This window comes from Bubalus bubalis, chromosome 2, assembly GCF_019923935.1.
Source record: "Bubalus bubalis isolate 160015118507 breed Murrah chromosome 2, NDDB_SH_1, whole genome shotgun sequence".
NCBI lineage: Eukaryota > Metazoa > Chordata > Mammalia > Artiodactyla > Bovidae > Bubalus > Bubalus bubalis.
The window spans coordinates 181,375,712-181,662,571 of NC_059158.1; the positions used below are offsets into that span (position 1 = coordinate 181,375,712).

Genomic DNA, 286,860 nt, shown 5'->3' on the forward strand with positions numbered 1-286,860 from the left:
GAAACAGAGCTGATGTGACCTGCCCAAGGCCTCCCAGCTGGAAGGCAGCGGAGTTGTGTCTTGAACCTTGGTCTCCACACTCATAGCCCTGGAATCTCTCCACCAGGCACAGAACAAATCAAGGAAGGATGGTGGCTGGGAGGTGGGTGGTACAGCTAAAAGCTGTCTACGCCTGGCAGGAGGTAGAATGAGGCTGTTGCCAAGAAGTAAGGAAGTGGGAGAGTCCCTGAGGGCTTCCTGGGGAGACTGGGAGTTGGGTAGGAGTAGAAATGGGAGCCTCTGCAAGGCCCGTCCCTCCGAATGGATTTTGCCCTTTTTGTTTTCTTAGCAACAGAATTTCCCTAAATAGAACCCTGGTGTTTAAACAAATGCAGAGCTAGAACTGGTCTGGTGGAAAAGGCTTTTTTTTTTTTTTTTTTTTGTGGCTGTGTGGCTTGTGAGATCTTAGTTCCCTGACCAGGGATTGAACCCAGACCATGACAGTGAAAGTTCTGAGTCCTCACCACTTAACTGCCAGGGAATCCCCTGGAAGAGGCTTTTTGTGTGTGTGTCATGGATGGGAGCAGGTATCTACAGAACACAGATTGGATTCCATTTCTTTAACTCAAGGGTTAACAAAACTATTGCCTGCAGACCAAATCTGACCTGTTTTTATGTGACCCATAAGCTGAGAATGGTTTTCATAGTTTTAAAGAGTTGAGGGTTCAGGGTAGGGCAAGTGATGTGTGTGTGGCAGAGACCCTACATGTCCTGCAAAGCCTAAAATACTATCTGGCCCCTTTATAGAAGCTTGTTGACCCCTGTTTTAACTCAACGCTTCATCTTATACACAAATAAACTGAAGCCCAGAGAGGGCAAGTGACTTTCCTATGGTCACACAGCAAGATAGCAGCAGGGCTTAGACAAGAGCCCAGACTGCCAGTTTTTCTCTAGGGATCTCTGCTGTGTCCTGGCCTGGTCCGGGGACCAAGGCTCTCCCTGCATCAGCCATCTGTCCCTCTGGGCACCTCCCAGTGCCTATCTCCCAGTCCAGACCGGTGCCCCGCCCTGTTTTCCCTCCTCCTCCGATGCTCTGCTTTTTCACTCCACTGTCAACATACGCATGGCTCCCAGAGTTAGAACCTTCAGTTTTCATCTGAGACCTTGGGCAGGGGTGCTGGACCTGAATGCAGAAACCAGGGTGAGGCTTTCACCTCACTTGTACAAGTCAAGAGCCTGAGGCCCCAAAGGATTAGAGGTTTACAGAAGAGCTCATGGAGGGGCTGGCTCTGTGCCAGGGCCCGTGCCCTTGCTGCCCCCTCCGCCCTTGTCACGTGGCCTCTTAGCAATGTCCCTGCTGAGAAGAGGAGAAGTTTTCCAGAAGGTATACACATACACACACACGCTCCATGTTCTGGCTTGAAGCAGGGTCATCCTGCGGTCCAAGGGCCAGGTCCAAAGAGGAAGTCACTGCAGTCTTGGGACCCAGGTTCCCATCCTGGGAAGGGATGGTTTCCCAGTTCTGGAACCACCAGGGAAATGGGACCTTGTTTCCTTCACCTGTAACGGGAGGGTTGGAACTGGGGTCATTGAACATCCCTCCAGGCTGTGACATTCTGACTTAAACCTACATGTGGCTGAGGGTGCCTGAGCTGAAGTTGGAAGGCTTGGGTTTGAGTCTGCGCTTCCCTTTCTATGACAGGGTGACTGTGGGAGAGCTGTTTTAACTCCTCTGAGCCTCTGTTTCCATGTTTCTAAAACAGAGACACTAAAACTCCCTTATGATGTTTGGGTGCATTTCAGGCGAGGATACAGCGTAAATGTGACTTTTTAAAAGTTTATGTGAACTGAACACCTACTGTGTATGGGTTTGGAGATATTTAAGTGGATACAAGCCATTCAGGGTGCAGTGAAGGCACAGATGTTACAAAGAGCAGGTCTCTTCTGGATGTAATAAACAGCAAGAGAAAGAAAGAGGGAGAGAGAGAGAGGAAATGGATAGATGGATGGATGGGTGGGTGGATGGGTGGATGGATGAGAGGAGTCTGACCTGGGGTTGAACCTCTCACATGTGACAGCTCAGTTAGTGCTTCCACAGCTCAGGGAGGTGGGTCCTTATTTTTCTGGGTGGGAAAGCCGAGGTGCCGGGTCCTGTAGCTGGTGAGAGGGGCTAGAGTCTGAGCCTCCAGTCTTTTCCTCGCTCCTAAGCCAGGCCTCTTAACACCTGCAGGCCTCTACAGTGTGCTAAACAAACTTTTTTTTATTTTTCATGCAAATACTACATTTGATGGGCTTCTTTGCGCTTCAATTTCCTCATCTGTAAATAGACATCATAACAGTACCTCCCTTGGGGCTGCTTGAGTGTCTGAGGAGGTGCAACAGGCCTCTCCTTGAGAGGAGAGCTGGGTCTGCTAAGCCCTTGGTGGGAGCTGTTTAGTCACTCAGTCATGTGCAACTCTTTGGGACCCCGTGGACTGCAGCCCGCCAGTCTCCTCTGTCCATGGAGTTCTCTAGGCAAGAATACTGGAGTGGATTGCCATTTCCTCCCCCTGGGGGGGCTCTTTCTGACCCAGGGATTGAACCTGCATCTCCTGCATTGACAGGTGGATTCTTTACCACTGAGCCACCTGGGAAGCAAGCCCTCGGTAATCGGGATCTATTTTATTTTTCAGAAGGGCAGCCTGCAGACCAGCTGTTTTTTAGCTTCACTTAGCATTTAAGCCTCTCAACAACCAGAGGCAGGTATCATCATTCCCATTTTAGGGGCGAAGAAACAGAGGCCTGTGAATGCTGTTATTTACCCACACAATTATACAGCTAGCTTGAGGTTTGTGTGTGTGTGTTGTTTGTTTTTTGTAATTCTAGGGATTTGTCATGAATTTTATTTTATTTTCCTTCCACCCATTTTAAAAAATATTTCTTTGGCTGCATCAGGCCTTAGTTGAGGCATGCAGGATCTTCGTTGCATCATACGAGATCTTTCATTGCAGCACACAGGCTCGGTAGTTGCTGTGTGTGGGCTTAATTGCCCCCCGTCATGTGGGATCTTTGTTCCCCAACCAGGGGTCAAACCTGCAGCCCCTGCCTTGCAAGGCAGATTCTTAACCTCTGGGCCACCCGGGAAGTTGCCTAGCTCGGAGGTTGATCAGGCAGTCTGGCACACCAGCATGGTTGTATTTTCAAAACAATGCTTGATTGGTAAGGTAAGGACCAATTCGGGTGGTGAGATTCTGGGTGTCAGGGTATATTTGGCAGGGGATTTCCAGTGCCCTGCTCCACATGCCTGTGTAGGGAATCACCTCCTTACATCTAAGTTGAAATGAGCTGGGTATGCTGAAGAGGAGGTGATGGCCGGTGTGTCTGGAGAGGTGGGTGTGAGCTGTGGGAGGTAGGCCAGAGAGAGAACAGAAAGGGAGGCAGGGACCAGATTGTACAGAGCCTACTCAGTCCTGGTGGGAACTTGGATTTTATTCTTTTTTTTTTTTTTTTTTTAACTTTTTGGTGGTACCACACAGCATATGGGATCTTATGCAGTTCCCTGAGCAGGGACTGAACCCAGACCCTGTGCTTTGGAAGCGTGGATTCTTAACCACTAGACCACCAGGGAAGTCCCTCTAAGCCATTTTTAAGTCAGAGCATAGACTGAGGGCCAAGAGTTGAAGCAAGAAGACTGGTGAGGCGGCTCTGGCAGGGGCCTGAGTGAGAGACGAGAGGGTGAGCCCCAGACCACAGCAGCGGGACTGAAGAGCCAGTGGGCAGCTTGGAGGGTTGACTTGGTTGTGGAGATGACCAGACTTGCTGCTGGGTTAGATTCGGGGGAAATGGCAGGATTTCAGATGATTCTTGGGCCTTTTGGCCTAAGCCCAACTAAGTAGCTGAAAGTAAAAGTCACTCAGTCGTGTCTGACTCTTTGCGACCCCATGGACTATAGTCCACGGAATTCTCCAGGCCAGAATACCGGAATGGGTAGCCTTTTCCCTTCTCCAGGGGATCTTCCCAACCTAGGGATCAAACCCATGCCTCCCGCATTGCAGGCAGATTCTTTACCAACTGAGCTATCAGGGAAGCCCAACTAAGTGGGTGGGGGTTCTTTGAATATCATGGGGGAAGACCGAGATTTGGGGAGTTGGACTATAAAGAAAGCTGAGCGCCAAAGAATTTATGCCTTTAAACTGTGGTGTTGAAGACTCATGAGAGTCCCTTGACTGCTGCTGCTGCTGCTAAGTCACTTCAGTTGTGTCCGACTCTGTGCGACCCCATAGATGGCAGCCCATTAGGCTCCCCCATCCCTGGGATTCTCCAGGGAAGAACACTGCAGTGGGTTGCGAGATCCAACTAGTCTATCCTAAAGTAAATCAGTCCTGAATATTCACTGGAATGACTGAAGATGAAGCTGAAACTCCTATACTTTGGCCACCTGATGTGAAGAACTGACTCACTGGAAAAGACCCTGATGCTGGGAAAGATTGAAGGCGGGAGGAGAAGGGGACGACAAAGGATGAGGTGGTTGGATGGCATCACCGACTCAATGGACATGAGTTTAAATAAACTCCAGGAGTTGGTGATGGACAGGGAGGCCTGGCGTGCTGCAGTCCACGGGTTGCAAAGAGTCAGACATGACTGAGCAACTAAACTAAACCAGGAGTGTGGTTTTGACATGCTGAGCTCTGATGTTGTTTAGACACCAAGTAGATATGAAGCAGGAGCCCAGAGCCTGGCAGTGGGGGCCAGGCTGGAGGTGTCCACTTGGGAGCAGTAGGTCTGGAGACGGTTATAAAGCCATGGGCTGGCTGAGATTACCTGGGGAGGAGTGAAACCAAAGGAGAGAAGAATCAGAGGATGGAGCCTCTGGGCTTCAGGGTTTAGAAATTGGGAAGAGGAAAGGGGATCAAGGAGAAGAAGCCAAAGCGGTAGGAAGAAAAGCAGGAGAATCTAGTACCTCTGAAGTCAAGGGAAGAACATGTTTCCAGAAGGTTGTGAATGACTGTGTGCGATTCTGCTGGAAGGTCAAATAGGATGAGGTCAGAGAACCGACCACTGGATTTAGCAACACAGAGGGCACTGGCTCAGTGGCGTGGTGGGGACAGACCCCAGGCTGGAGTGGGCTGAAGCATGAACAGTGGTGGGGAAGTAGGGAGTGAACACAGGAAACTCTTTTTTTTTTTTGGCCGCACCAGGTCTGAGATCTTTAGTTGCAACATGTAAACTTAGTTGCGGCATGTAAGATCTAGTTCCCTGACCGGGGATTGAACCCCAGCACCCCGCATCTGGAGCACAGTGTCTTAGACACTGGACCACCAGGAAAGTCCCATGGGTAACTCTTGAGAAACTTCACTGCGAAAGGGAGCAGTATAATGGGCTGGTAATTGGAGAGAGTCATGAGGTCAGAGAAGGAATGCTCTTTAAAGATAAGAGTTATTAAAGGATGTCTGTGTGTCGACAGGAAAGACCTAGGAGAGTGAGAGGGGTTGATGATACAGAAAAACAGAGAACAGTGAATGACTTCAGGGGTGCGGGCCTTGATGGTGAAAGTGGGGAGGGTTGGGGGCAGAAGCTGGGGGCGTGTGTGGAGACAGGAGAGGGGAGGGGACAGAGTGCAGGTGAAGGGGGGTGGTGCTGCTGGAGCTGCGGTGGGAAAGGGAGGTGTCCTGTGCCGTCAGGCGAGGGCCAGGATAGGAGAGACGTGCAGGGTGCATAGCCGCCCAGGGAACTGGAGGCAGTTCTTGTTCCCAGAGGTCTGACCGGTGGCTTTGAGGGGACCAGGCATAACCCTGTCTATCTGTCTGTCTGCAGAGCCAGCACTGACGTCCCCGCAGGTCCCGCCGCCGCCCCCGCCACCCCTCGTCCCCCTGGAGGCCACGGAGAACATGCTGGAGCTGCCGCACCCACTGCTGCAGCAGACGGAGGACCAGTTCCTGTCCCCGACGCTGCCCTGCAGCTCCCCTCTGATCAGCTTCTCCCCGCCCTTAGACCAGGATGACTACCTGTGGGGCCTGGACGGCGGGGAGGGCATCAGCGACCTCTTTGACACCTATGATCTCGGGGACCTGCTGATTAACTGAATTGGCACTACCTGCACCCCCCACCCCACCCGGGGCAGCCCGGCTCGTTTCTACCTCCTCACAGGACGTGAGATATGAGGTGCTGCCCTCGGGGTGGAAGGGCTCCCCCCTCCCCTTTCCTTTCCTACCCACCTGCCAGTCGACACTGTCCTGGGGGAGGTGGAGGATACAGGGTAGGAGCCCAGCAGGGGTGGGGCCTTGTCCTTCCTCGTGGAAGCCGGGCCTGGGAAGGCCTAGTAAGTCTCCTGATCTCTGACCTCTTGCCTGAAGGGTTCCAGAGGAGCGGACTGGGTCTAAGGAGAGGCCTGGTGACTGCCTTTTTGAGGGGCCACTATGACCCTCAGTTTATCGAGAAGCACTTAATGCCTTTGTATTTATTGCAGGTTGAGTTCTGTTTGTCTGCTCTCCCTGAGTTTTAGCAGGGAGGTGGTTCTAGTTTCTAGTGAGACTGCTCCTCAGACAGGCCCAGTGCCGTCTGCTGTCCAAGGGCAGGCTGGGGCTTCCAGGGGCCCAGGCCAAATCCCCAACTGCCCCCAACACGGTGGGCTGGGCCCGAGGGCCTGTCCAGTCTTCTGGAACGCCAATTGCACTTCGGCCTCCTCACTGCAGCAAGAGGGAGCCGCTGGATTCCTGTTCTCTGTCCCAGAGCTGGGGTTCCCACCGGCTCAAGCCCAGAAGAGCTCCTGGGAAAACAGGGGCAGGAACATGGAAGCGGGGGATGTTGCTTTAGACACCTTTGCTCTGTGGTTGCCTCTCACTGGGATGGGGGGCTGTTTAACACTGAAGACCTGGGAGGCAGAGGCAGCCTCACTGTAGACAAGGGTGAGATTAAAGGAAGAAACTGCCAGAAAGTACCTCTTGCTGTAGCTGCTGGTATGGCAGCTGCTGGTATGGGCCTCCCCGTCCCAGGAAGCATTTTTTTTTTTTTTTTTTTGCCGCATTCGTTGAAGGGGGTGATTCTTTAAGGACCTCCCTTTGCCCCCAGCTCTCACACAGACCCACCTAGGGACAGAAGTGACCATGGCTTGATGGCACATTGGTTCCTTTTGTCACAGGATGTTGAAAGGGTGACAGGGAAGGGTCTTCATTGCAGACCAGACATTGGCAGCTAACCAATGGGGAGATGTGCTCAGATTACCTCTTCAGGCTTGGGGTCCTATTAATAAGCTGGTCTTTTGACCTCCTCCCCATCCCCCAGAGGTTGGACCATCCCACGTTGTCCATATAGCCCAGCTGGGTAGCAAGGAATCAGCTCTCCTCCCCACTCAACTCGGGGTGGGGGTGCTCTGGGCCGAAGCCAGGCTGTGCCTTCTGGAGAGAGGCAGCCTGGGGTGGTGGTGGTCTGAGACCCACTACCCACCCTCGGGCAGCTAGGTTTCCTCAGGGGCTCAGCAGGGCAGCACTTTTTTTGTTTTTTAAGTTTGTAGCATTAAGTTGGTTTCAAATATGAAGTTGGCTCCGTGGGGTTGCTCCCGAGCTGACCTACTGGTATCTGAAGTTTGGAAGATGGGCTTCTTTGGGGTTGGGGTCCGATGTGAGCTAATGCCCAGCTGGGGACAGTCAGGCCTTGTCATCAGCTCAGCTTCCTGGTCCTCAAGTCGGCACCCTCTCAGGAATGGTCCCAGCTGCCCCAGTCTATAACAGGGCTAATTGTTTGCCTTTTACAGAGGTGCGTTTCGTCTCCCCTCTCCTGATACTCACAGGGGTCTCAGCAAAAGGCAGTTTGGAAGCTCAACATGCCCAGGGCCAAGGGACTCCCCCTGGGCCCTTGGGTGGAGGAAAGAGGGTCATTCCTGGGACCTGGTTTGGAGCGTGTGGGGCTGGAGGTGGCATGGCTGTTGTGAGGTGGTTTAGCCACGTGCCATCTCTGAGGGTGGAGACCTTTGCCTTCCAAGCCTGGGGTGCTGGCTGGAGCTTTCTCCTAGAATTAAATCAGAGAAAAAAGGAGAAGAGGCTGGCAGGACCCACCAGGAATGAATCTTACGGCAAAGTCCAGCCAGAATTGAAGCTCATTCCCCAAAAGTCTAGCCACAGGGCCAGATAGAGGGGCTGCCCCTTGGGCCCATGGCCTGTATCTAGAGCAGCTGCCCCTGCCCCTTCCCATCCCCACCCCTCCACACCCGGCCTGGCCCAGGGCCTGGACCACCCGGGCTAAGCTTCGGGTTCCATGCAGGAAACAAGTTTGTGCCTCTTTCTTGCCAGTGACGCCTGAAACCTCCCAAGTTCCATCAAGTGCATTAAAAAGCATTTTGAGTGGAATTCCCTTTAGGGGCCCAATAAACTTTAAAACCAGGGTAGAAGAAAAGCCAGTTTCTTTCTGAGGTACTTTATTTCTGCCAGGAAATTTCCCAGTCCCTCTGGCAGCACCCCCCGTCACTTGTGCCCCCAGGGGCATCTAAGGCGCAGGGGCTGCTGGGAACCCAGTAGCATTAAGTCGTCTGGTAGAGTTGTTCGGAGATTTGAAGACATTTCTTAAAACCAGCGTAGCCTCCCTTCTCCACGGCCACACTGTGGTCTGAGCAGCGCGGCCACAGGAAAGAAGAGGAAGAAGGTGCAGCGCATTCAAACTGGCTGTTGTGTGGTTTTGACTTCATTTCTCCTTTCCAGGTGTTCAGTCTCAGTTCTGTGCTGTGTTTAGTTTTTAGTGAAAGAGTTTGGGTGTTCCTGTGTCCGAGCATTGTGTGGCTTAAAGCATTTGAAATGAAAGCCTTCTGGGGTTGTTTGCAAGCAGCTTTCTGGTTCTCGTCACTGTGTCCTGAAGTCCCTGCCTCATCCTTGGGGCCCTCGATGAGCAGAAACCCGGCCAGCCTGCTGGCTCCTGGGTGGAGCCTTGGACGTGACACCAGTGTCTAGAGGGAACCTGGTCCCTGTGCTGGGATTCTATGCGGGTCACTTACCTCCAGCCTGGTTTCTGGTCCTGCCTTGACGAGCACCGTGTAAAACCTCCTCATATTGTGATGATTGGGCATTAAATGACAAACCTCAGCCACTTGTCTCTTGTGCTTTCTGCAGGTCATTACCAAGGGTGGGTCTGGTCCTCCCAGGTCGGGGGTGGGGACTTTTTCTGACCAACTGGCTGATCCAGCCCCCCACAACAGCCTCCCTGTTCTCCACTGGCTTATTACCATGCCTGAAATGTCCCCACTAAGACAAAGTTTGCAGCACCCAGATCTAAAACGTGAGCCCCCGCCCTGTGCTGCCTCCACCACCTCTCACCTGAGCTATTTCAGCAGCTTCCTCAATACTCTCACTGCTACCCGTTCTCCATCCCATCCTCTGTGTCAGTGGCTCTCAAAGTGTGGCCCTCAAACCAGCATTCCCTGGGAACTTGTAAGAAATGTGTATTCTCAGGCCCCACCTTAGACCTGAGTAAGAAGAAACTCAGAGAGTGGGACTTTGAGTCTGTCTTAATGAGCCCTCTAGGTGATTCTAATGCAGGCAAAGTTTGACAAACTATGCCCCTCCACTAATTCAGAGAAGTCCTAAATTTTTTTATTTTTATCTATTTTTTGGCTGCCCCATGCAGCATGCTGCTGCTGCTAAGTCGCTTCAGTCGTGTCCGACTGTGCAATCCCAGAGACGGCAGCCTACTAGGCTCCCCGTCCCTGGGATTCTCCAGGCAAGAATACTGGAGTGGGTTGCCATTTCCTTCTCCAATGCATGAAAGTGAAAAGTGAAAGTGAAGTCGCTCAGTTGTGTCCAACTCTTCGTGACCCCGTGGACTGCAGCCTACCAGCCTCCTCCATCCATGGGATTTTCCAGGCAAGATTGCTGGAGTGGGGTGCCATTGCCTTCTCCGGCCCCATGCAGCATATGGGATCTTAATTCCCTGATCAGAGACTGAACTCTTGCCCCCTTCATTGAAAGGCAGAGTCTTAACCACTGGACCGCCAGAGGAAACCCCAGAGATATCTGTCTAAAACACAGCTCTCATCATGTCACTCACTGCTTAATGGGTGGCTCCTCTGCCCTCAGGATGAAATACCCCTTTACTTGGTGTGAACGTCCATTTTCAACTTCCAACTGGCTTACTCTACCTTTCCAGCCTTACTGATCACTCTGCACAACCTGTAGCCACACTGGACTTCTTTGTCAATTCCTGTAAACAGCAAGTTATCCCCCTTCTGTGCATTTCACTTGGGCAGGCTCTTGCTTATTCAAGGCCCAGTTCAGTGTTTTGTAGAGGTTTTCCTTGACACTGGTACATAGTCATTAATACTTTGTACAATCGATATGGTCTTTTATGAGTTATTGAAGACCTACTAGGCACTGGGGAGCTAGAAATGAATGAGAATAGTCCCCATCCTCAGGATGCTCACAAAACACATATAATTAGGGACTTGTATCTAGAATATGGGCTTCCCTTGTAGCTCAGTTGGTAAAGAGTCTGCCTGCAACGCAGGAGACCTGGGTTCAGTTCCTAGGTTAGGAAGATCCACTGGAGAAGGAAATGGCAACCCACTCCAGTATTCTTGCCTGGAGAATCCCCATGGACAGAAGACCCTGGCAGGCTATAGCCCATGGGGTTGCAAGAGTCGGACACAACTTAGCAACTAAACCACACCACACCACATCTAGACTATAGAAGGAACTCTTGTGTGCATGCTACATCACTTTAGTCGTGTCTGACTCTTTGGGACCCTGTGGACTGTAGCCTGCCACGCTTCTCTGTCCATGGGATTCTCCAGGCAAGAATACTGGAGTGGGTTGCCATTTCCTCCTCCAGGGGATCTTCCTGATGCAGGGATTGAACCCAGGTCTCATGTCTCCTGCATTGGCAGGCGGGTTCTTTACCACTGGCGCCACTTAGGAAGCCCAAAATGAACTCTTAAAACTTAATAAATATATATAACCCAACTAAAAAAATGTACAAAGGATATGAATGGGCTTTTCTCCGAAGAAGATATACAAATGGCCATTAAGTACGTGAAAAGATTCACAACCTCATTAGCCACCCACCAGGGAAGTGTAACTCAAAACTACAAGGTACCACCTCATACCTACTAGGATGGCAATAATCAAAAAGATAATATTTAATAACAGCTGAGGATGTAGAGAAATTGTAACCCTTGTACACTGCTAGTCAGAATGTAAAATAATACAACCACTGTGGGGAAAAGTCTGGCAGGTCCTCAAAACTTTAAACATAAACCCACCATGCAACCCAAGTAATTCTACCTCTAGGTATATACCCAAGAGAATTGAAAACATTCACACAAAAACTTGTACACAAATGTTCATGGAAGAATTATTCATAATAATCCAAGAATGGAACAACTCAAATGTCTATCAATTGATGAATGGATAAATAAAATATATTCATATAGTCATGGAATGCGTGTGTGCGAAGTTGCTTCATTCATGTCTGACTCTTTGTGACCCCGTGGACTATAGCCCGCCAGGCTCCTTAGTCCATGGGATTTCCCAGGAAAGAATACTGGAGTGGGTTGCCATTTCCTTCTCCAGGGGATCTTTCTGATCCAGGGATCAAACCCAGGTCTCTTGCATTGCAGGTGGATTCTTTACCATCTGAGCCACCAGGGAAGCCCATAGCAATGGAGTATTATTTAGCAAATAAAAAGACATAAATTACTGGTTTATACTGCAACACAGGTGAACCTTGAAAACCTGCTAAATGAAAGAAGCCAGACATAAATGGTAACAGGATATTATTTCATTTATATGACATGTCTGGAATAGGCCTGTCTAGGGACTGGAAGCAGATTAGTAGCTGCTTAAGGCTTTGAAGGAAGGGAGAAGAGGAGTGACTGCTAATGGGAACAGGGCTTTATTGAGAGGGGGCCGTGGAAATATTCTAAAATTGGTGTGGTAATGGCTGTACAGTTCTATGAATATCCTAAATAGTATACTTCAAGTAGTTGAATTGTGTGCTATATGAATTATATCTCAACAAAGCTATTGCTTTACAAATGGAAATAGGGTGAATGCAAATTTATGGTAATAGTTACAGTTACTTGATACAATTTCTAGAAATCAATGCATTGTACACCTGAAATTGGGTGAAATTTAGATTACGTAAAAGATGCTTCAATAAAGTTGTTAATTTAAAAAAGTTCCCAGGTAATGCAGCCAATGAGAGGCAAAGCTGAAAATGTATACGAAAGGAACAATTTTCTAGAAAATAATATATTTACCCAAATTGGCTCAAGAAGAAATACAAATTGTTAACTAGCTTGAATTGGCATTCAGGAGTTTCTGACTCCAAATGATGCCAGAGCCAGAAGGAGTTTACAAGTTTTATTAAATGTTAATCTTGAACTTACACATTTTTCAGAGAATGAGAGAAAAAATCATCCAATGTGTTTTATGAGGCTAGGATAACCTTGATCCCTAAACCAAACAAGGACAATGGAAGAAAAGAAAATTCCAGAAGAATTCTCTCAAATGTAGAGACACAAATCCTAAATATATGCTGCTGCTGCTGCTGCGTCGCTTCAGTCGTGTCCGACTCTGTGCGACCCTGTGGACAGCAGCCCACCAGGCTCCTCCGTCCACAGGACTCTCCAGGCAAGAATACTGGAGTGGGTTGCCATTTCCTTTTCCACCTAAATATATAGTAGCCAATTAAATACACCCTTGCAAAATAAAAATAAATCACAGCCAGCTTGGATTGATCCAGGCACACAAACACATTATCAGCATATTTGCTGCAAAACTCCAAGCTTTTCTTTTGTGCACAATGTGAGCTAGAAATGCAGCTTTTGAGGAAGTTTTCCTAGGAATCTGTTCCTCATTTATTTATTCAGCAGATATATTTAGGTGCCTGTGAATTGTTGGGTGCTGTTCTGACACCGCACGTGACACAAACTCCTGCCATCAAAATTGGGAAGAAAGCAATTTATGCAACCCTCACGTTAACAAATTAAAGGAAAACCCGTGTGACCATCTCCATAGATACAGGAAAAAATCAACTCTCATTTATGATTTTTAGAAACCTGATAGGTAAATCAGAATATACAGGAATTACTGCTGCTGCTGCTGCTAAGTCGCTTCAGTCGTGTCCAACTCTTTGCAACCCTATGGACTGTACCCCGCTAGGCTCCTCTGTCCAAGAGATTGTCCAGGCAAGAATACTGGAGTGGGTTGCCATGCCCTCCTCTAGGGGATCTTCCCGATCTAGGGATTGAACCCATGTCTCTTGTGTCTCCTGCATTAGCAGGCAGGTTCTTTACCACAGGTGCCACCTGAAGCCCACAGCAAGTATCATGCTTAACAATAAAACCTCAGAAACAAGACAAGGACACCTACTGTTACTCCTGCAACTCAGCATCATCTTGGCAATCCTGGACAAAGCAATAGGACAAGAAGGAGAAAAAAAGAAAAACAATTTGATGGCTCAAAATCCATGCAATTAACTCTGCTCTCCAGGGGGTTGTTTACTTTTCAGACATTTATTGAGCATCCACCTTGTGCCAGGATGGGGTCATAGCTACTGCTCCTTCCTTGTTAAGAGTGTTGAGCTGTTTTAAGAGCAGGCTTCCTCATTCCATGGATGGACAAGGCCTCGCAGGTGTGCGTCTGCGGCAGAACTCTTAAGCTGCCTGAAGTTCTAGCTTAGAGCAGGGGTCCAGACCTCTCTGGGGAATTTCTGAAGGCAATACTATTCGATTATGTATATTCATATATTTCATTTGCCTCTTGATCCTTCCATCCATCCCGGGAGAGAGGACAGATAAAACTGAACTTTGGAAGGTTTAAAATAATTAAAAAACAGCAGAAGAACTGGAAAGGATTTTCACTCATGTATTTTACAAACATTTTTGAGCACCTACTGTGTGCCTGCATCTGCTAGGTGCTAGGGAAAACATGGCTCCTGCTGCCTTCACAGAGCTTACAGCCTATTCTAATTCAAATCACCGATTTTACAGGTTGGTACATCCACTTAATGGCACCCCACTCCAGTACTCTTGCCTGGAAACTCCCACGGACAGAGGAGCCTGGTGGGCTGCAGTCCATGGGGTCGCTAGGAGTAGGACACGACTGAGTGACTTCACTTTCACTTTTCACTTCCATGCATTGGAGAAGGAAATGGCAACCTGCTCCAGTGTTCTTGCCTGGAGAATCCCAGGGACGGGGGAGCCTGGTGGGCTGCCGTCTCTGGGGTCACACAGAGTCGGACACGCTGAAGTGACTTAGCAGCAGCAGCATATCCACTTAATGGGTTTCCCAGGTGGCAGTACTGGTAAAGAACCCACCTGCCAATGCAAGAGATGTAAGTGACTGGGTTCGAATCCTTGGTCGGGCAGATCCTCTGGATGAGGGCATGGCAACCCACTCTAGTATTCTTTCCTGCTGCTGCTAAGTCGCTTCAGTTGTGTCCGACTCTGTGCGACCCCATAGACAGCAGCCCACCAGGCTCCCCCAGTCCCTGGGATTCTCCAGGCAAGAACACTGGAGTGGGTTGCCATTTCCTTCTCCAATGCATGAAAGTGAAAAGTGAAAGTGAAGTCGCTCAGTTGTGTCCAACTCTTAGCCACCCCATGGACTGCAGCCCACCAGGCTCCTCCGTCCATGGATTTTCCAGGCAAGAGTACTGGAGTGGGGTGCCATTGCCTTATCCGAAACCACCACCATATCCACTTAAATGAATACTCCTTAGCCTCTGTGCTCCATGCCAGTAGATCACAAACTGTACACGCAGTAGAATCACCTGGAGGACTAACTAAAGCACAGATTGCTGGGCCCCATCTCCAGAGTTTCTGATTCAGTAGGTCAGAGGCAAGGCCTAAAAAATGGGCATTTCTGACAAGCTCTAAGGTTATGCCAAGGCTGCTGGTTGGGGAGAACCTACTTTGAAAACCATTGTACTGGCAACATGCCCACACTGGGATTCAAGCATTACACAACGTAAAAAAGAAAGAAAACTGTCCCTACTCCTGAGGAGCTTATAGCTCTGTGGGCTTGTTTGTTTAATCCTAACTTATCCTTCCCCACCTCCCTTTCCCCTCTGGTAACCATAAGTTTGTTTTCTATATCTGTGAATTTACTTCTGTTTTGTGTGTAGATTAATTTGTACTATTTTTTAGATTTCATATATAAGTTATATCATATAATATTTGTCTTTCGCTGTCTGACGTCACCAAGTATAATATTCTCTAGGTTCATCAATGTTGCTGCACTGCGCTGTGGCTGAGTAATACTCCACTGTGTGTAGACATCACATCTTAAATCAATCATCTGTTGTTGGCACTTGGGTTGTTTCCATGTCTTAACTATTGTATGCTGCTGCTGCTGCTGCTAAGTCGCTTCAGTTGTGTCCGACTCTGTGCGACCCCAGAGATGGCAGCCCACCAGGCTCCCCCGTCCCTGGGATTCTCCAGGCAAGAACACTGGAGTGGGTTGCCATTTCCTTCTCCAATGCATGAAAGTGAAAAGTGAAAGGGAAGTCTCTCAGTCGTGTCCGACTCTTAGCAACCCCATGGACTGCAGCCCACCAGGCTCCTCCGTCCATGGGATTTTCCAGGCACAAGTACTGGAGTGGGGTGCCATTGCCTTCTCCATAACTATTGTATAGAGCGCTGCTAATAAATATTGGGGTGAATGTAGCTCTTTGAATCAGGGTTTTCATCTTTTCCAGACATACACCCAGGAGTAGGGTTACTGGATCGTATAGTAGCTCTAATTTTAGTTTTTTAATGAACCTCCCCACTGTTCTCCATATCGGCTGCACCATTACATTCTCGCCAAGAGTGTAGGAGGGTTCTTTTTCTTCCACACTCTCTCCAGCATTTACTGTTTGTAGACTTTTTGTTAATGGCCATTCTGACCAGGGTGAGGTGATACTTCACTGTGATTTTGATTTGCATTTTTCTGATAATTAGTGATATTGAGCATCTTTTCATATGCCTGTCGGCCATCTCTATGTCTTTTTTAGAGAAATGTCTCTTTCGATCTTCTGTTCATTGTTTAAAATCGGGTTGTTTGCTTTCTTGATATTGAGTTGTATGAACTGTGGATTTTTTTTTGGTATTAACCCCTTGTTGATCATATCTTTTGCAAATATTTTTAAAATATTTATTCGCTTATTTGGGGCCATGCTGGATCTTTGTTGCTGTGCCTGTGCCTGGAAGGAGAGTTCTGTTTCGGTGGCTTCCCTTGCTGCAGAGCACGGGTTCTACCGCCCACAGGCTTCAGGAGTTGCAGCATGCGGTCTCAGTAGGTGCAGCTCACAGGCTCCAGAGCACAGGCTTGGTTGTGGTGCATGGGCTTCGTTGCCCCATCTTCCACAACCAGGGATCGAACCGGTGTTCCCTGCATTGCAAGGTGGATGCTTAACCCCTGGATCACTAGAGAAGCCCTCCTTTGCAAATATTTTCTCCCATTTCATAGGTTGTCCTTTTGATAGTTTCCTTTCCTGTGCAAAAGTTTTTAAGTTTACTTAGGTCCCATCTGGGGCTTCCCGGGTAGCTCAACTGGTAAGAATCCACCTGCAATGCAGGAGATGTGGGTTCGATTGCTAGGTCAGGAAGATCCTCTGGAGGAGGAAATGTCAACCCACGCACTCCAGTATTCTTACCTGGAAAATTCCATGGAAGGGGAGTCTGGTGGGGTATGGTACATCCTTAGAGTTGGCCATAATAACACGCTGTTTTGATGTAGCTTTGTAGTATAGTCTGAAGTCTGGAAGGATTATGCCTCCAGCTTTGTTCTCTTTCCTCAGGATTGTTTTGACAATTCTGGGTTTTTTGTGGTTCCATTTACATTTTAGGAAAATTTTTCTGTGAAAAATGTCATGAATATATTGATAGAGATTGCATTAAATCTGTAGATTGCTCTGGATAGTATGACCATTTTATCAATATTAATTCTTCCAACCCAAGAGCATGGGATATCTTTCCATTCCTTTGAATCATTTTCCTTTATCATGTTTTATAGTTTTAACAACTCCAAGGGTTTTAATAGGCACTCACTCACTTGGTCATTCATTTTTCATCAAACCAGGGCTTTGCATTCTTAATGTTGTGTAGTTTTCAGGAAAACTCTATGTGCTGAGTACTGTTATTAGTCCCACTTTTACACATGAGGAAACTGCAACTCAGAAAGGTTAGATAATGTGCACACAGTTACACAGTGAAGACAGAGCCCAGGCTGCAAATCTCCAAGCATCCTTACTGTTAACATCTAGTTAAACTGCACATAAGTAATTTAATGATGCGTTTAAATGCTACCATTAAGAAGACTACAGTGTTTGGGGAGCCTAGATGAATCCCATCTGTGGAGGAAAGAACTCAGAGAGGTGGGGATGAACCTGAAGAGGACGTTTACCAAAGCACAGCAAGCAGAAGGAACCACTTCAGAAAAGGCCGGTGGTTCCATGGTTAGGGTAGAAAGAATGGAAGAACCCAGCAAATGCCTGTTCACTGGTCTCAGGCTCATGCCAGTCCTCGAGTGACCCCAGAGGAGAGTGACCAGCAGGGTGCCCATTTGTCGGCCAGTGGCTGTGCTGATCCAGTCAAGGCCACATATCCTTCTGGTGCACGTGTGTGCAGATGTGTGTGTGTGTTTCTTCAAAGGAATCACAGATCACCAGACAGGCTATTTTCCCATCATGGGGACCACCGCCCTCTGGTGGCCAGTCAGCCAAAAGCTGAAATTGGGAAAAGAACTCTCCCTAATGAGACCATTCAGGACAGGTTTAATCTCCTCAAAACCTTATAGAATAGGTATTATTATGCCCAATGAGGCTCAGAGAAAGTGACTTTTTGAGGTCACACAGCTAGACATGGTGGAGAGGGTGGTGACTAGAGTGAGGTAAGAGAGACAATGGGTGGGACAGGAATCCAGTCAACCAAACTCCAAGGCTTGCGGTCTTAGCCACCATGTGCCCAGCCTCCTGACTGGCATGGGGGGGTTCCATTCTCACCTTGGACATTTCCTTTGTGTGTGCAACGCTAGATGATGCACAAAGACACAACACTTTTCCCATGAAGAGCAAGGCTCGTATCTGACAAATGTAAATTGGGAGAAGCTGCCTTGCTCCAGGAGAAGCATGAGGGGCATGGTGTGTGTGTGTGTGTGTGTGTGTGTGTGTGTGTGTTTGGCATGCTAAGGGACTAGGTCCTCAGGGAGGCCTGAAGGCAGTGTCCCAGTCACAAGGAGTCTTCTTCATGGAGTACATGCCCTGAGCCAAGTCAGAGGGCACCCGCAGGCCCCTTGGAGGTGCTCAGGAAGCGTTTGTTGGATAAACAACCATGAACTTAGAACACAGTTGACCTGCAGTCCACTGTGACACTACACGTGATTGTTATTGTACTGTGTGGTCATTGGGCATGGAAAAAAAACCCTCACCAGCGTGAAAATGCCCACCAGCGTGAAGGTACTTAGCATTCCTTTGACCCAGACATATGCAACTTGGCTATTTTAGCTCTTCTCATTTTGCCAGCATTTTTCATTAGGGTCCAAGTCAGTAGTTTTCCCTAAAACCAATTCACAATTTTTTTGAACTCCCACTAGGAAGTCAAAACACATGGTAAGGGGAAATTATAGAGGTAGAGTTCTAAGCCATCTATTCAGTACCATTAAGGTGCATTGCTTTATCCTAAGCCTGTGACTCCTTACATCAACCCAATGGAGGGGGAAGAGAATCCTTTCAGAGATGAGAAAGGAGCTCGGAGAGGGCAAGGGATGTCTCCAAAGTCATGCGGTGAGAGGAAGAGTTGAGAGCTGAGCCCAAGTCTAGGTCTGTGCTCTCACCTCAACTTCGGAGCCTAGGATCCTTGAAGTGTATTCCCCATACCAGCAGCGTCAGAGTCGTCTGGACACTTGTTAGAAATGCAGACTACCAGGTCCCACTGAAGATCTACTGAATCCAAAATTCTGCATATTGGACCCCGCAGCCTGTATTGATATTTTAACAAGCCCCCCCAGGTGATTCTGATGTACACTCAAATGTGAAAACCCCAGACTTTTGCTACAGCAGTCTGTGTGCTTCAGCTGCCCACAGTCAGATGGGGGCCAACCCAAACCTGGACATACACAAAAACTCCAGTCCAGGCATTCTGTAATAGTGCTGGAGGAGGAAGAGTCATTCTGGGGGTTCTGAAGAAGTTTCATGGAAAAGATGACATCTGAACTTGGCGATGATAAATGGAAGGATTTTAATGACCATACATGGAAGAAAAGGCCTTTCAGGTGGAGCACAGGCAAGGAGACCAGAGAGAGCCTCTTCATAAATGGGACGGAGGCCAGCTGATGAAAGGCCCTGCCAGGCTGAGAGGGCTGGCCCCTTTTCTGGAGGCAGAGGGAGCCATGTAGCTTTTTGAGTGCAGGTGTACTCATGGCTCAAAGTCCCAGTATGTCACCGCCCAACACCATTTTCTTTCTTAACTCTGGTAGGCACAGTAATGGCCTTCCAAAGATGTCCGTGTCTTATTCCTCAGAGCCTATGAATATGTTACGTTACATAGCAAGTGGAAATTAAACTTGCAGTTGGAATTAAGGTTGCTAATCAGCTGACCTTGGGATGGAGAGAGCATCCTGGATGATCTCGGTGCCCCCAATGGAATCACAAGCATTCTTACAAGTGAAAGAGGAAGAAGAGTCAGTGCCAGAATCAACGAGAGATTTCAAGGTGCTGAGGTGCTGGCTCTGAAGACGGAGGAAGGGGCCAAGGCCTCTAGAAACTGGCAGGGAAGTGGGATTCTTTCCTAGAGCCTCCGGAGGGAACACAGTCCAGTCAACATCTTGATTTTAGCCCAGTAAGACACATTTCAGACTTCCGACATCTAGAGCTAAGAGACAGACCTCCAAAAAACTGCAAGGAGTTTTCTGTTCTTCAACCAAAGATGAATAACAAGACTGATCACCGTTTCCTGAGTATTTACAGTGTTGCGTACTTTTTGAGGGCTTCTCAGGTAGCACTACTGGTAGAGAACCCACCTGCCAATGCAGGAGATGTAAAAGACATGGGTTCGATCCCTGGGTCGGGAAGATCACCTGGAGAAGGGAATGGAAACCCACTCCAGTATTCTTGCCTGGAGAATCCCATGGACAGAGGAGCCTGGCAGGCTACAATCCATAGGGTTGCAATGAGTCGGACACGACTGAAGCGACTCAACACTTGGCATGCATGTACTTTATGAGTATGCTCTCCATTAATCCTCACAACAGCCCCATGGACAGGCATTATTCTTTCCATTTTCTATTTGGAAAACAGAGGCTTCCCCATCCTAATAAGGAGCACAGCCAGGATGGAAACCCAGGCCTGTCTCCAAAGGTTGTCTTCACTAGGCTTGAGAAAAGACTTTGTATGACAGTCTCTACTCCAAGTTGCTTGGATGGGCTTCAGCCAAAGATGCTAGGGGCCCATCTGGCTGGAGCAGGGGCAGAGGCTTGGAGGACCCTGACTATTCTCCTCCTCTAATATGGAAGTTGGTGAAGATAATTTGGACTTAGTCATCTACCCCAGCTTGAGTCTGCTTTCATCTAGGCTGGGAGATAGAAACCCAGGCACTGGGCACTGGTCCACTGCCACAGTCCCTGCATTTGTTCCCGGGTCCTGTCACTTCTGGACTTGTAACTTTGGGTAAGTTTTTTACTGCTTCCCGTCTTACTTTGCCATTCTAGAAAATGGGGGTGAAACAGTACCGACCTCTGACAGTGGGCTTCCCAGGTGGCGCAGTGATCAAGAATCAGCCCGTCAACACAGAAGACACAAGAGATGCAGGTTCGATCCCTGGGTCGGGAAGATTGCTTGGAATAGGAAATGGCAACCAGCTTCAGGACTCTTGCCTGGAAAATTCCATAGACAGAGGAGCCTGGCAGGCTACAGTCCATGGTGTTGCACAGAGTAGGACACAGCTGAGCACAGACACACACCTTTGAGAGCATTCTATGACTTATTGTATGTAATAGGCTTAGAAAAGTACCTACACTGAGTAAATTGGATACCTGATACTATTTTCATTTTTATTTAATATCCTTAAATATTGGAAAAGGAAATGGCAACCCATTCCAGTATTCTCGCCTGGAAAATCCCATGTATGGAGGAGCCCGGTGGGTTGCAGTCCATGGGGTCACAAAGAGTTGGACACGAATAAAACAATACCCAAAGCAAAAACAATACCCAGTTGTGGATGTGACTGGTGATAGAAGCAAGTTCCGATGCTGTAAAGAGCAATATTGCATAAGAACCTGGAATGTTAGGTCCATGAATCAAGGCAATTTGGAAGTGGTCAAACAGGAGATGGCAAGAGTGAACGTCGACATTCTAGGAATCAGCTAACTAAAATGGACTGGAATGGGTGAATTTAACTCCAATGACCATTATATCTACTACTATGGGCAGGAATCCCTTAGAAGAAATGGAGTAGCCATCATGGTCAACAAAACAGTCCAAAATGCAGTACTTGGATACAATCTCAAAAACGGCAGAATGATCTCTGTTCCAAGAGATCATTTGTTTCCAAGGCAAACCATTCAATATCACGGTAATCCAAGCCTATGTAACTACCCAACCAGTAACGCTGAAGAAGCTGAACAGTTCTACAAAGACCTACAAGACCTTTTAGAACTAACACCCAAAAAAGATGTCCTTTTCATTATAGGGGACTGGAATGCAAAAGTAGGAAGTCAAGAAACACCTGGAGTAACAGGCAAATTTGGCCTTTGAGTACGGAATGAAGCAGGGCAAAGGCTAATAGAGTTTTGCCAAGAGAACACACTGGTTATAGCAAACACTCTCTTCCAACAACACAAGAGAAGACTCTACACACGGACATCACCAAAAGGTCAACACCGAAATCAGACTGATTATATTCTTTGCAGCCAAAGATAGAGAAGCTCTATACAGTCAGCAAAAACAAGACCAGGAGCTGACTGTGGCTCAGATCATGAACTTATTGCCAAATTCAGATTTAAATTGAAGAAAGTAGGGAAAACCACTAGACCATTCAGGTATGACGTAAATCAAATCCCTTATGACTATACAGTAGAAGTGAGAAATCGATTTAAGGGACTATATCTGATAGACAGAGTGCCTGATGAACTATGGATGGAGGTTCGTGACATTGTACAGGAGACGGGGATCAAGACCATCCCCATGGAAAAGAAATGCAAAAAAGCAAAATGGTTGTCTGAGGAGGCTTTACAAATAGCTGTGAAAAGAAGAGACGTGAAAAGCAAAGGAGAAAAGGAAAAATATACCCATTTGAATGCAGAGTTCCAAAGAATAGCAAGGAGAGATAAGAAAGTCTTCCTCAGCGATCAATGCAAAGAAATAGAGGAAAACAACAGAATGGGAAAGACTAGAGATCTCTTCAAGAAAATCAGAGATACCAAAGGAATATTTCATGCAAAGATGGGCTCGATAAAGGACAGAAATGGTATGGAACTAAAGGAGCAGAAGATATTAAGAAGAGGTGGCAGGAATACACAGAAGAACTATACAAAAAAGATCTTCAAGACCCAGATAATCACGATGGTGGGATCACTCACCTAGAGCCAGACATCCTGGAATGTGAAGTCAAGTGGGCCTTAGAAAGCATGACTATGAACAAAGCTAGTGGGGGTGATGGAATTCCAGTTGAGCTATTTCAAATTCTGAAAGATGATGCTGTGAAAGTGCTGCATTCAATATGCCAGCAAATTTGGAAAACTCAGCAGTGGCCACAGGACTGGAAAAGGTTAGTTTTCATTCCAATCCCAAAGAAAGGCAATGCCAAAGAATGCTCAAACTACCGCACAATTGCACTCATCTCACATGCTAGTGGAGAAGGCAGTGGCAACCCACTCCAGTACTCTTGTCTGGAGAATCCCATGGACGGAGGAGCCTCGTAGGCTGCAGTCCATGCAGTCGCTAGGAGTCGGACACGACTGAGCAACTCCACTTTCACTTTTCACTTTTATGCACTGGAGAAGGAAATGGCAACCCACTCCACTGTTCTTGCCTGGAGAATCCCAGGGACGGGGGAGCCTGGTGGGCTGCCATCTCTGGGGTCACAGAGAGTCGGACACGACTGAAGCGACTTAGCAGCAGCTGCAGCAGCACATGCTAGGAAAGTAATGCTCAAAATTCTCCAAGCCAGGCTTCAGCAATACGTGAATCGTGAACTTCCAGATGTTCAAGCTGGTTTTAGAAAAGGCAGAGGAACCAGAGATCAAATTGCCAACATCTGCTGGATCATCAAAAAAGCAAGAGTTCCAGAAAAACATCTATTTCTGCTTTATTGACTATGCCAAAGCCTTTGACTGTGTGGATCACAAGAAACTGTGGAAAATTCTGAAAGAGATGGGAATACCAGTCCACCTGACCTGCCTCTTGAGAAACCTGTATGCCAGTCAGGAAGCAACAGCTAGAACTGGACATGGAACAACAGACTGGTTCCAAATAGGAAAAGGAGTACGTCAAGGCTGTATATTGTCACTCTGCTTATTTAACTTCCATGCAGAGTACATCGTGAGAAACGCTGGACTGGAAGAAACACAAGCTGGAATCAAGATTGCCGGGAGAAATATCAATCACCTCAGATATACAGATGACACCACCCTTATGGCAGAAAGTGAAGAGGAACTAAAAAGCTTCTTGATGAAAGTGAAAGAGGAGAGTGAAAAAGTTGGCTTAAAGCTCAACATTCAGAAAACTAAGATCATGGCATCCGGTCCCATCACTTCATGGGAAATAGATGGGGAAACAGTGGAAATAGTGTCAGACTTTATTTTTCTGGGCTCCAAAATCACTGCAGATGGCGATTGCAGCCATGAAACTAAAAGACACTTACTTCTTGGAAGGAAAATTATGACCAACCTAGATAGCATATTCAAAAGCAGAGACATTACGTTGCCAACAAAGGTCCATCTAGTCAAGGCTATGGTTTTTCCTGTGGTCATGTACGGATGTGAGAGTTGGACCGTGAAGAAGGCTGAGCCCCGAAGAATTGATGCTTTTGAACTGTGGTGTTGGATAAGACTCTTGAGAGTCCCTTGGACTGCAGGGAGATCCAACCAGTCCATCCTAAAGGAGATCAGTCCTGGGTGTTCATTGGAAGGACTGATGCTGAAGCTGAAACTCCAATACTTTGGCCACCTCATATGAAGAGTTGACTCATTTGAAAAGACCCTGATGCTGGGAAGGATTGGGGGCAGGAGAAGGGGATGACAGAATATGAGATGGCTGGATGGCATCACCAACTCGATGGACATGAGTTTCAGTAAACTCTGGGAGTTGGTGATGGATAGGGAGGCCTGGCGTGCTGTGATTCATGGGGTTGCAAAGATTCGGACACGACTTAGCGACTGAACTGAATAGAGCTAAACATATACTATGTGCCGGGAACTATTGCTAAATCCTGTGCATCCATTATCTCACTTAATCATTTGTATAACTCCATGAAGGGGACACCATTATTCCCTCATTTTGCAAATAATGAAACTGGGACTCACAAAGATTAAGCTATTTATCCAAGGTTGATGGCAAGGTCAAGATTCAAATCCAGGCAGTCTGTCTTCAAAGCCTGGACACATAACCTGGTTCCCCACAAAGCCCTAATCAGGACAAAGAAGCTCCTACTCTCACAGAACTTACATTCTAATGGAAGGAGCAAACAATATACAAACTAGAAAAGCAGCATGTGAAAAGATGCAAATATTAAAAGGTGCTCAATAGGAAAAAACAGAGCAGGATGTGATTGAGAGTGTGGGAGAAAAGGAGGTGATTTCAGCTGTAAATGGGATGGTCAGGATTAGCATCATTAAGGTGGTGACAGTTGAGTTCAGACATGAAAAAACTGAGGGAGTTGGCCATGTGGATATCCAAAGGAAGAGCATTCTAGGCAGGAAGAGCAGCCAGTGCAAAGGTCCGGAGGTAGGACTGTGCCCAGTGCATTCAAGGAACAAGGAGGTCCCTGGAGAAAACCGTAATTCAGAGAGACATATAGCCCAGTGTTCACTGCAGCGCTATTTACAGTAACCGGGACACGGAAGCAACCTAAATGGCCATCAACGGAGGAGTGGATAAAGAAGATGTAGTCCATATATGCAGTGGAATGTCACTCAGCATAAAAAAGAATGAAATTGTGCCATCTGCAGAGACACGGATGGACCTAGAGACTGTCATAGAGTGATGTAAGTCAGAAAAAGAAAAATAAATATCATATATTAACGCAAACGTGTGGAATCTAGAAAAATGGTACAGATTAACCTATCTGCAAAGCAGAAATAGACACAAATGTAGAGACATGTATGGACACCAGAGAGAGGAAGAGGGTGTGAGATGAATTGGGAGACTGGGACTGTCATATACACATTACTAGCACTCTCAACTGAAAATCCCCTGGACGGAGGAGCCTGGTGGGCTGCAGACCATGGGGTCGCTAAGAGTCGGACACGACGGAGCAACTTCACTTTCACTTTTCACTTTCATGCATTGGAGAAGGAAATGGCAACCCACTCCAGTGTTCTTGCCTGGAGAATCCCAGGGACGGGGGAGCCTGGTGGGCTGCCGTCTCTGGGGTCGCACAGAGTCGGACACGACTGAAGCGACTTAGCAGCAGCAGCAGGTATAAAATGGGCTTTCCTAGTGGCTCAGATAGTAAAGAATCTGCCTGCAATGCAGGAGACCCAGGTTCAATCCCTGGGTTGGGAAGATCCCCTGGAGAAGGAAATGGCAGCCCACTCCAGTATTCTTGCCTGGAAAATCCCATGGACCCGGAGCCTGGTAGGCTACCGTCCATGGGGTCGCAAAGAGTCAGACACGACTGAACGACTTCACTTCACTTCAGGTATAAAATGGAGAAGGCAATGGCACCCCACTCCAGTGTTCTTGCCTGGAGAATCCCAGGGACGGGGGGAGCCTGGTGGGCTGCCGTCTATGGGGTCGCACAGAGTCAGACATGACTGAAGCGACTTAGCAGCAGCAGCAGGTATAAAACAGGTAATTAATGGGAACTTACTGTATAGCATAGGAAACTCTGCTCATTGCTCTGTGGTGACCAAATGGGAAGGAAATCCAAAAAAGAAGGGATGCATGTATACATATCGCTGATCCACTCTGCAGTATGGTAGAAACTTACACAACATTGTAAAGGAACTATACTCCAATCAAATAAGGAACAAGGCAGTCAATGTGGCTGGAGCAGAGGTGGGGAACACGGGGAAGAGTGGATGAGCTCAGAGAGAGAGATTATACAAGAATTGCAGGCCATGCAAGGACTTGGCTTCTAGTCTGGGTGAAATGAGAAGCCATTAGAGGGTTTTGAGATGTGAAACTACATAATCTGACATGATGTTTTGAAGGCTCACTTGCTGCTCTGTTGAGAACAACCTGTAGAGGAGCCAGGGTGGAAGCAGAGAGACCAATCCAAAGGCTCCCAAAGGAATGTGGGCGAGAGATGATGGTGGCTGGGATCAGGCTGGTTGCAGAGATGTGGTGAGGGGTGGTGGATTCTAGATCTATTTTGAGGAAGAGCCAACGGGTCTTCTGATGTGGGGGGAAAGGTTTGGGAAGGGAAATCAGGAGTTCACCTTCAGACACATTAAGTTCAAGATGCCCTAATAGATTTTCAGGTGGGAGTGTTAAGGAGGTGGTTGGAAAGAGGTGCCTGGCGTTCAGGGGAGAGGTCCAGGCTGGAGTTGTAAGCTTGAGGGTCATTGGAGAACAGTTTCAGTGGTCAGTGAGAACAAAAGCCTGGTCAGAGAGAACAGAATAGTAGCGTGCAGTAGTGGCCTCCTTCCTGAACTCCTCCTCTGCCTGGTGAGCTCGCTTCTCAGCCTCCCCACTGCTCAGTCCCAGCAACGTGCTTGAGTCTCCTCTTGACAGATGGCAATTTGCCCATGACCCAAACCAAGCACAGCAATGCAGTGAGGCTGGTGCTCAATTACTCCTGATTCTATACCACTGGTGGTATAGATAAAGAGATCAAGAGAAGCTATCTTCAGAAGTTCTGTTTAAAAAGTTATGAATCTAAAAGAGAGTTTTGCATTAGGTATATCAAATGCTGGAATTCTTACACTTTTCTCCTCTATATAAATCCAATATAAATATAATCTTGGGCATGATATGATTGTTGTTTTTCAGTCGCTCAGTCATGTCTGACTCTTGTGACCCCATAGACTGCATGCAGCACACCAGGCTTCGCTGTCCTTCACTATCTCCCAAAGTTTGCACAAATTCATGTCCATTGAGTCGATGATGCCATCCAACCATTTCATCCTCTGCTGCCCCCTTCTCCTCTTGCCCTCAGTCTTTCCCAATATCAGAGTCTTTTCCAGTGAATTGGCTCTTTGAAACAGGTGGCCGAAGTATTGGAACTTCAGCTTCCACATCAGTCCTTCCAATGAATATTCAGGGTTGATTTCCTTTAGGATTGACTAGTTTGATTTCCTTGCTGTCCAAGGGACTCTCAAGAGTCTCTTCCAACACCACAGTTCGAAAGCATGATATGATAGCAAACATCTAAAGATTACCCCAAACCTAGAGACTTAGGGGAAATTCCAGTGTAATTGAATTGTTCACATAATATTTAAATAAAAACAAAGCATTATTTTATTGAAAAGAAAAATATCAGAAGAAAGGAATTGGATACTTAACTGTGAATATAGTGGTGACTTTTCAATGACTTCAGGTGCAAAGAGGAGCAGAGAAATGGGGCAGCAGCTAGAGGAGAAGTTGGAATCCAAGAGGAACTGTTTTCTTATGGGAGGTATTGCAGCACGTGTCCAGGCTGATGGGAATGGACTTTTCTGTACTTTCTTCCCTGTCTTTGCTCATTCTGTTCCAACTCCTTCAAATCCTTCAGGGCTCAGATCAGGTGCCCTTCTTCTCTGAAGCCTCCCCATCTTCCCTGAGCCAGACACCAAAGGACTCTTTGCCCTTCCCCATCCCTAATTCCCATAACGTCTATTTAAGGGCATTTTTAAGTACAAGTTCCCTGAGAATCGCTCCCTATCTTGCCCATCTTTGTATTCAACGCCTTCTCACTCCTCATTTTTCACTCAAGAGTACACCTGCTTGATAAACGTTTATTGAGTGAACAAGTGAATTCCAGGGACCTGAATTTACACAGGTTGGTCCAGGGACCTAGAAACAGCGATTTTATAAGTTGTGGATCTCAAACTCTTCTCTTGAAATAGACTTAGTAAAGTGAATGTTTATGTAGGGCAGTCTGGAGAAACAACTAGAAGCAACTGGAAATTTCCTTGAAGGCACATGTTTCCTTTAAAAATTCATGAAATGTTCCCTGGCGGTCCAGTGGTTAGGATTCAGTGCTCTCACTGCTGGGGCTCACATTCAATCCCTGGTCAGGGAACTAAGATCCCACATGCAGTACAGCTTGGCCTAAACAAAATAAAATGTTTAACCTACCCTGATATCGCTCTGGGTTTATCTTATTTCCAAATAATACTGTAATTTATTTATTATTTATTATTCATTTTCTCCCAAAAGTCTTGAAATAGAACTTGTACTTCTGAAAGTGACCCACCCTCAAAGTACATGTCTCTTGGTTTGAGTATCTGGTAGAGGATTTGACACTGAAGAGGTTGCTTTACAAAATAGTGAGGAATTTGTTAGCCTGCAAGGTATTATCAGAGAAGGCGATGGCAACCCACTCCAGTACTCTTGCCTGGAAAATCCCATGCATGGAGGAGCCTGGTGGGCTGCAGTCCATGGGGTCACGAAAAGTCGGACATGACTGAAGTGACTTAAAAGCAGCAGCAGCAGCAGCAGCAGCAAGGTATTATGATTGTATTCTGCCTCTGGGGGATGTCATGTTTTAATTATAGGAGAGAATACATGGAACATGTATATCTACTTAATTTATAAGAGGCAATATTTTCTAGTTAGGTAGCATAGTTCAGTGATTAATAATAAAACTAAAGCAAAAGCTCTGGAGTCATGCAGAGCTGGGTTGCAGTCTTGGTTACATTATTCATTCATTCTGAGGGTGAAGTTGCTCAGTCGTGATCGCCTTTTTGCAATCCCATGGGCTGTAGCCTACCAGGCTCCTCTGTCTATGGAATTTCCCAGGCAGGAGTACTGGAGTGGGGTTGCCAATTCCTTCTCCAGGGGATCTTCCCAACCCAGGGATCGAACCCAGGTCTCCCACATTGCAGACAGACACTTTACCCTCTGAGCCACCAGGGAAGCCAAAATAAGTGGGTCATTCATTCTGACTGTACACAAGTTAGCAACCCCTCTAAGCCTTGGTTTTTTCCATCTCTAACACAGAGAATAACACAGGAAGAATAATGTTCCCTACCTCCTTGGGCTGCTGTAGGTATTGAGTGAGGTATTGCTTATATAGCCCTTGGCTCTCTCACTAGTACATAGTAGAAAGAAAGTAGAAAGTGAAGTTGCTCAGTCATTTCCGACTCTTTGCAGCCCCAGGGACTGTAGCTTGCCAGGCTCCTCCATCCATGGGATTTTCCAGTGGGTTGCCATTTCCTTCTCCAGGGGATCTTTCTGACCCAGGGATTGAACCTGGGTCTCCCGCACTGCAGGTAGACTCTTTACCATCTGAGCCACCAGGGAAACCAGAGCATATAGTAAGTGCTCAGTAAATAAGTGGGCTGGAAACCCAGACCAGCAAATAGATGGTTACAGCGGGTTGCCATTTCCTTCTCCAGGAGATCTTCCTGATCCAGGAATCGAACCCGGGTCTTCTACATTGCAGGCAGATTCTTTACTGGCTGAGCTATGAGGGAAGCCCCAGTACCTAGTAAGTGTTCAATAAATAAATGGGCCAGAGACCCAGACCAGCAAATAGGTGACTACAGCCTTCAGTGAGAAGTGCTGGGGCAAAGGGTACTAAGTCCAGTGGGAGTCCCAGGAAAAACATTAGGGAAGGCTTCCTGGAGGAACTGACATCTTATCTGAGCAGCTGAAAGGAGGTTGGGATATGTTATGGGAAGAATAATGAGAAAGCTGGGTTTCCCTGGTGGCTCAAATGGTCAAGTGTCTGCCTGCAGTGTGGGAGACCCTGGTTCGACCCCTGGGTCTCAGGAAGATCCCCTGGAGAGGGAAATGGCAACCCAGTATTCTTGCCAGGAAAATCCCATGGATGGAGAAGCCTGGCAGGCTACAGTCCATGGGGTTGCAAAGAGTCGGACACAACTGAGAGACTTCAATGTCTACTGTCTTTTCTTTTCAGTTCATGGCAGGCGAGGAGAGATGAGAGGTAAGGCTGTAAATGGCAGGAGCAAGAGATCATATAGGACCAGATAGCCATGAAGAAGTTTGTCTTTCACGCAGAGAGCAATGGGGGTCATTGGAAAATTCTAAGGAGGGGAGCAGCTGACCAGATATGCAAGACTGGGGGCAGAGAGACTGGTGAGGAGATGAGAGGTGGTGTGATCTGAACTAGTGTTGGCCAGGAGATGGAGAAGGTGACCATGTTTGTGAGACATTTAGGAAGTAGTGATAATGATTGAGTGAAGGCTGGTGGAAGGAGATGGGGAGTATGGTTTCCAGGGGGCACAGTGGTACCTTCCATCAAGACAGGGAGAGAAGGAGTGAGGCACAAGATGGCCAGTTCAGTTTTGGACACACAGACTGTCTGTGAGAGTCATATGAAACCATCCCATAAATGGTTATATACATAGATCTTAAGCCGGAGAAGGTTCCAGGCTGGAGAAAGAGTCTTGCAAGATGTGATAGGCTCAGTAATGGCCCCCAAAGATACCCAGGTCCTAATCCTTGGAACCTGTTATTGTCTATGGCAAAAGGAATATTGCAGATGTGATTAATTTAAGGATCTTGAGAAGGGGATGTTATCCTAGATCATCTGGATGGGCCAAAAATGTAATCATAAACATGCTTATAAGATGGAGATCAAGGGAAATTTGACCACAGAAAAGAAGGTAATATGACACAGAAGCAAAATGGCCCTTTAAGATGTGAACTTTGCCACAGGCCAAAGAATGCAAGGAATGTAGTTCTAGAAGGAGGAGAAGGTGAGGAAACAGATTCTCCTCTAGAGCCTTTGGAGGGAGTCTGGCCCCACTGATACCTTGATTTCAGTCCAATAAACTTCAGACTTCTGACCTTCAGGACTATAAGAGAATAAATAGGTGTTGTTTTAAGCCACCAAATTTGTGGTAATTTGTTACAGAGGAAATGACTATAGAAGACATCAACATTAATGGTGTAAGGAGAGCTGTTGGGGTTGCATGAAGGTTTCCAGGAAGCCTGGGTGGAGTGAGAAGAGCAAGGGGTCCAGCCTTTAAGATACACCCAAAGGGATTTCCCTGGTGGCCCAGTGGATGGGGATCTGCCTGCCAATGCAAGGGACATAGGTTTGATCCCTGATCCGAAAGGATTCCATGCAGCATGGAGCAACAAAGCTCATGCACCACAGCTACTGAGCCCATGTGCTGCAACTGCTGGCTAGCTAGATAAGCTTCTCAATAAGGCAGTGGGGTGAAATACCATAAGGTCATTTCAAAAGGGGGGAAATTCAAGCTTAGAGAAGCAAGCAATTTACTCAGCTGTATACAGCTTGGTCCACAGCAGAGCCAGGATGGGAACTGAGATCTGTCTGACTCCAAAGCCAATGTTCTTCAGCGCAGTGCTTCCTGATATTTTCTAGAGGACCTCATGCTCCAGAACTAAACCTAAGTGGATTTTTATCCTGAACACCATCCCTCATCCACCCAAATATATGCGTCCTTTCCCAAGAGGCAGAGTTTAGTGGGTGCGAAGGAATGGTAGTCTTGAGCCTGGCCGGGATGGTGAGTCGGTGAAAGGCAGGAGACTGAGCCCAGAAAGAATGAAGGTGTGGGTGAGAGGGCTGGGTAAGGGGTGGTGGGGAACCAGTTCCTGAGCGCCTATTGGGTACACGCATGTGTGAGGCTCCCTCCTCCCCAAATCACAACCAAGTGGCATTAGACTTCCCATTCTGCAGAGAACGAAACTGAGGTTCCAAGAAGGGACGTACTTTTCCTTAAATCACAGCTAGCTAGGTCACTAAGACACAGAGACCCCGGAGGCACGGTCCTCGGTTAGGTACGGAGCCAAGGGGCGGGTGTGGGCGGTCCTGGCGGAGCAGAGGCACAGAGACTGGTGTGCGGGGCAAGGGAGGGGTGGGGCGATCCCGGGCGCAGGCAGGGCACCGAGAGCCCTCCGATCCCGGGCTCGAGAGAGAGATGACGGACCGGGTGGGGATAAGGCTGAAGGGTGAGATCGTGAGGGCTGGGAACCAACAGACAGGAGAGGAAGACACAGGGTGCATTCAGGAGGGGTGCGGAGATGGGGCCCCGGGCTTTGGGAGGGAGGGTAAGTTCAGAGGCCCGACAAAGGGGCAGAGCCCTAGACGCGCCGAGAGCGAGGCCGGGCGGAGGAGCTTTAAGGGAGGCCGAAGGACCCGGCAGAGAGGCAGGGAGAGGGGACGTGGAGCCCTCTGAGGGGCCAAGGGCGGGGACGCGAGCCAGGGGCGGGGTTCTCAGGAGCAAGGAGGCCAGGGGGCGGGGTCGATGGGCCGGGGGCGGGGCAATGAGCCAGGGGCGGGGCTCTTAGGAGCCGGGAGGCCAGGGGGCGGGGCCGATGGGCCGGGGGCGGGGCAGTGAGCCAGGGCCGGAGTTCTCAGGGGCCGGGAGGCCAGGGGGAGGGCCGATGGGCCGGAGGCGGGGCAGTGAGCCAGGGCCGGGGCTCTAAAGAGCCGGGAGGTCAGGGGCGGGGCCGATGGACCAGGGGCGGGGCAGTGAGCCAAGGGCTGAGCTCTCGGGAGCCGGGAGGCCAGGGGTGGGGCCGATGGGCCGGGGGCGGGGCAGTGAGCCAGGGGCGGGGTTCTCAGGAGCCAGGAGGCCAGGGGGAGGGCCGATGGGCCGGAGGCGGGGCAAGTGAGCCAGGGGAGGGGCTCTTAAGAGCCGGGAGGCCAGGGGGCGGGGTCGATGGGCCGGAGGCGGGGCAGTGAGCCAGGGACAGAGCTCTCGGGAGCCGGGAGGCCAGGGGCGGGGCCGATGGGCCGGGGGCGGGGCAGCAAGCTAGGGCCGGGGTTCTCAGGGGCCAGGAGGCCAGGGGCGGGGCCGAGGAGCCCGGCGAGGGCCGGGGCCGGGCGGTCCCAGCTAAGGTGCGGAGACAGGCTGGAAGGCCGTGGGCGGGGCTGAAAAGCGGGCGGGGTGGGAAAGGTCGGGGCTCCCGGGACGCGAAGGGGAACGCGGCTGTGCCGGGCGAAGGGGGCGGGGCGGCACGGAGGGGGCGGGGCGCGCCGAGTCCCGGACGGCTCTCGCGGCTGGCGGAGAGGCCGGCCCCGCGCAGTGCAGCAAGCGCCCCCCGGGCCCCATTCCGGCAGCCCCGGCGCCCACACCTCGCACCCGCCATGCCCGAGCAGCTCAGCGTCGCCGAGTTCCTGGCCGTCACGGCAGAGGACCTCAGCTCCCCGGCCGGGGCTGCCGCCTTCGCCGCCAAGATGCCCCGGTGCCGGGGGGCAGCCCTGGCGCGGGAGGAGGTGAGAGGAGGGCCGCGGTGGGAGGGTTCTGGGGTCCTGGCAGGGCCTTTCCTTGACCTTCACAGGCGTGACCCGAGCAGTGATGGTCCTTACCGCGCCCCAGAAACCTGCCCCTTCTCTAAATCTTTGAGAACCGAGTGCATCTCTAACATCTGCGTCCTCCCCGTCGAGTGCCTGGGGCTAGGGGCGGGGGGCGAGGAACCATTTGCGGCGCCTCGCAATCACCTCGACGACAGACTTCCCAGGTCGAGGGACATACCCCCAGTGTTCTTGATGACCTGCAGCCCGGTCGCTTGCGGGTTTGCTCAGCGCCTCACTGCATCTGTTTGGGTTTTCATCTTTGGAGCCTCACAAGTTCATCCCCTAAGTCACTCCCTTTCTGGAAAGCCTACCTTCCCGCCACAGTCCGGAACGAAACTTCTCCCTGGGAACAGGGAGGCCCCCTCTCCCCCAGACTGCTGGTTCTGAGATTTGGCTGGTGTGTGGAATGAATGCGGAGGAGAAGGCGCCAGGAGCTGGGGTTCACCTTGGCCAGGCTGTTCAAGAGTTTACAGTCTCCTCTCCCCTCCCCTCTCCTCTTTGTCTTTTCCAGCATTGCCGTCCCAGGCCTTTCCTTTGGCCTTTGCAGGCTGCCCCACCCCATTCCCCTGCTCAGAGGAGTTCGTTCCTTTTCTCCAGACCCACCGCACTTTCCTGGGCCTCCTCTGCCGGAATATTCTAGGGAAGACACCCTGAGGCTTTGGGCCAAAGGAGAATAATGTGTTTTTGCAGCTCTCTTTCAGAAGATACCCTTAATTTAGGTGGCGTTTTGGACCTCAGAAGTGGCTCTCACCTTCCATCCTTCACCCTGAGAATATTGAGCACCTACTGTGTAGCAGATAAAAAGATTAGTAGTTCCTCATACTCTGGGCCAATGTCTTGGGGAATCTCTGCTCCTCCTCCTCTCCCCTGCAGTCTGAACCCCCATCCTAGAGTAGTGATAATAGAGGACTGTGGAAAGATCATCCTCTTTAGGGAGCGCGGTGGACCTGTGTTCAAATTCTGGCTCTGCAGTTTGCCAGCTGTGTGAGCTTGGGCATGTGACCTGATCTGTTTGTGTCCCCACTTTTGGCATCTGTAAAATGGGGATAATAATGTTTGCCTCACAGGACTATGGTATTATATGAGGCCACATAGGTAACGCATGCATTTTGATTAATGGAATGATTATAGGGCTAATTGACAGACCTCTTTAGATGGGGATGGGTCTCTTTTTGTCCTCATGTCTTTCACAGTTCAGTTCAGTTCAGTCTCAGTGGTGTCTGACTCTTTACGACCCCTTGGACTGCAGCACGCCAGGCTTCCCTGTCCATCACCAACTCCCAGAGCTTACTCAAACTCATGTCCATTGAGTTGGTGATGCCATCCAACCATCTCATCCTCTGTTGTCCCCAGCCTAGCCTAATGCTTTGCTATATATAGTCGGGGAGGGGCAGTACCTGTTTGAAGCAGCGATGACCTTTGGCTTCTTTCCTTGAGCAGAGCCAGTAGCATGGAACCTACCACCTGTGAATGTAGGATGTATTTTACTGGAGGCTTACAGGGAAACTGCCCAGAACCTCCTCCTGAGGAGAGAGAGCCTCCAGAGGATTGTCTTCATTTTATGACCTGGAAGAGGTCAGTGTGATCAGCATCCTTAGGGCTTTCACAATTCATACTCCTCTTGGGGTTGTTCATTAAAATGTTAAATCAGAGCAGGATCTGGAGAAAGGGCTGTACTATGAACCTTTCTCCAGGGACAGAAATGCCCACTTATGCCCATGCATCTGGCCTTGCCCGGCTCCGTGGGGTAAGCGCTTGTGTGTGCCTGGGGGAGGGAGTCCTCAGAATGGATGTGGAGGCCACCGCAGGCTCCTATCAGGACTCCGCCTTGGCTCCAGGGTAGGCCTGACAAAACCCAAATCTTTGCCTTTGAGACTTTAGTCTGGTGCATGCAAGGGTTCATTTGTGCAACAGAAAGGTTTCTGACACCCAAATTCAGCTTTTCTCTTCAGCATGTCAGTGCCTCAAAAGTTAGACTCTGACCTTTGGACTTTTCTGAGGTTTCCTGTTTGGCTTCGCGTTTGTGTTTATATTTACATGCAGTTTGATGCTGGCATTCCCCCAGCCTCAGTTCTGGGCATGACTGACTCCCAGGCTTGAAGCTCCATTTGGCTGAATCCAAATTTGACCGATTCTCAAAGCAAGTCCTCCAGCTGGTTTTCTGGGAGTCACTAAGGGCTCTGCCCTGGGACTTGCAGTCTTTTTTTGCTGTCCTGCTAAGAAGGGTCCTGGGTAGGTTACAGGAAACGAGAATATCGATGCTGAGAAGCGCTTGAAGGTCGAGATCACCTAGGAACTTCCATTTAAGATGAGGAGGGGACACATGTATACCTATGGCTGATTCTTGTCAGTGTTTGACAGAAAACAACAACATTCTGTAAAACAATCATCCTTCAGTTAAAAAATAAGTAAATGAAGATTAAAAAAATGATAAATCTGAAAAAAAAGATGGGGAAACTGATATCCAGAGAGTACTATAGACTTGTGTAAGCACCCACAGCTGGGGAGTGGAAGAATCAGCATTTCCACCCAAATGTTCTAACCCTTGGTCCTATTCGCTTTCCTTCTAAAGTCTATGTAATTTCTCTGAACCTCAGTTATTTACCCTTAAGATGGGTCTAATAATCCTTCCTTGCTTGCCTCTCTGGGTTGGTAAAGGTTTTTGTTTTTAATTTAAAACTGTTCATAAGGGAGTATTAAAACAGATGATCATTCTATCAACCACCTTCTTCCTGTCCTGGGCCGTTGTTACATTGATATTCACAGTAATACAGGTGAAAAGGGACCTAGGGAGACTAGGGCAGTTGCCCTGTGTCACATAGTGGATCTGTCTGACTTTAAGGCTGTTCTGTGTCAGTTCTCCATGCTATTTCTCTGCTAGGCACCAAGAACATAAAGATGCTGCTCAGGTTTGCTGACTGGTAAGTGGAACCCCAGGAGTCTATCCAGAGTACACAGAGAAAGATATGGTTAGTGCCATAAGAGACCAGTGGAGCAAGGCAGGGAGAGAGACTGATGTAGTCAGGGACAGCTTTCTGGAGGAGGTGACACTTCCAGATAAGTTTGGAAGGATGGAAGAACTCCACTAAGTGGAGAGGACAAGTGAATGAATTATGGAAACAGATGGGAAGAAAGCATATTCAGAAACCAAGTAGGCCACTATGACTTGCAGTGGGCCGCTAAGTTTCACTATGACAATGCCGAGACTTTATGCTATGTCATGTGTCTTAAACTACCAATGAACTTACAGTGGGTCTTGGATGAATCAGTCCACCACAAATGTGCTTGTGTTTTGTATATGTTTTTGGAAATTTAATGAAGTTTTCATTGAACAAAAGACATACTGATTTTTAATTTAAAAATTTAAAGACAACAGAAAAGGCTACAGTCACCTCTGACCATGTCTCATGATTCCTGTCCTCTCTCCAGAGGTAACTGCTATGTAAATGTGCATGCTTCCCAGTATCTGTCCTCAGAAAATGTGTTCTCAGTAAAGGGGTGGTGGTGAAGAGGGATATTTACCTAAATCAGTATCATGTCTTATAATGCATAGTTTTAAGTTTCCTTGGGGTCAAATTAATCTTTTCCTTTGTAACTTTAGAGTTTTTGAATCTAATTTTAGGAAGTGTTTCATTCTTAATTCTCAGTATTCTTGTGAATTCTACATTCTGCTTTGTCATGTGTCAATATTTGTTTTACCCAAATAATAACATTTTTGTTTTTTAAAAAATGGTAAAAATTATGTAATCTTAGAGATATTTTTTGTTTGCAAGAAACAGAAAGCCTCTCAAGTTTATGTTAAAGGTAAACTTGTTTTAAGGAATTAGAGGTGCCTTGTGGTACTGAGCATCAGTAGACCTTACCCAGGCCTCACCAAGGCCCCACTTGAGGCTGAAAAGTCGTCAAGAACAAAAGCAGCTGCTTCATCCTTCCCATTGCCTCCGGCCTCTGTTTCTTTCTGCACCTCTGAGCAGTGCTTTTGCTCACTCATCGTCACTCAGGCCCCCAAGGGCATCATACAGTCTTCTGGGAGGCCAGGCATCGTCAGCCCCCACCTTCACATGACCTCACTGGTCCAGCTTCTAAAGGCAACCAAGCCAGTCTTGTGTCCCACTTCCAAGTTCCTGGTAGGTTGGCGGCCCCGCCCACCAACCCTCTGGACTGGTTCTAGAAGCTGGGTCTCCTCCCCTGGTTTCATCAGCAGAGGTCATAAAGGGATACAGCCAGGCAGGGAAACAGCCACAGAGACCTATACTGTGGGAGGAGACACTTCTCAGAGAAGAGGAGCAGGACCTGGAAAGTCCCCACCCACACCCCCACTTGTCCATGGCAATCCATTTGGCACAATCTAGAAGGCAATGGCACCCCACTCCAGTACTCTTGCCTGGAGAATCCCAGGGATGGAGGAGCCTGGTGGGCTGCAGTCCATGGGGTCGCTAAGAGTCGGACACGACTGAGTGACTTCACTTTCACTTTTCACTTTCATGCATTGGAGAAGGAAATGGCAACCCACTCCAGTGTTCTTGCCTGGAGAATCCCAGGGACGGGGGAGCCTGGTGGGCTTCTGTCTATGGGGTCGCACAGAGTCGGACACGACTGAAGCGACTTAGCAGCAGCAGCAGCAGGTTCCAGGGAGACGCGCTGTGTTCATCCTGTTTTGTGCCTCTGGTTATCCAGGTGAAGAGGAACCTCAGTTTGGAAAACTCAGCTGTAGTACAATTAAAAAGATGGCGAGCTGAGGCTTGCAGCATGACTTGGAGGGTCTTGAGTGTCATTTAGGCATTTGGGCTTTTTGCTGGACAGTAGAGACAAGTGGACCAATCATGTTGTCTAAGGATTGGATGAGGTTGTCCCTGCCGAGGGACACAGTGGCCAACATGGTGCAGGGAAACTGCTCCATGCCAGGCCCCACATTAGGCCCTGGGTAGACACATTGCTCATTAAAAGAGACACAGTCTCTGCTCTACTGAGCTTATAGTCTTCTGGGGAAGACAGACAGTAAATAGGCCAGTAATTGCACACGTCATAAATGTCATGGAGGCTCATCCTCCCTGTCTAGGCCTGCCCTGAGGTTTGGTTCTGGGGCCTCATCTCTGCAGGCAATCTCATCCATATACGTGGGTTCAGTCTTCTGTCTTCAGGTGACTCACATAGGTGTACCTTTAGCCCAGACCCTCATGTCCAGCTGCTCACATGGCTGTTTCCCTTTCACTTGGTCAGTGTGTCCAAAGCCACGTCACAACTTCTGCCCCAGGCTAGCCTTTCCAGTTTTCCCTTTCAGAGAAAGGTCCTTCCCTCTCTTCTGTTACACAAGCCAGAAGCTCCATGTCCTTCATTACTAAAGGTCATCGGTGTTAACTTCTAAGCATCCCTGTCTGCTTCTCTACATCGCGACCCTGGTCCACGTCACTGTCGCCTCTCCCCTGGAATGCTGCACTGGCCTCCTGACTTGTCTTTCCACTTTTACTCTGGCTCTGTTCTCCCTAACAGCCCTGTGTCACTGTCTTTGGCAGCATACATCCTAGATCCATTTTACATTTATTTGCATAATTACTTTATTAAAATCTGATTTTTCACTAGATTTCGACTTCCATGAGACAAGAACCTCTCTCACCACTGGATCCCTAGTGTTGACCATAGCACCATAGTAGGAGCTCAGAAAATATCAGTGGAATAACAATGAAAAGAAGAAACCTGAAAAGGAGGATTAATAGAGAATGATGGGGTGAGGGTGCTCTAGTTGGAAGGAACACCTTAGGGAACATCTGAGTTAGTAAAGACCCTAAAGTGTTTGTGACACTGAAAGAAGGCCAGAGGAACAGAGCATAGCCTGGCAAACGGAAGAGCCACCCCAGATGAGTTTGGGAAGCAAGGGCCAGATGATCTTCAAGTTTGTAGGTCCTGGTGGCAAGTCTGGATTTTATTTATTTTGCAGGCAAGCAACATGACCCAATTTATATTTTTTATTTATTTCTTTTTAATATTTGCTTCTTTTAATATCTATTTATTTATTTGACTGCCCTGGGTCTTAGTTGCAGCATGCGAGCTCTTAGTTGCTGCATGTGGGATCTAGTTCCCTGACCAGGGATTGAACCAGGGCCCTCCTGCATTGGGAGCAAGGAGTCTTAGCCACTGAACCACCAGGGAAGTCCCCCTCAACTTGTATTTTAGAAAGATCGTTATCAGCTGCTGCATGGAGACTGGATTGGAGGAGTCGGGAGAAGACCCAGGGAGGCTGTTGGCAGTTGGCAGTTGGCAGTTGTTCATGGAAGAGCCGATGGTGGTTGTGGGGAGAAGTGGTTGGGGCTGTGGTTGGTGGAGAAGTGGGCAGATTCTAGAAGGATTTTATAAGTAGTGACAGCAGGATTTGTTGATGGAATGCATGTGGGGAGTGGTCAAGAATGGTTCCCAAATTCCTAACAGAAGAATGCCATTGCCCCTTCCTAGGAAGAGAAATCTGAGACAGGAACAGGTTTGGAGGGTAGTCAAGAATTCTGTTTTTACATCTTATAGGTTTTTGAAGCATTCAAGTGGAGAAGTCAAGAAGACATTTTGATATATTCATTTGAAGGTCAAAGGACTAGGCAGGAGATACACATTTGAAAGTTGTCAGCACTGAGATGGGCTTCCCTAGTAGCTCAGATGGTAAAGCATCTGCCTGCAATGCAGGAGACCTGGGTTCGATCCCTGAGTCGGGAAGATCCCCTGGAGAAGGAAATGGCAACCCACTCCAGTATCCTTGCCTGAAAAATTCCATGGACAAAGGAGCCTGGTGGGCTATCGTCCATGGGGTCGCAAAGAATTGGACATGACTGAGTGACTAACATACACACACAGCATTGAGATAATGGGTTTCAAACTTGGATCTGTGTAAGCATCACCTGGCATCATTCCCAGAGAGTCCTACTGAATAGCTGTTTCTTACTTAGCCTTCTTATTGCAAGTAACAGAAACCAACCTGAGCTGATTTAAACAGAAAAGAAGTTCACTGAAAGGGAATATTCAGTAGTTCACAGGATTTCTGGGAAGCTGGAGAACTGGGGCAAGGCAGCAGACGGGATCCCAGCCAAGCCACTCTACTGAGCCAGTTTGGCGAGGACGCTGCTGACATGCATTAAATGCCGCAGCTTGTACCACTGCTGTGCCCTGGGGACTGGGTACCTTCGCTGTTGCTGTTGTTATTCAGTTGCTCAGTCGTGTCAGACTCTTTGTGACCCTAGAGACTGCACTATGCAATGCTTCCCTGTCCTTCACTATCTCCCGGAGTTTGCTCAAACTCATGGCCATTGAGTCAGTGATGCCATCCAACCATCTCATCTACTGTCAACCCCTTCTCCTCCTGCCCTCAATCTTTCCCAGCATCAGGATCTTTTCCAATGAGTTGGCTCTTCGCATCAGGTGGTCAAAGTTTTGGAGCTTCAGCTTCAGCATCAGTCCTTCCAATGAATATTCAGGGTTGACTTCTTTCAGATTGACTGGCTTGATCTCCTTGCTGTCCAATTTTGCCATCAGTATCAGAATGATCTTCCACTCTCTCTGCTCCTGATTCAAAGTCTGCATTGAGTGCCTCTGATTGACCAAGCCTAGCTCCTGCATTCCTGTACCCTAGCTTCAAGGGAGTCTGGAAATCATGAATTTGGCCTTGGCAGCTTTTGTAGAAGGCAAGCTCTGCTGAGGCTTGCGTAGCAAGTAATTTCCCAGGTATAGGAAAGAGGTTTAGATACCAGACTGCAGAAATGAGAAATGTCCTTGGCAGGTTCACCAGCCTGAGGAGAATGTCTGGGAATCTGCATCTTCATCAGCACCCCAAGGAGATGCTCATGTAGGTGGTCTATGAACTACATAATGCATTTATTGCATTTAATGCATTTAGTGCATTTAGTGCTTAAAGAAGTGGGAGTAGGTAAGATCACCCAGGGAGAGGAATGGAGACAGTCTGGGCTCAAGCTCTGGGGAGCTCCAGGTCTGACAGGTTAGGATGGGAAGACTAGTTAATAAGGGAGCTAGAGGAGCTGCCAGGGAGGAAGGAAGGAAATCAAGAGAGTACAGTGCCTCAGAAGCCAGGGGGAGGAATGTTTCGATGAAGGAGCAACGCTCAGCTCTGTCAGATGTCCAGAGGTCAAATAAGAAAACCACAGAGACGTGACTCCTAATGTTGGCAGCTTGGAGGTCATTGGTGACCTTAAGAACCTTAAGTGCTATTTTAAGGTCACCTTAAGTGACCTTAGTGCTGTTTTCCCCTCCACACCAGCCTGGACTAATTTGAGGGGGAGACAGATGAGAAATTTTCCTGAGAAGGGAAGTAGAGACATGGATGCAGACCAGGGACCTGGGCCAAGAGGGTTTTCCAGGCCACACTTAGAACCCGGCTCCGTCTGAGCCCAGCCTCTTCCCACTCCAGGCTGCCTCTGCACAAGGACACAGGGTCCTCCCGGAGTGTCAGCCTCAAGCCCAGTCTCGCAAAGTCTCCTTGCCTCCCCAAATTTGGGCCCAATTTCCTTGCTTGGTATTCAGCTGTTTCTGGCCACCAAGGTGACACAGGCAGGTTTGGGGATAGAAACTGGGGTTTTAGGTCAGAGTAGAAGGGGAATGCTTTCTGCAAAATCAATTTGGTAGTATAGTCCTCAGATATCTTTGCCAGAAGATTCCTTTGATAGGCTCAGAGTATATGCAGCAGTGAAGCCCATAGGGGCACAGTGAGTTCCCCAGACTCTGGGGCAGGGCTTTGGGCCCCCTTTGTCCTGGGAACTTTGGGAGTGGGCCTCACCTTGAAGGTACAGGAGGCTAAGCTGGGAACAGCTGCTAAAGGTTTTCTTTTTTAAAAATTATTTTATTTTTTTGGCTGCACTGCATGGCATGTGAGATCTTAATTCACCAAGTGGGGATCAAACCAGCACCCCTTGGTTTGGAAGCACAGTGTGTTAACCCCTGGACTGCCAGAGAAGTCCCTGCTAAAGGTTTTCTAACTGGGCTTGGTTTTGACTTTGAGCTTTCAAGAACTTTAGATGCTGTTGGCTCCACCCAGACCTACAAATCAGAATCTCCCAGCGGTGAGACTTGGGCAAGGGAACAGTCAGAAGTTCCCCAGGCAACTCTGATGAGCAGTCAGAGTGAAAACTATTATGGTGCTCACTTAAGGTTTGTTACTCGTTAAACACTATTTATTGAACATCTGCTGTGTACGAAGGTAAAATGGTAGTCTCTGAAGGCATAGAGATGGCAAGGTACCCACCTGGGAGGGAGAAGAACTCATTCCCATGGAAGGATGACTGACAGCCCGCAGCATAAAGGGGTGTGGTTGAGATCAAAGGAGAGAGTCCTGTAACTGAAGTCAAGCAGACTTGGGTTTGAATTCTTATGGGTTATGTGACCTCAGGCACATGACTTGAATTGTCTGAACCTCAGTTTCCCTATCTGCAAATCAGGATGATGATAACTGTCTTATGGGGTTTTTTTGAGGGGATTACATATAAGGCCTCTAGCATCTACCTGGCACATAACAGATACTTAATTTTTTTTAATTTTCTTTTACTGAAAACACAAGTATCCCTGCTTATAGAATAGTTAAGTAGATTAGTAGCCACAGAGAAAAGGGGAAGATCATTGCAATAGGGATGAGGTAATTACTGTGAGTAAGCACTAAAATTGTGTAGTTCTGGCACCGGAGCAAAATGAGAAATCTTGTGTACCTTGTGGATGTCCGGGAATGAGAAGCTGAGCCTGATTCTGGATGAGACGGGTTGTCCCCTCAGCTCTGCCCTTTCCTCTTTCCCATCCATTCCTTTCCACATCAAATGTTTGTTGACAGCCGTCTCCATTCTCAGTCCTGGCTGCACATTACAATCCCCTGGGTTGCTTTTAGGTCGTGTTTTTTTTTTTTTTAATAGAGATAAAATTCATATGACACAAAATACACCATTTTAATCATTCTAAAAATGTACTGTTCAGCAGTCTTTATTCACAGGGTTGTGCAATAATTGCCACTGTCTAATTCTAGAACATTTCCATCAGGCCAAAAAAGAAATACTGTGCTCATTAGAAGTCACTCCCCACTATGACTCCCTCCAGCCTCTGGCAACTTTCAGTCTCTATGGATTTGCCTATTCCAAACACTTCACGTCAGTGGAATCCTACAGTATATGGACTTTTGTATCTGGCTTCTCTCAGTTAGCTTACTGTTTCAAGGTTCTTCCATACCCACCAGGCAACGTTATAAGCATTTCTCACGTACATATTAACTCTTGTAATCCCCATCAGAGGCACAGAGAGATGAAATAGCCCAGGAAGCAGAATTGCCAAAGCACATACAGGATGTGCATGCAAGATTTGCAGCATACTTACACTAAGAAGCATTCACTGATTATATGGAATTCTAATGTAACTGCGTGTCCTGTATTTATTTTTGATACATTGGGCAACTCTGCTAACAGTAAGTGGCCAAGCTAGTTATTTGGACCTGAGCAGTTCAAAGCACGTGGGAATGCCTCACCTCTCACTCCCCCGGGGACTCTGACTTAACAGGATATTAAGTCTGAAGTGAGGCTCTGGCTCCCTTATTTTTTTAAGCACTCCAGGTCTTTCCCCTGATAGCCTGGGGTTGTGTCTCAGGCCCTGGAAATGCGGAGATGTCTGCTTTCTTCTTCCATGCTTCTTCTTCCTTGCTGTCATGCAGCCCTCCTTGTGTGCCTGACACTGGGCTGGGTGCTTAAATGCCTGATGGGATTCAGCCTTATGAGCTAAGTGCTATTTTTATCCCGTCGAACAGATAGGGACATGGAGGCTCAGAGAAACTGAGTCACTTGCCCCAGGTCACACAGCTAAGAGAATTAGAACTAGAATTTGGACCTCAGAACAGTGTGATGTCCTGAGTTCTTAACCCCTGTTGCCTTTTCTGTGTTCCCATAGGGCCCTGCTAGTATTCATTTATTCATTCATTCATTCCACGAAGGTTTACTGCTGCTCATGTGCCAGGCCCTGTGCTGGGTGCTGTGGATATGAAAGCAAATGAGCCCATCCCTGCCCTCCCCTTGTAATTAATAGATTTTTAAAAAACTCTGGCGGCCCTGGGTCTTCATTGCAGTGCGCAGGCTTCTCATCACAGAGCAGTCTCTAGAGCGCCTGTTCGGTAGTTGCAGCAAATAGGCACTCTAGTTGTGGCATCCTTAGTAGCTCCAGGCGTGTGGGATCTTAGTTCCCCGACACCAGGACCAAACCCCGGTGCTCCCCCCACCCCAACCATCCCCCACCCCCTGCTGGCAAATTCTTATCCTTACCCTTTTAGTGTTTTCAGTGCCGGTAGAGAGTCAGAAGTGGTAAGTAAGGGCCATGATTGCTCTGATAGAAGCCTGTGGTGGGCCTGGGGTGGCATAAAGTCAGTTCTGTTGTGGTGGGGGGCAATGACCTGTAAGCTGAGTGGGGAAGGATGGAGTGTTTGCTAGGCAGCATGGTGAAAGGTCTAGCAGCTGGAAACAGCCAGAGCTGGGGAGGACCGGGGGTTCAGGGGGTTTGCGGTGACCGTCAGGTGGGAGCAGGGGAGGATTCACCCAGGCCCACAAGAGACCCCAGAGGACGGGAGGCATGGGGCCCCTGCTGCCCCGTCCTGGGGACAGGCTGCGTTCTCCTTAGGGTTGGGTGGAATTCAGGGCTCAGAGCCAGAGGTCAGATGGGAATCTACAGCGATCCTCGGGCAGAGTTCTTGCTATCTTAGCTCATCTCTGCCGAGCAGTCTCCCGAGGAAAATCCCAGCCAGGAAACTTGGGGTTTGTGGAGGCCTCGGTGCACACAGAGGGTGCGGCTCCCTTCCTGCAACCCCTCTTCCCCCACCCCCCACCCCAACCCCGCTTCCCATCCCACCACCCTACAAGGGGCAGCTCGTGAGGCTGAGTTGGCAGGGCTGGCCAGGTGCCCGGGCTGGGGAGACGGCTTCAGGGGCCCGACCGTGGGCGCACACGGCCAGCCACAGTCTCCAGCAGCGCAGGAAGGAAAACAGCGAGAGACTGAGGGACCCTGAAATAATAAATGTCGGAGCTGGCAGGAGCCTTCCATGTTACCGCCCAGCCCCTCGTTCCAGACAAGGAGTCGGCCCAGGGAGGGAAGGAGACTGACTGCTTGAGGTCACAGCGGGGGCCGGGGCAGACCTGGGACTGGCAGCGGAGCCCCTCCTCCGGACCGCCCCAGCCTGTGTGCTCGGGTGCTGGGGATGGGGGCTTATCCAGATGAAAACCATTTGGAGACATTTGCTCCTGCTGGTGGGCCTTCCCAGGTGGCGCTAATGGTAAAAAAATAAAATAAAAACTCATCTGCCAATGAAGGAGATGTAAGAGACACAGGTTCGATCCCTGGGGCTGGGAAGATCCCCTGGAGGAGGGCATGGCAACCCACTCCAGTGTTCTTCCTGGAGAATCCCATGGACAGAGGAGCCTGGCGAGATACAGTCCATAAGGTTGCAAAGAGTCAGACAAGACCAAAGCTGACTTAGCACGCATGCATGCTCGTGCTGGTGGCCAAGCTTGGGGAAGCCTTACCAAAATGCTTAACTCAGCTCTGAGTCCCGGAGCTTTGACGAGGAAGGGTCATGTCTGCAGGTGGGGAAACTGAGGTACAGATGGAGGGAGGAATTTGCTCAGAGGGATACAGAGGGGCTGATGGCAGAATTAAGCCTAAAATTCAGTGCCCCCCTCCTTTCCCTCAAAATGTTTCTGCATCGCTTCCAAAGATGCCTGACATCCGCCGTTAGAAAACCACGACCTAATTTATTAATATTCTTCACAGCCATCCTTACAGAGCTGAGTGGGGCTCAGAGAGGGGTGCAAGTGAGAGAAGGCTCTGGAGCAGAGGGCACTACTTATATGACTCTGAGCCAGTTGCCTCGCTTCCCCCAGCCTCGGTTTCCTCTTCTGTAAAATGGGGAGTATATTAACTACCTCACAGGAATAAACAAGGAAACAGAAATAAACCAGCATTCTATAAGTGGGGGTGGTGGCTGGATTCATGTAAGTAGATCCTCCCGGGAGCTTGGAGCCCAAGTGTTTCCTGTTGGTGATCTGCTTTGGGCCGGGCTGGGCTGTGCTCTCCCATCACCTAGTCAAGCCTGAGGTTCAAGGTTGCACCCCTTTTCTCCCGCTTGGGCCTGGGTCTGCAGATGTGTCCCTGAGTCAATCTTTCTACCACAATAATTTTTTTTTTGGCTGAGTCGTGCAGCTTGCAAGATCTTAGTTCCCTGACCAGGGGTTGAACCCATGACCTCTGCAGTGGTAGCACGGAGTCCTAACCACTGAACCACAAGGAAGTTCCATCTACCACGAGAATTTATTGGGTCACTCTTCTCTTGTTCAAAACTCTGCAGAACCTCTCCATCACTCGTGGGCTAAAACCTAGAGGTTTGGGTTAAACGCATGTATTCTGAAGCCCGATACCCTGGGCCTGAGTCCAGTCACACCACTTACCAGCTATGTGAGCTGGACAAATGCCATAACTTCCCCGGGCCTCAGGTTCCTCATCTGTAAAAGTTTCTGGGGATGTTGACAGGATTGTGTGAAATAATGCAGAATCTGTCATGTTCTTAGAAGAAGCCTGGCACATGGCAGTGATGTAAAACCATCCCCTGGCTTCTCACTAGGAACATGGGCTCCCAGTGGGTCACGCAAGGTCCCGCTTAGCCTGAGGCCTCACTACTCGCCACTTCCCCACCCAGCCTAGTGGGCGCCTGCCACATAAGTTCCAGGCAGTTCCCCAAATGTGCTGACGCTTCAACCCAGGGACTTTGCCAAGGCGCCTCTCCCCTCTTTTTTTTTTTTTTAATGAAGTAATTGGGCTGTGCCGGTTCTTCCTTGAGGCACAGGGGACCTTCGATCTTCATTGCACCATGTGAGATCTTTAGTTGTAGCCTGTGGGATCTAGTTCCCTGACCAGGGATCAAACCCAGGCCCCCTGCACTCGAAGCACAGCGTCTTAGCCACTGGACCACCAGGAAGTCCCCTCTCCCGTCTTAGAGTGGTCTTCCCGTCCTGCTTTTCTCCACCAGTGTCTCCTCATCTTTCCAAGGCTCTGGTGAAGGCTTCATCCCAGGGTAGGGTGGGCAACTCCTGTGCTCCCCTCCCCCCAGCAGGCATTTCTTCTGCTCCAGCCTCGTCCAGGCCGCCTCAGCCCTTGGCTGAGCACATGATTGTCTACGTTTGGCCTGACATGCTCTCCCCAGCACTTGCACAGTCAGGCAGAGCACAGCTGGACACTCAGTATGTGTGGACAAGCCCCTACTGTATACCGGCGACTCTGTTGGAGACCTTACCCCAGCCCCTGCCTCGGCCCCACTGGGCAGAGAGGGGCAGCCTTCAGATTTGAGGTCCCAGAGTAGATGCTGTTCAGGGAGTAGAACTGAGCTGGGATTGCCTGGAGGTGGGATGCTATTTGAATACTTCCCAGTCCCACCCTTGCCCCTCCTTGCTGGCCACCCATGAAGGGCCCTGTGGGGCTCCCTGCCTTTCTCTGGATCTGCTGGTTGGGCAGGTGGGTGAGCAAAAGCAAACTTAGAGCATGATACGAACAGGACAGCTCACATTTGCAAGGGCTACAAACTTAGCCAGTCTTTATGATCCAAATCCCAATGGAAAGTAGCTGAAGCAGGAGTTACTATCATTCCCATTAAAAAAAAACTATTAATTTATTTAATTGACTGCGTCAGGTCATGCGGGATCTTTCATTGCTTGGACTCTCTAGTTATGGCACACAGGCTCCAGTTTGGGTCCCAGGTCGGTCTCTGCCACTTTCTGGCTGTGAGCTCAGGCAACTTTCTTCACTTCTCTGAGCCCCACTGACATCAGCCAGATGGGAATAAAAGCAATACCTGCCTTATCGGGATGTTGTGAGTCTTAAAGGGTGGATGTCAAATTGCTTTGCAAACTGTAAAGCCCTGTGCAAGTTTTGGATTTATTCTTTTCTTAGTTTGTTTGCATTTCCAGTGAGAGCTGGGGCCAGAAACTTACCTGAGCTTTTGTTTTGCAGTCTGTAAAATGAGGAGATAATGTTAGATTATCTCCCATATTCTGTGATTTCGTCTCACAAGGGACAACATCATGGTCCAAAGCAAGGGTAGAAAATGGTTTTCATCTCCTGTGCCAATTATAGTTTGATAGGTAGAGGCTACCTGAAGAACTGCCTTAACAGAATGATGAAACAAAGCCAGTCAGTGGGGAAAATACTGTGGTGGATTAATCATGGCTCCAGCGGTCATGAGATCCCACAGAAGAGGTGCCTATGCCCTGTATTATAATAGTCCAAAGGAATGAATGTCCAATGGTGAAATTTAATCTGCAGCTCCCAAGGCCTTCGCTTTAGCAGCTCTGCCCCCTGGATTGGGTCGCCATGGTTACCACAGCTGGTTCTGAGAAAGCACAGGCCTGAAGAATGGCTCCTATTGATGAATCCTGACCCAGGAAGGGGACATGCAGAAGGCCCTTCCAAGCAGGGAAGCTGGGCACGGCCCTACTGCTGCCGTCTGCGGTCTCCTGCTGCAGTGAGGGAGAGCACAGTGTGTGTGTGTGGGGGGGTGGTGTGTGTGTGTGTGTGTGTGTGTGTTTATGTCTGGGGTGGGGTGGGGAGCAGCATGGAGCTGTATCACCAACTGGAATTCAGACTTTGTCCAAGCCCAGCCAGGCAAGGCTGCCCGAAGGACTCTGGTTGATTTTCTAAGTTCAGACTTGTCCCCGGTACTCTGAGTTTCGCCTCCCTTTGCCTAGCCTGCCCAGACTCTTGCGTGAACTCTTAGCTTTGAGAGAAATCTAAATGGCCATCCCTGCTGATCCAAAATCTGAACCACACTCTTCTACCACCCGAAGTCCCTGAATACTTCAAGCTCACACCTTCCAGGGTAGCTTATTCTTCCTTAGGAACTTCTTCCTCTGTTTGAGCTGATGTCTGTTTCTGTCTCTCTAACTTCTACCTGTCAGTCCAGGGACTCCTCTTTAGGGCCAACTTCAACCAATCTGTTTTCTCTCTAGTAGGACAGCCCTTGGAGAAGGCAATGGCACCCCACTCCAGTACTCATGCCTGGAAAATTCCATGGATGGAGGAGCCTGGTGGGCTGCAGTCCATGGGGTCGCGAAGAGTCCGACACGACTGAGCGACTTCCCTTTCACTTTTCACTTTCATGCACTGGAGAAGGCAATGGCAACCCACTCCAGTGTTCTTGCCTGGAGAATCCCAGGGACGCGGGAGCCTGGTGGGCTGCGGTCTCTGGGGTCGCACAGGGTCGGACACGACTGAAGCGACGCAGCAGCAGCAGGACAGCCCTTGGAGTATTTGCAGTGGGGATCCAGCCACTGCTTCAACTTCCTTTTCTTTGGATGGGTCTCCCTCTGTCGCTCCCTCCTCCCTTCCTGTGTTGAGGGGATGTTGAGGGGATATGATAAAGATGCTTGAGCTGAGATTCAGGCTCAAAGGCAGATCCAGCTCCAGGATCAAAGGAGCCGTGTATCTGTGGGGCTGCTTGCTCGTATTGATAGAACATTGGCCCTGGACTTGGCCAGACCTGGGTTTAAATTATGACTCTGCTGCTCTGCAGTGTTATGTGACCCGGACAAACCTGGACATGCTCCTTCCCCTGGCATTTTCATCTACAAAATGCAGATGGTGATGCCTACCTCAAAGGGTGGCAAGAAGAGTGACAAGTGAGAGCCTGGCCCAGAACGCTTCCTCAGGCACTCAGGACGTGTAACACCTTGCACTCTGGCTGCCCAGTGGCAGAGGTTGCACTGTGGTCCCTCGGCACTGTGGTTCCCACATCTTGCTGAGCAGGCTCATGGGTTGAGGGGATGTATCTTCAATTAGCTCAAGGAAAGTTGAGAAATCCTCAATCAAATTCAGTTTCATTTTGAAATGGATGATATTATTATCAATCAGATAATTGTATTCTAAGCATTTTACCCGTGTATGTTCATTCCATTTCCCCAATAACCCTATGTAGTAAAAACTATTATCATCCTCATTTCATAAATAGGGAAATTGAGGCACAGAGAGGTCACATAGCAAATATCTAAATGGAGCTAGAATTCAAGACCGGGTAGTTTTGGGCCAGCCTCATGATTTTGCCATGATGATTTACTGCATTTCTGAAAGGCAGAATTAAACCAGTGATCCCCAAACTTTAGCATGTGTCTGAATCACCTGGAGGGCTTGTTGAAACACAAATTGCTGGACTCCACCTCCAGATTTTCTGATTCAGCTGAAGAATTTGCATTTCTAACAGGTTCTCTAACAGGTGATGTGATGCTGCTGACCCCACTTTGAGAATCACTGACTTGGGGATTAAATAGACCCCCTTGAGTCCAGAGGCTAATTTTTGTGTTTTCCTAACCTATCCAATCACAGGAATGAGGAAGGAGGGCTGACCTCATACAGAGGCAGAAAACAAACCACAGTAGAAATCATACTCATATTTTCCAACTGCCTCAAGCCTTGGCACATGCTGTTATGTCTGCAGTCTCATCTGAGCCTCACAGTAACTCTGTGAGTGAAGTGGAGAGTGGATTTTTTTCCCCATATGATACGATCTTTCTCCTATTTTAAAGAAGGGGGGATGTGGCTGGGCTAGTGTCACCCAGGGAGACAGTCTCCAGGAGACTGGGGCTAGAATCTCAGCTTGTGACTCATCATACCCTGGTAGCCTTGTTACAGGAGTTCCAGAAATCTCTGTGCCTTTCTCCAAATCCCATCCCATTCCTAGGCTATGATCAGAACTTCCTCCTTAAAAATGGGCTTCCCAGCTGGTAAAGAATCCACCTGCCAATGCAGCAGATGCAAGAAACGTGGGTTCGATCCCTGGGTCGGAAAGATCCCCTAGAATAGGAAATGGCAACCTGCGCCAGTATTCTTGCCTGGGAAATCCCATGGACAGAGGAGCCTGGTGGGCTACACTCCAAGGGGTCACAAAGAGACGTAACTGATCATACACACGCATGACAGAGGTCACCCCTTCCTTTTTTTTTTTCTTTTATTAATTCTTTTTTCTTTATTTCTTAGAGCAGTTAGGCTCACAGCAGAACTGAGTGAAAAGTACAGAGAGTTCCCACATACCCCCGGGCCCTACACGTGCACAGCCTCCCCCGCTATCATCACCATCCCACGCTAGCATGGAACATTTGTTACAATCGGTGGACCTGCACTCACACACCATCATCACCCAAAGTCCACAGTTTGCGTTAAGGTTCTCTCGGTGGTGAACATTCTGTGGGTTTTGACAGCTGTACAAAGAGATGTGTCCACTATCGTAGCATCAGGCAGAATGGTTTCACTGCGTAAAACTCCTTTGTGCTCTACCCACTCGTCTCTCCCTCCCTCCAACCCCTGGCAACCGCTGACTTTTTACAGTTTCCATAGTTTTGCATCTTCCAGAAAGTCATATACTTGGAATCATATAGTATATAGCCTTTTTAGATGGGCTTCTTTCCTTTTAAGTTTCCTTCATGTCTTCTGTGGCTTGATAGCTTTATTTTTTTTTATGTTTTCTTGACTTTTTATTGTTCTATTTTCAATTTTCTTGACTCATGTGCAAATGTTAGTATTTCTATTTTTTTTCTTTTTTAAAAATTTATTTATTTTAATTGGAGGATAATTACTTTACAATATTGTGATGGTTTTTGCCATGCACCAACATGAAAAAATATGGAACACCTCACAAATTTGCGTGTCTTCCTTGAGCAGGGGCCATGCTAATCTTCTCTGTATTGTTCCAATTTTAGCGCATATGCTGCCGAAGCGAGCACGATAGCTCATTTCTTTTCAGTGCTAAATAATAGTCCACTGTCTTCCAAGTTTTGACAGTGATGAATAAAGTTGCTATAAACATCCACATGCAAGTCTTTAAGTGGAAATAAGTTTCAACTCATTTGAGTAAACACCAAGGAGAGCAGTTGCTGGATCATGAAACTGTGAAACTGTCTTCCAAAGTGGCTGTGCCATTTTGCGTTCCTGCCTGCAATGTGTGGGCGTTCCTGTGGCTCCACTTCCTTGCCAGCATTTGGTGGTGTCAGTGTGTTGGGCTCTGGTCATTCTAATAGGCGTGTAGTCATCCCTTCCTTTTAAAAAATACTTGCTGAAAGCTAACTAATGAAATATCCGTTACATACCATTGGTCAGAACTCTGTCACGTGACCACATTTAGCGGCAAGGTAGGCTGGGAAGTGTAGTCTTTATTGTGACTGGCCAAGTGGCCATTTGAAAAATCAGGGTTCTAATTGCTAAAGGAAGAAAACAGAATGGGTTGAGAGCCAACCAGTAGCATCTGCCCTACTGCAGGGAAGACAGACCCTCTTAAACTAGTTTGATCTGTCAAGGGAATTTGTTGGGTAGATTTGGGGGTATTTCACGGAGGCCCAAGGACAGGAAGTATGGAAGGGCCTCTTGGAGTGAAGGACCTGGAAAGTTGTTGGAAACAGGGCAGCTCTTTTCTTGTGCCTCTCTATGGCAGGGTGGGTCTCATTTGCTTCTTTCTACACATCTACTTTGTTCTTTTCCCTTTGCCCATGGTAGGGAAGGTGTCCCAGCTTAAACACTTCCAGTCAATTAGCTAGCTTTCCAGAAAATGAAAAAGTGTAAGTGAAGTTGCTCAGTCATGTCCGATTCTTTGTGACCCCATGGACTGTAGCCTACCAGGCTCCTCCGTCTGTGGGATTTTCCAGGCAAGAATACTGGAGTGGGTTGCCATTTCCTTCTCCAGGAGATCTTCCTGACCCAGGGATTGAACCCTGGTCTCCCACATTGTAGGCAGACGCTTTACCATCTGAGCCACCAGGGAAGTTCAAGCTTTCCAGAGCGGATTCCAAATTTCTTGGAAAGAGAATCTGATTGGCCTGGCTTGGGCCAGGTGTCCACCTTGGTCCAGTCAGCTATGACAAGGACAAACAAGGCGGCAAGGGCCCACCTGTAGAGAGGTTGTCAGAGAATATGTGTCAGGGGATAGGAAGACTCCCCAAAGAGTAGCTAGAGCATGGACATAGACCGTTCAGGTCTGCATCCCAGGGCTTTGTAAACCATCACTCATTTAGATAAACAGTTACTGAGCATCTTCTGTGTGCTTGGCACACAGATCTGCCTCCTAGGGAGTTTTCTAAATCTCTCTGGAATTTGTTCATATCTTTGTTGTTGTTCAGTCAGTAAGTGGCATCTGACTCTTTGCCACCCTATGGACTGCTAGCATGCCATGCTTCCCTGTCCTTCACTGTCTCCCAGAGTTTGCTGAAATTCATGTCCATTGAGTTGATGATGCTATCTAACCATCTCATCCTCTGCCTCCCCCTTCTCCTTTTGCCTTCAGTCTTTCCCAGCATCAGGGTCTTTTCCAGTGAGTCAGCTCTTTGCGTCAGGTGGCCAAAGTATTGGAGCTTCAGCTTCAGCATCAGTCCTTCCAGTGAATATTCAGGGTCAATTTCCCTAGGATTGACTGGTTTGATCTCCTTGCTGTCCAAGAGACTCTCAAGAGTCTTCTCCAGCACTACAGTTTAAAAGCATCAATTGATTGGTGCTCAGCCTTCTTTAGGGGCTTCCTTGTGGCTCAAATGGTAAAGAGTCTGCCTGCAATGCAGGAGACCCAGAGTCGATCCCTGGGTTGGGAAGATCCCCTGGAGAAGGGAATAGCAACCCATTCCAGTATTCCTGTCTGGAGATTCCCATGCACAAAGGAGCCTGGTGGGCTTACAGTCCATGGGGTTGCAGAGAGTTGGACGTGACTGAGCGACTGGTTTTATTTCAGTATTTTCAGCCTTATTGTCCAGCTGTCACATCCGTACATGGCTCCTGGAAAAACCACAGCTTTGACTCTGTTGGCAAAGTGATGTCTCCGCTTTTTAACATGCTGTCTAGGTTTGTCATAGCTTTCCTTCCAAGGAACAAGCGTCTTTTAATTTCATGGCTGCAGTTACCATCCTCAGTGATTTTGGAGCCCAGGAGAAGAAAATCTGTTACTGTTTTCCCCTTCTGCTTGCCATATCTTTAACCTGCACTGTCTTTTGGAGTGAAGTCCCAGTTCCTTACATTAATCAACTCTTATCTTTCCCTTTTCACATTTCAAGGTGGGACTCAAGGACTTTGGTGGCGAACACGTGTCTCCCAGCCTACGTCTTCAGGAACTACAGACCTGGCTGCGTTCTCTCCTCTTGTCTTTGTCTCTCAAGTAGAAGTGTCTTAGTTCTTTAGCTGAGTCAGTTATGGCCTCCTCTCCCAGTCTCCCTTATTCCTCAGCTTGCTTGCTTTCTTCAGCCCTGGGATCTTTCTTCATCTCCTGGTCCCAGACATGAAAGTTATCTCAAGGCCATACTCGGGAAAGAGACTATTAGGTTTATATTACCTGGAGGAAAAGTACCTAGAATTTGATGGGTACTTTCTAGCATCAGAGCGACTGCTGACTGATCATTGAGGATACACTCTGTGCTTCACACCAAAGTGAAAGTCGCTCAGTCGTGTCCGACTCTGTGACTCCATGGACTATACAGTCCAGGAATTCTCCAGGCCAGAATACTGGAGTGGGTAGGCTTTCCCTTCTCCAGGGGATCTTCCCAACCTAGGGATTGAACCCAGGTCTCCCGCACTGCGGGCAGATTCTTTACTGGCTGAGCCACCAGGGAAGCCCAAGAATACTGGAGTGGATAGCCTATCCTTTCTCCAGGGGATCTTCCCAATCCAGGAATCGAACCAGGGTCTCCTGCATTGCAGGCAGATTCTTTACCAACTGAACTATTAGGGAAACCCAAACTAAACCCTTTATGTGCATCCTCTCATACGTACAGTCCTCATAATTGTCCTGAGAGGTAGGCATTATTTCCTGCATTTTACAGACAGCTGATCAGGGAGCTCGGAAAGAATAGGTGCTTGCCCAAAGTCACACAGCATTTGGGCAGTGGAACTGCACTTCAAGACCAGACCCCTCTCTCTCCAGAGGCTACCCACATCCCCAAGGCTTCCAGAACACTCTGTTGCCTCCAAGATCTGCCCCGTGCGTGTCCTATGAATTTCGTTTAGAATCTTTGCAGACGTCGTTCCAAATATGTTTGCTAACTCTTGTCACATTGAAGTAACTCTTTGGAGATCACATTTGGATTCCATTATGGTCACTGGAGGAAACGTAGGGGCCTGGGATCAAGATGAGGCCGTCATGTGTGGATGGAGCACTGTCCCAGGGCACCCCCTGAAAGCCCAGCTCAGCCATTGCCCCACTCTTTGACTCTGGGCAAGACTCCCCCCTCTTTTGGCTGTGGTTTCCTCACCTGTGGATCTGTGGGCCCTTTGCAGCCCTAATTCTGTCCTTTCCCACTTGATTCTGCATTTCATGAGGGTTTCATGAGACTGGCAATTTCTCTACCCCACTAAAACAGGAGTGTGTCTGGGAGGTTTCCATCTGGGTTGAGCCCCCAGGAAAATGTGACTCCTGCTTCTCCCCATTACATCTTCTGGTTTCCCTACAGTCTGACTGTTTGTTCTGCAACCCTTAGGATTTGGGGTTGGGTTGCCTGATACCATCCCACCAATTCTGTCCAGAGGGGGCTCAGTGTCCCCTCTACCCTCCTCATCTCCCCCATTCCACTGGTATCCTGGCCTCTTCCTCCTCGTCCTCACATGACTGCTTATTGAGCCTGGGGTGTGGGGAACAAGTGTTCCCCAGCTGCATCTTTCGAGAAGATAGAGATGTCAGGACTTCCCTTGGTAATCGAGTGGTTCAGAATCTGCCTTCCAATGCAGGGGATGTGGGTTCAGTCCCAGGTTGGGGAACTAAGATCCCACATGCTGTGGGACAACCAAACCCACGTGCCACCAACTAGAGAAGCCGGCTTACCACAACTAGAGAGAAGCCGGCGCACTGCAATGAGAGATCCCACGTGATAAGAGATCCCACAAATTGTGATGCAACAAAATTACCCACGTGCCACCGCTAAGACCTAACCCAGCCAAATAAAATAATAAGTAAGAATATAGAGATGTCCACATTCTTTCCTCTGGTGTTTTGCTAAGTGTCATGTATATATTCATCAAATCATTCATTCTCTTAGCAACTCAGTAGTGTCATCCTCATTTTGCAGACCAGGCATTCGAGGCTCAGAGAAGTGAACAGTGTGTCTAGGTTGACACACTAGTTAGTGTCAGAACCGACACTCAAACCCAGCCTGGCATACCCCACGACGCCACGTGCCTTGGCATCACTGCCTTTACTTGTCCCGCAAGTCTTCCTGGAGGGGTGTGACTGGCCGGTGGCTTCCTGTGTGGTCTGGGTGAGGGAGGGTGGTCTGTTTATGTTTGGTGAGGCTGCAGGGGGCCCCTAGGGAGGAAGCTCTGTGTGTGTTTGGAGGGCGGGATCACAGAATCGGGCAGCCCTCCCAGCCGAGCGTCCCTGAACCTCTGTCCACATTTGCTTCCAGATGCTGGAAGGAGATCAGGCCATCTTGCAGAGAATCAAGAAGGCCGTGCGTGCAATCCACAGCTCCGGCCTTGGTGAGTGAGCCTACTGCGAGCAGCCTGGCCAAGGCAGCCCTGTCCCCGGCCCCAGCCCGGACCTAACTCTGCGCCTCCACAGGCCACGTGGAGAACGAGGAGCAGTACCGAGAGGCCGTGGAGTCCTTGGGCAACAGCCACCTGTCCCAGAACAGTCATGAGCTGTCCACCGGCTTCCTGAACTTGGCCGTGTTCACCCGCGAGGTGGCCGCGCTCTTCAAGAACCTGGTGAGACCCTGCGCCTCCCCGTCGGCCTCAGCCCAGGCTCAGGGCAAATCTAATCTGTGGCTTAAAACTCTGACTGGGAAAGGGCTGGTTTCCATCCTTCTTTCAGCTTGTCCTTGACCTCTAGTCCCCCTTGACTTCTGACCCATGACCTGAGGTCCCTTTCCACTTCTGACCTCCCGTTTGCTTTCTTCGTCCTCTCTGACTTCTTGTCGGTGTCTCCCCTCCCCTTTCTCCTTCCCTGCCTTCCTCCTCCTCCTCTGTGGCGAGCACCCGGGAGCAGAGAGGTCTCACAGCGGGGAAGAGCCCACGTGAGGGAGGGCTCCCTGGAGGAGGCTTGAGAGAGGGGAAGGCCAGCTCTGCTTCCTGTCTTTGCACCACCGCCTCTCCTTCACCTGCTTTGTCCTCTGCTTTCCCGAGCACACCTACTTTGCCCTCAAAGCCTAGAACGCGCCTCCTCTCTAAACCTCTCACTCCTGCACGTGGCCCAGTGGCCTCCGGTTCCTTCCTGAGATGGCTTTGTCCCCTAAGTCCGCACCTCGAGGCCACCCCAAGACCCCAGCTCTTCCCGGGCACAAGCACGGCTCTCAGCACTTCACGTGTGTCCACATGCACCCTGGCGCACAGCTCTGTGGGGCTGGTTTTACCATTGTCCCCTCTGCACAGGCTAGGAGACTGGGGTGTGAGGTTAAGTACCTCCCCTGAGGTCATGCAGGTGGATCTGAACCCAGCTTCTGAGCGTAATTAGCCTGTGGGTACTGCCTCCCAGGAAAGCCCCTCTCCCCGCCCCAGGCTCCATAGCTTTAGGGCTGGCTTTCATGGCTGAAGTCCCACCAGGGCCCTCCCTGGCAGGCGAGGACCACATCATCTCTGTAAGGCAAGCTGCTTAGTGATCAAGCACCCAGACCTCGGGCTTAGACTCGGGCCTTGAGTCCCGGCTTTGCTGCTCACGAGGTATATGACTCTGGGCAGGTCACTCAGTCTGCCTGAGCCTCATCTGTAACAGGGGGATGAAAGGGACCTCCATGGTGGTCCAGTGGATAAGACTCTGTGCTCCCATTGCAGAGGGCCAAGTTTCAATCCCTAGTCAGGGATCTAGATCCCACATGCCACAACCAAGACCCGGCAAGCCAAATAATAAATAAATATTTTTAAAAATTAAAATAAAATGGGGATAACCATGGTCCCCACCTCACAGAGCAGGGATGAGGATTTCTCAAGTTAAGTGCCTGCTCCAGGGAAAGCACTCAGTGCACGTTAGCTAATGCCATCTGTCATCATTTTATCTCTGGGTAGCACTGCCTTGCACCCTGTCCTGCAAGTAGAGGCCTTTAACAGTGTTTGGGTTCAACTGAATCAGTAAACAGGGGCCAGTGAACAGGGGCTCCTTTGTCTTTACTCCTCTTCCCCTTGTTTTGGTCAGACTAATGTTTGTTGAGGGTCTACTCGGTGATGGGTGCTGTCCCAGGGGCTGTGACACAGGGAAGAGTCAGGCTCTGTCTTGGAGAGCCATATAGTCCAAGAGATGGAAACTGAGGTGTGAGATGACACCAAGCAAGATCAGCAGTGTGGCACAAACTCAAGGACCCAGCAGCTTGGGTCAGAGGCCTAGAACTGCCATGGCTCAGAAAAGAGGAGATCAGCATAGGCCATGGGAAGATGTAGTCAGGAAGGCTTCCTGGAGGAGGAGAGACTTGAGCTATATCTTGAAAGGTGGGCTGAAATATCAGATAGGCTGTTTTGAGTTGCCAAATGAGAAATTCAACTCAAACTAGGTTTTTTGTTTTTTTTTTAATAAGTCTTTTTCTCTCTTCCAATCTTTTTTACTTCTATTGGTCATGCCACACGACTTGTGGGATCTTAGTTCCCCGACCAGGGATTGAACCTGGGCCCACCTGGCCCTGGCAGTGAAAGCACTGAGTCCTAACCATTGGACCACCAGGGAATTCCTCAGGTTAATCTTTTGTTTTATTTTATTATTATTTTATTTTTGGCTGTGCTGGGTCTTTGTTACTGCACTAGCTTTTCTCTAGTTGCAGAGAGCAGAGGCTACTCTAGTCGCTGTGCCTGGGTGTCTTATTGCAGTGGGTACTCTTGTTGCAGAGCTCTTGAGCTTCAGTACGTGCAGCACCTGGGCTCAGGAGTTGCAGCTCCCAGGCTCTAGAGCACAGGTTTAATAGTTGTGGTACACAGGTTAGTTGCTCCGGGGAATGCCTGATCTTCCTGGATCAGGGGTCTAACTCGTGTTTCCTGCATCGGCAGGCGGATTCTTTACCACTGAGCCACAAGGGAAGCCCCTCGAGGTTGATTTTCAAAAAGAGAATTCACTGACCCCTGTAATGGGAAGATCAGACATGCAGCTGGTTTCAGGCTCCTTCTCTTTCTCTTAGGGTTTCTCTCTGTCCCTGCTCGGGGGGCAGGATGGCCCAGCAGGCCCAGCTTCACACCTTGCAGGAGAAAGACAGTCTTTCTCTCGTGACTTTGGTAGAAAAGTCCCAGAAAGTATCCTGATTGGCTGACTTGGGTCATGTGCCTATTCCTGAGCCAATCACAGTGGCCCCCCATGGAGCACTCTGGTCAGCTCTGACTCCATGTTCACCCCATGTGACCATAGGGAAAGGGTTCTCACATTACAGGGGAGTGGAGAAACAACAGGTGGGCCACACAGGTGGACCTCGGAGAGTCAGAAAGGAGACGTGAGGGTGTCCCTCTGGCCAAGGAGCAGAGAAGGGCTGACCATGGATGCAGTGGAGCGGGCAGTGGAGGGACGAGGCCCATCAGTCGGAGGAAGGCAAGAGCTTTCCAGGGAGGCCGACACGCCACCCCGGTGTACCCTTCCACTTTGTCTTTCTCTCCCCTGCCTCCTTCACCCCAGTGCTGTCCTGGTGATGCTTCCCTGTACCCTGAGCCCTGTGGGGCTGGACAGGCGTTCGCTCAAGGTGGGGTGTGGGGGTCTCTGCTTCTTCCAGGTTCAGAACCTGAACAACATTGTCTCTTTCCCCCTGGACACTCTGTTGAAGGGGCAGCTGAGGGACGGACGACAGGTGAGTTTCCATGTGGGGAGGGGTGCCCAGAGGTGGTGAGATGGAGCGAGAAGTGGGGCAGGCAGGAGACCATAGCGGTGGACAGGGCTGGGCTGAGGATGGAGGCCAAGTGAAGCTGTCATAGTGGGTGTGCTGCTGCTCCTGCTGCTAAGTTGCTTCAGTCGTGTCCGACTCTGTGCGACCCCATAGACGGCAGCCCACCAGGCTCCTCTGTCCCTGGGATTCTCCAGGCAAGAATACTGGAGTGGGTTGTCATTTCCTTTTCCAGTGCATGCATGCATGCTAAGTCGCTTCAGTCGTGTCCAACCCTGTGCAACCCCATGGACAGGAGCCCACCAGGCTCCTCTGTCCAGGGAATTCTCTATGCAAGAGTACTGGAGTGGGGTGCCAGTTCCTTCTCCGTCACAGTGGGTGTGCTGTCCCCATATTATTGACCCCTGGAAAGACAGGAGGGCCCCGGGTCTGGGGTGAGCCTAGGTGAGCCAGGGCCCTTTTGGAAATAGCTCATGGAATCTTACAACAGCCCCATGAGGTGTGTTCTGTAGATGTGGTCATCCCCATTTTGTGGTTGAGAAAATTGAGGCTCGGGGGTTTGATAACCTGCTTACAGTCTAGCCCGGAGAAGGCAATGGCACCCCACTCCAGTACTCTTGCCTGGAAAATCCCATGGATGGAGGAGCCTGGTGGGCTGCAGTCCATGGGGTCGCAGAGTCGGACACGACTGAGCGACTTCACTTTCACTTTTCACTTTCATGCACTGGAGAAGGAAATGGCACCCCACTCCAGTGTTCTTGCCTGGAGAATCCCAGGGCCGGGGGAGCCTGGTGGCTGCCGTCTATGGGGTCGCACAGAGCCGGACACGACTGAAGTGACTTAGCACTTAGCAGTACAGTCACCCAGCTGGTCAGTAGAGGAGCCAGTGTGAGGTCAGGGCTCCTGACCCCCCCGTGCTTGCTGCACTCTCTGCACCAGGCAGCCCCTGGCTGGAGGCAAACCGGAGCCCAAAGTGACAGGATAATCTCCCTGGGAAGTCTGCTCCAGAAGGCCCAGGGGAGGAGCCATCACCCCTGGCTAAGCACCAGCCTGGGAACCACCCAAACCAGACCGGCAGCTTTTCCACCTGGCAGACCAAGACACCTTGAATGCCAGGGCTGACTGTTCTGAAGGGTGTGAGCAGCCTGCTGGATGGGGCCCGGGATCAGCCAGGTCTCTCTGGCTTGCTGTGTGGCCTTGGGTAGACTTCTTAGCCTCTCTCTGCATATGTCCCTCAATCCGTACCTTCCTGTTGAAAGGATGAGCTCGAACCAGGCAGGAGAAAACAGTGGGACAAAGTTAGGGGGAGGATTCTGATCTTTATCCTCCCTCTTCTTCCTCATGGTGATCTCCATCTTCTAAGAGAGGGGACTCAGGGCAGACCTCCCCCCAAATAGCCCCAATATCCTAGGCCTGAGCCTGCCAGTTCAGACTGATTACTGGCAACGGTGGGAAGAGGTCAGTTGGCAGGAGGGCCTCCACTCTGAGAAGTGGGGTCAGTGGGGTTTATTTTGCGGATGAGGTTTGCAGTCAGGGCTAATGTGAACATGGGCTGGTTGGAGGGTGGCTCTCAGCCTGCAAACCCAGGGTCCCCCTAATTGTAGCAAAGTGTCCTGTTGATTCCAGACCCCAAGACCCTCCTTGGGTGAATTTTTTTTTTTTTTTTTCTGAACTACAGGATTCCAAAAAGCAGCTGGAGAAGGCATGGAAGGACTACGAAGCCAAAATGTAAGTGACTGTGGCCAGGGTGGTTTGTCTGGGAGAGTGATGCTTCTGTTGCAGCAGGAGGCTGGATGTGGGGAAGAACCCAAGTGCTACCAGGGCGTGTCACCCGGAAGTGCATGGCATCTCGCTCTCCAGAAATGTTTACGAGAGGGGGGTTGTTTATGCCCAGACCTTGAAAGGAGTCTGGGGGCTTGACTACGAGACAACCAAGGAGGAGCTATTGTGAAAGGACCCCAAGATGCTCCTCTCAGAGACCCTTCTGCTTGGTGGTGCCAATGTGGGTAGAGAGACAGAAAGGAGCATCCATTTATCGAACACCTCCAAGTGCCAGACATCCACCCTCACATTCACCCAGCCCTCTGAGGGAGATATTGGTATCCCAGTTATCAAAGGAGGAATTAGAGGTTCAGAGAGGTTAAGTTACTTGCCCCAGGCCACACAGTTAGGCAGAGGCAGAGAGCTGGGACTCATGTTCAGTGATCCTGTTTCTGCAACACCAGGGAGTATCTGTAAGCATTTAGTTGGACACAGAGGAGGAAAGGCCATACCCAGGCCTCTTGTGTGCACCAACCGGGTTTCTCACTAGCTACTGGGACATTATTGCAACAGAAGGAGTCCCAGGTGCCCAATGACCAACTCTTCCTGAGTGGGGACTCCTCAGGCTCTGCCTTCTAAACTCTGTCCAAGTCCCAGCCCCAGCCCTCTGCCCCGGCCCAGCCAGGCCCACTGAACCTCAGGGCACTGTTTACTCTTCTTTGTAAAATGTTGGCTTCTCTTGCAGTTTTAAAAAGCAATATGTGTTCATTATGAGTAACTTTGGAAAATATGGGGAAGTAGAAGAGGAAAAAATTTAAGTTATCCTTAGGAGAAGATTATGGTCCTGCAGGGGGATATCTAGTACTTCTCTATTGTTAGAATTTTTTCCATAGTGTGGGTAGCACTGTAATTTCATCATTTTTAAAAAGTGGAGGAGGGGGAGTTCCTGGGTTAGTCCAGTGGTTAGGACCTGTGCTTTTGCTGCCGTGACCCAGGTTCAATCCCTGGTTGGGGAACTAAGATCCCACAAGGAAATAAGATCCCGCAAGCTGTGTGGCATGGCCCAAACAAACAAAAAACAAACAAAAAATGTGTGGGGAGAGGAAACTACCGAAAACCAGGAAGAAGAGCCTTCATTTCTTTTCTTTCTTTTTTGGACATTCATTTTTATTTATTTGTTTATTTAACTGTGCCAGGTTAAAGAGTTTGCAGCGTACAAACTCTCAGTGGTGGCATATGGGATCTAGTTCCGTGAGCAGGGATCAAATGCAGGCCCTTGAATTGGCACTGGACCACCAGGGCAGTTTTGACCCTTCATTTCTAAGCCTAAAGTATTAACATCTATCTAGTCATTTTTCTATGTATAAAGAACTATTTTTACAGAACCAATATCATAATTATACTGGGGGGGGTTGCTTAAAAATACATCATGACCATCTTTCTACATCATTACATATTTTTACATACAATGTTACATTATCATTATTATTTATTGATTATTTTTGGCTGCACTGCGTCTTGGTCGCTGCACTCGGGCTTCCTTTAGTCGTGGCAAGCGGGAGCTCCCCTCTGCTTGCGGCAGCTTCTCTTGTGGAGCACAGACTTTAGGGTGTGCTGGCTTCAGTAGCTGTGGTACACAGACTTAGTTGCCCTGTGGCACGTGGAATCTTCGTGGACCAGGGATCGAACTTGTGTCCTCTGCATTGGCAGGCGAATTCTTCACCACTAGACCACCAGGGAAGTCCAATAAGGTCGCTTATATGGGTGCACTGTGTCTCAATATATGCACCCCCCACCGTGTATTTAATCTGCCCTTGTTGTTAGGGAGGCATCCTTGGAACTGCATCCTTGCTCCCACCCATGATTATTTCTGTAGAATCTTTCCAAGAAGTAGTTCCTGGAGCTTTATTGTTCCTCAGGCTCCAGCACCACGGGGACCTCCCTGAATCCGACGGAAGGCTGAAACGCCTCCTCCACCAGGGCCTCCATGTGCGCCCCAGCTGTGGGTGTACAGCTGGTGCTGGAGGGTGTGGGGCTGTGATGGGCGTGGCCACCCGTTCTCATCAGCGGCCCGGGGAGGGGTGTGGACACGCAGGTGGAAGACCTTTCTCTTTCTGATTTGATGTGGGATCATATAGCCTTCATCTTCCTGAGTTACCTTGACGGAGCCCCTAGCCTTTCAGGAAATCATCTACTACAAGTGTTCCCAACCCCCTGGGCCACGGACCAGTGCCAGTCCTGTTAGGAACTGGGCTGCACAGCTGGAGATGAGTGGTAGGCAAGACAGTGAAACTTCACCTGTATTTACAGCTGTTCCCCATCGTTCATATGTCCACCTGAGCTCTGCCTCCTATCAGATCAGCGGCAGATCAGAGAACCCTAGATTCTCATGGGAGGGCAAACCCTAACCCTAAAGTCAAGGCAGAACATCCTGAGATTGCCGCAGAACAGAAATAAAGTGCATGATAAAGGTAATGCCCTTGAATCATCCCCAAACCATCCCCACCCCTGGTCCGTGGAAAAATTGTCTTCCACAAAACCTGTCCCTGGTGCCAAAAACACTGGGGACCACCCATCTACTAAATAGAATAAGCCCTATGCAATGCTGACCTCCCCAAGCAGCTGGGCCTTTACCAGATTGATATATTGATCTTGCCTGTGAGGTTTCATTTAAAGAAAAGTCTGTGGAACGACGGGGAAAGAGGTTTGGCTGAGGTTATGCAGTGAGTTACCAACAGGACCTAGGCTAGAACCTGGGATTTCTGAGTCTGGTGCTCTTCCTGCCACCCCACGTAGCCTCCTGTCTCCTTCTCATGTTACATAGGTTGAGCCATTATGTCCTGGCACAGGTGACTGTGTGCATTCCTTTCATGAGGGCTCCAGGTATAGCTAGATATGAGCAAGCCAAAAGTTGCTGTGTAATTGCACTTCATTCTTACCAGACCAGTCTGAGCAGCAGCTGCAAGGACCCAGGGCCCTGATAACATCTGCTGATCACCACCAGCTTCTCACACACTGGCTGTTCCTGTAGGAGGTCCCCTCCCCACCTGGGGCTGCTAAGAAAGGCATCCCAGGCCCTGGGCAGCAGACACAGTTACCTAGGCTATTCCCTTTTCAGGGCTGATTCCTCATCTGAAAAATGGAGCCAACATTACTTTCCAGGGTTGATGTGGAGATGAAACAGATGCAGTACACAGATAGCCCCTGGCACTGCAGTTCAACACGTGCTTATTTGCCCTCTTGCTGAGCCAGAACTGGGGCCAGAATAACACCACGGGGTAGAGAGGCAGAAGCCCAGACAAAGGTCCTAGCATTTCCCCCACCAGCCTGGGATCTTGAGCCATTACCTCCCTTCTCTGGGTCTCAGCTTCACCTTCTGTAAGATAGTTTCTGACCGTGATCTATCAGAAGAGACACTGCGACTGTCAGCAGCTGGGGGAGACCAGCCAGGGAAGGAGGGATGGGATGAATCTGAGCCACAGCGTTGGCTACCAGCACCCTCCCTAAGGCTCTAGCATCAGGCAGACTTGGGTTCACATCTTGGCTCTAGTTCTTAGCGGCTGTGTGGCTTGGACAAGTCACTTATCATTTCAACCTCAGGCTCCCTGTCTATAAAATAATGATTCCTGCCTTGCAGCATTGTTGCTTTAGTGTGTGATGGGTCTAGCAGAGCACACAGTACAAAATTATCGCTTAAAAATAATTATTAAGGGACTTCCCTGGTGGCCCGGTGGCTAAGACTCCATGCTTGCAATGCATGGGGCTTGGGTTCCATCCCTGGTCAGGGAACTAGATCTCACATTCCACAATTAAAGATTCCACATGCCTCAACTGAGACCCAGTGCAGCCAAATACATCTTTTTCAAAATAAATATTAATAACAGCAGCTAATAATACTTCCTTAAGAGCTTCCTTTGTGCCAACTGCTGTGATAAGCTTTTTACATCAGTTATCAGTTTTGATTGTTGTTGGAAGGGAAAAGCGGCTGTCATCCCCATTTCTAGGTTTAGTAGTGAGGGGAAAAAAATACCACCACAGTCCCTGCCTTGGTGGATCCCACTGGTTTGTTAGCAAGAAGAAAGTCCCAAAAGAACGAAAAAACAAAGTAAGAGTGCTCTGGTGATGGTATCAGCACAGAGGCGCAGAAGGGGCAGCCGGTTTTGTTTGGTTGGAGAGAAGGGTGATTGGAAAAGGCATCGCCCAAGAGGTGGTTCACGGGGCCAGGTTGGCAGGTGCATGGTTCCTTTTGATTCCTTTCCTCTCCCATGTCCCCACCCCGATGTCCTCACTCTACCGGTACCTGTGTCTCATCCCCTGGATCGCATTAGACAATGGCTGTGGTCCCCTTCTCCAATTGTCTCTGTCTTCTTAGTAACTAGCATTTCAGCACTTTTCACTATTTTATTTCACTCCTGCTGCAACTCCATTCAAAGGAAATAAAAAATATTCTTAAGGTTTGAAATGTTTAAGAAGCACTGGTGATCCTTTGAGGACAGGGAGGGAATGGAATTTGTTATTTTCTGGGTCGGGGTGTGTGTGTTGCAATAAAAGCACTCCCAGCTATTAGTGTGAGGTGATTCGGGTCATCTTGGGTGACTATATCAGACTTTGTAGGGAAATCTCTATAATTACCATAGCTGAGGCTGAAGGACAAAGCTATGATTAATCACAAGGCCCTGTATCATACTTTACAGCTTATCTTCATCCTGAACTAAATAGCTTCTATCCTTTAATCTCCATTAGACCTGGCATTAAAAAAAAAAAATTATTGGAAGTGAAAGTCACTCAGTTGTGTCCGATTCTTTGCGACCCTATGGACTATACAGTCCATGGAATTCTCCAGGTCAGACTACTGGAGTGGGTAGCCTTTCCCTTCTCCCGGGATCTTCCCAACCCAGGAATAGAACCCAGGTCTCCCACACTTCAGGCAGGTTCTTTACCAGCTGAGCCACAAGGGAAGCTCAAGAATACTGGAGTGGGTAGCCTATCCCTTCTCCAGCGGATCTTCCCAACCCAGAAATCAAACCAGGATCTCCTGCATTGCAGGCAGATTCTTTACCTACTGAGCTATCAGGGAAGCCCTAAATAGGAAGTGAGTGAAGTCAGTGAGTGCAAGTCGCTCAGTCGTGTCCGACTCTTTGCGACCCTGTAGACTATACAGTCCATGGAATTCTCCAGGCCAGAACACTGGAGTGGGTGGCCTTTCCCTTCTCCAGGGGATCTTCCCAACCCAGGGATCGAACCCAGGTCTCTCGCATTGCAGGAGGATTCTTTACCAGCTGAGCTATCAGGGAATCCCACCCTACACTAAAAAAAAGTATCTAAAGGAATCACCAGGTTATTACTCTAATCATCAGTGTCGTTAGCAGCATCATAGTCCTGCCATTTATTGAGGGCCTTACCACACACCAGGGACTGTACTGAATGTCTCCAGTGCGTTACATCATTTGAGACCCAGGCAGTATTAGTCTTATTTTTGAAAATGGGGAAGGTGAGGTTTAGAAAGATGCATAAAGGTTAAATAAGCAAGGGAGCTGCCATAAATCCAAAATCCACATTTCTAGCCACTGTACTGGGCTTCCCTTGTGGCTCAGCTGGTAAAGAATCTGCCTTCAATGTGGGAGACCTGGGTTCGACCCCTGGGTTGGGAAGATCCCCTGGAAAAGGGAAAGGCTACCCACTCCAGTATTCTGGCCTGGAGAATTCCATGGACTGTAGAGTCCATGGGGTTGCAGAGAGTTGGACATGACACTTTACTATACTGTGGCTTCTTTTTCATCCGTTTACTCTGGAGTAGGCTTTCCATGTCAGTGTATTCCCCATCCTTTTTTAACAGCTGCATAATACCCCTATATGTGCTCATAGCATAATTTATTTAACCACTTCCCATTGATAGATATGTAGCTTATTTTTTCATTTTTCCCTGTTTACAGACATGGTAACAGTGAAGGCAGGAGCTCCCCTTGCCCTCTCCCAGTTCTTCTGCCCCCACAGTCCCCCGTCCTGCTTAATGAGCTGCCAGGCTCATTGTTGCTCAGGCCTGGCCATCACCTCTCTCTCTGCCACTCATTTTCAGATCTCAAAAAAAGCATCTGCCTGACCCTCAAGCCTGTTGCCAGGGTCAGTCCCCACCTAACTCAACTCTCCTGCCATAGACTCCCTCCCGGGGTACTATAAAGCTTTGGCGAAATGAAGAATCACCACTTCAAAGAAAATTAAAAACAAAACCACTAAAAAACCCTGCAAAAGTCTGCTCTCAGGGCAGTGGCTTTCACCCAGGGGTGATTTTGCAGCCCCACCCTATCCCCCAGGAGACATTTCTGGTTGTCACAACAAGGGAGATGCCAGTGGCATCTAGTGGGCAGGGGTCAAGGATACTGCTAAACAGCCTGTGTTCACAGAATGGCCCCCACATCAAAGAAGTATCGGGTTAAAATGTCTGTAGTTCAAAGGTTGAGAAACTGCTCTTCAGGTCTCCAGAGACAGATTGTGCAAATAAGCACCATTCCAGAGGTCTGAGGTCAGTAAAGCCTAGAACTAAAGGCTGAGAACTCAGTCTAGGCCATTGCTTCCTCCCTTTGTAGATGGAAGAACTGCAGCCAAAAGAGGCCTATAGCACAGCTGCAGTGTCTTCTGTGTGTTAAGTCTTGTATCCTTTATCTCATCTGGGTACAAATATCCTATGCTATGCTATGCTATGCTAAGTCACTTCAGTCGTGTCCAACTCTGTGTGACCCCATATACGGCAGCCCACCAGGCTCCCACGTCCCTGGGATTCTCCAGGCAAGAACACTGGAGTGGGTTGCCATTTCCTTCTCCAATGCATGAAAGTGAAAAGTGAAAGGGAAGTCGCTCAGTCATGTCTGACTCTTAGCGACCCCGTGGACTACAGCCCACCAGGCTCCTCCATCCATGGGATTTTCCAGGCAAGAGTACTGGAGTGGGGTGCCATTGACTTCTCTGGGGTACAGATAAACAGCCCCATTTTACAGATGTGGAGACTGAGGCTTAGAGAGGGGAAGTAATGCAGATGTAAGGTTATCCCACGTCTGTCTTCTTTGACACCCCCTTGGAAGCAAAACTGTTATGCAAGTCGTCTCCTTCACACAGGCTCATGGGTCCAGCCCCAGGTGTGGAAATACTGTCCTGGTTGGGAGTGGATAGTCTAATGGGTGTGGGATTTCCAGGAAACTAATTGCCCACAGTTCCACCCAACCCAAACAGGGGAAACCACCAACCCTGAGAACAGTAGGGGAAGGCCCAGCTTACTCTCAGCTACAGGGTGGGAAGTGCTTTCTTTCTTCACCTACAAAAGAAAAGAAACAAGGTTTTCTAAGCTCTAAATGGAAGCTCTTGGCTCAGAAGAATGAAGGCACCTTGTGGTACCTCCTAACCCCCATGGTCCTAAATCCCTTCCAGCAAACTCTAATTCCAATGCCACCTGGCCCTATGAGAACCCATCTCCTCCCGGCATTAGAAACCCTTAACTCCTTCCTATTGCTCTTGGGACAAAGACCGAGAACCTCAGCATGGTCTGAATCAGGCCCTGGAAGCACCTCCCTCCATCCCTGCTGTGAGCCCAGTCTCTCCTGCCTGCAGCTGTCTGATCCTCCCACCAGCCCTGGCTTCTTAGACTTCAGAGCTCAGCTCCCATATCACTTCCTGAGCAGCCAGATGAGGTCGGATGCCCATTTTACTCTCCCCTCACTCACTGCAAGGCTGTGATTTGATTCATGTCTTTCCCCGCTACCAGCCTGTAGATTCTCTGAATCCACCTTGTTGACCATTGTACCCCAACAGCTGGCACAAAGGAGGGTCCCCCTCATCCTCATGTGCCCGTACAGAGAGCAGCGTGTAGGGGTGGTGGGACATGCAGGGGCTTAGGGAGAGTTGTTCAGGCCTCTCTTTCCTTGGGGTCTAGGGCCAGGCTGGAGAAGGAGAGGGACCGGGCCAGGGTGATAGGAGGGAGCACCGGGGAGGTGGCCCAGGACACGAAGAGAGAGCGACGTGTCTTCCAGTTGCACATGAGCGAGGTAAGGGGGCCCAGGGTGAGGGTGGGGTAGGATGTGTCTTCCAGTCTACATCCCGGAACCCTCAGGGGCCCAGTCACAGTCTCAGCCAAGGTCCTTGCCAGGTGGCCCTTGAGATGTCACCCAGGTTCAGTCCTGGCCAGAAAGATTAGCTGGGGATGAAGACAGCAGCCTCTTGTCCCCAGGATTCTGTCTTGCTCACGTCACACTTTGCCCTGCCTCTCCCCAGTATCTGCTGAAAGCCGGGGAGAGCCAGATGAAGCAAGGTCCTGATTTCCTGCAGAGCCTCATCAAATTCTTCCATGCTCAGCACAAGTAGGTTCCACTCATGTCCCACCCATATCCCCACAGTCTCTCACCCCTTAACCCTTCAGGCAACCCAGAATAGGGTCATCCCCAGTGTCTGGCAGACCCTCGAAGTTTCTATGTGTGAATGTATGTCATTGGTAACGCTTTTTGTAGCTGCTCTTTATTGAATGTTCATCAGGTATCAGGCACTAAGTACTTACACAACCCCCTGTGAGCAGCTACTGATATTATTCCCATTTTACAGATGCAAAAACTGAGGCTCAGATTTACTAAGATCACATAGCTAGAAAACGGGATCTGGACCATCAAACTGTTCCACCCACCAGGTGCCCTGGGATCTTTAGAGCACCTTCTCTCATACTTCGTCTCTCATTTTCATCTCTCTCTCTCTCTCTGGTCCCGTGCTTGGCCTCAAACTCAGCTTTTTCCAAGATGGCTTGAAGGCAGCTCAGAGCCTGTCTCCCTTCATCGAGAAGCTGGCAGTCTCGGTACACACAGTAAGTCAGGCTTCACCCCCGAGCGTGTGGTCAAGCCCCCTGTCCTCCTGGGAAGATCTGTGGCTGTGGAAGAGCTGGCTCCTGCCGAGAGAGCGAGGCTGCTGCCCTGCTGCTCTGGGCACGAGCTCCGTGCCTGGCCCAACTGCCAACTGATAACTGGGTCCTGCCCTTCATCCCATAGCTGCGTCAAGCCCAGGAGGAGGAGCTACAGAAGCTGACCCAGCTCCGGGACTCCCTCCGAGGGATGCTGCAGCTCGAGAGCAGAGAGGTCAGCCCCCAAATCATCCCCGAACAAGTGCCCACCCCCTCCCAGGCCCACCCTGGAGGGAGGGAGAGAAAGGAAGACCCCACAGGGTCCCCTGGAAAAGGTCTCCCTGAGCAAGACCCCTGCAGAACGGGGCTCTTTGCCCCACATGCCCTGAGGTCTCCTTTACGTGTCCAAGCAACAGGAGAGTCTGAGCCGGAAGAACTCGGGAGGTGGCTACAGCATCCACCAGCACCAAGGCAACAAGCAGTTCGGGACAGAGAAGGTCGGCTTCTTGTATAAGAAAAGTGACGGGTAAGTGACTCAGAGAGCTCAAGTAACTTGCCCGAAGCCACACAGACAGTAAATCATAGGGTTGAAGGAGGCGCCTGAAGGGCTAGTTCCTATTATTTGTTGAGGGTTCCAGGGCCCTCCATGCTGCAGTGCGAAATCATCAGAATCCTGGGCTCATGAACTCTGCTGAACGTTGCAGTTCTTAATGTAAAGAAGGAGAATAGCAGCACCAAACACTTTTGGGGCAGTCTCCATGGCCCCACTCTTAACCATTGTAATATACTGAATATGCCTGGACATGAAAATGTTGGCTGTGCCTTGTTCCCTCGTGTGAAAAACAAAAATCAGGCTGTAAATGCAAAAGCCTTTATGGGATCCATTCATTAATTTCTTTTTTTTACTAACTAATCAGTTTTTATCAGAGAAAAATAACTTGGTTAAACCAGTTGATATTTACCTCTTATAGGAAAAGTGTTAAGCAGCTTTGACTATGGATTTGCTCATTTTATTTTGCATGCTAAGTTGCTTCAGTCGTGTCCAACTCTTTGCAATCCTGTGGACTGTAGCCCGCCTGGCTCCTCTGTCCATGGACTTCTCCAGGCCAGAATACGGGAGTGGGTGGCCATGCTCCCCTGCAGGGGATCTTCCTGACCCAGGGATTGAACCCGTATCTCTTATATCTCCTGTATTGGCAGGCGGGTTCTTTAACACTAGTGCCACCTGGAAAGTCCATCTTATTTTGGGAGTCTCAGTGTTTATCTTGCTTGGTCTTTAATCACAATTCATCTCTCATGGTCAAGAGCCTATTCCTTCTCTCAGACTAGGAGCTCCCTAAGGTTGCAAGCTGTGTCTCTTCCATCAGACTAGAAGCTCTCAGAGGACCAAGGTCGCATGGTCCCCTTTAGAATAAAGACTCTCAGAGAGTGGGGCTGTTTCCTCATCTGACTGGGAGCTTTCTAAGTGCAGGGCTGTGCCTCCTTCATCAGAAGGGAGTGAGAAGTATAAGGGTCGGAGTCAGGGGACAGAAAAGGTAAAGAAGTGGGACTGGAGGTCATACAGGTGGGGTCGGAGACCTGGTCCAGGACCTTGTTCACCAACATGTTCACACCTAGTGTGAGCCCTGGGTGATGGTCTTTCTATCCCTCTGGGCCCTAGAATTCGAAGAGTCTGGCAGAAAAGGAAGTGTGGAGTCAAGTATGGCTGCCTGACCATCTCACACAGCACGGTGAGGCCTGGAGGATGGGGATCTCAGGGCATGATGGGTCCTCTCCTCCTGGTGTTCAGAACAGACAGGTGGCAAGCCCTCCCTCTAAGACGCAAACCTGGATCCAGGGAGCTGGAGACCCTCCGCAGGAGGAAGGATGGGCTCCAAAGCCCCCAAGCCAGTCTTGGCCCACCCTGCACATCCTTGAGGTGCTGGGAGAGGGGAGACATTAACTGGAACATGATTATTATGCCCATTTAACAGATTGGGAAACTGAGGCCTAAGAGTTTGGGAGGCCCAGAGGGTAACTGTACATCCTCCATCTGCAACTTCCCACAGATAAACCGGCCCCCAGTGAAGCTGACCCTGCTGACATGCCAAGTAAGGCCAAACCCCGAGGAGAAAAAGTGCTTCGACCTGGTGACCCGTGAGTAGTCCCTGCCCCCTACACCTCAACTGGCCAAGGCTTCTCTAAGAGACCAGTCAGTCCTGGGAGGCTCCAATTAGGGGTCTGTGTCCAATTCCACAAGTGAAAGTTGCTCAGTTGTGTCCAACTCTTTGCGACCCTAGAATTCTCCAGACCAGAATACTGGAGTGGATAGCCTTTCCCTTCTCTAGGGGATCTTCCAACCCAGGGATCGAACCCAGGTCTCCCGCATTGCAGGCGGATTCTTTACCAGCTGAGCCACCAGGGAAGTCCAAGAATACTGAGTGGGGGTAGCCTATCCCTTTTCCAGGGGATCTTCCGGACCCAGGAATCGAACCAGGTCTCCTGCACTGCAGGCGGATTTTTTACTGCTGAGCTTCCGGGGAAGCCCCAAGTGTTTATCAAATAGCCTACTATAGGCATACAACTCTTTAAGCCCTGGACAGGCTATTTAAAAGCTTCACCCTATATCACATTAAAGATTAAAGTGCACTCACATGCATGCATGCGTGCTTAGTCACTAAATTGTTTTCTGACCGCATGGACTGTAGCCCACCAGGCCCTCTGTCCATGGGATTTTCCAGACAAGAATACTGGAGTGGGTTGTCATTTCCTTCTCCAGGGGATCTTCCCCACCCAGAGATCGAACCCTCATCTCCTGCATTGGCAGGCAGTTCTTTACCACTGAGCCACCAGGGAAGCCCAAAATATATCCACACACCACTCTGAATATGATTATTTCTGTAAAACATATTTAAATGGATTTGGGTAATTTGGCTTTCAAAATTATTATTACTTAAAAATGTTCCATTTTCATCATTTGGAGTCTTTGGTGACAGGCATCTCACGGGGGCCAGCACATGCTGAGAAAGCCCTAGATCTGGTCCTTGGGGAGCTCTGCCTGGCAGGGGTGTAATGTGGAGACCCAGGACTTCAAGGGGATGGGGAGTGTCCAGAAGAGCGGTGCAAATAGAGCCCCCTCAGAGATTAGAGGACAGAAGTCCTGCCCTGCCTGGGGGAATCAGGAAAGGCTGCTGGGAGAAGAGAGCTCTAGAGTCTGACCTTGAAGAACCCAGAACGTCAAGTCTAGGGAAGGACATTTTGGGAGACAGGACCTGGTGTGGCAAAAGGCATGGAAACAGGAGGGTGGGCCCATCAGTTTATCCAGGATTCAGGGTTCACATAGGAGCAGTGGGAGATGAAGCCTGGGAATTTCTCTTTTTTTATTTATTGTTTTTATTTGGCTTAGGTCTTAGTTGCAGCATGTGGGATCTAGTTCCCTGACCAGGGATCGAATCTGGGCTTCCTGCATTGGGAGCATGGATTATTAGCCACTGGGTCACCAGGGAAGTCCCTGGGAATACCTCTTAAAGATTTGGACCTTCTTTCCTGGAAGGAGGGAGCCACAGGAGACCTTGGAGCAGTGAAATGGCATGATTAGGGCAGAACCTCGGGCCCAACCATCTGGCAGCTGGTGCAGGCGGGTGGGGGGGCGGGGACGGGGACAGGCCAGGAAGACCAGAAGGGAGGCTGTGGACCTGGGGCTGAGTGGGAAGGTGGTTGTAGGTTCAGAGGATACTCTGCTTGTGGGCTGAGGGGGGTCTTGTGCCCTGGGAAACGGCGCCTGACCCTGGAAGCTGGTTCACGCAGAGGGGCCTTCTTGGAATTGGACTTTGAAGGAGACTGCTGAGAAACTGCCCCCTCTGCTGGCCACTGTCATCACCCTCCCCTGGTAGCCTAACCAAGCCTGGCCCCACAGGGACAAAAGCTCCCTCTGGACCCAGCGCTTGGGATGAGATCTTCTCGGGCCCAGGGAGGTAAGGCCAGCAGGATCCCTGTGGCCCAGACAACCTCTCCTCTCCCCACAGACAACAGGACATACCACTTCCAGGCGGAGGACGAGCATGAGTGTGAGGCGTGAGTGCCCCCCGAAGGCCAGCCTGGGGGTGGGGGTGAGGGGGGCAGCCTCCGGCCCTGATACAGAAGCACCCCCCCAATCACCGGCGGCGTCCTCCCCACGCTGTGGCCCGCCCGGCTCCGCAGGTGGGTGTCAGTGCTGCAGAACAGCAAGGACGAAGCCTTGAGCAGTGCCTTCCTCGGGGAGCCCGGCAGCGGCCCGGGGCCCTGGGGGGCCGCCGGGCTGGACGGGGAGCCCCAGGACCTGACCAAACTGCTTATCGCCGAGGTCAAGAGCAGGCCCGGGAATGGCCAGTGCTGCGACTGCGGGGCTGCAGGTGCGGCGGGGCGAGGAGAAGCGGGTGGAAGTGGAGGGGCGGGGCCCACGCCTCTGAGGCACGAGTGCCTCTATTTTGCAGACCCCACCTGGCTCAGCACCAACCTGGGCGTGCTCACCTGCATCCAGTGCTCGGGCGTCCACCGCGAGCTGGGCGTGCGCTTCTCACGCATGCAGTCCCTTACCTTGGACCTGCTGGGCCCCTCGGAGTTGTTGGTGAGGGCGGGGCGGGGCGGGGCCAGACGGGGTTTGGGCCGTGGCCTGGTTAGGGGGCGGGGCTTGGGCCGGTTGGTTCAGCTCCGCTGGAGCTTGTGGGGTTGGATGAGACCAGGCCGATTTGGGGCCAGGACCCAGACAAGCCCGAAAAAGGATGGTCAGGAGCGCGGCCTGGACCAGGAGGGAGCCTGAGGGGCGGGACCTCTGGGGGCTCAATCCTCCAGGGGTGGGTGCTGTCCTAAGCTCCGGGTCTCAACCCCATCACTTTCCCGCGAACCCAGCTGGCCCTGAACATCGGAAACACTCGCTTCAATGAAGTCATGGAGGCCCAGCTGCCCTCGCACGGCGGCCCTAAGCCCTCAGCTGAGAGTGACATGTAAGCAGATTCTCAGATGGGGGCGGATGCCGGCCGGGGAAATTCTGCTTCCCCAGAGCCCAGGGAGAAGCCTGGGGAAAGAGGAGGCTCCGGTCTGGAAGAGTCCAGGACATGTGGGATGGTCTCAAGGGTCAACTGGGTGGAAACAGTCCTTGCTCTGACATCCCGCGGTTATTTTTGGCAGGAGCGCCCGCAGGGACTATATTGTGGCCAAGTATGTGGAACACAGGTTTGCCCGGAGGTCCAGCCCTGAGCCTCAGAGACTCTGGACAGCCATTTGCAACCGGGATCTCCTGTCTGTGCTAGAGGCCTTCGCTAATGGGCAGGACTTTGGACAGCCACTGCCAGGGCCCGACGGGCAGGTGAGAACCTTCTCCAAGGACCACTTACAACCCAGACACAATTAGCACACCCTGTCCTCCTCCAGGACTGGCTATTATTACTGCCCCCTGCCCCCACCTCTGTGTGTGTATGTGTGTGTTAGTCACTCAGTCGTGTCCGACTCTTTGCAACTCAAGCCCACCAGGCTTCTCTGTCCATGGAATTCTCTAGGCCAGAATACTGGAGTGAGCTGCCATTCCCTTCTCCAGGGGATCTTCCCGACTCAGGGATCAAACCCAGCTCTCCTGCCTTGGCAGGTGGATTCTTTACCATCTGAGCCACCAGAGAAGCCTGTGCCCCACCTCTGACATCTGCTCAAACCCTGCCCATCAGAGGGGTAAATGGGAGAGCGCAGCTTCAGTCAGGCAATCTTAAGGCCAGATCCTGGCTCTGTCTTTTCCTAGCTGTGTGCTCCCAAGCAGGTTACTTAACTTCTTTGAGTCTTTTTTCCCTCATCTGTAAAACAGGTTAATGATAGCACCCACAGGGTTGAGGTGAGAATTAAGTCATGTATGAAAGGGCCTGGTGCATAATATATGCAATAAATGTTAGAATCTTTTCTTTTTTTCTTGAAAAGCTTTAGAAATGGGTAGGAGTGGTGAGATCAGAGCAGGGGAAGGCCATCACATTGGTGATTCTAGTAACAAATATCATGTGAGCTGGGAAGGAAAGGATAACACAGACTTTTGAAAGATTAAATGGACACTGATTGAGCATCAGTAATTGGGTGCCTTGTCTTTGAGCCTTCTGCCTGATATCTTGGTGGAGCTGTCCAGGGGCCAGGGTGGGTGCAGCACTTAGACAGGGTAAGAATTTGGAGCAACTTACATGCAAATGATAGCTGAAAGCTCAAGGTTATTTGCGGTCTTGGGGGTCATGAGAGTGAGGAGCAGAGAGAGGAGTGCAGAGCCAAGAACCAAGTTTGGGAAACACCTTCTTCTGGGGGAGGAGGAGGCAGAACCACTGAAGGAAGGAGTGAAGGAATGGCCTTGCACCCCGCTCTGAAACCTGAGGTTTCCCCATTCAGTCTCCTCTCACCGGGGTTCTGGCACTCTCATATCTGGAGGTGTCAGGGGGCAGCAAGCGTTCAAGAGGGTAATGTGGGGGCAGGTGAACTGGGGGAAACTCAGAGGTGTGGACGTGTATTCAGGCACCTGGAGAGCTCGCCCTGCACCTGGCTGTCAGAGTCGCCAACCAGGCCTCCCTGCCCCTGGTGGATTTCATCATCCAAAATGGGTGAGAACCTTCCTGCCCGCCTGCCCACCTCCTCATGCTCCCCTTTCCTTCCTCTTCTCCCCGTCTCCTCCCTCCTTTCCTCTCCCTCTTTTGCCCCTGACTCTGACCCCCTCACCTGTCTGTTCCCTTCCTACCCCCCTACCTCCCTGACCCCCCGACACCCGCAGTGGTCACCTGGATGCCAAAGCTGCTGATGGGAACAGCGCCCTCCACTGCGCTGCCCTCTACAACCAGCTCGACTGCCTCAAGCTGCTGCTGAAAGGGAGAGCTTCAGTGGCCACAGGTGGGGCTCCGACAACTCCTCCATCAACCCCCCGTTCCTGGCTACCCCTCGTGGCGGACTTCCTGCCTTATTCCCAGACACAGAGCGCTTGCAGAGTCCAAGCACTGCAAATGGACTTTGCAGACAGACTTGGGTTCTTACCCTGGCTTGCTTCTGACCGCCTTTGTGATGTTGGAGTTTGTCTGTTCATCTCTTGAACCTCGGCTTCTTCATCTGTAGAATGGGCATGCAATCACTGATGTAGTAGACCTGCTAAAAGGATAAAATAAAATGTTTCTGAAAGTACCTAGTCAAGTAAACATTAACTAAATCTGAATAATAGTGCTTAGAATAGCTACAATTTACTGTTTAATGTGTACCTGATAATGTGCCAGGTTTTCTATGTACATTAACTAATTTAATCCTTACAACAACCTCATCAGTAGTTAGTATCATACTCACTTTATAGATGAGACAGTTAAGGCCCAGAGAGGTTGAGTCACTTGTCCAAGGTCACACAGCCATGAGGTAGCAGAGCCAGGATTAAAACCTAGACAGTTTTGATTCCAAGACTCATCTTAACCTCTATGCTGTAATGCCTCTTTGACCCTAACCATGACCGCTGCCTTTATCCCTCCCAGTGAATGAGGCAGGAGAGACGGCTCTGGACATAGCCAGGAGGAAGCAGCACAAGGAGTGTGAGAACCTGGTGAGATCTAGGGAAGGAGAGGGAGCCCTGACCCCTCCTCTCTCTCCACCGAGCCCCTGGCCTTCTGAACTACAAAGGCTTTGTGTTTGGCAGCTGGAGCAGGCCCAGGCCGGGACCCTCACCTTCCCCTTGCACTTGGACTACCCCTGGGGAATTTCCACAGAGCCTGGCTCCGACAGTGAGGAGGATGAGGAAGAGAAGGTGCATCCCAGCCTCTCGGGTCTCCAGACAGCCCAAGGGAGGAGTCAGATGGGCCCTGAGGTGAGGAGGGGTGGGGCTGAGCATGGGGAACCAAGGCCATCTTCCCTATCACAATTTTGCCCTAGCAGCGCTGTGCACTGAAGCCCCCAGCCCAGGCCCGCTGGACCAGTGGGAGGCTGGACATCAGCAACAAGACCTATGAGACCATCACCAGCCTGGGACCAGCTGCCCCTAAGAGCCAGAGTGAGGATTGCCCTCCACCTTTGCCGGTCAAAAACCTTTCTCGGACCATGGCCCAAGGGCGTGTGGGACATGCCAGTGGAGGTATGGTTGGTTGCCCAGAAAAATGCTCTCATGCCATTCATTGAGGGCCTGCTATATGCTGGTGGACTGAGCTAAGAGTGTTGTGTTAGTCCATGTTATCCTCCCCATCACCTGGCAGGTAGGGGTTATCATCTGCCCCTTACAGGTAAAGGCAGAGAGATGTTAAGTAACATGCCCAAGATCCCACAGCTAAACCCTGATGTGGGCTTCAAACCCAGGTATGTCTTATTCCAGATTCCTCAGTGCTTCACTTAAATAAAAGAGAGGAAAGAATGTTTTGAGCATCCACTGTATCTCAAGTCCCTTGGGGTCTACTGAGACACAGTCTAGAGAGGGAGATAAAAACTGGAGGCTAGCTCATTATAGGAGAAGGCAATGGCAACCCACTCCAGTACTCTTGCCTGGCAAATCCCATGGACAGAGGAGTCTGGTGGGCCGCAGTCCATGGAGTCACTACGAGTCGGACACGACTGAGCGACTTCACTTTTACTTTTTACTTTCATGCATTGGAGAAGGCAATGGCAAACCCACTCCAGTGTTCTTGCCTGGAGAATCCCAGGGACGGGGGAGCCTGGTGGGCTGCCGTCTCTGGGGTCGCACAGAGTCGGACATGACTGAAGCGACTTAGCAGCAGCTCATTATAATATAAGGCATAGTGTGACATAGGACATAAATCCCAAAAGGAAAGAAGCAAGCTTTGCTGACTATTTCTCCAGCACCTAGCACAGTACCTGGCTGTTGTCAAGAATTCTTGGTTGAATGAATGAACAAGCTTGTTCTGGGAACTCAGGAGAGGAAGGGAGCTGACCCTGTTAGGATTGGTGCGGGGGTTAGGAAGGCTTCCTGGAGGGGGCAGCATCAGAGCTGAACCTGAAGGATGAGCAGCAGAGTCCAGATTGAGGAGAGGGTGTGAGCAGAAGCACAACAGTGAACAGTGTGAGCCATGAGACTGAAGCATGATGGGGAAGAGTTAAGTGCTGGAGAGGTAGGTGGGGGGGTGGGGAACTGGGAGAGAACCATGATAGGTCCCCAAGGTCAAAAGTTCCTTTGCATAAGTGATGAAGACAGGCTTTATCACTTCTGATTTCAGATCGTTCTGAAATTCCCAGCCTGAGCTCAGAGTCCCTTGGGGCCTCTGAGACCCTGAGCAGCCCAGCCTCCTCCTCCTCCAGCCTCACAAGCCCTGTGGAACCTGGGGGTCCCAATGAAGCCCTACCCAGCTCTGAAGAGGGCCCCTGCGAGCCCCCAGGCCCCTCCCGCCCCAGCCTGACATCTGGAATCTCCCCTGCAGAGATTTATCCGCCGGTCAGGTTCAGGTTGGTGAAAGCCCGGCTGTGCAACGTAGCCAAGTCTCCAGACCTCTCTGAGCCTTCATTTACTTCCCCACCTCTAAAGGGTGCCTGCCTGAAGCCTGAGATGCCTCCCAGCTCTGAGGCCCATGAACGATGTGGAAATGCTAAACCTTAAGTGGAGGGCGACTGGACCTCTTCCCCCTTCACACATCTGCTCCTGAGTCTGGGGCTCAGGCTGGACGAGCGAAGGCCTTGTCCCACCTGTGTACTTGTTCTGGGGTTTCACAGTGGGGTCTTCACTCTGTCCCCACCTCCAACCCAGGATCCAGTCTTCCCTTCCTTGCAGACCCTTTCAGTTTGGAGTTTGGGGAATAAACATGGGGAAATTTCCAGTGTGGAGGTCAGTTCCAGGCCTCTGAGGCCTGTGATGGACTCGGCCTGGGGGCCTCATGGACTGTCTACCCAGCAATCCCAAGCCCCCAGCCTCGCTCTCTCCCTGAGCCTTTTCCCCCAACTCCAAGGGGCTCTGTGGGCACGGGGGTCACGTTAGCCTTTCCCTGTCTTCCAGCTCAGAGAGCACGCGCTCCTATCGGCGAGGGGGTGGAACCTGGAAGAGTGTCGCTCAGCCCGGCAGCCTGTACCCAGAAGGAACGTGATGGTAGGACATGGGGTTTGCAGGATGGTGACAGGGTGCCTGGGCTTCCCAAGTGACGAAGTGCCAAAGAATTCACCTGCCAATGCAGGAGACGTGGGTTCGATCCCTGGGTTGGAAAGATTCCCTGGAGTAGGAAATGGCAACCCACTCCAGTATTCTTGCCTGGAGAATCCCAGGGACAGAGGAGCCTGGTGGACTACAGTCCATGGGGTTGCAGAGAGTTGGACACGACTGAGCGTCTGAGCAGGCATGCATGCACAACAGGGTGCCTGGGAGGCAGAGTTGGTCAAGAGTGAGTGCACTCGGGCGGGAGATCTCTCTCCAGCACTGGGGGCAGCCTTCGCCTGGCCAGTCCCTTTCCTCGTGGTCCTCCTCCCTGCTGCAGCCCTTGATGGGTGCAGCTGGGGAGAGCGGCGGCCTTGAGAGATGGCAGAGGTGGCGAGGCCCAAGTTCTGGCTGCTCCCTTGGGGAGGATAAGCAAAGCAGTGTCAGCCAGCCTGATCACTAAGAAGGGGTGCTGCTTCCCTGCAGACGAGGTAGGATTAGGGTGGCTAATTAGGTGGCTGATTAGGATTAGGATTAGGGTAGGATTATGGTACCAGCCCTTGGTTTGCCAGACTCTGCCCTTGCACAGGAGTCCCCTGGAATCTGCTGAAACTCCCAGGCACTCAGGGATGTGCTGTCATCTTCTTGCTGCGAGAGCACCGCAAGAGCCGTCATCCCTAATCCAGCTTCTCCCTGCTGAGTCACAGTCTCGAACAATCATACCTCTTTAGGTGACGAGCCTGGGGGTGGGCAGAGGACAGAGGCAAGCATGCCAAGAAGGAAGCCACCTCTGTTCCTGGTTCCCCTGGGGATTCACCAGGGATGGCATCAGTTGTCTGTGTTGAGAGTAAGGGATGGGAGGAACTGGGTCTCTCTGGGGAATCGTCATCCTCGGTCCACCAAAGGCAGGCACCAGTCACGAATGTGTGTCTATGGCCACCATCGTCCGTTACCCGCTTGATGCTCGTTGTTGAGATGTGAGAATAAGGACCTGGGCTTTGGTGTGTGGAGGTCTTGGAGAAGTGGTGTTTCACTTCTTCAAGCCTCAGTTTCATTCTCTAAAATCGGGTATTTCATTCACGATAATTTCATTTACCTACAACAGAACTGTTTGAGTGAGATAAACAGCTGGGATATAATCAGTGCTTGTGTGTGTGCCAAGTCACTTCAGTCGTGTCTGACTCTTTGTGACTCTATGGACTGTAGCCTGCCAGGCTCCTCTGTCTGTGGGATTCTCCAGGCAAGAATACTGGAGTGGGTTGCTCTTCCCAGAGCTTAGAAGATATCAATTTTCATCCTTTCCTCCCCAGGTCGGCTTCCCTGAAGGAGACGGCTCGAGGACTGGGATTCTCCTGCCGAGCTCTGTGCAGCCTTTGCAGGACTAGCTCCTTGCTGGCCCTTGCATGCCTGAGCCACCCTTGTGCTGAACCCCAGCATTAAGAGCTAGGACTTCGGTCCACAAGACTGAGGAGCTGAGGTGTTCATGCCCTGGGGTCTTGTTCTTTCTGTCCCTTGTGCCTCTGTGGCTGGCCTTCCTCCTTGCCATGAGCCCCTGCCCCTGCCAGGAACACTGGGCCCTCTGTTAGGGCTGACGGTGGTTTGTTTTCCTCTATCTCATACCTGCCAGGGACAAGGGAACCCTACTGTCTGGACCCTAGTGCTCCTGACTTAGCTCCAGCTGCAGAACCCTAAATCTTTCATCAGAGCAGGACTTTGTTTCTTCCATCAGTCTGGGGGACTTTAGCTCACATTCATCATTCTATAGGCCAGGGATTCTGCCAGACTAGGGACTGTCTTCTCAGCCATTCATTAGCCTAGTATTCTTGGACTGAATTCTGGTTCTTTGTCCATTCCTGAGCCAGGCACTGCAGAGGCCACAGAAATAAGATACAGGTCCTGCAGCTGAGGTCCCTTCCCAGCAGCTGGTCTCAAGAGTTAGGCTTGGGAATGGGCAGGGCCATTCCAGAGTATGGTTCTGGGCTCAGGGGCAGACTGACAATCAGCTGGCTTACACCCGAATGGTATTCCAGTTGTCTGCAGCCTGCATCCATCCTGGTTGGTCAATGCCCATGCTGTACTGGCTGTTAAATAAATATTCTAAATATCACTCCTTCTGAGGGACAGCACAGCCTTGCTGTGGACCTCTGCTAGATCCCCAGCCAGGAGGTAGGGTAGGGCTCACCCCCAATTTGCTTACTCTCCTTGATTTAGCCAGAAGGAAAGGCATGGTCTAGGATGATTATCATTGCTTCTCTCCTGTTTCTTTCAGTCAGCTCAGGAGCCTTCCAGTCTCGGGGGAAGCAAAGGGCCAAGAAAGGAGAAAGGAGAGTGATAGAAATGGAGGGTGGAGACTTAAAGGTTCTGCTTCCTAGCATCAGAAATCCCACCATCGCTTTCAGGCCCATACTGAAAAACAGATACACCTACACCATCATCAGTCTCTAACACATCAGTTCTATGGGCGCTGGGCACTGGGTCCTGGCAGAGATGGACCAGGATGAGCGAGGGAGGCTGGAAGATGCCAATGGCCAACACAGCAGCCTGGCCAGGGAGGCTGGGCTGTTTACCCTGGAGACCCGGCCAGTCTGTGATCCCACAGGAGCAGGATTGTCTTCAGAGCCCCCAGTGACTGGTTTTATTCATCTCAGATCTGTTATTATTTCACTCATCTCTAATAAAGGATTTTTTGGAGTAAATTTCAGTGGTATCATTTATGTGCTCTAAAGAGCCATAGGGAAGGTGAGAGATTCTTAGGGCTTGGAATTCTTGCTCTAGATTTGGAAAAGGGACAGCCTGATGCAGAGCAGTAGATGGTGACCAGAGTGATTCTCCCCGCAAGGCCATATGGCAAGGCAGAGAAATCTTTTGCTGTTCCCGACTGGAAGGTGATGCTGGCATCTAGTGGCTAGCGTTCAGGGCTGCTGCTCAACAGCCTTCAGTTCACAGGCCAGCCCATCAAAATAATGAATTTCCAAAATGTTAATAGCCCCGAGGCCAGGAAACCACGGTGTGAGGGAGAGCACTGGACTGGGAGTCTGGAGACCTGCAGTGTAGCTCTGCTTCGGTCCCTGCTTCGACTTCATCTCCCCTGAGACAAAGATTGGAGAGGGTAGTTTATTTGTGAGATGGTCCCAGGAAGCACAATGAGGGAGCAGGGATGTGAAACAGAAAGTCAAAAAACAGCGAAGGAGGGACTTCCCTGATGGGCCGGTGGTCAAGAATCTGCCATCCAAGGCAGGGGATGCGGATTCCACCCTGGTCGGGGAACTAAGATGCCACGGGCTGCAGGGCAACTAAGCATGCGCGCTACAACTACTGAGCCCATGCGCTCCAGAGCCCACGCGCAACCAGAGAGAAGTGACTACAGAGAAGCCCGCGTGCCCCAGCGAAGATCCCACATGCCGCAACCAAGACACGGTGCAGCTAAAGAAATACATATTTACAAATATATTTATCTATTTATTTGGCTGCCTTGGGTCTTAGTTGTGGCATGTGGGATCTAGTTCCCTGATCAGGGATCAAACCCTGGCCCCCTGCATTGGGAACACAGAGTTTTAGCCACCGGACCACCAGGGAAGTCCCCTAAATAAATACATATTTTTAAAAAGAAGGAAAAAAAGCAGTAAAGGGTGTGTTAATGAGTTACCACCGTGAGAAAAGAAGGGAACCTCTGACAGATTGTATTAATTAGAACATGCCTTCAAGTTGTCCCATGGAGACTGAAGGACTGGTGTATTTACCCCCAACTCTAGTCTCTCACTGGTTCAGGGGTCCTTTCTAGGAGTGCCAGTTGTTAATTGTCAACTTCCTGGCTGCTCTGAAGCCTTCAGTCAGATGCAGGAAGCTGTCAGAGATGTGTTTAGGAACCTGATGCAAAGAACTGACTCATTTGAAAAGACTGATGCTGGGAAAGGTTGAAGGCGGGAGGAGAAGGGGATGACAGAGGACGAGATGCTTGGCTGGCATCATTGACGCAATGGACATGAGTTTGAGTAAACTCCAGGAGTTGGTGGTGGACAGGGAGGCCTTGGGGTCAGTCCATGGGGTCGCGAAGACACAACTGAGTGAACTGAACTGACCTGACCTCCAAGGTGGATGGGTAGGCAGAGGGGAGGTAGTGGGTACCAACTGGTAACGGTTAAGCGGTGCAATCCTAGCCCTCACTGAGTCTCAATCTTCCCATCTGTACAAAGAAAGAGCAGGACTTGATGTTTTCTTAGCGTCCGTTCAAGCCCTGATGAAAGTCTTGGCTTCTTTTGATGTCAGTTAATTCACAGTGGGAGTTGGGTAGAGATTTGAAAAAACTCAAATCTGCTTTTTTAAAAAGACCAGTCATAAGTGATTGCAGACAGCTGTCTCTTCAACCCAGAGGGGCATGCTTCGGTTGATAAACCCTAGAAGTGGCTTATAGTGCTTTTTATGATCAGGCCGCTCCCCCTCTGCACACTCCTCTCACCTCTGTGCTGTGGCCACAGCAGTTTCTCAGTTCCTTTAACCCTGACAGGCCAAACACTCTCCCTTCCATAAGTTTTGCACGTTTGGAATTCCAGCAGAATTGATTTGTACCTCTCAGGATGTTCAAGGCTAAATGTGCATGGCACCTAGTAGGTGCTCAGTAAATACACGTAGGAATGAATGTTTCTTGTTCTCTCTCTCTCTCTTTTTTCTTTAGTATTTATCTATTTGGCTGTGCTGGGTCCAGTATTCTTGCCTGGAGAATTCCATGGACAGAGGAGCCTGGTGGGCTACAGTCCATGGAGTCACAAAGAGTCAGGTCTTAGTGGTGGCACTCAGGATCTTTGATCTTCATTTCACCATGGGGGATTTTTTTACTTGGGGCATGTGGGATCTAGCTCCCTGACCAGAGGTCGAACCTGGACGCCCTGCATTGGGAGCACGGAGTCTTAGCCATGGACCACCAGGGAAGGCCCTCTTCTCTTATTTCAACACTCTCCTCCTCCGACCCCCCAACTCCCACTGAGTACATCCGCCCAAAGTTTAAACGTCATTTCTTCAGAGAACATGACATGCCAAATGGTATAAAACCCCTTAGATATGTCTGTAAAGTATCCTCTACTTCTTCCTGACCCTCACCCTAGTTGTGATAACACAGAAGTGACGGTGTCCATATTTGTTTTAAGGTTTTTCTTACCCAGATACTGCCTCAAGCTTGCTGGGACTAGATCTATTTTGTTCCTTGCTTGGACATTCAGTGTGTATCTGTTGAATGAATGAAAAACCCACCCCTTCCTACCTTGATCCCAGGTCACACAGCAGCAGTTAGAAGTTTTAGCCCAATTTTAGAAATGGAGACCTGATTGATTGGGAAAAAAGTTTGTTTATTTGGGTTTTAGTAGCTCTGTAGTCCTGGAGAAGTGCATGAATTGTGTTCTGCAGGACTTCAAAATGGGGCAGGCGTATAAAGGAGAAAATGGCAAAGTTATAGTCAGTTACATGAGCTATTTATCAGGAATTAAAATTGCAGCTGGCCAGAAGTAAAGGTGCTTATGAAGTAAAGATTGGTTGTGATCCAAAATGGTTGCATAATTACAAGGGGAGACCTTGAGACAAAAAGGTGTGCAGCTGGCAGGTATTGTTCTGAGCACTCTGGTGATGTTCTTGGAGCTGGTACAGCTCAAAGAGAGCTTAAGGGTTTTGTTTAATCTTTTTTTTTTTTTCCTATTTGGCCACACAGTACATGGCATATGAGATTTTAGTTCCCCAACCAAGGATCGAACCCATGTCCCCTACAGTGGAAGCAGAGTCTGAACTACTGGACTGCCAGGCAAGTCCTGAAAGTTCAAGTGTTGAATGGTGCAGAGCTGTGTCTGATACCAGATCCTCAATGGCCACCCGACTCCATATGCCTGAACTGTGATCACGTATTTTAATTTCAGTTTGTCATCAGAAGCCAGATGAGTCCACTCAGTCATCCATTCTCTAAGGTTCTCTCAGGAAAGTCTGGAGATTTCCCTTGAACACCCCCAGCTACAACTCCCCACACCTCACACACTGTGAACCATTTTCCCTGATTCCCCTCCAGGCCCATAAACACCCTCACACACACACACACTGCACACATGCAAAGATCATTTTCTATCAATTAAACTCACTCCTTTAGGAAGGGATGTGGGTCTGCTGGGGGCACTGGAAGGGTCCTTCCACAGGAACACGTGTGCACAGCTGTGGGGGCACAATTTTGTTTCCAGACCCCATCTCCTTGGGGAGGCAGCGTGCAGATCCTGAAGGGCACTCATGCATCTGGATCCAAAGTTCTCAAAGTCGGGCACACTTAGGGATCTCCCAAGCCCTCACCCTCACTAAGAGTGCAGTCGTGGGACCAGAAATGCAAAACCTCGCTTTAACAAACAAAACTGAAGGCCACGGTGGGCCTGGATACACACACATGTGCGCAGGCCGTGTGCACCAATGAGTGAGCACGGAGATGGGACAGAACTGGATTTCACGATCGTGCAAAAATAAGGGGATTCGAGTATACCAAATTGCCTCCACCTGGGCATCGGCGCGAAGTAGGTGCGCCGGGTTTGAGCTGCAAAGGTTGCAGAGAGGAGCCCTCCTCCCCTCGACGGCCGCCCCCACTCGCCGGAGCGCCCTCCTTCCCAAATCTTCCTTCCGCTCCAGGCCCCCCACCCCGCCCCTCCAGGACCGGCCGGGCTCTCGCAGGCTTGTCCCTCTCCCGGGGAGGCCGGGCTGGCGGGCGCGGGCAATCTTTGCCCGGGCGAGTCCTTGAAGTCTATATTTAGTGCACGCCGCCCCTCCCCCACGTCGGGAGGCCCGCGGCCGGGGGTGTGGGGGGGTGTGGGGGGAGCCCCGCCCCCGCCGGGCGTGTGTGTCGGGTGTGTTTGGGGCCCGCGCGGCTGGCGCACCCTCTGCCTTTTTACGCCTCCGGCACCCCCCGCAGCCCGGCTGCGGCCCCTGCGCCCCTAGCCCTACCGGGCGTCGCGGGCCAACATGGGCCAGGAAGAGGAGCTGCTAAGGATCGCCAAGAAGCTGGAGAAGATGGTGGCCAGGAAGAAGACGGTGAGGCTGCAGAGTTCGGGCTGCAACCCCCGCTCCCCACTCCGGGGCAGGCGCGGGGCGTGCGACCCCCGAGGAGTCCCGGGGGCGCGTGCTGGCCCGGCACCCGGGAGGCGCCCGCGGGACTCGGGGACCCGAGGGAGCTGCGGCTGGGGCTGGGATCCGCGCCGGGGGGGAAGACTGGCATCTCAGGGTGGGCGTGTGCGTGGCCCCGGGGCGCTGGGGGTGAGGTGGGGGGGTTGGGGGAGCACCGAGCTAGCCCCCGAAGACCCGAAGGCTTCTTGTGCACGTCCGTGTGGACCTGCAGGGTTGGGGGCCCTCGGGTAAGTCGTGCGGGGCCCGGAAAAGAATGGGAGACAGGAGCTGGAAAAGGACTTTCGGAACCCCTGGACTCTGCGTGTGCAAAAGCCGGGGGGGAGCATTGGCGACCGCGGAACGGGGGACCCGGAGATAGGGGTGGAAACAACTCCTGGGTGACCCGAGAAGTGGGAAGAAACTTGAGCTGATGAGGGGTACTGAGCAGTGTGTACCCCCGCACCCCGGGAGTGGAGCTGACCCAGAAAGAGCCAAGGGCCTGCATTCCCGCAACCGCACGGCTTAGAGGCTCCAGGAGCTGTTGGCCGCTCTCGCTTTCCTTGGCCGCGGGGTGGGGCCCGGGCCCCGGGCGGGGGCCTAACAGGTGTCGGGCAGCCGCTGCGCCCACGGGGCCCGCCGGGCGGGGGAAACGGGGACCGGCTGGCGGCCAGGGCTGGAGGCGGGGGCTGTGGCGGCGGGGACAGCGGAGCCGGGAGGTTGAGAAGAATCAGGGCTGGGAGCCCTACCTGCGGATCCCTGAGCGCTCAGTGCCTGGCTTGAAGTTAATATTTGATCCTTCCCGTGATCTTTGCCTCAAGTTGGCTGCCTCTGGATTCCTAGCCAAGCAAACTTGGCCTTGGGACAGGGAGGGCTGGGACTCACCCAGAGTGGGGTGAGAGGGGAGGGTAGCCTGGCAGGCGGTCCCCCCTCCCCTTCGACCCTGTCCCAGAACCCTTCTCCTTCTGCCATCCAGGGGCACGTGTGGAAGCAGGACTTGAATATCCAACACACTCTGTAATCCTAGAAGCTCAGGAAAGGCCTGGACCCTAAGGGTGCCTTTAGAGCAGGGACAACGGAGGGGTTGCTGGATCAATGGGGTGACAGGGAGCCCTCAATAAGACATGGGCAGTATTGAGTTGGTGTCCATCTGAAGACCAGAGCGTCAGTTTCTTCATCTGTGAGATGAGATGACCTACCCCCTGGGAAGGATTGTCAATGGATTTTTTTGTCCCTGCTGGTGATGGTGAGGGTGGAAGAGATGTGAAACCCTTAGGATGATCTGGGCTGGCACTTGGGAAGGCTCAGAGTGACACGTGCTTTTGCTCAGCCAGAGGAAATGCAGAAACCTGCAGATTTTAAGGAGTCTCCATTCCAGGATGCTCCAAAGTCAGTGAAACTGAGCCTCAGGTCATCGGACTCAGCTGGGCGTGGCAAACCCCAGCCTGGGTCTCTTGAACCAGATTCCACCTCAATCAGACAAGTTGTCCCAGCCCTGCTGGTTGCTGACCCCCGACTTGGGCCAGGAGATTCTAGGCCTCTTCGTGAGAGAGCAGGAGTGGGAAGCTTAGGAGACCTGAGACAAGGCAGAGTGGTTGAGGAGGAAGGGACCTGCCCTGGCCTCCCCTCACTCCTTTTATGGCTCTAGACCCACCACTCTGCTTTCTCTCTCTAGCCCTGGATTTCTTCTTCTGTGAAATGGGAAGAAGAAATAGTGTCCTTTGGCAAGGAGTCCTGTGTAAGTACCCAGAGCTCTCGCCAGAAAAGATACAAGTCTGGCCACAGGGTCCCTGGAGCACAGAGCCGGTCTGCAGCCACGTCTGCGCCTGGGTTCTTGGCAGCATCTGGGTGGGCACAGAGCTCTGGGCATGTAACCTAGAAAGGTGGGGCCTGCTCTGGGAGCCAAAGTGGGCCCGCCCAGTGGTGGTTAGGGGGAGGACACACTTCCTGTAAGAAGACGGATCTTCCACGTTGCAGCTCAGGCCCGGGATTTACTGCCAATTACTGAAGTCCCAGCAACTTAGGGCTTTTGTCAGATGCTGTAAGCGCATATCTTCTGTACCAGCCTCAGACATACAGCATAATGCCACACAATCACACACATAGACATAGCTACATGCAGCCACACAGCATATGGTTAAATGAGCAGCTGTGAACATAAATAACTGCACGACAGATGTGGTTACTGACCCTGACACGACCGACACACTGACCCTTATATTTTCAGAAAAAGACACAAAGACGACTGTACACATGTTTAAACGTGTGCGTGTGCACCATAAGCTGTGCCCCAACGTGCAAAGCTATAAACGTAGCAAACAGCTGCACTTACGTGTCCAGACGGGTTGCGACATAGACGTCATCCCACAAAAACAAATAGACACATTATATTGGGTTGGCCAAAAAGTTCGTGCGGGCTTCCATGACCGCTTTTTTGGAAAAACCTGAACGAACTTTTCCGTCAGCCCAGTCCTCTGAGCGGCATACACACAGCAGCTCCCCACCTGAACTGGAGATACTGCTGGCTGCACGTCCCATACGTGCATGCCAAAAGACGTGCCTGGCAACATTTGCCCACGGCATTGTGAGTCCAGCTACAACCGGCACGCACGGCTGTTCTCCAACATGAACCAGTTATATATGCAGTGTGACATACACAGGCTCACACCCAGTGATGAGCTGGAACTGGCTTAATGCTGATTGTTGAACTTTCAGGGATTTTGCAAGCCAGTTGTTAAATACAGCAATTGTTTTTAACATTAAACTATATGCTTACAATTAAATTATGTTAAAAACAAATGTCATAAATACTCCAGAGTCATCAGTTCAGTTCAGTTCAGTTGCTCAGTCATGTCCGACTCTTTGCGACCCCATGAATCGTGGCACACCAGGCCTCCCTGTCCATCACCAACTCCCGGAGTTCACTGAGACTCAAGTCCATCGAGTCAGTGATGCCATCCAGCCATCTCATCCTCTGTCGTCCCCTTCTCCTCCTGCCCCCAATCCCTCCCAGCATCAGGGTCTTTTCCAATGAGTCAACTCTTCGCATGAGGTGGCCAAAGTACTAGAGTTTCAGCTTTAGCGTCATTCCTTTCAAAGAAATCCCAGGGCTGATCTCCTTCAGAATGGACTGGTTGGATCTCCTTGCAGTCCAAGGGACTCTCAAGAGTCTTCTCCAACACCACAGTTCAAAAGCATCAATTCTTCGGGGCTCAGCCTTCTTCACAGTCCAACTCTCACATCCATACGTGACCACAGGAAAAACCATAGCCTTGACTAGACGAACCTTTGTTGGCAAAGTAATGTTTCTGCTTTTGAATATGCTATCTAGGTTGGTCATAACTTTCCTTCCAAGGAGTAAGCGTCTTTTAATTTCATGGCTGCAGTCACCATCTGCAGTGATTTTGGAGCCCAGAAAAATAAAGTCTGACACTGTTTCCACTGTTTCCCCATCTATTTCCCATGAAGTGATGGGACTGGATTCCATGATCTTCGTTTTCTGAATGTTGAGCTTTAAGCCAACTTTTTCACTCTCCACTTTCACTTTCATCAAGAGGCTTTTTAGTTCCTCTTCACTTTCTGCCATAAGGGTGGTGTCATCTGCATATCTGAGGTTATTGATATTTCTCCCGGCGATCTTGATTCCAGCTTGTGTTTCTTCCAGTCCAGCATTTCTCATGATGTACTCTGCATATAAGTTAAATAAGCAGGGTGACAATATACAGCCTTGACGTACTCCTTTTCCTATTTGGAACCAGTCTGTTGTTCCATGTCCAGTTCTAACTGTTGCTTCCTGACCTGCATATAGATTTCTCAAAAGGCAGATCAGGTGGTCTGGTATTCCCATCTCTTTCAGAATTTCCACAGTTTATTGTGATCCACACAGTCAAAGGCTTTGGCATAGTCAATAAAGCAGAAATAGATGTTTTTCTGGAACTCTCTTGCTTTTTCCATGATCCAGCGGATGTTGGCAAGAGTCATCACTTCCTTATTATTTTGTTACTTTTTTCTGTCATCTATGGTCTGGAGGCTATTTATTATACTGTATTGTATCAATATGGGGCTTCCCTGGTAGCTCAGCTAGTAAAGAATCAGCCTGCAATGCAGGAGACCCCAGTTCAATTCCTGGGTTGGGAAGATCCCCTGGAGAAGGGATAGGGTACCCACTCCAGTATTCTTGGGCTTCCCTGGTGGCTCAGACGGTAAAGAATCCACATGCAATGCAGAAGACCTGGGTTCGATCCCTGGGTTGGGAAGATCCCTTTTTAAAGGAGAGCGTGGCAACCCACTCCAGTATTCTTGCCTGGAGAATCCCCGTGGACAGAGGAGCCTGGTGGGCTACAGTCCATGGGGTCACCAAAAGTCAGACACGACTGAGAGACTAAGTACAGCACAGCATATCAATATGTTCTGTATCACTCATTTCTTCCCAGTGTCTCCAATTCAGTGAAAGCATGCTCTAGCTTGACATTGCTGTAGGGAGAATATTGACGCCACGGAAATTGACAAACACTACAAATCAATTTTTTCCTTTGAGAACCTGCTGTTAAACATTTACCAACATACCACTGCACTTACCCATATTGATATTTCATGACTGCAGACGTCTCGCCAGACCTATGTCCATACCTACTTGCAAGGTTATATAGTGGGTCAAACCCAAATGGTTTGAATCCTAGCTCAGTTCCTTATAACACTGAGAAAATTCACTGCTGTTTCTTGGATTTCTCTTCTATGAAAATGGGATCTTGATTCTTTAAAAATGAGAATAGTATTAGGACCTATCTCATAGAATCATTTCGGGAGTCAGAGGAGATCATGCATGTAAAATATTTAGAACCATGCCCAGCAGATAATAAACGTTTAATTAGTAGTACATGCAGAGTTATATGCCCGCAAGTTCACATGCACACACATCTGCAAGTCATTCCTCTGAAACATACTATGAACCCAAGTTCTAAGGGAGACTGAGGGCTGACAGAGGGCAGTGGGGGGATGTGACCCAGGAAGCCTGGTAGGGTAGGGTTGGCAGCTGGCACTGCACAGTGGGGCCAGGGCACAGGACACACAGGACACAGTCAGCTGGTGCTTCCCAGGGACCTGATCTCAGGACAGGAGGCTGGGGCTGGCTTCTAGGAAGTGGGTGGCAAGACAGAGAAGACCGAAAGAGGACGGGGGCGGTTCAGGGCCTGGCAACCAACGGGGTTTCACAGCTGCGTCTCTTGTCTTCTCCTCCCTCTTCCCCTTCCCGCCTCTGCTTTCTGCTTTATCCATTCACTCAAGGAGCACTGGGCTGTGTGCTGAACTCAGAGGTCTCAGAGATTACACAGTCCTCTCTACCCAAGAGAAAAGAAAGTACATATCTTCAGAAAAACTCGAATGCTCCCAGCCGCTTTATTTGCAGCAGCCCCAAATCAGAAACTGCTGAACGGGGCCATTCACAGGTGAATGGGCCGACAAACTGTGGCCTCTGCCCACAGCGGCAAACAACTCAGTAACAAAAAGGAGCTGTGGCTCTGCACAGCAGTGTGCACGGAACTTCAGCATGGTAACACGGAGCGAAGAAGCCAGCCAAAAAGTCCATTACAGTTACATTCTGTGAAATCCTTAAAAATGCAAGAAAGTAGAATAGTGGTGCCTGGGGTTGGGGGTGCAGAGAGGGATAGATTACCAAGGGAGGGCAAGGAAAATGTCGGGGATGCTGTTTGTTTTGAGCTGTGCTATACAGCTTGCAGGATCTTATTTCCCCAACCAGGAATTGAACCCATGTCCCCTGCAGTAGAAGCTCAGAGAGTCCTAACCCCTGACCACCAGGGAACTCCCTGACTATGCTCTTATCTTGATTGTGGCGATAGCTTCATGGATGTACACATTATGTCAAAACTCACCAAATTGTAGCTTACAATATGTGTGGTTTATTGTATGTCAATTATACCCCAATAAAGCTGTTTTTAAAAAATAAAATAAAAGCTGCAGTCCTTAACCTACAGAAGGTCACGGTTGGGAAGTGAAGGGAGGCAGATACAGACATAAAAGCAAAAGCAGTAAACCATGAGGTAATTAACTTTAGGGGAAGAGATGGGGAAGGGGAGAGCATTCCCAGTGGAAGAACAGCAGAATCGGGGTCAGGGTGAGTGGGTAGGGCTGGACCCTGCTCAGACGGGCTGGAACCCAGATGCGTGGCGGGAGGTGAAGTCAGAGAGCTGGTTTGGGGCAGAAGCTGGCCCTTCTCTGCTCCTCCTCTTCCTCGCCTCTCCTCTGACTGCTTGTCTGCCTGGATCTGTCACTGGAATAGCTTCCTTCCTTACCTCCTGGCGCCCTCCCTCCCACCAAGACTGCGCAATGGTCAGAGAGGGGCCTGGGCAGACCCCCCAGGCCTCAGCCCTCACCTTGTGGCCTCCCACAGGAAGGGGCTCTGGACCTCCTGAAGAAGCTCGACAGCTGGCAGATGTCCATCCAGCTGCTCCAGGTGGGTGGCGATGGGCAGCCCCCGGGGCAGTGCCAGCAGCAGGTGGGCGACCTTGTGCAGGAAGGAAAGACCCTCATGGGGGAACCCTCCCAGGAGGGGGTTTTGGAGGGATTTCTGAAGGGAAGGCAGCAGGGGGGATCTTGAGGTACTCGAGGGGTGGGAACAGAAGCCTGCAGAAGGCAACGGAAGCTTTCTAAGCTCTCGGGGCCCTCTGGATCTGGGGACAAGACTGACCCGCTTTCTTTGAACCCCCAGGTTCCCAAGACCCGAGGTCTCTGGGATCCAGGAGGCCAGTGTCTCGGGGAGAGGTGAAAGCCCCCCCTGTTTTTGCATTTTCCATGTGGCTTCCAAAACTCTGCCGGAAGCTCTTGGCCCTGAAAAGTTAGCACATACCCAAGCTGTAAAGTAGCCAGAGTTGTGTCTTAGGCTGAAATTTGAACTCCAGGACACCAGAGGGCAGAGAACAGGGAAGAGTCCTGGGCACCAGCCAGGCCTGCGGCCCCCAGCACTGCCACCCCAGCTTTACTTCAAAGCTTCGGTTACCCCTGCAGGCGGGGGGCTGGGCCTTGGGCACTGACCTCAGGGCAGCAGGTCCATTATAAAGTCAGGGTGATAACCTCAGCCACGGTTCCGGGGTGATGCCCTGGGGAGCCTGGGCCAGGGCAAGGGGATGGGTGCCCTGGAGCAGGTCTTGCCAACCAGGACAGCCAGTCCAGCGTGTCCTGATACCCAGGCTGGCTCCTGACCTTCTCCCTTTGCAGACCACCAGGATTGGAGTCGCCGTGAACGGGGTCCGCAAGCACTGCTCCAACAAGGAGGTGGTGGCCTTGGCCAAAGTCCTCATCAGGAACTGGAAGCAGCTGCTGGGTGAGGGGTCCAGGTCCCTGGGGCCGAGTGTTTCTCCCCGCACCTGGGTGCTGGTATGGCTGTTGAATGACTCAGCTACGACCCCCAGTGGGAGTGACAGGGTTTGTCTACTCCACAAATGTGGGGTTTGTAGATGGGCGAGTTTTCGTGTCTGTCCCTATGTGTGTATTTCTGTGTGTTTCATGTCTGTGTACACATCTGTATATACACATTGGTGTGTGGAGATGTCTTTCTGTCCCCATGCGTGAGCTTGAGCTTGCACCCACATGTGCACACTGTATGTGCATTTGTGTGTAAATGCGCATTTGTTGGGAGAGGGGTGAGGCTGCCCAAGTCCCTGCCCTTCGCTCCTTTCTCCCCCAAAGTCTTGGGTTTGGCTGAGACAGAGTGAGTTGAGGAACAATGTCATGATTCTGTTTTTAGATTCCCCAGCAACCCCCAAAGGAGAAAAAGGAGAGGAAAGAGTAAAAGCCAAGAAGAAGGAAAAAGGGCTTGACTGTTCGGATTGGAAGCCAGAGACAAGTCTTTCTCCACCAAGGAAAAAACGGGTGGAAGAGCCCAAAGACAGGTACTTGTTCTGGGATGGGAGAAGGGGGCTCCTGTTTGTATAACGTCTTTTCGTCTTCACACACCAGGAGGTGGGTATTGTATTTCCCTCTACAGTGCCCCCTCTGGGGGCCTTCTTGGCCCCGCCAGACTGACTCACGAGACTCAAATAGGCCGTCCTTGGCGGGGCTTCACCTTGAAGGATGCAGGGACAGGAGATGCAGCGTGCCAGCAGGGCAGCTTCTCATCACCACGGTGTTCCTCATCACCAAGACTTCTCACAGGGCAGTGGTCCCCAACCTTTGTTGGCACCAGGGGCCGGTGTCATGGAAGACAGTTTTCCCATGGGTGGTGGGGTGGCAGGAGGGGAGAGGAGGATGGTTTCCGGATGATGCAAGCACGTTATACTTATCGTGCACTTTAATTTTCATTACTGTTACATCAGCTGTACCTCAGGTCATCAGTCCTTAGATCCTGGAGGTTGGGGACCCTTGTCATAGGGACCAGGCTGTGTCCAGAGCTATTCTCCTGCCCACCCGGATGACATTCCCAGGTGCAAAGAATGAGACCACCGAGGGCAGGAACTCGCACCACATACTGCAGTTGATAAGTCCCATAAACCAGGTCTCCAGGATTCCAGCAAGGGCAATGACCAGTTACAAGATTCACAGCACTCGGGGTAGCCCCAAGCTGCGGTTTTTCCATAAATCGTTGATAGTTCTTTCATAGTCCTTTCCCATCTAGACACAGTTTACCAATCAGGGCTCATTTGCTCTAGACTCAGTGTCACCTAGGGATACAGCTTGACGGTCCACCTTCATCAGGGTTCCAGGTGAATGGGGCTGGGAGCTTACTTGTCCACAGAGAAGGCATATTTTGCTAGCTTTTTAGTTAAAATCGCCTTCAGCAATAAGGAAGCTGAAGACTGGGGAGCAGGGCCTTTCTCAGGGTCACACAGCCATTATGTAACAGAGTAGGAGCCCCATCTTTGTCAGACCCTCAGACCTCTGCTGAGGTCTCAACTCTGTGTCTGTTCCCCCTTGCCCACCCCAGCCAGGGTCTCCAAAAATGCATGACTTTTAAAAAAATATTTATTTATTTAGCTGTGCTGGGTCTTCATTGAAGCATGTGGGATCTAGTTCCCTGGCCAGGATTTGAACCCAAGGCCCTTGCATTGGGAGCACAGGGTCTTAGCCACTGGACCACCAGAGAAGTCCCAGTGCATGACTTGCTGATGACAACCCAAATGGCCTTATCCATGACAGTAGATAAAAGCCTTCATGGACGTATTAGTAGGTCCTACCTGTTCCCTACATGACTAGTCAGATCACTTAATTCCTTTGGGAGGAGGTCATCTAATAGATAAGGGACTTAGACTAGATGACACTGAGTAGAAACCGATGGTCCTAGGTAGTTAAAGACAATATGACTTGTGATCTACCAACATTTTAAACTTTTAAAAATTGTATTCATTTAATTAATTTATTTTCGGCTACTCTGGGCCTATTGCGGTGCGTGGGCTTTCTCTCCTTGCAGCATGTGGGGGCAGCTCTCTAGTTATGGTGCTCGGGCTTCTCACTGCGGTGTCTTCTCTTGCTGTGGAGCCCAGGCTCTAGGCACATGGGCTTCAGTAGTTGCAGCTCTCAGGCTCTAGGGTGCAGGCTCAGTAGCTGTGGCACATGGGCTTAGTTGCTCTGGTCCCAATCTTCCGGGGCCAGGGATCAAACCCATGTCGCCCGCATCAGCAGGTGGATTCTTAACCAGTGGACTACCAGGGAAACCCTATAACATATTTTTATCACCCTTGTTTAATTTTTGAAAGTTCTGTAATTCTGGGACTTCCCTGGTGGTCCAGTGGTTGAGAATCTGCCTTGCAATGCAGAGGACTTGGGTTCGATCCCTGGTCCGAGTACTAAGATTCTGCCTGCCTCAGGGCAACTAAGCCTGTGCACCATAGGTACTGAGTCTGAGCTCTAGAACCCACAACTCACAACTGCTGAGCACATGGGCTACAACTACAGAGCACGTGTGTTGCAACTACGGAAGCCCTTGTGCCGGAGAGCTGGTGCTCCGCAACGAGAGAAGCCCCCACGGTGAGAAGCCTGCATACTGCCACTGGAACATAGCGCCTGCCCACCTCGACCAGAGAAAGCCCTTACTCAGCAGCAAAGACCCGTGTGGCCAAGGATAAATAAATAAATCTGTTGTAGAAATCTTGGAAAAGATTTAAAAAGTATGAAAAAATCACATTCCCACCACCCAAAAATAATCACTGCTAATACTTTGGTATATGTTTTTCTCTGTTTTCTATAGTTGCCATCAATTCTGTAGTCCGCTTTTTAAGATGCAGTACTTGTCAGCTTGGAATCTTCTGAATGTTCTATTCCTTTCATTCTGCTAATTTTGCAATCATATCCCACTTGGAGGAATGGTCATTGGCATTTAATGTTTCACATGGTGTGTTTGGTTTTCCCAAAGGGATTAAAAGGCTGGCCTCCAGGGATCCTGTGATCCCCCATGCCTAGCATGGAGTGAGCATTTACTGAGCACTGCCAGGCCCAGCTGTGCCAGCGCAATCCCCTGTGGAAAATTCATGCTCTGGCTGGTCTAGCCATGTCTGGAGCACCTGTTTGGTTCTGAAAGTGAAAGTGTTAGTTGCTCAGTTGTGTCCGACTCTTTGTGACCCTACAGACTGTAGCCCGCCAGGCTCCTCTGTCCATGGAATTCTCCAGGTAAGAATACTGGAGTGGGTCATCATTCCCTTCTCCAGGGGAATCTTCCGAACCCAGGGATCGAATTTGGGTCTCCTTCATTGCAGGCAGATTCTTCACTGTTTGAGCTACCAGGGAAGTTTGGTTCTAAGTACCTTGGCAAATAAATGAAGGACCAGGATCTTGTGACATAGAGTTGAAGACTAGAGGCTGAAGTGTTGGGCAAGGAGAGCAAATGGGATATGGGACTAGTCTGTGGAATAGGGAGTGTAGACATCTGGGTACAGATGGTAGCTTGGGCACGGGTGTTTCCTTTAGCTCCGTCCCCAAATCCCGCCTAATGATCAGCAAAGGGATTTCCTTTAAAGGCCTACTGAGACGACAGGTGTGGGCAAGGAGACAGTTGGAAAGCAGAAAGCGAATTTCTAGGCTGAACTTAATCACTTACATCCTTAGACTCTGAGATTCACTGTTGTGACCTGAAAAATGAATGTCATTATCTCATTATATATAAATTTATATGCAGAGCTCAGTCTCTCAGTCGTGTCCCCTCTTCACAACCCCCATGGACTGTAGCCCACCAGTCTTCTCAGTCCATGGAATTCTCCAGGCAGGAATACTGGATGGATTGCCATTTCCTTCAGGGGATCTTCCCAAAACCCACATCTCCTGCGTTAGCAGGCAGATTCTTTATCACTGAGCCACCTGGGAAGCCCTAAAATGTATATAACTATAAGTAAGTGATAAGTGAAGTCGCTCAGTCGTGTCCGACTCTTTGTGACCCCATGGACTGCAGCCTCCCAGGCTCCTCTGTTCATGGGATTTTCCAGGCAAGGGTACTGGAGTGGGTTGCCTTTCCCTATATGTGTATATATGTTTATAGCCTTCTAGGCTTTTTCCTGTGCATCTACCTATGAAATACTTATTGTATTAAGAAAATGGAATTAAACTGCATATACTATTTAGCAGCCTTTTCACATCATATATTTTTTCCAACAGTGAGTCACATTTAGAGTAAAAAGTTTAGAAAGTCAAACACAAGAAGAAAATAACAGAAATGATCACTGTTAACATCTTGATGTATATCTTTCTCATCTTTTTAAGAACATATGTGTGTGTGTATATATATATATATATATATATAGAGAGAGAGAGAGAGAGAGTTATATTTTCTTAGAAAATTAGAATCACACTATAATACTGTTTTATAACCAGCATTTTACATTTAACAGCATCCTGGGGTGTTAAATTGTTGATGCCAGTTCACTTTTCACAGCTGGAGCTATGAGATGAAGTTGTCTCCATGGCTGAGCAGAGAGTGGGGTGGTTGTCCCCCTACCTTGCTGGGAGAATCCAGTGGGCAGGGGTCCTATTTCAGTTCCGTTGGTGAAATTCCTTTCTTTTAAATTTTCTTAATTGACTATTATCATATATAAACACTATAACCACATTATATAAACACTAACCACATTACTAAAATTTAAAATAAGAATTAAAAATATTTCTCTACAGTGTGCCGCTTCTGAAAAAGGAAACAGCTTGTATTTTCTTCCTCTTCCCTTCCAGTCCTGATCTACTTACATAGTTTTACCGTTCTTGTAGACACAAGGGACAATTACATCCCTGTTTATTTATCTTCCTAATGTATTCTAGGCATTTTTTTCATTTTCCTGAATAGTTTTCATAATGATCCTTCGCAAAAATGGCAGAATTTTTCTGGTTTGTTCTAAAAAGCATTGAGGAAAGGCCAGAAAATGGGGAGTCCCAGGGAGAGGAGAGACCCATGTCTCCCTTCCTTTCTCCCACTGCAAGAATCTCAGCTCCCAGCTCTGCCTGCACCTGTCCATCCCCGAGGGGCAGTCAGGGGGGGTACCCCACAGAGGAGCTCCCAGGGCCCAGTGTGGGACTGGAGGGGACATGCAAAGGAAGGTCTCTGCCCCCTCCCTCTCTGCTGCCTCCCCCTGTGTTTAAGCTGGGGCAGAGGTCCACAGGATCGTTAAGAGCTGGCCCCTGAAACTTTCTCACCTGCTGTCCCCCAGGCCACATGGAGAATGAGATGGGAGCTGGAAATCCATGCAGGAGCCTTCTTGTTATCTGGAAAAGAAGAAATCAGATACCTAGGATTAGGGAGCACTGAGGAGTTCTTCATGGTGGGAACTGCAGTAGGGACGTTAATGATCTAGAGTCTTCCTTCTAGCCAGCCCACAAACACAGGTCCTTTTCCCAGCATTTGACAGATGAGGGAGCTGATGCTCAAAGAAGATGACCTGCCCAGGGGCAGGGCTGGGACTTCAGCTCACGTCACCGTCCTGTGCTCTGTGCACCGCTCCACTGCTTGGCCGTGTCTGAGTCTTTGCAGTCCTATGGACTGTAGCCCTCCAGACTCTTCTGTCCAGGCAAGAACACAAGGGTGGGTTGTCATTTCCTTCTCCAGAAGATCTTCCTGACCCAGGGCTCGAAACCATGTCTCCTGCATTGGCAGGTGGATTCTTTACCACTGTGCCACCTGGGAAGCATGTCACTGCCTCCCTTTTTAGAGTGTAAATGTCATGTATGTTTGTATGCATGGAGAAAAAGATGCAGAGGGAAGGATCTTAAACGTAAATGATCTTACCTCTGGGGAGGTTTCTTTTTCCACATTTTTAAAAAATCATTTCTTTACTGTTTGACTTCACATCCTTCAGCAACAAATATTTATAGAGCACCTACTCTGTGCAGGCACTGTTCTGTTCACTTAGGAGAAGTCAGTTGAGTTGAATATATTAGATTGGGCTTCCCAGAAGCAAACCCTGAGATATGGATTTAAGTTCAGGAGGTTTTTTTGAGAAGTGATTTCAGGAAATGCAGACAGAGGAGAGAGGAAATGAGACAGGTAAGGAAGGGGAACCTGCACAGGGAATGTTCCTGAGCAGGTTACTGCCCTGAGTGGTGGTGGTTGAATCACTAAGTCGTGACTCTTGTGACCTCATGGACTGTAGTCTGCCAGCTACCTCTGTCCATGGGATTCTCCAGGCAAACATACTGGAATGGGTGGCCATTTCCTTCTCCAGGGGATATCCCCAATCCAAGAATCGAACCCAGGTCTCCTGCATTGTAGGCAGATTCTTTACCATCTGAGCTACAAGGGAAGGCAGGGGTTAAATCCTGCTGGAGATGGTGGAGGACACACCTCAGTCGATCCACTAGAGGGCCGAGGAAGCTGGAGTACTTGCCCATCTATTCCCATGTCAGGGCTGCTCCTGAGGTTGCTAACTCCCCTGCGATTTCTGCCCATCAGCCTGCTGGCGCTGGCTGGCACAGGCAGAGCCCCAGGGGATCTTGGAGAAGGAAGTCCTTGGGTCCCAGTGCATTTGGGAGGAGTGCCCAAGGGATGATGGGGACTCGGCATAGACAGCGTCCACCACAGGGAACAAAGCCCACCATATTCTGCTCTTGTGATATTTACATGGTAGGTTGCTTGGACAAAGCATAAAATAAGTAAGCAAATTATGTGGTCTGTTAGACAGTGACGCCTACACTGGAATTAAAAAGGAGAACTGGGGACTCCCTGGTGATCCACTGGTTGAGAGTCTGCCTGCCGGGGAGGGGGCATGGGTGTGATCCCTGGCCCAGGAAGATCCCACATGCCCATGCATGCACCACAACTACAGAGCCCGCAGCCCTAGAGCCTGTGCTTGCTGATAAGAGAAGCCACTGCAGTGAGAAGCCCGCGCACCACAACTCGGGAGTAGCCCCTGCTCACTGCATCGAGAGAAAGCCCGAGTGCAGCCGCGAAGACCCAGGGCAGCCGAAAATAAATAAATAAATGATTTAAAGGGGAAAAGAGAGAGAGCTGGGTAAGGGACATGGGAAATAGGAGTTACGATTCACAAGCAGATTAATGTGACAAAAACTCTGAAAGGGGAAAATACATTCTATACAATAAAAAGGATGTGTGTAAGTGTGCTCAGTCGTGTCTGACTCTTTTTGAGGCCATGAACTGTAGCCCACCCAGGCTCCTCTGCCCATGGAATTTTCCAGGCAAGAATACTGCAGTGGGTTGCTATGTCCTACTCCAGGGGATCTTCCCGACCCAGGCTTCTTACCCGAGTCTCTTGCATCTCCTGCATTGGCAGATGGATTCTTTACCACTGTGCCACCATGGGAAGCCCTAAAAAGAATGTAGCTACATGTATTTCATAGAATGGGCCGGGGGGGGGGGGGGAGGATTTTTCACTCCTAATCCCATCACCCCGATATAACTACAGCTAGCGTTTGGGCTGCCGTCTATGGGGTCGCACGGAGTCGGACACGACTGAAGTGACTTAGCAGCAGCATTTGGTTATGGGCTTCCCTCATAGCTCAGTTGGTAAAGAATCTGCCTGCAATGCAGGAGACCCCGGTTCGATTCCTGGGTTGGGAAGATCCCCTGGAGAAGGGATAGGCTACCTAATCCAGTATTCTTGGGCTTCCTTGTGGCTCAGCTGGTAAAGAATCTGCCCTCAATGCAGGAGACCACGATTTGATCCCTGGGTTGGGAAGATCCCCTGGAGAAGGGAAAGGCTGCCCACTCCAGTATTTGGGCCTGGAGAATTCCATGGACTGTATAGTACATGGGGTCGCAAAGAGTCGGACATGACTGAGCAACTTTCAAAAATGGATAAGGAAATGGCAACCCACTCCAGTATTCTTGCCTGGAGAATCCCATGAACAGAGCAGCCTGATACGCTACAGTCCACAGGGTTGCAAAGAGTCGGACACGACTGAGCGACTTCAGTCACTCAGCATTTGGATGTATTTCCTTTTCATCTTCTCCTCTGCTAGGCATTAGTCCTCTTGCCTGGCCTCAGACCCAGTATGCACCCTCCTTTCTCACTTGCCATTTTAAACCCAGTTCTTGCAGCTCCGAGGCCCACCTCCTTCTCCCCTCCTCTTAAGGTGCCACAGGGGAGGCTGTGGCTGATTTACTCCTACTCCTCATGAGAAGTGATTGTCCGAGGAGTTCAGTCCATCTGTTCCAGCTAGCCAAGGCCTGCCTGACAGCAAGGAGGAAGGGCCTGCTGAGAATTAGTTATTATAATTAGTAACACATAATGTAACACATGGGCCACATCGGACACGTATTTGGTGCTTGGCAGATCTTGGTCTCCTTCCCTCCTCTTACCTCATTTGATGGTGGGTAAGTGAAGGGGACCAGCCAGCACCTCCTGGGGCTCCCCCTGCCAGGCAGCTGGGGTCCAGGTGGACTTTGTCATCCCCAGCCCAGCACTCCTGGCTCCGGGATGCTTCCTCCCCAGACTCTGATTTCTCTAGGCCAGCACTGATGCTCATTGACCAAAGCATCTCATCTCCACTTTCTCTTCCTTTTAGGAGAGACTCTGTGGACTCCAAGTCTTCAGCCACCTCCTCTCCAAAAAGACCATCGATGGAAAGGTAAAGGCAGCCGTGGACCTCTGCACCCCAGAAGTCCTGTTCAGTGTGTGCGTGTGTCTGTCTGTCTTACTGGAGGAATCCCGAGGCAGGGAAAAGGAGGAAGCTTCCTATGTTGCACTGACTCCAATTCCTAGGCCCCAGGCAGTAAGGGTGGCAGGGGAGGCCTCTGAATCAGAGGTATGGTTCCTTCACTGGGCTGCCTGACCAATCGCTGTTATCCCATTGCTGTCTGGGGAACATTCTCAAAGTCAAGTTGAACCCAATGAAACAGGTCTTGAGAGCCGGTACCTGGATTGGGACCTGTGGGTTTGGGGCAGAAATGGTATCAACCCTGAATTATCATGTCACTCATTCATCAAATATTTATTGAGGGCCTACTGTATGCCAAGAAGTATTCTAGGTGCCAAGGATACAGCAGTGAACAAAAGAGACAAAATCCTCGCAGGCATGAGGCCTTTATTCTAATGGGTGAAAGTGAAAGTCACTCAGTCATGTCCAACTCTTTGTGACCCCATGGACTATACAGTCTGTGGAATTCTCCAGGCCAGAATACTGGAGTGGGTAGCCTTTCCCTTCTCCAGCGGACCTTCCCGACCCAGTAATCGAACCAGGGTCTCCTGCATTGCAGGCAGATTCTTTACCAATTGAGCTATCAGGGAAGCCCCATATTCTAATGGGGGAAACTGGTAATACATATGATAAGTAAATATTGTTGTTGTTTAATTGCTTAGTCGTATCCGACTCTTTGCGGCCCCATGGACTGTAGCCCTCCAGGCTCCTCTGTCCATGGAATTCTCCAGGCAAGACTACTGGGGTGGGTTGCCATGCCCTTTTCCAGGGGATCTTCCCAACCCGGGGATCGAACCAACATCTCTTACATCTGCCTGCATTGGCAGGTTGGAAAGGGTGGTCACTGCAGTGGTCAGGAGAGCCCTCATTGAAGAGATGACCTGTGAGCAAAAACATGAAAGAAACGAGGAGTTAGCCGGACACTGGGGTCATTCCAAACAGAAGGCCTGCAAGTGGGAGTGTGCTTGGCAGGGTCAGGGAGTGGTGAGGTGGCCAGTGGGTCTGGAGTGAATAAGTGAAGGTGGGAGTTGGAAGATGGTGTGAAAAGGAACCCCTGGAGGGTACTGAGCGTGGGGATTCTATGAGTGAATTTATCAGAATCGCTGTTGCTGCTGTGCTAGATTGTCAGGGCTACAGACAGAAGCAGAGAGACCAGCCAGGAGGCTCTTTCGATAATTCAGGGAAGATGTGAGGGTGGCTTGGATCAGAGTGACAGCATGGAGGTGGGGAGAAGTGGGAGACCCCGGGTATATGTTTTAGGGGGGCCGCACCCTGCATCATGTGGAATCTTAGTTCCCCAACCAGGGATCAAATCCACGCCCCCTGCAGTGGAAGCTGGAGTCTTAACCAATGGACCACCAGGGAAGTCCTGACCCTGGATATATTTTGAAAGGAGAGCTATCAGGATTTCCTGACAGATTGGATGTGGAGTACAAGAGAAGAATAAGAGTCAGGATGCCTCCAGGACTTCTCATGTGAGTGTCTGTGAGGATGGAGATACTGTGAACTGGTATGGGGAAGACTCTGTGTCGGTCAGGCTTGAGGTGAGAGATCAAGGGATCAGGTTTGGATATGTTGGATTTAGGGGTATACAAACCACTCAGGTGAAGAAATTGAATATGCAGTAGGTTATACCACGCTGGAATTCAGGAAGAAAGCCTGGGCTGGAAATACAAATTTTAGTCGTTAATGTGTAGCTCGCACTTGAAGCCACTAACCTGGGTGAGATCACCAAGGAGAAACTGTGGATAGAGGAGTGTGCATTGTGGCCCGGGAGGGAGGTCAGAGGTCAGAGCAGAAGAACCAGAGCAAAGGGAGAGCAGGCCAGGCCAGGAAGCAGCTTAAAGGTGGATCAAGGCAAATGATTAGGATCCATGGGCCATATTGAATGCTTGGGTGACTGGAAGGAATGGTAAGGGTCTTGATTTCTAGGGCAGTATGTTTGGAAGCTGCCCAGTTCTTTTGGGCTTTTTTGTTGTTTAGTTGCTCAGTCATGTCCAACGCTTTCCGACCCCATGGACTGCAGCATACCAGGCCTCCCTGTCCATCACCAACTCCTGGAGTTTGCTCAAACTCATGCCCATTGAGTCAGTGATGCCATCCAACCATTTCATCCTCTGTCATCCCCTTTTCCTCCTGCTCTCAATCTTTTAGGCCTAATGTACCAATAAGACTAGGTCAGATTTGGAGAAGGAAATGGCAACCCACTCCAGTGTTCTTGCTGGAGAATCCCATGAACAGAGGAGGCTGGCAGGCCATGGTCCGTGGGGTCGCAGAGAGTCGGACACGACTGAAGTGACTAAGCACGCATGTACCAGTAAGACTGACATTGGAAAGAAAAAAGGGCACAAAAATTAGGTCATTTAAGGTTCTATGAAGATCAAACAGGCCTGGGATGTTGATGGGGCAGCTGTGCTGAGTATCCCCATTGTGGCAGCCGAGTGCCAGCCCCAGCTGATGAGTAGAGGCTCTCTGCTTGGAGCACGAATCTGAGGCTACATCCTACCAGGGAAGAAGAGAGTTCTGTGATCAATTGGCATTGTCTGCCACAGGCGATGCCTCGGAATTGAGGCATAGTTCTTGGTTCTAAACTAATCAGTCCTGAATGTTCATTGGAAGGACTGATGCTGAAGCTGAAGCTCCAATACTTTGGCCACCTGATGCCAAGAACAGACTCATTGGAAAAGACCCTGATGCTGGGAAAGATTGAAGGCAGGAGGAGAAGGGGACGACAGAGGATGAGATGGTTTGATGGCATCACCGATGCGATGGACATGAATTTGAGCAAACTCCAGGAGTTGATGATGGACAGGGAGGCCTGGCATGCTGCAGTCCATGGGGTCGCAGAGAGTTGGACATGACTGAGCAACTGAACTGAACTGAACTTTCTGGTTTGCAGACAGCTGCCTTCTCACTGTGTCTACACATGACTGAGAGAGACAGAGAAAGAGGGAGATTTCACACTCTGGTCTCTCTTCCTTTTTTTGGTTTTGGCTGTGCCGTGTGGCATGTGGGATCTTAGTTCTCCCTACCAGGGGTAAACCTGTGCCTCCTACAGTAGAAGTAGAAGGCCTAATCACCAGGGAATTCCCTGTGGTCTCTCTTATTCTTCTGAGGACATTAATCCCATCATGGAACTTCACCCTCTTGACCTCATCTAAACCTAATAATGTCCCAAAGGCCCCACCGCCAAATACTATCACACTGGGAGTTAGGGCTTTAGCATATACGTTTTTGCCTGAGGGACACAGTCTATACTGCAGTGTAACAATGGGAGGGCAGGGAGGGGCACCACTGGCATTGAGTAGGCAGTGGCCAGCGATGCCAGGTGTCCCGGAATGTGAAGGACAGCCCTGCATCAAGAAGGATTGTCTCATCCAAAAATGAAACCCTGGCCAGTAACCCATTTCTGGGTTTGACGCTATAATAAGCACATTGGACATTTGTGTCAGGCTTTATACCTTCAGGCTCCTCTCCGTACTTTGCCCTGTGGCCTGGAAGTCTCTTGGCTCCCTCCCAGAATGCCTTCTTTCTCTGAGGGTTGGTCAGGCAGAGTATGTTTGTCCTTCCAACAGCTGTGCCATTTCCTGCTGGTTCACTACTGGGGGTGGGCACCCCAGAGGGAGAGAAGCAAGTCTTGTAAACTCACTTTACCCACCACTCAGACTGTTTCCTGTGCTCTTTACCTCCATTCCTTCTTTGTCTTCCATTCATTCGCTCATTTGTTCATTCATGCATTCATTCATTAAGCCAGCACATTTGGTTTTGTTTGTTAAATATTTTATTTTTAGCTGCACTGGGTCTTAGTTGTGGCATGCAGGGTCTTTGATCTTTGTTGCAGCATGCAGGATCTTTAGTTTCTGCATGTGAGATCTAGTTCCCTGACCTGGGATCGAACCTGGGCCCCCCTGCATGGGGAGCGAGGCGTCTCAGCCACTGGAACACCAGGGAAGTTTCCCAGCAAGCACGTTTGTTGAGCACCTCCTTACAAACTCAACGTCTTCCAGGGGTCGAGGGCATGTGGACACCTGGGTGACTAGTGGAGAATACCTGCCCGTCTGAAGGAGGCACCCACTACCCAGCCCCAGCTGGTGGTTGCTTTATGGATATGACACCCATCATGCCATCCCTTCCAATTTTTTAAGGAAAGCTGGCCAACTAGATTTTCCTAAGAAATGCCCAGTTTTATGTATTAGCAACATATTCCTATTTTCCTAAGACACAGTAGCTCAGACAAAACTCACATGTAGCCCATCAGTTTGTGACCTCCAAAGCTAAGCAAGGAGACACCAAAATGCTTGTTTTTTGAAGCTTTTAACGCATAATGGGGACACAATGTCTCAACATGACTGGAGAAGTCAAAGGAGACTTCAGGGAAAGAGAGTATTTGTGCTGAGAACTGAAAGATGGATTGCCTGGTAGACCAGCCAGTTGAGGGCATCCCAGGCGGAGGGAATGGCACGTGCAGAGGTGTGGCGGTATGAGTGAGCATGGGGCTCGAGGAACTGTAGCAGGAGTACCAGGAGACAGAGCGCCAAGGGCACCCCTGCGACAGAGAAGGTTGCTCTTTGCCAGCTGCCCTTCGGTTTTCACCCGAGCAGTTTCGGCAGGCCTGGTGGTGCAAGTAACCAAAATGCCCTCGAGGTGGCGCATAGGAGCAGCAAGACCGGCCTCCAGGTGCCTCTGCTCAGACCTGGTTGGTGAGGATTTTTTCAGAGCTTGGTGATGTCAGACCACAAGCTGGTGCTGGCCCTGGTACATCCGGGGAGCAGAAGGAAGCAGTTGACAAATCCAACACCCCACCCCCGTCATGATGCCCTCTCTGCAGTTTGGCACAGTTCCCACTCATGTGCATTGAAAACAAATGAGCCTGGCTGCCTCATTTGCCACCCAGACACAAATCCCAGCCAGCCAGCCAGCTCCTCTCCAAGAGGAGGGACCAAGGCTGGGAGTGCCCTGCCAGGGAGGTGAGGGGGGAAATGCAACAGGCAGCCCAGCCTGGCCCAGGAAAGGGGACTCTGGAAAGCTCTCTGCCTTTTAGAGGAACAGTGAGATGTGTTGAAAAGAATTTGGAAGGCAGACAGACCTAGATGTGTGGTCTGTCTCTGCCATTTGCCAGTTGGATAACCTTGAGTACATAAATTCAGTTCTCTGAGCCTCAGTCTCTTGAACTGTAAGACGGGGATAACTATGACCCCCACAAGGTCACTGTGAGACTCAAATGAGGTAATGAAATGCTTAGCAGCATCCCTAAACCAAATGGGTGCTCAGTGGATGCACAGTGCTTAGTAAGAGTGCTCACACTTAATGTGGCCATCTGTGTAAGTTATTATCGAATAGTCTGTTGCTGGAATTCTCTTAGATGCTTTAATATTCTAAGCAACTCTATAAGGTGAGCACTGTTGTTCTATTTACATATGAGAAAACAGAGGCACCTGGAAATTAAGAAACTCATCCTAGGTCAAATAGCTACAGAGTGCTGGTATCAGAGGTTGAATCTGCGCGTCTGGCCCTGGAGCCTGTTGTTGTTCAGTCACTAAGTCGTGTCTGACTCTTTGTAAGAACATGGATGGCAGCATGCAGGCTCCCCTGTCCTTCACTCTCTCCTGGAGTCCGCTCAGATTCACGTCCATTGAGTCTGTCTAACCATATCATCCAGTAGAAGTGATGCTGTCTGACTGTTTCATCCTCTGTTGCCCCCTTCTCCTCTGGAGCCTGGGCTCTTCATAAATATACTATCCCCAAAACGACAACTTTTATTAATGTTATTATTATGCCTCCTTCCAAGCAGTATGCCGTTGACTCCTCCCTTCCTGGCTCCCCACTGGGGAGTCTTAGACACTGAGGATGTGGTGATGGGCACACAGGTCCCTGAGGGGCAACACCAGGAGGAATCTGGGCTCTGTCCCAGCTGTAGGAGATGGGTTGGTCCAGGCTGTGGGAGTTGACAGATGCTGGCTCAAAGGGCCCTCTGTTAATCCCAGAGCAGCTGGGCAGCTGGTTTTCCAAAGAGGACCTATCCCCTGCCCAAGTCAGCGCTGTCTAGACCCCTGGATGTGCCTTTCATTTCTGTGGCCCACTCCCTCAATTCATCATCTGTTCATTCACTTGACAAAGATCCATCAGTGTCTACCTAGGGCCTTGTCACAGGTGCTGAAAGGCAGTGGTGAGCCCGCAGATGGGGTCCTGGCACTCTGGAACCTGTAATCTGGAGATGGAGGCAGACAGTGTTTATAAACACAAACAAGTTAATTACAGATTGGATAAGTGCTATGGATGAAAGAAATTGGGTCATGTGCTAGAGAGTTCCAGGGCAGGAGAGTTGGCTTGCCTGGAATGGTCCAGGAAGGCCTCCCTGAGGATGTGACGTTGGAGCTGAGACCTGCCTGGCAGGAAAGGACCCATCATAAGAAAATCTGCAGGAGGAAGGGCCTTCCAGGAGGAGGGGGACCAGCCCTGTGGTGGGAATGATGGGTGCACTTAAGAAACAGAAAGCAGCAGTGCAGGGGGGTTGGGCTCCAGTGACCTGTGGGGGGAGTGAGGTGTGAGATTTAGTCAGTAGGGGAGGCCGCGGCCAGATGTTGGGGGGACGATAGGAGGCCATGGTGAGGAGTTTGACTTTATGCTGGAAATGATTGGAAGCTGTTAGACAATCAGAAGCAGGGGAGTGATGGCATCAGCTGTGGGTTTTTGTGGATTGTCGGGGGAGGCAGGGAGAGCAGCTTGGGGTCTCCTGTGGTCATGCAGGTGAGAGCCCAGTGGCCAGGACTGGGTGCGGGAAGATTCGTGTTGGTTCACAGGCAGCCCCTTAGACTTGAATTTACCCGCTTCCCAGCCTTCCCTCGGAGAAGGCAATGGCACCCCACTCCAGTACTCTTGCCTGGAAAATCCCATGGACAGAGGAGCCTGGTAGGCTGCCGTCTATGGGGTCACACAGAGTTGGACACGACTGAGCGAATTCACTTTCACTTTCACTTTTCACTTTCATGCATTGGAGAAGGAAATGGCAACCCACTCCAGTGTTCTTGCCTGGAGAACCCCAGGGACGGGGGAGCCTGGTGGGCTGTTGTCTACGGGGTCGCACAGAGCCGGACACGACTGAAGCAACTTAGCAGCAGCAGCAGCAGCCTTCCCTCACCCGCACCTTGACTCCTGCTGGAATCTGACTGCAGGACAGGACGCTTGGATCTCAGCTTCTCTGTCCTGTGCTCTGTTGCCAGGCCACCAGTTGTGAGGCAGAGCTGGGGAAAACCCAGGCTGAATTAATCTAGAATGGTGAAGTTCAAACTGAATTAAAAAAAAAAAAAACTAGGGAATCCGTTTGGACAAAATTTTGGGGAATTCAAAATGTACACCTTGGCAGTTACCCGGCCATCTGGTGGTTAGGACTCAGGACTTCCAATGCCATGAGTCTGAGTTCAGTCCCCGGTTGGGGAACTAAGATCCTGCAAACTCTGCAGCGAGGCAAAAAATAAATAAATAAAATAAACCTTAAGAGGGCAGAGCCTTCCCTCCTCAGACCACCCCACTCTGTGGCAGCCCTGAGACACCTTTAGGAACCTCAAGGCTCCAGAGAACACAAAACTCTCAGTGGCCCAAGGGCATCTATGGTGACAAGAGTCCCCTGTGTCAAGGTCAGTCCAAAATAGCAGGAGTTGGGGGACAAGGAGGTGGATGGCAGAATTCACACTGAACAATGGGATTATCTTGTCACCCCAGGTTTTAAAATTTTATTTATTTTTGGGTGTGCTGGGTCTTCGTTGCTGCATGCAGGCTTTCTCTAGTTACGGAGAGCTCCTTACGGTGCGTGGGCTTCTCACCGCAGTGGCTTTTCTTGTTGCCCAGCACAGGCTCTGGGGCTTCAGTGGTTGTAGTGCACGGGCTTAGTTGTCCCTCGGCATGTGGAATCTTCCTGGAGCAGGGATCGAATCTGTGTCTCCTGTCTTAGCAGGCTGATTCTTAACCACTGGACCACCAGGGGAGTCCCACCCCAGGTTTTTTAACACGGGGAAGCTTGTTCTACTCAACCAGCCTCACTCCCAGACAGAATTTCTTGGGCTTGACCTTTGAGAAGTCCAGCACCATTTTCCTGAAAGAAAGAAGTGCATCCATATCTCCAGAGCTGCCTAGGACAGCTGCCCAGGTTGTGCCCTGTACAACTTCAAGAGGTGCCCAGGTGACAATGAGGATGGTGCCCCTTGGAGTTCTGGGAAACACAGCAGTCCTTTGGGCCCTTCCACCAGGGGTCAGCGTGGTGGAGTGGAAGAAGTGACTCACTTCTTCAACTCTGATGAGTCAGTTTTTCCTTGGAAGCATGAGGACTGACTGGCAGATCCTGATGGGTTACTGAAAGAGGAGAGTGGGAAGAGCCAAGAGAAGAAGGCAGAGAGGTCTTGACTGGCCCCCACCCCAAGAGTAGTGTGGCAACAGCTCTGAAAGGGAGAGTGCGGTATAATTATCTCTCCATCCTCTGGTATATAAAATGGGGCCAGTTACTTATGACTCTCAGTTATGGAGTGGAATAAATAGCAAACAGGCAGTAAATGATGGCTTTTGTTATTAGCATCTTTAACACACCCCAGAGTCTGGCCAGAAATCCTTTTTCCCCAGCTCCCTCGCTCTCCTCCTTCAGCTGCCCTGAGCCCCTCAGTCCTGCCCATACAAACCACGGACTTCCACGCTTCCACAAATTTCTCCCAAGAATTCGTTTTCCCATCCACTCCTCTGGTGGCCAACTCCCAGCCCCATCCCTCGCTGAATTTCTTGGGCCACATTACACGGTCGTATGACCTGTTTGACCTTTCTCATGCCACTCAGGAAGGCCTGACATGCTGATGCCGACTGGCCTGCGGCCACCACCAGGACACTAGGTGATGCTCTCATTGCACCGCCCAGCACCTGCTCACAGGAACCAAAAGGGACCGACAAGCGGTTGGAGTCTGAGCCTTGGCCTGGTTTTTTTGGTTATGTGTATCAGCACTTCACTCTTTTTTTATATAGTGGTAAAGTAGTATATCTGGAGAAGGGAAAGGCTACCCACTCCACTGTTCTGGCCTGGAGAAGTCCATGGACTGTATAATCCACGGGGTCGCAAAGAGTCAGACACGACTGAGCGACTTTGACTTCAAAGTAGTATATATAACAAAATTTACCATTTCAAACCCACCACGCTTTTTTTGGGCCATCACGAAGCCTGTGGGATTTCAGTTCCCAGACCAGGGATTGAATCCGTACCCTCAGCAGTGAAAGTGCAAAGTCCTTAAAGTCTGGACCACCAAAGAATTCCCCACTTTAACCTTTTTTTTTTCCTGCAGCGTGAGACCAAAAAAAAAAAAAAGATATTTCATCATTTCAAATGAATTAAGATTTAGCAAATGGGACTTCTCTGGCAGTCCACTAGTTAAGACTTTGCCTTCCAAATGCAGGGCACGCAGGTTCTGTCCCTGCATTTGTTCCTACATGCCTTGTGGCCCAAAAGCCAAAACATAAAACAGAAGCAATGTTGTAACAAATTCAATAAAGACTTTTAAAAAATGGTCCACATCAAAAAAAGAAAAGATTTGCCAAATATGGGGTTGGCCAAAAAGTTTGTTCAGATTTCTCAGTTATGTCTTATAGAAAAACCTAATGAACTTATTGGCCAACCCAGTATTTAAAACATATTAGTTGCCATCACTTATTTCAGGGTTTCTGGCTGCTCTTATTCATTAAACTTACTATACAGATTTTTTTATTGTGGTAAAATATATATAACATAAAATCTACCCATTTTAATCATTTTTAAGTGTACAAATCACTAGTATTAAGTATGCTGACATTGTTATATATCCATTACCACCTTCCATCTCCAGAACTTTTTCATCATTCGAAACTAAAACTCTATCAGTTCAGTTCAGTCGCTCAGTTGTGTCCGACTCTTTGTGACCCCATGAACCGCAGCACTCCAGGCCTCCCTGTCCGTCACCGATTCCCGGAGTCCACCCAAACCCATGTCCATCGAGTCGATGATGCCATCCAACCATCTCATCCTCTGTTGTCCCCTTCTCCTCCTGCCCCCAATTCCTCCCAGCATCAGAGTCTTTTCCAATGAGTCAATTCTTCACATGAGGTGGCCAAAGTACTGGAGTTTCAGCTTTAGCGTCATTCCTTCCAAAGAAATCCCAGCGCTGATCTCCTTCAGAATGGACTGGTTGGATCTCCTTGCAGTCCAAGGGACTCTCAAGAGTCTTCTTCAACACCACAGTTCAAAACCATCAATTCTTCGGTGCTCAGCTTTCTTTATAGTCCAACTATCACATCCATACATGACCACTGGAAAAACCATAGCCTTGACTAGACGGACCTTTGTTGGCAAAGTAATGTCTCTGCTTTTTAATATGCTGTCTAGGTTGGTCATAACTTTCCTTCCAATTAAACAATAACTCTCCATTCTCCCTTACCCCCAACACCTTTCTACATTCTGTCTCTATGAATTTGACTACCCTAGGGACTTCATATGACTTCATATGAGTGGAAGCTTACAGTATTTGTCCTTTTGTATTTGGCTTATTTCACTCATCATAATGTCTTCAAAGTTGTAACATGTTTCAGAGTTCTTTTCCTTTTATAGCTGAATAATATTCTGTTGTATCACATACCACAGTTTGTTTATACATTCATCTACTGATGGACAAACACTCAGGTTTATGTGTGTGCTCAGTCACTCAGTCATGTCTGACTACTCTTTGTGACCTTGTGGACTGTAGCCCGCCAGGCTCCTCTTTCCGTGGGATTCTCCAGGCAAGAATACTGGAGTGGGTTGCCATTTCCTTCTACAAGGGATCTTTCTGACCCAGGGATTGAACCTGCATTGGCAGTTGGATTTCCCATCACACCACCTGGGAAGCCCTGGACACTCAGGTTGCCTCCGCTTTTACTGGAGAACAGGAAGACAGGAAACTTCCTGTCTGAGCCATCAGCACAGAGGGACCGCTCATGATTGTCAAATATTACAAACCAAAAAAAAAGGTGTCTCTCATGACAAAAGCAGATATGTTCTTTAAGCAGACTTAGAAAATATGTATGTGAAAGAAGAAAATGAAAATCTCCTATAATCCCATCTAAGAGAGAGAATTGCTATTAACCTGGTGTTAGGACTTCCCTGGCAGTCTAGTGGTTAAGACTCTGAGCTTCCACTACAGGGGGTGCGGATTCAATCCCTGGTTGGGGAACTAAGATCCTGTATGCCATGCAGTGCAGCCAAAAAAAAAAAAAAAAAAAAAAGTTTTTGAAATGGTGTTACTGTTTGAATGTCTGTGATTCCCCAGAATTCATATGTTAAAATCCCAACCCCCCCAACGTGACTGTATTTGGACATAGGGCCATTAGGGAGGTAATTAAGGTTAAATAAGGTCCTAAGGATGGAGCCCTGATCCAGTAGGATTAGCGTCCTTAAAGGAGATCAGTCCTGGGTGTTCATTGGAGGGACTGATGTTGAAGCTGAAACTCTAATACTTTGGCCACCTGATGTGAAGAGCTGACTCATTGGAAAAGACCTGGATGCTGGGAAAGATTGAGGGCAGGAGGAGAAGGGGACGACAGAGGATGAGCTGGTTGGATGGCATCACCAACACAATGGACATGGGTTTGGGTGGACTCTGGGAGTTGGTGATGGACAGGGAGGTCTGGCATGCTGCAGTTCATGGGGTTGCAAAGGGGTAGACATGACTGAGTGACTGAACTGAACTGAACTGAAAAGACACCTCAGAACTTACTTGCTCTTTCTCCACCATGTGAGGGCTTAGCAAGAAGGTGGCTGCATAAAGCCCAGAAGAGAGCTCTGGCCAGAAATCAGATTAACGGACACCTTGATCTTAGACTTCCCAGTCTCCAGAATTGTGAGAAATGAATTGCTGCTAAGTAACATAGTGTATAGTATTTAATTATGGCAGTGTGAGCTGACTAGGAAACATGGTTATCCCTCCAGTGCATATATATTTGTGGCCTTTTAAGCCAAAACCAAAACGGGATGATTCTTAGGCAATGTATCGTAGGAGTTAAGAGCACAGGTATTGGAATCAGATTGATCTGGGTTCAAATCTTAGCGGTGTAACTTTAGGCAGATCTCTCCCTTGTTTCTTCATCTGCAAATGGTGGTGATTACAGTATCTACCTCCAAGGACTGCTCTGAGGTCCAAATTAGAAAATACTCCTAAAGGGCCTTGCACAGTTCCTGACACATGGTGAAAGCTGATTCAGTTCAGTTCAGCCAAAAGCCGATTAAGTGGTGGTAAATTCATTTTTCACTGGACTATAGCTCCTTGAACGAGGGAACTCTTCTGACTTGTCTGCTTTATGCCTTGTTCTCAGCACAGTACCTGGAGAATAGATGCCTAATATTTATCGAATGAGTAAACAGATGGTTCTATGAGAGCAGATGAGAGAGAGCAGCTAGCATGGTGGGTGATAGAGTTATTGGCATCGGACAGTGCTCTGCAACCTCTCAGCAGAGCACAGCGGTTGGCTAAGTGCCTGGGTACCAGTGTTCACCAACCTGGGTTTCAATTCTGGTTCTGCTGGTTTCCAGGTGTGCACATCTCTCTCTCTCTCTAAAACACACTTTAAAATACAACTCTAAAGTGGGGATAAGCATAGTACCAACCTCGGAGGATTAAATGAGATGATCCATGTCAAATGCCTAAAATAACACCTTCCTCATAGAGTTTTTATGAGGATTAAAGGAGATCATCCATGAAAACACTGGCGCTCAACAAAATGCTTTATTCGCTTGTTGTCAACATGTCTGTTACTGGTTGTCATCCTCAGATCAAACAGCAGCAAATCAAAAGCGGAGACCCCCAGAACACCCAGCAGCCCCTCGAGCCCCACGTTTGCCCCCTCCGTCTGCCTCCTGGCGCCCTGCTATCTCACGGGGGACTCCGTCCGGGACAAGTGTGTGGAGATGTTGTCTGCGGCTCTGAAGGCGGATGGTGAGAGAGCCTGAACCAGTGGCCGGGAGGGAAGGGCTCCCCAAGATCTGGGAGAGGTGGTTTTTCTCCACACCACAAAAGTGGTACAAGATGCTAGAGTCCCCTGTACAAACAGGCTTCACTGTCAAGCTCATCTTCAACTGATGCCTATGTTTCCCGAATCTCTTTTAGATGATTACAAGGACTATGGAGTCAACTGTGACAAGATGGCATCAGAAATTGAAGATCATATCCTTGAGCTGTGCCAGGGCTGTGGGCGCCTAAACTGTCCAGCAGCAGGTGTCCCAAATGCAAGGGATCCGGGACAGTGAGTGGGCTTGGCTGTTTAGAAGCAGTACCTAATTTCATGTGGAGAGCAATCTCACAGGGAAGGTTCCCTCATTCTACAGGTGAGGTTAACTGAGCCTCAGAGCAGCTAAGTCCTTGCCAAGGCTCATCAGCTAATAGTACTGGCAGAATTGAGGTTTGAACCCAGGAAGTGTGACTCTAGAACCTGAAGGTTGGGACTGCCCTGAACATCCAGTGGTTAGGACTCCACGCTTTCACTGCCAGGGGCCTGGGTTCAATCCCTTATTGGGGAACTAAGATCCTGCAAGCTGTAACAGCCAGAAAAACAGCGAAAAATAAAAAGAACCCGAGGGCTCAGGGCTCAGAGAGGCTGTGTCTTGACAGGTCTGGGTTGTGACATCATCGAGGAGGTGAAACAGAAAAAGAGGACCACATTCCTCATGTTCAGCCTTCCCTCTCTTCCTCCTCTGAAGATAACAACTCCCGTCTTTGACCCCCCCAAGTATGTACAGGCTCTGTGTCTTGGTCAGTCGACACTTCCTACCTCTGTAGATTGCCAGGGGAAATATCAATAACCTCAGATATGCAGATGATACCACCCTAATGGCAGAAGAGGAACTAAAGAGTCTCTTGATGAAAGGGAAAGAGGAGAGTGAAAAAGCTGACTTAAATCTCAACATTCAAAAAATGAAGATCATGGCATCAGGTAAAAAAGTGGGAAGAGTGACAGACTTTATTTTCTTGGGCTCCAGAAATCACTGAGGATGGTGATTGCAGCCATGAAATTAAAGGACGCTTGCTCCTTGGAAGAAAAGCTATGACAAACCTAGGCAGCATATTAAAAAGCAGAGACATCACTTTACCAACAAAGGTCCTTATAGTCAAAGTTATGTTTTTCCAGTAGTCATGTATGGATGTGAGAGTTGGACCATAAAGAAGACTGAGCATCAAATAATTGATGTTTTTGAACTGTGGTGCTGGAGAAGACTCTTGAGAGTTCCTTGGACTGCAAGGAGATCAAAGCAGTCAATCCTAAAGGAAATCAGTCCTGAATATTCATTGGAAAGACTGATGCTGAAGCTGAAGCTCCAATACTTTGGCCACCAGATGCAAAGAGCTGGCTCGCTGAAAAAGACCCTGATTCTGGGAAAGAGTGAGGGCAGGAGGAGAAGGGGATGACGGAGGATGAGATGATTGGTTGGCATCATTGACTCAGTGGACCTGAGTTTGAGCAAACTCCAGGGGATAGTGAAGGATGGCGAAGCCTGGCGAGCTTCATGGGGTCACCAAGAGTCAGACAAGACTTAGTGGCTGAACAACAACAACCTCTGTTAACACTTACAACAATCTCTGTGAGACAGGGCTGTTGTTGCCAGTTTACAGATGAGGCAACTGAGGCTCAGGAACTACTGAGTGTCAAAGCTGAACTGAAAACCTCAGTCTTTGGATTCCATGTCCTGAGTTCTTCCCCTATAGCCCATGTTCCCACCATCTGAAAGCAGCCTTGTATAGACAGAGGAGATGTCTGCTGTGTGGTCTGGCCAATTGAACTGAAAGTTTTTTGTCACTTTTTTTGTTGTCTTGCCGGGAAAGTCCCAAGGGCAGAGGAGCCTGGAAGGCTACGGTCCATGGGCTTGCAGAGTTGGACAAGACTGAGTGACCAGGAGTTACTTACTAACACTTACTTGTTGTATTGTTTTAGCAATGCCTTGAGCTTGCTGGGCCTTAGTTCCCCAATCAGGGATAGAACCCAGGCCCCCTGCCTGGAAACATGGTGTTCTAACCACTGAACCACCAGGGAAGTCCCAAGATTTCTGTCTTGAGAGAAGAAGGGCCTCCACACTGTGCCCCACTGAGTAAATGCATAGAATTCCTTTTACTGGAAACAAATCTTTGCATATCAAAGAAGTGTGGAGGCTGGGGACAGACTCCCCAGGGAACAGGGGTGTGAGTGTCCCATTGAGGCCCTTTCCTGGCCTCCTGGGCTCTACCTAGGGGCTCAGCAGGTTAGGGAAGGTACAGGGGCCAGTCTCAGAAAACAGATTTGCCTCCCTCGATCTCTTGCCTAAGAACCACCCTAATAGCCTCCAACACATCTCCTGGGAGTTTCCCTCCACCATCATTTGGTTATTAACCAGCACTTCTTGAACTAATCTCGTACCTGTCCAAGTTCACTTTCAAAATTTCTAATTAATTCAGGAGCACAGAACACGAGGCATCAGAGCTATCACGAGCTTCATCTTTGTTTTCTCCCGAACAGTTGTCCCTCCGAGAAGGTCCCTCCACCTTCAAGCCCAGTTAGAGACAAAAGGTGGATGACCCAGTGCATGGCCTCCGCTGCTGGCCTTCCGTCCTCTGAATGACCCTCTTCTGAAGGAAAGGCCATCAGAGCTGCACCAACAACCCTTCAGCTCTTTGTTCATAGGTGGTGGGAGGTCAGAGGGAGGAGGAGTTTGGGGGCCTGGAAGAACATGGCAGCCATGGGGCTCACATGTGCTCATGTTGGGGTGGGGAGGAGGTGGGGGGGCGGGAGGTCAGTGATGCCCAGGTCTGCTCCGCCTCATCCTCCTCTGTGGCCTTGATGAAAGGAGGCAGACTCAGGAAGAGGCGGACGAAAGGATCCTCAGCCCTGCTGTCCCCACTTATCAAGCACATCTCCACTTCCAAGGATCCCAAACGCATAAGATTTTTAAACAAATACTGGGGTTTTCAAGTGCATGAGAGCATATTCTTCCTTCTCACATTTTATTGTACTATACAAACAAAAACAGAAAAAATAAAAACCACCACCTTCCCTCCCACCACTTGGAGCTAGCCAGCTGTGTCCGTTTCTCCACATTCCCCACAGTTTCTTTCTCGTATATATAGGGGTTTTCCCAGAAAAGGCTTCATCTTCCTGATTCTTCTTGGCTTCGCGGAGGCCAAGAAAATGTGGCTGTGTTCCCTGAGCTCCTCCGGAGGAGGGAGGAGGGGGAGGGAGCAAGGAGGAGGCCCATCTGGGATGCAGCTTCTGGACAGAGAACTCCCTGTGGTCGGTGGCCAGGGATGACTTCCTGCTGGGTGAATGGAGAAGAGAGTGTTACCGTCAGGAGGGAGTCTGGCTTCCAGCCCTGCCTCTGCCGGGAATGTGCCCTGTGACCTCGAGCTAGGGCCTGTACCCTTTCTGAGCCTCAGCTTCCTCATCTATTAATGAGCAAAGTAACTGACCAGCAATTCCCAAAGTGCGTTCTGCAATAGGTATTCCTAGAGAAAAAGAGAGGAAGGGGAGGTTGGTCTGTGTTGTAATGTGCTCGGACACCAGATGAAACAAAAGCCAATGCATTCTTTATTGTAATACTTCCTAGAGCCTTAGATACGTGGCCCCCAATCTGATGTTTTCCTCTGACAGCTGGACTTAAAAGTGTCCAGGAGCCCTTCCAAACTAGGGGGTCATCGTCATCACTATCATCTTAGCCCCTAAAAGTTGAGCATTTGACACACCCCAACCACCACGCGAGTGCAGCGTGCAGCTTAGCTCAGGGAATCCTCATGACAACCTGTATTTTATGGAGAGGGAAGCCGAGGCACAAAGAGGTCGTGGGCTCACCTGAGGTCACACAAGAGGCTCAAACAAACCCAGACTGCCCATTCCTGGGGTCCCTGGCCCCACAGTGCTTGTGAGATGACCCGATCTCACCTTGAAGGCTGTTTCCTGTCCCCGATACGTGGCTGATCCCAAATGCCCACGTGAGGACCCTGACTTGGGGAGTCAGAGGCCATGAAGGGGTCTGACCCCTGTCCAAGTTGGGGGTACTCACTCGAGCACTTGGGGTGAGCCGAGTCCAAGCAAAGAGAGATGGCCTTGGGGCTCCTCGGGCTTCAGGGACTGGCTCCCCGTGCTCCCAGGCCCTTCTGTGAGTGGCTGGCTGGCCCTTGACTGTGTCACATATCTACCAGGAGCTCAAGAGCACGGACATGAAGTACCGGAACCGCGTGCGCAGCCGCATCAGCAACCTCAAGGACCCCAGGAATCCCGGCCTGAGGCGGAACGTGCTCAGCGGGGCCATCTCCGCGGGGCTCATTGCCAAGATGACGGCGGAGGTGAGGGTGGGGCCGGGGCCCCTCCAGTCTTGCCCGAGGCTGAGAGGCAGAGGCTTGCGACGCAGCGATGAGCCAGGGGCTACCTTAGCTAGGGACCATCTCGGACGCCCCATCCCTCAGGGCCTCTGGACCGTCAGAACAGTGAACACAGCTACCAGGTATTCTGCATTGCGCTCATCGCTTCAGGCACATGGGCCAGTTTAGCTTCACACCAACCAAGGCAGAAATGTTTATCATCTCCAGTCTTACATGTGAGGACACTGAAGTTCAGAGGATTTAACTGATTCGCCTGTGCACACAGCCAGAAAAGGGTGATGCCAGGAGCCAAGCTGTTCAGCCTCGGAGCATCTGCTCCTCCCCACTTTAGTTTGTTTGTTTGCTTGTTTTTGTTTTGGCTGCGCCAGGTCTTCATCGCAGTGCAGAGGTGGCGCTCGGGCTGTTGCTCCGTGGCCCGTGGGGTCTTAGCTCCCCTGCATCTGCATCCGCCGCATGTTGTTCTTGTTCGGTGGCTCAGTTGTGTCTGACTCTGCGACCTCGTGGACTGCAGCATGCCAGGCTTCCCTGTCCTTCACTGTCTCCCAGAGCTTGCTCGAACCAATGTCCATTGAGTCGGTAACACTATCCAACCATCTCATCTTCTCTTTCCTCTTTCTCCTCCTGCCTTCAATATTTCCCAGCATCGGGGTCTTTTCCAGTGAGTGGGCTCATCGCATCAGGTGGCCAAAGTATTGGAGCTTCAGCTTTAGGATTTCCTTTAGGATGGACTGGTTGGATCTCCTTGCAGTCCAAGGGACTCTTAAGAGGCTTCTCCAACACCACAGTTCAAAAGCATCAATTCTTCGACACTCAGCTTTCTTTATAGTCCAGCTCTCACATCCATACATGACTACTGGAAAAACCATAGCTTTGACTAGATGGACCTTTGTCAGCAAAGTAATGTCTGTGGTTTTTAATATGCTGTCTAGGTTGGTCATAGCTTTTCTTCCAAGGAGCAAGCGTCCCCCACATAGGAAGGCAGCTTCTTAACGACTGGACCACCAGGGAAGTCCTTCCTCCCTGCTTTGTGATCTGCCTCCCTCTTCTGCCTCGTTCAATCCTACATCCCATTCCCCAGCTCTGGGCCCAAGTCTGAATCAGAGTCCCTGACTCTATGGAGCACAATAGACATGTATACAAATATGTTTCATACAGAGGTGGTGGCTGCCATGATAGAGCCACTGTGAGAACTTAATAGGAAGGAAGGATTGACCCAGTGTGAAGGAGTCAGTAAGGGAAGGAAAAGGGAACAAGCCTGTTTGAGGGAGTATGTGCAGTGGTTAGAAGCTTGGGAGCTGCACCAAACGGCCCTGGTTTGACTTCTGCCTCTGCCGCTGAGCTATGATCTCAGACCAGCCACTTAACCTCGCTATGCCTCAGTTTTCTCATCTGTAAATTGGGAATAACAGCTATTTCATGAAGGACAGAATGAGTTAACACATGTAAAGTGTTTAAAGGGGCTTCCCTGGTGGCTCAGAGGTTAAAGCGTCTGCCTGCAGTGCGGGAGACCTGGGTTTGATCCCTGGGTTGGGAAGATCCCCTGGAGAAGGAAATGGCAACCCACTCCAGTATTCTTGCCTGGAGAATCCCATGGACGGAGGAGCCTGGTGGGCTGCCGTCTATGGGGTCGCACGGAGTCGGACACGACTGAAGCGACTTAGCAGTAGCAGCAGCAGCAACAACATATACCCAGGGTTACACATGCAACTTGGCTTAACAGGATCCTCTTTCCTTGTGAGGTGGCGCTGCAACTTAGATGGGAACCCAGCCTGCATTTCCATCTGCCTCTTACTCTGTGGCTCTGGGGTCCCTTTGCCTCTGTGTGTGTCATAAGAAAGCTATCATCAGAGTGTCTTACAGGCGGTCGCAGAGACATTGGGAAACTGGGCCCTGGAAAACCAACAGCAAGGTGTAGACATGGGTGTGAGCCGAGCCTGGCAAGTTCCCAGAAGCCCGAGGCTGGGACAGAGCTGGGTGCCTGAGTTAGGACAAAGGCTCCAGAAGTCTCAGCAAAGTAGCCAGCCAATTCTGGCCCCATCCAAGGACTATTCACTAGAACAGGGCAAGAGAATCAGGTGATCAACAGGCCCAAGAAGAGGCTGACCAGGCCAAGGACAGCAAGCCAGGACCCCACCAGGCCTCCCCGGGGATTGCCAGTGCCAGCCACCAAAGGGCCCCTGCCAGCAACCCAGGCAACAGAGGTCCAGGGGGCCTTCTTCTTGGGGTCAGCTTCTACTCTAGGCAGGAAATTTCTATAAGAAATATAGGATCGGAGCTTCCCTGGTGGCTCAGTGGTAAAGAATCCACCTGCAATGCAGAAGTCATGGGTTTGATCCCTAATCCGGGAAGCTCCCCCATTCTGAGGAGCAGCTAAGCCCGTGGGCCACAACTATTGACCCTGTGCCCTAGACCCCAGGAACCACAGCTACTGAAGCCTGTGTGTGCCCCAGAGCCCATGGTCTGCAACGAGAGAAGCCACTGCAATGGGAGGCCCAGGCACCACAACGGGAGAGCAGCCCTCACTCACCACAACTAGAGAAAAGCCTTCGTAACAACGAAGACCTAGCACAGCCAAAATAATAATAATGACATACAGGACCATTTTCGCTCCAATAAGAAAAATAACAGCTTGGACTACAAAGAAAGCTGAGTGGTGAGGAACTGATGCTTTTGAACTGTGATGTTGGAGAAGACCCTTGAGAGTCCCTTGGACTGCCAGGAGATCCAACCAGTCCATCCTAAAGGCAATCAGTCCTGAATATTCATTGGAAGGACTGATGCTGAAGCTGAAACTCCAATACTTTGGCCATCTAATGCGAAGAACTGACTCATTGGAAAAGACCCTGATGCTGGGAAAGATTGAGGGCAGGAGAAGGGGACGACAGAGGACGAGGTGGTTGGATAGCATCACCAACTTGATGGACATGAGGTTGAGTAAACTCTAGGAGTTTGTGATGGATAGGGAGGCCTGGTGTGCTGCAGTCCTTGGGGTTGCAGAGTCGGACACGACTGAGCGACTGAACTGAACTGAACAGGACCATTGTTGCTCCAATAAGAAAAATAACAGCTTGGGGTTGGGCTGCCTGCTATGCTGTGGCTCAGAAGACAGGGGCTCCCATCAGACAGAGCCTGGCGAAGCAGATGCCCACGTGTGACTGGCCATCCCTCTCTGCCTCCTGGGTCTCCCTAACTCCTTTTCTATGTCTCTTTCTGGGTCCACCTGATGCCCTCATGTTTCCTTCGTCTGGCTTTTCCTCTCACACCCAGATGATTCAGAGAATGGGGTGGATTCTGAGATACCCCTTAGAACTGTTGAGTGGATACATTGGCAGCCTGCAGGGAGAGGGGTTTTGTCTGCTCCCAGCGTCAAGGCCAGTGCCTGCTGTGTCTTACTACTACTACTAAGTCCCTTCAGTCGTGTCCGACTCTGTGCGACCCCATAGACAGCAGCCCACCAGGCTCCGCCATCCCTTGGGTTCTCCAGGCAAGAACACTGGAGTGGGTTGCCATTTCCTTCTCCAATGCATGAAAGTGAAAAGTGAGAGTGTAGTCACTCAGTCTTAAGTGCTCAACAAATATGTTTCAAATTCACCTTGTACGTGACGTGAAGATCCAGTGTCATCGCTTACTTCCCTCATTTTCAACCTTATTTTTCATATTACTGTACTGACTCCATGTGTCTCTGATGTGCTTCCTAAATAAGGCAGGCAAAGATAAGTAAATGGATTGATGAGTGGATAGATTTTTTTTTTCCTGTTCTCTCTCTCACTCTCTTGTTTCATTGAAGTTTAGTTGATTTCCTGGTCTGTTTCTTAGCTGGAACAGTCTGACCCTGGCCTGGTCTCCCACATTCCTCACCTTGAACCCACCCCAAATACCCTTCCCCAAACACGTTAGTCTTGTCCTCTGATCTCTCACATCTATTATTCTCTTCCTCTGGAATGTGCCATGCCCCTTGGGAAGTTGTGCTTATCTTTCAAGTCTGGTGAAGGTGCCAATTTCTTTAATGAGCCTCCCTGCCCCCAGGCAGTTAGCCACTAGTCAGGCTTTCCCTGCACTTTGCAGACCTTTGCTTTAGTTCCAAAGACACTGATGCTGGGACAGATTGAGGGCAGGAGGAGAAGGGGGTGACAGAGGATGACATGGTTGGATGGCATCACTGACTCAATGGATGAGTCTGAGCCAACTCCAGAAATAGTAAAGGACAGGGAAGCCCGGTGTGCTGCAGTCCATGGGGTCGCAGAGTCAGACACCACTGAGCAACTGAACAACACTATCTTGAAATCTTAGGTGAATGCTTGGAGACAGGAGCCAAATACCTGAGACAGGAACCAAATCATATCTCAGTCCATAGGGCTTAGAGGCAGTGGTGGACTGTCGGTGCTGATTGTGTGTAGCTATTCCCAACTCTGCGTTCAGTTACATCACATCAGTAGCTTGAAAGGCTGTGGTGGGATTGTTTACGCCATGGAAATTGGTGGATGCTGCAAATCAGCCACCCGCTGTGGCCAAAGCCAGTTTACCAGCATGTCAGTGCTATGAAAGGCATTCAAGAGATTGATATCCAATACACTTTGAAAGAACAAATATAGTATGCTCTGGAAAGTCCCCCAACATTAAAGTCAGCTGCTTTTTGCTTATATAGCCTGGGTTGACTTGTGGGCTTTCCCGGTGGCTCAGCAGTAAAGAATCCACCTGCAGTGCAGGAGCTGCAGGAACCGTGGGTTCGATCCCTGGGTCGGAAAGATCCTCTGGAGAAGGAAGGGCAACCCATTCCAGTTTTCTTACCTGGGAAATCCTATGGACAGAGGAGCCTGGCAGGCTACAGTCTGCGGGGTCGAATAGAGTCGGAAACAACTGAGCACGATGACTTGCTTTGTCTATACCCCTGCCTGTGGTTAGGACCTAGTCCTTGCACTTGACACAGTAGGAGTTAAGCTTTCATGTACACAGGATGACTTGGCTGCTACTGCTAAGTCACTTCAGTCGTGTCCAACTCTGTGCGACCCCATAGACGGCAGCCCACCAGGCTCCCCCATCCCTGGGATTCTCTAGGCAAGAATACTGAAGTGGGTTGCCATTTCCTTCTCCAATGATAACTTCGGGGCACTAGTAAAAATGCATATTCCTGCGCCTGCCCATAGAGTTTTGGATTCATAGGAATCTGCATTTTATTAGGAAACACAATTGGTTATAATGCAGAAATCAGCACACAAGATTTGTTTGACCTTTGGGCCAACTCTGTTCTCCACGGTTTAAGGGGTCAGGCTAAACGGTAGTAATTAAAATGTTTAGCCTGTGCCAGATCCTCTTTTTTTTTTTTTTAATTTGTAAATGCCACAAGGTGTGTAGGATCTCAGCTCCCCAACCAAGGATTGAGCCTTGTCCACAGCAGTGAAAGCAGCAAGTCCTAACCACTGGACCACCAAGCTCCCCAGATTCTCTTTTAACCTTAGGTTCAGGGGATTCCCTGGCAGTCCAGTAGTTAGGACGCCACACTTCCACTTCAGGGAGCATGGGTTCCATCCCTAGCAGGGAACTAAGATTCTACATGCTATGTGCTGAAGCAAAAAAAAAAAAAAAAAAAAAATTAGCTTCAGCCATCTTCCTCCCCCTAAACTGAGGCTAACTAGAGCTCTCTCCAGCTTGGGTGTCCCCCTGTCTTCTGGAAGAAGGTCAAGGCAAGTGAGATGTCTAGGGAGATAGACAAAACAAAGGGGAGGGCCTGGATAATGCATAGACTGGGTGTCTACAGGGAGCTGACAGGAGATGGAAGGCTCTATTCTATAGGAACATTATAGAAAAAGATGTTCATGATGCAATCACGGGTGAGCAGTCAGTGGTGTGAACCCAGGAGCCTCGGGTCCTGCTTGGGTCGGGTAGCTGCAGTAAGTTGTAGAGAGTTGAGGCCAAGGTTCCCACCAGGCAGAATGGCCTGGCTGAACGGTAATCACAGCTTAGACAGGCTTTCAGTCAAGTTCAGCCCGGAAGGACACGGGGAACATCACAGATCACGGGATCAGTGGTCAAATAAGCTTAAGCAGGAAGGTTCAGGCAGGTTCCTGAGGTCCTTGGAGGGCGTTGTGAGCACCAGAGCTGAGAAAATGTACACGAGATTGCTGACTCTGGGCGGACGCTGTTTGTCTTGTGCTCTCCCGTACTTGCCTTGCTGTACTTGGCCTGGTCAGAGCCCGGGGTTTGACCTGCCACCCAGAGGCAGAACGGGGACTCTTCCCGTAAAGCCTTGCCCCAGCCGGGACAGGGCCAGGCTTCCTTCCAGTCCAGAATGTCCCCCTTCCTCTGTTCAAGCTCCCTGAAACCCTGGTGTGGGGTAGGGCTCCTGGGGGCTCCCTAGCCCTGAAGGGCACACTCCTTTTTCTCCAGGAAATGGCTAGTGATGAGCTGAGGGAACTGAGGAATGCCATGACCCAAGAGGCCATCCGTGAGCACCAGATGGCCAAGACCGGCGGCACCACCACCGACCTCTTCCAGTGCAGCAAGTGCAAGAAGAAGAACTGCACCTATAACCAGGTATGGCGTGGGGGTGGGGACCAGAAGGAGCTGAGGGACACGCCAGCAGGGAGGAGGGGCTACAACGCTAGGCTGCGGAGAGGGGCACGTCTTGGTTCACCAGCATGGTGCATCTGTGGCTTCTAGAAAATATGCAGAGAGACGCACCCAGAGAGAAGCACCCAGATCTGTGTGAGGTGCGACCAGATCTGTCCTGCAGCCAGCATAAGAAGGACCAGACCTACAGGGGCACAGAACTTCTGCAGAGTCACAGATGGTTGGAAGAGAACTTGGCAATAAAAACTCTGCTTCCTCACTTCACACACGGGGAGACTGAGGTCCAGAGCGGACAGGCTTTGTCTAAAGCGGCAAAGACGGTTAGTGGCAGAAAGAATAGTAAGCCCAGATCCAGACCTTTCTGCCTCCAGTCCAGCCAACTTGGTGGTAAAGCTTAAGGGACTGAGCCCTGAGTCCTGAGGGTGAAGACCACTGCCCTGGCCTGGCCTCCTGTTTCTGGGTTACACATGTTATGCCATTGAGGCACCAATATTCTTGGATTTGGATTAGTGCTCTGTTATTCTGGCTCAGACGGTAAAGCGCCTGTCTACAATGCGGGAGACCTGGGTTCAATCCCTGGGTCAGGAAAATCCCCTGGAGAAGGAAATGGCAATCCACTCCAGTACTATTGCCTGGAAAATCCCATGGACAGAGGAGCCTGGTAGGCTACAGTCCATGGGGTCCCAAAGAGTCGGACACGACAGAGCGACTTCACTTTCTGTTATTCTAGAACTCTATTCATTCCCCCATCTGCTTGTCAAGCAAGCACCTTGCCCCTGGGGACATGTGGTTGCAGCAGAAATACAGTAGTCAGCCCTGCCTTCCAGGAGTCCCTTGGAGAATTCCTATGCAGGAATCAAAGATGTGTGTGCAGGTTCCTGCTCTCTGCGGAGTTCTCTCTCCTGGGGTGTCATTGCTCTGCAGTGACAAGGCCGTGCTGTGCTGTGTCCTCCTGGCCCGCGGCTGGGCACACTCATTAGCCGGGGACTCCCTCCCATCCCACAGACACCAGCTGACACCATTCACAGCTAAGAGTCTTCAAAGCCACAACTTGCTACATGTCATGGCCGTCCAGGATGGGCTGCAGAAAATCAGAACAGCAGTTGTTACATCCAGAAATGCCCAGGATTTGCTGGGGCAGACCTGGTTTCTGGACCTGAACGGTCTAGTTAAAGGGATAAGAAACCAGAAAACAACACTAAATATCCCCCATGACCTTCAAATCCTCTTTCCTCTCCGGGCTTCCGTTCTTCCACCTGTAAAATGAAGAAGAAACGGAATGATCCCTAAGAGTGCTTCCAGCTCACTCAGTTCTGATCAGAGAGGTACATCCAATGGGATGTGTTCATTTTTCCTGTAGGAGATGAGTCTTGAAGCAAGAGAAGAGAGGTCAGTCAGTTCAGAAGGATCAACAAGAAGAGTGCAGAGGTCAGGCTGAGCCAGTGAGATACTGGAAGGGAGTCGAGAGGCCTGGGAGGAGAGAGGAGAACATATGCACACACAATGGAGTCTCAGTGGTGAAGGCACTGCCAAAGTGGCATGGGAATAATGGCGCCAGCCTCTGCGATTTGACCTACTTCTACAGTGGGAGCCGTGGCAGGTCCAAGAGCGGGGTGGGCGACTTCACGAGTGGTCCCGCTCTCTTTTTTCTCTCAGGTGCAGACACGCAGCGCTGATGAGCCCATGACGACCTTTGTCTTATGCAACGAGTGTGGCAATCGCTGGAAGGTCTGTATGTCTGTATCTTTCTTCCTCCCCTGTCATCCTCAGGAGCCGCCCCACTTAAGAAGTAGTAGGCGCACAGCTCCAAACGGGGGCTGGGGGGCAGTTTGCCAGCCTGCACAGAGCAGGTCTGCAGAGCTGGAGATAGTGGTGCATTGTTGGGAAGGCAAGGCCAGAGGACACATGTGTGTGCATGTTTTTGTTTCAGAAAGCACCCAGCTGGGGTGGGGACAGCAGCCGGCATTTTATCACAGGATGGGCAAGTCTGTCATTTGAACACAGATGGAGATCCTGAGATCCCCGGGGTTGCGGGGAGGGCGGGGTGGGAAGGAAAAACAATAGCCCTCTGCACTTGGACCACACCTCTCTGCAAAGTGCTTCCACAGATGATATTTCCTTTGAGCCTGGTCACAGCCAGGGAGGTGGGGACAACTGAGCCCTGTCAAACAGGCACTACTCTCAAATGCACACAGGTCGTCCTCCCCTCCTAAGGCAGCTCTGGAAAAGCCTTACGTTACCCCAGGCTGTCACCCAGGCAGCCCCAGCTCCCGCAAAGGGTTTTCAGGCATGGGAGCCAAGCAAAGGCTGCTCCTGGAGTGCTCCTTCCCACCCCGTCTTCTGAACCACCTGAGTGTGGTCACATGATTAATGTCCCCTTCCAGTGCCATCTGATTTGCATGTGTGCTGTGTGATGTCTGGGTCACCGGGCAGCCGGCAGGGTGCTTCAAAAGTTGTAAGGTACTTAGCGAGGACTGAGCATGAGACTGAAGTCAGGAGCCCTGGTTTCCCGTCTCCACTCTGCCCTACTCGCTGTGTGACCCTGAGCATGTCACCCACCTCCCTGAGCTAAAGGGTGATGCTAACGCCTTTCTCCCGGGCTGATTATGAAGACTATTACATACGTACACATGCTTTGCAACAACTACGAGAAATGTTCCTTCATAATATTACTCTCACTTTGAGATGAGGAAATCAAGCTACTGAAATGGTTAACGAGCATAAAGTCAAGCAGTTTGGAGCATGGAAAGACAGTGCTCCAAATTCCTGACCTTTCTATGACTTTACGAAGGGCCTTGACGGCCCTGGGGCCTCATAAGAACTGCCATGTTTTTTTAGAGTAAAAGTCAGATGATTATGTATTTTCTTCTTTCATTCACCTGTTGAGCACTTAGAGGTGAAGCCAGGATAATGGCATACTGGTTTCAAGCACGGGCTTGGGTATCAGGCTCAAATCCTAGCTTTATCACTCACAAAGTGACTTTGCCAAGTGCCCTGAACTCTCTAGGCCTGGATTTCCTCATCTATAAAATAAGGGTAGGAATATAGCCCACAGAGCTATTTTGAGGATTAGAGAAGGTAATACATGTAAAAAATAACAGGGCCTCTGACAGCTCAAATGGTATCTTTGTCAAATTAGGGAAAGGTGTTCTTCCTCCAGGTAGATGTAGCCTTGCACTTGGGTCCAGAACTTGGGAAACAGCAGGGATGGAGTTTCAGCCCCAGCCTGCTCCTGTGGGGAGGCTCTCTTGTGAACAACCTGTACAACCACACAAAAAAGTCCTGAGCATATATGTGCCTGGTGCCTAGAAACCACCATTCTTATTATTCACAGTTGTTACCTGTTAGTATCATGGGAGCTTGCAAGTCATTTAACCTGTCTGAGCTACTTCTTTCCCTGTGAAAATGCAAGTATTATAATGGTGCTTATCTCACAGGGTAACTATGAGGAGGAAATGAGTTGATATATGTTAATACTGCTTAGCCCAGAGTAACTGCTCAATAAATGGTAGCTTTTATGAGTGTTACTGTTGGGCAAAAGACATTCTACATGCTCCAAACCCAGCTCCTCCTCCCTGATTCCCAGAGAGAAACTGGAATTTGGAAGTTGGAGAGGCAGATCCCACTAGAGGTGGCAGCTACGTGGCTTCGAACAAAATTTTCAGGTAGTGTCCGCTGCCATGTGGGAGGCCTACTGTCTAACCAAGCTATGAGTAATAATCATGGTGATGTTTCTGACCATAAATTGAGAGCCCACCACATGTCCAGCATCAAATTTCCATTCATTGCTTGATGATCTTTTTCTTCATGGATCGGCATTATGGTCCCATTTTACAGATGAGTGATTTGTTCAGGGTTGCACTGCTAAGAGTGACAGGGCGGGGATCTGGACTGGTCTGTGTGGCCCCAGGCTTCCCAGGTGGCTCAGTGGTAAAGAACCTGCCTGCCAACACAGGAGACGCAGGTTTGATCCCTGGGCTGGGAAGATCCCCTGGAGGAGGAAACGGCAACCCACACCAGTATTCTTGCCTGAAAAATCCCATGGACCGAGGAGCCTGGCGGGCTACAGTCCGCGGGGTCGCAAAGAGTCGGACACGACTGAGTGAATGAACGCAATCCTGTGTGGCACCAGACCCCACCTTCCCCTTCACGTCCCCTCCACATGCCTTTACCCTCTTCGAGTGGTGCAAAGAAAGTTCTAAAACGCTGTTGCCTTCTTGGTTTTGTAGTTCTGCTGACAGAACCACCAACCAGGATTTCAGTGAACAAGGTGAGGAAGAACAAAGAGAAACCACCAAGCCCTTCGTAAACTGGAGAAAAATAAAAATTAAGATGAAGAGAAATGCTGAACTCTGAATGGGGCATTAGGGATCAGAGGGAGAATTCCTTTACAAATTAATAATCATTTATCAATAGGGATGGGCTTCCCAGGTGGCTCAGTAGGGAAAGAATCCCCCTTTTGATGCAGGAGTTGCAGGAGACGTGGGTTCGATCCCTGGGTTGGGAAGATCTGCTGGAGGAGGAAATGGCAACCCACTCCAGTATTCTTGCCTAGAAAATTCCACGGATAGGGGAGCCTGGTGGGCTTCAGTCGATGGGGTCACAAAGGGTCGGACACAACTGAGCACAGTAGAGCAGCCGCACATTGATAGGCGCTGGCGAATGGGGGAGGCCAACGGGTGTGATTCTAAGTCCATGTGGGCAGACCTCTTGGAGAAACTCAAGACTTCAGAGCCCCAGAGCTAAGGGGCAGTATATTTGATAGTAGTTGGCAGACCTTTGCTTTGAGTTCCTTCCCTCACATCTGAACCTCTCAGTCTTTTCTGAGTTGAAAAATACCAGACTGACTCAGATCTTACCCACTCCACTGTGAGTCACACGTGCGGAACAGTTGGCACACAGCATCAAATTTGGCTAAGGCAGACATGACTTCCACACCATGTAGGAAGATCTCTTCCCCGCCCCTCATCTCTTCTCAAATGTTCTGCTCTTCCCTATTCCTAGCTGATCTGGGGGGCAGGGCTCTGAGGACTCCAGACCTGGTCCCTCTAGGTAGACCATACATCATCTTGAGCTCAGAGTTTCTGAGTGAAGAAGCGGTGCCTGAGTTGGTGGCCCCCGGGAGATCCTGAGCCTTGGAACCCGTCAGGCCCAGGCAATGCGTTCCTCACAGCTCTGTTGTGCCCTGAGCTACAGAGGAAGTCTGCAGGGCACAAGGCCCCTGTTGTGCTTCTCCCACTATGAAGTTGGCTTGCTTTTTAAGCCAATAGGAAACTTTAGGCAAAGCTGGAACCTTCTGAAAAAGCCCTGGGAGCAGGTCTGGTGCATCTGTCCTGAGTCTCAGTCTCTGACTGTCCCTGGCCTTCCAGCAGCCCTAGGCTGAGCCTCCTGGACGCTTGTTTCCTGAAATAGCTAACTCATAAGAGCTTGTGAAACAAAAAGAGGTTTCCCAGGTGGCTCAGTGGTAAAGAATCCACCTGCCAATGCAGGATACATGGGTTCAATCCCTGGGTTAGGAAGATCCCCTGGAGAAGGAAATGGCAGTCCACTCCAGTATTCTTGCCTGGAGAATCCCATTGTCAGAGGAGCTTGGCGGGCTCTAGTCCCCGGGGTCACAAAAAGTAGGACACGACTTAACAACTGAGCACGCAGGAGCTTGTGAACTCCTGGGAGCTTGGGCAAGTCCCTTAACCTCTCTGAGTCATTTACTTACTCGTTAAAAGTGGGAGTGGGAAAAAAAAAAAAAGTGGGAGTGGGCCTAGTGCCTGCTTCACAGCATTTCCATCTGCCTTGGGGCTCACTCTTAGGGCAGGTTTTTGGGGTAACTTCAGCTCACATTTCTTATGTGCCCTGGCATCATCCACTCTGGAATTTGTGATAACTTTCCTCTTTCTATCCAACCGCCTCTTCCTATAGATGAAGCCTGTAAATAAACTGTACAGAAACCCGCCACCATCTCCAGCTTTTTAGCAGTCAGATGTGGGATGGGTCCTTTGGGAAGATGGAAAATTCACTCACAGAAGGTACAATACCCAAAGCTCATAAATATCAGATCCAAGACTGAAACTCTGGTCTTCTGCTTCCTGTCATTGTGCTTGAGGCTATGAGAGATGCAGGGCCAGACACAGTGCTCTGCCCCTACCTTCCAGGAACCCTCAGCCTGGCAGGGAAAGAGACCCACAGGCACAGACTCCACACCAGATGGGATGGTGGCATGTGATACATGCCTGAGGTATGAATATTACCTGCAGGAAGGCAGAGGGACGTTGCTTAAGATACCCAGGTACTTCTTCAGCTGTAATAAGGGTGGGAATCCCCTGAGGATCATATTAAAATGCAGATACTCTGATTCAGTGGGTCTGGGGTGGGCCTGAGAGTTTGTTTATTTCCAATAAGCTCCCAGGTGATTCCAGCGCTGCTGAGCCACAGTCCACGCTTTGAGTAGTCATGGTTGAGATAGCTAGACTTTTCTCTGCAATATCTTAAGCCTCCCTCCAAATGTCTAGAAATCAAAAGCAGAGGGCTTCCATCATGGCTCAGTGGTAAAGAACTTGCCTGCCAATGCAAAAGACATGGGTTCGATCCCTTAGGTTTGATCCCTGATTTGGGAAGACTCCACACGCCATGGAGCAACTGAGCCTGTGCACCCAGCTACTGAAGCCCAGGAGCCCTAGAGCTGGGGCCCTGCAACAAGAGAAGCCACCGCAAGGAGAACCCCGCACACTGCAACTAGAGAGGAGCCCCCGCCCTCCGAAAGTAAAGCCCGCGCAGCAAGGAAGACCCAGCACAGCCAAAACAAATAAATAAAAGCCCACGCAGTACAACAAAGAGAAGCCCCGCTCACCACAACTAGAGAATGACTGAGCAGAGTAACAAAGTGCAGCCAAAAATAAAAATACATAAATTGTTTTAATACATAATTTAAAAAAAATAGAAGGCAAGGGAATACTCGATGGATGATGGAAGTATGTCAAAAGGACACAGAAATCACCTGGTCAAGGCTCCCATTGGGAAAATAAGGACCCAGTAGATCACCCCTCCCCAAATGGATTCAACAACAACAACAACAAAAAATGCAGAACAAAATATCAACCACTACTGATATAATAATGTCAATAAATGCTACTTTGGGGCTATTTAAAGATGGCAGCCTGGGCGATCTTCAGTCCTCACTTCTCCATCTGAATATCCATTGTGCTTCTGCTGTCACAGGGATTTACAGCAAAGGAAAAAACACAAAACTGAATCTCCACCCTGAATAACCTTACTGTTTACAAAGGAGATGAGTCAGAGTAAACAGCAGAAGAACAAGTCGTCTCCAGTTCCCACATCTATGCAGTTCACATCTACGTTCACAAGAGGACACAGAAAAGCATGAATAGGCCTCAGACTGTCGGTCAGCAGGCATCAGGACCTTCCCAGCCAGTCTTCCTGTATCCACTCGGGACCCCCTCCAATTCACGCTCTCCACGGCACTGACCAGAATAGGCTTTTTGAAACTGCAAATCTGATCACGTTGCAGCCCCCCTCTCCATCACCCCCCTTTACAGCCCTCCATGTTTTCCCACTGCTTGTGGCAGAGCCTACCAGGTCCTGCGGTGCTGCCTCGGCCTCTCCCTGACCCTCGGTGCTCCAGCCACACGGGTCAAGCTGTGCTCTTTATCACGTGGGCTTTGCATTCACTGTTGTCGGGAACACGTGGTTTAACCCATGCCCTCCGTAATTTCAAAGATGAAGAGAGTGTGAGCTGCAAGGGAGTTAGTATTAATTCTACCTCCCCCGAAGGCTTCCTAGGGGCAGAGAATGCTACCTTTCCAAGGGGTGGTGGTGGGGGCGGTGTTGGGAAAAGGATGACCTTAGGGGAGACAGAAGCAACAGACAGTCTCACCAGGAATGCTAGGGCCAAAAGACCGTGAAAACCAGTCAAGATCCTACAATCAGTTTAGATGATTTCAAGCATTACAGAAACCTGAAATACTATAGAAAAGTCTTAGTAGTCTCATCCAGACTACCAAATTCGGTCTTAGATCTGGGGGTCTGTTTTTTTCTTTTTTTTTGAGCTTGAGACTTAAGTCTCCAAGCACCTATCTGGTTTCTCCTCCAAGTACCCCACTGGCCCTCTCAGTCCAGTCCGTCACAAACTGAGTTTACATCTTCTCTTTCTTAAATCCTGTCTTGTCTTTTCTGTTTGTCAACTATTTCCTTACTTAGACCCATCTTTGACCCTCTCCCCTTGTCCTCTTCATCTTATCAGTTATCAGTTCTAGAGTCTCCCTTGCCCAATCCTTCTCTCCACTGCCACCATCAACATTTTCTCTCAGGTGGGTTTTTTTTTTTTTTTTTTTGGATTGATGCAAAGGCCTCATACTTGACTCAAAATACTCCCAACTCAAAACACTCCCTACCTGGACTTCCCTGGCAGTCCAAAGGTTAAGACTCCGAGCTTCCAATGCAGGGGGCACAGGTTTAATCCCTGGAGAGGGAACTAAGATCCCACAGGCTGTGCAGTATGGCCATAAAAATAAAAATACACCCCCACCTTACCTGCACGAGCCATGCATGGCTCTAAGCATCATTCCCTCAGTCATTTTCAGTGGATTTTCACCAGCTGTCCTTGGTCTGACTTTAAAAGTTCCTGCCTGTCTTTAGTGGTTTATCTTCTACCCTTGCTGCCTCTTATGCTATAGCCAGCCTAAGGGAGGTATTTGTCCTGTTCTTGCAAACCTGACGGACCTTCCCAACTGTGGCTGCCTATTTTGACCCCACCCCCATCCCAGTCCAAATCTTACGCTTTCTTCGAGGCTCATGTCTTCTATGAAGTCTTCTCTGATCCCCTGGCTGAAAGATATGGTTCCTCAGAACTTCTACAGTACCATGAAATGCTATTAATTTTTACACAGCATTCTACCATGACAAAGATAATTTTTTTGTATGACAGTGTCAATATTATCTATTAATTATTGAGCATTTACTAGCTGAGTATCTTGGGCACATTATGTAAATGTCATGCCTTCATCCTTCATTTGTAAAATGATGGAAATAATAACACTGAGCTCATAGGGTTGTTGTGAGCATTCATTAGAATCACACCTGACACAAAGCACCCAGTTAGTGAGTATCAGCTATTGGTATGAGTATGGGGCGAGGGGGTGGGAGGGCGGTACTTTATATTGTCTCAACTAACCCTCAGACCCCCCTGAACTAGGTTACTATTATTATACTGTTTTTTTTTTAAACTTGTGGGTTGAGAACTGGTGGGTTTTAAATGAAGTTGTGCGCAAAAACAACAAAATTAAAATTGTGGGGAAATATACATAACAAAAAATTAGCCATCTTAACCATTTTTTAAGTGTACATACAGTCCAGTAATGTCAAGAACATTCACACTATTGCTCAGCCAATCTCCAAAACTTTTCGTTTCGCAAAACTAAACTTCTGTACCTATTAAACAATTCCCCATTTCCTCCTTCCCTAGTCCCTGGCAAGCCCTATTCTACTTTTTGTCTCTATGTACTGTATTATTATACTGGTTTTACAGACCGAGAAAACCCAGGTTCAGAGGGTAATCTGCTTCTAGGAGACAGAATCTGGCCTGAGCTTGGGGCCCCACGCATACTCTGAGTCACTCTGAAGCACGGTTTCACCTGAGACAGCGTCTGTGCTGCATTTGCCTCCCCCACGACCATCGTGGCCACTGGGTGCCAGGGCCCTCCTCTGGGCCCCTGCGCTTTGCAGCCCTTCTCACGTGTAATCCTCACGGCAGCCTTGCAGTCACTGAGGGGCAGTGTCCTATCTCCCAGCGCCAAGCTGATATAGGACAGATACACTGTAAATGTGGAATCAGGCCTGATGCCTGTCAATAGAGTAAACAGTACTAAATAAGCCTGTGGCACATTTTTAATGCAACTGTTTACATGTTTTCAAAGTAGTGACACTCTCAGGAGAAAACCAGCTGAAATGCATGAGGTCAGAAAGAGCTTCCCAGTCCCCGCCACCCCCTCTCTTCCTGCAGAGTCAATCTGCTCTTCTCACCCCAGGCCACCCCCCACCCCATCTGCACCTTGTCGCCAGCACTGCTGACCCACAGTCAGAGCCAGAGGCAGGCAGGCGGGCGGGCAAAGGGACACAAGAGACCGCGCCTGCTCTGCTTCCTCCCCTGCCACTCCACCCCCACGTTCTTCCCTCCAGCCATACCCAATCCTGACCATTCTGAAACACGCTCTGTCCTTTCTCGCCTCCCTGACTGCGCACATGCTTTTCTGGAAGACTGGAATGCTTCCCCTCCCCTCATTCTCCACCTCCAAGACTCCTACGGTCTCTGCGAGCCAGCTCCGTCGCCTTCTCTGTGAAGACTCCTCCCCTACCCACCTCCCCAAGCTCTGAGTCCGCCCCTCTTTGGAGCAGCCTAGTTAGCTCATCAGAGTGCTCTCGCATCTGGACTGAAGTGACCGTCTGTAACTCAGTGTGTTCCCCACGCTCCCAGCTCCTTGTGCTAAGATGAGGACGTCTTCATCTCTGCTCCAAGCAGGGGTAAAGAGGATTTCGGATCACTGATTTTTTTTTTTTTAATGTTCCTGATATATTTCAAAATGAAGAGACAACAAGATCACAAATATTGAGGCATCTTTTTCAAGGTCTAGCAAATGAATACTTCCAAATACAAAAAATTATAATTGTGCTGCTCACAGATAATTATATGATTTATTAAGATATATTAATATTAATAAACATATATGATTTATTAAAGCATAAGACATATAATATTTTGTATTATCAGTTCAGTTCAGTCGCTCAGTCGTGTCCGACTCTCTGTGATCCCATGAATCGCAGTACGCCAGGCCTCCCTGTCCATCACCAACTCCCGGAGTTCACTCAGACTCATGTCCATCGAGTCAGTGATGCCATCCAGCCATCTCATCCTCTGTCGTCCCCTTCTCCTCCTGCCCCCAATCCCTCCCAGCATCAGAGTCTTTTCCAATGAGTCAACTCTTTGCATGAGGTGGCCAAAGTACTGGAGTTTCAGCCTTAGCATCATTCCTCGTATTATATATTTATATAAATATCATATATTGTATTTATACATTATATATACAAGACTTATTAAGATATAACAATTTATAGGGCTTAGTAGGCACAGCAGTCTGTTAATAAGAAACAAGCTTCAGGATATGTAAGGAGGCTATTTGATCAAATTGGTCAGTGGATGTGACATAATGTAAAACCCCATTTGGAGACATTGTCAAAAGCCTAAATTGGAGACCCTGATGAAACTGTTCACCGGGCCCCCTCCTCCAATGGCAGGCTGTGCTGCTGCCTCTGCACACAGTAGGTGCTGATTGTATGCTGAAAAATGGGAACACAGCTTTCCAAGTTAGTTACTGAAAACCCACCCACAGTAGTATTCATGAAAACAATGAAAGTCCTAACAATGGGGCAGGAAGCCACCTCCTTCTCCAGTGACCCCAACCCTCAGAGTCCAGCTGAAGGCTGCAACAGGAAACCCCTCACCCAGTGTCTTTCCTCCCCCTCTTCCCCACTGCCCACCCCCCAGGGGCACCAAATGCACTCATGCTTTCCGTCCACTCTCAGCCCCACTTCTTCTCAACCCTCTGGAGGGTCCCAGGTGAAAAAAGAGAAAAGCACTTACTCATAGGAGGAGGCAAGCAGCCAAGCTGGGCTTGGAGAGTTGTCCTGCCCCCAGGCAGGCCTGAGGAATAAAAGAAACAGCAGCGAGAGGACAAAGAAGGACTTAAAGCTCTGGAACAAGGGGAAAGAAAAGGCCTAAGAAAGTTTACAAAGCATCTGTCAGAGAAGGGATGAAAAGGGAGCCCCACTGAGCTGAGGGGCTTGGGCACTCACCTCACCTTCGCCCCAGTTAGAAACCTGCAAACTCTGAGCTGATCTCTCTCTTCCTTGTCCCAGAGCTTTCCCTGGGAGCGTGATGCCTCACCTGGCTGGGTTTTTGGTAGCCCCAAATACTTCTGCTCTACTTGGCTCAATACACCAGTTCTCTTGAACTCAACAGACTGACTCAACTGCCAGCTCCCTCTGGATTTTCACTGAAATACTCTGGATAATAAGGTTACCAGCAGATCTCCAAAGCTATCCAGCCACTTTGACTTCCCAGATGTTCTGAGCCAGTGAAAATATCCACAGGCTTTCTGAAAGTCTCTCCTGCCACCAAAGGCAGGATTAATAGTAATATCAACGATCATCTGAGTGCTCTCTCTGTATGGAATGCTTTAAATCATCTTACTGCTCACCACCAACTTAGGTACGGATTACCCAATTTCACCAGAAAGGGAAGTGGGCCTGGAGCGATTAAATGACTTTCCAAAGGATACACAGCCTGGATTTCAACCTAGGTCTGTCTGACCTTGATGCCCACACACTTCCCACTCAGGACACCGCCTCTTGGGGATCCTCTACGATTCTATTTTGTGTGTGTGTGTGTGTGTGGTTCCCATATTAATTTTAGATGGGGAAGGGATGGTACAATTCTGTGGTATCTAAAAAATTTCTTACCTCACAGTTGGCAATGTAGAGTGGGGAGTGGGAGAGTCTGCTTCCTGGCTGGGTAGGGTCCTGAGTTCTTTTTAAACACTTGATTAATTAACCATAAATAACTGGGCACTGGGAACAGAACACTCACTAATAAAAGCATAGCCTAGAGTCACGTTTGATGAAAAAAATTCAAGTCACTTGGTGGATGGACATATCTGCAAAACAAAAGAAAAGCCCCTTTCCCAGCCCAGGCAGAGAAGTCTCCTGTACAGTTAGAGACAACAGGCTTCTGGGCACGTGGCCAAGGTTCTGGGGATATTTATAACTTGAAGAGGGTGGGAGTCCCTAATAAGCTGCTATATTCTTTTTCCATCACTTCCCTCTCCAAGGCTACAGCGAGCTCGGAGCTCTCCTTCGCGCAGAATGCCTGCTCTCCCTAGTGCTCCGCTTCCATTGTCTCATTTTCTCATCCTGGCTGGGGAAAGGGAAGGCTGCAAGTCCTTCCGTTCGGAAGAGCTCCAGTTGAATGCAGCTTAGCTGCTGGTGGTATTTCTTGGCTAGCTGCTGTGGTCTCGGAGATCTGCCTAGGAGCCTGTGGTTTCTCTGAGCTGCCTCAGAGTCTGATGTTTCGGGAATTCTGTGAGTCTTTGGGAACCGCCTACCATCTCTGGGCTTTGCCTGCATGTCTACGGATTCGAGATCTACCTGCAGATCTAAGATATCCAGGATCTGCCGCTGATTCCTAGAATCTTTCCAAACGTCTGCAGTCTCAAGAGAACTCTGCCTGAGGATTTGAAATCTGTTTTGAGGCCTCTTGGATCTTTTGAAGCCGGAGACCTAACGCATCTTTTGCGGGCCAGGAGGTGAGTCTGTTGGTTCCCAATTCGGGTTTTCGGCTTCCTGCCTTCAGTCGGTCAGGGGCTGTTAACATCCTGAGAGCCCGCTGGGCTTAGGCCGTTAGAGGCCCACGATCCCATCGACGCGGGAGGCCGCCAGGAACTCTTTTAGCAGGCAAGCCCTCAGGGATAATAAGGACAGACTTTCCGAACCCCGGGGCCCGGCTCGCTCCACCTTACGCGCCCTATAACCCACCCTCTCTTCTGACTTCGCTCCGGCTTTTGCCTCCCCTCCGCTAGGCGCAACTCAGCCGGCCCCTCAAGGGGATCCCGTTTTAGAAGGACGCGGTCGGACACCCCTACAGGGTTAACAGCGATAGAGCCGAGTCCCAGCCGGGGCCTGCCGTGGACCTCACTCTCCTACGGAAGGGCTGCGCGGTGTCTCCTGGGAGTTGTAGTCTGCGCAGCAGTGAGAGAATGCCGCGGTGGCTGCTGGGAGATGTAGTGCGTGGGTGGCGCTCAAAGTTCCAGCGCGGCCGCCGAGTCTCCTCTGGGGAGTGGGCGGCTGCTGCTTTCCTCTCAGGCCGGGGTCGTCAAATGAGAGCTAAATCCAGAGGAACCCAGCACAGGCTAGCACTTATATTAGGCTCGATGTCGCAGTTAAGCTTAATTTAAGCTCGACTCAAGATAAACTTCTAGGGGTGTGAGGAGAAGCAGGGCAACCTCTCTGGCTTAATCCGACTGCGCTCTCCAAGAGAAGAAAGTGAAAGATACTCCGCCCTGGCTAGGAGGACGCGCTTTTTTTCTTCACCCTTTTGTTCTTTCCCTCCGTGGCTTTTGGCCTCTTGACTGGCCTTTGTACGACAGAGTGGAACTTCAACTCCCGACAGGCCACGGGGACGGACGCAGGCGCGCTAAAGGGGCTCTGCTGGGCTACGAGAGGCGGGCCTAATACTCGGCATCTAATTGGCAGAGCGCTTTGGGAGCTTCGCTCGCTGATTGGCCGAGGCAGCTGCCGGAAAGGGCCCAGCCTCGACATGGAGGAGCAGAGGCGTTCTGTGGGCTGGGCTGAGAGCCTCCTCCCTGAGAGAGCATCGGCTTGACCCCCGGGTTCGGGAGGGACCGAGCCAGGGGGTTGTCTTATTAAATTCTGGCAGCCTCCACCCCTTGGTGGCGGAGACACAGAGGGCGGGTCGCGCTCGAGAGTCAGGGAGGAGAGTGACCCGGCCCGGGTTCAGGGCCCTCCCCACCCGCCTGGGCGGCCAGAACTCCAGCCCTGGGGAGTGGGCAGGGCCTGTTTCTGTGCCTCACGCCCTGCTTTTCGCCTCCTATAGCGCTGTCTGCTAGCTGCTTTTCCTGCTCTCTCTCCTGGGAGGCGAATCCTTGAGCCCGAGATGGCAGCCACCCTGCTCATGGCTGGGTCCCAGGTAAGCCGGGGGTGGCTTCTTGGACCCTGCCTGTGCTTAACCACCTCGTCCCCGCGTTTCTTTGCTCTGCAAATCCCTGTGGGAAATTCCCTGGGATTAGTAATTCGCTTGCTTTGCCATTCTGCCTCCAGAGACCCAGTATCAGGACGGTATAGCCACAAACAAGCATTTATTGAACACCTGCTGTTTGCCTTTCAATACTAGGGAGACAAAGATGGATGGAACGTGCCCTCCCTGTTTGCTCACAATCTGTAGGAAGACGGATGCATCCGGTTAGCCATGAAACTAGCGTGATAAAAGCACTATTTTCTGTAGGAGCAAGGTGCTGTGGGAACCAAGAAGTGGGAGTATTTGAGGCGTGGGAGGAGGAGTGGAGCAGAGCGGCGGAATGGGCGGGGGGCGGGCACTGACGAACAGCTGGTGCTGGAACAGGGTTTTAAGGAATAGTAGGATTTCACTAGTCCGAGGAAGATATTCCAAGAAAAGAGGAGCGTTGTAGGTAAAGGTATGGAATGATGTAGATGCTCGATGTGTTCTGAGAAGAGTACTGTTAAGAGGAGGGCAGGGGTATCCGGCCATGGGACCAAAGCAGTCTGCTCATAACTTGCCGTCTCCTGAACCACATCTCTTTGTTGCTTACTTATTTCTCCTTTGGACTCTACATATCAGACCTAATGCCTTTTGCCTTCTCAACAATTCCAGTCATGTCTCTCATTTCAAGAAGAAAAATTGGTACTAACTTCCTAGATACCCAGTATTGAGGAAGCAATGTGTGATTTCAGGCACCTGTGACATTTGAAGATATGGCCATGTACCTCACCCGTGAAGAATGGAGACCTCTGGATCCTACACAAAGGGACATTTACAGGGATGTTATGCAGGAGAATTATGGAAATGTTGTCTCATTAGGTAAGAATTCTCTTTCTCCACCCCACATTTTTTGAGACTATCAAAAATGCCTTAGCTCTTTCAACACAAACTAGTTACTTGACTTTTAAAGCACCTAATTGGATTTTGGCGTGGGCTGAGCCCTCAGGCAGATCTTTGAGTGAGGGAATATCAAGGTCATATTGTCTAGGATGAAAGATTGTTTCTGCACATTTTAGAAACACTCAGATTTCTTGCGCCCTGAATCATTTGCCATTCTCCAGCCTGTTTGTACAGATCACTGACCAAACAGGTCTGACATAATGGTACTTGCCAGGTTATAAATGCCCCTGTAAATGGTGCTTTTACTAGAAGATGAAGGGGTGCTGACCGAGGTTGACAAGAGGGCAAAAGCCACCTTTTTGTGTTTGTTTTGGCTTCAGAGCCCTAGCTTTGCCTCAGGTCCTTTATTTATCCAGAGTAGGTACTTGTCTAGAGATGTTTCAGAGTTGATCATAGATTTTGAGTATGTCAGATGCTGTTCCAAGAGAATCCTGAACTAAATGAGATCACAAATTCTATTAAAGAGGGAAGCTAATTTTTTTAATGGCCTGCAAACCTGTCTTTTCTCTGAGATACCCTTTTGTCTGGGTGCAACTAGAATAAACTGTTCTTGAGCCGAACAGTCTTTTGACTCACTTTGTCTCCTGTTAGGACTTGACAGAAGTTCGCAACCATGTATGGTTCACTAGGTTATCTGCCATTCATTAGGATTATTTCTTTTTCTGAAAGCTTTATCCCCATAACTTTTAACAAACAAATGGCAACTCTGAAGGGTTTCCTATTTAACCTGGACTCTCTCTGATGTCTCAACTTTCTTGGATCCTTCCTTTAGAAATGCAACTAGAAATGACGCTATCTACCCACATCTGATGTAGTCAGGAACCCAAGTATTCCACTTATTCCAACAAAAACAAGAAATGAGAATCTTAAAGAAATGTGAATGTATATGTCAGTTGTCCAGCCCAAGGAATGCTTGTTAGAAAGATGGAAACATGGAAGCACCAAAAAAAAAAAAAAAAAAAAAAAACAAGTTTCTTGCCCAAACAAGTTTGGGAATAGGTTAAATAATGTTTACAAGACTTCTTTACCTTCAGACTCCTCAGAACCTATAATCTGGTATCAGGGCATTTTGGATTTCTAAGAGGATGTTGTAAGCACCATTTACCAAACTAATTTATCCATAGACCTTTTTTCCCCAGAATACCTAGTAACCTCTTTCTAAAAAGTGTACCAAGAGACACAACTTGGAAAAGCAGTGACTGGTAGAAAGTTTCTTATACATAGTGACTTTGTGTATTTTGATTTTCTTTTAAAGTCTTTACCTAGTCAAAGCCAAGAGTATTCTGAGCCAGGCATCTTTTTTGCCTTCTCCAACTGTCTCACTTCTGTTTGCATTAAAAGGCCAGTGAGGGGGACTTCCCTGGCAGTCCAGTGCTTAAGACTGTGTTCTTCCAATGCAGAGAGTGTGAGTTCAATTCCTGATCGGGGATCTAAGATCCCAAAAGCTGCATGGTGAGGTAGGAAAAAAAAAAGTACAAAAAAAAAAAAAGCCACTGAAAAGTAGCAAGTAACATTTGGCAGTCATTTTTCCTGTCAAGTGAGACTTGATATAGATTGATAAAAATCTTTTTTTCTCCAATGCTAACCCAGTAAGTCCATTTTTTTCCCCTAGTAGGTGCTTAGTAGATATTAAATAATGCTAATGATGAAGACAAGTTAAGAACATACAATATACACACACATGCAAAATATCTAGGCTCTTGGGTTTTAGAAGTTCTAATTTAGAGTCTTTTATATTTTCTTTTATATATATATATATTTATTTATTTGGCTGTGCTGGGTCTTAGTTGTGGCACACGGTTTTAGTTACAGCATGTGGGATCTAGTTCCCTGACCAGGGATCGAACCCTGGCCCCCTGCATTCGGAGCTTGAAGTCTTAGCCACTGGACCACTAGGGAAGTCCCTAGAATCTTTTATATTTTCTATTTCTGGTTTTCTTCTTTTGAAACGCCAGGAACGTATATAATTTGAATAAAGAACCATTAACTGTAGTGATACAAAGCATTAACTTTTATCAGACACCTGGATTTGTATCTTAGCTTCACCATTTACTACTGTGTAACCTTTAGTGAACCACTTCTGTGGACCTTGGATTTCTCATTCATAAAGTGGAAATCATCATGATGTCCAGAGAAGGCAATGGCACCCCACTCCAATACTCTTGCCTGGAAAATCCCATGGACGGAGGAGCCTGGTGGGCTGCAGTCCATGGGGTTGCAAAGAGTCAGACACGACTGAGCAACTTCACTTTCACGCATTGGAGAAGGAAATGGCAACCCACTCCAGTGTTCTTGCCTGGAGAATCCCAGGGATGGGGAGCCTAGTGGGCTGCTGTCTATGGGGTCGCACAGAGTCGGACACGACTGAAGTGACTCAGCAGCAGCAGCAGCATCATGATGTCTAGTGCTCAGGGTGGTTGAGGTAATTCACATAAAGAACTTAGCACAGTGCCCACCCCACAGTAGATCATTTTTGTGTGTGTTTACCAATAATATTCTTTACCCTTTATTACAGATTTTGAAATCAGGAGTGAAAATGAGGTGAATCCAAAGCAAGAGATTAGTGAAGATGTAGAATTTGAGACTGCATCTGAAAGACCTGTTGGAAATACTGAGGAAAATCCTGAAAGTGAAGAGGCCTTTGACAACAGGGATAGATCAGAAAGACAATGGGGAGATTTAACGGCGGAAGAGTGGGTAAGCTATCCTCTCCAACAAGTCACGGATCTGCTTGTCCACAAAGAAGTCCACACAAGCATCCGATATCATATATGTTCTCATTGTGGAAAGGCCTTTAGTCAGATCTCAGACCTTAATCGGCATCAGAAAACCCACACGGGTGACAGACCATATAAGTGTTATGAATGTGGGAAGGGCTTCAGTCGAAGTTCCCACCTTATTCAACATCAAAGAACACACACTGGGGAGAGGCCCTATGACTGTAATGAATGTGGGAAAAGTTTTGGAAGAAGCTCTCACCTCATTCAGCATCAGACAATCCACACTGGAGAAAAGCCTCACAAATGTAACGAGTGTGGGAAGAGTTTTTGCCGGCTGTCTCACCTCATCCAGCACCAAAGGACCCACAGTGGGGAAAAACCCTACGAGTGTGAGGAGTGTGGGAAAAGCTTCAGCCGGAGCTCTCACCTAGCTCAGCACCAGAGGACCCACACAGGTGAGAAGCCTTATGAATGTAATGAATGCGGGCGAGGCTTCAGTGAGAGATCTGATCTCATCAAACACTATCGTGTCCACACGGGGGAGAGACCCTACAAGTGTGATGAGTGTGGGAAGAATTTCAGTCAGAACTCTGACCTTGTGCGCCATCGCAGAGCCCACACGGGGGAAAAGCCGTACCACTGTAATGAATGTGGGGAGAATTTCAGCCGCATCTCACACTTGGTTCAGCACCAGAGAACCCACACTGGGGAAAAGCCATATGAATGTAATGCCTGTGGGAAAAGCTTCAGCCGGAGCTCTCACCTAATCACACACCAGAAAATTCACACTGGAGAGAAGCCCTACGAGTGCAATGAGTGTTGGCGAAGCTTTGGTGAAAGATCGGACCTGATTAAACACCAGAGAACCCACACAGGAGAGAAACCCTATGAGTGTGTGCAGTGTGGAAAAGGATTCACCCAGAGCTCCAACCTCATCACACATCAAAGAGTTCATACGGGAGAAAAGCCTTATGAATGCACAGAATGTGAGAAGAGTTTCAGCCGGAGCTCAGCTCTTATTAAACATAAGAGAGTGCACACTGACTAAGTCCTGTAATTACAACTGGGAAATGATTCATTTGAAGGTACAATTGTATTTGATATCAAAGAGCTCTCTCAAGACTGAAGCTTCTCTTACTGTACTGAATTTCTTTGTTGTGGGTCACCATTTAAAACATCACAGAAGACAAGCCACTTGAAATTCTGACCCATGGCTTTGGGAATATTATTCCCTTTTCCAAAATAGTGATTTGTATTCACCCAATACTAACGAATTATTTCATCAAAATCAGCCTCACAAATAACTGGAAATCTGAAGACCAGGTGATAAATAATGCTGGTAAATGCTCAGGCCTGGAAATGGAGTAAATCTTTCAAAGTAATTTCTCCCATCCTTGACCCAAAGAGCTATACTAGGAGAAATGTTGAACTGTGATAGGGTGGTCACAGCTGCTTTGGAACAAAACAACCAGAGACTTTACCTGAATTGCCACACCTATTCACTCACCATCATAGTAGCTGGGCACACACATCTTCCCTTCAAAGGGCTTCTCCTTGAGTTGCTCATGCATTTGCATCTTTCTATCTTCCTGAGAGCAGGATTCTGCACGGTGAAGGCAATGATCATCACTTTTCTCCTCATTGTTTCTAGTTAACTTTTTTTAAAGCTTTCCTCTTTGTGAAAGCTAACTGAAGATTCAGATTGAAAGGAAAAATGAGACACAGATTGGGGACCAAGGACTCATCAACAGTGGTGATTTTAGCAAGAGATGCCCACTGTTGTTATTGCCATTGATCAGAATTTATGTATTTTCTTTGGGGATCACTGTAGGGAATATTGTAGGGAAAATATCTTCAAGGAAAACTAGGACCATAAGTGATGGTGGAGTGTAAGGAGCAAGTGGAATTGACTGAGGTAGGAAGCATAGAGTTCCTTCCCAAGGAATCAGGTCGTTTCTGTGTTCTTTCACCTCTACCCTATAAGATCAAGTCTCCCTATACTGCTAACTCTAGGATTTGATAAGGGCCACATCCCAGTGTTTATCTTAGCTTGCATAAGGGCATGTGTATGTACAGTGAAATGTGTATTCTTGATGTTTTTCCAATAGCAGAAACTGAATTCACACTGAATTAGCATGCTCTTGGGTGATATTGATCATGTGACAGAAAAACTGACATAACTCTAATGTGAGAAATGTCCTTTTGTTCATTCTTTATGAAAAAAATTTAAACACTAGTGCTCTTGTGTGCACTCTCCTGAAAGATCTGTACAGAACCAAGCACTTGTTTATATGTATTAGTCTGTTGGAGATAATTACCAAATAGGTTGATTGTCGTAGTCTCAGACTGAATGATTTTCTCTTTGCCCTAGTCACAAGGAATTAATAAACCTAGATAGGAATGTATTTCCATTCTCTCAGCTTACAAATTTAAGTGGTTTATGTCAACGTTGACCCAATTTAAGCCCAGTAATGTCAGTTCTCCTTATCTGAGCTCAAATAGGAATTAAGAAATATCCCGAATGTTGATGCTTATCCAAGCATTTGGGGGTGGGGGTGGGAGGGAATCGATGTCCAGGAATAGGGGCTAGAGTAAGGAATATTTTTTTTTGAGTCTGCCCCAAATACTGTGCTTTATTGTGAGTGTTGTAACATTTGAAAAACTTGTGCCATAACTCTTTGGGACTTGGTGTTAAAAGAGCCAGTGGTCTTTCTTGGGTAGTGTACTATAGTGATTTCCTGTGACCCACCGCCCTGTGGGTCTGCATCCTTTGCAATAACACAACCTCAGAAGTAACAATGAAATACTCCACAGAGTAGATGTCTTTCTGTTGGCACTCCTATTTAAATACAGAATCGGGCAGGGAGCATGTTCTTTGTTCTATACGAAATCTAGCTGTGGGTATTCATATTTTAATTGTTGAATGACTTACATGTTCTTGATGACTAAACTCAAACATGTCTTTTTCCCATATCAGTGTTGCTGATGGTTTTAATGAATATCAAAATTCTCCTGTTGTTTCTGTGATCTGCTAGGGGCATTAGCTTCAGAGTGGCCAGAGAAGACATCATCTCCATGACCTAACTGTATTTTACCCGCTTTTCCTTCCCTATTCTCCTGCCTTACCCCCAGCCTGTTCCTTCTGCTGCTCTTGGCTTCTAAGTGCCCCAGCCTTCTCTCCAGACATGTACACTCCAGTTGGGAAGTTAAAAGGGCAGAGGGCCAGACCAGCTCTATCCTCTCTTCCTGCCAGTTGTTGCCCATTTGCTGCGTTGAACTCTGTGTAAAGTTATGCATCAGTCTCTCTTTGCTAAAGCTTTCTGCATGCCTTCTGCTCCCAAGTCTCTGGCTGCTTCTGCACATACCCTGAACACATTGTGCCTGTTTTCTATGATTGTGGAGAGTGAGTGAACAAGTTAAGTATGTAGCACAGTTTTCCTTCTGGTATTGGTCACAGTTATATTAGTGTCTATCTACATCTGTATTCTTACAATATTCTGTAATTAAAAGTAAAATTTTTAAAATCAAAAAGTGAAGAATTATTTTAGTAATTCAGCACCAATTCACAAAACAGCTTTTCATCAGATTCATTAAAATTGGGCACAATTGGTTTTTTATATTGATGCCTTTGTACAGATGTTCTTGTGGGAATCTGGGAAGTGTCTTCACATATCGGTCAGCCTTTTGGATATTGCCATATTTGGGGGAGATGCAAAAACCTAGACATTTCCTATGAAGATTAGGCTGATGACAAAGCACCATGGAAATATTTGGTATGGGTAACTCATTAACTTTGGGGAAGGAAAACAAAAGCAAAAAAAAAAAAAAAAAGGAAAAAAATGAGGGGAGGCCATATTGCTTGAAGGAGATATTTTTGGGTATCTGTTAATACTAAAACAGTTTCTACTAAATTAGTATTAGGATCCCAGAACAGAGAGATGTCTTAAAAATAGTCAGAGGCTCTCAATTCATGACAAAATTTCACAGTCTGCCTAAGGCAGTGATTATTTTCTGGTATTTTGTGGCCACAGTCTTCAATTTTCTTACAAGTAATTTTATCTTGGGAAGCCTTTTTTTTAATGGAAGACCAATTTAGAAAGAGGTAGGGAGTAGAAGTGCTTTAAACTGGGGGAAAATACAAATATGAAAGAAAATTTTTAATTTACCCTATAGCCAAGACTGGAAAGAGATTTTATAAATTATCAGACTTTTTTGGGGTGGGGGGTGATGAGGGGCTGCGCCACATGGCTTGTGGGATCTTACTTCCCCAACCAGGGATGAAACCTGTGCCCTTGGCAGTGAAAGCTCAGAATCTAACCACTGGATCTCCAGGCAGTTGGCATAAACATTTCTTAAAACTTTTTTTCTCCTTCCTACATGTTCAGCATTTTTTATTTCTGGAAGGGAAAGTTCAAGGAAAATGGTGGAGAAATTGACCTGGCACTTCTCCTTCAGGGTATTTAATATGTTAATATTTTACCATTATTCTAATAGAGGCAGATTTCCTTCCCTGAATTTTCTCTAGGTGGCTAGCCCTTGGTTAGGGCTGTGTGTGCTTCCAGTCCATTAGGACTCCACTGAGTCCATTGAAATGATAATTTGTTAAATGGTTTCATAGTGTTTCAAAGGTTAGTGTTCCTGTGAAAAAGGAGTTCCTGTGCCTCAGGAGAAACTTACTCTTTGAAGCATTGGTTAGATACCCATCTCTGTACAGTAGAGGAGCAGCCGACTGGGACCTCCTTATCTCCAGGAGACTTCAAGATAAAAAGGTTGTTAGTGAAAAACAACTGAGGAGTAAAATGGATTGAAGAAAATTACCTTGTAATGACCTAAAATGGTTTCGTGGTGAATCTCATTGTATTTATCTGTTTTCCTAAATGGTTCATATGCAAAGTCTGTATCATTTTTACCTTCTTCAAAGGTGCTTTTGTTTTTCCCTTTGGGAGAGACCGAGGCTGATGATATCAAAATCTCACTTTGAATTTCATAGCATCCCCTGTGGGCTGCCTTGTAGACATCACTTGGAAATTACCCAGGCAGACCTGAAACTGAATCTACCACTTTGTTCTATCACCACCATCACCTTTCACCTGCTACTTCTGTACTTCCAAACTCAGTCATGGTCTAGTCATCCATGCTAGAAACTTATATTTCATATTTGAAAATACTCCTTAAGCCACCCTTCCAACAGCAATCATGAAAATCAGTTGCATAATTAGTCTTCCAGTCATTACCTTGCCAACTCCTAAATATTTCTCAAATCTATCTACCTGCTTTCTCTATTGCCCTCGCTTATCATGAAACCTTGGGCAAGTTACTTAGCTTCTCTCTTCCTTGGATTTCCCATCTGTAAAGTGGTGGGTAATTATACCTACCTCATAGAATTGCAAAGATTAAATGAAATAATAGAACTCAAAATATTAGTTGCAATTATTTAGACCATCCCCAAGCCACATCCTGCTTACTGAAACAACCTCTTAATGGGTCCTCTCTATTTTCAACCCCCTTCCAACTATTCTCCCTAGCTGCAGCTAGAATGATCTTTCTGAAGGGCAAACCCATTCTTGCCATTCTTCTGTGCAAAACTTTCTCATGCTTTCCATTGCCAGTGGCACAGTGTGTGAGGAAGTGAACAAGATCTGGCCTCTGCTGCCCTCCTGAGCTGCTATTCTCTGTACTTTCCCTGCACTTGCAGCACTCTCCAAGCTGCATCTCTTTCTCTCCACTCTTCTGGTCAACTTCTCCTCATCCTTCAGGTCTCCATGCCTAGCTTGTTCCAGAGAACCTTTCCTGATCCCACAAGACTGGATTAGGTGTTCCTGTTCAGTGTTCCCTGGGTTTATCCCAGTCAAAGCACTTTATTCCTGTTTTGTAAATGTCTGTTTACTTCTTTGTCTCCTCCACTAGATTTTTATATCCTCCAAGAAATCACTGTGTTTTGCTCACCATTGTATCTTCAGTCCCTAGCAAATGTTTGACTGAGAATAGGGAGGCAAAAAAACATGTCTTGGATAAATGAAAGGAGTTGATGTATCAATTTCATTCCCTTTAGCAGGACTGGTGACTTCATTTCTGATTTTTCACCACACAAGCCACTCATAAAAGAAAGTCTGTAGAAATGGGAGGTATTCTGTCATTGCATATCCGGTGGGGCCTCATGCAAGAGGAAAAAAGGCTCCCAAAGGCTATGTGATCCTCCCAAGGTAAAACGAGGATAAAATCACCTGCTCTTGAAGCGTCAGTATTTGATGAATCATTGTCATCTTTGGAGGGTTATCTAGGATTAGACATTATGGCAACTTTGGTAAAATGATCCTCCCAAGGTAAAACGAGGATAAAATCACCTGCTCTTGAAGCGTCAGTATTTGATGAATCATTGTCATCTTTGGAGGGTTATCTAGGATTAGACATTATGGCAACTTTGGTAAAATGTTGCAAGGCAAGCTCTCAATACAGGGAGCTTGGGCAGGATTCTAAACTCCCAGCTGTACATTTGGCTATTGGTCAACCTCTGAATTCTCCAAGCTGATAATTCTCCAAGTTGAGCATTATAAACCAATAGTTGTTAATATTTTGAGGAGGATCCAGATTCCTTTAAGAATCTAATGAAAGTTTTGACTCTTTTGAGAGTTCTTTATATATTTTGGTTACTGGACTTCCCTGGTGGCTCAGGCGGTAAAACGTTTGTCTACAATGTGGGAGACCTGGGTTCGACCCCTGGGTTGGGAAGATCCCCTGGAGAAGGAAATAGCGATCCACTCCAGTACTATTGCCTGGAAAATCCCATGGACAGAGGAGCCTGGTAGGCTACAGTCTATGGAGTCGCAAAGAGTCGGACACGACTGAGCGACTTCACTTTCCTTTATCAAATACATGATTTGCAAATACTTCTCCTAGTCTTTGACTTTTTATTACCTTAACGTCTTTCAAAGAACCAAAGTTTCACATTTTGATGAAGCCCTGTGTTCTAATAGGATTTTTACCCAAGATTTCCTTTTCTAAGTCTCCGTATTGATAGTTCTCAAGTTACAAGACTCAATCTTTGTTTTTTAGACGAGGGAGGAAAGAAGCACGCTTTCTAGATTTCACCTTCATTTGGTTATATCCACTCTATTGGAATTTGGGTTTTAGCCCAGGAGAAGGCAATGGCAACCCACTCCAGTACTCTTGCCTGGAAAATCCCATGGACGGAGGAGCCTGGTAGGCTGCAGTCCATGGGGTCGTGAAGAGTCAGATGCCACTGCGCGACTTCACTTTCACTTTTCACTTTCATGCATTGGAGAAGGAAATGGCAACCCACTCCAGTGTTCTTGCCTGGAGAATCCCAGGGACGGGGGAGCCTGGTAGGCTGTCGTCTATGGGGTTGCAGAGAGTCAGATCCGACTGAAGTGACTTAGCAGCAGCAGCAATACTGCCACTATACCAGAGCAACAGGGCCATCTTTCTGAGCCCTGTATGTTAAAGGGCCCTCCTCCAGTTGTACCTTTCCCCATGGAAGCAGAGGAACATGACATCTAGAGCTCATACTCCTGCCTCCCCTTCTAGATCACCGACTTCAGTTATCTAGGACTGAAAGGTTGTTGTTGAATCACGCGAATACACCGGGATTCTTGGCCCCCGGAGGAGAAGAATTCAATCCGGGGCCAGAGACGAGGCTTGATCGCTCAGAGCTTTTGTGTAATAAAGTTTTATTAAAGTATAAAGGAGATAGAGAAAGCTTCTGACATAGGCATCAGAAGGGGGCAGAAAGAGTACCCGCTTGCTAGTGTTAACAATGAGGTTATATAATCCAGGGAAGGTCTGGAGGTTGCAAAGACCTCATCAGACCCACTCCCATAATTTACATCTTAAGGTAACACTGTCCTCAGGCAAGATACATCCTTGTAAAGACCAGGTCTACTCCCATAATTAACATTTTAAGATAACAAAAGGTTGAATCCAAAGACTGTCCTTAGGCAGGATACATTATTGTTATATAATCCTAAGGAATGTAGAGAAAGACAAAAAAGTTTGTCCTTTCTTCCTCCTTGAGAATTCCAGACCCCTTTCTCCTTGGGGACCCCTAGACTCCCTATCAACTTGCCTGGGAACTGACTCTCTCAGGACCTTGGACTCCTTTTCCCTGACAGCCCACTTCAAGCCTCTTCCCCAAGTTTGTTCTCTTGAAGGCAAACCAAGCTCCATGTGTGTACCCATAGCCCTTGGTTTGGGAAGATGGACAGAGACTGGACCTGCAGCCATACATGTGAACATGAGGGCCCTCCTGGAAGAGGACAAAGCCAGAATAGGAAAAGCAGGGGGGCAAGCTTTCATTTGTACTCTAGCTCAAGTCCTAGTCCCAACCTCCAGGCACACAATGAATTGTTTCCACCAGTGACCTATTAGGAGTCAGAACCTATGATATCCAGATTTCTGAGGTGAGTAATTTGTTGGATGGAGTGGATGTGAGTGGAACCCAGGCACACAAAGAGGAGAAATCTGGTCAGGGTACAAAGGATAGAAGTTAATTCATTTAAAAACTTGTTGAGCACCAACAGTATACTTGGTATAGGACTGAATGAGATGAAGGCTCTGCCCTTATTGAACTTGTATTCTGTGGGGGAGACGGACAAAGGCATACATAACATCAGGTGATAACAAATGCAATAAATAAAAATAAGGGAAGTGGAGTGAAAAGGGACTGCTATTTTAGAGAAGATAGTCAAGATAGTCTAATGTCACTCTAAAGTGACATTAGAGCAGAATTCTGAAGGTGTCAGGATATCTGGAGGTAAGTGTTCTAAGTTCTTAATTTACTAAAGAGCAAATGTGAGGGGCTGAGGCAGCGGTTGGCATGCTGGAGTAATAGCACCAGGTTGGGGTGGGTGGAGCTCAGTGAGGAAAAGGGCAAATGATGGGAGATAAAAACCATTTTTAGAGACTAGTCGTGGAGTTCAAAGAACCTCTTAACATCCAAACACACTCACATGCCCAGCAGGTAGTTGAGAATATGAGTTCAGAGCTTAGGACCCAAAAGGGGCAGGAAGGTAAGTAGGAATAGTGATGGAGTTTCCCTGGTGGTCCAGTGGTCAAGAATCCACCTTGCAACACAGGGGACACTGGTTCAATCTGTGGTCTGGGAAGATCTCACATTCCATGGGGCAACTGAACCTGTGTGCCACAACTACTGAGCTCCTGCTCTAGAGCCTGGGGGTTGCAATTACTGAAGACTGCACGTTCTAGAGCCCATACTCCATAACAAGAGAAGCCACCGCAATTAGAAACCCATGTACCAAAACTAGAGAGTAGCCCCTGCTTGACACAGCTAGAGAAAGTCTGAGCACAGCAACAAAGACTCAGCACAGCCAAAAATAAATTTTTTTTTTTTTTAAGGTGAGGAAAAGAGAAACGTGAATTCAGAAAGGAAAAGCTGCTTTTCTAAAAGGAAGTCACCTGTAGAAGAGTAGAACCAAAGACAGCCTACAGTTTCACAGAGCTCTAGGTTGGAATTATTTCTCCCTTTCCAGGAGCATTCATTTATCCATTTAATATCTATCTATACTAAGTCACTTCAGTCGTTTCCGACTCTGTGTGACCCCATAAACGGCAGCCCACCAGGCTCCCCCGTCCCTGGGATTCTCTAGGCAAGAACACTGGAGTGGGCTGCCATTTCCTTCTCCAATGCATGAAAGTGAAAAGTGAAAGTGAAGTCGCTCAGTCGTATCCGACTCTTAGCGACCCCATGGATTGCAGCCTACCAGGCTCCTCCGTCCATGGGATTTTCCAAGCAAGAGTACTGGAGTGGGGTGCCATTGCCTTCTCCGAAATTTTTTAAAATTAAAAAAAATGAGAATAGTTAGTATAGAAACAAATAGTGAAAACCATGCACATGACTGAGGTGGCCTTGGTAAGAGTGTGAGAACAGCACCAAAGATGGAATCCAGGGAGCACCCATATGCAATGATGGGCAGAGGAGAGGAGTATTACAGAACACACAGAGAATCAGGAGAGGAGCGTCACAGGGCAAAGGCCATACATTCAAGATGTTCAAATGTAGTAGATATCTAGTGAGATACTCTATTTGAAACTCTTTGTAAATGTAAAAACTTTATGCAAACATACCATATTATTATTAGTATTAATGATAATTTCAGAGCACTTTCCCGCTTATTCTAATGGATATTTTTCCCTATTTTTCTTTTTTAATTTTTTGGCTGTGCCATGCGGCCTGTAGGATCTTAGTTCCCCCACCAGGGATTGAACCCAAGCCCCGCTCCATTGGGAGCTTGGAGGCTTAATCACTGGACCACCAGGGAAGTCCCTCTAATGGGTATTTTAACTTAAGGGTAATGAAACTTTAGCTATACACATTATTGTCTCTTTGTAATCAATTCTTAATATTTTATTGCACTCTTAAAACAAAAGTTATACCTAGGGAGCAGGACTCACAATCCCTGTTGAATCTGATTTGTGTAACAGTATATTTAACTTGCATATTGGAATATGGGTAATAATACTTAGGATTCTACTGGATTCAGTTAAAAGCTTATAGTAACACTTCCTAGACGATTTGACACATATAACTCTTCTGTCTGCTCATAGGGAAGCCTTAAAATAATCAGAAGTCAATGGACCAAATGTTATGTTCAACAGTCTCCTAGAATTTGATTTCTTGAATTTAGGTGGAAGCTGCTACCACCGCCTTCCCAGTCTCTTTAGCAGCTGCAGAGTTCAGTGTCCGTGCAAAGATGCACCAAGGTCCTGGTGGTGACTCTCCAGGGAATTCTGCTGTGGTCAAGCGGAACAAATACGTTAAATTCCTCCAAAGACTGAGTGTTCATCACTCTAAAATTGGACCCAGCAATCCTAATTGGCCTTGAAATTTGATTCTTGCTATCTTGAGTTTGATTGAGGGAATGGAAGGCTGGAAAGGAGAGCTCATTTTGCTATTTTTCCTTTTCACTTTTTCCATGTTCCCTCAACAAAACTCCAGGAAAGCAGAGAAATCATGAAAAAAAAAAGTACAAAAAAGAATTTAAAAATCAGAGACTACCAGGAATTCCCAGGTGGTCCAGTAGTATGGATTCCATGCTTTCACTGCCCCTGTGTTCAATCCCCGGTCTGGGAACTAAGATCCCACAAGCCATGAAATATCACCAAAAGAAAAAAAAAAATCAGAGACTACCAACAAGTTTGGAAATATGAAGTCTTAGAAAGGTGAAGATTTAACTTTATTGGTTTTGATTCAGTGAATCAAACCAATTATGCTCTAGCTGTGTAGCATGATTCAGTCAATCAGTCGTGTCCGACTCTTTGCGACCCCATGAATTGCAGCACGCCAGGCCTCCCTGTCCATCACCAACTCCCAGAGTTCACGCAGACTCACGTCCATCGAGTCGGTGATGCCATCCAGCCATCTCATCCTCCGTCGTCCCCTTTTCCTCCTGCCCCCAATCTCTCCCAGCGTCAGAGTCTTTTCCAGTGAGTCAACTCTTCACATGAGGTGGCCAAAGTACTGGAGTTTCAGCTTTAGCATGATTACAAGTCTGTAATCTGGACTTACATCATAGTTTGAGCCTCAGCTCTTACCTGGGAATTAGTTTTTTCATTTGCAAAAGGGAAATGATGCCTTTTGCTACTTGCCTCATATATTGTTGTGAGCATTAAATGAGATAGCATGGTAGGTGCTTTAAAACTGTTAACTAGTCTTGTGAAGTCTATATTGGTATAACCTCTATGGGAAATTTTCTAACAAAGCTACTCAAACGACTGTTACTCCTCAATGTTGACATTTTGTGAGGCCACAATTTTGTTCTTTAATACTGTTGTTCCTCAGAACGTGTTCAAATTGCACTGAGAAGCCAATCTGCAAAGGACATAGGAAAATGTTCTCATTATCTTATATCACAGTTTGCTTTTGGCTCTAAATAGTATTTTCTAACTTATTCATCATATTGGGGCTTCCCTGATGACTCCCAGTGGTAAAGAATCTATCTGCACTGCAAGAGACGTGGGTTCGACCCCTGGGTTGGGAAGATCCCCTAGAGAAGGAAATGGCAACCCAGTCTAATATTCTTGCCTGGGAAGTCCTATGGACAGAGGATCCTGTCAGGCTACAGTCCATGGGGTCACAAAAGAGTCGGATACGACTTAGCGAGTAAATAACGACAATAAATTCATCATATTGACAATGATGGTTCTTTTTCTCTTTTGGTTGTGCTGAGTAAAAACCAGGCGTGGGCTTTCTCTGGTTGCAGTGAGCAGGGCTTACTCTTAGTTGCAGTGCTCAGGCTTCACACTGCAGTGGCTTCTCTTGTTGCAGAGCACAGGCTCTAGAGCATGGGCTAAGTAGTTGTGGTGCATGGGCTTCAGCTACTCTGTGGCATGTGGAATCTTCCCAGACCAGGGATTGAATCTGTGTCTCTTGCAGTGACAGGTGGATTCTTAACTGCTGAACCACCAAGGAAGCCAAATGATGGTGTGTGTGTGTGTGTCTGACTGGTAAAATATCCATCTCTACAAATGACGAGTCTGCCAACACCAGGACTTCAATCGAAAAGGAGCTTGATGAAGTAGCTCACACCTGTGTTTGAGTCTTAATTCACCTGTGTGGCTTTGAGCAAATGTTTTAACCTCTCTGAGCTTTGTTTCCTCAATAAAATGGAATGTTACCAGTCCTTAAGTTTTCGTGTGAGGATCAGCAACAGCATATATAAAGCACTCAATACACAGTAGTGTTAGTCAATCAGTCATGTCTGACTCTGCGATCCCATGGGCTGTAGCCCACCAGGCTTCTCTATGGAATTCTCCAGGCAACAATACTGGAGTGGGTAGCCATTTCCTTCTCCAGGGGATCTTTCCAACTCAGGGACTGAACCCAGGTCTCCTGCATTGCAGGGAGATTCTTTACTATCTGAGCCACCAGGGAAGCCCCAATACTAAGTAAGAGCTCCATAAATGGTAGTGATTACTGTTTAAAACACTGTTGTCATTAAGATGGAGAAACACTCTTCCTGTTTTAAAACAGTTGGATGAATTTGAGAATTGAAGGGAAGTCGATGGACCAGCTAGGATAATTTTCAAGAGAACACTGTTGCAAAAATGATAAAGCAGGCATGCAGTAAGATCTTGGAGTTAGTTGATTATAAGCTATTGCATGTCAGCTAGATGGCACTTTATTTTTTAGAAGAAGGGTAATCCTAGGAGGTATAAATGAGACACAGTCTTTAGCTCTGGTCAGTCTTGATTGGAGCACTACCATTTTGGAAAGTGGCTTAAAATGATAATTATTAAAGTTTGATTGAGGAAATAAACAGTTCTATTTGACAGTGGGAGAATTCCAGGTAGAACTGAAGTTTTCTAACTAGTTTTTTCTAACTTATTCATCATATTGGGGCTTCCCTGAGTAGACACCTCTTGGCACCTAAATGTTAACAAGGGTTGGTTGTTGATATCCATTCCACTAACATTCTATACATGATATTTCTTCATTTTCCATTTTTCTCTCCTCATTCTTACTTTCTATATTATTTCTTTTTCCTTTCCCCTGGGTGTGACCTTGAACTGTGGCTGAGTTAGCTTAATCTCATTAGTAGCAAGTGAAGGCATTTTTGAAGAGGCTGAATTGATGTAATCTTGTTTGGAGTATGAGGAATAGACTACTTCCTTTAGAATCATGAAAGGGACAAGTAAGACAAAGATTAATCTAAGGATCCAATAAAAAGGTTTGATCATTTTAAACATTCTTTGTTACTTCAGGCTGTAAGTAGTAAAAGTCAAAGCTTCAATTTGAGTATTCTGGTGCTCTGTAATTGTTTAAAGAAGCAAAAGCATGTTGTTCATTGACATACCAGTTAGACCACAGATTTGTTCTGTGACAGGGAAGAGCTGTGGACTGGTCTAGCTGTGCTGTGTTGCCTCATCTTAAAAAGGTTAGAAATATAGCTGGAGCGCTCCCTAGCAATTCATTTTATTGTATTTATTTGTATACTTGCCTTGCCTTGTAAACTGGAATGTAAGCACATAGAGGACAGCGATTGTGGTTATATTTCGGACTTCCACACAGTGATTTATACGTAGAGGGCACACAACAAATATTTGTGTAACATCACATTCATGAATACACACACACATACAATTTTTTTTTTAATGCAAAGCTCAGATGCCCATATTTTCCAAATTTAAAAAAACCAAGATACATGGTCTGAAAAGGTGGAGTATACTTAGGACCATACAGGTGAGTATTTGACCTCAGAAAATATTGGATAATAGAATCACTTTACTTACAATATCCAGTCCAGGAGTTTTCATTCTATGTTAAATGGAGAAGGGTCTCTGACTGGAATTCACTGGTACTTCAACTTGAAAGAAAAAAAAAAAAACTATTTTCGTTAATATGCTGCTGAAATTAAGCATTTCCCCCCCCTGTGAATACAGGAAACAAACCACAGTTAGCAGTAACTTTCACTCTGTCACCAATAGGAATAACAGATATTTTCATATCTCATTCCAGTTGTGGGATTTCTTGAAATACCTTCTTTTTGCTTTAAAATTTAAGTAGTTTATCTTGCTGCAAGATCTTGATGTTTAAAGAAAAAGATTCAGTTCAGTTCAGTCGCTCAGTTGTGTCCGACTCTTTGCGACCCCATGAATTGCAGCATGCCAGGCCTCCCTGTCCATCACCAACTTCCGGAGTTTACCCAAACTCACGTCCATCCAGCCATTTCATCCTCTGTCGTCCCCTTCTCCTCCTGCCCCCAATCCCTCCCAGCATCAGGGTATTTTCCAATGAGTCAACTCTTCGTGTGAGGTGGCCAAAGTACTGGAGTTTCAACTTCAGCATCAGTCCTTCCAATGAACACCCAGGACTGATCTCCTTTAGAATGGACTGGTTGGATCTCCTTGCAGTCCATGGGACTCTCAAGAGTCTTCTCCAACACCACAGTTCAAAAGCATCAATTCTTCGGGGCTCAGCCTTCTTCACAGTCCAACTCTCACATCCATACATGACCACTGGAAAAACCATAGTGTTGACTAGACGGACTTTGTTGGCAAAGTAATGTTTCTGCTTTTGAATATGCTATCTAGTTGGTCATAACTTTCCTTCCAAGGAGTAAGCGCCTTTTAATTTTATGGCTGCAATCACCATCTGCAGTGATTTTGGAGCCCAAAAAATAAAGTCTGACACTGTTTCCAGTGTTTCCCCATCTATTTCCCATGAAGTGATGGGACCAGATGCCATGATCTTCGTTTTCTGAATGTTGAGCTTTAAGCCAACTTTTTCACTCTCCACTTTAACTTTCATCAAGAGGCTTTTTACTATATCACAAATGTCTTAAATATGTATTTCCTCATTGCATTTCAACATAAAATTTCTTTTATAATGTGATGTATTTTACTTTGCTCATTTAAAAACGCAAAAGATCCATAGTTTTACCAGACTGTCAAATGGCACAAAATAGGTTAAGAACCCTCGAGCTAGATGCAGATTTATGTGATGCTAATAAAGTTTAAACTTCAAAGTCCCTTTACCATGCCCTTCTAGACTCTGTTCCTAAATTTGTATTCATCATTTTATATTATTTTTCTTAAGGATCCTAGCATATACATTTTAATTTACATTATAAAATTATAATTTATATATAAAATTATATATAATATATATATAATTACATAATTACAAAATTAATCATTTCAAATTATAAAATTAGCATTTTAATTTGCATTATAATTTGAATGAAATGGGCTTCCCTGATAGCTTAGCTGGTTAAAGAGTCTGCCTGCAATGCAGGACGGAGAAGGCAATGGCACCCCTCTCCAGTACTCTTGCCTGGAAAATCCCATGGATGGAGGAGCCTGGTAGGCTGCAGTCCATGGGGTCGCTAAGAGTCGGACACGACTGAGCGACTTCACTTTCACTTTTCACTTTCCTGCATTGGAGAAGGAAATGGCAACCCACTCCAGTGTTCTTGCCTGGAGAATCCCAGGGATGGGGGAGCCTGGTGGCTGCCGTCTATGGGGTCACACAGAGTCGGACACGACTGAAGTGACTTAGCAGCAGCAGCAGCAACGCAGGAGACCCTGGTTCGATTCCTGGGTTGGGAAGATCCCCTGGAGGAGGGCATGGCAATCCACTCCAGTATTCTTGCCTGGAGAATCCTCATGGACTGTAGCCCGCCAGGCTACCCTGTCCATGGGGTTGCAAAGAGTTGGACACGACTGAGCAACTAAGCACAAAAGATGCTTGCTCCTTGGAAGAAAAGCTATGACAAACCTAGGCAGTGTATTATAAAGCCGAGACATCACTTTGCTGACAGAGATGTCTACAGTCAAAGCTATGGTTTTTCCAGTAGTCATGTATGGATGTGAGAGCTGAACCATAAACAAGGCTGAGCACTGAAGAATTGACGCTTTTGCAATGTGGTGCTGGAGAAGACTCTTGAGAGTCCCTTGGACAGCAAGGAGATCAAACCAGTCAATCCTAAAGGAAATCAACCCTGAATATTCATCAGAAGGACTGATGCTGAAGCTCCAACATTTTGGCCACCTGATGCGAAGAATCCATTTTTTGGAAAAGACCCTGATGTTTAGTAACAGTGAAGGCAGGAGAAGGGGGCAACAGAGGATTCAGATGGTTGGATGGCCCCACGGACTCAATGTATACAAGTCTGAGCAAATTCGGGGAGATGGTGGAGAGGGAAGCCTGGCTGTGTTGTAGTCCACGGGGTACACAAACAGTCGGACACGGCTTAGCTACTAAACAATAGAATTATTTGCATAAATTTCACACCCCACGCTGCAAAAGTTGGGTTCTCCATGACGTTCAGCCCAGTACCAAATGCATAGGTTTTCAACAGCTAATTTTTGGTTGATAGTTTCCAGGAAATTTAAATTATCCTTCAAGTGTATCTGGAAATTTTTCAGGCCACTGCTTGGCTTCCTTTTCGCCTGGAGAGGGACAGGGCATTGGAGATGGGGAAAGAAGGGCCGTGGGATGAGAGAGATTCGGACTAAGGCGAGGAACAGGGGACAAACCAGTAGGGGTGGAGGGTGAGAAACGTTTAGGAAAAACGGAATTTAGCCTCCTTTGGGAATTAACTCTTTTCCTTGCACGGTTCCTTTGGCTTCGTAGATGCATACACCTGCCCAATGTTCTTTTGTGAATATGAATTAGCTCCAAACCCCACGCAGAAAGGTCTCAGCTCTGTCATTTGTAGCTAACACGACTCTTGAGTAAATGCCCACTTGAGCGATTTCCCTCACATCCTGAGCTGCTCCCAACCATGTGTGGAAGGGAGCCAAGGAGGGAGTTTTCTGAGTGCTCCAAGGGATGATTTTTCTCCGCGAAGAAATTCTCCAGCAAAACAGACGAGCCAAACCCCTACAGCGTGCTCTAACTAGAGCCCAGAAAACGACCTGGAGCAGGCCGGGCCGCGTGGCGGTGGGCGTGTCCGGGGCGAACGCGGCGGCGGCGGCTGCTCCACGGAGGCGGATTACCGGGGCTAAGGCACCGGTGAAGGGGCGTAAGGGCCCGGCGACGCATGGAGCCGATGCGGGCCGTAGGGGGGCGGGGTTCCGGGGGCGGCCTCGCGCGGGCGGCAGACGAGAAGGGACGGGAGAGGGGGCGGGCCTCGGCCACTCTGGGCCTACGGCCCCACAGCCTCGCCTACCACTCACAGCTTCACCACAGACCCCTTTGTGTTCCTGCCCCCGCCCCGGAGGCGCCCCAGCCGGCGGCGCTGAATTTCCTCATTGGCTCAGCCGACGGCTTCCGCGATTGGCTTCTGAGCCGTCCGGCGTGGGGCGCGTCTTCTCGCTGCTATTGGTTGTCTGGGCTGCTCGTCAGACTGCCGCGCGAGGTGATTGCCCGGCCGCTCAGAGTCCCTGGAAGCAGTTCCGGGAAACCCCGCGTGCTGCCGGGATCGCGTCTCGGTCCGTGACGGGGGGGGGAGGGGGTGGTGCGCGCGCCATTTCTAGTCGTTTTCAAAGCGCCTCGCGCTGGTTCTCACGGGCCCAGCCACCGGCCCCAGCTCTGTCCTGGTGAGTCTCGCGCCGGCCCGCGGGGGGAGGGGCCGGGAGCCCCGATCCGACCCTACCGGGCCCGGCCCGGGCTCGGCGCCTGCTCCCCAGTGTCGTTTTCGCTACGAGGCCCCCGGGGTGGGGGTGGGGATGGGCTGGGGGCGGCTTCGGCCTCGTCCGGCGGCTCAGCGGAGGGCCTAGCCGCCGCCGAGGCGCTTCCTCGCCCTCGCTCATCCTCCACGCTCCCCCCGCCACCCGCCGCCTCCCCTCCAAGCCCAGGCCCGAGGTCCGGCCCGCCGGCGCCCTCCGCGCGGCCTGCCGGGTCCGCCGCGCTTTTCCCGCCTCCGCCCGCCGCTCCACGCGGCCGAGTCGGCCGCTTTCAGTCCCCGCTTTAGATAGACCCCATCGCCTCTCCCTGCCGGAGCCCCGCCTTGCTCCCCGTCTCAGCCGGCCTAGCCGCGCGTGGGGTTTGTTGATGGTCAGGACCGGCATGGGCTGGGGTGGGCCGAGGGCGGGATGCCAACCCGGGCGAGCCGAGCCGGGAGAAAACTTTTGTGTGAAGCAGAGGCCGAGAGGCCGGTGTGTCAGCCCCCCCCCCCCCCCCCCCCCCAGTTCTGCATGCTGCAAGTCGAGATTTGAAGGAAAAAATGACTACTAGAGGCCATGAAACTTAGGCTTCGAGCGGCGCCTGAGATACCGAAGTTAAATGTCATAGGCGCACTCTTTTGGAAAGGCGATTCTCTTTTTCTTCTGTGATAGAAACCGTATTGCCAAAATTTTAAGACTGGAAGAAGCCACGGGGATCTTGAAGGGTTCAGCCCCTTCCACACTACCTGTTTCAGATTTTTTGCTGTCCTCTGGAGTCTAAATTTATGTCTCATGAGTCAGTCGTAGGATAAGGGCTTGACACTCCTAAGCCATGAGAGAACCGTTAGTTTTCATTTCATTGGATCTTTGAAAGCCGGTCTCTTAAAATGAGAAGAATTTTCACGAGATGTTCAGGAAAAAAAAAAAAAAAAGGTCAGGGAGGGGCTAGTGCCAGATTTCCCAAATCTCCCAGCAACCCTGATTTTAAATTTCTCCTTTTTGCAAAAAAGTTTAGATCAAATAACATCAATCACAGTATATTTGCTGCATCCAGAAATATGGTTTGGCTGTGTGGCATTGAATTGACACGAGTTTTAAATGGTCTCATATGACATAAAGTCTTTTTTTTTAAATGAGCACATTATATTTGATTTGAAGAGAGCTTTTTCCTTGATCTGGAAGGTTTTATTTTCTGGACTCCCTTAATAGTTGTACTTTTTTGTTAAAGTTTACAGACATTTTTTGAAAATTTCAACCAATTTCAGAATCAACTTGTAGAAAGCCTTTGCAATGAATGGTAGTCATAAATATTTCTGTCTTGTACTTAATACACAACTTGTCTTTTTGCTTTACACATACTTTAAAATACCACCTTAACAGATTTTCATTGAACTTTTCTGTTAAAAATTTGCTTTCTTTCCGTGATTGATAGTATTCCCAGGTGCAATACCGCAAGGGTCTTGTGATACTGAGAACTTTTGAGTTCTAATGATCTATCTTATGGTCGTATTTGAGGGTTGGGCGAGCCTGGAAAACAACTGTATGTTCCCAAAAATATTTTGGACTTGAATGCATCTTTATAGAAGTAGGTTGTACTAATAAGTAAACTATTCATCTTGCACTGTAAGTAGTTTCTTTATCAAAAGTGCCAGTTTTGACCGTTTTTGTCAGTTCATCAGAATTTGAGTTTTGCCTTGAGAAACATTTATCCACCCAGAGATTAACCACGGAGTCTGCCTCTATATAGACATTAGTGGGTTACTAAGTCTTAATGTTTTGTAATCATAAGAAGTTATAATACTGTTTATCTCATTTTCAGAGTAACAGTTTGTGCATTTTCCTCTCTTTCTGCTTTCTATTACCTGCTTCTCAGTCTTCCTTTTTCATTAACTTCAACTAAATATCAGTGGACTTTGAAGTTGTTTCAAGTCAGAAAAACTGCACCCGGTGCATTTGCACAGTGTTTTGATAAGCAGTCTGGAAGTGTGGTTATCTTATGTGTGGATTTTAGTGCTTTTTAGGAAACTTGTATTTTCTTTATAGCTGTCTAGGTATCTTCAGTTTCATCAGGAAAAGTAGGCTTTTCCTTGAAATCCACCTTCATGTCTTTTATTTCAGTATTTGTTGCAATGTCTTTATTCTGCTGCTTATTATCTTCATCACATTATAATTTCACCACAGACAAATGCACTTTAATTCCCTATCTTTTGAGGAGCTAGTATAGAGACTGGCCTTGTATGGTTTTATTATTTAATCTCTCTTCAGGGAGTTGATCCATTTCAGCATTACGTAAAAGTTGAACACCCAAAATGATTTGGGTAGGTAAATCTGAGACATCTGACCTAAGTTTAAAAAGAAGCAACCTTAACTATAGCTCACTTTTTATTTTATGTGGACTTAAAGCAATCATTAGCTTTTAAATCTGGTCATTTTTTCTTTTAAATCTGTGAATGGGAATAGCAAATTAATTTTAGAACAAAAATTAATGTCAAGCTGTGTTTTTTAAGTTAGGTGGAGAAAACCCAAACCAGCAGCATGTTGAACTAGAGACAACAGGGCCTTTATTTCACACCTATGTTGGATTTGAAGCAGAGCTAGTAAAGTTTGAAAGTCCTTGAACCTTAAGTTGTCTGTGGGTGTTCATTCTGTTTTTAAACCAGACTTTTTAAAGTGTTTAAGAATTGAGAGCTGAGGGGCTTTTTAGGATTTTGTGGTGATTTTTGATATAAGCTCATCAGGACACAACTGCTGCTTTTGTTAATTAGTGATTCTACCTTAAATAAATTCAAGCTTTTATCTAACCTAGTGTACATGAAGTTCCTTAAAGATGCAACACTTCCATGTACATTTCCCATGGTTTTACAGAATTATCTCAAATTTAGGTCAGATACATCAGAAAAGCCATCAGAAATAATATTTTGATAGAGGTTATTAGCAGCATGTATACAAATTAGATAAATCATGCATTGTCCTACAAACTAGTTATTTCTGGCTTAATGTAATATAGCTCCTGAATTTTTTCCAGCAGCATAATAAAATGGCTAATCAGGTGAATGGTAATGCGGTACAGTTAAAAGAAGAGGAAGAACCAATGGATACTTCCAGTGTAAATCACACAGAACACTACAAGACACTGATAGAGGCAGGCCTCCCTCAGAAGGTGGCAGAAAGACTTGATGAAATATTTCAGACAGGTATAATATACATTTCTTGTTTCTGACTGGTTATGAAAGTGAGGGCAAACCACTTTGAATTTTATAGATTTTTTTTAAGGTTAAATATTACTTATTGTTTCTGATCTATGTAGAGCTGAATGTTACTTTCCCTTCATTGAGGGCATATTGGGTTTGAGTTTGATATTCTTATTTCATTATTTTGAAGCCTTAGTGTTGAATATGCAGTCTGAGTTGTTTCAGAACAGTACATCAATTTGTCTTAGATTTACCATCAATTTAAAATGTGTTTCAGCATATCAAATTTTACATTTTTTTCTTAATCTAAATCAGTCATTTTGCTTTTACTTTTCTACCTTTAGCTTCTTAAAGTGATTGTTAAAATAGCTTAGGTCTTATTAGGTGGCATAATAAGAGGACTAGTTTAGATGGTATTGTCTGAAATGATAATAAAATGTCAGACTCCTTGAGAGTTTGTGGCCTGTCCAGTTTGTAACAGACAGAAATCTACAACTCTCAGTAATTTGGAAGTGTTTGGTTTGTAACAGCTGTGTTTTTTTTAAATCTAGAATCCCATGGTTAAGTGCTTAAGCAAATTTGAACATTTTAATATGGTGGTTGTAAGTGGTTTGAGGTTCTAAAGAGGGAGAGAAATATGTATACCATTAGAGAGCATTGTTCATAAATAAATATGTCCTCCCCCTTCGGGGCCATTAGATGGAAACGTTCTTCCTCTGTGTTTTGTGTGCCTGTCCAGATTCTGGGAGAGAAAATGGAATTGTCTCACAAACTGTGTCTTAAGTACTGTAGTAACAAATACTTGTTTTTTTGTCCTTATTTATTTATTTATTTTTAAATCCGAGAAGCTCAAGCTAAAGCTCATTTAGACACTAAAATGACTTCTCAGACTGACTCCTGGGTGATGGTCCCTCTGAAAATCAGTGCTCAGAAACTTTCTTTGATGTTCTGCCATAGAGAATTGGCAGTGATCTGCTTAGAGATGCTCTCTTGTAGAGTGTTTTGTTATTGATAAGAGGTTGATGGCTTGGGTATAGGGTTGGATTGACAGAATGGATTGATGGGTATCCTGAGTTGTGACTTTGGGTGGTGATATGGAATAGTTAAGTAAGGAAATGCCAGTTATTTTGGCATGCTCATTTTGAGCTCTTAAATCATGGCATCTTTTTTTTTTTTTTTTTAAGTAACTTTGCAAGTGATATTATGGAATAAAGTTCTTTTTGGCTTTACCAAAATGGAGTCACTTTTGATGTTAGTTCATATGGACTTGGGGCTTTTAATCTGCCAAATATTTCCATTTTACTTTGGATCAATTCTGAAATATATTCAGAAATATAAAATTTAACAGACTTAAATTATATTTAAACATAGTAGATGTTCTGTGTGCAGTTAAATATACTACATGTATATATAGAATGCAGTGCATATATTTTCTATATACTTTGCTTGTAAGTCCATAGTCAAGTCCTTTTAATGCCATTTGGAAAAAAAAAAAATTGTCATTGTTGACAGTGTTGTTAATGCTACAGCATCTTTTAAAATCTCAGTGACACTTGTGAAGAACAAAAAATGCCTTAAAATATGACTTTTCAGAATTGATTAATCAAGCTGCACTTGCATTTATAGGAAAAATTTAAAATTTAATGTAAAATATGCCTTTCCACATTCTGACTGCAGCAAAGTAGATGCTCAAAACAAATGAAATTTCATTTTATCTTTGGTGCTAAGGAGGGAAAGCCTTTGACACTTTTTGAAGAGTGGGAAGAATTATTTAGCAAAAATCATTTTTTCCCCCACTTCTTGGGTGGTTAGCAACAACTCCAGCAGTCCATATAATTTGAAGGTTGATTCTTGGGAAATACAGTGGTGTTTTTGTTTTTTTTTTTTTAACCACTCTAACATAATCAGAACTTACTATTTTAATGCTTAATCTGTAGTACAGTGTGTATGTACGTCAGATTTAACTTCCAAGATTTAAACATTTTGGAGAGTGGGAAATGGGGTTAGAATTTTTTGTGTGTGAAATGTGGGGATTGAAATTTATGTTTATAGGTATTAACATTGTGTCTTTTGTTTTCATATTTGTACTCTTGATCTTTCTATATAGTATTTGTATAGCTGACCTATATGCGTGTAGTTGAATGAAAATGTAGTTAGTATTGAATAGAGCAGTTCTTGATGAACATTGATAGCACAGTTTAGACTATCCTCTTTGTTGCAATAATGTTACCCGTTTTCAATTTAATTTTTAGGATTGGTAGCTTATGTCGATCTTGATGAAAGAGCAATTGATGCTCTCAGGGAATTTAATGAAGAAGGAGCTCTGTCTGTACTACAGCAGTTCAAGGAAAGTGACTTATCACATGTTCAGGTAAGGACATGATCCAGAAAAGTCTTTGAACAACTAATGATCTGAAATTATTTTACTATTACTTTTTTTCTGTGGATAAGTGGTATTTTTTATTTGTGACTACTACTGCTTCTTTAAAAAAAGTTAGCGTAAAAAAATGTACATGGCAAAAAGTTTTCAGAAACGCAAGTGTAAAGTAAAAATCTCCCACTTCTTGTGACGTTTTTGGATTATGTGAAACTGTTTTGTTATCTTGGAGGAAAATAGATAGGAGAAATAGTTTCAGGACATCTGGCAAAAATAGCCCAGATGCATTTAAACATCAGCAAATGGAAGACTATTTTGCCAGCGCTGAGGGTAAGCTCCCCGGAGGTCTTCTGTGTGTTAAGTGCTGTCAGTTCCAGTCTCTGGCACATAGCAACCACTCATCAAGTATTTGTTGAGTTAATAAATGCGTAAATATTTTGTTTAAATTCTGTTCTTCTGAAATTTAAATTTAATTGTATATTTGACCCTTCAACAATTCCTGGTAATTCTTTTTCATTGAATTACTTGGCTGTTCTAGAACAAAAGTGCATTTTTATGTGGAGTTATGAAGACCTACAGGCAAAGGGAGAAACAGGGGAGCAAGGTGCAAGAGTCCACGAAGGGACCTGATGAAGCAAAGATCAAGGTAAAACTTGACTTGGGTAGTTGTAATGAAATTAAATGTAATCATGAGATCAGATGCTCTAGAAATATTTATTTCTTTGGATGGGTCAGGTCTTGGTGGTCCACGAGGGATCTTCCTTGCAGGATGTGGGGTCTTAGATTGCAGCGCACGGGCTTCTCTGCAGTGGCAGTGCTCTGACATAGAGTGCATAATGCCTGGAGTGGAGCGGGATCAGTATACCTGTGAGCCATTATTGGTACTGTTGTTGTTATTTAGATAAACTGAAAGGAAAATACAGGACTTTTACTAAAAGACTAGTGAACCTCATATTTAGTTAAATGGATATTGGTGTTTTGCTGTAGTGGTAGACTTTTCAATTTGAAATAATGTTGAAGTTTGTACAATTCCTTCGTGTTTTAGACAAGAACTACAACTTACAGTTTTTATTCCTTTGTACCTTTTTTTCCTCATGTGGAAAATGGCACACTCCCATTCTTATATCTTAAATAATAGGTGAGAACTGTATTTGCTATAATGGTTATTTTTTTTTAAACTTACTGCTGTTCATAGAATAGGTCTATGTTATTTCCCTAAAACTGGCTATCTGCTCTTGAGAAGGTGCATATTGTATATGTAATATGTGTATACTACATATTATACAAGTAATGGATAATATACGTGTTTTGTGTCAGTGGTAGAAGAATGGAGGATCTAAGATAACTGCTATCTCAGGGTTATCCAGCGATATTTTTTAAAACTTGAATTTGATGTCATCTAAAATTTCTTGTTGCTCTAACATTCTGTGGTTTTTAAAAACCTGGAGTGTAAAATCCTGCCATTCCTAGATGGATCGCCTTTCTTTTTTCCATTGTGTCCTTGTTCTGTAGGCCTTTCATATGAACACAAACCCTTAAGGGCAGGGACAGTATCTTCTTTTCTATGATTCCTCTTAACACCTCATATAATGTTGTGAGGAAGGTTGGAAATCAGGAAATGGTTTATTTTTTGAAACCTGAGAGTATATTCATTTGGTAATTGCCAAGTATTTTGAGTCTGTGCTATATGAGAAATGGTCTGGTTCTTATGGAGCTTATGGTGTAGGAGTACAAAACAACAGGATCAAACAAAATAAAATTTAAATTATTTGAGTACAATAGAAAGTCAGAATAGGATGATGTGAGAAACAGTAAATGAGAGAAGCTGCCTAAAAGAGCTAGGACTTGTGATTTCTTCCTGTTTTTAAGGATAGAGAACATTTTATTTGAAAAGAATCACTTGTGGATGTAAGCATGGTATGTAAAGGGAACAAATAAGGAAAAAATCTGATGTAGAGGGGATATAAAAGGAGGTATACTATGGTATGTAAGTATGAACAGATAGCTTGCGGTCAGCTTACGTCGAAGTGTTAGTAATCCTTCCCCCTTTTTTCTTTTCTCATTAAAAATAGATGACATGTGCTCAGAGACTTAATTTGCCTACAACTCTTTGCATTAAATGTCTGGAAAGGAGAAGTAAAAGTCTATGCATGTGAGAAGAACTAGTGTGAATGCTGTGATTTTTTTTTTTTTTTTTTTTTCCTTTTTTTCTCCCTTGACTAATATACCTAAAATGTTGGGGTACCTTTTGGAAAAGATTTATATTTTGATTTGTGCGTGCATTTGTATGATATTTAACATTCAGGAACTAACAATTATGTATAATTATCTTTAGGCCTTGCTTGAAAGGACTGGTTATACCTTGGATGTAACCACAGGACAGAGAAAGTATGGCGGTCCTCCCCCAGACAGTGTGTACTCTGGCGTGCAACCTGGAATTGGGACAGAAGTGAGTGTTCTTCAGCCATTTGCTGAAATCCTTCCAGTTTGTAAATACTTCTATCTATTGTATGATGGGAAAAATAACTTGGATTTTTTTCAAAGAGTAGCCATAACTTTTGTTTTGCTATCCATCTGTATTCTGCTGCTATCGTAAGCAGGGATAATCCTGTGAATGGTAGATACCTAAACACTTTGTAAAGGAATGTATAGAGTTCTTGGAACTGGTAGCTAGAACTATGCAACTAGCAACACACCATTTTAGGTCCTTGGGATGAGGTTGTTAAGGAGAAGCAATTGCTTTATTCTGTTTTTCTTTTATGTCAAAATGGTGCTTGTCATCTCTCCTGACCCTCTCCTCCATCACATAGAAGATAGTGATAGACTTTTCAATTTGAAATAATGTTGAAGTTTGTACAGTTCCTTCGTGTTTCAGACAAGAACTACAACTTACAGTTTTTATTCCTTTGTACCTTTTTTTCCTCATGTGGAAAATGGCACACTCCCATTCTTATATCTTAAATAATAGGTGAGAACTGTATTTGCTATAATGGTTATTTTTTTTTAAACTTACTGCTGTTCATAGAATAGGTCTATGTTATTTCCCTAAAACTGGCTATCTGCTCTTGAGAAGGTGCATATTGTATATGTAATATGTGTATACTACATATTATACAAGTAATGGATAATATACGTGTTTTGTGTCAGTGGTAGAAGAATGGAGGATCTAAGATAAGATAACTGCTATCTCAGGGTTATCCAGCGATATTTTTTAAAACTTGAATTTGATGTCATCTAAAATTTCTTGTTGCTCTAACATTCTGTGGTTTACAGAGAGATTTATTGAAGGGAATGGGTTGCAAAAGGGAAGGAGGTAGAATCAAAGGATGTAGGAAGGATTCTGCATCAAAGGATGTAGAATCAAAAGGTTGAGCACGTTGGTCTATACTTGAAAGAAGAGGGAGTCCCTTCTGTATCTGTGTGTTGATGAGGGTTTCTTCATATGCCTTTATGTTAGACTATTCTGATCCTTTAAATGGAGAGCACTGAATGCCAGAAGATAAGTCCTGTCATTGCAGGTCCCTTTTCTGATTTGATGTCTCCGTTGTCTTTTTAGTGCCTCGCATGATGCCGGGAGTATAGTAGGACAGATAATTGGTGGTTATGGTTGTTTTTTTTTAATACTGTAATCATGACCTCATAACTTAAAATCAGATTAAATGATAATCTTACAGGATTTTCTTTAAAACAAAGTGAAGGGGGTAGATCCTTAAGTGATAGTGTCAGTTAAAATATTTAGGTGGTATTATTATGTATCTCCTACTTATTAGAATTTTAAGAACTTTACTCAAACATTATCAATGACACCCTTCTGAGTGCTGAAATTTAACTTTTGAGGTAGCCCAAAGCACAGATTGTTATTTCTAGTTTGTGAGTATGTAAATAAAGACATCACCATTTAATGTAACTTTTTAGATCTATATCAGAGCTAATTTTAATTATGTTCTCTGTATGTAAATGTACATTTATTGGTTGTTGTTCCCTGAGCTTCTTTTATGCATTATTATAGTTAATTATTATAGTTATTCTGTTTCTTAATATTTAACATTATTGAAAGGACTCTAGGCCTTTTTATTTTTTGATACCTGAATCAGGTACATATGCTTGTTTTTGAATTTCAAAAAAACTACTGTAAATCACTTACTGCTCTATAATTATTGATAGAGTTGGGATTGGGACTGTAAGCCATCTACATTCCTTATAGGAGAAAGTGTCATTGAAACATAATATACTCACTGTTGTCCTCTCATTAATTCCCTGAGACCATACTTAATGTTCTACTTATGTTGTGAACCCTTTCAAATCTACATTTATATTTTATTTTTAAAGAATATGGAGGGACTTCCCTGGTACTCCAGTGTAAGTTAAGGCTGTGCTCCCAGTGCAGGGGGCACGGGTTCAATCCCTGGTTGGGGAACTGAGATCTTCATGCCACATGGTGTGGCCAAAAGAATAATAAACAATATGGAAATATAACTCAGCTTTCTTACAGGGACTCCTGTACTATATGTATTTTTTTTCCTAATGGTTTTAAATTTGCACCTAAGCCCTCATGTAAACTGAATGAAAAATGGAATTTTTCCTTTGCCTTTTTCTTGTTCCTGAGACAAGTTGAAACACCTCCAAGAGGGGAATACATTTTGAAAAAGTTATCAGTAGTATACCATTCATCGTATGATATCCTTATCAGTTATTATTACACTTTCTTAGTTTCGTTTCTTTGATTATAAAATCCTTAGAAATAAAAGTTATGTCATACAGTTTTGTTCTTCACAGTGCCCAATATAGCCTACTGTAAAATTGGTTGTATCTATTTTGTAATTAATCGAAATTTTTTTTTTAGCCTGTTAGGTAGGTTCATTAATGAGCTCTTTAATGGAGACTTGTTTTATCTTTGCTCCATGTAGATAAGGGACTGCGTGCTGCAGTCAATGGGGTCGCAAAGAGTCGGACACGACTGAGTGACTGAACTGAACTGATGTAGATAGGGAGGGATTTGCTAGTACTTTAAGATTTCACTGGAAGTTCTTCATTTAATAAACTGTTTTGAGTACCCAGTTAAAAACAAATCCTATGTTAAATGTAAAATTTGTTTCAGTTCAGTTCAATACAGTCACTCAGTCATATCCGACTCTTTGCGACCCCATGGACTGCAGCACGCCAGGCTTCCCTGTCCATCACCAACTTCCGGGAGCTTGCTCAGTCTCATGTCCATTGAGTCAGTGACGCCATCCAAACATCTCATCATTTAATTATTTTGACAGGTGTGTAAACTGAGTATGATGTTTCTAAGCATCACTTGAACCAGCATGTATTTGGCATACCTATATTCTGCCAGACCCTGCCTCAGTGCTGGTATTTATTTCTAGATAATCAACAATACATGGTCCTGCCTTTGAAGAGGAATCAGACACACACAGTCAGTCAGTTAGTTCAGTCACTCAGTTGTGTCCGACTCTTTTCGACCCCGTGAACTGCAGCACGCCAGCTCTCTCTGTCCGTCACCAACTCCCAGAATTTCCTCAAACTCATGTCCATTGAGTCGGTGATGCCATCCAACCATCTTATCTTTGGTCCTCCCCTTCTCTTCCTACCTTCAATCTTTCCCAGTATCAGGGTCTTTTCCAGTGAGTCAGTTCTTCACATCAGGTGGCCGAAGTATTGGAGTTTCAGCTTCAGAGTCCATATATAATATTCAGGACTGATTTCCTTTAGGATTGACTGGTTTGATGTCTTGCAGATTTTATATTGCACTCCCTCTGTAGGAGAAAGATGTGTTTTTCTGTATGTTATCATTATGTGCAGCAGATACGGTTGCAGCATAAATCCCTATATGAGATCACCAGCCTAAAGCACTCCTGGCAAGCAGTTTGTTGCAACAAAATTGCAGTGTAAAGTTTTGGATTCCTCCCTTAAGTTCAGATTTCATGAGATTTGGCCCATACTTGTTGAAGATTAAAGTTTTGAAAATTAGGAGGGTTTTAATATATTGGGTTGATGATAGATTTAGTAAAGTAATTGGTTTTAATTGATATCACTTTTGATGCTTCAAGGTTTGGGGTTTTGTTCTTTTATGGCTCATTGCAGTTAATAAAAATTACTACTAGCTCTTGAGTGAGGAAGTTGAAATTAGGGTCAGTGCCTGATACTGACAGTATTGAAAGTAAGTTACAAGAAGACAATGAAGTTTTATCTTTGGATAAAATCTACTGTAAATTACCCCTATGGTGAATACTCATTAATGGACCTTGTTGCTAAGCCATTGACCTTGAGATGAGAAATAAACAAGAACGTTAATAGCAGTTTTGAAATGTATTTTTTTTTAGTGTGCGTTGGCTCTCAGACCTAGTATGGCTATAGTATTTTTGTATCCTTTTTTCCCTTTTTATTCCAGTTTTATTGAGAAATACTTGACATATAGCACTATGTAAGTTTAAGGTGTACAGCATAATGGTTTGACTTAAATACATCATGAAATGATGACCACAGTAAGTTTAGTAGGCATCCATCACCTCATAAAATTAAAGAAACAGAAAAAAATAATGATTTTTCCTTGTGATGAGAACTCAGGATTTACTGTTAGCAACTTTGTTATATAACATACAGCAGTGTTAATTGTATTTATCATGTTGTACATCACATCCCTAGTTATAACTGGAAGCTTGTACCCTTCTTTAACTACTTTCATCCAGATCCTTCTCCTGCCAACCTTACCTCTGGTAACCACAAATTGATCTCTTTTTGTGTGAGTTTGTTTCTCTCTTTGGTTTTGAAGTTCAGTTGGCCTTGAGCACGGCGTTAGCTCCAGGCGCAGGGCGTAGTGATTTAACTCCTCTAGTTTCAGAGTGATCACCGTAAGTGTAGCTACTGTGCGTCACAGTGCCTTTCTGTTCTTCCGCTGGTTTTGTAAAACTCTATTTCATTGACATAAATGTAATCTCCATGCAGATCATCTCTATATATTGGTAATAAACTCTGTATGTTGGACTTAACTCTTTGTTTTATTAGCTAGTTGAGGTGTTAAAAAGAAACAGGGTGTTTAACAGACCTGTAAGTATATGACTTTGTAACATTTGATTTGCGTTACATATAAAGAAAAGCTGCTCTGTTTGCAAAAATAGCAAATAGAAGCTGGATATTGGAACAGCCGTTGTAGATAATTGGAAGACACTGTTGATCTGCCTGGTTACTTCTGTCGATTGCTTCCAGAGTCTTCAGGGCTTCCTCTGTTACTGTTGAAGGAATCAGTGGGTAGACAACAGCCAAAACTTGTTCAAAACCTTAAAGTCTAATGAGTAAAGGAAGAACAGGTGTTAGGATATTCACTGGATTCTGTTGGTTCTGGTGGGGAGGGATAACCTGCACATGACCGAGTGTTTACTCTGGATAGCTCATATGAAGCCAGAATGGCTCAGGGATCAACACGGTAATAAAAGGAAAACATTCATATTACATTTCAGTGCATTAAAAACTGAGCTTAAAAAACTTTACAAAGAGGGATACTTAGTTTTTGAATACTATCTATTTTAAGCCTTTTAAAGTTCCTTTAAAGTCCTAAGTTAAACTGATCTTGAAATGAGACCATCTTCTGTTTCTCAAGCAAATCAGTGTTTTTGGCCTGTTTCTTCATGGACGCCAGTGAATACAACATTGGGCATAGGTTTGTTGATGTTTCTTTTATTTTTGTTTATATGTTTATTTTTGGCCACGCCATGTGCGACATATGGGATCTTAGTTGCCTGACCAAGGATCAAACCCTTACCCCTTGCAGTGGAAGCGCAGAGTGCTAACCACTGGACTGCCAGGAAATTCCTTGATATTTCTAAAATAGAACAGTATTCTTGTGGAAAAGCTGTAATGTCAGGTGGACTTCTAACATTTATATGATCATGTAGAGTACAAGGAGCTTACTGTTACGAATTCTTTCTAATCAATCAGTTGCTTTTCCTGAAAATACAAGATCTTTTCAAGTATGGTTAGTGAAGTAAACCTGAATGGTTCTGAAAATATATACACATGTTAAGAAAGTAGTATAGTAATCTGACACTTAGATTCCTCATTTATCTGTGTTCAACTGTATATTTTTTAAAATATTCGTTTGTTTATTTTTGTCTGCACCGGGTCTTAGTTGCAGCACGCAGGATCTTCCTTGTAGTGTGTAGGCTTTTCTCCAGTTGTGCACAGGCTCCATCCAGAGAGCTGACTCAGCAGTTGCTGCATGTGGTCTTGGGGAGCTTAGTTCCCTGACCAGGGATCGAACCCATGTCCCCTGCGTTGGAAGGCGGATTCTTAACCACCAGGGAAGACCCTCATGGGTGTTCTCATAGTGCCACTGTGTGTGCTGTCTTTGCTTTTGCATGCATTTGTAATGGGTAGGGAGAGAATACAGATGGTGAATGGTGTAATTACGAAGCATCACTGCATTATAATAGAAACGATAGAAAGCAGAATTTACTTCCCAGGACAGTGTTAAAATATTCAAATAACAAATATTCTCAAATATAAAGATATTCTAACCAGGCTAGACTTAGGTGTGGCCAGAGCCTAGCAACACTAAAACATATATTTCAGAATTAATACCAATTACTCTTGTGTTCACAACAAACTGTTTAAAATTTTTAAAGAGGTGGGAATACCAGACCACCTGACCTGCCTCCTGAAAAATCTGTATGCATGTCAAGAAACAACAGTTAGAACTGGACATGGAACAACAGACTGGTTCCAAATCGGGAAAGGAGTATGTCAAGGCTGTATATTGTCACCCTGTCACTTACATGCAGAGTACATCATGAGAAATGCTCTACTGGATGAAGCACAAGCTAGAATCAAGATTGCCAGGAGAAATATCAGTAACCTCAGATATGCAGGTGACACCACCTTTATGGCAGAAAGCAAAGAAAAACTAAAGACCCTCTTGAGGAAAGTGAAAGAGGAGAGTGAAAAACCTGGCTTAAAACTCAGCATTCAGAAAGCTTAAGATCATGGCTTCTGGTCCCATCACTTCATGGCAAATAGATGGGGAAACAGTGGAAACAGTGAGAGACTTTATTGTTTTGGGCTCCAAAATCACTCTGGATGCTGACTACAGCCATGAAATTAAAAGACCGTTGCTCCTTGGAAGAAAAGCTCTGACCAACCTAGACAGCATGTTAAAAAGCAGAGACATTACTTTGCCAACAAAAGTCCGTCTAGTCAAAGCTTTGATTTTTCCAGTAGTCATGTATGGATGTGAGAGTTGGACTATAAAGAAAGCTGAGGGTTGAAGAATTGATGCTTTTGAACTGCGGTGTTGGAAAAGACTCTTGAGAGTCCCTTGGACTGCAAGAAGATCCAACCAGTCTATCCTCAAGGAAATCAGTTCTGAATATTCATTGAAAGGACAGATGCTGAAGCTCCAATACTTTGGCCACCTGATGTGAAAAACTGACTCCTTGGAAAAGACCCTGATGCTGGAAAAGATTGAAGGCAGGAAAAGAAGGGGACAACAGAGGATAAGATGGTTGGACGGTATCACCGACTCAATGGACTTAAGTTTGAGTAAGCTCTGGGAGTTGGTGATGGACAGGGAGGCCTGGCATGCTGCAGTGCATGGGGTCTCAAAGAGTTGAACACAGCTGAGCGACTGAACTAAACTACTCTTGTGTATTTTTTGTCTCAGGATGCCTTTTATCAGTAGTGTGTGTTTTTTGTTTTTTGTTTTTTTAAGTGCTGTGCTCTGTTAATCAGTGCTAATATATAGAGTTGTGAATGCTATAGGGTGATACAACTGAAACTAATGAGAAGTGGTCAGATTCTGGATAATTTGAGTGTATATCTTAACAAGATTTATTGATGAGTTGGATACGGAGACATGAGAGAAAGGAGCAGAGGATGGCTTTAAGTCTTAGGACCTGAGCAGTTAGAAGGATGTAGTTGCCACTTACTAAAATGAGGAAGGCTGTAAAGAAGAGCAGATTAGCAGGATTGAAAGGTAGTAGTTCAGTCTTGGACATGTATGAGTTAGAAGTCTCTTAGTCATCCAAATGGAGCTGTTGAGTGAGCCATTACTTACGTGAGCTTGGAGTTCATAGGAGAGTTTTGACTGGTGATCATAAATATGGGAGGCATAAGTATCTAAGATGATGGTGTTTTCAAACCATGTTTGGATGTGGTCACCATGGAAGTGTATATAGCTAGAGAAAATTTTTAAGATCTGATTCCTTCAGCACTTCAACATTTAGAGAGATGGGGAGATGAGAAGGAACTAGCAAAGGGGACTAAGAAGGAGGAGGCAGTGAAGAGGCTTCCCTGGTGCTCCAGGGGTTAAGAATCCGCCTTCCAGTGCAGGGGGTTGGATGTGATCCCTAGTCTCAGGACTAGGATCCCACATGCTGAGGAGGGCTACTGAGTCTGTGCACTGTGGAGCCTGAGTGCCGAAACAAAGACTCAATGCAGCCAAAATAAATAAATTTTTAAAAGAGAGCCAATGAGATAAGAAAAACCAAGAGTGCGGTGTCCCAGAGGTCAAGTGAAGAAAGTATTCACAGAAGGAAAGTCAGTTATATCAAACTTCCCAAGTAAGATGAGGACTAAGAATTGACATTTGATTATGATAGCATAAATGTTGTTAGTGCCTTTGACTGGAGTGGTGACAAAAGCCACATTGGAAAAGATTCAAGAGACTAAGGAGATGAGCACATTTGAGGCATTAAGAATATTATAGCTCTTCTGAGCAGTTTTGCTACAAAGGGTAGCAGAGAAATGGGACAATAGTTAGAAGGTTTATAGTCAAGATATATTTTTGTTTTAATTGAAATTTTAAAGAAAGGGGACTTCCCAGGTGGTCCAGTGCCTAAGACTCTGCATTCCCAGTGCCGGGGGCTTGGGTTCAGTCCCTGGTCAGGGAACTATTAAATCCCACATGCTGCAACTGAGAGTCTGCCTGCCGTAACTAAGACCATGCATAGCCAAATAAATATTAAAAAATAAAATAAAATTTAAGGGGGAGATTGTAATATACTATGTGCTGATGGGAATGATCCATGTATAAAGGAGGAAATTGATGATAAAATTGTTGTCAGACCAAGAGTCCTTGAGTAGGACACAAGGGAGGGCACCTAGCGTATAAGTCACAGTACGAGATAGATGTTCGTACATGTATTTACTCAAAGATGAGCAACTGTTATGACCCTGGCACTGCATTCAATACTGGGAATAAAATGAGGAACAAGATGTGGGCTCTCTGCTTACATGGAAGCTGAATGCTTTTGCTGATGTTACTCCCAGATAAGAATCTTGAGACTTGCTGATTTAGAAACCGTAACTGGAATGTAGATTTGAATCCAACATAGCTTAAAACTCACTGTTTCTCACATTCTGCCTGCCTTTAAGCTTTCACCCTGCTACACCAAGCCACTGTCATCTCTTGCCCTGTTAACCTGACTGGTCAGCCTGTTTTTCCTTATGATCCACTTTCTACCCTGTTGCTTCTACCCTGCTGCCAGTCTTACTTCTTTTAGGACATAAATAATACCTGGTTATTTATCTGCTCAAGAGTCCTCTTAACATCTTCCTAACATGTTTGGAATAAAACTCTTAAACTTCTAACTGGTTTAACTTAATCTGGTCCACATTTTCTCTTTCTCATCACTGTCTCCTGTGTGGACCTTTAATTTAATCACTGACCTATTTGCTGTTCGTCAGATATATCAGTTGTACTCGGTATCTTTTTGTACTTGTTCTATCCCCGTGGAATGCCCTTTCCTCATACTTTTGCTTTGTTTTCTCTATCAGGTCTCAGTTCAAATTTGTCTTCTCAGAGAGGCCCTCCTACTTAAAATATAACCTCTTCTTCATTTATCCCTTTTCTTTGCTTTTATATTATAATTTCCTCCTGAAATTGTATTGTCTTTTAAATTGTCTGTCTCTTATCAGTAGAATGTAAGCTTCATGAACATCTAGACCTGTCTGTGGTGTTCACTCATCTCTACTGCTGCTGCTGCTAAGTTGCTTCAGTTGTGGCCGACTCTGTGCGACCCCATAGATGGCAGCCCACCAGGCTCCCCTGTCCCTGGGATTCTCCAGGCAAGAACACTGGAGTGGGTTACCATTTCCTTCTCCAATGCGTGAAAGTGAAGTCGCTCAGTCGTGTCGTACTCTTAGCGACCCCATGGACTGCAGCCCACCAGGCTCCTCCATCCATGGGATTTTCCAGGCAAGAGTACTGGAGTGGGGTGCCATTGCCTTCTCCTCACTCATCTCTAGAATGTAGGAAAAAAATACATGGCCTATGAGTCCACGCCTCATGAAAGGTTTGGACAAGTTCTGTGAATAGGGAGGGAGCTAGTTACCTGCACTGGAGCTGACTTCAGGCTGACATTTTATTTATTTACTTACGGATTTATGGCTGTGCTGGGTCTTGGTTGCTGCACATAGACTTTGTCTAGTTGCAGAGAGCGGTAGCCGCTCTGTAGTTGCAATGCCCGGGCTTCTCGTTGTCGGGGCCTCTTCGGTTCGGTTGTGGAGCAAGGGCTGTAGGTGCACTGGCCTCAGTAGTTGGAGCTCATCGGCTCTAGAGCGTTGGCTTCAGCAGTTGCTGTACATGGGCTTAACTGCTCCGTGGCATGTGGGGTCCTCCTGGACCAGGGATAGAACCCATTACCCCTGCACTGCAAAGCAGACTCTTAACCACTGGACCATCAAGGAAGCCCTCGAGCTGATATTTTAAAAATTAATTGGATATGGATGGGAATTGGAGGGGTTAAAAATATCTGAGGTTTTTTGTTTATGAGAGTATTTTTCCTCAGTCATTTGCCGGGGTTGGGGCTGGGGTGGAGTGGGGTGGTGGTTAGCAGAAATTATGTTCTCCTAAGAGAAATGTGGGAAAAAATCAGAGGAACTGATTGACAAGGGTCAGTTTTAGTTATTTTGATTTTTGGACAAAGGAAACTTTTGTTACATATACATTGTACCTTTATTTTAAATAAAGAAAATAAAATTAGAATTTTTTCATGTATCGATAACCACTTTTAACATTCTGATACATAGTCATTCTTATCTGTACATATATTTATACTAAAAAAAATGAAAATTGGCATTGCTAAAGTTACTGATGATTTGAGGTAAAATCAGGACTACCAAGAGGAAGTGTTTAATAGGTAGTTGGAGATACAGAATTAGATCTTGAGATATATAGGAGGTATTGGGAAATGACGGTAGCATTGTATGTGAATATGGATGTTAATATGAACCTTACAAGGGAAGGAAGTACAGTGAATTATGGGAAATAGGGCTGTAACTTTGGGAAACATGCAGCTTATATTATTAAATGGATAGAAGAATCACCATGGAAAGGATAGAGGAGTAGTTAAAGGTAAGACTAGGTTAGTGGAGGATTCTGAGGTTTTTCCCGTAGTCATATATGGATGTGAGAGTTGGACTATAAAGAAAGCTGAGGGTTGAAGAATTGATGCTTTGAACTGTGGTGTTGGAGAAGACTCTTGAGAGCCCCTTGGACTGCAAGGAGGTCCAACCAGTCCATCCTAAAGGAGATCAGTCCTGAGTGTTCTTTGGAAGGACTGATGTTGAAGCTGAAACTCCAATACTTTGGCCACCTAATGTGAAGAACTGAGTCATTGGAAAAGACCCTGATGCTGGGAAAGATTGAAGGCAGGAGGAGAAGGGGATGCCAGTGGATGAGATGGTTGGATGGCATCACCAACTCAGTGGACGTGAGTTTGGGTAAACTCCAGGAGTTGGTGATGAACAGGGAGGCCTGGCGTGCTGCGGTTCATGGGGTTGCAGAGTCAGACACAACTGAGAGACTGAACTGAAAACTTAGGGGAAGAGAAGTTTCAGAAGGTAGCATCACTAGTGTTATTGCTTGTTGAGAAGGCAAGGATGATGATGAGATTGAGGAAGGGAGGACTTTTTAATTTGGTCCTTAAAAGTCCATTAGTGACATTTGGGTGTACAATTTAGTGTTGGAAGAAGCTAGTTTTTAGAGAGTTTAAAAGCATATGGGAGGGAAGCTCCAAGAGAGAGCGTGCATATGTGTACTTTAAGCGGCTTCACATTGTTCCATAGCAGAAATCAACACAACGCTGTAAAGCATGTATCCTCCAATTAAAAAAAAATGGAAAGAAACTGATACCAAAACAATGTAAGAAAGAAATAGAAATGGAGCTTGATGATGCCTACATGATAGAACAATTTAAAAAAGCATAGATGCAAGTGCTTTTCAGGGTGAGCTTTCATTAGAAAGATGGTTCTGTAGGGATGTCACTGAGATGATTGCCGATCTGTTACTTATGCCTTTCTTAGCTGCCCGGTATTAAGCATACAGTAGATGTGTTGAATAACTGCATGAGTGAAAGCAAACAGGTAAGGGCCAGATGTTTAAAGCATTTAAAAATGAAAGGAACAATAACAGGCTAAAGAAGGGGTTTTTGTATTTTGTTATGGGAGATCTGGCATGTTTAAAGATGGAGGAACTGTGGGAAGGAAAGAATGTACTGAACAAGATAGGACAGTTGAAGAAATAAAGGTTTAAAATTATTTCCAGAAGAAGGTAGTAAGAAGAAATGGGCTTATTTATTAGGGTTAAGGAGCTACTCTTGTTTTGGAAAAGAGGTACATTTTTTTCTCTGAGGTATAAAGGAAGGAAGTGAAAAGAGATGTTGAGAAAAGTTTTTAAGGCCAAGAGGAAAGAATGTTAGGAAAACCAATGACTTTTCAGGCGACCCTCTTAGAATGAGATTTCATGAACGAGGATTGGAGATTTTAAGGAATTAGAAAAATTAGAATAGCTGTTGTGTAAGAATCTTGCTAGAGATTCAGAAGACCACCTCAGATTTTACCAGATAGCAGTGAAAGTGAACCTGATTATTTTGAAAAGGATTGTCTTAAGATACCACAGCTCTTACAGAACTTAACACCAGAAACTTAATCTCCAATAATTTGGCATCTTTTGGATTGCTGGTATTACTTCATTAGTGTTAGTATTAGTCGCTCAGCCATATCCAACTCTGTGATCCCATGGTCTATAGCCTGGCAGGCTCCTCTGTCCATAGAATTCTCCAGGCAAGAATACTGGAGTGGGTAACCATTCCCTTCTCCAGGGAATCTTCCCAGCCCAGGGATAGAACCCAGGTGTCCCGCGTTGCAGGCAGATTCTCTACTGTCTGAGTTTCAAGGGAAGCTCATTACTTCATTTCAGTTCAGTCACGTCACTCAGTCATGTCCGACTCTTTGCGACCCCATGGACTGCAGCACGCCAGGCTTCCCTGTCCATCACCAACTCCTGGAGCTTACTCAGACTCATGTCCATCAAGTCGGTGATGCCATCCAACCATCTCATCCTCTGCTGTCCCCTTCTCCTCCTGCTTTCAATCTTTTCTAGCATCAGGGTCTTTTCCAAGGAGTCAGTTCTTCGCATCAGGTGGCCAAAGTATTGGAATTTCAGCATCAGTCCTTGCAATGACTATTCAGGACTGATTTCCTTGAGGATGGACTGGTTGGATCTCCTTGCAGTCCAAGGGACTCTCAAGAGTCTTCTCCAACACCACAGTTCAAAAGCATCAATTCTTTGGCGCTCAGCTTTCTCATAGTCCCAACTCTCACATCCGACTGCTGGAAAAACCATAGCTTTGACTAGACGGACCTTTGTTGGCAATGTCTCTGCTTTTTAATATGCTGTCTAGGTTGGTCATAGCTTTTCTTCCAAGGAGCAAGCATCTTTTAATTTCATGGCTGCAGTCACCATCTGTGGTGATTTTGGAGCCCCCCCAAAATAGTCTGTCTGGAAACAAAAATGTTTCTGTTGTTTCCCCATCTATTTGCCATGAAGTGATGGGACCGGATGCCATGATCTTAGTTTTCTGATTGTTGAGTTTTTACTTCATTACTTTATCAGTTGGATCAATTATCAGGATTTGAAATGTTGATGTAGATGAGTTTCACTAGAAAATTCATATCATGCAAGCAATAATTTACTCTTTAAGACTTTGTGTGTGGATTGCTAGTGTTTTAACATAAAAGGTTATTTTCTGTATTGCTGACTTGGTAGAAATTTGAAGAAAATTGTCATGTGATATTAAATACTGAGAGGGTTTCTGATTGTTTCATTCCAATTTAGCATTCCTGTATATTATGACTTAATCCTACTTACTATATAATGTTAACTAAGAATACAAAATCTCCAAATTATGATGAATTTTTTTCATATCTTAAAATGTAATATTCTGATAGAGAAAGGAATTCTGATGAAAGATTCTCATGAAAGAAAGATTAAAGCAGTGGAGTTTTAAGTAGTCGAGATTTTAGAGTTGAGAAAATTTGAAAGAGACCTCATCGATCTTTTATTCAGTTTTTTTTTTAATTTAACTTTTATTGTAACTTTACTGAATTGGCATGTTTATACTATAGTGAAAATGGAAGCGTTACTTGCTTAGTCATGGACGACTCTTTGCGACCCCGTAGGCTGTGGCCCACCAGACTTCTCTGTCCATGGAATTCCCCAGGCAAGAATACTCGAGTGGGTTGCCATTCCCTTCTCCATATTCAAGTATGGTTTTTCTAAAAATGCAGATGTGTTTCAACGAATATTTATATAGGCCTTTTATTTTTTGTGAGAAAAGGACAGATTACAAAAATTTAAGATTTAGAGTTATTACTACAAATTTTGAGCACTTACTGTTAATCAGTTTCCATTTTTCAGTATAGAATATTGTTCTGTATTGATGCCCTGAAAGTCGTTATAATGAAAAACTAGGGTTAACTTTGTAAGATTCAACTTGCCCTGATTTTTCCTTAACCATCTTTGTGTCCCCACCCCCTAAACAAGGCACCTAGGCTTTGTGGCTCTAAAATCAAATGCTTGTTACATTGGGATTCTAACACACAGGTTTTATTTCAGGTCTTTGTAGGTAAAATACCAAGAGATTTATACGAGGATGAATTGGTGCCCCTTTTTGAAAAGGCTGGTCCCATTTGGGATCTGCGTCTTATGATGGATCCACTGTCTGGTCAGAACAGAGGGTATGCATTTATCACCTTCTGTGGAAAGGAAGCTGCACAGGAAGCTGTTAAACTGGTATGTGATAAACAGAACAAATACCCATTGTCTAGCAAGTCATTTGAGAGAAATACGTCAATTAAAAACATTTGCAGTTAACGTTGTTTCATTTACTTTAAAAGTTTTTATATTGACTGAGTTAGTATGTGTCTGGTGGCTATTTTTTCATATTATGAAAGTAAAAAATAAATGAAAATACCCCAGAAGTAAGGTGATAGTCTCCCATAATTCTAAGAAGTTATTTATTACAGCAGTTAGTATCTAAAGTTTCATTTGAATATTTGGTTTTTGCATTTCTCCCTTTTGATCTTAGACAGAAATGTCAATTCTTGCTGTTAAACTTTAGAGTAAAATTCTTAAAGTGTGATGAAGTCTGGAATGGGTTCTGGGGAATATAACTGGGCTCCTTGACTTTTAGGACACAATTTGGGAAATGATTGTCAGTCTCTTTGTTTTTATCATAACCTAATCATACAATTTATTTTCTAAGTATATTCTCGTTCTTTTCTTTTTGTTTCCAAACTCTCCAGTTCTCTTTGTCTTTAATCTTTCTCTTTTTCTATTACTTGATAACCAGTCTTCTAGGAATCTCCTTTCTGTAGGGCCTTTTACCCTTTGTACTTATTTCAGAGTAGTACGCAAATTAAGTATGGCTTCACTCCTACTGTGTTAAGATACAGTCATCTCAGTAACGCAGAATAGCCGTGTCATTGGTTTCTGGGGATACTCTTGCCAGACAGCTGAAGGCCTCAGTCTAGTTCTAGTTCTTTTAGAATGGTAACCTCTTTCACCAAAGCTTTTCATTTCATTAGTTGCCTCTAAATTTGTTCTACTTCTAACTTGACCCAGATTTTTGTTTTTATTATGGACCTTTTTCCTTCCAATTTGTTTATTTAGTACTGAGAAGTTTTTAAAGCTTTATTTCCTTGCTTCTGGCAACATATGGATGATTTTTATTTTAATTACATATTTGTTTTGTAAACTAATAGGTAAGTAATGTTAAGGCATAAAAAGCTCAAGTTTACCTAGGAAATCATCACCATAACCATTTAAATAAAACACTTTATTCCTATGATTTAATACAGTTTTGAAAGTATTATGTTTAATATGAAGTTTAAATTTTTTAAATTCTGTTTTATGTAAAAGGTGAAATTCTTCTACTTTTCTTTGCATTGATTAAACATAGTTGTTATTCTTTACATATTGTTGTTTTCCTGAGACTTATCTATATCTTATTTCATCTCCAAGGGCTCTGAATTACCAGTCTCAGGTATTTTTTCTAAAATTCTCTGGTTAAAAATCTTGAGATTGATAATATTGAAATAAATCAAATCTTTTCAGAGATAGAGTGAATCACTTTGATTCATTTATATTTGATAGAGCAGTGAAGGTTAATGAAACCAAACTAAAACAGAGGCTGTAAAAGTTTAAAATACACATTTTATATTATGGCAAGCATGAGGGAATTTGGTGAATTCATGAAGCAGGGAGTGTTTGACCTTGAATTGTTCAGTTTTTTAGGCTGAAATCAGTTGTTCTGAGTTTGGGGTGGTTGTGGGGTGTCTGGTTCTGCTCTTCCTTTCAGTGTGACAGCTATGAAATTCGCCCTGGTAAACACCTTGGAGTGTGCATTTCTGTGGCAAACAACAGGCTCTTTGTTGGATCAATTCCGAAGAATAAGACTAAAGAAAACATTCTGGAAGAATTCAGTAAAGTCACAGGTAAAACAAAAATGTATTTAGAAATTAGTTTTGGGAAATCTGTGGTATACTATAAGTGCAAAAAAAGAGGTGTATCTTAATCTAAGAATTCATGCGTCTACTGAGTGTCTAAATTTCCTTTCTGTTTTTTTAGTGGTTTGGACTAAACAACCTCTCTTGTAGCCTCAAGTTCTTGGAATGTCCTCTTCGCTTCTTTTCCTTAATTGAACCATAACTTTTGACACAACCTTTGCCCTGTAGCTCTCAAGTGAAGGCTTTCCCCCCATCTGGTATTCAGTGTACTCTAAGGCCAAGGGGACGAGAGTGCTTCTCCTCCTCTTCCTTCTTCCTCTTACCTTGTCTGTTTCAGATTTTTCCACATTTCCAATCCTAAACCGTGGAAATGATTTGAGAAGAAAATTTTAGATCATAGATCTATCTATCTATCTATCTATATATATATATTTATATGTAACAAAATTTAGCAGAATTACATTTTCACTCATCAAATATGATTTAATCATACACTTCCTATTCCATTTCATTTTTTAAAATGCTGATGGAGATCCACTAATGGTAGCTACATTGTAAAAGACAACTTTTAGACCATTGCTGCTTCTTCCTGTATAAAAACCACTATTACTTTACATTTTTGTTGTCCAGACATACTACAGACAAACAATCCTTTCCCCTTCCTTCAAGTTGTTATCTGTTGCTCTTCTGGTTTCAGTCTTGTGTTAATTGAAGATTGCTTCTGGCTCATAGTCTTCCTCTTTGGTCCTGAATTAACTTATTGTTAGTACTTTCAACATCTATGTGGATGAACCATCCAATACCGTAATCTCCTAGTTTTATGACTGCCTCATCTCTGATCCTTTACTTCCGCTCTACCACATCCAAATCACATTCTGGATATTGCTGCTAGAAATAAAATCTAATTACTCTTAAGGATTTGGATAATATGTGGAAAGGTGAGGGTACAGGACTAAGACCAGAGGTACATTTTAACCAGTTACTTATTTATTACTTGGTAAAAATAGTAACTTTTAAAAACTTAAGATTCAAGGATGATTTTTGGTTATAATTAGTTGTTGCGTGTTCTCTTGAATTTATATTTGGTTTTTAAGTTCCTTGGTAGTATTTTCATAAGTTTTAGTAAGGTCATGTTAGGTCATACACTCTTTAAAACATTGTAAAATAGAATGTTATATGTCAGAATACAGTAGTTGGACTTACTGTCTATGACTGTACTTTCAGGGCCCCTAAAATTAAAAGGAACATAATATATCGTCCATAGCTCCATATCTAATAATTCTGATTTAGTTGTCTAGCTGGATAATTAGCAGATCATTATGAGGCTTCTTCAATTACTTTTTGCTCTTCGGCAAGTGGATTTAGGTCTACCTAATCGCTAAATGTGTGGTGGATGCTTTTGGCTTATATATCTGGCTGTTGGTTTAACAGAGGGTTTGGTGGACGTTATTCTCTATCATCAACCCGATGACAAAAAGAAGAATCGGGGGTTCTGCTTCCTTGAGTATGAGGATCACAAGTCCGCAGCACAAGCCAGACGCCGGCTGATGAGTGGAAAAGTGAAAGTGTGGGGGAATGTAGTTACAGTTGAATGGGCTGACCCTGTGGAAGAGCCAGATCCAGAAGTCATGGCCAAGGTAAATGCAGTATCTTGTGTTGGGTGCGGTTATCATTTACTTTTCGTACTTAGAATATAAGCTTGAATATTTCAAATTTTACAGTAAATACAAATTATAGCTCTTGATCTTAACTGTTTAAGCAAAAACCTGCTTTAGCACCAGTTTAACAGCCTGTCCTGGTATCCAGGAATTTCCATTGACCATTTCTTTTTCTGCAGATAAATGTGTAAAAAGAACTGAAGTTAAATCCCTTCAATTAGGTGTTTCTATGCCTACTGAGAGTTTGATTAGTGCTTGGCACTGTCAAAGATACAAAGATAAAAATGTTAAGAAAAGAAAAAAAACAAGGTCTTATGGAATAAAGAGAGAAGTAATGTTTTGTAGATTATGAATTATAATTTTCATTGACCATACTATGACTTTTATTACATGGCCATGAATTATATTTTATTTAGATTTAGTGTCTTTTTTAATGGATCAAGTTTCCTTATAGTATTGTTTCCATGAAGAAAGGTGAAGGGTTATCATGTTTGCTCTTATGCATGGCAAGTCCTGTAGTGGACTTTCACTTTCTTCCTAAGCCCTGTACTTTCATTGCTGGGATCTTGGCCTGGTAAAGGATGGTTTTGTTAGTCCTGGTTCTTAGGCTTTCCTCTGGGTGACTCCTGGGGGTGAAGGGACATATCTGAGTTGCATCTCTGTTGGCTTTTAATGAATTTTTGATTATTTTGGTGTATGTCTCTTGACCTCTTGGGGGCCGCAACTCTGTGGATGGCCATAAATGAATGGTTGGGTTATTCTGGATTGAAAAGTCTTTTCTGCAAGCTTCTTCAGAATCTGAAGTGACAGTCCTCACTGTTGATTAATTTGGAGGAGGGACCTGGTTTATACTAACATGATAAAAGCTTTTGTAAGCAAAAACATTTTTGGATTATACAAAGATCCACTGAGAATGAACCAGAGAGACTCAGATGTATTGCACACTTTTTCTATATTCCTGGAGTAGATAGAAGTCAAGGGAAGGGGCTGGAAATCTAAAGAGCCCTGATTATTTTTGTTTATTACTAGCTTGATTTTAATTCCACTTGTTTCTTCTAATACAGTTGTGACTTTGAGCAAACTTTCTGAATTTGGATGTTGTCTATTTTATTGGAGTTGGATAAATCTCTTTATAAGATCTCTTACAACTTTGAATCTATCTTGTAGAAACTGACTATAGCCTGTATTGCATTTTCTAAAATATTTTAAAAATAGTATTACAGATTGAGGGGGCATTTTTTATTTTATATTAGGTTATAGTTGAGTTACAATGTTGTGTTAGTTTCAGCTGTACATACAGGTGTCTTTCTTTTTCCTACTGAGTGCTTTAAACATTATTTCAACTAGTAATTTTTATATAGGATACTTTGGTTTCATCTCAGAAAAGAAAAAAGATCTATGTTGAGTTTCAAAAAAGAAGGTAAATAAAGTAATGGAGGCCTGTCTGATGTAGAAATAGATGTCAATATGACAACATTGAGGAAATTAAAGGGGTTAAAGATAGAGGTGGAAGACTTTTCCCCCCTTGAATTTGTGTCTACCCCAAATCCTCTTTACTTAGCCCTTTATTTAAGGCAACAATTTGTTTGGTAGGTAAGTTAATTTTTTTGTCTAAACAAGTAATGTATTTCCTTAGTTCACAAATCAAAATTATATAGAAAAGTATAGCCAAGGAATTCCCATTTCTACCTCTAGCTCCAACTACTGTTTCCTCCTTGTCCCTTGTAGATATCCACTGTTAGTGGTCTCTGGTTTATCCTTGTAGTGCTTAGCAGACAAATATAATTACATATTCTTTCCTTCCCTACTTCTGACACAAATGGTTACTGGTAGCTATATTAATGAATTATGTTTTTTTTATTCACTGTCATATTTCGTCTCATCTCGTATTTCAGCTCTAAGGAAGTATACCATTATTTTATGTATCGCTAAGAAATTGTAAAATGCTGCCAATTAAACTATGACAAGTGCTTGTCTGTCACATTGACTTAAATTGGATCCCTATTTTGGAGGTATAAAATGGGGGAAAAAATCTTAACAACAGTGTATCCTCACATTTTCCCTGTTTTTTTTTTAATATCAGCTCCTAATTTTTTATGATATGTACTTTTTCATTCTGTAGGTGTACCATAGTATATTCAACTAGCTGGACATTGGATGTTTCTAATCTTTTGTTGTTATGATACTGTAATGAGTAAGCTTATATCATTTCAGTTAATATAAGTACAGGCATATCTATAGGATAGATTTGTGGGTCAAAGGGTAAATGCATCTGTAATTATTAAGATACTGACCATATTTTCTGTAGGAGGTGCACTTGTATTCTGTTCTCCACAAGCAGAATACAGCAGGATGTTCCTTCCTATCCTTGTTAAAAGAGGATAGGCTCAAACTTGGTTTTGCCAAATCTTGTAACAAGTGGTATCTCATAGCTGTTTTATGATTTGTCTCTCTTTACTGTACATGCCTGAATTTACATTTCTTATGCATCTAAGGACTATTTATGTTTCTTTGTATGAATGTATTCATGAATTTTGCCTATCTTTCCATTCATTTGTTTTTCTGTTCATCTTTTTCTTATTTTGTAGAGTTCTGATATAAAAGACAGGTTAACTGTTTGTGATGCCTTTTTTTTTTTTTTTAAATTTTACTTACGGTATTTTCTACCACATGGAAATCTTTTTTTTTTAGTAGTTGAATTTTTCAGTTCTTCATATAGATTTTAAATTAACAAAGCCTTCTCCAGTGCAGTGTTACATAATTATTTTCTTATTTTCTTCTAATACTTTAAACATCCCCCTCCTTTTAAATTTTCTATCTATTTGGACTTTATCCTAGTATATAGTGTGGGGTATGAGTCCACTTTTCATCGTTATTCAGATCAACACTGCACTGATTAAATGATTTAAGCAATGAATTGATAGTTTGTTTTATCTAGTAGGACTAGTCTCTAAATTTTGTTCTTATTTTTGCCCTGGGTACTACTGCTTGTTTATTTTTTCATATGAACTTCAGAATCATGAGCTCATCCAGTTCTTGGGTGGGGAAGGAGAGACAAAAAAACTTGTTTCAGGGGGGACTTATGAACTATGTTGGGCTTGCCAGGTGGCTCAGAGGTAAAGAATCCACCTGCCAGTGCAGGAGACCTGGGTTCGATCCCTGGGTCAGGAATATCCCTTGGAGAAGGAAATGGCAACCCACTCCAGTCTTCTTGCCTGGGAAATCCCATGGACAGGGGAACCTGGTGGGCTTCAGTCCACAGGATCACAAGAGTTGGACAAGACTTAACAGCTAAACAACAACAAAGGCACCCTATTAAATTAGTAAAGTAACTTAGTAATAATTTTATTTTGGTCCCTTGAAGGTCCTGTTCACAGTACTAGGCACTGTAATGACATGGCAGGAAAATGATAATTTATATAAATTGGTAACAGTTATTTTCTCAGTTTTCATACCTTCTATGGTAGCACCTTTAGCACTTAATTGTTTTTGAGAAGAACACCTACGCCGTGAAAATAGGAAGAAATACTTTAGGACTTCAGCTAAAATTAAGTAGCCAATGCCAGTTTTGTATGTTTGTTATATTAGGTGAAAGTTTTATTTGTGAGAAACTTGGCTACTACAGTGACAGAAGAAATATTGGAAAAGTCATTTTCTGAATTTGGAAAACTTGAAAGAGTGAAGAAGTTGAAAGATTATGCATTTGTTCATTTTGAAGACAGAGGAGCAGCTGTTAAGGTAGAAATTTTGATATTTTGTTTCTTGATATGTGAATTTTGTTGTTGAAACTTGCTAGAACACACAAAGTGACTTTATAAACAAATGAAATTGGTTTTCAGCTTTTACCGAACTCTGGAGCTTTCTTTTAATAATCTCTGTGAAGTGGTAGTAATGTAACAGGTAAGACTCTGTATTTCAAAGCCTGATTATTACTAACTGAGTTTGTGACCTCAGGCAAGTTACTTTTAATCTCTGTATTATTTTTGTAAGCCTAAGCTTTGATAGCATGATACCTTGAAAATGTTAACAAGGAATAGTAATTAGCTTCCATAAATACCAAAATGATAGTGAATACATTGTAACTACTTTAGTTACTTGTTTAAGAACCTATGAGTGGAGCTGAGTAGTGTACATGGCTTCATATCTAGTACAGTGTAATTCAGTAGGTGTGTTCGGAGGGAATGGTTAGTTCTTCATAGTCTTGCCTTTCTTTGGTTCTCACAGTTTCAATAGTTGTTAGAAATATTTCTTGCATGTAATAGTTAATTTGCTTGTTGATGATAGTATTTGAAAAGTATGAAAAACAGTATTTTCATATAGTGTCTAGAACATATAACCTGAGTACTCTGCTGCTTTCCGTTGATAGTGGATCAATACCATCTTTAATGGCTGAAATTTTCAGTTTCTTCCTCTTGTCCCTCTCTCCCTTCTGGAGAAAAGGTGAGGGGAGGTGCTGACAAAACAAAACACAGGGCAAAAATAAAAGATTTTTTTATATAATTGGGGAGATAGATCTAAAACCCTTGGTGACTCAGGCCTGGTTCTTTTTTTGCATGTTTTGTCAGTAAAGTGGCCCCACCCTCTAATTAGGGCAGTTTTTGTTTCCTGACCAGGGTACTGCTTTAAAATGTGCCTTATAGAATCTTTGACTAGTAGAATTTATTGGTTTGCTTTTTGATGGAAGCTAATTACTGAGACAGTATTGCTTATAAAATTCATAGCTTAGTACAGAACTTGTTTGGCTTCTGAGTTGCGAGTGATAGGAAGGACAGATAACTAATAAATTTATACCTTCTAAATATTTGTTTTGATTTACTTGGTATTAAATAACTGATTGTTCATAATTGAAAATAATTTTCAAGGGTGGTTTGCCAAAGCGATTTCTGAAATTGTAAGATTTCTAGCCCAGAAGATAGCCAGAGGAAAGAGTATAGACAGATGCTCTGTTCTTTTGTTTATACCAGGAAGCTTTTATAGATTCATTTAATTGCTTTAGTTGAAGCAGCCAAAAGCTTAGGTGGTAAAGGAGAAAAAACTCGGTAAGAGGAAGATACTGATTTAATCTTTTGTCTGCATACTTGTAAATCACTCAAATGTTCTTTATGGTTAGAGCATTTTATTATGTATGTCCAGAGAGGGAAAGGTTGTATTGGGAAACAGAAAAACTGGTGAGGAGGCGATACTTGGTTACTGAGTTACCTGAACCTTGAAGTATGGCAGAAGTTATTAGGTGGAATGATAGAAATAAAAAACTAGAGCCCGGAATACTTTTGATTACTGCTTTCCAGATGAGTACTTGAGTCTTAATTAGTTCAAACCTTTGCTGGGCTCTGTGCTTTTAACCATTCAGGTAAAGTATATACCAGGTTAAGCATTGTTGGGGTGGGGAAGATGCTTTTTTCTTTTTTTTTGGTTAGTATCATGTTGAATTTCACCGATAGTCTCATTTATATTTCAAATTCTTGATATTTTTATTAAAGAACAGTTTAAGACCTACAGGGTGAATGCCGTGTTTGTTTAAAAATTTTTATCCTGAAAAGTTTGTTAATACTGGCATGTTCTCCAGATGGGAATTTGCTGTTTGTTTTGGCCTTAGCTTGGAGGAATTAGTTACTTGCAATTAAGGAGCAGTAACAAGCAGCTCTCTGCTTTATCTTTTAAATAAATAATAGGACATCAGTTTTATTCTCAGTGTAACTTGCACATAAAGTAAGGTTGAGGGGAATAAGTATTTTGTGTATTTTTTAAAATTTGGTGGCTGTATTCTTCTTGGAAATTAAAACAGTTGTGAATTAAATTGTTTATCAGGTGTATTAAATGGTACAGACAATGTTATGTTTAAGGTACTGTTACTTGTAAAATAAATTTGTTTCTAATTTTGCATAGGCCATGGATGAAATGAATGGCAAAGAAATAGAAGGAGAAGAAATTGAAATAGTCTTAGCCAAACCACCAGACAAGAAAAGGAAAGAGCGCCAAGCTGCTAGACAGGCCTCGAGGAGTACTGCGTGAGTCTGCATTTAGTAAATATATCAGAAATCCGGTAGTTTAAAAAGTTAGGAAGAATCTTGAAGTTAGGAAAAATCTAACTTGTTTTTTCTTTTCTCCCTTCCCTCCATTGCTAGGTATGAAGATTATTACTATCACCCTCCTCCTCGCATGCCACCTCCAATTAGAGGTCGGGGTCGTGGTGGGGGGAGAGGTGGATATGGCTACCCTCCAGATTACTATGGCTATGAAGATTACTATGATGATTACTATGGTTATGATTATCACGACTATCGTGGAGGCTATGAAGATCCCTACTACGGCTATGATGATGGCTATGCAGTAAGAGGAAGAGGAGGAGGAAGGGGAGGGCGAGGTGCTCCACCACCACCAAGGGGGCGGGGAGCACCACCTCCAAGAGGTAGAGCTGGCTACTCACAGAGGGGGGCACCTTTGGGACCACCAAGAGGCTCTAGGGGTGGCAGAGGGGGTCCTGCACAACAGCAGAGAGGCCGTGGTTCCCGTGGATCTCGGGGCAACCGTGGGGGCAATGTAGGAGGCAAGAGAAAGGCAGACGGGTACAACCAACCTGACTCCAAGCGCCGTCAGACCAACAACCAACAGAACTGGGGTTCCCAACCCATCGCTCAACAGCCGCTTCAGCAAGGTGGTGACTATTCTGGTAACTATGGTTACAATAATGACAACCAGGAATTTTATCAGGATACTTATGGGCAACAGTGGAAATAGACAAGTGAGGGCTTGAAAATGATATTGACAAGATACGATTGGCTCTAGATCTACATCCTTCAAAAAAATTGGCTTATCTGTTTCATCTTTAAGTAGCAATTTGCTGCCATTTGTATTTGGCTGAAGAAATCACTATTGTGTATATACTCAAGTCTTTTTATTTTTTCCTCTTTTCATAAATGCTCTTGGACATTATTGGGCTTGCAGAGTTCCCTTATTCTGGGAGTTACAATGCTTTTATCGTTTCAGGCTTCATTTTAGCTTCAAAACAAGCTGAGCACACTGTTAAAATCATGATTTTGCAGAACCTTTGGTTTTGGACAGTTTCATTTTTTGGATTTGGGACAGCTTACATAGGGGTATGGAGTATGCTGTAAATAAAAATACAAGCTAGTGCTTTGTCTTAGTAGTTTGAAGAAATTAAAAGCAAACAAATTTAAGTTTTCTTGTATTGAAAATAACCTATGATTGTATGTTTTGCATTCCTAGAAGTAGGTCTACTGTGTTTTTAAATTGTTATAACTTCACACCTTTTTGAAACCTGCCCTACAAAATTTGTTTGGCTTAAACGTCAAAGCCGTGACAATTTGTTCTTTGATGTGATTGTATTTCCAATTTCTTGTTCATGTAAGATTTCAATAAAACTCAAAAATCTATTCAAAACATTACCTATTTCAAATTCAATTGTGTCCTAAAACATTATTTTATTCGTAATCCTTGCAAGGAATATTGTTTTCAAACTATAACTGCCTATGTGAGTGATCAAATTCATGCAAAATTTCTTGGCTATTCTAATATGTATCGTGGATATCAGACTGAGGATTAGTCTAAATTCTAATACTTATTCCAAATAGCACTTCATTGATTGATGTTCTTTCATAGTCATCTAATTTGACAATTTTATCCTTTATTTTTATAAAAACAAGCTCAGGCTTGCAGGCATTGGATAATATGCATTAAATAAAATGGGGTTGGGGAAGCAGACTGCAATTTATTTTGACCCACATTCTTTCTATAAAGGATAATTTGTTGTCTGAAGACCTTATTTGCTGGAGTGAATGTACATAGCAGGAAAAAATGTTAGTACTGTGGCGTCAATTGCTCTGCGGACTAAACTTCATGTAAACTTTTAGTATACATCATTGTGACTACCACTTCAGTTACTAATTAGGAATATAATTTCCTATTACTGTGTAAATTTGCTTTGAGAAACACTCAGGCCTTGTAAGAGAGGCTTACAAATACCCAGTAGTCCTACTTCTGACTTCCTGTTAATACCTCTTATTTTTATTTATTTATTTATTTATTTACTCAAATGGCTAAAAATTTTGTTGGCCAAATCATAACATCTATTTCCATTTCCTTTAGAAATTCTCCCTTTATCATAAGAATGTTTTTTTTTTTTTTTTTTGCTTGAGAATAAGAGGAACAAAAGAATCTAAACAGCGCAGAAAAGTCTGGATCACTTTCAAATAACCAATAAAAATTTTCCCTTCCATTTTATTCTTAGGCGGATCTAAAATGTTTTTTAAATTATAAAAATAAGCCATTGGAGAATAATTAAAATGGGTACACCTTTATTTTGTGTTTTGTTCCTGTTTGGTGTCTTTTATGAGTGGTATTAGATTTCAAAATGATAAGCTATCTAATTCCTTCAAAGCTTAGTCAGAGCATATTTTGGTTTTCATGACTTCTCTTTTGACTTGGAGGAGAAAAATGAGTATTTGCTGATGAAAGTCAGTATATCATTTCTTATAAAAAATACACTTATTACATAGTAAGTTAACAGGCCTCGTTAATATTCCTTTTATTGACGTTAACGTGGGTATCTATTTAATAAAGCTTGGATCCAGTTGTTTTTCTTAAGCCCATGTATGCAGGTATAGACACCAAACATTCTTTAAATGCTGTCTTTTCACCTTTGAAAATACAATTTGAAGCTTTAACTATAAATCTAAATTAGATTTAAGTAAAACCCACGATTTTTCTTGGAAAGAAGAGAGGCTGTAGAAATAAAATTTTAATTATTTGTATTTCTTAGATGTTACCAGCGAACAAGTTCTTATGAACAAAATTAGGAATTGGAATAGAAGTAATTCTGAAAAAGTAATTTATGAGCTTCCCCCACCCATCCTAAAATGTAAATCTGGCAAAAACATGAATCAAACCTAGGTTCCGTGTCAAAATCTTTTTCTTTAATTGCAAATTATATTTTACTCTCACCAGTTAAAAATATACTATAAAGGTATCCCTCTAATAGCACTTTATAGGTTTTTTGTGGCTATTTAACAGACAAACAAAACTTGATAAGCATTCAGTCTACTGTGGAGCTTTTCCCTTACTGATGTGAGCTATTGTAAGCGATTGCTGCAAGCGGCATTCTGAGAAAATAGATTCAGAGCTTAACTACTCATAGAAGTAAATCTAACAGTCTGATAAACAAACCTGAAAAATGTCACCTGAAGAGGCTTTTATTCTAGATTTGCATTAGGTTTTTTCTTAAATAGGTGCATATTATGAGTTCTAGGAAATCTGATTGCCTACTCTCCTGCCATCTTTTTTGTTCTCCCACCTACTTCCTTTGTTTTTGTTTCTGAGTCTGCTACAGTAACATGCGTGCTGGGAAATATTTTTACTTTATGTTGAGGATGACCTCTTCTTTGTAGATACTCTCTGGAGAATGATATAAATATGCCCCCTCCCCATAGTGAAATCCTAATTTTTATTTGATCACTCATTTATAGCAGTTGCTTAAACGTATGTATTTATATGACGGTGTTTTGATTTTTTTAAAGCAAAAAAGTTTTAATTAGCCAGATTTCTAATAATTTCAAGTTTATTTGATCAATTGATGTGGAAATTGAGTTACTATGGTTCTGTAGCTAATTTTTTTTAAAAGAGTTCAGCATAATTGTTTTTCAGTTTTTCTAGTTACTGGGGTTATTCTGCATAAGAAAGCCCAATGCTTTCTGTTAGATCATTTTTCTCATTTGGCTTTGAAATCTGACTTAGGTGAACCCTCTTTTTAAAAAGGTCAGCATACATGAAAATACATTTGTTAAATTCCAAAAGAGACGGGACATTAAATTCCATTCCTAGCATAAAGCCATATAATATTCTTGAAACTCATTGCATCATTTGCCTCCTGCCCATTTGGATAATCATACCTATGTTTTATTAATTGTGTATTATTTGTAAAACCAAACCCTTCCAGTAAATACTTGCTATAAGGCTATCATTTGTCAGTTTAAAAGATTTCTAAATATGTTAGTTTACCATTTTGATTTTTCCAAGGAGATTTTATTATATTGAACTATCCAGTATTCTTAAAACCAACTGGAGTATGTAGAAGAATTGTTAATGTTAGTGTTGTCTTTTATTTATGTGAAGCCTCTTAAGTGAGCATCTAAGAAAAAGCCTTATAGAAAGAGTGCACTGGATTTATAAGTGTGTTTATGTTTTTCTAAGAATGGGAGCTTCTGTTAACTTAGTTGTTCTGAGTAAGACCGTGCATTTGGGTGACTGACTAGAGAATCCAGAATGACAAGTTCATTGACCAGGCATTTTTACTTTTGCATTAGAAGTTTGTTGATTAGTTTTTATTTTTGAAATGCAAATACTGAACTTTAAAAATATTGTTTATTTCATGTATTGGTCATTTAAATATTTAATTGGGAGTGGTCATTATTAATCGTTTTAGGAAAGTTTTTTTTCTTTTACCTATATACATGTATATATATATATTTTATTTAGAGGTTACCAGAAGCTCTGGGTTTTTTGTTTTGTTTTGTTTCTGTTTTTTAATCATTTTCAGATGTTATCCAGAAATCTGCAAGTGTACTTTTCCTGTTTTAACTCCTTCCTTTTATCACCTGACTATCAGGGAAGCGAGGTTGAGGCTGCCCTGACCTGACATGTCATGATGTCGACTTGCTAGGTGGGGTTCGCTGGGGACGATAACCAGTGGAATTGTTGGTAAGAACTTTTTTTTCCTATTTTTTTTTTTTTTTTTAATCAGTAGTGGGGCATTAAGTGTGGGAGAATGCCCATGTTCTATAAGTGGGCATTTATGTCAGCCTTGTAGAAGAATAAGACTTGAACACAAGATAATTCTGTTCATAGTAGGAACATATAAACATATAAAAAGTATTTCATACCCTTTATTCTCAAATTCTTAGGTTAGCAGGAAAGGCCTGCAAGTTTTAAGTAAAGTAATGAAATACTCAGGGTATATTATAAGTGGTCAAGATAGACTAAATCTCTTGGAGAAATAGTAAATTTGCTTTATTTTATGTGATTTTCAGTCCCTCTAATATCTTCAGTATATTTACATTTTATTGGATAGATTATCTTAAAAGTTTTAGCAGTTTGACAAATAAGAGTGGGCTCAGTTTATAGATACATTTGATATGATGACTTTAGGTCAAGAGGAAATTATGTAGCTGAAATATTAGGACCTTTTTATATAGGAGAAACAGAAATCTAAGTCTATCAATCTGTATTTTGTCTAAACCCCATGAGAGCTAATGGGATAAGTAGATATTGATAGAATTACAGTCGATTTTTAGGTCATTACTGAAGAGCAAAATCTCATACTCAGGGGATTCCATGATGCTACAGTATAAATTGAGGGAATTAATAATTAGGCATTTCTGAATACCACATAAAAAATAATTGTAAGCACTGGTTAAAAGTAATTATGAATTTTTATGCCTAGAACCTCCTCAGTATTCTCATGCCTTCTTTGTTGGTTGGGTGTATCAGTCTAGAAAGACTCTCCTAGGTAATAAACATGGACTAGTCAGTGTCATGAATATTAACCTGTATCTGTAAGCTTGCTGTAGACCAGAGGTATATGACTACCATGAAATTATACTTTAGGAACTGCAGTGATTGCATCATTGTGTTAAGTGTTTCTCTTCTGACACATTTTATGCATGTATAAGTGGCAGAACAGATGGGAGTGTAGAACTTTTAGATTGTACTTAATAATGTATCATCCTAGGGAAGTTTTACAATTAGCAGTAGGAACACTCGAGTAGAGCTGAAAGTTCATATAAGTTATGGAAAATGCAGTGCAAACTTGTTGGCTTTTATACACTAACAGTAAAATACATTTCATGGGAGGAGGCATTATGGGGGAAAACTTAATTTCTCAAATATAAAAAAGGGCTTTCAGTTTCTGTAGTAACTTTGTCAGGATCCCATTGCTTATCTTGATGTCTCATTTTTGATGGCTGGACAAAGGTGACTTCTCTAGCCTGTTGAGTAACATAGATAGAAATGTACTTTAATGAGTTCTGTTATGATGTTTAGTATGTTATAAGGCTATTTCTATAATTGAGTTGAAAGCTCCTGCAAACATTACATTGCTGATAGCATACAATAATACGAGAATATTGAAATAGGTACATTTGCAAGACCATTTAATCAATAGTTTAATAAAAATCATGCTTTTGGTACAGTGTTCAGGTACTATAACTGTGTTGGAATATTTGTACAATGTTAAATATTTTTAATAAAATCTAACATGTTCAAAGCGTTGTGTTGGTGATTTTGGGTGGGGTGTGGTGGGTTCAATTGTGCAACAAAGATTCAGTAGTACTGTAATGGAGACTTTTGTAGTCAAATGGAGTTCTTTTCCTCACATTTAGTACTAGATATTGGGCACCTGTCCATGTGAAGGTAGTGAAGGATTGGGATAGTACAAATAAAAATACTGAATTCCAGTGGCTTATTACAGTATCAGGAAGTAGCTTTACTGGGGTTAGAACTGGGTTTCCTGGTGTCAGATGGAATTGTTGTCTTTGGCATAACAGGCTACCTATAAAGCTTCTATGGTGAAAATCTGGCATATTCACATTGGAAATGATCCTGGAAAACGTACAGAGGTGAGCAAAGGGAAACACTTGTACAGTGCTTTGAGTAAGCATTTTATTCTCCAGTGTCCTTGACCCCTTGACATGACGTGTCTGCAAGTGAAGGAAAGGTGAGGGAATATTTGAGGAAGGCTATGTTGGAGGGTTTAGGTGCACCACTGAGGAATGTCTCTAGTGTATAAGAAACACATCAAGAGCTCTATTTCTTAAACTTTATAAGGGTTTCTATTGTACTGATCCCATTCTCTTGAAGATAGCCCTAATCTAGTCATTTTTCTTGTGACTTGTCTTCCTTGAAGGCATACTTAATTCTTTACTAAGTCAAAAAGGTAGAAGTTCCGCAAGTCAGAGTGGAAATTTACTTGAAATAAAAGTTCGTTCCTCTGAATACTGTACTGTTAATAACAGGATTTAGAAGGAAAGTGACCTGATGATTTGTAAACAAATCAAGTAAGAAACCATTCAGAGGAGTAGTAATACACTCTACCCTCTTTTAATGGAGATTGTTAAATAAACATGAGCTGCGGAGAAGAAGAAATGTACCCTATTTCAAGAAAGACAATTCTTTGGTCAGTATTTTCTGGGAAGATTTTACTGTTTTTTATTTCCCCCAAATCAAAAAGTCACTCACTGAGACAGTAAGGAATATTCTGACAGGAGAAGTTTCTAAACTTGGGCCCCTTTAAGTACTGGCAGGGCTGGGCTGGGGGGCGGCTTGGGGTGGAGGGGTGCAGCTCACTGGTTTGTGGTGGATTTTTTCCAGGAATAAAAAGAGGTGGTTTTATGATCATTTTAAGCTTAGGCTCTATAGGTGTCTTTTTTCTCTACCTAAAGCTCTGAATTTACTAGTTTATTTTTAGAAATAAGATTTTTATTAAGTATTTTCTTGTGGAGTATGTTTTATTCACATAGGGGAATATCTTCCTAGTGATGTGAAAGAAATCACAGTTCTTTTTAGACTTGGAAATTATGACTAAAATCACAATCCTGCATTGCAGGCGGATTCTTTACCAGCTGAGCCACAATGGAAGCCCCCAAAAACGCTTTAAATACACTGTTGCATGGGTGCTGAGTAGGTTCAGTCATGTCCGATTCTTTGCAACCCTGTGAACCGTAGCCCTCCAGGCTCCCTGTCCACGGGGACTGTCCAGACAAGAATACTGGAGTGGGTTGCCAAGCCCTTCTCCAGGAGATATTTCCGACCCAGGGATCCAACCTGAGTCCCTTATGGTTTCTGCATTGGCAAGGAGATTCTTTACCACTGGAGTCTGCCTGGGAAACTCCCATATTTTACTCACATAAGGGAATATCTTCCCATTGATGTGAAAGAAATCACATTGCTATTTATTTAGACTTGGAATTTATGACTAAAATCACAATCATTTATAGACATTTCCTCAAAAAACTTATAAGCAGGACTACTGTTCTATTCCATTACTAAAATCCCCCAAGGGTAAATTTTAGGCCTAGCTGTCCATTTTTTAAGAGGACAAGAGGTTAAATTAAGTCATAAAGTTGTGCGACTTAGTCATGCCTTTTAAAATAATGTGAGGTTTGATCACTTAAAATTTTTCTCTACAGGATTAAAGATGAGGATCAGTAGTAGTTCAGTAACATTGGTAAAAGAGCTCGGCCTTAGTCAGACATGTAGAGAGAAAGATTCCTTCAATATGAAAATATTGCATTATTAAAGGTCTCATATACTGAGCAATTGTTAGTCAAATTGGCAACAGATATTCCTGTACACGTGTTCTTGGGGTATTCGTGCTTTGGCCAGGAATTCTTTAAATCTGCAAATTTCCGTTACCTGGGTTTTTAAGTAGATTAAGCAGAGGTTAATATATTTTAAAAGGCCGTTACTGTTTACCGCCTAAGTCACTATTTTGAAAATTCTGTGCGGGAAAATTTTTAGGTGAAAAACGTTATCAAGACAAATCTTGATAATAAGTGATGATACTCTATTATTTGAATGATTGATTCAAATAATGATTATAATGGTGTATGTTTATATACTATCATTCAAGTACCTCAGTTGCATTGGTCATAATGACTTGGGCATACTTTTTGGTTAGATGGTATATGTTTAGCATTTGCTTATCATATTGAAACTTTCTTTCCATGCTTCCCATGAAGAAGTATAACCTTAACAGATTAATAATATTTAAGTATAATCTCTGTAGAGTTGGTTTGGAAAATAGTTTGGTCTATTTAAATTTAAATACAACCAGCAATATTGTTACTGAAATGTCTTTTTAAATCGTGAAGATAAGTTTGCTTGTTAGTTGTCATATCATTTTTACTTGAGTTTTCAAATGTGGGGAAAATGATAAATGAGACCGTTTGTTGCATTTATCAAAGTAATTTTTTTTTTTATCAAAGTTTGAAAGATCTTCTGGTGATTATTTTAACTTTTTAGTTAAACTGTTTAGGTCACAGTTTCACCATTCATCAGTGTTTCTCAAAATTCAATGTGGATAGGAATCCCTGGGGTTTTTTAAAAATGCAGATTCTAATTCAGTAATTTGAGATGGAACAAGAGACTTCTAACATGCTTCTCGGTGATGCCAGTGTCCCTAAATACACCTTAAATACCTAGCAAGCTTATAGGTCATTTTACATTTGGGTTGGGGGTGTTAGAGAGTAGACCTTCGTAGAAAAAGATAGCAACAGGAGATGTTGATAATGATTTATAGACTAGTTGGTCTCAGTGGATCTAGTTGGAGATTAAAAACGTTTAACAGTCACCACAAATGTTAATAGTGTTTAGGATCCCAAGAAAATGTTAGTTTGCAAGAAAATGAAATGAGTTTAGGAAATCAGGCGTTAATAGTTTTAGGGAATTGATGGAAGATAATAAGGAAAAAGCAAAAAAAGACAGTCTCTGAGGAAATGTCATGGCATGTTTATTTAGGAATTAGATCAGAAAACAGTTACAAGTCATAAAAGATAAAAATAACTTCTGAAAGCTCAGGAAGGAAAGGCTGAACAGGTCACAAAGAACACCCATTTGGTGGTGGTATTTTTTTTTAATTTCTGACTTTAAAAAGTTAACATTGATTAATCAGATCAAAGTAAACCTTTGATGATAAAAAAGCAGATTAAAGGAGAAAATCTTTACAGATGACTTGAAAAAATTTATTTTTCAAATGGATTAAGATCAACACATGGGAAATTCAAAGATAGAAATGACAGGTGTATCCATTTTTAGATAAAGAGAGACTTGGAGGTAGTAGTCCTTGATAACTGATAACATATCTTACTTTGAACTCCAGACCTTTATTTTAAAAATGAAAAAAATATTATAGATGAAGTATGGAAAAGAATATTCTGCTGTTTCTTTTTTGCCAAGCATGTCTTTATGGTATGTTAATTATAAGCTACTAACATGGTATACCTTGTTACCAGGCATTGTGCTAATGAATCACTTTGTGTATCATGTAATCAACAACCCTTAAAGGTAGGTGATATTGTCCCTACTTTACCTATGAGGAAGTCTGAGACAAAGATTAAGTATATTTTATGGATAGCTAGTGGTCACTACCTATAGAGTGGCAAAGCCAGGATTCAAACCCTGTTGTGCCTGAACTCCGAGTGTACACTAGGTTAGGAATAGACCTAATAATGTCAGGTTAGACTTAAATGTTTAGTTCTGTGTTTACTTTAAAGGTCTTAACCTATGCCTAAAATGAAACCAACCTAATTTGAATTCAAAGTAGCATTGATACTTGAACAACACAGGTTAGGGCAACCAACCCTCCTTGTGGTGGAAAATTCACTTATACACGGTTCCTCCATATATGGCCATTCCATGTTCTCGGATTCAGCCAACCACAGATCATATAGTACTGTCTAGTATTACTGTTAAAAAAAAATGAATGTGTAAGTACACCAGTGCAGTTCAAATGTGTGTGGTTCAATGGTCAACTGTAATTTTGTTCTAGATTGAAATAGATTACTCATATTTTGTGTGTGAGTGATATTGGTAGTTCAGTTGCCATTTGTTTTGTTTTACTTCATCATTTATAAAAATTTAGGCCAAAATATCATACTGAATTTTGGTCTCCAGAAAAGCCAGTTTTTATTAAGCAGACGTAACACAGTTGATTTGAAAAGGAAGTGTCACATTCTGATTGACTTCAAATTTTAGGATTTCACTTTTTTTATTCACAAAATTCAAGCTAATCTTCATCACTGAGTTTGATTTATACTAGTATTTAAGTGTTTTTAAAGTGTTAATATTAAGCCATCCCCATTGTTTAACATTTGATTTTTAGTCCTTCTGTGTTTTTCAAGGACATAGTGGAAAAGTTTGTTAAAGGCTTTCACTTTCCAGACCTCAATGAACGTGTATGTGTGAGCACAGGCGTGTGTGCAAAATACAGAATTAACACGTAAAAGAAGCCAGTATGCTCAGCTCTAAGATTGGTCATATTTTCCTTATGCAGTATTGCATAAAATGTTATCTTCCCTGAATAAAAAAGAAAAATGGTCTTTAAAAATTTTTTTTAATAAAATAATGGCTTTAGATTATTCAGGCTTTTCTGCTGTTGTGTTTCATCAAAATCTGAGCCATATTAAAAAAAAAAAACCAGTATAGAGGTAAACAGATACCAGTATTTGTGTTAAAATCCTATTAAGGACTGCAGTGTCTTGCTTCTAGAATTCTATGTATCCTGCTTCTAGAATTCTGTGTAATTTGGTCCATTGCTTAAAAATAATTGGGTATTTCAGATTAGAATCAGGGATTCTCAGTACCCACCAGTCCTGAATTTAAGGTCACTGTGACAGTAACATGACACTATACAAGAGACCAGCTGAAGGCTTTATATTTATCATACTTGAGCTTATAACTGATTAGGTGATCTGGCTCTAAGATAACTAGCTGTCTTTAACTGAATTTCACATGATCAGTTTTGCTTGGTTTAGACTATTCCCCAGAAGATTATTAATGATTTGAAATATTACCTAATATTTGTATATCAGTTTTTGTGTTGCTTTACATTTAAGTCTGCAAAGCAGGTCGAAGCAGGTGAAAGCAGTGATCGGGCTTCTTAAAATTTACCCAGAGATTCTGTCTAGGGCGGCAGTCTGTTTCAGTCTATAAATGTATAGTGTAGTAGCCTTGAAGAAAGAAGTTTGAGTAACTATTCCAGGAGCTGAATGCTTGCATCAGTTTTCAGTATGTAATTTATGTGATCTCGTTTACCAGTAGGTATTTGGGGGAAATGTTTAATAAATAGCAAACCCAAATTGAAAGTTCATCATGACATGTGGTATTGAAAATTAACTTTAGTCTTATTTTTATTTAAGTTATATGATGTTTTTTTGCCTTAAAAAAACTGCAAAATATACAACTGCTTTCTCCGTAGTATGGGCTTTCAGTATTACAGTAGGAATGACCAAAAATTCCCCATACTGGAATTTGTCTTTGGGAAGTATTATAAAAGTAATTAACTTTTCTTTTTCTTTTCAGAAAGTACAGTAACATCTTGATCAACCTGTTAATAAGGAAGGGGTATAATTAAGTAGATTCATCTCATACATTATCAACCAAATCTAGGTAATTAGCTAGAAGTCAACTGTTTGTTGAAAAGGTTAAGTCTAGTCTGTCCCTAACGTTGATAATTGATGTGTTTTCCATTCATATTACAACCACTGAATGTTTTATGTTTCAGAAGTTAGAAATACAATATAGTAAGTCATCATTATCCTCAGAGAATTTAGAGAGGATTCCAAGAGGCAATAATAGATTTATAAATGGTGATGGTGGTGTTCAGTTGCCAAGTCATGTCCGTCTCTTTGCAACCCCATGGACTGCAGCACACCAGGCTCTTCTGTCCTCTACTATTTCCCGGAGTTTGCTGAGATTCATGTCTGTTGAGTCGGTGATGCTGTCTAACCGCCTCATCCTCTGTCACTTCCTTCTCCTGTTGCCTTCAGTCTTTCCCACCATCAGGGTCTTTTCCAGTGAGTTGGCTGTTTGCCTCAAGTCGCCGAAGTATTTGGAACTTCAGCATCAGACCTTCCAGTGAATACTCAGGGTTGATTTTACTATTTACAAATAGTAATAATCAAACCAAATCTTCCAGAAAAAACACCTTTGAAAGTTTGAAAGGTATTCTTTCCTGGTAACACAATACTCAGCTTATAATTGGAATACATGAACAATGTGTATGATTTAGATTCTCCTAGAGAGAAAAGCTTGTAAAATGTATATATCATGAATTTTTTAAACTAAAGTTTAGTATCCACTGGGTATGGTCAGAGTAACTGGATTTTAAGAATTTTCATCATACAGTTCAAACTTTAAAACATAAAGATGGAGTGACGGTATGAATCTGACAGAACAAATGTGAAGGTAGGTCTCCTTATATTTTTATCTCTTTTTTCCCCTTACTGACAACTAAGCCTTTAGGTGAGAAATTCCTGGTCAGGGTTGAAATAATGAGCAGTTCTTTGAAATATTTCTTACTCCCTGAAGATAGACATACACATGTTGCTTTGTTCAAATGGGATGGATTTACTGAAAATAACTTTTCTCCTCTCGTTGCCTGTAACTCATAAGACCCTTCATGAGGTCAAGCTGTTTCAAACTCCATTATATCTTAACAAAACTGCTTAATTTAGTGTCTGATAATACACTCTTACTGTCTCTATTTTTCCCCTATGAACATTTTCTTTTTTTAAGTTCTAAGACCTATAATTGCTAGCCAGAACTTTTTAGTAAGAGAGAACTGAGGTTAACACATAGAACTGGTTGTAATTTCAGTCAGAGGCAAACCTGACAGAAAAGCTAACATGGAGTATTTCCAACTGGCTGTCATTGTCTTAAATTTAAACATACTAACCCTGTAAGGGGCTTCCCTGATGGCTCTATGGTAAAGAGTCCACTTGACAATGCAGGAGAGGTGGATTTGATTCCTGGATTGGAAAGATCTCCTGGAGAAGGAAATGACAACCCACTCCAGTATCTTTGCCTGGTAGGCTACAATCCATGGGGTCACAGAAGAGTTGGACATAACTTAGCGACTAAACAAAATCAAATTAACCCTGTAAAGTAAGTATAAATGTGAAAACAGAGACATTTTGGTCCAAGGCTGCCTCCTGACAAGAAGTGACCAGTCTCACGTTGAACCCAAGTCAGTCTGGTACCAGAGCTCACATTTTAACCACCTCTGTGTGTGTATTGCTTCCTGGCTTTTACTCACTATATGCAATCTTTATACAATTATGTACCCATTAATTGTAATTGGGCTTCTTTGAAATGTTGAATAATAGGGAGTGTTAGTTTTCCCAGCTCAGAACTATGGGTGGGGTCGAAGACTATTTTCATAGAAATAGCAGTGTAAGAATTACTTTGTGTTGTGCTAATAAGATTAATGATAGCCTTGGAATAACTGAGAAACTTCTCTTTTGTAAATATTGCTGTTAGTGTAGCCTTCAGCAATTGAACCTTCTTAACCCTATTTACAATTAACTTTTTTTTTTTTGTACTTGTGGTTTTGTCACAAGTTTACTAAACATTTTGTGATACGAGATTTCTTTTTACCAGTTTTAAAACATTTCCTAGTGAATGTTTTAGGATTTAAGTTACTTTGAATAAAATGGAGCCAGACTGTGGTATTTTATCTGTAATCACTGTGATTTTACATGGAACTCAATTTTATCATCTTAACTTTCTTTCCAGATTGGAGTTCTTACTCTTTGAAGGTAAAAGCCACTTTATTTTTGTGAACACTTCTTAACTGCCCTGTTTTATACCTTCCCTGGCTTTCTTTTATGTCTTTGAAGTGGCTGCTGGAAGGTCATGAAGTATGCTGGGTGCATATATAACCATGGCTTTGTGTAATATTGATTATCCTTTTTTCCCTAACATCATTCTGATTACCTGCAGTTATTTTTCTGTTTGTGTGTGTGTGTTTTAGACAAACATTGTTTCCCTTTTACTTTGTAACTCATGATTTGCCTAGGCTAGGTGATAGATTAAAGATAGAGGAACTGGAATTTACTGCCTTATTGTTTTCCACATACCTTGATTCCTGGAGAAAGAAGCCTGTGTGTAGCATGCATAAGCAAAGTTGAATGGCATTCTGATTGCCTGTTAACTTTGGGGAAATTGGTTCACTGATAGTAACAGCCCATGTATGTATATATGGCTGGTGAAGAAACAGTTCTGCAGTATCAGAGCTGGGACTTATGACGTGGAAGGTATTAATCAAAGTCATGCTGGCTCTAGTTGTTCTTAGCACCAAGACCAAGTTCAGAATTCCAAACAGACATGTGACAAACCAGAGTGCCCACAGTTGCTTTGGGGTTCCATCCAGCTGTGTTCTGCCTACGAGATTCATAATTATAGATCATTTTAATTGCTGCTCAGTCAAAACCAGTGTTGCTAATGACAGCAATGATCTAAAGGCCATTTCAGTTGCCCTTTTCGCCCCATATCATTATTCTTGATCATCTTGTTACTTTTGACACAATTTGAGAAACTTTCAAAACTTTTCTGTCTTTTGCTGGCTCTGATCCACTATGCGTGTTATTTCCTTGTTCCTTGTAATGCCCTCTTCCTTTGTCTTTTGTCCCTTTTTAGGGACTTTAACCAGTTAGCGCCACTGGATTTTATATCTCTAATTCCACTCGCAGCCTCTAATCTCATATGTGTCTCCAGATCACATGAAACTTGATAATGCTGAAAAACAGTTGCCAGTCATTTAACAAACATCTAGTGAGTACATGTGTTCCTGGCACTCAGCTGGCACTGGGGATAACAAGAGGCAGCATCTGGCAAAGGGAACAAAACCTTACATAGTGAGTGAGAGTTGCTCAGTCATGTCAAACTCTCTGCCACCCCATGGACTATAAAGCCTGCCAGGCTCCTCTGTCCATGGAATTCTCCAGGCAAGAATACTGGAGTGGGTTGCCATTTCCTTCTTACGTAACCATGAAAGAATTACGTGTTTGGGGAGCACATTTTGATCTTCCGGGTTGCAATCGTAATAGTTGTTCTGTTGGATTTTCTGTTGATTAGGTCATACTGATTCTTCTATGAGGTCTTCTACTTACTTTCTCTATTATCCTAGGATTGTAGTTCTTAATCTTGCAGGATTAAATGTAGAAAAAGACATTTATCAGACTAGCCATGGGAACTAATGATTGTACTTGACTATGTTAATTGATTGGAAATTTTGTGTTAAAAGATTGTGGGAATTCAGCAATACTTTTTAAGTGAATTATTTAATTAATAACAATAGCATTTACACCCAGATTTAACTATACTTTTAGAGAGCCACCTTTATGCTAAGTAATGTTCTAAAGAATAAAAGTATGCAGTGGGCACAAGGCAGTCTTCTCCCATTATGGAGCTAATCTCTTAAGGGAGGAAATTCACATTTAGTTGGCTTGATGTACCCCTAAATCTAAGACGCGCAGGTTGGGAGGCATTGGTGTGTGTCTAAGTCTGTTTCTCGTTTGTTACAACTCTCTTCCTAATTTTCCTACTTCATGTCTCTCACTACTCTGTCCTATACAATTGCCGTAATAATTACCACACAGATACCCACATTCCCATTACATCATGGTGTCAAATCTAAATTCTTGAAATTTTGAGACCTTTTATATGCTTCCCAGGCATCTTAATCTTTCCTTTCAAACCTTTTATTCCTTTCCCGTTCTGACACTGATTCTGACCAAGCCTTTACTATTAACCTTAGGAAAGTTACACTGTCTTTGTCCATCTTGCTCTAACTCACTACTACTTAGCAATTACTTTGGAGATTATTCCGTTTTCTAAAGAGACATGGATTGGAATGTGATATATCATTCATTAAAATAACAGGGATATATGGTTGAACTATGAAGATTGCCATATATAATGATTTATAGATTTCAACCAGTGGCCCACTTCAAGGAATACTTGGAGTCACTTAAGTGGCAATTTGACAGCGAAGTTGTACTGAAACTTACTATCTAGATGCAGTGGGTAACAATCTGTAAGTAGAAAATGCGGAAGGCTTAGATTTAGTCATATGGATTTAGGAGTTTGCATCAGGTTTTGAGGCTGAACCAAGTGACTCAAAGGGAATTTAAAATTCTCTGCTCTTGACTATTAAAGAGCAATCTTTTGCTTTAAAGTTTTCAGAATTCCACTTCTTGAAAGTTCAGAGACAACCAGTAGAAAAACAGCCTAGTTGGCCAGTCTCAGCCTAAAAGTTGAACAGGTGGATGCATAGATTTTTCACATACTCTTGTATTTTCTGAAAACAAAGATACTATTGTATTATTGCAGTACGTGTCCATATTGCAGTAGTCGTCCATACTTGTCAGACTGTCTAAATCTGCACTTCAATCATGGTGATAGCCTCCCTTAGACCAAGTCTGTCAGACCTGCCTCCTATGTTGGATGCTCTGTCTCTTCTGGGGAAACTAAAGTACAAAAAGACTTCTTGATATTTTGAATTTTTGACTTGATATCCAACACCTCTCATGCTGGTCAAGCAGTAGCTCCTATTCATTGAGTTCCTACTGTCCACCAGTTACATGCAGCTAGGTACTTTATATCATCTTTAACATTCACAGGAACCTCCGTGTTAGGCACTAGTATCCCTGTTTCCAGTGGGAAAACTCAGGCCCAGAGAGATTGAATAACATAGCCAGAGTTGTACAGCTAGTTTGTAATAAAGCAAGTATTAGTGCTAAGAACTTATTTTCACTTTTATCTTTCTGTAGAAATTTATTTTGCTTTTTAGAGCGAGAGACAAAGCATTTTCTTCAGGTTAGATTTATTGTGGGGAGTTGTGAATTACAAGCTAAAAACAGATGGTGTATTCTACAATGTAAGGTTTAAATTTGTGAAATTTTTATTTGCTGTTGTATGCTTCTGTTTCCCTGTCCTTAGCATCATTGAATATTTTCTACATTTTGTGATTGATACATGCTTGCTTCTTTATATACAAAATCTTTAATTTTGTAGAGGAATGGGATAAAAGAGATTAAGTTGGTTTTGTACTTCCAAGTAGAGTCTGACCACTTTGATTATCCCCACAGCAAACCTGAAAAGTCAGTTCACCACATTTAACATATACATAACACTGTGTGTGTATAAAAATATATCATATAGTGCCTTCCATCTCCTATTATTAATAGTAATAATTGATGCCAGGCAGGAAGAGTGCTACCTCATATTTGGATCAGCTACTTCTACATAAAGAACATTTGAAAAAGTTTGCCTGAAGCTGTTCTGAAAGTTAAGTATCATTAAATACATTGGCAAAGTCTGGCTCAAATTCCAGCCTTTCACAGAGCCCATCAGGGAGATCCTTGCTTTTTGCCTTGCAAAAATCAAAAATGATAGCCATTGAGGAAGTAAAATTTAAGTAAACATGTACTCTGTTTAATGCCACTGGCTGGCGTTTGTTAAGTGCTTCCCGTGTGTCAGCTGCTGTTGAAAGTGCTTTTCAGCCGTTCTCTTAATCTACGCAGCTTCGCGTCTACAGATGAGGAAATGGAGAGGCAGGAACATTTGTAGTGGAGTCATGATTCATTCAAATACTAAAGATCTGGTCTGTTCAGAAATAGAGCCGTGGATCTCACTAAACTAGAAGAGAAAAAAATAGAGCTCCCGAGTAAAGTAGAGAAAGGTTTTTAATTTTGGTGTGTTTACTCTCCCTTTCCTCCCTGCAGCATACTCCTACCACATGTTCCGTGTGGATTCCCCCCTCACACACACGCATTTAAGTTGTGCTATTTTTCCCCCTTTTCAAAATATTTCAACATCCTCAGGAGCAGTAATTGGAAGTTTATTCGTAAGTGTAGAAATTGTATCAGAGGCTTCAAAATAATTGTACTTTATTGACCTATGTTTTGTCTTGAAATTTTTCATTTTGAACTATTATTCAGGGGGAGGGCTGTTAAAGTGTTTTCTCTGCCTGTTTATGGTACATTTTAGATCTCTCACATTTTTTTCTCTGGCTATTTATCAGGAGATGGTGTAGAGGTTTGGTAAGTAACGCAGTTTGATTTTGTATGTCTCGAGGGTTTCTCATTAAGTCACATATTTGAGTTTTCTTTATTCTGACCTTTTTTCCCCTGGTGCTTCTATTTGCAATATTGACTGAAAATCCTTACGTAAATGCTAATTTTGATCTTTTTTTTCACTAGCATGTTTTGGAGCCCTCAGACTTGAAGAAGGACATAGGTAAAAAGTATAATATGAAACATTTTCTGACATTAGGGTTATGAAGTCCTTTCCTTTAGTTGCCTACTTGCTGTGTTCAGTCTGAAAATTAAAACAATTTAAGTGGTTTGGTTTTGCCCAAACAATTACGGATATTTCAGTTCTCTAATATTTATAAATGTAACATCAATCATCTAATCCTTCATATTAAAAAAAAGGTGGTTTCATATTAGATTAGGAAGTACTTAGAACTTTAAAATATTTCCCCTGTGTAAAATTTTATGCAGTACTTGAGTTACTTAATTGTAAAGTGTATAACAAATATTAATCTAAAACACATTTTAGATTTATCAGAATCAGGCTCTACTGCTGCTGTGTGTGAAATGCTTTCCAACTTCCCCAGAGCCGTCACTGAATATAAACTCCATATTGTGTCTCTCATATATCTGACCCACCCTGCATGTTTTTATAAAGTTCTTTTCTGTGACTGGACGTGATAGAAGACACAAAGCCTAGGAAGTGCCATATTCCTTCGTCTGCTCATGAAGTTGTTTTAAAACATTTTTTAATTTAGAAACATAAATGCCACACTTGTAAAAATTTTAGTGACACCAAAAAATTGAATACATTTTCCTGTCAAACAAATGTTCTTTGAAAACTAAATGTCTGCATTATCTCTTTTTTACTTGAAGTTACTTGATGTTTGCTTAAACTCCATTTACTTGGAGTAGAACTTTGTAGTGAATGAAAATGACTAGGTTCTTCTGCCAAGTAAGTTGAGAACATGAGTTTGTGTGTATGGATAATATATATTCTCTTTTTTCCTATTTTGTTTTGATAATCCTATCTCTGAGAACAAAGCTCTGATGGCAGTCTTTTAAAAAGATATAGAAAAAAAATCTTTTTTTTTTTTTTGGCCATGCCATGCAACTTCCAGGATCTCAGTTCCCCAACCAGGGATTGAACCCAGATTATGGCAGTGAAGACCCAGAATCTTAACCACTAGGCTACCAGGAACTCCCAAGATTACTTTTTTTTTTTTGTAAGACTTCACCATCATCTATAAAATAGCACAGTTTAACTGCTTCCTCAGTTTAAAATTCCATAGACTATAACAGTGTCTACATCATAGAGATGATTTCTTCTTATCCAAGAATATATTTTTCTTTAAATTCCACAGTTTATATCTTTTTCATAGTAACCTAATTTAGCAAGATCAAATTGAGAATTTCACCCAGGGTATCAGGTAGAACCATTAGACTGTTGGAGAATTTACTTGGAAAAAGAAAAACTAGAGGGAAAGAGAAGGTGCTGGTTGATAGCAATCAGAAATAAAGATTGTGAAGCATCTTTGGAATTAGTTTGTTGTACGTAGGAAATTGATCTGGTAAATAAAAATAAGTGTGGCTCTTGACATTTGCAAATGTTACTTCTCAGTCATTGGCAAAAGTTCATTCAAATCCAGGTTTTCTCTAAGAGAAACATGGAGTCAGAGTCCCCACACTTAATGAGTAAAGCATGCATTCATTTTGTCCCTGACAATCTGCCAGTGACCATGATTTCTAAGGTTCATTGTTGGAACCAGAGACAAGAAGAAAGGGGAGAGGGTGCTAATCAGATCAGTTGCGGCCTTTTAAATTTGACCCTTTGGGTAATGTACATGGAAAGTAGTATTGACTCTTTGAGTAGTAGTAGCAAAAGTGTCAGAGAAGGCAATGGCACCCCACTCCCATACTCTTGCCTGGAAAATCCCATGGACAGAGGAGCCTGGAAGGCTGCAGTCCATGGGGTCGCTGAGGGTCGGACACGACTGAGGGACTTCACTTTCACTTTTCACTTTCATGCATTGGAGAAGGAAATGGCAACCCACTCCAGTGTTCTTGCCTGGAGAATCCCAGGGACGGGGGAGCCTGGTGGGCTGCCGTCTATGGGGTCACACAGAGTCGGACACGACTGAAGTGACTTGGCAGCAACAAAAGTGTTAGTCGCTCAGTTGTGTCCGACTCTGAGACCCCATGGACTGTAACCTGCCAGGCTCCTCTGTCCATAGAATTCTCAAGGCAAGAATACTGGAGTGGGTAGCCGTTCCCTTCTCCAGGGGATCTTCCCAACCCAGGGATCACACCCAGGTCTCCTGCATTGCAGGCTAATTCTTTTCCATCTGAGCTACCAGGGAAGCTCTACCTTTAGTTTCAACACTGATTTTTTTTTTTTCCCTGAAATTTCCAGGAGCTTAGTTTGATATCTTTTTCAAAGGGTAGAGGATTGGGTGGGCAAAGCCCACAAATGTTGGGAGAAGAGAATTATGCAGGGAAATGTTTTCTTGAAAATAGAAAGCTGCAGGAAATGGAGTAGGGTCAGCATCAGGAAGGCAGGAGATACTAAGTAATCTGTGGTCTGATTTGCTTCCAGTGAGGTTTACTCACAGCTAACATGAAATGAGTATTTCATTCCTCAAGTATGCACTTGGGGAAAAATGGGAAGCCAGGCTGGAGACACAGGTTTGCAGCAGATGCTCTGTATCCAGGTCGTAATGGCTTTGATGGCATTCAGTCCATGAGCAACAGCATCTGCAAAGGAAAAATCTGTAAATATTCCCGAATCTGATCACCTTCACCATCATCAGCCAATGCATTGGATAAGACTTCTTGAAGGGCCCTTTGATGACTTTTGATTATTGGGGAATTTTATATAAAAATTGAAATTACGTTCAAGAATTCTTTTTCTGGTTTCCTTTTTTTTTGTTTGCTGCCCTGGGGTGTAGTTGGGGCACTCTTAGTTGCCTCACAGCTTGTGGGATCCTGTTCCCAGACCAGGGATCAAACCTGCATCCCCTACATTGGAAGGTGGATTCTTAACTGCTGGGCCACCAGGGAAGTTCCCTGTTATCTTACTCCCTTGGTATTATTTCACATTTCACAACTAAAATATCACACCTTGTTATCTTTTAAAATGAATTTTCCTGAGCTAAGACGACAGGAGTCTCCATTTTGTGGACGTAGTTTGCACTTGACCCTTGGTTTACTGTTACATCCAGGGCATCCTGGATGGGGAGAGCGTCCCACATCACAGCTGGCGGCCAGTGTTAGCCAGGCCTAGTCTACCCATTCCGTTTTGCCCTTGGCTTTGTCCCTGACTAGAGAACCAAGTTGAGAGAACTAAGTGAAAGTGTTGGGAAAAGCTTGATTCAAAATATAATGAATCAAGTGTATCGTTTTTGAAAGGTTATTGAGCCCACCTCAGTCAGGGACACTGGATATTTGGTTTAAATAAAATAAGAATGTTACTTATTTTATGTGTTTGAAATTACTAAAGAACCTTGTAAGCACTTAACAGTGTAGCTGGATTTGGTGTAGGCCAGAAAAATATGGCTATTATCATTAGGGTATGACTCATGTGATTCTTGATTATTTACACTATTATAGACACAAATATGTATGTGGGTTCGATAGCCAATATCCTTAGTATTTACTTCAAATGAGTGATGAAAATACCTGTGGAAACTTGGTGCTGGGACCTCCATTTTTTATGTCCAGTGGTCACCTTATAAACCAGGCATGAAGAGAAACAAAATAATTAACTCTTTGTATCTTGAGGTTTATTTTCTTCAGCTGGTCTAATGGAATGGGTATAATGATAATCATTTCTCAGTTTATCCCTACCCTTTCTCTTTTTAAATCTGCCAGTAAAGCTGTGGTTAAGTATGTTATGTTAGAGGATTTCAAATACAAACAGAAGTATTTTGTAGTATAGTTGTTACCACTGACTTAAAAGGTAAGATTTACCTTGAAAATTCATAAAGTAAGATGAGTAATCAGCTTCGAGATCTTGAAACTTAATAATTGTTGGCTGGTACAAGAACAAAATACTATAATACAAACTAGAATGTCTTCAAGAACAGAAGTCTGCTCTTGCCAGCTTGTGGCTCTTAGGTTAACAAATCTAATCCAGGATGCATCTTAACCCTGCAGCAAATAGTATTTTATTTTTGCCTTATTTCCAGATACCAGCTTAACACAAGTGCTCTACCCTATTGCCTGGCTTTGAGCAGTGTTCTGCTTTGAAAAGAAAGTTATATGTATATTTTATCTTCCCTTTGAATACTACTTATTTACTGCACACTAAGAAGCATTGAACCCAGTATTCACACAGCGTGCTCTGTTCTATAAAATTTCTCGGCTCTTTTCAGATCGTTCTAAATGGTGATTCCTTTTCTTTTTTTTAAACTCAACTTTGCTTTTTCTTCATAAAGTTAAGGATAGGTAACATGAGTCCCTCTTGCCCTTTGCTATTAGAATCTGGCATCAGGAGCAACTGTTGCTGTTTCTGGTTTTCGTCCAAAACTTCCCTTTTCTGGGATGGAAGTCATATTGATTGCAGTGTGTGTTATTTAGTTGAGCAGTATCAGTAAATTCACTGACTCACCTTCCTGTTTAATGAATACCTAACCATGTTATTTTATATTCATGTCTGGAATGCCAATCCTAAAACAGATTGAGGGGAGGAAAGAGGGTACTTAGACCATACTTTGAATAAAAGACATTTTGAGGGTTGTCCCCCCCACCCTTAAAAACAAAAGCCAGCTACTTAGTACCGGATGTTTTCATTGTACTTTTTGAAAAATTGCTTTGGTCATTGTGTTCATTGTTCCGGAAATAGTATTCTGTCCTAGTCCCTAAAGATAGTTTTGTGTGCTAACTTTTGTTTTACCTTTCTAGCTACTAAAGTAGATAATGGTTATTACACACGGCACGTTTTTAAATGGTCTCCAGTGTGGACTGCTCAGCCAGTGATGGAGTGAGTACATTGAGGAAGAAGGTGTCATTCGGAATCCAGAACCATTCCACAAGGATGACTGCCTGATGCATGGTCAGAATGCTCAAACTGATGGCATACCGATGGCTTTCTCTTCCAGTCCCTAAAAAAGTGTTGTCAGCCTGAGTTCCCCTGATCTACCTACTCTCATTTCCATTCCCAAAGTCGTGACCTGATTCTATCACTTTTGGCTATCAAAGGGAGTTGAGGTGTCAGTATGTGAGTACAACAAACCTATTTAATGATTTATAGGAAGCAAAGAAAAATAGTTTTGTTTGCTGACTACTTGAAGTATAGAATGTTTTGGTTTTCAGTTGATTTTGCAAAGCAGTAAAGACATTTCTTGGTTGTTAATTCCACATGTATTTTTTCCTCCTCTCTTACTAAGTGAATTTCAATGCTAATTTCCTAAGAAAGCAATTGAATAAGTCTTAATTTAAAGCTTGTACTAATGATAATCAGATAAGGTTCACTTCCTACCCCTGCCCCCGGCCCCCAACTTTTAAGTGATAACGTAAGTAAAATACCCATTTCAAATTTGTCTGGCAAATTAGAGAATCAGTAGTTTGCCAGTATTTTTCATTACTTTTCTTGGAATTGTTTTTCCTTTACACATTTATAGTGCAGAATAGCTCAGTGGTGCAGACTCATACTAAGCTGATCAACTTGCATTTTGGTCTTCATGGGATTTACACATTTTTTCACTCAACATTTATTAAAGGAACAAACAAAATTTTGGGCTATACCAAACTGATACCTTTAGCTTGACTAAAGGCTGAATTTCATAAAGGAACAAAATATATAATTCATCTTCACATACTTTAAAGTATGACTCATCCCTGTTAAACTTGTGCGACTCAAAGCTACGCCCATGTCACTTAATTTTATGTCCTTCCCTGTTTACTGTGTCTAACCTTCAAGATTTCGTGACTGATGCTGAAATGGAAGCCAGCCATGCAGAAATTTGGGGGAAAATGAATCTGAAGAATGCACGGGGAAGTAGGAATTCATTTCTAGCGTTCCCAAACCTGCTTTGTCACGTCAGCTTCACTGCAGTCAGAGGAAAAGAACTGAGTTCATGGAAATTACCAACTAAACCTTACGTCTGTCTTTAATGTTTTTAGGAAATGTACTGAAAAGGTAAGTGAGATACCTGATTTGAAGAAAGACTTTATTAGGTATTTTTAAATGTGTTAGTAAAAATGGATGGCTTCTTTATTCTGAGCTTCAGGAACCTTGCCCCCGTTTGGTGTGGTTCTCTGGTTGTGGAGAAGGTGGAGTTGTTCCAGCCAGCGTGAAGCTCTTCCTCTACTTCCTGGCAGTCACGCTGGAACTGGCACTGAAGTGTACAGAATGCCGGTTTTTGTTGCTTTGTCCTCAACTCCTCTCAAAATATTTTCAGTTGAGTTTTAATTTTACCCCTTAAACTATATAGAAAAATATTTCAAATGCTTCTAAGTTTCTACCAGAACTATATTTGCATTGTATATAGTCAAACAAGAATAAAATAATGGGTTTTATAGGTCTCTTAACCTCACCTACATTGATTTTATAGATAATTTTTAAATTACTGAGGTTACATTGTTCCACATTTATTAAATCTCTGTGTAATAGGCCTTGTGCTAGACCCGGAGTAAAACGATGGAATAGCATGCAGTTCATGTACTCAGTAAATTCATTTTTATTGATAAAATAGTTAGAATTTTAGTTTGGGGAATCCTAATCTAATAAAATGAGACTAATTCCATTTCCCAATCAAAAATCATCTGTAGCTTGCAATTTAAATATGACAAATTGTATTTGAAAGATCCAGCATTTACGTTTGAGAGAGACATTTACTAAATACTTCTATGTTCCAGGTACTGTTCTAAGCTCTTTACATATATATTTTTTAATCCTTATAACTGTCCTGTAAAATGGGTGCTATTACTAAAACCTGTTTTAAGTCATTAAGGCAGAAAAGCTAATTACCTTATTCAGCTTTGAACAGCTACGACCTAAAACCAGTATGTGAACCCAGACAGGCTGATTGTGCCTGGACTCTCAATTTGGGGATGATATTTATATGCAGTACCTGGCTAGGAGTACCTGCAAGATAGTCCAGATTCTGAATAAAACTTGGGTCGTTTTAAAAGGGAAAGTTTCAGTAGCATAGAAAGACTATAGATGATAGTTACCAAACTTTTCAGAGAGCCAAAAATTCCCTTTTTTTAACTCATGCCTCCAGGACAGCCATTTAGCGTGATGACTTGGCCGCTGCCTTCTTCCCCTCCTGCCACTCCCTGCAGTAGTGTGCGTGCACACACAGTTTGAAGGGCTGCAGAGGAGAAGCAGAGCTTATCAACGGTTACCTGTTAGGTTCACGACCTATTGTTGCTTACATCCAGTCCTCTTTTCTTTTGGGAATGTGGACATTTTTCTTTAGCTGCTAAATCATGAGAAAATATGACTGCTGAGATTTTTTGCTAGGATTCTTTTAAAAAATAGATTAGGCTCCGTACATGGTAAAGAAAAACTCGGGAGGACTGCAGGTAGGTAATTTACTTCTATTGTATGTATAGTTTCTTTGAAGCCTCTGCACCTCTATCCTGTTTTACATTTTTGTAAATCTGATTTGACCGTTAATAAACTATTTTCTGAAGTGAGTGGGTTTTTTTGGTCTCATTTCCCATTTGGAGGTGTATCTCCTTTGGTCACTTTATGTTATTGCTACCCTTTTCAAAACTGGTGGTTTACTTAAAGTAGGAGTGCCTCCTGTCTACTGAGTATTGTTGCAGGTTTAAAAAGTATATATGCCAAGGCTTTGCTCTTAGCTCAATAAAGGTGCCACCCAGTACTAAAACTTTGCAGATTTTCAAAGGAAAAACCAGAAGTTATAAAAATCACTGTAAATGGTGGTTGGTTGTGTATCTCAAGCAATTGTGACAAAAATCTGCCCTGGTGAAATCAAGTTAACTGTTCCATAATAGTTAATGATGAACTGGAGAAACAATTTTGACTGTATTTCTTTTAAATCAGTGCTTCTCAAGCTTGCATGCAGATGAGGATCACCTGGGGATCTTGTTAAGATGCAGATTCTGATTCAGTAGGTCTGGGGTCAGCCTGAGAACCTACAGTTTTTTGTTTTTGTTTTTTTAAATAACATTGAAATACAATTGATATAAAATTATATCCTTAAAAGTGTAGGATCCAGTGGGTTTGTTTGTTTGTTTTTAGCATCACAGTTGTGCAGCTCTCACCACTGTCTTTCATTCAGGACATTTTTCGTCATGGCAAGAAAGAAGCCCTGTGTCCATGCCCAATTACTCCCATTCATCACCTCCACCCAAGTTCCACCCCCGAGTCTCCAGCAACCACTGATCTACTTTCTGTCTCTATGGACGTGCCTTTTATGGATATTTCATATAAATGGATTCATACATTATGTGGAATTCTATAACTGGCTTCTAAGAATATTTTTAGGATTCATTCATGTTGTAAAACATCAAGTACTTAATTTCTTTTTATGGCCAAATAATATTCCATTGTATGGACATGCCACATTTTGTTTATGTATTCATCAGTTGATGGAACATTTGGGTCGTTTATACCTTATATGCCTTTTGGCTTATGAATAATGCTGTGAACATTTTGTGTGCAAGATTTTGTGGACACGTTTTCATCTCAGTTAAGACTTGTCTTCATTTCTGTTAAAATAACTAGGAGTGGAATTTCTGGGTCATGATACCTTTTTAAGAAATTAGAGTGACACGGCGACACCTAGCCTTGTGGATTTTCAAGTGTACCGTACAGCATTGTTAGCTGGGCGCAACGCTGTACAGCAGGTCTTGGTCATGTTAATGTCCACATTTCGAGGGACTTCTGAACTGTTTCTAAAGTGGTTGTACTTTGCAAGTCTGCATTTCTGATAAGCTCCCAGGTGGTGATGGGTTACAGGCTCTAGATTCTGTTTGGACACCTACAAAATAAACAGGACATGAGCTTTAACTCGATTCAACTGGCAGTGTCCACCCAGCAGCAAACAAGGTGTTTTGCTTTCTCAAGGTCATAGTGCCTCATTTAACACTGGTCTTACTGTGCCTGGGCTTTTTCATCTAGTCTTTAAACTCTTCATGTAAGGATGTCTAAAGGAGAAGAGAATATTCATTTTGAGGTGAAAGAGGCAGCTCTAAGTTGAGAATGCTTACGTAAATAGAATGCTAATAGCGATCGTTCTGTGGTAGTGTTCTACAAAAGTTCTGGGTGACTTCAATATGCTGATTAAATTGAACGAACATCAGAATGAGAGGATGTGGACATTTTCTTCCAGTTGAGTTAAACATTTTGATCCTTTGTAGGTGTCTTCAGGGAATGAAGGGTATAGTGGTGTAAGTGTCTGAGTAAATGGTATAATACACCGGTGAACAGTACGATAGACTAAAGGGGGCAGGCACACAGGAGACTCGGGAGGCTGGGACGCCTAGGCTCGAGTCTTTCATCATCCAGCTGTGACCTAATTGTGGGAAACGCAGGTTCTGAGCTTTGGTTCATAGTTTGGTGGGGAGGACTAGGTGGGCAGAAGGCAAATATGGTGTCAGGACATGAGAGAAGTATAGCTTAATGATCTGTGAAGTTTCCAGTGAATAGCAATTACCTATCTTGGGTGAGGTCAGGTAACAGTTTGCCAGTAGGAAGTGGTAAAATATTAGAAAAGATAGGAGATGATACTTGAAGTAAGCCAGAATTTTAGGAGTAGAGGTATATGAGAAGGGTGTATTCCAAAATGATAGACCAAAAGGCTCTAAAATATTGAGGTCATAAATGGTAGCATGCTTTAAATGGTAGCACTTAAGGTTATCCTTTATGGAATAGCAACCGTGTGTGCTATGAAAAGGAACAAAACTAGACCTTTACTCTCATGATTCACAGTCAAGAGATTTTGTGTGTAGCACACCGTGATCTATATAAACAGTGGTGGAAAAAAAAAAAAGAGTGGTGGAGGTACAATGGCCAGTCCAAGAAGGTACAATTTCTTTGGACTGGCTATTGTAGCTTCACTCAGTGGTACCTGAAGTGAAAGGAGTAGGAAATACGAATGTAAAGATAAATTGGGATGTTATTGTTGCCTGTTCTTTTGACAGAAATGGTCTAGAAAACCAAATATGTGGCTAGTACTAGGGGAGAGAGAGACATAGGAAGTCTGAGTTGGGGTCTTCAGTTCTTGTATGACTGTCAGCTACAATCATAAGTTGACGCCTTTAGGGTACTTGGTCTGGTTGTTGGTTTCTATACTGGAGGACTTCTGACCCCCACAGTTGGAAATCATCAACTCTCCCGCAGGGATTGATTGATGGAGTACTCCTCAAACTTCTTAGGTACTTTCAACCTCTTTTTGGCTTTTCACAACCAAGAGTCTGTTTTCCCCGTTCCAACAGGTAAAGTCGGAGGACAAAATTTTCATGCATAGTTGAGCGGGTTTTCACGTGTCTTGGGAACTCTTTGTGGTATTATCTATTGTGGCATAACAAATTACCCCCAAAGCTTAGTATTTTATTTCGTATTTTTTTAAGAATGTGATTTAAGGTTAATTTTAGAGGATAGCTGTAGACATCAATGTTTATCTTAGAATAACCTAGTGGCCCAGACTAGGAATGGGCTAGTGATAAAGTTAATCCTGTACTTAACAATATTTGTACATTTTGTTCTCAGTATATTTTGTGACCACTCTGCAGAACCGAGGCTGAGACTGCACCACGTGGATTGCATTCCTAGGGTCCCCTCCAGTATGAGTTCTCATGTGTCAGTGAAAACAGGAATCACTGACAATTTTTCCAGTGCTGATACATGTAGAGATTTTGCATCCAGACAGGCTTTTTGTGTATTTCCTAATGTAAGAGACATCGTTAAAGGCTATCCCTCATTCTTTATATTCACAAGTTCCTTTGCAGTGTGAGTTCTCAAGTTTTCTAAGGCATGTGGAAAAAATGGAAGACTTTCCAATACTGATATCATTCAGTAGGACTTTCTCTCCAGAATGAATTCTCATATCTGTAAAAGTTGAGAGAACTTTCAGAACTTTTCCATTGTCATTACATTCAGAGTATCTTCATTTGGTCAATAGTGTGAATGCTTGTGCTACAGGGCTTTCCACGTTTCTTATATGAGGGTCAAAATGTAGCCATTTAAAACAAACATTAATCTTCATACAGTTAAACTAGGTCAAGAATTCAAGAGTGGCTTAGTGATCTGGTTTAAGTCTCAGAAGATTGGTCATTGGGAGCCCTGACTGAGGCTGGAGAGTCTGCTTCTGTTGTGGCTGACTCACACACCTGGGAATTAGTGCTGGTGGTTGGCAGGAAACCTCAGTCGCAGCCAAGCGGACCTCTTCGTAGCTCCGCTCCCACCCAGGGAGTAATGTAGCAAGACTCCATCATTTCCACAGTATGCCGTTGATTACTCCAGTCAGCCCTGTGCAGTGGGAAGAGACTACGCAAGAGTAAGCCTACCAGGAGGTGAGACAGAGGGGCACGTTGGGAGCCGGCGGCCGCAACTTGGGGTGAATTTGAGCTATTTGTTATCCTATTTTAAGCCAAATTTATAAAAGCTGGCCCTTGTCAACTTAGAAATGCCTTTTTATGATTCCTGGTACATTTTTAGTTATCTGCAGTGATTTCTACAAGTGTTTTGACCTATCCGAATAAATTGGTAGGTGTTCAGCATTTTCTAAGATTTGTAGGCTACTTGATTTGTACACTGAGTTCTAATTCATTTTAAGTGTGTTTGAGGTGCTCAATATTTGATTAACTGAACTGTCAAGAAGAGAGAATTCTCTTCTCCTTTGAGCTTGTTTGATGGGCTACCAGCAGGAATTAGGGACTTGATTTGGAGGGAGGGGAGAGAAGGGTCAGGTGTGACCACTAGGTTTCTAGTTAAGATTATTTGGTAGGTAGCAGTGATTTCCTGAGAATTCAGGAGCAGGCCTGGGATCAAAAGGAGAGACTAAGCAGTTTGAAGACAGATGGGTGTGTCTTTGGAGAAGCCAGAAACTTGAATATGGAATATGCCTGCCTGCATGTAGTGCGAAGCTCAAGTGAGATCACATCTGCAGACAAACCTCCAAGAGAACTGGGAAACAGGAGCAGCAATAAGCCCAAGGGAGAGGAGCCTCAAGGAGGGGAATGGTCAACAGCACCAAGCAGAACAGAGTAAGAGAAAGATGACCGAAATGTGTCCCCAGAAGTCAGCCGTCCCATGCCAGAGGAACACGGGGATGGTAAGTTGCTGCTGCTTCGAGGATAAGTAGGAGGTGAGAAAACGGCGTGGGGTAGACGACTCTGAGGCTTCTGAAAAGGTAAAGAGGAACACGGGTGACTAGAGGGAATGAAGGGAGGAGGCCCTCCCCGCTTTTTGAAGGTTGGAAGGGTCAATTGAAAGCAAGGTTAAAAATGTGAAAGGGGGCCTTCCCTGGTGGTCCAGTGATTAAGAATCCACCTGCCAATACAGGGGACCCGGGTTTGATTCCCAGTCCCTGAAAATCCCACATGCCAGGAGGCAGCCAAGCCTGAGCATCACAGCTCCTGAAACCTGCACACCCTAGGGCCTGTGCTCCGCAATGAGAGAAGCCACCACAATGAGAAGCCCGCGCTCTGCAGCTGGAGAGTAGTCCCCACTCTGTGACTAGAGAAAGCCCTTGTGTGGCCACAGAGACCCAGTGCAGCCAAAAATAAAAAATTTTAAATGTTTTTAAAAAATATGAAAGGGGATGATGACTGAAACCAAGGCCCCAGAGAAGATGGGAGTGAGTGAGTGAAATGGTCATCCCTGATGAAGCAGTGGACCTTGGACAGAAAGTCAATCTCACCCCCCAAGGCTGGAGGCAAGAGCTTTGCAAGCTTGCAAAGTGGAAAGGGAGATGTGAGTCTACGTTATTTAACCTTGTTTGCTTCAAATACTGAATTTTTCAGAAATAGGAGTTTCACATTGCTTTACAAGTCCATGAGGAGTGCCGTGTTGATTGTTGGTATCTGTATCAGGAAGCTTGGTTATAGTTAAGCAGACTAAAATGAATGCTTTCAGCTCTTCCCAAGTGACTAGCTCTGAGGCCCTGGGCATGCACTTCGACCTCTCTGGACAGAGTCCTCGCCTCTGAAAAGTGTGTGTGCACTCAGTGGCTCTGATTTGTGTTAGTGTGACTAATCCATCTAAATCACGTTTCCCAATGAGTGTGCTGCAGGCAATCAGTCTGGCTCACTAATATAACTACTTTTAAGTGTGCTTCATTGATATCTTTAAATGACTGTAGTTACCGCTTATGCTTTAATATACCATGTATGTGTTGTGTAAGATACACTAATTTCAAGAAACACGAATCTCAGCTCTGCTGTGTGGACTAGGCATATTAACCAGTCTGAGCCTCTGGTGTCTCCTGTGTAAAATAAGGTAGGTTTGTAACTTCCTTATCTAATCTTCCCAACAGGTCTATTATGTATGTAAGGCATCTGTTTATCCATGGTGCTAGAAATATTGCAGGGATTCAATAAATGGCAGGTCCAGAATCCTGTATTTGAGATCTTTGTGGCCAGATGTGTTAAGAATTCAGAAATTTTCAGATTTTAGGAAGCTGTTCTGGAACATAAGTACTTAACATTATATGTTGTCTGACAGCAGAGCCTATGGACAGCCACCATAGGTAACTGTTAATATTTCTGCAGGAAACATGATGAGTAAAAGCAGGTTTTGCCTCCAAAGGAACACTGTACCAAACTTAGAGACCTTTGGTTTTCACAAGTCTGTGTTTGGGGGTTGCCAGTAAGGATTATGTACTCGTCAGGCAGCAGGTTTCCTCAGCCCTGCCTTGTGACCAGCTCCGTGCAGCACTCTTGAGTATCGCAGAGAGTAAGCTCTGGTGCTTGTCTTCCCTCTGCACGTTGCCGGTTGGACACACCTAGAACCTCTTAGAAGGCTCAGAGCGGAACGAGGAGCACGGCATAACTCCAGATGAGACTGGGCAAGAGGCAAGTCACGAGTGAGCACATCTTAAAGGGGATATTTGGGAGACATTTCTTGTTTGTCCGGAGATTTAAGAATCCACCTTGCAATGCAGTTCAATCCCTGGTCGGGAAACTAAGATCCCACATGTCGTTTGGCAACTGACCCCACGTGCCCCAATGAAGATCTCACGTGCCGTGACTTAAGACCCAGTGTGGCCAAATAAAGAGGATATTTCTGTGATAGCATGAATAAGCGCTCAACCTCATTAGCAGGGAAGTGTCTGCCAAAGGCAAGTAAGGACATGAAGCAATGAGAACTCTCATTCCGGTGGTGGCAGAGTCCATCAGAACGACCACTTGATAAATGGTTAGGCTTTACCTAGTAAATCTGAAGATCCATACACATACACAGTGTGATACAGTATTACCACTCCTTAAAGCTGTACCTTAGAGAAACTGAGGTACCCATGCACCAGGCTTCACATACAAGAATGCTGTGGAAGAAACACAAGACACTTGTAGAGTTCTATTTCTTGCTTTGCATGGTGTCTCCATGGGTGTTGGCTTTATAATTACTAATCTCATTTGTTTAATGGACTTATCTGTTATTGGTGTCATGTTTCACAATCAAAAAGTTAAAAAAAAAAAGGTATGGGCTTTGGAGCCAGACCTGTATCTAAACTTATTAACTTTAATCTTGAGCAAAATAATTAGCGTCCTTGCAGTATTGTTCCTGCCCCAACTCCTTCCTGCTATAGCTGCTGCTGTACCCTAAAGGGTTGAAGCAGGGAAGCAGATGCTCCCTCTCTGCTCAGGGAAGAAGGGAGGAGAGTCATTCTAGGCCTTGGCTGCTAATTCCAGACATGGATGTTACAAAGAAGACATCAGATTTAAGATCCATTAACTCTATGAAGTAGCGTGGGCAAAAGACATCTAAATAAAGCAGACTCGGCCTTCCCTGGTGGTCCACTGGTTAAGACTTCATGTTCTGAATGCAAGGGGCCCAGGTTTGATTCCTGGTCAGGGAACTTGATCCCACATGCAAATATAAGATCACGCATGCTGCAATGAAGAGCGAAGATCCCATGTGCCAGCCCAATAAGTAAATCATAAACAAGTATCTTTTTAAACAGTGGATTCAAAGGGAGTGATTTCCCCAAACCACACAGTAACTTGATAGATAGCAGAACCCAGGCCTTTTCATTTGAAGTGTTATTCTACCCGTGGCCATTCTTAATTAGAAAATGAGAATTTTCCAGACCCTCAGAAAGGAATCGTTTAAAGGCGGGGTTTTGCATGGCAAGACCAAGGTGACTGCAATCATCTTAAGTATATGAAGGTGTATATGGGTTTCCCAGGTGGCGCAGTGGTAAAGAATCCGCCTACCAGTGCAGGAGAGCCAGGTTCCAGCTCTGGGTTGGGAAGATTCCCCTGGAGTATTAAATGGCACCAGCTCGTGGGGTCACAGAGTCGGACGCGACTGAGTGAGCACACCACAAGGAAGGCAGTTGGATCTCTGGGCTTCTTCCCACTCCCCTTCCTTCTGGCCCCAGCTGCTTTGAGATACAATTGACATAAAACATTGTGTAAGTGTAAGATGTGCAGTGTCTTGATTGGATACACTGATACATTGTGAAAAGATGATCACCTCGCATTAGCTGATACCACCATCCCATCATACAAATGCCATTTTGTGGGCCATTTTATAATAGCAAATCCTTGTGAGAAATTATATTCAAAACTAATGCTGGAAACAGGAATATAAAGAAATAGAAATATAGGAACACATCATTCTGGTTCCACGTCCTGTGTTCTTTCTCATATTCCAGAGGTTCTTTTTATACCAAATTCTATATGTAATTTGTTGAGCAATTAAGAATAATGGAAAAAATAAAGAGCTAGTAGGCAATCTTGGGCTTCCCTGGTGGCGCAGTGGTAAAGAATCAACCTGCCAATGCAGGAGACACGGGTTCAATCCCTGGGTCAGGAAGATATCCTGGAGAAGGAAATGGCAGCCCGCTCCAATATTCTTGCCTGAAAAATCTCATGGGCGGAGGAGTCTGGCAGGCTACAATCCATGGGATCAAAAGAATTGGAGATGACTTGGCGACTAAATCTTTCCCAAAAGAAGAGAACTAGTTGGTAAGAAAGACATTGTTACACTAGTCTCAGCTCTGTCCACTAGGTGGCACTATTTTCACAGGTAATAGGTCTTCGTCTACATCCTTTTATGAGTAGAGCATGTTTATGAAACTTAGCTCACAGAAAATTTTCTTTAAATATCAAAGACTTTAAGTTTGGTTTTTACCTTGACAGTCACTGTTTTGAACTCTGTGTATAAAGGAATGAGCATGAGCCTTGAAGTTTTTCCATTGTATATTCCACTAGCTCTTAAGACTTGAGTAATAAACCCTACATTCAAAAGCTGTCAGCTTTAGCTTCTCTTTTGGGGATATTGGACTTCCTGGCTTAAAAAAAAAAAAAAAAAAAAAAAAAACCACTTGTTTAATTCTACCCCACACTAGATGCTTATTTTGCATAAACATCTCAGAATAACTGCAGCCAATTTCAAAACATCAAAAGACATTAGTGAATTGATGTTTTTCAAAAATTCGTTTGGGTTCCTGGGACTTCCCTGGCAAGCCAGCAGTTAAGACTCTGTGCTGCTTATGCAGGGGGTGCAGGGTCAATCCCTAGTCAGGGAACTAAGATCCCACATGCTGTGCAGTACACTAAAAAAAAAAAAAATCCTTTGGTTTCTTTTAACACCAAGATATATTTCAATAATTTCAGCCCAATTTAACCAAAATCTGCCTCAATAAACTCAAGAACAGAAATGAGAAAGAGAATCAGCTTAGGAAGAACACTGAAGATTCTTTTCCTTTTTATCTTTTTCTCTTTTCCCAACCATCTTTTCTCTCACACTTTTTTTTTTTTTTTCCTTGCTGGTCTCATGATACACATTTAAGTTGAATCCAATGTTTTATTATGAAAATTTCAAACGTAGGGAAAAGTTGAAAGACTACAGTGACTATGCCTATACCAACCACTAGGCTTCTACAATTACTTTACTATGCTCGCTTTAGTACATATCTGTCCATTCCTCCATCAGTCCATCTTGTTTCTGTGATCCATTTCAAAGTAAGTTGCAGACATCAGTAAACAACCTCCCAAATAATTCTGCGTGTGATAGACCTTTCAGTTCATCTGCCAACATGAATCTTCTGGGTGTGCAACAGCTTTGCTATGAAAAATGCTGTATACTTTTAATGAAGTTTAGTGGAAGTTTGTTGTTTTGTTTTGTTTTTAACTTGGAGCTTAGGTTCTTAATTTTTTGCCTTGGTCCTGCCAAGTATTGTAACATTTCTTGCAATATGAAATAGACACTTTCTTGGCAGACATCTCTCCCTGGGCCCCATGGAGAATGGTCAAGGATTGGTTAGTCATTCAGTGGTGACCATGTTAGGTTCATTGGCTGGACAAAGTCCTTACAACAATCCCCACCCTTCACACCCCCATGACATGGCTTCTCCCACCTGCTGTGTTTTCTGGGAGAAGCTTCTTGTTCCTTCCCACATGGATTAGGAAACAATGTCAGTTTCCAGAGCAAGAGTGTGTTGCTATGGGAACCTAAAGTTATTTGGAGTTGCAAAATGGCAGCAAGCAATCAGTGACACAACCTGAAACACGCCATAATTGTCCCTGGGGAATAATAGGGTGAACTGTTTTATTCTTAGAAGAGGGAGCTTCTGTGCTTTTGTCCTTGGGGCTGCTTCTGGGTAAGTGGTGGGTTGTGAGAAGGTCGCTTCAGGTAGCTTAGATAGACTCCCAGTTTTCCCTGGTATGTGTCCCTTAGGTAGGTTATCTACTGTGAGCTCCAATTGTCTCTTCTGGGAAATGGGGTGTCAGTCTAGAGTTAGGAGGGAGCTTGGCAATAACCGGAAGTTGTTTGATTCTCTGAAGCAGAGGATGCATGCACATTTTGGGGAAAACCCTGTACTTGAGGGACCAGCAGCAGGGGGAGGGGGGGGATGTCTGCACACACAGTTTTGGACTTCCTGTGCCTCTCTTTTATGTGACTCATACATTCACATGTTACACTTTGACACACCTTAACATTTTAATCTACATGCAATACTCAGGATAACCTGTGACTTGTGCTATTACAATACAGTATAATTATTAACCTACAGTCCAAAAAAGGTGAGGCTTGCATTTCAAAAGATAATGCATTTTTAAGAAGACAGTTTTATTCTAATATATTAATAGTTTAAAACAAAAACATTTTATGAACTCAGACCCTTTTTTTGTCCATATCCCGAAGTATACAGGATCTTAGTCCCTGACCAGGGACTGAATCCTCACCCCCTGCAATGAAAGTGCAGAGTCTTAACCACTGGACTGCCAGGGAAGTCCCAAAGATGTTTGTGAACTTAAAGGTAAAGTAGGAAATGAAATCAGAAAGATAAGTGTGAAGGCCATAGGCACTTTAAAGGGGTTGCAAGAATGTTTGAGAGAAATGGAAAGTCAGAGGAGAATTTTCAGCAGAAATAGAACTTTCTTACTCCACTACAGCCACGGGTTGTTTCTGTTCTTGAAAACGAGCAGCTTGTGCCAAAAAGCAAAAACAAAATGGGAATTCCCTGGTGGTCCAGTGGTGAGGACTCTGTGCATTCACTGTTCCTTCCTGACTTGCTCTTTCCACAGATGCCTGCAAACTTGTTTCTATCAAGCCTGTGCTTCTCCACAATAAGGCTGTTTCTAACACTATTTATGGGTTTCCCAGGTGGCGCTAGTGATAAAGAACCCGCCTTCCAATGCAGGAGACCTAAGAGACAGGGGTTCCCTCCCTGGGTTGAGAAGATCCCCTGGAGGAGGGCATGGCAACCCATGTCAGTATTCTTGTCTGGAGGAGCCTATGGACAGAGGAGGCTGATGGGGTCCATAGGGTCACAAAGAGTCGGACACAACTGAGCAACTAACACAGGTTCGGTTCAGTTCAGTTGCTCAGTCATCTCTGACTCTGCCACCCAGTGGACTGCAGTACACCAGGCTTCCCTGTTCATCCCCAACTCCTGGAGCTGGCTCAAACTCTAACAGAAGTGACGGTATTTAACACGGCAGCCTGGGCTGACTCACCCTGCCTTTGCGCTTCTGATCCCCCATGCCCTGTCTACTCTTTCTACCGCACTTATCACCACTTAATGCATAAGATATCATTTACTTCTTAATTATGGACATTGCTTATTGTCTGTCTCCTGCTAGACCATAAGCTTCCTAAAGGCAGGGACTTTGGTCTCTTTGGCCTACTGAACATCTAGAATGTGTCTGGCACAAAGGTTCCCACATATGTGCTGAAAGATAGACATTTATTTTTACCTGACTTGAATAAATTTTGATTACATGGAAAATCAGTTTTTTTATTAGCAATGATGAATAAATGGCTATTGAAGATTTAAGATCTTGAACTCTGAATTATTTCATAGAGTTTCAGTTACGTTGCTTAGAGGTGTTTACCAAGCCAAGAAAGTGGCCTTAAATCCTAGGGATATTTTTAGCACTGGGCAGTGAAATAAAAGGTTTCTGGTCAACTATGCTTGTTATAGTTTATTTTCATATAATTTTGAACTTACAGAAAAATTTCAAGTTAGTACAAGGAACTCCCTGTAGCCTTATCGAAATTTATCAATTGTTTACATTTAATCTCATTTGCTTTATCTTTCCCTCTCTCTGAATGTGTGGTTTCTAAAGCTTAAGAGTATATTGAGTGTTATGCAACGGCCTGGATGGGAGGGGAATTTTGGAGAGAAGGGATACACATATACGTATGGCTAAGTCCCTTTGCTGTCCACCTGAAACCATCACAACATTGTTAACCAGCTACATATTCCAATATAAAATGAAAAGCTTTTTATTTTAGAGTTCAGTCGCTCAGTCGTGTCCAACTCTGCGACCCCATGAACCACAGCACACTAGGCCTCTCTGTCCATCACCAACTCCTGGAGTCCACCCAAACCCATGTCCATTGAGTTGTTCCCTTCTCCTCCTGCCCTCAATCTTTCCCAGCATCAGGGTCTTTTCCAATGACTCAGCTCTCTGCATCAGGTGGCCAAAGTATTGGAGTTTCGGCCTCAACATCAGTCTTTCCGATGAACACTCAGGACTGATCTCCTTTAGGATGGACTGGTTGGATCTCCCTACAGTCCAAGGGACTCTCAAGAGTCTTCTCCAACACCGCAGTTCAAAAGCATCAATTTTGCGCTCAGCTTTCTTTATAGTCCAACTCTGACATCCATACATGACCACTGGAAAAACCATAGCCTTGACTAGGTGGACCTTTGTTGACAAAATAATGTCTCTGCTTTTTAATATGCTATCTAGGTTGGTCATAACCTTCCTTCCAAGGAGTAAGCGTCTTTTAATTTCATGGCTGCAATCACCATCTGCCAGTGATTTTGGAGCCCAGAAAAATAAAGTCAGCCACTGTTTCCACTGTTTCCCCATCTATTTGCCATGAAGTGATGGGACCAGATGCCATGATCTTTGTTTTCTGAATCTTGAGCTTTAAGCCAACTTTTTCACTCTCTTCTTTCACTTTCATCAAGAGGCTCTTAGTTCTTCTTCACTTTCTGCCATAAGGGTGGTGTCATCTGCATATCTGAGGTTATCGATATTTCTCCTGGCAATCTTGATTCTAGCTTGTGCTTCTTCCAGCCGAGCATTTCTCATGATGTACTCTGCATAGAAGTTAAATAAGCAGGGTGACAGTATACAGCCTTGACGTACTCCTTTTCTGATTTGGAACCAGTCTGTTGTTCCATGTCCAGTTCTAACTATTGCTTCCTGACCTGCATACAGATTTCTCAAGAGGCAGGTCAGGTGGTCTGATATTCCCATCTCTTTCAGAATTTTCCACAGTTTATTGTGATCCACACAGTCAAAGGCTTTGGCATAGTCAATAAAGCAGAAATAGTTGTTTTTCTGGAACTCTCTTGCTTTTTCGATGATCCAGCAAATGTTGGCAATTTGATCTCTGGTTCCTCTGCCTTTTATAAAGCCAGCTTGAACATCCGGAAGTTCACAGTTCACGTATTGCTGAAGCCTGGCTTGGAGAATTTTAAGCATTACTTTACTAGCATGTGAGATGAGTGCAATTGTGTGGTAGTTTGAGCATTCTTCGGCATTGCCTTTCTTTGGGATTGGAATGAAAACTGACCTTTTCCAGTCCTGTGGCCACTGCTGAGTTTTCCAAATTTGCTGGCATATTGCTGGCATATTTTAAAGAGTAAATTGTCACAATATTGTAAAGTAATTATCCTTCAATTAAATAAATTTTGGAAGAGTAAGTTGTAGACGTTGTATCTGTATAACCATAACTATTTCATGTATATCTTTTGAGAGCAGACATTTGCTTGCATAACCACAGTAAAATTGTAGAAGTCAAGAAGTTGAACATTGGGACTTCCCTGGCAGTCTGGGTGGTTAAGACTCTGAGCGTCCATTGCTGGGAGTACATGTTTGCTCCCCGGTCAGGAAACTGAGATAACACATGCCATGCAGTGCATCCAAAAAAAAAAAAAGTTGAACATTGATAGAATACTATTATTTAATCCACAGCCCATTTTCAGATTTCATTGGCCGTTCCAATAATGTCCTATAGCTATTTTCCCCCAATCTTGGATTCAAGCCACCGTCACATGTTGCATTTAGTTATTAGACTCTTTTAATCTGAAATTGTTCTTCAACCTTTCTTTGTGGAGTTTTTGAAGAGTGCAAGCCAGTTGTTTTTGTAGTTTGCTCCTCAGTTTGGGATGGTCTTAATGTTTCCTTATGATTGGGCTCGGGTGGTACGTGCCTATTTAGCAGAAGTGCCACGTAAGTGATCTCATGTCCTTCATGCAGCGTATCAGGAGGCATGTTTGTGGGTTTGTCTCAACGTTGCTGTTGCTTCAATCACTCGGTTAAGATGCTGTCTGCTGGATTCCTCCCTTGTAAAGTTACCATTTTCCACTTTGAAATTAATAAGTCATTTGTGGGGATATTCACTGAGACGATGTTCCTCATTGAACTTTCACCCACTAGTTTTAGCATATAAAGAATATAGCATATATAGTCTGCTATAAGGAAGACTTATAGGAAGGAAGGAAGTCGACTTCCTTATGGAAAGGACAGAAGTCTACTTATAGGAAGGAAGTCTATAGGTAGGCTACTATAAGGAAGAAGTTTTCTTTCTCTATTCATTTATCAGTATGGACTCATGGATTCTTATTTTATTCTATGGTTTATAATCCATTACTCCCATGCTTTATTTTACTGCTCAAACTATCCCAGACTTCTGACCAGCCATTTGCCTTGAAAACAATTTTACATGAACCATATAGTCTTCAAGCAGGATTTCTTAAGAGGAAATGGGTCCTAATTGAAAAGGTAGAATTTAGGTTACCTGAAGGTAGAAATAATTAGGTAAGGAAAACCACTTTGGAAAATTTACAGTGACAAGAACACCCTATACACTGAAATGTGTTAAAATAGCAAGAAAAATAGCAGTCACCAGCAGTGATCAGAGCAATTTCAGTCCAGCAGGTGAGGATGGGTGTATCCTTATTCTAAAGAAGAAAGAGAAAAATGTTGCTTGAACTAAAGAGTCATTTCTGCCCTATAGCTGTGGGCAAGGGCAGCCTATGGAGGTGATGGGAGTAGTGATGGCTGATCATAAAATCAGAATGTCAGTGTTGGAAAGAACCTTAAAACCATTTAGTTTAGCTGTTCTTAATCTCTTTGAGGATACATCTCTTCTCAGTATTTGATGAAAGCTGTGAACAATTTCTCTTTCAAAATGCACATACAATATTAGGTACAAATGTATTTACCTAAAAATTCAGAAATTATTCTGTAGATTATGAAAAATAATCTTCAGAAAAGGGGGGGTTCAGAAATTTATTCATGGATCCTAGGCCTACTCAATTAATTTCATCTTTCCATAAACTTGCAATTTAAAGAAGAAAGTGATTTTTTTACACTTTTAGAACAAACATAAGTGTGATCTTTTTCACTATGAGGGCACCTACAGCTAGATTTTTGCTTTACTCTGATGCTTCTCTGAAGGTTCAACAATCAGTGATCAGTCATCAGGTAAGAGTTAATGTATTCAGCCAAGAAGGACCATCTCAAGAGTCTTTCCTTTCCCCTCCCAGTAAAAAAGGACTGCAATGCTTACCTCAAACTGTTAACATGCTAAAGAATAGTCTTTAATTGCAGGCTTTTGATGTCACTGCTTTCTTTCCCCCTCCTCTTTGGCCATGCCACACCGTGTGGAATCTTAGTTCCCCACAACCGGGGATTGAACCTGCACCCCCTGTATTGGAAGCATGGAATGCTAACCACTGGGCAACCAGGGAAGTCCCTAGTTACCACTTTTGATATGACTAACACTTTTAAAGAAATAGAAGTTAATGCTTTCACAGCTCTCCCAGTAAAGGTGACCTGGCACCCAACAAAGAGCGTTCCCAACCTTATAGGCGAATCAGTAAGTTTACTTCCTGGCAAATCCCAAACTCTTAGATATTTGAGGACTCAAGAAGAGAGGAATTTACCTAAACTTAAAGCCCAGTCTGGGAGAAGGCAATGGCACCCCACTCCAGTCCTCTTGCCTAGAAAATCCCATGGACGGAAAAGCCTGGTAGGCTGCAGTCCATGGGGTCACTCAGAGTTGGACACGACTGAGGGACTTCACTTTCACTTTTCACTTTCATGCATTGGAGAAGGAAATGGCAACCCACTCCAGTGTTCTTGCCTGGAGAATCCCAGGGATGGGGGAGCCTGGTGGGCTGCCATCTCAGGGGCCTCACAGAGTCGGACATGACTGAAGTGACTTAGCAGCAGCAGCAGCAAAACCCAGTCTGAGATTCCTTTTGAAAATTTGAAACAAATTGTTAAGATCTGGTAAATGAGCATTCTCACTGCACCTGTGTATGTAATCAAGCCAAACTGAATGAGACCAATTTTATTCTGTGATCAAGAATAATCTTTCTTTGAAATTATATTTTTTACTAAAGGAGGTATATAAGTTTCCTATTGCTGCTGTAACAAATTATCACAAACTTGGTATCTTAAAAAAATATAGATGTATTACCCTACATACAGGACCACCTGCCGGGGACCAGCCCCGGCTGATCCAGGGTATTCGAAGGAGAGACGGCTAGGCGAGGGTCAGGGAATAACTGCTTAATTACACTTTAATTAAGGATACAAAGAGTAATAGAATAAGGATAGCTCAGTGAGGAAATTCAGTGGAGAAAAGCGGCTGAAATAAGGATAGCTCAGTAGGAAAATTCAGTGGAGAAAAGAAGCTGAGTGGCTTGGTTTACGCGGAAAATCAATATAACCCGTGACACCAGGTTAGCTCTGACCACGGAGGCCGCAGGCCCCCTCTCGAATAGCGGAAGGTGCCCCACCTTAGACACCTTCTCGAGTGAGTCTTAGAAGCCCAGGCAAATAAATGGTCGCAGAGGATATCCACGCTCCAGATGGACACTCAGCTGGAAGTTAAAGGGAAGAATGACATGGGGAGACCAAGCGTTGGTGAGCAAGGCCCGCACTTTATTTTCCAAAGTAGTTTTTATACCTAAAGTTGTGCATAGAGGATAATGGGGGAAGGGGTGGAGTCATGCAAGGACAGCAGTTCCTGGTCCTAATCGAAGCCAGGCTTTCAAACTTATCATATGCAAAAGTTCAGGTGATTGACATCATCTTCTTGCCCGGAGGCCTGTTAACATTTTAAGAAACTTATTTTTCTCTAAAGGTGATTATTCCAAAGTCAGGCGCCAGCCTTCCAAAAAGCATTGGACAAAGCTGCATTTTACATTTCTATACACCCATTATATCAATCAATACACTGCCAAGGACACAGTAGGTAAGGAGTATGGAGACTTAGCAGCAAACATTGGCCCAACAAGTGAAAAACCCTTCACCAATACAATTTCTAATCAATCTTTAACTACTCAAAGGAATCTGTGTTTAGGCAGTTTAGAACATCTCCTGCCTCTCACAGTTGGGAGGCTCTGAACAATCACATGTGGCCGGAAAAACACATTCAGGCAGGCTAGAGGATTTCCAAAGGAGTTTGTAGGTTGAAACACTGTCACATCCAAGAATTATTAACTGGAGCTGTAAGCTAACTCTTTTTTCAGAGAGAGGTAGTGGGGGACAGCCCCCTGTAAAGTCAGAGGTGTAGGTGAAAGCACAAAGCAGAAAGTAGGCAGACTCTGGTTTTGGGGGTAGATGCTCGAGAATTTCCAGGGGGACTCCTGAGGCTCGATCCCGCCTTTGCGTATGCCGAGCCTCCTTCCTCATGACCTTTGTCATGGGCGGAGTGCCTCACGCTGGCTCCCGGCAGTGATAGAATTCCAGTTGAGCTATTCCAGATCCTCACTCAATATGCAATATGCCGGCTCCCAGCAGTTCTGGAAGTCAGAAGCTCCAAAATGGGTCTCACGGGGCTAAAATCAAGTTGTCAGTAGGACTGTGTTCCTTCTGGAGGCTCTGGAGGAAAAGTCATTTCCTTGCCTTTTCCAGATTCCAGAGTCTGCCTGCATTCCTTGGCTCGTGGTCCCCTTCCATCTTCAAAGCCAGCAATGGCTGTCGAGTCTTTCTCATGATGTCAGCTCTGTGTTCTGACTCTTTGGTCTCCTTCTTCCATGTTTAAGAACCCCTTATGGGGACTTCCATAGTTGTCCAGTAGCTCAGACTGTGAGCTCCCAATGTAGACGGCCCCAAGTTTGATTCCTTGTCAGGGAACTGTTTTCCATAAACTGAAACTAAAGATTCCACATGTAGCAACTAAGACCGGGGGCAACCAAATAAATAAAAATGCTTTTTCAAAAGAAAAAAGAACACTTGGGATTACACTGGACTCACCCACATAATCCAGGGTAGCCTTCTCATCTCAGAATCATCTGAAAAAAAAAAAAAAGAATCATCTGATTAACAACTTTAATTTCCTTCTGCTGTTACACAATATACCTGTTCACAGGTTCCAGGGATTAGAACATGCACATATATGGAGAGGGGCATTATTCTGCCTACCAAATTGAGAGACTATAGAGAAAAACACGCTTCAGTGGAAAACAGCTTTGTCTAGAGCAAGCATTGGCAAAATATTACATATTGAGCAAATCTGATAAGCACCTGCTTTCATATCCCTTGAGTGGATTTTACATTTTCAAAGGGTTGAAAAAAATTAAAAGAACATTTTGTGACATGTGAAAACTACATACTATCCCAATTTTACTGCCCTGAGTTGGGTTTTATTGGAACACAGGAGGCTTATTGGGGTCTTATCTACAGCTATTTTCACACCTGAAGAACAGAATTGAATAGTTGAAACAAGACCATATGGCCCACAAAGTCTAAAATATTTACTACCTGGCCATTAACAGTAAAAGCTGACGCTGGTCTGGTGCACAGCTTTCCATGCTGTCTAGCTGGAAATTCTAGCTTTTTATTGCCTTTGAACTACTTTATAGCTCCGTAAATAGTAGAGAACTGAGAGCAAAGTAAAATAGTTCTGGCCTATCAACATGCAAGTTCTGTCTGGCCAACAATCCATGGACTTTACTCCTTTCCTGCGGAAGAAGCTGGTTTGTCTTCCATTTGGGCATTTATGTCAATATTCCTGATCAATAAATGTGTCCTTTGGATTCTCCTTTAAACTAGTTGTAACATCTTACCAGTTCCTTCACTGATAATGAGTTACCAGTTCCTTCACTGATAATGAGTTAAAAGAAATCTCTAATGTGTTCATTTTATACCTAGATGCCCATTATGATTTTACCCTTTTTCGAAAATAATCCTTTAATAATAATCCTTTAACTCTTCAGTGAGGGATGCAAAGATTCATGAGACCCAGTCTCAGCCCTTCCAAATCCAGGCTCTGCCTGGCCCCTGCTTTGGCCCTAACGTTTCCAGAGATACCACAGAAATCATTCTGCTTTGGGGCCTATTTCGTGATATAGCTGGGCTTCCCAGGTGGTGCTAGAGGTAAAGAATCCATCTGCCCAGGTAAGAGACTTAAGAGATGTGGGTTTGATCCATGGGTCAAGAAAATTCCCCAGAGAAGGGAATGGCTACCCACTTCAGTATTCTGGCTTGGAGAATCCCATCGACAGAGGAGACTTGTAGGCTATATTGCATACCATCCATGGGGTCTCAAAGAGTGGGATACAACTGGGCATCTGAGCACTGATGATATAGCCAACACCAGGACTCAAGGGCCGTACAAGGGAGGCACACAGAGGAGCATGGACAGAGACTATTAATCTTTTGGCTGTGCCGCACGGCATGTGGGATCCACCCCAGCCCCTTGACCATGGAACGAACCTGCACCCCCAGGCCTTGGCAGGGCAGCATCTTAACCACTGGGCCATCAGCAAAGTCCCCCAAGAGAGGGCTATTTTAGACGATCTTGAAGATCCTTTTGGACCACTACAGCCAGTCTGGAGTGCTCTCAGACTGTTGGCATTTGGGGAAGAAGTCTTCAGCCTGGCACATAGCACTGAGAAAGCTCATGTCTTGTTTAACACACTTCAGTGGTTTCCCATTGCTGCTTAACAAGTGTTTGCCTTGACTTATGAAGCCTTGCCTGGCCTGACCCCTACTTCTCCTTTCTCCAGCCTCTTCTTTTCTCAACTCCAGTCACTCTGGTCTTTCTCAAGCCTGTGCTCCCCCAAACCACAGAGTGTTTGCCCGTGCTATTCTTTCTGTCTGAAATGATTTTTTTCTCACTCCCATTACAGCCTCCTGGCTCTTTACCTTGTTAATTTCTACTTCTCTTTCAAGCCTTAGCTCTTGCCTGACCTCTTGGAGCCTGAGGTGACCATTTCCCCTGTGATATGCTTCCTGTGTAACACTACGCGTGTGTGTGCTCAGTCATTCAGTCGTGTCCGACTCTTTGTGACCCCGTGGACTGTAGCCCCCCAGGATCCTCTGTCCATGGGATTTCCCAGTCAAGAATACTGGAGTGGGTCATCATTTCCTTCTCCAGAGACTCTTCCTCATCCAGGGATCCCAACCCGAGTCTCTTGCGGCTCCTGCATTGGCAGGCAGATTCTTTACCATTGTGCCACCTGGGAATCCCAGGGAATCCCTAGCCTAGCGCAAAACTTGGCCCAGAGGAGGGGCTCTCTGGATGTTTGATGAGTGAGTGAATGAGAGCGAGTCATCCAGCTTTCTGAGTGTGTTCCTTTTGAATGCACCCCAAAATTATCTCAAAGATATTATTTGAGGCATGAGTGTTGAAAAGGGGGAAAAAAACCTGTAGGACTGGAACTAGATGATTGCCTGATGTTTCTGGAATGTAAGGAGATGTATTGGGACATACTGGAGAGGGCCTCCCCTGCGTGAGGTTTCCTGCACGTGTTCCTGCATGTGAAAGCCAGAAAACCCTGTGCCAGCAACACCAGAAGAGAAATCAATTCTCACCAGCAACTGTAAAAGTGCCTGTAAAAAGGCCAGAGCCCTGGGGGAATTTGGGGAGGGAAGCAGCCAGAGGGAGAAGAGGGTGGGGGGACTTTGCCTTCCATCCCAGCCCTCAGGAAAGCTCAGCCCCTCAAGGCTACGTCACCACCAAGGGCCCCTCACTTTAGCGCATCTTGACAGCTGTTTTACCTTTACCCCCATCCCCTCAACATCTAGTCTGCCTCCAGCTCAGATCCTTGCCCTGAAAAATCTTAAATTCCGTGTGCTCTTCCCATACTCAGTCTCTTTGTCCCACATATGGTCCCGTCTTTCCTGTGTGACTGCAAAAGGGTGATATCACATCTCTTTGGCTCAGACCACCCTCTCCCCTTTGCAAAAGGAGCTCCACAGCAGACACTGAACTAGCCTCAGGATGATCATGATAGCGGCTCACATCTGTACACACTTGCAAGTCACCCAGGACCTCATTTTGATTCTTTGAGCCCATTTGGCAGATAAAGGAACAGATTCAGAGAAGGAGGGCTGTGGGAGGGTCAAGTAAGTGAAAAGGACAGGACTTCATTCTGAATTGAAATTGTATACTCATAGGACTTCCCCAGTAGCCCAGTGGCTAAGACTTTGCACTCCCAGTGCAGGGGGCCAGGGTTTGATCCCTGGTCAGGGAACTAGATCCTGCGTACTGCAACTAAAGATCTTGCATGCCTCAAAAAAGATGGAAGGTCCTGAGTGCTGCAACTTAGGCCTGGTGTAGCCAAATTAAAAAAAAAAAAAAAGAAAGAATTATGCTGCCTAGCACATAATGTGGAGAAGGAAATGGCAACCCACTCCAGTATTGCTTGGAAAATCCCATGGACAGAGGAGCCTTGGCAGGCTACAGTCCATGGGGTTGCAAAGAGTCAGACACGACTGAGCGACTTCACTAGCTCATAATGGGTATGTGTATGGAATAAAATATGAGCACATGGATTAAGATATGATTACTTATACCATCACTCTCTTTACAAGTGAGGAAACTGAGGCCTAGAAGGCTAAATTGCCTTGATAGCAAAACTAGGACTTGGATTTGGAACTTCTGGTTCTTAGCTCAAAGCTAAGAAAGGCTATACAAGACTTCTGATTCTTAAGTCGAAGCCTAAAGGTCTAGAGATTTCCTCTCCATACCCAACTTCTTTCTCGTATAGTAGAGCTGGGACACATGAACTTTGAAAGAGGTTTCCATCTAAAATGGCAACTGTTTTAAAGCATTTAATAAAGTTATGTTTGAGAAAGCAACCCAAGCGTCCACTGATACATGATTGGATAAGCAATATGTAGTGTATACATACAATGGAATATCTCAGCCCCCTTCTGTGGGAGGACAGAGGTTGGGGCTGGATATATCCTGGAAACTGGCCTAGAACAGGTTTTCCCCAAATCGGTTTTTTGGGGCTCCATGCTTCATTCATCCTAAATGCAGCAAAGACTAAACAAAAGCTCCATCGTAGTGTTGTGCTTGGGAGAGAAGGTAAGGAATAAAGCAGCATTAAAGGTGAACTCAAGGCTGTATATTGTCACCCTGCTTATTTAACTTATATGCCGAGTACATCATGAGAAACGCTTGGGCTGGAAGAAGCACAAGCTGGAATCAAGATTGCCAGGAGAAATATCGATAACCTCAGATATGCAGGTGACACCACCCTTATGGCAGAAAATGAAGAACTAAGAGCCTCTTGATGAAAGTGAAAGAAGAGAGTGAAAAAGTTGGCTTAAAGCTCAACATTCAGAAAACTAAGATCATGGCATCTGGTCCCATCACTTCTTGGCAAATAGATGGGGAAACAGTGGAAACAGTGGCTGACTTTATTTTTCTGGGCTCCAAAATCACTGCAGATGGTGATTGCAGCCATGAAATTAAAAGACGCTTGTTCTTTGGAAGGAAAGCTATGACCATCCTAGACAGCATATTAAAAGGCAGAGACATTACTTTGCCAACAAAGGTCCATCTAGTCAAGGCTATGGTTTTTCCAGTAGTCATGTATAGATGTGAGAGTTGGACTATAAAGAAAGCTGAGCACAGAAGAATTAATGCTTTTGAACTGTGGTGTTGGAGAAGACTCTTGAGAGTCCCTTGGAATACAAGGGGATCCAACCAGTCCATTGTAAAGGAGATCAGTCCTGGGTGTTCATTGGAAGGACTGATGCTGAAGCTGAAACTCCAATACTTTGGCCACCTGATGCGAAGAGCTGACTCATTGGAAAAGACCCTGATGCTGGGAAAGACTGAAGGCGGGAGGAGAAGGGGACAACAGAGGATGAGATGATTGGATGGCATCACCGTCTCCATGGACGTGAGTTTGAGCAAGCTCCAGGAGTTGATGACAGGGAAGCCTGGCGTGCTGCAATCCATGGGGTCGCAAAGAGTCGGATATGGCGGAGCGATGGAAAAACAACAACAACAACATGCCCAGGAGTGGGATTACTGGATCATATGGTAGCTCTGTTTTTAGTTTTTTAAGGAGCCTCCACACTGTTCTTCACAGTGGATGCACCAATTTACATTCCCTACCGACAGTGTATGAGGATCCCCTCCTCCACGAGCTCACCAACTTTTGTTGTCTATGTTCTTTTTGATGATAGCCATCCTAACGTGCATGAGGCGATACCTCATTGTGTTTTTGACTTGCCTGTCTCTGTTAGAGATGTTACCCATCGTTTCTTCTCTTTCTTTGCCTTTTCTCTTTTGGCTGCCAGGGCATGACTTACAGGATCTTAGTTCCCCGACCAGGGATTTAACCCAGGCCCTCGGCAGTCCTAACCATTGGACTGCCAGAGAATTCCCTGAGCATCTTTTCCTGTGCCTGTTGACCATCTATATGTCTTCTTTGGAAAAATATCTATTCGACTCTTCTGCTCATTTTTTGATTGGGTCGTTTGTGTATTTTGATATTGAGTTGTTGGAGTTGTCGATCATATTTTGGATATTAGCCCCTTGTCAGTCACGTTATTTGCAAATAGTCTCTCCCATTCTCTAGGTTGCGTTTTCATTTTGTTGGTGGTTTCCTTTGCTCTGCAAAAGCTTTTAAGTTTAATTAAGTACCATTTGTTTACATTTGCTTTTACTTCTTTTGCCTTTGGAGACTGATTCAAGAAAATATTGCTACGATTTATGGCAAAGAGCATTCCACCCATGTTCTCTTCTAGGAGTTGTGTGGTTTCAGGTCTTTCATTTTGGTCTTTAAACCTGTTTTAAGGGTTTTTTTGTATATGATGTGAGGAAACCTTCTAACCTCATTGTTTAAAGTGTCACGGTCCAGTTTTCCCAGCACTACTTGTGGAAGAGACTGTCTTTTCTCCATTTTATATTCTTGCCTCCTTTGTCATAGATTAAATAATCATAGGGACTTCTGGACTTCCCTGGTGGTCCAGTGGTTAAGAATTCACCTGCCAGTGCAGAGGACATGAGTTCAATTCCTGGTCGAGGAACTAAGATCATGCCATGGAAGAGCTAAGGCCATGCGCCACAGCTACTGAACTTGCATTCTAGAGCCTGTGCGCTGCAACTCCTGAAGCCTGCATGCCCTAGAGCCTGTGCTCTGCAACGAGAGCAGCTGCCACAATGAGAAGCCCACGCACCACAACTAGAGAAAGCCCATGGGCAGCAGTGAAGACCCCAAGCAGCCAAACATAAATAAATATAATTTTAAAAAATCATAGGTATGTGGGTTCAATATTTTTAAAGATTTATGTATGGATGGATGTGAGAGTTGGACTATAAAGAAAGCTGAGTGCAGAAGAATTGATGCTTTTGAACTGTGGTAGTGGGGAAGACTCTTGAGAGTCCCTTGGACTGCAAGGAGATCCAACCAGTCCATCCTAAAGGAGATCAGCCCTGGGTGTTCATTGGAGGGACTGATGTTGAAGCTGAAACTCCAATACTTTGGCTACGTGATGTGAAGAACTGAGTCATTGGAAAAGACCCTGATGCTGGGAAAGATTGAGGGCAGTAGGATAAGGGGACGACAGAGGATGAGATGGTTGGATGGCATCACCAACTCAATGGACATGGATTTGGGTGGACTCCGGGAGTTGGTGATGAACAGGGAGGCCTGGCATGCTTCAGTTCATGGGATCACAAAGAGTTGGACACAACTGAGCGACTGAACTGAACTGATACTCCATTTAAAGTTATTATGGGGGGGGGGGGACTTGGTGGTCCAGTGGCTAAGACTGCACTCCCAATGCAGGGGGCCCAGGCTCGATCCCTGATCAGGGAACTAGATCCCACACACCAGAGCTAAGACTCAGTGCACTCAAATAAGTAAATAACTTTAAGTTATTACAGGGAGTTCCCTGGTGGTCCAGTGGTTAGGACTCTGAACTGTCACTGCAGAGGGCCCTGGTCCAATCCTTGATTGAGGGACTAAAGTCCCACAAGCCATGTGGGGTGGCTATAAATAAAGAAATAAAGATCTTATAAAACGTGGCTATATTTCCCTGTGCTGTATATTTTATAAAAATATATACTTGTTGCTTATTTATTTCCTTTTCTTAAAAATGGTCCCCAGGTGGGGTTCAGGACATACTGCTCCCAACTATGGCACCTTGGCATATTGAATATTTTAAGCTGAAGGATTTGAGAAAATACCAGAAGCGGGAAGGTCATTCTGACCTCCTTCCCTAACCCTTCTTCCCTGAAAGATTCTCCCATAAAACCCTCAATAAGAGATGCCCTCTCTCTACCCAGAGGAAAGGAGAATTGTTATCTCTGAAGAAAAAGGGATGCAAAGAAGAGTCCTAACAAACTGGCATGCCAGATTTCCCCTGTTGTATTTCTACGCAGGTTTTCCCTGGTGGCTAAGGGGTTAAAAAAAAAAAAAATCCCCCTGCCAATGCAGAAGACACGGGTTCGATCCCTAGGTCAGGAAGATCCCCTGGAAAAGGAAATGGCATCCCACTCAAGTATCCTTGCCTGGGAAATCCCATGGACAGAGGAGCCTGGTGGGCTACAGTCCATGAGGTTGCAAAGAGTTGGACACGACTGAGCAACACACAACAACAGCAATTTCTACACAGCTGCCCACTATTTGTCAAGCCTCACATGAATAGATGTAGGTCTCTCCCTATGCATATTGCCTCTGCCTCTGGCTCACCTGGTTCTGCTCCTCAGCCTCAGTTTCCACTCATGTAAAATGGGCCTCTCTAGGGTCCCTTCTGCTTTTAACAGTCCATATAAGTCTATGAAAGTCTTTGGCAAACTGAAAAGAACATTAAGAACTTGAATCTAACAGCCCATCTGAATGCCTCCCCACTCAGCAGCAAAATGTATTTCTGTCTTGGCATCTAAAATGGAAGCTTAATTGCTGATAAGCAGCTGACAACTGGTAAAGGGGTTGGGGTGGATTAGGAGAGCTCAATCTGTAATGGGCATCAGATGCTGCTCTCAAAAGTTGAGAGTGAAGCCGGGGGCCTGCGGGCGGTGGGGAGAACACCTGCCTGGCCGGTGACCTGTGGGCCCTGGGAATGGCGGCCCCGTCCTCCACAGCCTCCCGGCAAGAAGTGACAGCAGAGACAAGGTGTGCCACTCAGAGGGCACTTGCTGTGCCCCCCTGAACTAACTGCTTCTGTGCATTATCTCATGTACTGCTCCTGGTGACCCTATGGTCATACCTAATGGCGAATATCACTTATTGAGAACATAATTGGGCCAGCTCAATGCTGAGCTTTTCATGTAAAATATCTCATTTTGTCCTCTTACCTCTGTGAAGTAGATACTATTATTATACCCAAATTACAGATGGGAAGGGGCTTCCCTGGTGGCTCAGCTGGTAAAGAATCCCCCTGCAATGTAGGAGACCCTGGTTGGATTCCTGGGTTGGGAAGATCCCCTGGAGAAGGGAAAGGCTACCCACTCCAGGATTCTGGCCTGGAGAATTCCACAGACTGTATAGTCCATGGGGTCGCAAAGAGTCAGACATGACTGAGTGACTTTCACTTTCACTTATAGATGAGAAACTAAGGCACAGTTGCCCAAGTCGAGCGTAAGTGGACCTGGGACCTGTATCAATTAACCTGGCTCCAGCGTCCATGCTTTTAACTTCTATACACTTTTTTTTTTTGGTCTTGCAGTGAGGCTTGTGGGATCTTAGTTCCCAGACCGGGGTTTGAACCTGTGCCCTCAGCAGTGAAAGCTCTGAGTCCTAACCACTGGACTGCCAAGGAATTCCCAATGCAGACAGTTTCGATAACAATTATTACAGATTCACTTTATCCTAAAATAACTGATTCTAAAGAGACAGCAAATTCTTAGTTCACAAGAGGACACAGCAATGTAATTGCAAAGGTAAATAGTGACAGCTAATATTTTTGAGCATTTTCATGCCACCCACCATTCTAAATAGGGTATGTACATGATCACTTTGAATCCTTACAATCATACTGTAAGGAAAATGTTATGATTAAATCCATTTTTCAGCTGAGTTCACTGCTATCCTCTTCACTTCTGTCCTCTGCTCTCTTTCAGGATTGGAGGTGCTATCATTATTTCCATTTCATGAATGATGAAACTGAGACCCAGAGAGATCAAGGACTGAAGGCTGCATAACATTTAAGTGACTGAACCAGGATTCAGTCCCGGGTTGATGGGTTTTCAAAGCCCACGTTGTTCACCATCACCCCGCGTTACCTCTCTGGGTAGGTTACCAAGCGGACGCGGTGTTCTCAGCTCTGTGCTGGGAGCAGCTGGGGAAACACAAGCAGGAAAGAGAAGTTGTGGAAGTGCTGCCAGGCAGGACACAGCTGTCTTTGCTCTGGAATTGTCACTAATTCGCTGTGTGGCCTCAGGCAAGTCAGGGCCCCTCTCTGGGCCCCTGAGTCCCATCTGTAAATGAGAGGTCGTTTGTTCTCTGAGTTGTGGCCAGGACATGTCTGGTGACATGCAAGAAGGATATGAGGGCCTGACAAGGAGCAAAGGAAGAGATGATCCAGCTGCATCAGACTCCCAAGGAGGACAGAGGACCTCCAGGGTGGAGATGCCCCATGGCTTAAGTCAAGGAAGCCCCCTATCCCCGTCTCTTCACTTCTTCCCAGAGGAGAAAGACCAGGAAAAGGAGTGATGGGAAGGGAGGCATTAGTCTCCTGTCACCACTGTGAGGGTTTCTCAGGTGGTGCTAGTGGTAAAGAGCCCACCTGCCAATGCCAGAGACATAAAAGATGCGAGTTCGATCCCTGGGTCGGGCAGATCCCCTGGAGGAGGGCATAGCAACCCATTCCAGCATTCTTGCCTGGAGAAGCCCACGGACAGAGGAACCTGGAGGGCTACAGTCCAAGGTCAAAGGGAAAAGGGTACAGGTACAGGGTCATTCCATTTTAAGTGTACAATTCAGTACCATTAAATACATTTATGATGCCCTAAAACCATTACCACTGTCCATCTCCATAACTCTTTTCATCTTGTACAGGTACAAGGTACAGGAAAAGGGTCAGACACAACTCAGGTGACTTAGCACACATCGCTGTAACAAATGCCCACAAATGTGATGAGAGAAATGTGTTTTCTCACAATTCTAGAGGCCAGAAATTTAAATCTTAGTGTGAGGAGTAGTACTGCTTCATGAGGCTCTAGGGAAGAATATGTTCCTCGTCTTCTCCAGCCCTGGCGGCTGTCAGCATCCCTTGGCTTGTGGCCATATCTCTCTCTGCTGCACTTTCACATGGCCTTCTCTTCTGTGCATCTGTCTTCGTCTCCCTCTACCTTCTCTCTCTATATATAAATATATTTATATTCTCTCTCTCTCTATATATATATATATATTTCAAACTGGTGATTTGTGACTTTACTATTAATTCCGTTGTTTATGGATACATTTTCCCCATTTTTAATGTCTCTATTTTTTATTTTTTATCTTTTGCCCACAATGCATGGCATGTGGGATCTTAGTTCCCCAACCAGGGATTGAACCAGCACCCCGTGCACTGGAAGCACAGAGTCTTAACCACCAGACCACCAGGGAAGCCCTCTTCCCCATTTTTTTATTGTGATAAAATACACATAAAATAAAATTCACTTCCTTAACCATTTTAAGTGTACGATTCAGTACCATTAAATACATTTATGATGCCCTAAAACCATTACCACCGTCCATCTCCGTAACTCTTTTCATCTTATAAAACAAAACTGTGCCCTTAAACAATGACTCCCCAACCTGCCCTTCCACCCAGCTCCCGGCAACCACTGTTGCACTTTGTACCCAATGTATCCGACTACTCTAAGTATCTCATTTAAGTGGAACTTCATTTGTGACTGGTTTGTTTCACTTAACATAATATCCTCAAGTTCTCTCCATGTTGTAGCATGTGTCAGAACTTCCTTCTTTTTTAAGGCTGAATAATATTCCATGGCATGTTTATATCACATTTTGCTTAGCAATTCAATGCAAGGACACTTGCTTCCACACTTTACCTATTGTGAGTAACGCTGCTATTCCACTACAAAGTCACTTGTGATTGTATTCAGGGCTCACTGGGACAATCCAGGATGATCTTCTCAAATTCAAAATCCTAAAATTAATTGTATCTGTAACAACCCACTCTCAAAATCAGGTAACATTTACAGGTTCTGGGAATTAGGATATTAACCTATCTTTGTGGGGGGCATTTTCTTTTCCTATTACGTTTTCTTATCTTCCTTTTTGGCTTCGTTGGGTCTCCGTCGCTGTGCACGGGCTCTTCTCTAGTTGCCGTGAGTGGGGGGCTAATCTTTGTTGTGCTTTGAGGGCTTCTCACTGTAGAGGCTTCTCTTGTTGCATAGCCCGGGCTCTAGGGTGCATGGACTTCAGTAGTTGGGGTGAGCAGGCTCAGCTGCCCCCCTGACATGTGGAATCGTCCCAGACCAGGGCAGGGATCAAACCTGTGCCTCCACTGGTGGGCAGATTCTTACCCTCTGGACCACAAGGGAAGTCCTGCAGGGTGTTTTTCACACGAGGTAAGAGGAACAAAAAAGAAGGACAAGGTAAGAGGAGCCAGAAAGAGGGACAAATGAAAGCTGGGGGGGTGGTCATCTACATGAGTGGTGATTTTTCAAGCCCTCGTCTCTGCCAAACTGCCTAGTAACTGCTCTCTGTTGTCCTGTTCCCTTAGTTTGCCTGTGCGGATTTGTATGACCGTCTCGGGTTGTGGCTCAGCTGGTAAAGAATCCACCTGCAATGCGGGAGACCTGGGTTTGACCCCTGGGTTGGGAAGATCCCCTGGAGAAGGGAAAGGCAACCCACTCCAGTATGCTGGCCTGGAGAATTCTGTGGACTGTATAGTCCACAGTGTTGCAAAGAGTCGGCCACAACTGAGTGACTCTCACACTCACTTGGGTGAAGTGAGTAGATTCTGTCCTGAGGCCCAACAGGGCGCAGCAGCTGTGTTGCAGTTCTTGCTGGTTTGTCCTGCTGCTGGGAACCCTCCTGGACTGTGTGCTGAAGGTCTGAGGCCCCGGCCCCGGTTCCAGGTCAGCTGTGCTTGGACCCTCCGTAGGATCTCCAGTGAGATTGCTGCTCCTCTCTGAGCCTCGTTCCTCCTCAGTGACTTTCTCACCTTATTCCCCCTGCTCGGATATCCTTTGCCCCCTCTCTCGCGTATCTCAAATCTCAGCTTACATATATATCTCTTCCAGGGACTTCCCTGGCGGTCCGCTGGTTCGGACTTTGCCTTCTCATGCAGCAGGTGTGGGTCTGATCCCTGGCTGGGGAGCTAAGATTCCACATGCCTCATGGCCAAAAAACAAAACATAAAACAAGCAATATGCTACAAACTCAATGAAGACTTTAAAAATGGTCAGCAACAAAAAAAATCTTAAAAAATAGTATCTCTTCCTGAAGGCCTTTTCTTAGCTCCCAGGGTGGGGCTTCTTGGTACTTGTCTCAGTCTCCTGCATTGGCAAGCAGGTTCTTTACCACCAGTGCCAGCTGGGAAGCCCACCTATTGGCTATGACCACCCCCCTTTTTTATCTCTTGTCTTGGTGGACCAGTTTTGGAACTTACAACATCAAGGGATGAGGAACTCGTGACTCGGGTGGCCTATAAGATTTATTTATTTTATATACTCTGTTTTCTCCCCAAAATAGATCTGAAGCACCAAGAGGTCTTTCAGGGTGACCTCGCCTGGGTTGGCACTGAGCTAAATTGTAATTCCCTCTTCCTGTCCCCAGGACATGCATCTTCCTACTCCAGGCCCCAAGACTGTGGTCCTTCCCAGCTGCATGTCACCCAAGCCCAGCTGAAGCTTGACTGGTCAATGACCTTTCCTCAGGATGTTTGCATTTGAGAAGAACAGGAAGTCCCAGCATCTTACTTCTTCCAGGCCACAGTTCCCAGGAGCCCAGTGTTCTGGGAGATGGTCCTAGATAATTTTATGCACTCAATCAACAAACATTCACTGGTGCCTGAGCTGGAGCTACAGTGGAGAAAATGAGGATACTGCCCCAAGGCCTCACCAATAACTAGGGAGACATTCAAAATAAGATCATTGCAATACTGGAAATGGGAATGAGGTCCTCTGGGAGGCCAGTCATCGGAGCTGACATTTACCAAGGGCTTCCTATTGTCAGGAGCTCTGCTACATACTTCCATTACACTTTATCACATTGGAACTTCATGCTGATCCTGTGAGATGCCCATTTTACAGAGGAACAAATTGAGACTCGGGGAGGAAAAGCAATCTGAAAGGTCCCACAGCTCATGAGTGCTTGAGCCAGATTTACCAGATTCAAATCTGCCTGAGAAGTCAGGGAGGCTTCACAGAGGAGGCAGGTTTTTGGGGCTTCTCTGAGTCTTTGTTGCTGCTGCTGCTGCTGCTAAGCCGCTTCAGTCGTGTCCGACTGTGCGACCCCATAGACGGCAGCCCACCAGGCTCCACCGTCCCTGGGATTCTCCAGGCAAGAACACTGGAGTGGGTTGCCATTTCCTTCTCCAATGCATGAAAGTGAAAAGTGAAAGTGAAGTCTCTCAGTCGTGTCCGACTCTTAGCGACCCCATGGACTGCAGCCCACCAGGCCATTATCGCGGAGCTCGAGCTCTAGAGCAATTTCATGGAATGGGGAGGAGAGCTTCCTTTTCCTCCCTCCCCACCTCCCATGACCTAGAGTTACCCACCCCAGTACAGGACTTGCCCAGGATATTCACACCCACCTGGAAGCCTGTGTCTTCTAAGCAGTGATTTTGGTCTCTCCCTTAGCTCTCTAGCTGGCAGCATTTCAAGGAGGGAAAGTGACAAGAGCATGTGCCTTGGGACTAAACCCACCTGGGTTCAAATTCTAGCTTGGTAACTTCCTAGCTGTGTGGGCAAGTAGCTTTCCATCCCTGAGCCTCTGTTTCCCCACCTGTGACAGGGAGCTAACCCCACCTCTGCAGCCTGTACTAAATACTGAATAACTGGGAGGATGTGGCCAAACCTCCTGGCACCGCCCTGGCACAGTAAATGGCAGCTGTTATTCTTATTAGGAGGTCCATGGATGGCTGCTTCAATTCCAACTAGTTAATTTCAGGGGCTGAGACATTTTCCATGGGAGCAGATGCCCACTGGCTCTAATGACAGTCTGTGGGCAAAAGTCTCTGCAGGATGCAAAGAGGATTAAACTAAACGAAGCAATTCCTGTGTGCAGAGTGCTCTGTCCAATGGCTAGCACATAGCGGGTGGTACTCCAGCAATGAGAGCTCTGCCTGATATTTATAATTCAACAAGCTTTCTTATGTAGACTTAAAATGGCTCTAGTGCGAGGTAAATAGCCATGACTTACAGCGGATTTTTTCAGGGATTCATCTCATGCCCCCTATCAAGGGACTCCTATCCTGTGCAATGACTTTATCTTTCTTTACAAACCTTGTTAGGTTCTGTCTGTGTACTTTAAGGAAAAATTACTTTCTGGCAAGCTGGAGTCTATAACCAGAGAAGGGATATGATTGCTTTAGAACCAGAGAACCCATGTGTGAGGTTGCCATGGAAACAATTTAATGTAAACTTTATTTTACAGTAAACCCAGCTAGGTAATTGGTCGGGAAGGGGAGGAGAGAGGCTAGAAGCAATTTTCTCCAAAAAAAAAAAAAAGAGAGAGAGAGAGAGAGAGAAATAATAATTAGGGAAAGGCTGGTGGGTGAAGAGTAATGTTTTTCTGCTCAGGGAAAAGGTAGTTAAAATGTTCATGCTGCTGGTGAGGGTAGAGGCCATGTGAGGCAGACCTGGCTTTCTTTTCTCGTGTTTTCTTCTGTCTATGGATTAAGATACAGGGGCAGAAATAGGAGTAAAGAAAAAAGGGAAAACAGTAAAGTCAATTAGCACTCCCAACTAAAAATATGTAATCTTTATGGCTATGAGAACACTGCTGGCAAGTAAGAAAAGCCACGTGTACAGCCTTTTGTAGTAAAGGTGTTTTCAAGCCCCACAGAGATATTTAGATTTACATCCCAGGAAGTTTCAGACTGTTAAGAGATGAAGAATGAATTAAAGATACTTTCTGTTCTGGCCAGAGCCCTAAGTCAAGGTTAAAACTAGCAATAATAAATAATGGTTAAGAATTAGTGATACCTGGCTACTTGTATTAAATTAATTGTTATTCTGATTGCATATATATATTAATATTTATTTTATTTGGCTGCACAGGGTCTTAGTTGTGGCATGCAGGATCTTTGGTTGCCCCATATGGGATTTAGTTCCCTGGCCAAACTGCATTGGGAGCACAGAGTTCCAGCCACTGGACCACCAGGGAAGTCCCATAATAATATAATATATTATTATATAGAATTATTATTATTATTTTAATATAATATGTTATTATATAGAACAGTAACATTTTGCCAGTGCTTCTTTGGGCTTCCTAAAATGCAAAGTTGGGCTTCCCTGGTGGCTCAGTGGTAAAGAATCACCTGCCAATGTAGGAGACACGGGTTCAATCTCTGGTTCAGGACGATCCCATGTGCCATGGAGTTGCTAAGCCCGTGCACCGAAACTATGGAGCCAGTACTTTAGAACCTGGGAGCCACAACTACTGAAGCCCTAGAACCCTAGAGCCCGTGCTCAGCACCAGGAGAGGCTATTGCAGTGAAAAGCCCACACGCTGCAAGAACAGAGTGGCCCCAGAGTGCAGCCATTGCTGGCTGCAATTGGAGAAAAGCCCACCCAGGAGTGGAGATCCAGCACAACCAAAAATAAAAATACATAAATAAGTACAAATTTGAAAAATAATTTTAAAATCTTAAAAAAAAAAACACAAAAAAAGCAAGGTTCTCTATTCACTAACCACCCCTTCTGCTAAGCATTTGAGTCATCAGCCAGTTGACAAATATTAACTGAGTGTCTACTCTTTGTCAGGGCTTCCCTTGTGGCTCAGCTGGTAAAGAATCCGCCCGCAGTACGGGAGACCTGGGTTCGATTCCTGGGTTGGGAACATCCCCTGGAGAAGGGAAAGGCTGCCCACTCCACTATTCTGGCCTGGAGAATTCCATGGACTGTATAGTCCATGGGGTCACAAAGAGCTGGACACAACTGAGCAACTTTCACTTTCACTTCTCTTCACTGCTGTTTGCCAGACCCCAAGCTGGACTGATGGGTACAGTCAGAGATAATCAAGGTAAGCCGGGTTCCTTCCTTCATGGATTTTATAGCCTAGGAAGGGAGGTAAAATTCAAGAAAAATTAGAGTTGTCTTATAATTGCAGAAAAAAAGATAAGTCCGGAGAAGTGCAATTTTGTGCAAAGAGAATATGAGCAGTATGAGTCTAAAATTAAGTGCTAAAATATCACTCATGTAGAACTGCTACTGCTGCTGCTGCTAAGTCGCTTCAGTCGTGTCCGACTCTGCGCGACCCCATAGACGGCAGCCTGTCCCTGGGCTCCCCCGTCCCTGGGATTCTCCAAGCAAGAACACTGGAGTGGGTTGCCATTTCCTTCTCCAATGCATGAAAGTGAAAAGTGAAGTGAAGTCACTCAGTCGTGTCTGACTCTTAGCGACCCCATGGACTGCAGCCCACCAGGCTCCTCCATCCATGGGATTTTCCGGGCAAGAGTACTGGAGTGGGGTGCCATTGCCTTCTCCGTCATGTAGAACATGATCCCAGAACTCCAAAGCATGAATTCCAAGAACTAGACTCCTACTCGCCTGCTTTCTGAATTCAGCAAATTTAATTTTTTTTTTTTTTTTTTTTTTTAGTATCCATTATGTGGAAGGTATAAAACAGACGTGATCTTTTTGCTGTGCTGGGTCTTCACTGCAACCAGCAGGCTTAGTTGCCTGGCGTGTGGAATCTCAGTTCCCCAACCAGGGATTGAACTCATATCCTCTGCATTGGGAGGTAGATTCTTAACCACTGCACCACCAAGAAGTCCCAAAACAGATGTGAACCTTGCCTTCCAAAAGCTTGCACACCACGTCGGGAAGCAGATATGTGGAAATGACCTACTATAGTCCTGTTATTAGCTCACAATCACTGAGCCCTTCTTATGGACCTGGCAACGAGGCTATGCACTGATGCGTGTTATCTCATTTAGCCTTTGTAACAACACGGTCATGTCGGTATTAGCCTCATTTTTCATATAGTGAAACTGAGTCACGGACTGGTGAAGCAACTAGCTCAAGGTTGTACAAGTAGAAAGTGGCGGAGTGGGAATTTTAACCCAGCCACTGGGTTTCCAGGGCTCAGCTGTCTGTACTCTCTGCAGCTAATCAAGTGGTGTGAGACGCTTTTTTAACTTATTTTGGACAGAGGCTATTGGTCAGGCATTTGGAAAAGTCATCCAGTAGAATTGGTGGGAATAGCCAGAAATCAGGACTGAAATCCCCAGGGTTCAGGAGGGCTCCTGGATAAAAGGAGAATCCCTTCCACTCCCCAGTGTAGGAGCGCGTCTGGACCTCCTTCCTCACTCTTTGGGCAAGCCACCACCTGGACCCGCTCCAAAAACCCTGAACAGCCAGGAATAGTTAACAAGTCTAAAGAGCCAGAGAGGAAGGAGGCTTGCGGGACACCTGGGTTTGCTGGGTACACAGCACGCCTATTTCTAGTATCACCGCCGAAAGAGAGCAGCCATCAAGCACGTGAGGCTCCTAGAAACAGACCTGGAAAAGGAGTGAACCAGGGGAGGCCCCGGGAGACATGGAGGTGACAATCCAGAGGTGGGACCCCTGAGGAGCCCACTCGCCAATGACCACTGGGTGATCTCAGGTAGCCGGAGTACCTCCCTGGGCCTTGGTTTCTTCTTCCTGCTATTCCCATTGCTTCCACAGTGTGATGTCTCCAAATTCCTGACCTTGTTCAAGGTCGTGGCTAAGACGTGAGAAGCCTGGATACAGACCCCAGCTCTCCTCCCCACGTGTCTCCATCCTTTCCACTCTCAAAAGCTGGGCTCCCAGACTGAGTCACCCCCTGGAGCAAAGGATCCGTTTGCTCTCAGGGGGTTTCCCTAAATTTGTCCCATCACACCCCACCTTCTCCCTACCCGTCCTGACCACCCTGGGGGCTCCCTGAGAGCCCAACCAGGTATATTCCTCATCCTGCCCAACCCATCCCTGAGCACTCGGTGGAATAGGTCTGTGATTGATGAACGCAACCATTGCCCTGAAAAAATAATTAAAATCCACAGGGCATTTGCAGCCTCAGCTGTTGGGGTGGCAAGTGCTGCCTTGGTTATTTCTGAAATAATTAATGACTGTGCTTGTCTCATCTCACTTGAAGTGTCAGGAGCAGGGAAAGTGGGGGATCGCTGCTTCTGCCCACGAGGGACTGGGAGAGTTATTTTTATAAGTTGAGCCTCAGAGCCTTTGCAGAGACAGCCCTCCTTCCCTGTTGGGTGGCTTCAAGATGGCAGACGGTTCTGTGTGAACCTCCCCTAAGGAGACAGTTCAAGACACGCTTTCCCCATACTCAGGCCACACACAAGCAGTTGTGCACTGTCCCCATCAGCTACACCCCAGAAGTACAGCGAGGATCACAGTACCATTCAAGCCGGAGGCAGCCCGCACCCCCACGCATGGCCTCCCCTGGCTGAAACCTCACTGTGCTGAAAGCCAGCGGCTTAGGCCTCACCCCTACCATGTGCTAGGCTCACTAGCAGCATATTTCCTCTCGCAATATCTGCCTGGAGAGGAGTTTTATCATTTCACCCCCCATTTTTCAGATGGGGCAACGGGTTTAGAGAGAGTAAACCGCCTGCCCAGAATTCTATGCATAGCATATGGCAATGGTGGACCGGAAGACCAGATCTGTTGAACCTGGAGCCAGGAAATGAATCTGGGAGAGCCAGCAGGTCAGTGGAAACCAAGCTGGATGGAAATCTCAAATGGGACTGACCATTTGAGCAAAGCATCTCAGGGGTGAACAAAGCCACCAACTATCTCCTTGCAAAAAAAATGAATCTGCAACTCTTAGGGGTCCAAGCCTGGTGGCTCAAATGGTAAGGAAGCCGCTTGCAATGCCAGAGACCCAGGTTTGATCCCTGGGTCGGGAAGATCCCCTGGAGAAGGAAATGGCAACCCACTCCAGTATCCTTGCGTGGAGAATTCCATGGACAGAGGAACTTGGCGGGCCACCGTGCCTGGGGTCACCAAGAGTCGGACACGACTGAGTGACTAATGGTTTCCCTTTCATGGGGGTCCAAGCAGCTCTCTGGGGACCATATACCCACGAGGCCCTGGGCAGCTGAAGAGCCTCTTCCTGCTCAGCCTCCTTGAGGATAGAGGCTGGCATGGGGCCCCAGGAGCTCCTCACCTTCTGCTCCTGAAGCTCGCCCCTCAGATCCCACTAACACACTGGAGAGTCTGCATGCTTCTCTTGTGCAGGGCCAAAGAGGTACGTGGAGGGCCAGCCCTATTGGGTTAGAAACCCAGAACCTGAAACTTCTGAGGAGGAGGAAAGCAACATACGTTTTGCCAGAACAGGCTCAAGAAGCCAGCAGCTGTCGGCACCGCGTCTGAAGCATCAAAGGTTTGCGTGAAGGTCTTCCTGACCAGGGTTCTCAGCTCAAAAGTAATTAAGCATTGTGACCAAAAAAGAAAAAGAAAAATCAAAGTAATTGCAGTTTATTTATTTACTTTTTAACTAGAAATGTTATGCGTCCGTGCGTGCTAAGTTGCGTCCGACTCTTTGCAACCCTGTGGAATGCACACCACCAGGCTCCTCTGTCCATGGGATTCTCCAGGCAAGAGTACTAGAGTGGGTTGCCCCGTGCCCTCCTCCAGGGGATCTTCCCAACCCAGGGATCAAACCTATGTCTCTCACATCTGCCTGCGTTGGCAGGCAGATTCTTTACCACGAGCACCACCTGAAAAGCCCAAGTTATGCATGGTCATGTGTAAAGAAAAATTTTCTTTTTTTAATGCCTAAACAAGTATATGTGCATGTCTATGTGTATAGTGTTAGGGCTTTTTGTTTATTTCTTTTGCTTTCTTCCTCTACCCAAAAAAATCATTTTTATTGTTCTAGAACATACTGTTTTCATTTAATAATATACTGTGGACATCTTTCCAATATTTTTTAGATCTGTGTATTCTTTTAATTAATCTAAAATTTTAATAAGGGACTTCCCTGGTGGTCCAGTGACTAAGACTTTATGCTGCCAGTGCGGGGGGCCCAGGTTCAGTCTCTGGTCAGGGAAATAGATCTCACACGCCACGACTAAGACCTGGTGCAGCCAAGTAAATAAATATTAAAAATAAAACGGAGAGAGACCACTAATGCCTGGTACACGGTGAGTTCTCAAAAGATATTTTAAAAATAAATAAAAAAAATAAAATTTTAATAAGCAATACATTCACCTGGTTCAAATTCCAAAGGTGCAAAGAGCGCTCAACAGAGGAGCTCGCCCCTGCCTTTCGGTGCCTGGCTAGCTCCCCAGAAGCAATGAGCTTTACCTTTCTCGTGTCTCTTTCCAGCTCTGTTAAGCGTGGACAAGCAAATGTGTACATACATGTCCCTCTCAGTTTACATATCAGCGTATATCATATATAGTGTCCATATGATACATTCTGTTCTGCACCTTTCCTTCTTTCTTAATGTCATGTCTAGAAGTCGGTCATATCCATATGTCACGTGTCATTCTATTTGGTCATTAATAACATTCCACAGGAGGTCTGTAGACTGATTTATGCAGCCCTTCCACGGATGGGCCTTTAGCTTGCTTTCCATTTATTTTGTCCTGCTATTACAAAGAGTGAATAGCAGAATCTATTTCGGTGACTCTCCTGTATGCCTACTCATGAGTGGCCATGCTTTTACTTCAGACTGACAGATTGCTAGAAGTGGAATTGCTGAGTCAAAAAGGATGCAGGCAGGCTTTAAATTTTAACAAGTAGTGCCAGATTATTCTCCAAAAGGTTGTAGCAATTTGTGAGCTCTGTATTTTATGAGTTGTTTACATTTTTTGCCAATCTGATGAGAGAAGAAGATAGGATCTCCTGGTTCAGAATGTGCCTTTCCCAGACTTCTCTGTGGGGATGAGCATCTTTTCATTAGCATTTGGCCATTGGCAATTTCTGCCACTGTCTGTGTCTTTAGCCCATTTATCACCAGTTCACTCACTAGAACTCTAGTGAGTTCTTTGTCTTCTTCCTATTTACTTCTTAGGACCTTTTTTTTGCATTAACCCTTTGTTTTATGCGCAAGTATTTCGCCCTAATTTACCTTGAGTTTGTGTATACTGTCATGTGCCAAAGAAAAAAGTTTACTTTTGTGTGTTGTCAAATCTGTTCAGGATGATACTATTTTAAGGAAAAGAAATTTATTTTTATCTTACAAGATAAACGTTTTTAATTTAGACACAACTGCCAATTTTGCTTGGTTGCCAGATGCTTTACTATTCTAGGTATTGTGAAAGAGAAAAGGACAGAGGTCATTGGATACAACAAACCTTTTTACACTGCTCTGTACCAGATAACGCCCCCACCTTCGGATGATGGAGATGATAATGATGACGACGAAGACGACGACAAAAGCACCTGCTCTGTGTCTCGTGCTACACCACGCTCTTCATTACGCTCTACTCTGCACTATCTCATTTCGCCTTACAACAGCTTTTGGAGGTAGATAGGGTTTTGTTTTGCTTTTTCTCCTTGAAATAGAATTCTCAGATCATAAAATTCACCCTTTTAAAATGTATAATTCACAAAACCCACAAAGCATAAAATGTATAATTCAGTGATTTTTGGTCTATTCACAAGGTTGGGTAACCATCACCACTATCTAAATCTAGAACATTTTCATCACCACCACCCCCCAAAATAACAAAATATCATGGTAAACTGTTCTCATCTCCAGATGAGGAAACAGACTCAGAGAGGCGATGTAACTTGGCTAAGACCGCACAGCTGGGTCTGGATTTGAACCAAAGCCCCATTGCCTGGGATGGCATCTTTCTAACTGAGATCCAGTATTCTAGACCAGGGACCAGCAAACTTTTTCTTTAAAGAGCCAAATGGTAAATATTTTAGACTCTGAATCACTCAGTAGGTAAGTATTCTTTTCATTGAATTTAGGGCAAACCAAGGATAACTCTATATGAAGAAGAAATTTCTAAATGCCCAAAAGTGAGTCAAGATTCAAGGGAGGTATTCAAGCAGAGAGCAGGAAAGTAAGAAACAGTTTTAAAGGGTTGGGTCCAGAACAGCTCTATTGGAGCCAGAGACTCCAGTTCAAAGTTGAGAGCACCAGGTCTGTGAGAAATCTCCCCTCTAAGCTCCACGCCTTAAGAGCACTCGTGGCATACAGCAGGCCATTCAGAGGGTGCATTGTAAGGTCCGCAGCATCAACGTGCTGCCCTGGCATCTCTGAGTCTCACAGGGCACCAAAGTCTATCTCCCCTGCTCCAGACTTACTACCCACCACCCTCAGGGAAAGGCTCCCCACCCTGCTAATCCCTCTACCAGCCAGATCAGCTGCCCAACCTGACCCTCAGCCTAGCCTATTCCAACTCCCTGCCAGCCTGAGAAATTATTCAGACAAGCCAATAACTTCCTTCCAAGGAAACCAGGGGTCACCTCACCCTCTCTTTTACTATAAAGCCCACCCTCCACAGCTCCTGCTAGCTCACTCTGTTCCTGCGTGTAACCCCAACGTGGCCCTCTGAGACCGGCCATGCTCTTTTTTGGGCTGTATGTTTGGTTAACATTACCTTCTGTTTGAGCTCATCTGTTCGCTCTCAGATGTCTTGTGTTCAGTTATCTATACTATTTAGGGCAGAGTTCCTCTCTCAACAGCCTGGAAAACAGGGCAAGCAGAAGACATCCCCTGCCCTTCCCCAGCATCATTTTCTGGTGTTGATGATCTGATTTTCCACTGGGAACACCCACCCCCCAACTCAGACCTTGTGGTTCAATTAGGACTGGCTCCCGCCATAACTCAGACCTGGCTAGTTAGCACATCACATCCATTTTGCCACAGTGATTGGTTCAGAGACAGACACATGCCCCAGCTTGATCCACCGAGAGTCAGTTCCAGGACTTTTTCCCTGAAACTATTGAGAAAGAGGCACTTGCTTTCTGCTCAGGTGGCTAAGCAAGTAAGATGACCACCGGAGTTTACTGGTGACGGCTTTATTGTGCTCACGGGGAGCCTGTTTAAGAATGAAGCTGATGTAGTGGAAAACAGAGTCTGGATCCAGCTACACGCGAAGTGCTGCCGTTCTTAGACATTTTAAGTTCCGTGAGCCAATAAGTAGCCTCCCCCCACTTTTTTTTTTTTGCTTAGCTCAAAAGTGCTAGCTAACAATATGCTTGGTGAATATAAACTGAATGGATAAATACATTCTCAGTGCTTGCTGCATCTGGTAGGTTTTAATCTTTATCAAATGAAGTCATCCATCTAAGAGAGAAGAAACCTTACCTGCTGGAAGCAGATAGAACAAATCTAAGATGTGTGTGAAATCTGGGGGGAGAGGAGTTGTATGTTTTCATTACTAAAGCCACCCACTGAGGACACAGGACCAGGAAGGACTGCCCTACCCGGGAGGAGCCTCCCTGTATCATGTCACATGTCTCCTGGTGGTCCTGTTCCCTTGGATGAATCGTTCAAACCCAAGGCTTTTTCTCCCAGGTGTGCACACTGTGGTTGGAGAGTATCACGTACTTGGCCAAATATTTGGTTTTCCATGAAACAAGCCGTTGACAAGTTACCAAAGCACAACTATGACTGATTCCTAGTATAACTCAACCCAGTGACTGTGCTTACAGACTTCGCGGGCGTTGCTAACCTGGGTCCATGGGCTCCTGAGCTCCATGGACCGAATTCGGGCAGGACATGGACTTGAATAGGGGAAAAAATTATGCCTTCGTTTTCACTACCTTCTATCCCAAAGTTAGAATGAATCAGGGCAATAGTCATACCTGTGCCTTTGGTTCCAATAAAAATCACAGATACTTTGGTTCCACATGATGGTACCATCATGTGGAGGAGAAGAGAGTGAAAAAGTTGGCTTAAAGCTCAGAAAACTAAGATCATGGCATCCGGTCCCATCATGGCAAATAGGTGAGGAAGCTGTGGAAACAGTGGCTGACTTTGTTTTCTTGAGCTCCAAAATCACTGCAGATGGTGATTGCAGCCATGAAATTAAAAGACACTTACTCCTTGGAAGGAAAGTTATGACCAACCTAGACAGCATATTAAAAAGCGGAGACATTACTTTGCCAACAAAGATCCATCTAGTCAAGGCTATGGTTTTTCCAGTAGTCATGTATGGATGTGAGAGTTGGACTATAAAGAAAGCTGAGCACTGAAGAATTGATGCTTTTGAGCTGTGGTATTGGAGAAGACTCTTGAGAGTCCCTTGGGCTACAAGGAGATTCAACCAGTCCATCCTAAAGGAGATCAGTCCTGGGCGTTCATTGGAAGGACTGACATTGAATCTGAAACTCCAATACTTGGGCACCTGATGCGAAGAGCTGACTCATTGGAAAAGACTCTGATGCTGGGAAAGATTGAGGGCAGGAGGAGAAGGGGACAACAGAGGATGAGATGATTGGATGGCATCACTGACTCAATGGACATGGGTTTGGGTGGACTCCGGGAGTTGGTGATGGACAGGGAGGCCTGGCGTGCTGCGATTTACGAGGTCGCAGAGTCGGACACAACTGAGTGACTGAACTGAACTGATGGTTATTGCAGGTACCCTGAAATATTGTTTATGTCACTGAAGTGACGTGTAAGTCGCTCAGTTGTGTCCGACTCTTTGCGACACTTGGACTGTAGTCCGTGGAATTCTCCAGGCCAGAGTACTGGAATGGGTAGCCTTTCCTTTCTCCAGGGGATCTTCCCAACCCAGGGATCTTCCCAACCCAGGTCTCCCAAATTGCAGGCAGATTCTTTACCAGCTAAGCCACAAGGGAAGCCCAAGAATACTGCAGTGGGTAGCCTATCGCATCTCCAGTGGATCTTCCCAACCCAGAAATCAAACCAGGGTCTTCTGAATTTCAGGTGGATTCTTTACCAACTGAGCTACGAGGAAAGCCACTTTATGTCACTAAAACTTTGAAATGAGAATGCCAGATCTTGTTATTTAATGTGTTAATAAAGAAACACTCTTATTATATCATGGGGCTTTTAAAAAGTATTTTGACAACTATATTTCATTATCATTGGTTTTCTTTGCAAACCTATGTATTTTATTTTAGGCATTTAAAAACACATTCTGAGGAGGAATCTATAGGTTTCACTAGATTGTCAAAGGGATCTGAAGCTCAAAAAAAGCCCTTTTGTCTTGTTATTCCCTGAATCCAGTTCTTAGCCTCAGAGAACTTCTGTATACCTACCTATAAACAGGAACAGGAATACCTATATTACAAGGTAATTGTGGGACTTCCCTGGTGGTCCATTGGCTAAGACTTTGCATTCCCAATGCAGGGAGTCTGGGTTCAGTCCTTAGTCAGAGGACTAGATCCCAAATTGCTCAACTAAGACCTGACATAGCCAAATAAATAAATATATGTTTTTTAAAAAATACAAGATAATTGTTATGTTTAAATGACATAAACCTAGTATCTAGCCTGCTGCTTAATACACATGAGGACATCTGGGCATGTTTATTCCCCTTTCTTCATTTCCAGCAGTTCCTAGCTGGTGATGCAGCATAAGGCACAGGGAATCAACCCTAGAACTTCCCAGGTTCAAATCCCACTTTTGCTGTTTTATTAGCTGTGTGATCTTAGTTCTCTAAGTCTTCTTCCTCATTGTTGAACTGGGTCATTTCTTTCCCGTGGAGTTACAAGCATGAAAGATTTTATATATGTAAAATGCCCCACATAGTGCCTGGAGCAGAGGAGATTCTGAAAAATAGAAGCTACAGAGTTCCTTTGTAGTTCCAGTGGCTAAGACTCCGTGTTCCCAATGCAGGGGGCCCGGGTTCCATCCCTGGTCAGGAAACTAGATCCCACATGCCAGAACTGAGACCCAGCACAGCCAAATAAATAAATATTAAAAACAAAAAATAGAAGCTGCTCTCATCACCAATAGTCACAACAGTTTCTATCCAAAAAAAAGCTGGACACTGCCTAGCACGTGCCCAGGTTATCCTTGCTTTGCCAGAGAACCAGCCTCATCCTCAGCTCACCCCTTAATGGTCTTAGTCACCTCTTCTAAGTGTTGGGTAAGCATCTGGGGATTTCTCCTCCCTGATTTAGCTTTTCCCCTAGTCACTCCCTCAGGATAATTCTGGAGGCAGCCTGGTACTGTCCTCATGCATAAAGTACTAGGTGGTCAGAGCTGAAATGACCTTTGGACCTTGTGGTATGCATGGGGAAACTGAGTCCTATGAGAATAAAGAGATTTTTTTTTTCAAGGTTGTGCAGATTACCTTCAAGAACATAGATTAAGTTGCTATCCTTTCTAGAAATTGTTTCATCTTTTCTCTGCATCCTTCCTCCCTGAAAAAGAATGAAAGTGTAGGCATTTCAAGAAAGTGTAGGTGAATAATAACGAGGAATAATAAAAGAGCTAACTGTCACAAATTTAATCATGCCTGGCCTTGTGGCACAAAATGAAGCAGGGCAAAGTCTAACAGGGTTTTCCCAAGAGAACACACTGGTCATAGCAAACGCCCTCTTCCAACAACACAGGACACAACCCTACACATTGACATCACCAGATGGTCAATACCAAAATCAGATTGATTATTCTTTGCAGCCAAAGATGGAGAAGCTCCATACAGTCAGCAAAAACAAGACTGGGAGCTGACTGTGGCTCAGATCATGAAATCCTCATTGCAAAATTCAGACTTAAATTGAAGAAAGCAGGGAAAACCACTAGATCATTCGGGTATGACCTAAATCAAATCCCTTACAATTATACAGTGGAAGTGAGAAATAGATTCAAGGGATTAGATCTGATAGATAGAGTGCCTGAAGAACTATGGATGGAGGTTCATAAACCTGAACAGAAAAAAAAATGCAAAAAGGCCAAATGGCTGTCTGAGGAGGCCTTACAAATAGCTGAGAAGAGAAGAGAAAGGCAAAGGAGAAAAGGAAAGATACATCCATCTGAATGCAGAGTTCCAAAAAATAGCAAGGAGAGATAAGAAAGCCTTCCTCAGCGATCAATGCAAAGGAATAAAGGAAAACAACAGAATGGGAAAGACTAGAGATCTCTTCAAGAAAATTAGAGATACCAAGGGAACATTTCATGCAAAGATGGGCTCGATAAAGGACAGAAATGGTAGAGACCTAACAGAAGCAAAAGATATTAAAAAGAGGTGGCAATAATAGTTAGAAGAACTATACAAAAAAGATCTTCATGACCCAGATAATCACAATAGTGTGATCACTCACCTAGAACCAGACATCCTGGAGTGTGAGGTCAGGTGGGTCTTAGGAAGCATCACTACAAACAAAGCTAGTGGAGGTGATGGAATTCCAGTTGAGCTATTTCAAATCCTAAAAGCTGATTTTGTGAAAGTGCTGCACTCAATATGCCAGCAAATTTGGGAAACTCAGCAGTGGCCACAGGACTGGAAAAGGTCAGTTTTCATTCCAATCCCAAAGAAAGGCAATGCCAAAGAAAGTTCAAACTATCACACAATTGCACTCATCTCACATGCTAACAAAGTAATGCTGAAAATTCTCCAAGTTAGGCTTCAACAGTATGTGAACAAAGAACTTCTAGATATTCAAGCTGGATTTGGAAAAGGCAGAGGAACCAGAGATCAAATTGCCGACATCCATTGGATCATCAAAAAAACAAGAGAATTCCAGAAAACTTCTGCTTCACTGACTACACTAAAGCCTTTGACTGTGTGGATCACAACAAACTGGAAAATTCTTAAAGAGGTGGGAATATGAGACTACCTTACCTGCCTCTTAAGGAATCTGTAAGCAGGTCAAGAAGCAATAGTTAGAACCGGACATGGAACAATGAACTGTTCCAAATAGGGAAAGGAGTATGTCAAGGTTGTATATTATCACCCTGCTTATTTAACATATATGCAGAGTACACCATATGAAATCCTGGGCTGGATGATCACAAGCTGGAATCAAGATTGCTGGGAGAAATATCAATAACCTCAGATGTGCAGATGATAGCACCCTTATGGCAGAAAGCGAAGAGGAACTAAAGAGCCTTTTGATGAAAGTGAAGGAGAAGAGTGAAAAAGCTGGCTTAAAACTCAACATTAAAAAAATGAAGATCATGGTATCTGGTCCCATCACTTCATGGCAAATAGATGGGGAAACAGTGGAAACAGTGACAGACTTTATTTTCTTGGGCTCAAAAATCACTGCAGATGGTGACTGCAGCCATGAAATTAAAAGACATTTGCTCCTTGAAAGAAAAGTTATGACCAACCTAGACAGCATATTAAAAACCAGAGACATTTGTTTGCCAACAAAAGTCCATCTAGTCAAGGCTATGGTTTTTCCAGTAGTCATGTATGTATGGATGTGAGAGTTGGACTATAAAGAAAGCTGAGCACTGAAGAATTGATGCTTTTGAACTGTGGTGTTGGAGAAGACTCTTGAGAGTCCCTTGGACTGCAAGGAGATCCAACCAGTCCATCCTAAAGGAGATCAGTCCTGGGTGTTCATTGGAAGGACTGATGCTGAAGCTGAAGCTCCACTACTTTGGCCACCTGATGTGAAGAACTGACTCATTTGAAAAGACCCTGATGCTGGGAGAGATTGAAGGCAGGGGGAGAAGGGGATGAGAGAGGATGAGATGGTTGGATGGCATCACCAACTCAGTGGACATGAGTTTGAGCAAGCTCCAGGAGTTGGTGGTGGACAGGGAGGCCTGGCGTGCTGCACTCCATGGGGTCACAAAGAGTCGGACATGACTGAGAGAGTGAACTGAACTGAGCCTTGTGTTAAGAGCTGGACACACCAGCTTGCTCCAACCTAGGAAGCAGGTATTACTGTCCCCATCTTACAGAAGAGGACACCCCAGAGAGGGATACATATCTTGCCCTCAGTCATACAGCGAGTAAGCAGGGCCAGGGTCTGAATCCTGAGCTGGCGCAGCACCTGTGCTCTTTTCTGGATGACATTCGAAAGCCTCTTCTGCTTCTCACGTTTACTGAGTTCCAGTGACACTGTGCTTTACACTCATGCTGTTGTCTGGGGTCAGCGCTGTGCCTGGGGGCTGGAGCCCAACCAGGGGCTGGGCTCTGAAGTCTCTCACATGTACAACACTGTGCCCTCTTCCCCGAACCCCAGAGTCAAGAGCTGGTGCCAGCTCTAGTCCGTGTCTGCTCCAACCAGAACCCGATTTCAAGGGGAGCCTTGGAGCTGAGTTGACCAGTGGCCTGCCCTGTGGGTACCGTTCTTTCTGTCTCTCAGACAGGGCTGCATGGACCTGCTAGGGCTTCCCTGGGGGCTAAGACCTTAAAGAATCTTCCTGCAATGCAGGAGATCTGGCTCAATCCCTGGGTCAGGAAGATCCCCTGGAGAAGGGAATGGCTACCCCCTCCAGTATTCTTGCCTAGAGAACTCCCTGGACAGAGGAGGCTGGCAGGCTACAGCCCATGGGGTTGTAAAGCATCAGATGTGACTGAGCGACTATCACGTGCTACGATACCTGCTACATGGACCTGTTAATTGTGTTTGCGTTATTGGGGTTGATTTGTATGTGTGCTCAGCGTGCATCCACAGCCCCCACCTTGAAAGCAGATGGGCACTCTGTGCCTTTGAAAGAAACGTAATTAAGGCAATTTAGCATCTTTCTCAAGGGATGCTCTTTCTCCACATGGGAGGAAGTAACTTTGGAGCTGTGTTAAAATGTTTGAAGTTTAATTCTGTGATGCTCACAGCTGGTCTAATCTAGAGGGGTGGTGGGGGAAGCATTTCTCCCCCTGGGGTGGGATAAGGGGGAAGGGACACAAGGAGAGAGGGATGGAGCTTCCTTTGTGACTCTGAGAAGGTCTCTTTCCCTTTCTGAGGCTCAGTGACCACATTTGTTTTTTAGGTAACGTAAAAATAAAACAACTACTCAGCAATAGCTTGAGGAGCAGCCTTACTGACTCAGAATCCCTGGAGACACTTAACAAGATTCACAATAGATCCTGACTCAAGCCAGGCTGGGAATCCTCTGGTTCAGAATTACAGTATCCTGGGAGACTGGTTCTAGGACATCTTATCAATACCAAAATCCATGATGCTCAGTTCAGTTCAGTTCAGTCACTCAGTCATGTCCAACTCTTTGCAACCCCATGGACTGCAGCATGCCAGGCCTCCCTGTCCACCACCAACTCCCGGAGTTTGTTCAAACTCATGTCCGTTGAGTCAGTGATGCCATCCAACCATCTCATCCTCTGTTGTCCCCTTTTCCTCCTTCCTTCAATCTTTCCCAGCATCAGGGTCTTTTCATATGAGTCAGGTGGCCAAAGTATTGGAGTTTCAGCTTCAGCATCAGTCTTTCTAATGAATATTCAGGACTGATTTCCTTTAGGATGGACTGGTTGGATCTCCTTGCAGTCTAAGGGACTCTAAAGAGTCTTCTCCAACACCACAGTTCAAAAGCATCAATTCTTTGGCACTCAGCTTTCTTTATAGTCCAACTCTCACATCCGTACGTAACTACTGGAAAAACCATAGCTTTGACTAGACAGGCCTTTGTCGGCAAACTAATGTCTCTGGCTTTTAATATGCTGTCTAGGTTGTTCATAGCTTTTCTTCCAAGGAGTAAGCGGCTTTTAATTTCATGGCTGCAGTGAAACTATGAGCCATGTCATGTAGGGCCACCCAAGACGGACAGGTCACGGCGGAGAGTTCTGACCAAACATGGTCCGCCAAAGGGAATGGCAAACCACTTCAGTATTCTTGCCTTGAGAACCCCATGAACAGTATGAAAAGACAGAAAGATAGGACACTGAAAGATGAACTCTCCAGGTCGGTAGGTGCCCAATATGCTACTGGAGATCAGTGGAGAAATAACTCCAGAAAGAATGAAGAGACAGAACCAAAGCAAAAACAACACCCAGGATGTGACTGGTGATGGAAGTAAAGTCTGATGCTGTAAAGAACAATATTGCATAGGAATCTGGAATGTTAGGTCCATGAATCAAAGCAAATTGGAAGTAGTCAAGCAGGAGATGGCAAGAGTGAACATCAACATTTTAGGAATCAGCGAACTAAAATGGACTGGAATGGGTGAATTTAACTCAGATGATTATATCTACTACTGTGGGCAAGAATCCCTTAGAAGAAACGGAGTAGCCATTATAGTCAACAAAAGAGCCCGAAATGCAGTACTTGGATAGAGTCTCAAAAACGACAGAACGATCCCTGTTCATTTCCAAGGCAAACCATTCAATATCACGGTAATCCAAGTCTATGCCCCGACCAGTAATGCTGAAGAAGGGGAGTTGAACGGTTCTATGAAGACCTACAAGACCTTCTAGCACTAACACCAAAAAATGATGCTCAAGTCCCTTACAATTAGCCCCGCATATCCCTGGTGTGGAACCCATTGGATAAGGAGAGTCAACTCTGTTCTTTGCCTTGTTGAAAATGCTTTTATTTTTTGTGTTTGTAGAATTATAGAGCCAGAATTTTATGTAGATTCTCTTAAATAGTGTGGAACATGAAACTTGCTAATGTAATGTAGCTTGCTCAAAAGCCTCATAATTAATTTTTCTCTTATATATGCATATGTATCTTTTAAAGTTTATTGACAGTTTATTAAAACACACAAAGACATAACAAATCCAAAAAAATCCCAAAGTACAAGTAGTGTGAAACTTAAATTTTTTTATCATTTTGTGTATGTATTTTGAATACACATAAGTTATACATTTGTTAAAAGAAATGCCAACAATAAGAGGAAAATGCCAACGTATAAGAGAGTAAAAGATGAAATTCCTTTGCACTCAGTCTGTTCCCCTCCCTCCTCAGCTGACTTTTTAAAAAAATATTTATTTTTATTTATTTTAGCTGTGCCAAGTCTTAGTTACAGCACGTGGGGTATAGTTCCCTGACTAGGAATCAAACTTGGGCCCCCTACATTGGGAGGAAGCAGGCTTAGCCACTGGACCACCAGGGAAGTCCCCAGCTGACCATTGTTAATAACTTGGTGTGACTCCTTCCAGGTCACTTTGCTAGCAGTTATGTGCATTTTTAAAGTTTTACATATACACAAACATAGTTTTGGTACATGAGTGGGATCACACCATACACTGTTCTGTAACTTACTTTTTTCACTTTAGCTTTTTTCACTCAGAGAGCTTATCACACCAATACGCAGAGATCTGCCTAACTATTTTTAACTGCTTTATGGTAACTCATAAGTAGACATAATTTATTTAGCTAAAGGAATACAAAGGCTTTGAAGTCATCTTCATTTTTTTACAGTGATAAACATACATCTGTTACACATGGGAGAGTTTATTTTTAGGATGATGCTTAGCAATGGAATTGTCAAAAGCATGCTTACTCAAACTTTTGATACTTGATGCCAAATTATCTTCCAAAAAGACTACCCTTATTTGCACTTCTCTCAGTAGTGAATAGAGCTTCCCTGAAGGTTCATAACAGAAAAGAGTCTGCCTGCAATGCCAGAGACCCAGGTTCAATCTCTGGGTTGGGAAGATCCCCTGAAGAAGGGAATGGCTACTCATTTCAGTATTCTTGCCTGGAGAATTCCATGGAATTTTGAGAAGCCTGGTGGTCCACAGTCCATGGGGCTGCAAAGAGTCAGGTGTGACTGAGCACAGTAGTGAATGAGGGTCCCATTTCCCCACACCCTAGCCAACTTTGGGTATAGCCAATCTTTTAAAACTTCTTCTCTGATGGGTAAAAGTCAGTTCTAATTTTACAAATTGTGTTTCAAGTGAAAGTTTATAGCTGCATGGATTTCAGAGGTTTTTTTTTTTTTTTTTTTTTTTTTTTTTTTTTTTTTTTATGTTTTGAAGGGAACACCTGAGATTTTAAAAGGATGCTTGGGAATCTCAAATGGATCTGTCAAGTCATTATCCATGTCAGAAAGTTCCCTTGAATTTCAGAAACTGTCAAACTTTCTCTTTTTTTGGAGTAATAAGAGCTGATCTTTACCTGACGATTAAATTTGGAAGCATCTGTGCATTTTTTTTCTTCCAAACCACTTTGTAGAATTAAATTCTGCCTTTCAGCTTAGTTGGGGCCCAGTGGGTGTGGTATGATGGGGTTATAAAGTAATGAGACTAGTAGATGTGTGGGTTTACAGCATCAGCCCCATTTGTTTCTGCTCAGTCCAACTTTAAGAAAGAATCTGTGGGCTTCCCTGCTGGTCCAGAGGCTAAGCCTTAGAGTTCCTAAAGCAAGGGGCTGGGTTTCAATCCTTGGTTGCAGAACTAGACCCCACATTAAAATTAAAAGATCCTGCACAGCCAAATAAATGTGGGCCCCAGAGCCAGCTGCCTGCATTGGAATCCTGGCACGATCATTTACTACCTGTGAGACCTCAGGAAAATTACCCACCTCTGTGTGTTGTTTCCTCATCTGTAAAACTGCGATAATCAAGTACCGACCTCACGATCAGTTGGGAGCTATTACGTGGAAAGTGTGCCTCAACGCGGTGGTTAGCATCCAATGGGCCCTTAGTGGGCGGCTCTTGTTTTTTCCCAGCTCTCCCCAGGGAGCCCCAGAGAATTATTTCACCCCTCTGAGCCTCAGATAGTCCATCTGTAAAATGGGAATGACAGGGACTTCCGTGGTGGTCCAATGGCTAAGACTCTGAACTCCCTATGGATCTGAGGTTCAACCCAGGGTCAGGGAACCAGATCCCACATGCTGCAATTAAGACCCAGCGCAGCCAAATAAATAAAATAAATTTTTTTAAAAATGGGAATGAGAGTCCAATCCTCAAACACTGTCGTAAGATTAATTAAGGAATTATTTGAGTGCTGTATCCAGCGCCTTGACACCCTCCCAGCCTCATCTGTTTCTCTGGCCTCAGCTCTTTCTCTCATCGATGGACACGTGGAGAGGAGTGGTGTCCTGGAATTCTCTGGGAACTACAAGATTGTGGAGGGCGGCAGGACTGACTGAAGATGCTCTCTGTGTCTCTCCCTGAGTCTAAAATTGGTCCTGTGAACCTACTGGGATTCTCAGAAATAGTCCTGGTTTTTCTTCCCTCATCTTCCCCACAACCACTGCCTGCAGTCGGGCCCCATGCTTCATCCTGCCCGGTCTTCCCTTCTGCAGATCCTCATCTTCACCCACGCTTTACCCTAGTTCTGGAGGTTCCTCCACATCACACATTCAAGTCTGTGTTACCAAGCCAAACGTGGGTCCACTCACCTGGGCAGTAAAACCAGTGAGCTGACACGGAGTTGCTGTGAAGGCAAGTGCAGCATTCATTGCAGAGCACCAAGCAAGGAGTCCAGGCAGCTAATGCCCAAAAGACCTGAGCCCCTGATGGTTTTCAGGGAAAGGGTTTTTTCTCTCTCTCTCTCTTCAATATTTATTAATTTATTTGGCTGTGCTGGGTCTTAGTTGCAGCATGCAAACCCTTACTTGTAGCATGTGGGATGTTGTTCCCTGACCAGGGATCGAACCTGGGCCCCCTGCACTGTGAGTGCAGAGTCTTAGCCACTGGACCACCAGGGAAGTCCTAGGGAAAGGTTTTTAAATACAGAGTGAGGGAGAGAAGTTGTGGAGTGTGTGATCAGCTCATGGACAATTCTTCTGACTGGTGCTGAGGTCATCAGGAGTCAATATCATCAACCTTCTGGAGTCTACAGGCTTATGGGTAGCACGTAGTTAATCTCTTCCAACTGGTGGAGGTTTTAGTCTCTGCAAGACAGCTCAAAGGATATGGGTCAGAATATTATCTATAGCACTTGAGAAGGAACTGAAGGTCCTTGATTTGTTTAATGGCTAAACTATTATTATTCTGTCTTGCTTGACAGTTTCCCTTTGTTCTGCATTTTCTCACTTCTCTGATTAAATGTATTCTTTGGAAACTGGGGAAGGCCTAGGAAACTAAAGTTTCTCTACAAACGAGAGGCAAGTAGAGGGCATTTCGGGGGGGTGGGAGGGTTGAGGGGGTGGGGAGCCATCCCAGGAAGACTCCATAGGGTCCTGCTTATTTACATTTGGAGTAAACCTTTCAATTCAACTACTACCTGTTCAAATAACTGATTTTTACTGAGCACATACTATGTGCCCAACAATGTGTGACTTTATAGGCATCATTTCATGTGCCCCTCACAATATAGGCAAATACTTTTATTATGCCCATTTAACACATGAGCACGGATTCAACTCATCTACAGTCACACAGCTGGTGAGTGGAGGAATGAGGTGAAAACAGAAAAACATCTACCTCTGCTTCATTGACTAAAGCCTTTGACTATGTGGATCACAACAAACTGTGGAAAATTCTTAAAGAGATGGGAATACCAGACCACCTCACCTATCTCCTGAGAAACCTATCAGTTCAGTTCAGTTCAGTCACTCAGTCGTGTCCGACTCTTTGCGACCCCATGAATCGCAGCACGCCAGGCCTCCCTGTCCATCACCAACTCCCGGAGTTCACTCAGACTCTCGTCCATTGAGTCGGTGATGCCATCCAGCCATCTCATCCTCTGTAGTCCCCTTCTCCTTCTGCCCCCAATCCCTCCCATCATCAGAGTCTTTTCCAATGAGTCAACTCTTCGCATGAGGTGGCCAAAGTACTGGAGTTTCAGCTTCAGCATCACATCATTCCTTCCAAAGAACACCCAGGGCTGATGTCCTCTAGAATGGACTGGTTGGATCTCCTTGCAGTCCAAGGGACTCTCAAGAGTCTTCTCCAACACCACAGTCCAAAAGCATTGATTCTTTGGTGCTCAGCCTTCTTCACAGTCCAACTCTCACATCCATACATGACTACTGGAAAAACCATAGCCTTGACTAGATGGACCTTTGTTGGCAAAGTAATGCCTCTGCTTTTTAATATGCTTTCTCGGTTGGTCATAACTTTTCTTCCAAGGAGTAAATGTCTTTTAATTTCATGGCTGCAGTCACCACCTGCAGTGATTTTGGAGCCCCCAAAAATGAAGTCTGCCACTGTTTCCACTGTTTCCCCATCTATTTGCCATGAAGTGATGGGACCAGATGCCATGATCTTCGTTTTCTGAATGTTGAGCTTTAAGCCAACTTTTTCACTCTCCTCTTTCACTTGCATCAAGAGGCTTTTGAGTTCCTCTTCACTTTCTGCCATAAGGGTGGTGTCATCTGCATATCTGAGGTTATTGATATTTCTCCTGGCAATCTTGATACCAGCTTGTGCTTCCTCCAGCCCAGCATTTCTCATGATGTACTCTGCATATAAGTTAAATAAGCAGGGTGACAATATACAGCCTTGACGTACTCCTTTTCCTATTTGGAACCAGTCTGTTGTTCCATGTCTGTCAGGAAGCATTTAACAGGAGGCTTCCTATGTGCTGTTTTGGATCTGTCAGGAATTCTCTGCTCCTTATTAATTCCTGAATATTCAGGAATTAAGAGGAGAGGCAAGCCTCTCCCGGGACTGAGGAATCCAGGCATTTCCTTCATTGGTGTTTCTATATGGTGATAAGTACCCTCTTCCTTCTTGTGAACCATACAGTAAAAGTGATTGTTTACAACTCCCTCTCTCTTTAACATGGATCAACTATGTTTTGTAAGTCTGGAATTTTAATCTTTATCTTTGCTGAGAATAACTACCTTGTAAGACAGTATATATGCCCACACCATGTTGATTAAAACACCTTTGCTCCATCAGAGCTCTGGTCCCCGTGTCTTTCTTTCTCTCTCTCTCTCTCTCTCTCTCTCTTTTTCAGGCTGATCCCCTGGAGCACAGAGGCTCTCTGAGTTCACTTTCCTGCCTGGGCATCTAAGACCTTCTAGAGAAGGCGCTCTGCATCTTCACCCCATCGAGAGGGCGCCTGAGGCCTCCCTGAACAGAGAAAGTCCCGTGGCAGGGGCTTTATTGGCTTTCTGTGTAAATCAGCCTCTCTCCTTTACTTTCTTATCAGTCGACTCCAGGCCACCAGGTTCCGGTCCTTTAAAGGACCTCAACACATGTCCAGTTCTAACTGTTGCTTCCTGACCTGCATACAGGTTTCTCAAGAGGCAGGTCAGGTTGTCTGGTATTCCCATCTCTTGAAGAATTTTCCACAGTTTATTGTGATCCACACAGTCAAAGGCTTTGGCATGGGACGTGGGGTAGCTCCTCTTGGCCGCCGCCCCTCGGGCATGGGGTCCTCCCGGCTTCTGCCCCTGACCTCGGACGTTGGGTAGCTCCTCTCGGCCGCGCTTGTGCGCCGTCGCAGCCGCCCACATTCCAGGTAAGGAGGGGCAGAGGCGAGGAGATACCCCTCGTCCAAGGTAAGGAGAAAACTATATGCAGGCCAGTAAGCAACGATTATAACCGGACATGAAATAACGGAATGCTTCAAAATTGGGAAAGTAGTATGTCAAGACTATGTATTGTCACCCTGCTTATTTAACTTATATGCAGAGTACATCATGCAAAATGCCAGGCTGGATGAAGCACAAGCTGGAATCAAGATTGCCGGGAGAAATATCAATAACCTCAGATATGCAGGTGACACCACCCTTATGGCAGAAAGTGAAGAAGAACTAAAGAGCCTCTTGATGAAAGTGAAAGAGGAGAGTGAAAAACCTGGCTTACTCAACATTCAAAAAACTAAGATCATGGCATCCAGTCCCATCACTTCATGGCAAATAGATGGGGAAACAGTGGAAACGGTGACAGACTATTTTCTTGGGCTCAAAAATCACTGCAGATGGTGACTGCAGCCATAAATTAAAAGATGTTTGCTCCTTGGAAGAAAATCTATGAACAACCTAGACAGCATATTAAAAAGCAGAGACATTACTTTGCCAACAAAAGTCCATCTAGTCAAAGCTATGGTTTTTCCAGTAGTCATGTATAGATGTGAGAGTAGGACTATAAAGAAAGCTGAACACCGAAGAATTGATGCTTTTGAACTGTGGTGTTGGAGAAGACTCTTGAGAGTCCCTTGGACTGCAAGGAGATCCAACCAGTTCATCCTAAGGGAAATCAGTCCTGAATATTCATTGGAAGGACTGATGCTAAAGCTGAAACTCCAATACTTTGGCCACCTGATGCGAAGAACTGACTCATTTGAAAAGACCCTGATGCTGGGAAAGATTGAGGGCAGGAGGAGAAGGGGATGACAGAAGACGAGATGATTGGATGGCATCACTGACTCTATGGACATGAGTTTGAGCAAGCTCTGGGAGTTGGTGATGGACAGGAAGGCCTGCCATGCTGCAGTCCAAGGGGTCACAAAGAGTTCAACAGGACTGAATGACTGAACTGAACTGAACCAGAAAATCAGCTCCTCTTGGGGGACATACTTCCATCCTCAAATAATTAAACAGTTAGACGAAGTTGAATTTTGCCTTTTTTCTCCTTTCAACAGAACTGATCAGTAGATTTTGTTAAAATGACTAATCTGGCCCCAGCCCCAAGTCAGCCCTGCTGGAAGTGAGGAAAATGCGCCCTCTTTTTTGCAAATGACTAACTCTCCAACCCAGCCTGTAGAAGGTTCAGAGAAGTAGGAAGTTATCCTAAACCACAATCTTTCCTCAGAAATTTTTTCCCTCCATGAAAAATCCTGAGGACCTGGTGATGATAGAAGGAGTGAAAGGTGTTCAGATTTAACAAACACTCAAGAAGCGCCTCGGAGAAGGCAATGGCACCCCACTCCAGTACTCTTGCCTGGAAAATCCCAGGGACGGGGGAGCCTGGTGGGCTGCAGTCCATGGGGTCGCTAGAGTCAGACACGACTGAGCGACTTCACTTTCACTTTTCACTTTCCTGCATTGGAGAAGGAAATGGCAACCCACTCCAGTGTTCTTGCCTGGAGAATCCCAGGGACGGGGGAGCCTGGTGGGCTGCCGTCTATGGGGTCACAGAGTCGGACACGACTGAAGTGACTTAGCAGCAGCTGTAACAGCAAGAAGTGCCTGCTGTGGGCCAGGCTCCGTGGGCGGTATTTCCATATCCATGTCTCATTTTATTTCACAATAAGACAGTGAAGTCGGCACTAACATCCCCAGTTTACAGGTAAGAAAACTGTGGCCCAGAGAAGTACCCTACCTGCCCAAGCTCACACCGTAAAAGAATAGCAGCAATGAGATTTTCTCCAGGGCCTAATTCCCAAGTCCTTTTTTCTGACACTTGTCTCCCTTCTATTTTCCAGTTTCTGTCTTATTTATTCCCTGTCCCCCAGTGACAAGAAAGATGCTGTTATTCTCATTTTATAGGTAGATCATATGAATGCCTGGGTGAAGTTACTCCCATTTTACAGATGAGGATACTGAGGCTCAGGAAGTTAAAGTATCAGAATTTGAACTCAGGCCCACTGGCTTTCCACTACAGCCCAACAGCCCCAAGGAAGAAGTTGGAGTGATGTGAATGGGAACAATGAGAAATATCAAACTGTGCCGATTTCTGTGGCTGGTTTAAACTTTTTACAATTTGTATCACAGAATCTGAAACTTCTGAAGAAGATCCTGTAGGGAAAGATTCTTGTCTTGGGCCGTCATGATTCTTGTCTTGGGCCATCACACCAAATGTCCACTGTGAGCTGAACTTCTCTGCTGCAGCTTAACCCCATCATGGGTTGGTCTGAGTCAAAAGAGGCCCTGCCTCCCTCCCTGGCCATCACCAGCCTCAGCGCTCTCCTCCCCTCGGATTTCTATTCCCTGGGCAAAGCAATCAAACTCTTAATTAAATTCTCTGGTTAGAAGTCAAGCCAGAGGAAAACAAACAGAAAAACCTCTCCTGTGGGACCTGTCTCTTCCTTGCATGGTTTGAAGCTGGAGATAGGATCTCAGCTGCACTTGGACAACCATCCCTCGATGCTCCCAGGGCATTTCCTGTTGGCTCCTTCCCCGGCGCGGCCCCACCCTGTCTGGCCCAGAGGAAATTGCAAAGGGAGATGTGGGATGTTATCAAGAGTCTCATGCGTGTTCCAGTGAGGAGTGAGTCTCTGGACTCCAGTCAAGCCGGGAAAGTGGGGGCGGGAAGGTTTCAAAGGTGGCGAGGAGCAGCGGCAGGAAGTACTGTGACGGGGGCAGGGACCTCTGGACACTTCTCCCCAAGGACAGCAGATACCCGATCACAGACATCCTTCCTCCCCAGGTGACTCCCAGTCTTCTCCAACTACACTCGAATGGACACAAGCAGCCACGGAGAGCTAGAAAGAGCACTGGACTGTGAATCAGGAAGCCCGGGGTCTAGATCAGCTCTGTCACTAACTCAATGTGTGACCGGTTATCGTAATCAGAGCAAAATGTGTTATGGGGTTACCTGTTAAGTGTTATGCTAAATCCCACACGTGGATAATCTTACTTCATTCTTACAATTTTACCCCTAATTTCCGCCCCCACAAAGAAACTGAAGCTCAGAGGTTAAGTGACCAACCCAAAGTCACACAGCTCGTAAGTGGTAGAGCAGAGAGATTCAAACCAGTCTCCAGAGCCCAAGCTCCTGACCATGTCCTCTAGTTAGTTCCTCTGTCTAGGTCTCAGTTTCTCCATCTGTAAATGAACAGGATTGGTGTTCTCGCACTCCAAAGACCCTCCCATCTCTGACAATCTGCTCCATATTCAATATTCACAGGCAATTCCCTAGGCTGGGAATACAAAAAGAACTGTGAGGCTTAACCCCTGTCATCAGGTTATAAACTCTTTGAGAGTAGAAATCGCAGCAGAATTATCCTTACTGACCTGCACTGCTTCCCTCAGCCACCCTGCAGAGAAGTTGCTCAGAGTATTTGTTGACTAGACATATGATTCATGGGGGAGTACGGCAGAGGGACTTAGATATAATTGAAGGACTTCCCTGGTGGTCCAGTGGTTAAGAAGCTGCCTGCCAATGCAGGGGACATGGGTCTGGAAAGATCCCACATGCCACGGGGCAGCTAAGCCGTTGCACCACAACTACCAGAGGCCGAGTGCAGTACAGCCTGTGCTCCGTGACAAAAGCAGCCATCACGATAAGAAGCCGCTACGGGCCGAAACTAGAGAAAACCCGAGCCCGGAAATGAGGACCTCGCACAGTCAAAAAAGTGATAGATAGAGAAAGCCGAGGTCCCATCCGCTTACTACCCTTGCAAGAGGAAACCCCTAACTTCTGTGTCTGGTTGCTTATCCAGCAGCAGTCCGCACTGGTACTTCGTTGCAGGGTTATGGAGTGGGAAATACACATCAAACCCTTAGCCTAGTGCTTGGCACATAGGAAAGGAAAGGGAAGTCACTCAGTCGTGTCCGACTCTTTGCAACACCATGGACTGTAGCCTACCAGGCTCCTCCATCCATGAGATTTTCCAGGCAAGAGTACTGGAGTGGGTTGCCATTTCCTTCTCCAGGAGATCTTCCAGACCCAGGAATCGAACCTGGGTCTCCCACATTGCAGGCAGACGCTTTACCATCTGAGTCACCAGGGAAGTCCATAAGAACTGCTCAGTAAATATTGGTTCTTTCCCTTGATGGATTCTCCATCCTTCCCCTGACTCTTGACACCAGCTGATGAGGGGCCATGCTGTACCCCTCCCCAGGTCAAAGCAGAGAACTAATTTCCACTGCCGGGGACTAGTAGCCAATTTGCTTAGCCAGCTCCTGAGAGACGAGGAAGGAAGAAAACAGGGAGGAGGCTGGTCTTCTGGTTCCCTGAAATTCCCTGGATTCTGATTCCCAGGCAGTGCCTGCTCCTCCCTGGTACAGCTGTCTCTGTCTAGACTGCTCTCCCCTGAAGAAATTACAAACCGCAGACTGATGACAAAGCTTGCCCCAGACACTAGTCCCCGACACACAAATTCATTCAGCCCTCTTCAGAAAAGAGCAAGTCGGGGTGGATTCTAGGGGAGCAGGAGTGTCTGGGTGGCTTCTTTCATTAATTTATCCATCCATCCATCATCTACCATCCATCTTTGGTTGAGTGCCTACAATGCCCGAAACTCAGTGCTGGACATGGAGCATGGTTAGATGAATAACCTCTACCCTTGGGGAACTCCTGATATTGAGGGAGGTGGATGCAACATAATTGTGCAAAGTGTGGCATTCCAGTTACAATGACAGTGGTAGTGAACACTCACGGAGGGCTTACTGTGCGCCAGGCGCTGGGCTATGAACTTAGATGCACGACTTTAAGTTGGCCCTCATCATAACCCCTCAAAGCAGGGACTGTTATTGTGATCCTTTGACACATGAATAAACTGATGCTCAGAGCATTTAGATGGGCTTCCCAGGTGGTTCAGCAGTAAAGAATCCGTCTGCCAAGCAGAAGATCTGGGTTCGATTCCTGGGTCAGGAAGCTCCCCTAGAGGAGAAGGAAATGACAACCCACTCCAGTAGTCTTGCCTGGCAAATTGCGTGGATAGAGGAGCCTGGCGGGCTACAGTCCATGGGGTCACAGAGTCGGACACGACTTAGTGATTAAATAGCAGCAGCAGCACAGAATTGGGATAACTTGTCTGGGGTTGCACAGCTACTGAGCAGTGAGATCAAGATTCAAACTCAGTCTGATCACTGAGTCAACACTTTCAACTCCCCACTCGGCCCTTCAAGGAGAGAACCACCATTTCTGTTCAGAAGGAAGGAGAAGGACCTGGCAGAGAAGGGGATTTTGGAGCTTGGCCTTGAGGGATGAGTCATGATGAGCCAAGGAGGCGTGAAAGCTTCTGGAATGAGCGGGGGGCATTCTGAGCAATGGAAATGAAGGTCAGAACTTCCCACACAGGAGGAAGAGCATGGGCCAGGTTTGAGAAGGCAGGATACAGAGAGGACAGACTGGGAAGAGTCTGGAATGCCGGACAAGGGAGTCAGGACCATTCAGGAGGGAGGGGGGAGGGACTGGGGCTGTCTGGGCAGCGGGTCCATGCGTTTTAGGAAACCTGCTCTCTTCAAACACGGAGGATGGCTTGGAGTGGGGGAGAGCCCATCAGAAATTGCCCCCAGATTTTTTCATCATGGTAGCAGAAGTGGGGATGGTGGTCGTCGGAGTTCAGGATACTATGGATTGCCAGTCTACCCTGTCCAGTCATGCCTCTCCCTTGCTCAAAGCGCTTCCCTGGCTCCCACGGCTCTCAGGATAAAACATGAGCACCTTCACCTGGCATTCGAGGCTCTCCTGGTCCCTTCCTGACTCTCCAGCTTCATCTTTTTATTGTTATTATTATTAGTTTTCATTGGAATATAGCTGCTTTACAATGTGGTGTTAGTTTCTGCTGTGCAGCAAAGGGAATCAGCTTCATGTTTACATACATCCTCTCTTTTCTGGATTTCCTTCCCATTTAGGTGACCACACAGCACTGAGTAGAGTCCTCTGCTCTATACAGTAGGTTCTCAGTAGTTACCTGTCTTATGCACGGTGTCCATAGTGTACATGTGTTGATCCCAGTCTCCCAGTTCACCCCCACCGCCCCCTTTCCCCTTCGGTATCCATATGTTTGTTCTCTACATCTGTGTCTCTATTTCTGCTTTGCAAATAAGATCATCTATACCATTTTTCTAGATTCCACATATATGCATTTATATACGGTATTTGTTTTTCTCTGACTTACTTCACTCTATGACGGTCTCTGGGTCCATCCACATCTCTGCACAGGACATAGTTTTGTTCTCTTTTATGTCCAGCCTCCTCCTGACTACTTCTCCCCACTCTAGCAGTATCTGCAGACTTTCAGTTTCTGTAACCAAATTCACTCTTTTCACCCCTTTGCACCCCTGTGCTGTTCCTTCTACCAGGGAAGGAACAAGGGTCCATCTAGTCAAAGTTATGGTTTTCCAGTGGTCATGTATGGATGTGAGAGTTGGCCTATAAAGAAAGCTGAGCACCAAAGAATTGATGCTTTTGAACTGTGGTGTTGGAGAAGACTCTTGAGAGTCCCTTGGACAGCAAGGAGATCCAACCAGTCCATCCTAAAGAAAATCAATCCTGAATATTCATTGGAAGGACTGATGCTGAAGCTGAAACTCCAATACTTTGGCCACCTGATGCGAAGAACTGACTCATTTGAAAAGACCCTGATGCTGGGAAAGACTGAAGGAGGGAAGAGAAGGAGACGACAGAGGATGAGATGGTTGGATGGCATCACAGTGTCCATGGACATGAGTTTGAGCAAGCTCCGGGAGTTGATGACGGACAGGGAAGCCTGGCGTGCTGCAATCCACGGGGTTGCAAAGAGTCGGACAGGACTGAACAACTGAACTGAACTACCAGGGAACTTCTCTGCTCTCCTTCCCCCTTCTTTGCTCAGAAGCCTCCTACTCGCCCTTCAAGGCTCAGCACAGGGTTGGCCCTTGTTCACCTCCCAGGTGGGGCATGCAATCCTCTGAGTTCCTTACCACACCCTCCCACCTCTCTCCCTCCCCTGACACGGTGCTATGCTTAACTGCCTGTGGGTTTTCTCTCCTGGTCTGTGTGCTTCCTGAGAGCTGGGACTGGGCTTCACACATCCGCTGGCCCTGGGTGAGGGCTGAGAAGCTGAAGTGAACCCTCTCCCGCAGACCCAGCCTTTTCCCTAAACCATCTCTCCAACAGCACTGCACATCTCTGGCTTCTTTTATTGTTAAATGATGTCAGCTGTCTGCTGAGAGGCTGCAGTCTCACTCTCTTTGCCCTCTCTCCTGTCCCTTCTGTTTCTCATCCCTGGTCAGAGCCGCTTCTGGGGCTGTCAGGGTCTTTTCAGTGAGGACACACACCCCGGGCGTGTCTATATTTACCCTGCTCTGTGATTTCCACCTGCTGATCTCAGGCTGATATTTTGGCAGCACCTACAAACGCTTGAGCTGTGTGGATAGGACCCCTTCCTCCACAAATCTTCAACTTGGGTCATCAGCAGCATACCCATTTTGGGCAATGCCTACATTTGGCATTCATTGGTCCGTCTTCCCACTTCCTTGCTGGGAGAAGAGCCCAGGGCCTGAATAGTGTGGAGAAGGCTGGCTGAGGTGTGGCTGCCGGTAACTTCTATTTGCCAGTGATTTATCTGCCTGGGATTTGCACTAAGACAAAAAGAACGTTTGCATTATTAATGCTCATCGATCACAGCCTTCCAAAAAAGAGAAAGATGGAGAGAGCTGAAGGTTCCAGGCCAACCATTAGATGGTAAACCAGGAGGGTGAGGAGTGGGGGAAAGAGGGGAGGGCCAGGTGGGTAGAGAAAGTGTGAAGCAGAAGGGCACAGAAGGACACTGGGAAGGAAGTCTGGAGGAGCTGCTGAGTTTGGGGTATACCAGATGTCAAACAGCTGTGGGCACTGTAAATAAACCAGCCTCTCCTGACAGCCACAAGAGCTGTTACCAGGGACAGAGGGTCACTTCATTATGCTAAAATTATCAGTTCATCAAGAAGACAGGACAATCCTAGCAGCGGATGCACAGATTGGAAATAATCCAAGTAACATGGCCTGGAAATACATGAACAAGGAGACAGAAAGCTCATAGGGAAACAGAGGCCAACTTCCCCTGAAGGCATGAAACCTGGACCTAGCCAGGCCTGGACCTCCTCCAGAACCTTTCCCGTGGTTGCTCTTTGTGCTCAAGTCTTCTCTTGACCCTGTTCTCAGAACCAGGCACCCCAACACCTGCTGGAACCTGAGGGTTGAGAATTTGCTGTTTGAAAGAAGGCGGCAACTGCCCCTTCCCCTGCCTCCCTGACCTCAACTCCTACTCCTCACTGCCCTCTGGGGCTGCCCTCACATGGAGTGTG

At 45.6% G+C, this 286,860-nt stretch overlaps 5 protein-coding genes, 2 long non-coding RNA genes and 2 other non-coding genes across 19 annotated transcripts in view; 5 read left to right on the plus strand and 4 right to left on the minus strand.

Moving 5' to 3' along the window:
• E2F2 (E2F transcription factor 2) overlaps positions 1-9,026 on the plus strand; it is a 23,301-nt gene extending 14,275 nt beyond the window's left edge. Inside the window, exon 7 of the mRNA XM_025278747.3 lies at positions 5,773-9,026. Coding sequence (XP_025134532.1) covers positions 5,773-6,041 — 269 coding nt within the window. The 3' untranslated portion in view covers positions 6,042-9,026. The remainder of the gene's footprint in view (positions 1-5,772) is intronic.
• Positions 9,027-33,149: 24,123 nt separating this feature from the next.
• Positions 33,150-83,686, plus strand: ASAP3 (ArfGAP with SH3 domain, ankyrin repeat and PH domain 3). The gene is given in 26 exon segments (XM_006056563.4): positions 33,150-33,439; positions 56,920-56,992; positions 57,075-57,220; positions 60,187-60,261; positions 61,973-62,022; positions 69,977-70,088; positions 70,315-70,400; positions 70,816-70,891; positions 71,073-71,159; positions 71,341-71,450; positions 72,585-72,654; positions 72,973-73,060; positions 74,929-74,977; positions 75,104-75,294; positions 75,376-75,509; positions 75,791-75,885; positions 76,070-76,247; positions 77,417-77,502; positions 77,670-77,785; positions 78,406-78,473; positions 78,567-78,674; positions 78,803-78,998; positions 80,089-80,314; positions 80,859-80,896; positions 80,899-80,948; positions 82,301-83,686. Coding segments are annotated over 26 exon segments (2,712 nt in total). The 5' UTR covers positions 33,150-33,310; the 3' UTR covers positions 82,376-83,686.
• LOC112583157 lies at positions 52,172-52,278 on the minus strand. Its single transcript, XR_003107500.1, has one exon. It is a non-coding gene; the product is annotated as a U6 spliceosomal RNA (small nuclear RNA).
• LOC102401607 lies at positions 63,555-88,978 on the minus strand. The gene is made up of 3 exons (XR_327388.4): positions 88,850-88,978; positions 77,927-78,037; positions 63,555-63,780 (listed from the first exon to the last, which is right to left on the minus strand). It is a non-coding gene; the product is annotated as an uncharacterized LOC102401607 (long non-coding RNA).
• TCEA3 (transcription elongation factor A3) lies at positions 87,770-132,456 on the plus strand. Of its 3 annotated transcripts, XM_006056564.4 has the most exons (12): positions 87,770-88,031; positions 89,776-89,838; positions 94,507-94,569; positions 95,331-95,436; positions 95,860-96,004; positions 104,043-104,105; positions 116,979-117,142; positions 117,314-117,370; positions 121,356-121,510; positions 127,931-128,077; positions 129,770-129,841; positions 132,343-132,456. In XM_006056564.4, the coding sequence occupies exons 1-12, from the start codon at positions 87,963-87,965 to the stop codon at positions 132,349-132,351; spliced, it is 1,113 nt and encodes a 370-aa protein (XP_006056626.3). In that variant the 5' UTR covers positions 87,770-87,962; the 3' UTR covers positions 132,352-132,456. The 3 variants fall into 3 exon arrangements, with proteins under 3 accessions (XP_006056626.3, XP_044794063.1, XP_006056627.1); XM_006056565.4 differs by lacking the exon at positions 89,776-89,838 and having other exon boundaries at positions 87,780-88,031; XM_044938128.2 differs by lacking the exons at positions 89,776-89,838; positions 94,507-94,569 and having other exon boundaries at positions 87,775-88,031.
• On the minus strand, positions 120,357-135,845 carry LOC123332236. The gene is made up of 3 exons (XR_006549048.1): positions 135,701-135,845; positions 135,240-135,316; positions 120,357-120,486 (listed from the first exon to the last, which is right to left on the minus strand). It is a non-coding gene; the product is annotated as an uncharacterized LOC123332236 (long non-coding RNA).
• A 5,320-nt stretch (positions 135,846-141,165) lies between these two features.
• ZNF436 (zinc finger protein 436) lies at positions 141,166-150,121 on the plus strand. Of its 5 annotated transcripts, none has more exons than XM_006056559.4 (4): positions 141,166-141,480; positions 142,788-142,880; positions 143,663-143,789; positions 146,386-150,121. In XM_006056559.4, exons 2-4 carry the CDS (start codon positions 142,848-142,850, stop codon positions 147,636-147,638), a joined length of 1,413 nt encoding a protein of 470 aa, XP_006056621.1. In that variant the 5' UTR covers positions 141,166-141,480; positions 142,788-142,847; the 3' UTR covers positions 147,639-150,121. The 5 variants fall into 5 exon arrangements, with proteins under 5 accessions (XP_006056621.1, XP_006056624.1, XP_025134533.1 ...); XM_025278748.3 differs by lacking the exon at positions 141,166-141,480 and adding an exon at positions 143,085-143,152 and having other exon boundaries at positions 142,042-142,880; XM_025278749.3 differs by lacking the exon at positions 141,166-141,480 and adding an exon at positions 142,296-142,563.
• Positions 150,122-164,449: 14,328 nt separating this feature from the next.
• Positions 164,450-198,092, plus strand: HNRNPR (heterogeneous nuclear ribonucleoprotein R). Of its 5 annotated transcripts, none has more exons than XM_025278752.2 (11): positions 164,453-164,608; positions 167,703-167,868; positions 170,118-170,236; positions 170,781-170,888; positions 172,578-172,691; positions 187,137-187,313; positions 188,881-189,016; positions 190,451-190,665; positions 194,275-194,424; positions 196,573-196,694; positions 196,812-198,092. In XM_025278752.2, the coding sequence occupies exons 2-11, from the start codon at positions 167,712-167,714 to the stop codon at positions 197,422-197,424; spliced, it is 1,911 nt and encodes a 636-aa protein (XP_025134537.1). In that variant the 5' UTR covers positions 164,453-164,608; positions 167,703-167,711; the 3' UTR covers positions 197,425-198,092. The 5 variants fall into 5 exon arrangements, with proteins under 5 accessions (XP_025134538.1, XP_025134537.1, XP_025134536.1 ...); XM_025278751.3 differs by having other exon boundaries at positions 164,455-164,608; positions 167,700-167,868; XM_006056553.3 differs by having other exon boundaries at positions 164,455-164,608; positions 167,700-167,868; positions 190,460-190,665.
• A 77,568-nt stretch (positions 198,093-275,660) lies between these two features.
• Positions 275,661-275,733, minus strand: TRNAV-CAC. Its single transcript has one exon. It is a non-coding gene; the product is annotated as a tRNA-Val (tRNA).
• Positions 275,734-286,860: the final 11,127 nt, after the last annotated feature.

Bases quoted from the DNA above. Each gene is read 5' to 3' on its own strand.
- ZNF436 (XM_025278748.3), top strand. From the start codon at position 143,099: ATGGAACGTGCCCTCCCTGTTTGCTCACAATCTGTAGGAAGACGGATG. The intron at 143,153-143,662 runs GTTAGCCATGAA...GTGTGATTTCAG, and splicing joins TAGGAAGACGGATGCATCCG to GCACCTGTGACATTTGAAGA. The intron at 143,790-146,385 runs GTAAGAATTCTC...CCTTTATTACAG, and splicing joins TGGAAATGTTGTCTCATTAG to ATTTTGAAATCAGGAGTGAA.
- HNRNPR (XM_025278752.2), top strand. From the start codon at position 167,712: ATGGCTAATCAGGTGAATGGTAATGCGGTACAGTTAAAAGAAGAGGAA. The intron at 170,237-170,780 runs GTAAGGACATGA...TGGCTGTTCTAG, and splicing joins GTGACTTATCACATGTTCAG to AACAAAAGTGCATTTTTATG. The intron at 189,017-190,450 runs GTAAAACAAAAA...ATCTGGCTGTTG, and splicing joins AGAATTCAGTAAAGTCACAG to GTTTAACAGAGGGTTTGGTG.
- TCEA3 (XM_006056564.4), top strand. From the start codon at position 87,963: ATGGGCCAGGAAGAGGAGCTGCTAAGGATCGCCAAGAAGCTGGAGAAG. The intron at 89,839-94,506 runs GTAAGTACCCAG...GGCCTCCCACAG, and splicing joins CCTTTGGCAAGGAGTCCTGT to GAAGGGGCTCTGGACCTCCT. The intron at 95,437-95,859 runs GTGAGGGGTCCA...TTCTGTTTTTAG, and splicing joins GAACTGGAAGCAGCTGCTGG to ATTCCCCAGCAACCCCCAAA.